This window comes from Theobroma cacao, chromosome 9 (assembly GCF_053813885.1).
Source record: "Theobroma cacao isolate CCN51 chromosome 9, ASM5381388v1, whole genome shotgun sequence".
Lineage (NCBI taxonomy): Eukaryota > Viridiplantae > Streptophyta > Magnoliopsida > Malvales > Malvaceae > Theobroma > Theobroma cacao.
The window spans coordinates 44,146,508-44,407,498 of NC_142647.1; the positions used below are offsets into that span (position 1 = coordinate 44,146,508).

Below are 260,991 nucleotides of genomic sequence, written 5' to 3' on the forward strand. Positions count from 1 at the left end.
AACAAATCAACGAGGTATATACTTTAACTAGTGATAAATGAGTACATTCAAGTAGTCACCAAAGGTGAATTAAAAAGGGCTACTCATTGCCAAAGTGCTGCCATTGTTACAGCAAAGGTTACTTACAAGAGGGTACTTGTCACTATAGTGAAAACTGCCTAATTAATTGAGACGAATATCACCGAGGATATCTAAGCTCCAAAATCCGGTGATTTATTATTAGTTTTTTTTTTTTTTTTTATGAAAGAACATGTATCAAATCCTAAATTAAAAGAAAATTAAAATTTATCAATTTATGAATAAGTCAACATACTTAATTATATATAAATAAAAGTTTAAAGTTCAATCAATAAGTTTTTATCACAATATCTGAACATTTGATTTATTGATTAGTACGTAATCTCCTTACTTAAAAAAGTATCAGTTTGAATTTCCCTTCCCTATAAAAAAAATTATCACATCTTGTGAGACAAATAATTAAAAAAAAAGAGTCTAGACAATTAATATTTTTCATCAATAATTAATATAATAGATTGAGATTTTATATCTGACTCTATAGTCTTAAACTACATGTGTGATCTTCTTATGTGGTGGATTGCCGAGTGCATAAGGGTATGTAACATTTGATTAATGAATTACTTATATAATTTAAGGGGAAATCAAATAACCATGACAGAAATTAATTTGATTCTCTTAGAAGTTACAATGTTGAAACTAAAGATGGATGATTCTCTTGAACATCTAAATGAATGATATAAAGGTGTAAGTATCCCCATTCAATCATTGGATATACGAATATATTTTACTTAATCAAAAAAGAAGATAAAGCGGAATTAACCTGAGAGGTTGGGGAGGCTCTAGAGTGGCGCTAGAAAAACACAGCTTGTGATCACGAGAGGGGGCTGGAACAGCTCAGTATGGTAGTTGGAGAATGGGACTCTTCACAACATACGTGAGGAACTTAAGCCCAAGGGTATGTTGGAAAGCATTGAAAGAAGTTTTCGAGCTACATGGAAATTAAGGTTGTGGAGGTGTAAGGTGTTCATCCCTGGAAAAAGAAAGGCTAGTCAAGGGAAGGATCTCAAAGTTGGATTCTGTTAGATACAAAACAGAGGCTGAATCGTCGAGGGTGACAAGACCAAGGGACAACAGGAAAATAGATGGTAGAACTGTCAAAGTAAACATGGCTGCCTATGGGTGGGAGGAAACGGGAGGGAGCTAGACGTACGAACAATGGAAGAGCACAGATGAAAAAGCAAAGTTTTCATGACATTCGCGAGCAAATAACGAAGAATAATGAGAAGGCTCTAGAGATGTGCAAACAAATGAAGGAGAATAATGATATTATTAAGACCTTTTATGGAGCGAATCATGCAAATGATGAGAGGTATTGTGGTTCCTCCACCGCAGCAGGCAGGCACTTTCGATGGGAGCGAGGCAGCAAAGGGCAAACACCGACAGCTTTTCGTGTCATTTTGTATGAACTTTGATATATTTTGAGTTAAAATTATTATAACGACTTTAATTATTTCAAATTTGATAATAATGGATGATAGTTTTTTTTTTGTCCATAATTGTTTTACATGAAAAATTTATTTAGATATTTGAGTTGTGTGTTTGAATGTTTGTTATAGATTGGGTATTGTTGATAAATTATCCTAATACCTTTAAATTATTAATAGATTGCCAATGAATATTAACAGAATTCGTGGGATTATTCACGAATATTTTTAATGAAAATCTGTTAGTATTTCCAACTTCTTTGAAATTATTATCCATGTAATTTATGGGATTATCGACGTATTTTATCAATGAGCTATCAATAGTTTCTAAATTTGTTAGTATTTACAACTTTTTTTTCACAAGTATTCTGTTGTGTTTTATATGACATTCAAGTAATCCTCAATCTTAAACTCATATATGCATCGGTTAATCATAGAGATGATCCAAACTGTTTTTTTTTTTTTTTTTGAAAAGCGGAATTTTATTGAGATCTCACAAGCCAGTATATTATCATAAGTCTTGAATCATGGTGATGGAAAACATCTGATGGCATAGAAGATTAGCTTTGGAGTGTGAGAGTCCTCTACAATTACAAAAGTTGTCAACGACTCAAAAGGTAGTTGACTTCATTAACTCTCTATTGTGTCCTACACAAAAAATCCTAAGCTTTCTTATTGCAAAATAGCATACAACAAATGAAGGGGATTCAAATCATGCTAGGGCAGATCATACAATAGAATATTAAATTTTAATCCTCTAAGTTATGGATCACTTTTTTTTTTTTGAAAATTTGAAATGACTAAGCAATAAATCACTGTAATTGAAACTAATCTAGAAAAACCACAAGAGAAAGATTTTCACATACCTGAAAGTTTGATGTTTGCTTTCTTTGGTGGAGTTCTCTTTGGATTTTTGTTTTTGATTTTGGTACACCAATTAGAACTTATCAAATCATAGCAACACAATTGTCTTGCCTCTAATGGTGATCCACACAATGATTTATCGAATTCTCTTCATTAAGAGTGTGTGAATCCCTAAGCCAAAGTTTGTGCTAGCAAACTCTCAACTTCAAGCTCTCTTGTGTTTCTCTATTTTTGACTTTGATCCTATCTCAACACATGATAAAATAAAAACAAAGTTTTTTTGTATGTTCAAGAGGCGACTAAAGGATTTTTTTATAGAGTGAATTAACTTACTTTATATCCAACAAGAATTAGAAAATGTTTTAGACTAATTAGGCATTTGTTTAATACTCTATCAAATCATATTTGATTTAACTCAATACTTAATCGGATTAAGCCTTTGTAAAATCAATTAGATTACATCCAATTAAACTTAAATTAATTTCAACAATTCACCCTCTGTGTGTGACCCATTAAGTGCCCAACATATTGACAATAAATATAATTTAATTTAATTAAGAATTTATATTTATATTTATAGATCATGAGCGGTATCTAGCAATAAATTATAACCACCTAAATGTCAGGAGAGTCAATATGGTTTGACTTCTCTCTGGACTACTCATTCATCTTCGCATGCTTCATGCTTTCTCCAAAAGCACCTTGTTTAGGCATATTGTCGCCTCCAGTCCCATAGAGGTGAAATCAAAACATGATAATTCACATATAAGATGACTTAGTATTACAAGTTTAAGAATTATTTATACTACTGACACTTGAGAGTATTTTCATAGACACTTAAGTGAAATACGAAATGAAACTCTCATAACAGGTCATGTTCAGTACACTTGTTCTTTAACAAGCACCCACATACTATCCTCAAGTATCTCATATACTTCAACCTATGATCGGTTGTTTACTTCTAAAGTAAAAAAGTTTAGCATGTACCAGTCTTTGAGCATTGAAAATGTTCCTATTCTTAATAATACAATGTTTAGGAACATATTTAGGAACAAAGCTTTGCTCCATAAAAATCACATAATTATAACTTTTATAATTTCTTTGCAAGGACATTATGTTCCCAGGATTTTTTCTACATTAGTCTCTCATAACTCTTTATAAATAAACTCATGAATAAAGGAATATCTCATTTATTATATAAAATATCTATAACGTATTTAACATGAAATATGACTAATTAATATAGTATTTTACAAGGATAAAACTAATTAACTTGCAAGGCTTACACTAACTACAAATTCGTTGAAATAACTAGGTAGGTTAAAGTAAGAGCATTATAAAAAATAGATTCATAGTAAAGTAAAGAGCACCCGTGGCTTGCAAGCCCATAAGGTGCATTGTCTCCATTTACCTTCCCTTTCACCTATCCAGATTCCTCATCAGCATTCCTAATCCTCTTCTTATACTATCTCCCTTTTCACTTCTACCATTTTATTTCCTTTGTTCTTTATCATCTCTCATTTCTTTCTTCTTCTAACTTCACCATTCTCCCTTTTCTAATAACTTGACTTCTAATTCCTCCACACCCCCTTACTTCCCAAATCATTTATGATCATATTCCTGGTTACTTTGTGAGTCTCTTTTAGCTCTTGTTGTTTATCCAATCCTTTTACAATTTCTAACTCAATCAATCTCTTGATTAATCCTCCTTCACTTTCTGAAAAGATAACCCCAATTTCTTTATCAACTCCGATATTTCCTCTACTTCTTTTCTCAAAACTAAGTTTCTCTTCGAATATCGGCACCTAAGATTAAATTGTCCTCTTGACAAGCTAGTCCTATAGTCTCTATTCTTGCTCCTTTATCCTTTTTGTGTGTTATTGGTTTACGTTATTCCATACTTTTCGCTTGACTTTGAGCTAGACCCACAAAATTTCAAATTGTCCTTCCCATTTTTATTCCTGTCTTTGCATTTGTCTTTACTGCTCGACATGCTCTTTACCTTTAGTGAGTATCTCCACTTCAATTTTTTGCCCTCTTTTGCTTTTTCACAGCTTACCAAACTCTCACTTTTCTTCTATTTTTCTTCCCTTCGTACCTATTTCATCTTCCCACTCTGACATTATTGTTTAATTTTCTACCCATGCAAGTGTACGTATCGCAAAAATAATATAGAATGAGTAGAGTGTAGATCCCACAGAAAATTGAATTAATTCTTAATGTTAACTACTAAAATTGTAACATCTTAATCTTATCCGAACAATTAAATTTAAAATTATTAAAAAAATTAAAACTAATAAGTTGAAACTAAAATTAAATAGTAAATTTGTTTTATAAAACTCACTTAACTACTAGACCTAAGATTATGATGTTCCTCAATATTTCATCTGATTATTGTATCTCTTTCTTAGCTTAGTTTAATGAATTAAGTTGCTAACCTAGAGTCCTAAATTATTTACAAGTCTCTGTCAAGTTTCTCATAAAAATACCTCTCTCAATTAATTTACTATATAAAACTCACTTAACTACCAGACCTAAGATTATGATATCCCTAAATACTTCATCTGATTATTATCTCTCTTTTAGTTTAATTTAATGGATTAAGTTGCTAACTTAGAGTCTTAAATTATTTATAAGTTTTTGTCAAGTTTCTCATAAAAATACCTCTCTCAATTAATTTACTATATAAAACTCATTTAACTACCAAACCTAAGATTATGATGTCCCTTAATACTTCATCTGATTATTGTCTCTCTCTCTTAGCTTAGTTTAATGGATTAAGTTGCTAACCTAGAGTCTTAAATTATTTACAAATCTCTGTTAAGTTTCTCATAAAAATACATTTCCCGATTAATTTATTGTATGTCTATGCAAATTAAATTAAAGAAAGATTCATTAAGTTCGTGCTCTAATTTTGGCAACGTATGGCTTATCAGTGTATGTCTACCTTATATGCAAATCAAACCACCTAATCAACAAAGTGTATTTGATCATACGCTATTCTATTCAAGGTCTACTTAAATCTCCTTCGTCAAGGTTTAATCTAGGTTTTCAATTCAATTTAATTGGTGATCAAGCAATTAGAAGTATTAAGAATAGAATAAAATAAACAACTTAAATCCATCAAACATAAGCAAAAGAGAGATAAATAAATCAGACTGCATATTAAGTTTAATCATAATCTTAGATTAATAATTTAGTTCCCATCAAGTCACACATCATCATTGAATAAAGTTTAAACATCAAAAACAAAACCAAGAAAACAAAAGAGTAACAAAAGATAGAAAAACTCAAGAATTGTATTTTCGATCTCCAAATCTCCTTAAATCTTTCAAATTCTTCTTCGTTTTAATAACTTTGTGGCTTGACTTTCAACTATCAATATGGTGTTTCTCGCTCTCTTTTTTCTCCAAAAGTCTTCCAAAATGTTGTTTTTATAGAATTTTGAAGTTAGGCTAAGTTAAGTGAAGAAAGAAGTCAATTTCAGCTGGGATTTTCTCATTAGACTATGTGGGTTGCAACCTTGCCCAATTAATTAACAGAAATCGTAATTACTCTAGGATTGCTACAGTACATCAATTTTAATAAGATTTTTGACTACCTTCTAGGCCAAATTGGGTAAAGTGATAAACAAAAAAGTTGTAGCTTATTCTCTTATCTTTCCAATGGTTTAAGAATTATCTCATTTGGAGCTCTGTAGAGAGAGTTATGGCCAAAAATTTAAAACATATACAGTGAAAGTTTGTACCTCAAAATTACTTTTTTTTTTCCTTTTTCTTTCATCAAATACCTACAAAAGCACAAATAAATTAATAATAACCTATCTTAACCACATTAACACCAAATTAAGCATAAAATTGACTAAAATTAGATTGACTCAACTAAATTAACTCATTTAAAAAAATTAAATAAAACCTACTAATTTTTATGTATTACAATAAGAACTACACTAAATTATTATAAAAATTAAGTCCAAATAACTCTATATCATAGAGTTATTAGACATCTCTCTTTCCTTACTACTATGTCTATCACTAGTGCTACTGATGCTATTTTCCACTTCGAGGTTTTCCTCTTTTTCTTCCATTGCTAGTTCTTCTCCACCTTTAATCTTTCTCTGGTTCTCAGCCTCCATTCTTTGAGTTTGCTCTTTTTCTCCCCTAATTTCTTGAGCTTTTTTTTCAGCCTTATTCCACTTTCATTCTTCGTCTATTTAGCTTCATGGGTTGCCTTATTTCCACTCTTAATTTCACTCTTAGTTGGATTTACTACATCTGGTGACCCAAAATCTCTTTTAAGCCCTTTCAATTTTCATACCTTGGTACCATAAGCCCTTTCTTCACTTAGGCTTGCATTAATTTCTTTTATAGCTCTCCACTAAATTATGAGAGGTAGCTCATTTTTTTCTTACCTTGCTTGTTCCCAGACCAACTTGGCCTACTATCAAACCATTCTGCTCATGGCTCGATTTCGTTTTGTTCTCCACATGCTTAGTTTGTTTTTCCTTTTTCACTTTTGTATCATTATTCTTTTTCCCTAATTCTGAATTTGTTCTAACTCTTTCTTTTGACCCATATCTTGCCTCTCCACTAGTTAACTAACCAACCCTACTTTTACTTTTCTCCCTTTGACCGCACTCTATTAGATTGTAAACTATCTCCTCTAAAAAACCTTGACATAATCCCAAATTTTCTTCTTCTGGTCATACATCTATTTTGCCCCTCTCCTTCCACTTTGTTACGCTTAACACTTTATTTGAGTTTAAGTTTTGGTTTGACAAACAAGTGATCAAAATTATTTTTCAGATGTTTAAATAAGTCCAAACGGTCTTTGAAAAAGGTTTAATGAAAGAGCTAAGCACTTTAAATAGAAAACAAGCAAAAAGTCTCTTCAAATTTTAAAAAATGCTTTCTATCAATAGATATGCTAATCTACCAACAGATGAAGAAATCTATCAATAGTTAAAGAAAATTAGTCGATAGTTCGTTGTTTTAGCACTTTTACATGAAAGACTATGAACATCTATCGATAGATACGCGACATTTATCAATAGATAGTCAACTTATAGTCAACTGAGAACAATATAAAAGGACCTTGACTTGTAACTATCGATAAATGCGCGACATGTATCGATAGATAGCCACCCGAGGATACTTCAAAATAATCTTCAAAACATCCACCACTTTGTCATACTCTTCAAAGGTGCCTTTGATTGCTGACTAGGTCACCTTCTTTATGAGTTTGTAAACAAACACTGAGTACATGCTATCCAACCACGTTCACTCTCCCATCGCTTGTAAACAAAAAACTTTGACTAGCTTTGTTGGCTTCCTAGATTAGTTTGGACATCCATGGGTGAAGACTTTGAATCTGCTCTTAGAACCACTTTCCTTTCTACTCGATGAAAAGACCTTTAGAACAAAGTCTTTTTGGTGGTGATTTGAACTGACTAATAATTTTTATGGTATTCAATTCGGGGAAATATTAGAAATATTAGATATGCTTTTTTTAAAATGAAAAATTATAAGCAAAAAATGAAGTATTATATTCAAATAGAACTTTACTTAACTAATGAATGAATTATAAATTATTCATCAAAAAATTAATATAATTGATAAATTCATTCGTTAAGATTTGAATCTTACTGTTATGTTTCATTTGATTCTAATATTTATCTTTATTAGATATGATCTTAAAAAATTAAATAATTTACCTATTCCGAATTTTGTGAAAAAAGAATTCTTTTTCTTAAAAGGTTATGTAAAAAGAATCTTGAATGAATAAATCAATTGACAGAGAAAAAAAAGGCAGCTTTAAAGGTTAGTATTGCTGATCAACTGTCACTTCAATGTTTGAATTCATCAACTTGAAAACTTCTAACGCCTGTGATGCTCTTCTCCTTCTTCTTGTTTTTTGCTCTCGCTGTTTTCTGTACGAAGTGGCGGTGGGTGGGTGGGTGGGCTGAATAATTGAATAGGCTTGTCAAAAAATCAATCTTGTTGACTATATATGCAATCATCTAGATAAGATGCAGGAACCCTTCCTTAGTGATTTAATTAGGAGTTAGGACTTGGTTGTTTTCTTCTTCAAGTTCATGAATTGGTTGGACATACATCGTCTCATGTTCATATACTTTACGGTAAACTTTATAAATGCAGTCAGCAATTTCTTTTGAGCAGTAAGAAAATGGTCCCAAGAAATCCAACGAAATTAATATCCCTTAAAATGCTAAAGTTTGGGGTATTGATATATATATAGTTTTCAACAAAGTACCCATATATGTATCATCTCCATATTTTTAAAAACAAATTGAAATGGAGTTTACGTTATAATTTTCTTAAACCAGTATTCGCTATTTCACTCAAAAATATCTATCTATAACTCTTGGGAGGTGCCAGCTTTAGGTTTTGTACTTTGTATAGACAGATATATGAACGAAATGACGAAGCAGTTGGCACACTTTTGTCAATGATTATAATTAAAACCACAAAGATGTGAGCGTACTTGAAAGCAACATTTGACTCGCTCTAGACGCTACAGTAAGGTCTTGGGTTAACATGTATGGTCTTTTTCCTTTTTTTAATTTAATACTGTTTTGACTCATCAATGAGATCAGTTAGTTCAATTGGAAATTAAGCTGTCTTTCTCGAACATAATAGTTCTGGATTAGAGTCCAATTACTAGCACATCCGTTAACCTTAATCTAAATGTATGTATTTTTGTAAGATTAGTTTCGGAGACTGCGCAACCTTTGATTTCTTTGCATGTATGGTCGACAGCTACGCTGATGTATCCCCCTCCCGGCATTAATATACACACTATCGTGTACGCATGCAAATCGTTTGAAAAAGTCGAAACAGCAGAAATTGATGTGTTGACATAAGCACGAAAGAAAAAAAATGAAGGATTGAAGGCTTAAGGTAGACCAATGGAATAACAATTTAAAGGGCATCAGATACTAGTGTAAGCCAGCTGTGTGCATGGATTGAAATTAAACCTTCGACCTTTTCATATATCACACGGTACGCGGAGCGAAATAATTGTATGATTCCAAATTCCAAATTATTCGAGTTCAGTCACCTCGATGTCATATCTCCATTAGCTGTCAGGACCCCCCACCCCACATACTATTTCATCTAAACCCCAAGTCAACCTCAATTTATTTCTTAACAACTTCAACAAATATCGTAATTTTCCCTTTTCCCATACTTCATCTCCACTATATATAGATATATTCCTCCCCTTTCAGTTCACTCAATTCAACAGCACCATCCGTTAGTAATCATATTCTCTCCAATACCAAACATGTATTTCCGAACTATTAAGACAGTTCTGCTCATTAGTGGTGTTGTGTTTACTCTTTTGGTGTCGGCTTTGGCCGGTAACTTCAACCAGGATTTTGACATCACTTGGGGTGATGGCCGTGCCAAAATTCTCGGCAATGGCCAGCTTCTCACGCTTTCTCTTGATAAAACCTCTGGCTCTGGATTCAAGTCCAAGAAGCAATACTTATTTGGGAAAATCGACATGCAGTTGAAGCTTGTGCCTGGCAACTCCGCCGGCACCGTCACTGCTTACTACGTAAGTTCATTGGCTTTGTCTTCCCCTCTCCCGCTTGAAAAATTAAGTTATAAATAAATAAATAAATCAGTCTCTTAATACAAATTAAATAAGATACGTCATATTCACAAAAATTGTGTATTTGAGACTAATCACAAACTAGAAGTGTTATTCGAGTAAAGCTGTAAAGAGAATCAAATGGCGTTTGACAAACTTAACATAAGAACTTCTCAACTTCCTCTTTCATGTTCTTAATTCTGTCTTTTCCATTATTTTTTCAGCTTCTTTCTCTTTTACACTTCTTTTTTTATCTTTGCCTATTGTTACATTATTTTTATTTTAATAATTAACTGATGATGTATCTTAATAGATTATTAAATTTTGATTTATACAATTTTCTAATTATGTAACTAATCAAACAATTACTTTTTTCAATGAAGTTACATGTATAAGTGGAGACAATGACAATCACAATCAAATAACCCTTAATTAACATGTATAACATAGCCATACATCCTGTATATGGCATTAAAACAATGTAAATTGAGCATTTGATTAATAAACTCACTAACATTCTGCATATAGCTACATAAATTAGTCCAACATAAAATTAAATCAAACCTACACATAGTGAAACTTCAATTTGAAACTTAAAAAGTTTCATAACCTCCTCCTTACTATTTAAAGAAGGTCTCATTGATATTAAGTAATATAATTGGTTGATGGGAGGACACACAGACACACATATAGTTGTTGTAGTATTATTTTTATTATTGAAAAATAAAATTTTGATATTTATGTATTACATAAGACACATATATTATAAATTGTAATTAATATAAACATACTTATTAAAAAATAAAATATTTGAACATTTGATTAATTAATTGATATAAGATCTCTTATCTAAAAAAAAAATTCAAAATCCCTTTTTTATTGAAAAGAAAGGAGGCTTGTCATTTTCTTTACATGTTTATCATTTTTGCCAAAGTTATTTGATGATGTTTTGGCATGCAGCTGTCTTCATTGGGGTCCACCCATGATGAGATAGACTTTGAGTTTCTTGGTAACCTAAGCGGAGACCCCTATATTCTCCATACCAATGTATTCACGCAAGGGAAGGGAAATAGGGAGCAGCAATTTTATCTTTGGTTTGACCCCACCAAGGACTTCCACACCTACTCCATCTTGTGGAATCCTCGAAGCATTATGTAATTTCCTCTCTCCCTCTCTCTCTTCGCTGTCACAATGGCTCCTACTTATCATAGTGGCAAAGCCCCATAAATGATTTATTGTATCTTGTGTGTTCTCTTGTTATTCCTTTCAGCTTCTACGTTGACGGGACTCCGATTAGAGAGTTCAAGAATTTAGAGTCAAATGGCATCCCTTTCCCCAAGAGCCAACCCATGTGGATATACTCCAGCCTTTGGGACGCAGAAGAATGGGCCACAAGGGGTGGCCTTGTCAAGACCGACTGGAGCCAGGCGCCGTTCACCGCTTCGTATCAAAACTTCAACGCCCAAGCTTGCATTTGGGCTTCAAATTCCTCTTCTTGCTCCGCCAATTCATCCAAAAACTCTTGGTTAACACAATCGCTGGACAGCTCCGGCCAGGCCCGAATCAAATGGGTGCAAAAGAACTACATGATATACAACTACTGCACTGATGCCAAAAGATTCCAACAAGGATTCCCTCCAGAATGCTCACTAGCGTGATCCAAACATATATAAATGAATGAATCATAATCTTCTGAGGCTTTTAATCGTTACAATTTAGGCTGTAAAAATTAGATTTCATGCAATAAAAAAAAGCCAAGTTGAATTAAATCTTTGGTGTAATAGTGAACTGATTGAGGAAAGGCATGATCAGTCGGCTAACTCCCAAATAACAACAACAACAAGACAGCTCATATGCATCGGTATAAGCCCAACATAACGAGTTCATTAGCCCGACAACCTTTATGTACACTATGGGTCTACAGGGAGTACAACACAAACTCATTATTATACTTGTAGTTGATTGTAACGAATTTCATATCAAAGATATATTTTGAATTTATAAAATAAATTTTTTTAGTTATCAAATATGTCTTTTAAATTATAACTATTGATCAGTGATAAGTGATATTAAAATAGATCTAAATTTTTATTAACAGATGATCTTTATAAAAGATATTTTATGAAAAATATAAGAGTCGGAGTAAACCCAAAATAATAAAAAGGATCTTTTTTTTATAGATAAAGAATTTATGTACGTTGTACAATTCGATGAAATAAAATGTGATGAATTTTATATTAATAAGAAATGAAGTAAATCTTGAATATATAAATATAAATTATTTATCACGATATATCTTTTGAATTAAAAACATAAAAATATGAAATCGTGTTATTGCCAATTAAGTCTCTCATTTAAATTTGAAATCATGAATTCTAACTTCAAATTCTTAATATTTTACCGCCGTCTAATTCTACACGTTAAAAAAATAAATAAAAATAAAAATTAATCTATATATCCGACGCCGTTAGCTAAATTTTACCCATAAGTACAAGCGTGTTTGTGCGTGGCACGTCCGAATCTAACGTCCCGTAAGATTTTATGACTCCTAAATCGATAATCTCCACCGCACGATCCTTTCTCCAATTGAACGGCGATCAAAATCCCTTTCTCCGCACTTTTCCACCGCTACGGATCCGAAATTTCTTTTTTATTTTTTTTGTAATTTCCTCCAAAATTCCAGCAGTTTCTCTGCTCCAAAGAACGACTAATTAATCTTAGAGGTATTTTTTTTTCAAGTTTTTTTTCCTTTGACTCTTTGGGTTTCGATTGGATCGTGCACACCTTCAATTAATTGTTAACCTTTCAAATTTCTTCAATTAATTGGATATTTTCTGATTTTTTTATCTAACCTGCTGTAGTTTAATTCAAACACTTTGGGGTTTGCATTTTTTAGGGTTTGTTAGATTTGGGCATCTTTGATTTTTACGGGTAAGTTGAGATTTGGGTTTCAAAAATTCCTCTGTTGAAACTTTTTTGAGCCTTTGGATCAGGGAATTTAGGTTTACACCATTCAATTAATAGTTTTAGGTTAAAATTCATTCATTTTATGGCATTTGAATGCCAAGAAAGCAATGAGGTTGTTAAGAATTCAGCAAATTGTACTGAATCAAATCATTTTAGTTCCGACCAATTAACTGAAGATTTCGAAGTTTCGAAACGGTCATTGGATTGTCAGCCAAAGAAGGGAATTTCAAGTTTTTGTGATTCAAAACAGTTAGCTCCTAATGATGTTTTTTCCAATGTCCGGCGGTCGATCACTGATCTCCCACCAGCCCTAATATCAGAAATTTTGAATTGTCTTGATCCTAAAGAGCTTGGTATAGTATCATGTGTGTCGACAACTCTCCATAATATAGCGTCTGAGCATCAAGTTTGGAAGGAGTTTTATTGTGAGAGGTGGGGGTTACCGATTGCCCCGGCACCTTTGGGTGCAGGGTTTTCGGATGAGAAGTCATGGAAGGAATTGTTTGTGGAGAGGGAGTATAGGAGTAAGACGTTTTTAGGGAGGTATAGCATTGATGTTTTATATGGTCATACTGAAGCTGTTCGAACTGTGTTTTTATTGGCTTCTGCGAAGCTCATTTTGACGGCTGGATATGACTCGGTTGTACGAATGTGGGATATGGCAGAGGGGTTGTCGATTGCGTCATCACGACCCCTTGGTTGTACTATTAGGGCAGTTGCAGCAGATACTAAACTATTGGTTGCTGGGGGTACTGATGGCTTTATCCATTGTTGGAAGGCAGTTGATGGTCTTCAGCATTTGTTTGACCTTAAGGGTGTTGAGAAACAGAACACTGAGTTTCGACTTTGGGAACATGAGGGGCCTATAACTTCTCTTGCTTTGGACCTTAATAGGATATATAGTGGTTCTTGGGACATGACAGTTCGTGTCTGGGATCGGTCATCACTGAAGTGCACACAGGTCTTGAGGCATGGTGACTGGGTTTGGGGCCTTGTCCCTCATGACATGACTGTTGCGAGCACATCAGGTTCGGATGTGTTTGTTTGGGACACTAATAGTGGGATTCTGTTAAATGTTATTCACAATGCTCATGTTGGTAACACTTATGCCTTGGCACGGAGCCGCACTGGAGATTTTCTTTTTACCGGTGGAGAGGATGGAGCAATACACATGTTTGAGATCATAAATGAGTCTGAAGAACCTACTGTTCTCCAGGTTGCAACATGGTTTCCTCACTCAGGTGCTGTTTATTCCCTTGCATTTGAGTTTCCCTGGCTTGTTTCTGCTTCCAGCGATGGGAAACTTGCACTAATTGATGTTAGAAAGTTGTTGAGGGCCAGTAGGCGCTTCTCGGGGAAAAGGGTTTCAAGGGTGAAAAACATTGACCGAAATGATGTAGAGCCACCCCAGAGAATGCTCCATGGATTTGGGTGCAATCTATTCTCAGTTGATATCGGAGCAGATCGAATTGTTTGTGGTGGTGAGGAAGGTGTTGTTCGTATTTGGAACTTCTCACAAGCTTTTGAAATTGAGCAGAGGGTCCGTGCTCAAAGAGGCATACGTTTGGAGAACCGGATGAGGCGGCGCAGGCTTCAAATTGAGATGAATAGTAAGGGTGGTCGAAGTGATCAATGTTCTGTTGCTGCAAAGAAGAATCCAGTGAATGGTGTGTGGCACAGTAAACGCAGTATAAGTTCAAAGGTGAAGACATAACAGCTTATAATACATACTTTATGCCTCCAGGTTCCCAACATAATCTTCTTTGTTAGATCATGACAAATTGATACATAATATCTTTCAGAATGTATGGTAACTATAGTCTTCTCTTTTAGTTAGCCTTGGATTTTAATCTCATTTATATGAACTTGCATTTTGATCTTTTTTACATGAGTCCTGGATTTTAATCACTGTTCTTCTGATATTTCTGATAGCTGGGCCTTGTTCTTATGGTTGCTTTGATAGGGAAGTTGGAGTTCATTGTTGTTGGCATTCTATTGGAATGACTGTTACAGTTTACATGCCTTTAATGTTCTACGAATTTTCTCTAATAGCAGGCTTGGGCACACTTTTCTTAATACATTAGAATTAGATGTATACTCCATAATGAATTCTTTGAGGCTGGAAATGCATGGTAGTCAGCCTGAATTATTCTTTTCCAAGGTCCTCTCCCTCCCCAGAACAGCAGCTCCATTTCATTTCTTTTCCTGGAAGCGATTTCTATGCAGGGATGTCAGATTATTGGATGCGTTGAGCTTACATATGCAATGACATGTCAATCATGACTGAAGCTAATTTAGGTTCAATTCTGGACAGTGATTGTTTTGTAGTATTTTATTATATTGATGAGGTCAGAGCATGGATTGAGTCGCAGAAGAAGTCAGGTTTCAACTAGAGATTCTTCTCTGTAGGGAGCAAAATATAGGATTCAACTCTCCTTTTTTTCCTCCTAGAGGAAGAGAGACTTGGTATTAGGCTTTTGTAAGGTAGAAAAGCTTTATGTACGAGTGGAAGACTGCAAGTCTCTTTCTGGTGACCGTTGATGGAAGATTGCATTTGGCTCGCTCCTAGGCGGTAGGGTTGCCTGTTGCTTTTTCTTATCTGAATTGATGGAAATTGGACATGCTGCAAACGTACCTGCCCTTTTAGAAAAATTACAATATAAATTTAACATGATTAATGCCCGTATTCATCCAATGGTTTTATATTTGAAATTCGAAGAGAACTCATTTGTGAGCATTGCCCTCACAGTGCGAGTATGATCTCTCGGAAATAATGAAAAAGCATCATGATTTTAGCTGCTAAAAAATGAGTAAGTCTGGTCACTTTGGACATCTCAATTGTTTTTAAGTCTAACAACTTTATCTTGTTAGCCCAAATACATAATTGAATCATTAATTTCCTCATTTCAACTTTACCTGATTCTGATAATAAGGAAAATGAAAGAACAGTCCTTTCCAACTTGAAGCAACAAGAGAGCAGGATTTAACTTTCTGGCCCAAAACACCATCTGGGGCGGGGCTCCATCTTGGGCACTTGGAGTCTTTTGTTTCATACGAGCTGTTTTCTTTCCATTTCCCGCTATAAAGCTAACAACGGAATTGGACTCAAGCAAGAAAATCCACTGAATTGAAACATAAGGCGCAAGGAAAGAAAAACAAACAGATTTTCGACATGAATTAAGAATAACATCACAGCAACACGGCGAAGATGGAAGGATTTGTTTTGCTTTTGGTTGCAGCTGTTTCAATGGGCATGACCATCCAAGCAGTCGGTCAAGAGAATAGTAGATCGAATGTGTCAGCAATGTACGTGTTGGGTGATTCTTCGGTGGATTGTGGAATCAACGCTCTGTTTTATCCATTCTTTCACCAAAACCTTTCTTTGTTTCCTTGTAATGGATCCAATTCCATTCTTCTTCCCTATCTTCTTGGTAAACATTTCTTGGCTTATAGATCTTCGTCATCTTTGTTCGTTTTGTTTCTTGATTTCTTTTCTTGACAACTGTATGTTATGCTCTGTTTCTTTGAAGAATTTTGGGGATGAATAAAATTGGTCTTGAAATCTTGCTGCGTATATTTCCATGGTATTCTTGTTTGCTCATCTCATATTGAAATTCAATATGCATTATTACATAAAATTAGCTCAACCATTTCTGCAGTTTAATTTTGATTCTACGAGATAGCTTGCATTGGATTCTGTACGATTAGTTTTTGCTTTCATTGTTGTTCCAGAAGTTTCAGCTTCAACTTCTTTGTATAATTGTATCCCTTCCTTGGTAATTGTAATGTTCTTAGAAACAGTTGAACAAGTTCCCAATTAACATAAAATTTATGGCAAATGCAGCTGAGAAAATGGGTTTACCATACACTGCACCATTCTACAGGCAGAATGGATCCATCGAGGGTTTGCTAAGCGGTGTGAATTATGGGGCAGCAGAAGCAACAATCATGAGCCCCAATAGCCTGAGCCATCAGTCTCTTAACGACCAGCTAAGGCAAGTATTTGAGACACTTCAGCTGTTTGAGTTACAACTAGGCCGGGAGAGCGCTTACCATTTCATCAGATCCTCCATATTCTACCTCTCATTCGGTAAAGATGACTACATAGGTCTCTTCCTCCGCAACTTTTCGGGTGTAATGGTTAAATACAGTGGCCACGAATTTGCTCAAATTTTGGTTAACCAGATGGTGAATGCCATGAGGAACCTTTATGATCTGAATGTGAGGAGGGTTATATGCATGGGAATATTACCTTTGGGTTGCACCCCAAGTTTCCTGTTGGAGTGGTACGTTCCCACAGCTGGAGGTAACAATAATGATGGCACAGGTTGTGTTGAGGAGATAAATGAACGCGTTTTGCAATACAATATAATGCTAGAAGAGGAGATAATTAGGCTCAATGAAGAGTTGCCTGATGCACAGATAGTCTTCTGTGATCTGTACCAAGGAGTCAAGAAGATCATAACCCACCCACAATTCTATGGTATGAATCCTTCTCTGAATTAGCCTGAAAAACATGACCCAAAGGCGCAATGCTGATGTTTATTTCGCTTTTAGGGGGCCTGAATAGAGAATGTTCTTGCATTAACATCAAGTTAACTCTAATTTACTCTTTATAACGTGTTTCCATGTGACAAATACAGGATTTGAGGATGCAAACAGTGCTTGCTGCGGGCTTGGTTTGTACGGTGCGGAGATAGGATGCCTCTCTGCAGATATGGCCTGCAATACTGTGTCATCTCATGTCTGGTGGGATTTCTATAGCCCAACACCAGAAGTTAACTCCTTGCTTGCTGATTCAGCATGGTCAGGTGAAGTCCTCCTGTCTAACATATGTCGTCCCACTACCGTCCAGGATCTGGTTTACACTCCAATATAGCATCTTCCCTGACCTCCATTGATTTCACAATGTCTTCTTTGGTTTGGAGGTTGCCTAGAGTAGTGAAACATATATTCACAGGCCATTACGGATTGAAATTTCCTTGTTAGGTAACCCCTTTGTCCTCTTACGCATGCGGACAGTTTCTCCAATTTTGTTTCCCCTAAAAGCTAGCTGAGTGTTGGTGTAATGGTCCGGTAACTTTCCTGAGAAACTGCAGTCCAGTCACAATGCAATGTTCATCTGCTACATAAATTTTTTGTATTCTGAATTTGCTATTAATACTATACGTACAACGAAGCAATAAACGAAATAAGAAGGAAAACCACTGCAATAGAGGATCAAAAGAAAAAGAAAATAAAACAGAAAATCTGTTTTTGTCTCTTTATCTGTTGTCTTGTCCCCAGTACCAGAGAAAAAAAGAAATCTTTAATAGAAAAATGAAATGAATGATGCCCTTGTTTAGCGTGAAACTTTTTAAACTCAATAATTTAATTGAAAACTCAACTAACCCACGACTAAATCACTCACTAAAAGATAGAAGTTAAAACCCAAACGAAAGCTTTTTACTTTCTCCTCCTTTGTTCCAAAGTTTTGGTTCAGAAAACAACAATGGCAACTTCTCAAATCCAAAACCCTCTCAACACCCCCTTTTCTCAACTCTCAATCAAAAAACATAAGCCCTGGTTCTATAAACCCCGTCATTTAACCATCACCGCCGCCCATCCCCACCTCCCCGGCCGCAAGCTCCGCGCCGCCGTTATAGGCGGAGGCCCAGCCGGGTCCTCCGCCGCGGAAGCCCTAGCTTCAGGCGGGATCGAGACCTTCCTCTTCGAACGCAGCCCTTCCACCGCCAAACCCTGCGGCGGCGCCATCCCTCTCTGCATGATCGACGAATTCTCCATCCCTCTCCACCTCATCGACCGCCACGTCACCAAGATGAAAATAATCTCCCCTTCAAATAACGCCGTAGATTTCGGATCCAAATCCCTCCGTTCCCACGAATTCATCCCCATGCTCCGCCGAGAAGTCCTAGACTCCTTCCTTCGGGCCCGGGCCCAATCCGCCGGCGCCCAATTAATACCCTCCCTCGTCACCCAGCTCGAAATTCCATCTTCCCCCTTTTCTCCTTACATTATCCACCACACGACCAACAGCAATCGTAAAACCCTAGCCGTAGATCTCATCATCGGCGCCGACGGAGCCAATAGCAAGGTGGCTAAATTTATAAAAGCCGGGAATTACACGTGCGCAATAGCGTTTCAAGAGAGAATCAGATTACCGGACGAGAAAATGGAGTATTACCAAAATCTCGCGGAAATGTACGTGGGAGACGACGTGTCACCCGATTTTTACGCGTGGGTTTTTCCGAAATGTGACCACGTGGCAGTGGGGACGGGTACGGTGTGTGCGAAGCAGGATATCAAGTTGTACCAGAGAGGGATCAAAGAAAGGGTTAAAAATAAGATCAACGGTGGAAAAGTGATCAAAGTGGAGGCCCACCCAATCCCTGAACATCCCCGGCCAGTACGTGTAAGAGGACGAGTGGCACTGGTCGGGGACGCAGCGGGGTATGTCACCAAGTGTTCGGGCGAAGGGATATATTTTGCGGCAAAATCAGGGAGGATGTGCGGGGAGGCAATAGTAAGAGCATCGGACGGCGGGGAAAGGATGATAGGGGAAGATGACCTGAAGAGGGAGTATTTGAAGGAATGGGATAAAAAATATGCGAGTACATTTAGGTTTTTGGATTTGTTGCAAAGGGTGTTTTACGGGAGCAACGTGACAAGGGAGGCTTTGGTGGAAGTTTGTGGGAATGAGTATGTGCAAAGGATGACTTTCGACAGCTACTTGTATAAGAAGTTGGCTAAAGGAGATAGGTGGGAGGATTTGAAGCTGGTTTTGGGTACCATTGGGAGCTTGATGAGGTGCAAGATTGTTGGGAGAGAGATGGAAGCCATCAAGTTTTAGGATTTCTTTTTATGCCAATGCAAAGAGTATCAGATTGTGTGTTTATAATATATAATTTTAAGAGCATTTTCCTTTCCTCTCTAAGTTGGACAAAAAATGAAGAATAGCTTCATTTGTTATGAGGAGTGTTTGGTTTCATTTTGTTGTAAAATTATTGGGATTAGTGAAATTTCAATGTTCTTAATTGTTGCAAAGATTAAACCCAAACTCATCAAATAGAAAAAAAGGGTCACTCATTTCATTTTGATGAAAATGGTGACCTTCATGTTCCACAGGGGCTGGCAAGAAAGATGCAGGACAGAGTAGTCAAATTAATTATGGAACTTTGATCAATGTGTTTTGGGAGGAGCAAAATTTGCTAGGAAAAATATGTGATGAGTACAGCATAAATTACCAAATCCTCTCCACCCTAATTATTGTAGGACTTAAGTGCTCTGGCTAAAATACCTCATGGAGTAAAGATCTTGAGTTTCTTTCACGGCTCACTTGGAAATTTGTAGGGAATCGATAAAGGGATAAAAGTAACAGCAGCACCATTAGAGTGGAGATTAAAACTGGAATTGCATTTCGGAAGAGTACCCAAGAGCTTCTAGATGAGCAGCCATGGCCTTGTTCATGGGAGGTGGTCCACATCTCAAAATCTGTAGCAGTTAGAAAATCAATCGCAGCGTCAAACATTATATAAATGCATGTACACACGGACAGTGAGGATGATTATAAGATTACCTGAATATCTTGAGCAGGGGCAGGGCAGTAGGCTTGAATCATTTCCTTGGATACGAATCCAACGCCACCATCCCATCCTTCAGGAGGCTGAACATGATATTTTAACATAGAATAATGAGTTACAAGTAAAATACCTCATGCAACCAGAGATTGATAGATTCTTTACACCATGAACAACAAAAGCATATATTGCTTGTTAAGCAAATTAAAGCTGATCAATAGCTGTTGCACGACCTATTTAAGTCAATCAACCTATTTCTAAGATCTTAAGAAAGATGACAACTGTATTAATTTTTAGAGAATCCTACCCTTTGAAGCAGTGGTGATAAAGATATGTTCTGAGCGACTTTCTAGTAGTATGGCATTTGTTGAAAGCCATACTACTGCAGCTTTGATCAGACAAGTTTGGAGGAAAACTATTCATGTTCCTGACCTCAACCAGCAAGTTTGTTTTGAGTCTTTATCCCTTTTACTTTAGCTATGGATGACATCCTAGGAATATCCAGGATGAGAAGTCTTGTTTTAGTTTTAGCAGATGAGACTGAGGCGGGGGTTAGTCAATGTTAGAAATAGAAATTGAAGTTTGCAATATATAGGTCTTAGATTAAAAGTAGGATCAAAACTGAATATATGGAGTATATGTCTGCTAAAGATGGAACTAGAGATGATGATAGAGTTATAACATGAAAGCAAGAAGTTCCTAAGAGTGACAGTTTTGCATCTTCAGATCTAATGATTCTTAAGGAAAAAGAACTTGAGAGGATCCTAGGCATAAGAAACAATATAAGACTGTTTATGCTTCATTACATTGAATGTTGAGCCATTAAAAGATAACATTTGACATATCAAGTGTAGCTGAAATGAACATGCCAAAAAGGAATGGGCAATATACAAGGATAGTTGAGAAATCAAACTATTCAGAACATAGAGTGCAGAGATGAATATAGCTCTAGTCTTAACAAAGCAGGATCAGATTCATGCAACCAACCAACCTAATTCTATACTAAGACACTGAGTTGATTGCACTCGAGCATTGGGCTCAGTAATTGGTGCATAATTCCCCTCTAAAAAGAGTGTGTGTGTGTGTGTGTGTACATATTATAAATAATATTTATACAAATGGGTCAGTTATTCTATCAATTCGGTTGGCATTTTCCAACCCCGATAACCGACCAATTAAACTGATATAGCCGACTTTTCCGACTGAACCAAAATGACCGAATTAGGTCAGTTTAGGTTGGATTATTCGATTTTGACCAACTATTGCCCTCCCCTAAAATCCTGTACTTAGGTGCAACATTTCCAACAAAAATCCAACACATCTTGGCTCAAGTTGTCATTCAATCTTTACAAACACAAGGATCTCAAGGTCATATGTGGACTATTCAATTCCATGTATGAGTGTAACCTCACTTATGTTCAGAAATCAATGGTGTGTAATTCTTAATGGATATACTCCAAAATTCAGTAAATATTATTTTGTCACAATTACGTCATTTGATGGTCCTAATTTTATTGTATCTGGATCAAAATTATTCACAATTAGTATGAAAGCATTCTTGGACTTTACAATATCTGATATAACTTCTTTGTATCCCATACAAACTACTACAAGACTTCAAAATCATTAAGAAAACCTGGCATAGGATATGCTGGATTTGTCATTTCATAATTGAAAGAAAAAGTACAAACAGAGGAAAACATCTCAACAAGAATAGAGAAAGAAATTAAATGAAAAACAAAAGAAAACAACAGAAAAGAGGACCCCGTTTGACATATATACCTGATTCAGAACATAGTATACACTCATGCGGTTCGGAAATTTACTGGCAAGCTCATCCAACTCTTCCTGAAAATTAAAAAAGGACTCGAATTAGATTGCTCCTATAATAAAAGTAGTTCAGCCTGGACATCCTGTTAATTGCCCCAAGGTGTGATCATTTTCAGAATGTTAAACTGCACAGTTCAAACATTTGATTAATCAAAAGAGAAGATTGTTTATCTGTTTATTTAATATGTGTAGGTGGGGAGAGAGAAAGAGAACCCACCTTTAACAGAATGTCCTCATAAGTGACATTGGCATAAATAAGTTGAATGTTAGTCTTGTCATTTGGGTTCTCTAATATGGCTCTAGCAACCTGAAGAACAAATGAGAAACTTAAGCAATTATTAAAATAAGAATTTAAAAGAAAGTCTTACACAAGGTGGAAAGAAAGAAAGTCATAGACAAAGGTGTCCAGCTCCTTGATGTAAAATAACATACCTGGAACATTGGAGTGATGCCAGTTCCCCCAGCAAGCATACCAAATGCTCTCACTTGGCCAGGTTGATACTTGAAGTGCCCCTGAAAGCATCATATAGGTATTATCAATTATGAGCCATTCTTTGAATGTAGATGAACCAAATGAAATGTTCATTTGACATCTCTCATAGAAGACACATATATACAACACATGAGGACATGTTTCAACAATTGCATTAAAGTTCACCTTGATTCATCCATTAAAATTACTAAACAATGAGTAAATTGTGTACTTTTGTCCAGAAACTTATGCATTGCTACAATTTCATGAGTTAATCATAATTTAAAAACTCTTACATGAGCTAACACCCAAAAAAAACATTAAAATCATTGGGTCAAACCTTACCAGTTCAACCAACAGGCCAACCATAGAAAAGGTAACATACCAGTGACTGATAGTTGAGGCATTTGCTTAAGGCCATATTCCTAAACACTTCTAAGTGCCAAGATTTCATTCTGAGTAAACTAACCTTTCAAACACTTCTAAAGAACTAAAAAGGGAAAAATAGATAGGTAGATAGATGTGGTTCTTGTTTTTGTAACAGGGTTATAGCAAAAGTTGAAATATAAGCGGTCCTGAAACATGGTGCTGAGAGAGTGTGGGGATTGAGAAAAGGGGTGTTGAGACTATTGCTTATGTTGTTGTAAAGGGTACCAACTTCTAGAACCAACTTATATATGAAAGTTATCTGGACAGACAATCACATTACCAGTAGGATCTTTAAGGTGATTGCATTTTGTGGATTTGGTTGCTAACTAGAGGAATGGAAATTAGGGGATATTAACCATAAAGTTTTCATTCACACCTAATCAATAGTCAATAAATATAAGGTTTCTCATGATCAAACATCACTTGTTCTCTCACTCTAAGATAAAACAACTTTCTGAGTTTGGAGAGTACTCATGGAAAAGCTTGCTGTTGCATAAAGATATTCTACTGTTGGTTATGCATACATGGAAGCAGAGGGGCTATTGGTTCCCCCTCCAGTGGAGCAAGTAGTATTTGTAGTTCATACAATCATGCAAAAAGGTAAAAACCAGAAAGATGGATGTTCTACAGACTTGATTAAGCTGGCATTTCCCCATATACATATTTCAGAAGTTCTATATCTGAGCCTCCTAAAAGATATGCTATGAACAATTACCATGTTTCCTATTAATTGGATTTCTTTTGAAATCAAAGATGATTCTTCAAGGTAAAATCTGAAACTATGAAAGTTGAAAATCATCATATCACAGGTTAGAATTACATACTACCAACTTGTTTTTGACATTAGTCTCTTAAATAATGAAGCTACAACTGGGTTTTTGAAACCAGCAAGGAAAAAAAAAGATAGGAATTGTAACATTATACAATAGAGCATCAAAGAAACTTACCTTGGGTCCCTTCACAGCCAAGTAATCACCTTCACGCATCTCCCGAAAATGGTGGGACATTCTTCCTTGGGGATACATCTATGGAGAACAAAAACTAAATTATGTACTGATGTAAGCAAGAAAAGAAAAGAATTACTAGATGATATAAACAAAAGCACCAATTGCATGCTGCATGTAAACCTTTATGACTAGTTCAAAATACCCTAAATCTGAATCCAAAGTTGTTGGAGTATATGCCTTGACAACATCATCACCATGCTGATCTTTTCCTCTGTTTTAGAAAATGATATTAAGTATGTGCAATAATATAACGATAGATCATCGAACAGGTTACTCGAAACATAAAAATAGCAAGGATGCAGAAATAGAGCACTAATGTTGGGTCAAGATATTAGATGAAAAAGTCATTCATGAATCAAACCTGCAACTCATATGTTGTCCAATTGGAAGCCCCAAAACTGATGTTGGTGTGGGAAGAGCAAACTTAAACTCAGCCACATTGTGACTGAGTTGGGTGCGTTTAACAAGTTTGAATTCTTTGAATTCTTCAGGATCCAAGCAGCCTGTCCAGACTTCAGCATTAATCAATTTGCTAACAGAACAGATGTTACAGTTTACCCAATTTGAATTCTTGAAACTCAATATAGAGTGCATGAAGAGATTAAATAAGAATGCAAAACATAAAGCATACAACCACCAGAAAGGAGAAAACATTATATAAAAATGATAAATAACATGAATAAATCAAGAAACTAATTAGAAAAAAAAGAAGCATCAGAGAGCTGCTTGGAGATAAAATAGTACTCATTATCAATTAAAAAAAAAAGGAACAAATGTTACCTATTGTTGGATGTGTAAACTACCTATTTGCAAATACAGCAAAAAGTCATAAAAAGAAGGAAATCCCCAGAGAAACTCTTTTATTGCATTTCATTAAAATACCTGGGAACTCAGCAGTTTCTAAACTACTAATTGGAAATGACAACAGCTGAAAAAACTTAAAAGGTCACAGTATCTCATTGCACCTATTGAACTAAATATTTGTCTTTCAGTTATTGATCTTAACACATTTTCAACCACAAGAACAAGGTTCCGCTGGTTTATATTTGTTTACTTCTTGATATTTCCCTACCAAGTAAAAGTAAATAGCAATACATATTCGAATTAAATAAGACCAAGTAAAAGCAAATAGCAATACATATTCGAATCAAAATAAGCAAATGGCTAAAAGAAACACCAAAACATAATAACCGTTCCACCAAACATCTTTTGTAATCGGTGAAAAGATGGCAATTATAGCACAATCAACACTCCAATAGCACATGCAATGAAATGATAAAGCAGTAAGATTAGATTGGTCTAGAAAAGAACTTCCTCCCAATTAACCTACTAAACAAAACATTCCCATTTCATTATATATTACAAAAAGGCATCATATTTGGTCTAACATAATTCCCAAATTCTCATTCATCAACAGCATTATTAAAAATAATTTTAAAAAAATAGAAATGATGAAAAGAGTACCTTCGGGTTTCTTTGTAACATATAAATAGTAAGCAGTAGCAGCGCCAATGGCAGCCACGGCCACGGCTATGCTTACTATTTCCACCCTGTGAGATTGAAAATGTTCCATTTTTAGGGACCCAAATTTTCGGAACTATGAAAGACAAGATTGTAAAGGGCTTTTGCAGAATCTGTTCTCTGTCTCACCCTTTGGTTTGTTTTGGTCAACCGGAGAACAGTCTCTTAACTGGGGTCGAATATAGAGGATTCCTGCCAGGTTTAAGATTGTAAGTTGATTTGATGAAGGAGGAATGCTAGCGTGTACTCATCTGCAACTTCCCATTTTCTTGAGCGGAGAATTTCTATCTACGCAGCCGAGAAGAGATGACTTCTGGAAGTTTAATTTTCTTTTGTTGAATTGCTTTCCGGTGTTTGGTCAACTTGAAATTGCTTTCGACTCAAGGAAATGTCAAAGCTAATACGTATAAGTTAGGTGTGAAGGTAGGGAGTACAAGTTTGAACAACTTTAGGAATTAGGATTGTCAATTTTCATTCCATAGAGTTTAAATAAGCGCTTAAATTATTTAAAAATACTTAAATAAATTTTTATTATATTTAATTAAATTTTTTATTTTTATTTTAATATAAACAAATTTTTATTATTAATGATTAATTAATAATTAATTAAATATTATTTTTTATTTTATATTGATATAACATTAATATGATATGTTATATCGATGTTGATAATGAAAAAGATCACACGATCATGTTATTATATCAAATTAACATGTCATCTCATCATCAATTATGATGTCAATATATTATATTTTTATCAATTATAATATTTTAACATGTAACGTTAATATCATGCGACCTATAATGATAAATGAAATTTTAATTAAATCAGTTACTAATTATAAGAGTTTATTTGACTCAAAATAAAAATATAAAAATTTGATTGAATGTAATAAAATTATAAATACTTATTTAAATTCTTTTAAATAATTTATAAGTTTTTTTAAATATTATATCATGTTAAAATTGTAAATTTGGTAAACGTCTTAGTTGATTTTTATGTAATTGACATGGTCTTGGCATTATTATTATTTTATTGTAAGTTTCAAAGGAAGTATGCTGAATATCGTAAGATTATAAAAGAAAGGAAATATGGAAACTTTTAAGTTCAGACTTGGGATTGCAAACATTTGTTGCAACTTGACGAGGACAATAAATTAGTAGATATGGCCGCCATACTTTTTTTTTCCTAAATAAAAAAAAAATGCAACATGTTTGGAAAAAAATTTAAATTATTTATAAAAATTTAAATAAATTATTATTATTTTTATTATATTTAATTAAATTTTTATATTTTTATTTTGAATCAAATAAATCTTTATAATTAGCTATGAATTAATTATCATTCGTAAAAATATTATACCCACATAGTTATCATGAAGTTAATGTAGAGGATAAAAATATTATATAATCATGTCATCATGTCACATTAATATATTATATTAACATTCATTATAACATGTCCACATGTTTGCATGGATATAAAATAACAAATAATATTGTTAGTAATAACAGTTAATCAATTATTAACCATAAGAACTTATTTGTTTCAAATTAAAAAGTATAAATACTTGATTGAATGTAATAAAAATAAAAATTTATTTTAATTTTTTTGAATAGTTTAAGAATATTTTTAAATATTATGTCAAAATAAAATAAAAAAATTAGATTTTTTTTCAAATAAATTCTAAAATAATCACATTTATTCAATTTAGACCTTACACTTCTATGTATTCAATTAAACTTTTTATTAGTATAATTTAACATTTATTAAACTCCTGTTTAGATGAATTACAATCATAATGCAGTTGGTATGTAATATCCAATGAATTTTCAATGTACCCAAAAAATAAAAAGAAAAAGTATGTAAAGATAACCGTTGCAATTTAAAGCTAATGAATCTTGATAGGACTGAAATAGTATGATGAATTCCAAGTTTTGCAATTATAGGTCTACTCGCCATAGAATAAAGAATTCAACTGCGTGAGGACATCAAAAGAAAAATTGTGCTTGCTTAATTGCATCAGGAAAACAAGTTTAAGGCCTAAAATTTTAATAGAAAATTTGATTTTATTCAGCCACCAAATACCAAAACAACAAAATCCTAGTCTGTTGGAGTACTCTCACTAGCACTATTAGTCTCTAATTTCTCAGCAGATTCCTCTGGTTTGCTTTCAGTGTCAACATTCTCAAGCTTTGAGACGCGAAACTTAGCCAGATGAATATCCCCTACAGCCAGAGAACCATTTAGACCATTCAACGTTAGCTTAGCAGTTCAGACTCTATATATTCATTTAGACAGATGTCCATGAAAAGACTAAGGGTATCCATCTTGTTTGCTTAATTTCAATTCCAAACTGGGTTGGGGTTGGCCAAAGTAATCAGTTTCCTCAGTTTGATAATGGTTTCACGCATTTGAAAGATACCAAACCTTCTTGTAGATAGCTTGAGTGTGAATGTACTGAATGAAATTATTGAAATTCAAGTCAGTTTATTTACCGAATATAAGAAAACTTCCAGGTGGCACAGTGGCAACGACTCCTGGTCTTAATCTCTGGTCATTAATGAACGTTCCATTGGTACTGTCCAAATCTGTGACCAGAAGATTCCCTTCTTTCTTCTGAATCCGTGCATGAATTCCAGATACTGTAAATGTCAGGGGCATGCACGATTTGATGTGAGATAGACATCATCTGATTTACAATTGAAACAAGACAAAATTCATTCTATTAACAGTCATGTTATTACAAGTTTTCTTTCCTTTTATCTTTTGGGTTTGACCCTTTCTTTGAAAGTGCAGAATACCTGTTGCAACTGGAATCACCACATCGGCCTTATCAGGGAGACGGCCAACAGTCACTTCACGCTACAAAATACCCAAAACAATTGATTGATTTTATTATAGTGCAAAGCTTGAAGTATTAAGATTTTAAGGGTATGGCAATAGTACTTTTACTTACGGAAGCAATTTCAAAGGCATCCGGCATCTGAACCTTAAAACCTATGTGCCTTGTATCTCCATCACCTAGTTCGTGAATACATCTAGACGTTGGTCATTTCTCAATTAAGCAAATGTGTTTTGAAAGAAATGAAAGGAGTACTATGGCATCAGAATCAGATACAATATAACCAAAAACTATTTAAAAAATGAAGAAAGGAAAAAAAAAATACTGACCTGCAGGCTCAAGAAGCCATCTATCAGTGACATCTGTTGAAGTACTTTCACCCTCTGAAGCATAAATAACCCCAAGATTTCTTTGTTTCCTTGATCTGATTCTATCAAATTTTAGCTTAGTAACATAACTCTTAGAGGACTGAAATGGAACTGCAAAATTTGATGCAGCAACAGTGGCCTTTGAATGAAGGAAGGGTGGTGAAAGGGAGGTTGAGCAGCTTGGGAGCTTTGCTTGGGACAGAGATTGTGCAGTCATCTCCATTTCTGCAAGAAAATTGTCAGAAGTTACCAAGTTCTGTTTATATTCGAGTTCAAGTAGAGCTTAGTGCGATTGGATTGTGTGGATACCAGTAAAAGGGTGTTTTGGGAAACATGTGACATAATTACGTGGCATCCGTTTAATGCCTTGACAGGGATATGGATAGCAAAATCATAAGCAGTGCCTTGTTGTTTGTACAGGGTGTAAGGATTTGTTGCGAGCTGTCTAATTTGCCATTTCAATACAAAATACAAAAGAAGCCCAATCCATACCAGCAACTTGTTTTTCTTCTTATACATTTCATTGTATTTGAATTTTTGTCAGGTGATTCTTTCACTAAGTAGACCAATTATATCCAAATCGTGCAATTTATCTTAGAATATTTAAACGATTCAACGGTTACGCAAACTCTGTGGTTCAGTTACTGCCAAATAGTAGTTAGCAGCACATTAGTATGTCTAGTTTGTAGCAGTGTAATTTGCAAACTTGCTACCAAAAGAGGAACAAAGGTTTCTGTTGAGACTTTTTGATTGTTGTAGTGTTTAAGTTCCTGGGTAGCCCACAATCATGGAGACAGAGAAGCAGCCAATGATGGAAAAAAGAAGTAAAATTCCAGGATAAATTTGAGAAGAATCTGGAAAATGCGTATCATTTATTGCAGTTTTAACTGATACACTCCCTTGGTAACTCAGTGAAACGTGCTGGATCTTGACAATAGTCATATACCAAATGCTTTCGACGAACCCATTTAAGTTGATGGCTCCTGTGCCTGTTTAACCCACTAAAAGATGGCTTATCCCACCAGAACTGCCCTAATTTGCCACATTTGGCCATGATATCTTCGGTTTCTGGCAACAATTCACAAGCATCAACAATAAAAGACCGAAAGGTTGAAACAAAGGGAGCATGGCTCCAATTTGTCTTCACCCTCCCTCCTTGTGTAGCCCAATCATCAGCATTCCACACAGACCCGCGGATGGTCATGGGCTGATTCTCTGGAAACAGCACCCCGTTTTCTTCTTTGTTAGTGAAAACCCGTATGGGAATTCCATCGACGAGAAACCTGCTGAGATTGTCAAAGAATTGCTCAAAAAGAAGATGAAAGATCAAGGGTGGGATCAAACCAATGTTTAAAAATGCCCAGTACTGCATTGGTTAGTCGCCTACTTACACGATAAAGCGGCGATTCCAGAAGAAAGAGTACGCATGGAAATCAACTGTGGGATCAAACCAAAGAGTATGCCTCTGCTCCCGATCGCCAGTGCCATTGACATAAACATTAGTTTGAACAAGGTACGGCTCTCCAGATGCATTGCCAAGAAACTCAAAGTCTAGCTCGTCATGACTAGCCCCCTCGGATGCCATCTGCATTTCTCGTTGTTAAATTTCCTAACCATTTTGAGACCAAATTAAAGAGACAAGTCCTAAACTATTAACCATTTCAATGTATGTATTATTGTACAGGACATTATTTGAATAGTTGTTTTGATAACCCTTGCTTACTAAGCACATAAAAGTTAATTAGTTGGTCTCTTGGTCCTTGAATGAACAACATAAGACAGTTCATGTTCCCAGGTAACAAGTTGAGCTTGTCCTGAAACATGAAAATAAAAAAAATATATATATCTAACTTACATAGAAGGCAGTGACAGTTCCAGCCGAGTCTCCATCAATTAGTTTGATTTGCACGCTTGCTTGTCCAAACAAATACCTCTTTTTAGACTCAAATCCACAACCTATAGCCAATCACCATGTATTAGTCAATCCAAACCATTGGCCGCAGTTGATGATCAGAACAAAAGAGAAAAACACTCATAAGCCAAAGCAGGAAAAGATAGTACTACAGAGAGACAGAGGTCAGAGAAGCTGAGAAAGCTTGGCATTACCAGAAATATTGTCCAGAGTTAACTTGGTCTGATCTCCATCAGAAATTATGTGATCAGGAGCCCAGTTGCAATGGAAGAGTTCACTAAAGTTAGAACACATGGCTAAGTTTGAATTCAAAGCCAAAAACCACAGTAGAAATGCAATTGCAAGCATAGAAATTGAAAGCATATTTAGCAATGGATTTTGACAAATCGAAATCCAAAAGCTCAATCTAAAAGAGTAAGACGAAGCCATATATATATATATATATATAGCCCCACAGTTTGTGTACTAGGAGCCATGTGAGTCTGAACAATTGAACAAGGATTTTTGTCATGATCAGAAAGTGAATGATAGTGGGGGGGAGTTCATGGCCACATCAGCGGCCACTTTGGAGCGGCGCCACTAACAGGAGTGAGAGAATCCATTATCTGTTAGCTTAGTAAATGGGAGAATAAAATGAGTTGTCATCAACTTTCTTACTGCTAACAAAAATTATAGTGATGTAAATTTAGTAGTAACAGATAGCCCTCCAAAGACCAAAAGAGCCAAAAATCATGTTCATTTGTAAAGTAGCTTAGCCAAGAAAAGAAAAGGATATGGAGTAAATTAATTGGTTATAATTTATGTTGTTATATTATTAACATTGTCGTCCATCGAATGACGATCGTATACTTGCAAGTCTCTAGCATAATCATTGTTAAAGCAAAAATGTTTTCCTCTTCATTTGGCGGAGGTGGGGTGGAAAAGAACAAATGTCGAAGCCCGATCAATGGTGAGTTTGGGCATCTAGGCCGAGTGTTGAAAATGATAAAGAGCTTGTGCATCACAATTAATGGCTACTACTGTAAATTTGTTCTACTCTGTATTGAAGGCACATCATGCGAGGCCCTAATTGTTAGAAAAATTGAGAAATAAATGAAAATAAAATAAAGTAAGTAAGAACACTAGAAAGCCTGAGGTCTAAATAAGAACACTAGGAAGTCTGAGGCATTGTATCACTATCCTTAAAGATAATTTTCGTCCCTTCGGAGTATAAACTCAGTGTAAAATGACTGTAGTGGTTATTTTTCAAGATTCAACAGACGCTTTCTTATATTTTGCATAAATTATAAACGGATGGCAGAAACAGCAAAAAGAAAGAACCCAGCTAGGAGAGAAAGATGCAAAGAAAATAAATAGAGAATACTTAAGAGAAGATGAGAGGCTTTAGTGTGTTGTGAGTGAGGTAGGAAAGCTGTATTTATAGGCAGGGAATGAAGTGAACATTGCACCGAATAAGGTGAACGTTGCATCAAATCAAGGAGTTGAGAGAAACTTGGTCAGCATGTATACTTAGTCAAGTGTACGTTGTAGCAAAATCAGGAGAGTCATCAACATGGTAGAGTACTTGGTCTTACTTGGTCATATAGACGTTGGAGAGTCATCAACATGTAATCAGGAGAGTCATAAGCACTGGTCAGATAGACATTGGAGAGTCATCAGCATGTAGAGTTTGAGTTATTAAAGCCAAGGTACAAAAAATTCAGCATGTAATCAGAAGAGTCATAAGCACTAGTTAAATAGACGTTGGAGAGTCATCAGCATGTAGAGTTTGAGTTATTAAAGTCAAGGTACAAAAAATTCACTTGGGCCTAGCCCACGTGTATACTCGCGGGCATAGGGGGTATCTGAATTTTCTCAAGGCCTAACCCAATCTCATGTGTGCGCGAGCCCACTCCTTTTCCTTCTTTGCAATAAGCCTATAGTGTGTTTGCTTACTTAAAGCACTCACACCTTTATGTACTTTAGCAATGTGGGATGTTTGAAACTTATGAAATACATTAGTTTTTCAATAATCCCTCACATATTTCATAAGATTTTATAGGAAGTCTTTGTTGGGTAAAATTTCATATAAGTGTATGGAATTGTGACTGGTGCTTTTTAAGCTATGAACCATCTCTAGAAAGAATGAAACATAAGTCACAGAATTTTGGTGAAGTTTGTAACTCATATGCACCAAAATTCTTTTATATGAAATATAGTTTTCATCAATTACATTACACCCCCACAATTTTTACTGTTCAACATGGTTTTGCACGAATAGGTCATGCATGTGCCTGGTTATTCATAAGTGCTATAGAGAATTTGCCACAATTCTCATAGGAGCGGCCCCACCCCACACTTATATAGGTGATTCCATCAAGTATATACTGCAGTTTAATACATTACCCATAAAGGATATGGAATTCATTAAGAGTTTAACTTAACCTCTCTTGCATTCCAGTCTTGCACTATTCATACACCATAAGAGGGACAATAATATTAATAGTACATTAATTTATTAACAAATAACTTGTTATTACTCATATGAACCTAATTCATGGGATCTCCAATCATGTAGGTTGGCTTAAGTCTCATTCCCCTCGATGTAGCATTAATTAATTTTCTTCTCATGGGTTTATTTAGAGGATCGACCAAATTCAGATCTGACTTCACATAATTAATGGATATAATTTCATCTTTAAGCAACTGTTTTACTACATCATGTCTCAAACGAATATGTCTATTTTTACCATTGAAGGATTTATTCTTTGCAATGGCTATTGCTGTTTAGCATCACGATGCATGGATACAGAAGATGTTGGTTTCATTCCCAACAGAATATTTGCTAAGAGGTTTCTCAACCACTCAGTCTCATTGCCAGCCAACTCTAAAGCTACAAATTTTGACTCCCTTGTAGATTTAGCAATTATTGTTTGTTTGGCTGATTTCGAAGTTATAAGACCCCCACTAAGAGTGAATACATAATCACTTGTGGATTTTGTTTTATTTGAATCTGAAATCCAGTTAGCATCATTGTATCCTTCTAATATAGTGGGAAATCCATTATATAAAATACCATACTTTATGGTACCTTTCAAATATTTCATCATTATGCTCAAGGTAGTCCAATGATCTTGATTAGGACTTTGTATATATCTGCTCAATCTACACACAGCATAAGCTATATCTGGTCAAGTATAATTCATCAAATGCATCAGATTCCCAATAATCTGTGTATACTTAAACTGAGTTACATTATCACCTTTATTTTTCTTTAATTGGATATTACTATTATAAGGAGTACTCACAAGTGTGACATCAAAATGTCCAAACTTTTTAAGTAGCTTCTCAACATAATGCTCTTGTGTTAGCATTAAGCCACTATCACATCTTATGATTTTAATACCCAAAATAATATTGGTTTCTCCCAAATTTTTCATATCAAATTTAGAAGCCAAAAAACATTTTGTTTTATTGACCACATCAATGCATGTACCAAAAGAAAGCATATCATCAACATTCACTATCAACAGTTTTTGTGTACACATATTTATCAACTCCAACAGTTGAAAATCCATTACTAACAAGAACTTGATCAAAATTTTCATGCTATTGTTTTGGTGCTTGTTTCAAGCCATATAATAATTTAGTCAATTTACAAACTTTGTTTTCTTGACTAGGAATAACACATCCCTCGGGTTGTGTCATACAAATTTCTTCTTCTAAATCATCATTTAAAAAGCGGTTTTTACATCGATTTGATGAGTAACAAGTTTGTAAATTGAAATTAAGGCAAATAAAATACGAATAAATGAAATTCTTGTTATTGGAGGAAAAGTATCAAAATAGTCAATATTTTGTTTTTGAGTAAAACCCTTTAGAACTAATCTAGCTTTGTATTTATCAATAGAACTATATGGATTAAATTCTCTTTTAAAAATCCATTTGCAACCAATTGATTTGGCTCTAATTGGCAAATCAATCAATTCCCAAGTTTTGTTTTGTAAAATCGAATCAATCTCATTCTATATGGCTTCTTTCCAAAATAAACTTTCTTTAGAAGAAATTGCATCAATATAAGTTAAAGGATCATTATCTACAAGATAAGTATAAAAATCATTACCAAAAGAAATTTCTTTTCTTGGTTTTTTACTCTTTCTCAAATCATCATTTTGTATTTCAAAATCATTGTTACTAAAAGGTGCATGAGAAATTATATCAATTCTTAATGGAAAAATATGCTTGAAAAATTTAGTATTTTTGTTTCCACAATTGTATTATAATCAAGAACATCACTTTTTAATACAAGAAATTTATATGCAACACTATGTTCAGCATAACCAATAAACATGCAATCAGATGTCTTAGAACCAATTTTTCTCTTCTTAAATTCAGGAAGCATTACTTTAGCAAGACACCGCCACACTTTCAAATATCTTAAATTAAGATAATAACTTTTCCATAATTCATAAGGGGTCCTACCAGTTTTCTTATAAGGAATTCTATTTTGAATATGACATGCAGATAATAAAACTTTACTCCATAAATTTTCATGTGCATTAAAACTAACAAGCATAGAGTTCATCATTTCTTTTAATGTTTTTTTTTTCTCGTTCAGCTACACCATTCGATTCAAGAGAATATGAAGGAGTAATTTCATGAATTATTCCTTTTTTTTTCACAAATATCATTAATCGGTATATATTCACCCCCTCTATCTGATCTAACTCATTTTATCTTTTTGTTCAGTTGATTTTCTACCTCAACTTTATATTTAATAAACATGTCAAAAGCTTCAATTTTATGCCTAAGTAAACAAATTTTAGTAAATCTAGAATAATCGTTAATAAATGTAACATAGTATTGCTTACCACCTCTAGTCATAATTTGTTTTAGATCTCCTAAGTCAGTATGAATTAAACTTAATAATTCAAATTCTCTATTTATTGAAATACAAGTTTTCTTAGTTGATTTCGTTTCAGCACATATCTCGCATTTATTAACGCATCCATTTTTAATACTAGAAATTAAACCAAGTGATTGCATTTTCTTAATGTAGGGAATGCTAACATGTCCTAGTCTACCATGCCATAAATCAATAAAGCTAATCATGCAAGCGAAAGAACTGACATTCTCATTCTGAGCATTGGAAATGTTAAGTACAAAGAGTCTCTTATTGCAATAAGCCTCACCCACAAACACATTATTTTTTGTCATTACGATATTGTTAGATTCGAATGACACTTTCACCCCAACCTTGCCCAATAAGGCCATAAACACTAGGTTTGCCCCTATATTGGGACCATGAAGAACATCATTCAGAGCTAAGGTCTTGCTAGATATGAGCTTGAGAAGAATTTTCCCTTTACAAGAACTTGAGCAGTTCGAGAATCACCAAGGTATATTATTTCTACTTTTTCCCCTACTAGCGTATAAGAGGTAAAGGCATTTCTGTTTGCACAAATATGCCTGGTAGCACCTGAGTCTACCACCCATTCCTTCACACTAGCCACCATATTGGCTTGTCAAATGACCGTAGCAATTACATCATCGGATTCATTTACTTTGACCAAGTTGACTCTTAAATTAGCAGGTTTGTCATTTCCCTTTCCTCTCTTTTTGTATTGTGTTGCATGATGCCCTGGCTTTCCACAAACAAAACAACTACCCTTCATTTCAAAGGTGGGATGAGAAGCTTTGGGTTTATTGTCAAGTTTATAAGGGTACATTTGTTGATGCTAGGTTCTGCTTTGAATCAGATTGGCTTAGGTTGCAACTTCTTTCGCTTTGAAGGCCTTAATCTCCCTCCGAGTTGTGTCTTCAATGATGATGTGCACAATCAAATTTGCAAGTGACAACTGCTTTTCCTTATGCTTTAGTTGTTGCTTGTAGCCATTACATGATTCTAACAGTTTCTCAATTAGCAACCCAACAACAAACTCTTCTTGCAAGTTGATTTTTTCAGCCTTCAAGTCATCCACCAACTTGTGGTATTCCTTGATTTGACTCTTGATGTCCTTGTCATCCGTCATCTTCCAACGATAGAAGTTTCCAATCACAAACTTCTGTGTCCCCATGTCTTTAGCAGTGTATTTGGCAATCATTGACTCTTATATTTACTTTGCTTCTTTGTAGGGATTGTATGCATCAAACAGCTCATTAGAAAGTGTGCTAATGATTATATGCCTGCATACCTTATTTACGTGTATCCATGGTTTCAAAATCTTAACATTATCTAGCTGGAATCAATTAGCGCAAAAGCCACCCCATGAACATCAAGGATTGAAAAAAAATCCATTTTTGCCATCTTTTGAAGTTTCTGCCATCAAAGACTTTTATTTTAAAAATATCTGAAAATGGCTTGGCATATGAAACCAAAGGCATAGGAGGAACGGTTAACTGAGTGCGAGCCATGGTGGAACCATTAATAGTGGTGGTGGCAGTAGGGGTAGAGGCAGCAATAGGAACAGTGGTAGCAGCATTATAAACATGAGAATCCATTATCTTTAAGACTGTTAGAAAAATTGGGTAATAAATGAAAATAAAATAAAGCAAGTAAGAACACTAGGAAGTTTGAGGCGTGGTATCACTATCCTTAAGGATAACTTTCACCCCTTCGAAGTATAAACTTGGTGTAAAATGACTGTAGCGGTTATCCTCAAAGATTCAACAAACCCTTTTTTATAGTTTGCATAAACTAGTAACGGATGACAAGAACAACAGAAAGAAAGAACCCAACTAAGAGAGAATGATGCAGAGAAAACTTAAGAGAAGATAAGAAGCTTTGGTGTGTTGTGAGTGAGGTAGGGAGGCTGTGATTATAAGTAGGGAATGAAGTGAACGTTGCACTTGATAATTTTATTTTAAAGAATTATTTTACTCTAATTTTGTTATTAAATATTAGCTAAGTCCTCAATTTTCAATTATAATTTACTTATTTTTAGTTGTTTTTATAATTAGGTTACTTTTAAGTTAGTTATTTTAATTTTATGTTATTTCTTTTAATTTGTTTATTATTGATTAGTTTTTATATTTTTTGTAGGATTAAAGGTGATTTGGGCTTAATTTTGGAAAGTAAGATGTTGAAAGATCCAAAATCTGCTTGCATATGTTTCAGTATTTTGGCCATATCTTGACCTACAAAACTCCAAATGATGCGATTCTTAAACCAGTGGAAAGCTAAGAGATAGAGCTACAACTTTTATGAAGATCACTTTGCCCAGTTCTGCATCTAAGATAGAGAAAATCATGTCGGAAAACAGTAGAAGTACTGTGCCAAGAATGGAAATTTGTAAAGATTGATAATTTGAATTTTGAGCCTCTTATTATACTTTTAAGCCCAATTAAACCCTAAGTCAGCTTAAGGAACTTTAGGTTTAGTCTATTAATATAAATAGGATATGTTTGACAACATTAAAAAAAGAGGAAGATAACCTTTGGGAGATTCAAGAAACTAGAAGTTGAGGCTGAAACTTGAAGATCAAGGCAGAGAATATTGTTTTGTTTTCTTTCTTAGCTTTTATCTTGATACTTTTAATGGTTGAATTTTATACAATGTTATTTTATTTTGCAATTATGAGTAGCTAAACTTCTTTCTCTAGGATTGCAATTGAACTCACATGTAGTTTAAGTTTTTAATCTCTTTCTTACTTATTTTAATGGAATTTGAATTGTTTATTTCAATTTGTTCTTAATGCTTTTAATTGCCTGATCACCAATTAAATTGATCTAGAAATCTAAACAAACTTAGAAAAGGGAGTTTAGAGTAAACTAAAATTGGGATAGCATATGATCAAATTAATTGATTTGCGTATAGGATAGGGATATATCTATAGGCCATATGTAGCCAAATTAGAGCCTGAACTTAATGAGTCTGTTTTAATTTCAATTCACATAGGGATATACTGTTTTGATTAAAATAAATATTTTTATAGGATGAGTCGGGAGACCCTTATAAATAATTTAGGACTCTAGGTTAGCAATTCAACCCATTGAAATAAGTTAAGGAAGAGAAGTAAGATTTAGATGAAGTGTGAGGGATATTGTAATCCTAGGTTTGTTTAATTTGATATTTTCTCAAGATTATTGTTATTTTGATTTTTCTTATTAGTTTTAATTTCAGTTAATCAGTTTTAGTTAATTACTTAATTTTGATTGTTTGGATAAGATTGAATTGTTTTAATTTTAGTACTTAGTAAAGTTTTAGATCAATTTCCAGTGGGATCGATACTCTGCTTGCTAATATACTATCTATTCTATACGTATACTTGCGTAGTAGGATTTTAACTGACAGCACCAAATAAGGTGAACGTTGCATCAAATCAGGGAGTTGAGAGATACTGGGTCAACATCTATACTTAGTCAGGTGTATGTTATAGCAAAATCAGGAAAGTCATAAGCATGGTAGAGTACTTGATCAAATAGACGTTGGAGAGTCAATAGCATATAGAGTTTGAGTTTGATTCAATCAAAGGCTAAGAAAGCTTAAAAAAAAATTTAATGTCAAGGTACAAAATATTCAATTGAGTCTAGCCCATTTGTATACTCGCTCGCAGGGGGGAAATCTGAATTTTCTTAAGGCCTAGCTCATTCTCGTGTGCGAGCGAGCCCACTCATTTTTCTTCTTTGCAACAAGCCTATAGTATGTTTGCTTATTTAAAGCACTCACACCTTTATGTACCTTAGCAATGTGAGATGTTTGAACCTTATGCAATACACTAGTTTTCCAAAATGATCTATGCCAGAAGTTTATTTAGGCCACTCACCTAATTAATAACAATAAAACAAAGAAGAAAAAATGATATGGTAAATGATAATTATGTAAGGAAGATGCTATCTACATGGTTAATTGAGTTGATAAGGAAAAAAACCTATTTCCTTGTCAATTACGAAGAGAATTTAGGGTAAAATTTTGAATGTATCAGATGAATGTGGAAGTCTGTTTCCTTAAAAAGAAGAAGGAATTAATTAAGTTCAAGTTATCAATTTTGGAATAAGAAGAAACTGATTTAATATCAAAATTGGGAAAATTGGGAATTTGGAGCACTAATTGTAATCAATTCACCTTAATCTTTTTACAAAACTAGAAAATGTATATAGACTTGCCTATAATCCTATATTTACATAAATTAATCATCACTAAATTATCTGGAAATAGAATTAAGTTATATTAAACTAACTCTTAACCAACTAATTCTTCAAGCAGGTGCTCCTCGTGTTGTAACTAACTTCCAAAATCTTCAACTGTTAGCAATTGCCACTCACATGTGTCTCACCATGTGCAGCTCATGTGTTATTCTCAAGTAAATTATTCTTGACTATTAAGAAGAAAAATATAAGAAAGATGCTTGAAAATTAAAAAAGAAAAGAGATGATTTTTTATAAATTTCAGTTTCCTATCTCTAGTTAAAGAAATTGAAAATAGGAAAGTGTTTGTATAATTTAAACCAAGATCTAAATGTTGGATGATATGATCTAGCATGAAGCCCAGCAAATCTTCGTTCAATAACTTCATCCCATAATTATTTATGCCTCTAGCAAGTGAAGGCAAGGCAAATAATGGAACTTAGTCTTTATCTAAACTGTGCAATGTTGAAATTTAAAGAGAATTCTCTCACCCTTCAAATCCACCTAATTTAGTCGAGTCCTTTTAGTCAAATTAGAAATGTACCATGCATTGCACAAGGTGTCACGACCTAATCTGGGGGTTACGAATGGCACATGAGTCTAGTAGGCAGAACCTGTGAAACCCAAATAAGCTTCTCATAGAACGAACAAACAAATAGATGTTAACATCAATTCATAAGCCTACATGGCACATTTTTTTTAATAACATAAGCTCAATATACATCCATAACAAATTGCCTTTAACAATTTAATTAACCAAAGTACAACCATGTACTATTAACAAGGGTCTACATTGGCTATCATAATGGGTCCATGCTCGTACAAAACAATTTACAATTACTATAAACATAAAGACAATACATTGCCATCAATATAAACAACCCACACATATGTCATGACCAGCGGACTGGACTCATAGAGCATAGTTCCCATCAAATGCCAAAACCGTTGATAATTCGACTAATGCTAACCACTCACTTTCCCGCACAAGAATCCCCAAAGTTATTTATGTGCACATGGGAACAAGACATTGAGGTGAGTTCTCATTAACTCAATGAGTGGGCAATAGTCAATATGTATAACCAATCATATCAAGATATGCAACTCATAATAGCGTATACAAATTAGTTCATCAAACCCACTAGAACACACATTTGCTCAATGAACGACTTACCTTTCTGCTAGACATAATCCAATAGTTATCACATACTTACCACATTTATCAAGACTCATCAAAGTCTACCAATGTGACACATAATTATCCATAGCTTTCACATTATCATGAGTGTCGTAACGTGCTGGGTCAGGGAACCCGACCGCTAGATGTGGGCGAAAATAAAATATCTAGGAGTCTCCACCAATCGTCTTTTATCTAGGTACGATTAGACACCTATTAACCCGATTCTAATCAACAAAGTCCTAAATTAATTTTAGGTTCGTCGAAAGAACGAGAATTGATCCACGTTTTTTAGAGATGGGTTCGAGAGTGCAGGTACGCACGGAGTAGGGTTATCACCTCCATGACGCCCATTCCACGAACGGTACCATTTAATCTTAAGTTATCCTATTATAGCCTACTTTGATTTAATCCCCGCTTATTAACTAATTTTCTATTAAACTGACTGCCTGAGTCTTTTATTTGGTTTTTCGTAGGCACATGATGCAAGCGTAAAATGATGTCATGACTTGGTTATTTTAAATAATGGGGTTGGTAGTCTTTTATTGAAAAATTATTCGAAGACCATCCTAACGCTTTGGTGAAGTCTCAAAATTTTCCTCACCTAGAGATATCTTCGAAAAAAACTAGTCTCTACAAGATTTTCGGCAAAATCTCATCATCGGAATTCTCGCCCCATTAACAAGATAAACATGGCATGCTATGACAGGATAAAAATGATGATATCTACATAAACTCGTTTTATTAATTTAGTTAGTTCGTTATTCATGGGATAACATGTTTAATAATTTAAGATGATTTATTACCTTGTTCATATATTTATTATTATGTATATATTTTTTATGTATATTACTTTTTTACAATGATTATTTGAGTTAATGGGTATTATAGTATAGAAATCGGATTCATCTCGAAGCTTCGGTGAGAATCCGTCTCGAACTTTATGTATATTTTTTTAATATATATTATTTTTTAGTAATATTTATTTGAGTTAATAGGTATTGGAGTATAAAATTCAGATTTATCCCCACGTTTCGGTGAAAATTCGTCTCAGAACTCCACACCTAAGAAATCCACCCGAAGGAGATAACTCTTTACCCTTTTTAAATGAAAGTCTATCATCGGGTTACTCAAAATAATCATTTTATTTTTATAATTTTTATATTTGTATCAGGTTTTTTTTTATTATATTTATTATACTTACAAGTATCTAAATATATTTATACTATAAATATTTCCTTCTTTCTTTTTTATTATTTATTTTTCTAATTAAACTAAATCTATTACTACAACTATACTTTATTTAGACATTTATTTTTTTTGTTTTATATATATTTTGACTTACCTATTTTCACATATCTTCATAAATATCCATTCAACTAGGTTCCAAAAATTTCTTTTTTTTTTTTTGTGACTAAAATATTTAAAACACTTTCACTATTTCCTACTATTGACATTTTCATTTTCATGTTTTTCTCAGTATTTTAATTCTTTAATCCTAGAATATTATCCTAAAATCTTGAAATATTACAATAAAATGAAATTAATCCTATATATATATATATATATTATCAAGCAAATAGATTTTAATTAGACACAGTGGGTCAGGCCCAAATGCCAAGCATCAGCAACATAAATGGCCCAAATCGCAACAAAGCCTACCAAGGGAGTAAACTTTTTACCTGATTGGGTTAAATTGACCCAAACCGAATTGGCCTAGCCCAAGTTTGCACGGTGCTTTGTACAGCTGCCCTTTTTAGTGCAAAAAACGACGTTGTTTCAAATCAATGAAGGAGAACCATACACAAGCTCCAAACGGTGTCGTTTCACACACCTCCAACCCTAGCTATTTAATCCTCTTTTTCTTTCCTTTCTCCCTCATTTGCCTCTCATCTGTTTTTCTCTCTAACGCCGTTCCTCCTACTTCTCTCTAAGAAATTTTTTTTCTTCTTCTTCCTTCCTAACCCGCGGCTTTCTCTCATCTCTTTCTTCTTTTTCTCTCTTTTTTTCTTCACCGTCAGTCTGATCTCTTTCCTTCTCTTTTCTTTTTGCTGGCAGATTGGCAGATCTAGCCCCGAATCTTCTTTTCTCTGCTGCCAGTCACTTAATACTCAAAACCCACTAAAAACCTCACAACTTTCCCTCACCTAAACACGTCTGAACCCGGAATCCTAAGCCACCATCGTCTCTCCCCTTTTCATTTTTTTTTTGTATATTTTTTTGTATTTTTATTTTTTGTTATTGATTGTGGTTAGGGTAGTTGGCTGCTAGACCTTAGGATTGATTTTTTTTATTTTTGGTTGTTGGATCTGTGTTTTTTTTTAACGTTTTCTCTCTATTTTTTTTTTGTTTTGTATCCCGATTTTCTTCCAAAAATCCCCCCATGCTTTCAAAATCTTTTTGGTTCTTATAGAATGTGGTTGTCCAAATTTTTGGACAACCAGAGGAAGCAATCATGCTCGGTTCAGCTTGAATCCCGAGTGGCCTTCAAGTCAAAACGAATTTGCCAGACTGATCTCCAAATCTCGACCGTCGGAGGAGTATTTAATGCTCCGTTTTTGTTGACTGTGGAGGCCATGTGGGTCTCCCTACTCTTATTTCTTTTTATTTTATTTATTTTTTATTTTATTATAAAAAAAGGTGTCTACAATGAGCTATCATCAAGATGGTAACAAGAGAAAGGTTCTATAGGGTAAATAAAACTCGTCTAATGCTAAAGCCATTGACGGTAAACAAGACCATGGTGCTTGTGACACCTTTTAACTAGACCACATCATCGTCCGGAACATGCTCATCGGATGGAAATCATACGCATTTCGACATGTCCAATGGCTATTTACATAGCCAATAATATCCCATATACATATATATATATATATATATATATATATATATATATAAGTAAGATACCGAAGTCATCATAATTAGTGCTAGACATTCATGCATAATACCATTACCACTACAAAACCAAGACACCAAGCAACAAGGTTTTGTAACAAGTAGTTAATTCAATCAACATAGTTATAGCCAAGCTCCATCACCACAAAGTAGCCCATTCAATATACACAAGTTTGACTTAACAATTATGACTCAATTACATCCCATGGCAACACATATACATGTGTTGTCCATTACATGCATTACCTAATGTTCAACAATAACCCCACTCACCTAGAGTTCTTAATACAGCTCACCAATCACTTGTAGCTTCCAAAGCTAGTAATGTTTTAGCTTAATAACAATCTTTGAAGTTCAGTTTTCCCCTATCAAGAATATAAGAGCTAAACTCTTAGTTTCAAAAGATTTTAAGCATTTGATAATTTAGCTAAACTCTACGTCTAACTACCAACTCAAAATTCATACTTTTCTCCAAGTATCCAAGACTTTAGGTAGTTAAAACCTTACCTTATAGTTGATTTAAGTCCTCAAAGGAGTCCAAAAATTCTAACAGCTCAAAGGGAAATCATTGGTGCTGAAACCATAACCAAATTTTTATTTTTGAACCAATTAAATTAGAAACCAATTGGTAAAAGATTCAATCTTACCTCCAATATGGTTTCCAAAGCCTCAAAACAGCTTTTTCAATCTCCAAAATTCAAAGGAGAATGTGGGGTTTTGTAATGGAAAAGTTTAAGAGTGTTTTCCTATTTTGTTTTAAATGGGCGGAATGCCCAATGCCTTGTATAGTTTTATCATTTTACGTGCATTTATCAATAGATGCATGCATCTATCAATAAATTTATCGTATTACTCAACATTTTGTTCCTCATTTATTGATAGATTTATCTAGTCTATCGATTGATGACACATTGGACACTTTCACATTCTTCTCGTGTTGATATCTATCAATAGTTTCCGCAAATCTATTGATAGATTGTGTCCTAGTTGCCTTAAATTACTTACAGGTGGCTATTTATCGATAGTTTCCATGGATCTATTGATAGATTGTTTTCCAAATGCTACCTTTTATCTCACAGGTGGATATCTTTCAATAGTTGCGTGAAACTATCGATAAATGTTCTTTAGTTTTTTTCAATTTGCCTCTTAACTTAAATCAATCAATAGATGTAGAACATATATCAATAGTTTATACCCAAAACTTGAAACTTCAACATTCTAAGGCCCTTAACTCTATTCTCAAATTTTCTTAACCCATATTCACTCATAACATGCATCTAAACTCAACAAACATGGTCCATATTAACAACATATAGCCTTAAGCATATCAATACTTCATTTAAAGTCTTTTGAAAACACATAGGCATGCTCTATTGTACTATCTGCACATATTCAAATTCCATGCATGCTTCATTAACATCTCATTTTAAGCAAGCACACTTTATATACATCATTATCAAAGTTGAAGGGTATTACACACGGACACAATAATATATGATGTAATATTTGTGTTTAGTTAATTTTATCAAATATTTAAAATAATTAAAAAATAATATTTATGGGACAAATAAAGTACTTTTTGTTTAATCTTTTCATTTGAACTCCTACAGCTTTCTTTCTGTTCACATCCAAGTGACCTTTCCAATCTTTTTACATTCAAGTGGCTTTTCAAATCTCTACCAACTGCCAAATCATTTTTCCTATTTATGCAATTATCCCTACATGCTAAGTTCCTAATTGTTCTTTCTAAGTCAATACCCTTCCACAGCTTGCCATGTGTCGCCAAAGGGGTCAAGACATGACCAAACTTGGAAAAAGCTTTGGGCTTTATTTGCAAGTTAAGTTAGGTAAACTTAACTTCTAGATACACGGGAAAGAAGGTAAAATTAAAGAAAGCAAAGGAAAGACGTTTCAAGAGTTTTTTTTTTTAAGGGAATTCAATATTGCTTGTGTATTGTGTGTGTATGCGTGTGTGTGTTTTTTTAAAATGATATAAATCTTTGTTTTCTAACTATACTTAGAGAAAAATGGAAAGAAAATTCATGTTCCTAGTTAGGAATGAGGGTGGAAAAAGAGATGAATGCTTAGGTCCTATAACTAGCAAAAGTCTGCATTTGCATGGTGTAGAGGGTTTTTCTGGTAGAAAGAGAGGACGTGTCGCAATGAGTGAATCGGAATGCGCTAAAGGCGGTAGAGAGGAAGACTAGAGCAATCTTTGAAGAGTAAGTGCTTTGGTGGCAAGTGGTGAGGAATAATAAAAAAATAGAAAAAACGACAGATTACGGCAAATGGGAAAGGCTGAATAGAAAGAATGTTTAGAGGAGTATCAAGAGAGCTTTCAAGATAATCTCTGTTAGGTTTCCAATAATTTCTTATTGCTTCCCAACCTCCAAGGTCCTCATACTTATACTGGACAGGAGCATTTTTTATGAGTAGTTAGGAAAGCACGTTCAATCATAGGAGAACGTACTTGTCATGAAAGAGTAGTTAAAGAACGGTTTATCGGATATTAAAAAGAATGATCATATAGTTGGGTAGCAGGCGTAAGTTTTGGATAATGCAGTAATGGTACTTGATAGGGCGTCACGTGTGTTCTTAAGGAGTAAGGAAAGAAAAAAGGGTAAAACACATGCACTTCAAGGAAAGGTTAAGAGGAAGTCCTTTTAACTATCTTCATATCTGAGCCACCAAGCCAAACTCTTTAGAGCATCCCAAATGTGAAGGTAACTTATGAACCCAACCACTTGTTCAGAGCTACTTTCACTTCCCCATACGAACAGTTGTTCCATGCTTGTTCTTGGGTGTTTGCGCATATCCATTTGGAAAGCCCCTTGGGTGCTTCTAAGCTTGGAACACCCCTAGGCGCTTTTGCGCTTGAAACGCCTTTGGGCGCTTCCATGCTTAGAACACATTGGGCACTTCTGCGCTTGGACACCTTGGGCACTTTTGCACTTAGAATACCCTTGGACACTTCCATGCTTGGAACACCCTAGGTGTGCTTGTAACGCCCCAAGGCATTTCCACGCTTGAAATACCCTGAGCACTTCTGCGCTTGGAACGCCTCTGATGTAATTTTTTCTGTAAACAGTACTTCAAAAATAATAATTAACCAAAATTGAACATCTACACATGGAAACCTAACAAACAAAAAAATTTACAAAAAAAAAAATGTAAAGCCTCTTGCTGTGATAGAACATATTGCCACGTAATCCTCGATATCCCATCCAAATGTCAATGTAACACCATAACAAAGTAAAGAGGCCTAGCATGGAAAAGAATAGCCTGTCAAGAAAGCCAAGAAGACTGCCCGCGAGCCAGAATGGCGGGTTTTAAAAGTTTCATTGAAATTTTGAAACCTCAAGGAGGAAGCAGGCAAGTCATTCTTGGCTTTCCAGCGAGGCTCTCTTCTTCATGTGAGGCCTCTCTCTTCCTCTCAAATTAATTAGTCATGATCGTCTATTGGCAATTGCCTATTCAGGGTCTTCAAGTGTTTACTTATTTATATTTTTTTTCCCCTGCCAATAAAATATAAGAATATTAGATTATTGGATTCAGAACTTCTCCTCTTCTTTATTTTATTTTATTTCTGCCGCTCTAAGATGAATATATCAATTAATTAGATGCTGAAAAATGGTACATATTCTCACTTCAGCTGGAGGGACCCAAGTTCAAATTAATCTTGCAGCATGGCACATTGGTGCAGCAACTTGCTCAGAAAGTCGAATCCCATTTGTCTGTCCATTAAGGAATTTCCATTCGGCCATTAATGTTATTTTATAATTAAGTTAACTTCTTAAGTTGAATTATATCATGCTTCTTGACATATTAAATATTTTCCATATGTATGTCCCCCAAACCCAATTAAATTTACCAAAAGTTTTATTTTTATACATAATTTCTTAATTGCATTACATAAGGTTAGTAGATATTGCAATTAAAAGGTTCAAATCAGAATTCTAGATATATAAGACCTACCATTTCCCATTAGGCTCAAATCTGAAATAAGTAAACAACTCGTTTTCTCTTTTGACCTTATATCATTAGGTTCAAATTAATCAGAATAAGACCTAATATAACATATTGCTAAAAGAACAATTACAATTATATTATCTTCCACCCCCTTTTGGGTATTCTTTATTTGCCCACAGAACTTTTCTGTCCATTAATATATGATTTAACCCGAAAAATCAAAAGAAAATTTATTATCATGGTGTAAATTTGGAGCAATTTGATTCAATTCAATTATTAATTTGATTAAAATCATATGATCAAAAATCAAATTTTCAAATTTATTTATATATATATATATGTATATATATATATATGTATATGTGTGTGTGTGTGTTGGTATAGGAGAATCAATGTCATGTGAACATCATCTGATTTTTTGTTTATGGGTCTTAAGCTCCTATCCTTTTCTATAATTTTACAGACTTTATATCCTCATTTTTGAAAAGTTTAAAGTTTGCAGATTTCTAACTTACTAAGAGGGTGGAGAATAAATTCTACTAATAGTGATTCTTATAAATTTAGACCCTAGAAATTCTTGGGTGGTCATGACAGTTGTTTGCTTTATAGTCGATGATTCTAATGCAGCATATTTAAATCAAGAGTCAATTTATTTTTGTCACAAGGAAAAGATTTTGTTCCAGTTGACATTTTTTGTTCTCAGACTACCGTGCATTCCATTAATCTTTGCAGGCAAAGCATATTGGGTTTGTCAGTAAAGCACATTGATCTGTAGTCTTTTGACTTGTCCTGCAATATCATGCCTATTGGTCAGAAACGTAAGCAAAGTCTTTCTTTTTTTTTTTTTTCCCCAATTTTCTCTTCTTTCCCTGTTAGGGAGGAATGCACCCATTGATTTAGCAAATTTGAACCTTAACCCACTCTCATTTTATATTGGACTAAAAGCCTGTGGTCAATAGGAGGAAAGTTGTTTAAATGACTTTGTTCAAGGAAGTCAAGCAAGTTTGGTTGGACAATATTGTGCGCCAGTTGAATTTGAAGCCTTGAAGAACTTTCTGCTTTCATAAAAGTTAGATCAGAAGGGCGTTTGTCTGTGCTGTGCACTGAAGACAAATGTGGAATATGCATCAACATGGGCTGTTTCAGAGGTGCAAATTAAGAAATGGGAGAATAAAACAGTTGGCAGATTGATGGTATAGTGGGGAAGATGGTTTTGCGCAAATAAACAATCTTAATTCATCAATATTCTTTTCACGTGTCACTACAACTAGAATATATATGGTCTTTATTCTTTCAAGGTCACTATAAATACAGACTTCAGAGTGTATTATTGGCATATTAGATTTCTTTTACCCATGAAACTGAGAAGAAGAGAGGCATTACATGAAGATAAAGAGTCTTTGTTTGGTAGCCAGGGATGACTTGCCTACGGCTTTTCAGGTGGTTAATATTGATGCTATGATTATGAATGTAAAACCCCTGGCTCTGGTCTGCAGGCAGTCACCTTGGCTATGCTAACAGGCTCTTTTCTCTTATGTTAGGCCTTCTTTTCTTCCTATGTAGAAGCTTAATGCTGATTTTATATATGCAATTATAAGAGTACTTCACATATATCACTGACTTGCTACTCAAAAAAAAAAAACATGTATCACTGACTTAAGTTGTGCAATTCTTTTCTATGCATATCTGCTTCCAGGACAGGCTATATATATATATATGGCATAGCAGAAGCTACACACCACATCCTGAATTGAAGCACCAAGTCTCCATGCCCAAGGTAAGACATGATCGCATTTCGGATGCCAGAATTTAGCTTGGTTTAATTATCTAACTTAAAAAATGCACAATAAATTTATACATATATAGGTGGATATGCCCTATTGACGATAGACGCCGCATTCAACAATGTAAATTAAGTGGTAACACAATCACAATCTAGAAGCAGTGGATGATTCAAATCTGAAATCTGCACTCTTTCTCCACCTATAAATTGACAAGAAATTCCTGCCACTGCAATTCCAGTATAAATCCTTGTGAGAGTGTAAGTTTTTTCTTATTTCCCTTTCTTTTTTTTCGAAAGTGGAAATAAATTAAAAAAAAAAAAGAGAAAAAAACTTACAGTGGAATAATCTTATCCTGCAAGGTATTGGTCACGCTGTTCTAAGATATAAACAATAAGTTTCTAATCAAAACATCGAAATGAAAGCGCTAGGGAAAAATTAGTGTTCCTTTCGATTTAGAAAACCAGCTGTTTTCCATCGGATTCAATGTTCTAGAATAGTACAACCAATTCATCAAGTAAAGAGAAAACACCATTAAGGCAGCATGCTGCTGAGGAGTTAGGGTTGATTCAGGAATCCATATATGAGAAAGTGTAGCTGTTTTATGAAAGCCAAGATATTGGAGGTTGGTTAAAGGAAATTAAGAAGGCATCGAATCTGTTCAAAAGTTAGGAAGGAAAGTTAAGCCTGTCGTGGAATTGATCGAATTAACGAGTCTGAACAAATTGGAGTTAGAGATAATATTTATCAACTAATTTCCATTACAAATCTTGCTAAAGTGCGGTTGGAAGGGATTGAGTCCATAAAAAGCGCCACCGAAGAGCAACTGGCACAACCTAACTTGATGGAGAAATCAGTTAAAGATCGCTTTAGAGACGCTAAACTGAAACAGCAGTTTTAGTCGGAAGAGAAGGATCTTGAACAACAACGTCAAGAGCTCAAAGCAAAAGACAAGCTTTGTGAGGCATGCCTGGAAGAAATCAAAATAAAAGAGAAGCAGTTGGAAGAACTGAGGAAAACAAATATGAAGAGCGATTCACAAAGAATTCCAATGAAAAGAGCAGAAACTTAATGAATTCGCCCATAATGATCTAAGCTCTAACGTAAAAACAGTGGCAATAGAAAATCTTCAGGCTGCAGCCAATCTTTGTTGTGTTTTGATGGATATATGAGAGAGTTTCTGGAGTAACAGAAGCTTGATATTTCTGATATGCATTAACTCAGTTTTAATACATAGCAAAGCTTAACTAGTAAGCTTAGATCAGTACAAGGCACAAGAACACATACTAATCATTGCATAAGTTTTTCACTAGATGCATAGCTATCATAATAAGATAGGAATCTAGCTGTCTTAATACAAAATGATCACATATGATCCTAAGGTTAATAGCATGCACTGATGTGGTTTTCAATGCAAGTCCTATTTCAACAATCTTGAACCTGTTGTTCCATTAATATTCCAGCCTGTTTGGGTTGCGCAGCCTCCTACCCAACATCGACAACCAGGCTCCTCAACCAATATTTGGAGGGCTACGATTCCCTCTTTGCTCAATGCAGCCTCGTCCCGAACAGCAACCTGGTTACCATTTCCTGGAGTTGACATGAACATAAATCCACACTTCTGTCTCTGGTACTTAACATCCTAAAATCACCCAAGGCATCCCCTTAGTTGCACTTGGCCACTGCCTTTTGGTGGCTTTGGTTATCCAAGTTATTGATTTATTGTTCATGATTCTTGAATAATATTTTGATTTTACTAAAAAGGAAAGAATATATCCTAATGAACATTCACTTGAATGTATACTAAAATCGAAAGACTCATGCTAATTACCTCACTAATTTTGTTGCAAATATTTATACTCTCTTAAATGTCATGTAATTATTAGACAATTTTAAAGGAAAAATTTATCAAGTCAACTAATTCATAAATGAGATATTATAATCAAACTAATAAATTATTGTCACATCAAGTGAGATAAAAGTACTGAAACGAATAATATTTTTCAAATAAAAACATATAGATTCATTTGATTTGATTTTATTATGCTAATTAATAAACTACCTTACTATTATACCTTTTATAGATACCCTTATCCTAATAGTCAATGAGTTCTTTTCTTTAATACATGTGATCTTGAACCACACGATGAGAGGTAATCGTTTCGCAACTCATAATTTCCCTTCTTAATATTCGAATTTAAGACTTCTAAATTAGAATTTCAGGTCCTTAAGCACTTGGATATTTCCCATCGGAGACATAAACTATCAATGAGTTCCTTTACCTGAAGATTTGGTTCTATTTGACTTCATCAACAACTCTCTCTCATAAGCTTTTCTTCTTTCAGGAATCCTTTACTCAGGATTGAAGAGAATATGTTCCATTATGGGCAGTCAAATGATGCATACAAGGAAAAGGAGAGGAAATGGGCTCCAATTAGTAAAGATAATTAAGCATATAACAAGAGGCCGTGAATATGAAATCGAATTCCATTCCATCTAAAAGTTTTAAAACAACTGTTTGATGTACTATATACTCCATTGCCTGAAAGTATCAATACAGATATCATCTCCATTTTGAGCATGAAATGAAGAGCAATTGATCTGGGAGAGAGGTCTTATATGAAGACAAGAGTGTTGTTTGGTAGCCACGGATGACTTGCCGACAACTTCCATTCCCAAGAGGTTTTCCAGAGGCAAGGAAACTGACTTTGAACCTGTCTTTGTTAGTTCCCAGGCAGTCTCCTTGGCTAATCTAACAGCCTCTTTTCTTTCATGTTAGGCTTTCTCTTCTTCTATATATATTTGCCCCAAAAAAAAATCTATGCTCTTTCTCGCTGTATAAGTCTGTTCAGCTATCAGATGTCGCCATGGATGAAATTTTGTTAGCAATTAGCAGTCAAGTTTTATTTTTAATTTATTTTATCCTATTTTCATAATCATTCATTCAGATTTCATTTGGTTTGTTTTTTTGGATATTTGATTTTTTTTCTTTTACTTTTTTGCATTTATCTTTTTTCTATAAAGCAAAATATTTAAAATATTAAAAAAACTAATGTAAGAACTTTGATTGACTCAAAAATTATTACAAAATCTTTCAAAATATACATAGTAAAGTAATATTTGATTAAAAATTTGTTGCACAGATAAAATGTAACACGCATTTGAACATAATTGTTTTATATAAACAATTCTAGAAAATTTATAAAAGATTTGGAAAGACAAAAAAAGAAGAAACAAGCTAATAATTGCAAAATTTATGTATCTGAGTATTTGACTTATTGATTAGCACATGATCTCTTTATGTTAAAGTAAGGTTTAAATTCCCCTTCTCTCACTTCTAAAAAAAAATTCAAAATTTGTTTTCAATATATTTCTACTGACTTCCACCAATATCCCTCATCACGTCTAATAGTTAACTAAAAACTAAAATTTGAAAAAACATGTTTATATGTAAAAGAAAAAAACTTCTCTCTAGAACTTTTCTTAAAGTTTTTTTTAAATTTTGTTTTCTTAAAAAATTATTTTTTAAAAAAACTTCTCAAAATCCTTGTTTGACCTAACTTTTACTTTTAAAAAGTTAAAAAGTTTAAAAAAAAAATCAGGCCAAACAAATATTAAGCCCTTTTTACTATATGTTTTTGGGGTTCCTAATATGTTTTTCCTTACCTATTCTTAATAATTAGCGTTTTTCAAGGATTTTATAAATGTGAATCTGATTTGCTTGGGGAAGAAAGATTTGGAATGATAACTTCAGAATGCATATAGCTAAGTCGGTCAAGAATGCTCCCATTTCTAGTGGCAATAAAGATATATGCAATTATATGTCTGGCTTCCACGGTCTCGCTTACGAAGAAAATAACAACCATGACACATCTAACTCTGAAAATATAATTAACATTATGTTATACATTTATTTTGCCTATATTAGGATAATTATTATAATTAATTACTGATTTAATTCTCATATCCACAAATCCTTTTTCAAAGATGAAGCCACAGTTGTGTCTGTGGAGGAAAATTTTGTTTTAACAGAATAACTTGTAGCCAAGGCAACAACTTTCCTAGTAGAATATTGCTTAAGGTTAAAGCCTAACAGTAATTAACTAAGCATAACATATGCAAAAAAGAACATGAGATGTTAAGCTAAAATTATTCCCTTACCTCCAACTATTTTGAGTATATGGTAAAAAGAACATAAAAATAGCCACATATACAAGGAGGATAAAAAAAGAAATTTTGATTAAATCAATGATCATGTTCCTTCCTTAATAAATGAATAAATCGCAATTTTAATTCTCCGCTACTATATATTTAAAAGTATACTACGTGATATAGAAAAAAAAAAAAAAAAAGGTACAAGTAAAATCTTAAGTTCAAGTCAAAGTACTTTCTCTCGTACTCAAGGAAGAGAGACAAATACTCAAACTTGCAAATGATGTTAATGTCACAAGTCTACATTTTCAACTCAAAAAATATTTCTATCAGTTGAAGAAAGACATTTATTTATAAATTTAAAATTCAACTCATCTCTTATTTATGTAAATATATAACATTGACACAAGATCCATATATATGGAAATGTATCAATTGGTTCACTTTAAAAGCAGTAATGCAAATAAATTCCATCAATTTCATAATTTTAGTAGCAAATAACATTGGGAATTGGAATTGTCATGAACACAAATTGGTTGCTGTTTCACTAGGGTGTAGTGGAAATATACTATCCCTCAACTCAAGTTTGGTTTAATAATTTTATCTTTCTTCTCTCTCTTTTTTTTTTATGACATATCAAGGAAGATCAAAGTGGAGACATTTGAACCTTAGACCTTTACTTTCAATGGAAGGTCAATTTCCAAGCATATATGTGCATTTTCACAGTTATTCATATCCTTTTGAAAGAGCTAAAGGTCACTCACATTGACATTCCTCTTGAAGCAATTATATATTCTTTCTGTCATAAGCTTCAAAACCAAAACTAGATATATGGAACAGAATTTATTCTTGGATGATGAAAAGTGGTGGCAATCTCGGTCTTATCTCAAATTATATTTTCATAGAGCTATACATAGAGACTTCAAAACAAAGGTTATTGCATCCCTCTAGAGCTTGAATTTGAAAGGAAGAGAGCTCTAATATGAGGATCAGAGCCTTGTCTCATAGCCACGAATGACTTGCCTACTCGTTCTGGTGAAGTGGGTATTCTGATATAAGATTACCTTTAAAGGTCTTGTCAGCTCCCATGCAGGCAAGCCAGTCTTGGCTAACTTGACAGGCCCTTTTCTCCATGCTAGGCCTTCTCTTCTTTTGTATATGAGCCATCTACAGCATTCACCTTGTGTCAGATAAATGTAGAAGAATGCAACATATCATGCTTCAAATTTGTAAGATAAATATTAGGAGAATCCATTCATTTCTTTCTCATGGTTATTTAATGTTTAATCTGGACCAAACTATGGACCCCTGGACCATGATACTTTGCCTTTCTTCATCAGCAAGGATCGTGCCAAGTTCTTTGAATCAACTACCCCCTGCATATCAATTCAGAGGACAAATTCTGGCATGGCTGGATTCCACTTACAGTGTTTTAATTGAAATTTTAAGCAGAATCCTATCAATTTTTCGAACTCATATCCAGATGCACAATCTTCCAACTTATCAAAATTTTTCTTCATCCTTATCATTAAATGCTTCTTTTGATATGATGGAAAATTATGATTTATTGACAGTATATACTCTTTAGAATTTCTCAAATCTAAATCCAAAGTTTTCTATTGATATTCCATATTGATGCTTTATTTCGATAAAAAGAAAAAGAAAAACGGGGTTTCTTTCTCCTTTGCGATATTGCAGTTTCTTTGATTCAATCCAGATTTGTTTCTTGGTTGTTTTCCTGACATTTGAATATCCTGATTTTAGGCTCATAAATGAAAATTTTCATAAAATCCACAATAAATATTTAAATATTAGTAAATAAGTAACGGTAGCCATTCTATTCCTTTTAAGCATCGCCTGACTTCTTGCTTCTCTGCTTCATTGTAAGTAAGTATCCCTTGAATAGATATGGCCCAAAATGGTGCTGCTGGTAACAATGGCGGTGGGGCTGGGGCTGCTACCAATAATACGGTTGAGGCGCCACAACCAAATTCAGTCAAGGAGCAACTACCCGGAATTCAGTACTGCATTAACAGTCCTCCTCCATGGCGTCTGTAAACTATTCTCATATCTAATTATTTTCTATATGCGCACTCTACTCTTACCCATTCTTTTTTATTATACTTTAACAGTCATTTCCATTTAGTGCTTTTAACATCATTATCTTTAACTTTTTTTTTCATATTGTTTCTTCACTCTCTACTGGCTTCTTGTGTTTTAGCTTTTGTTTTTAGGACACTGCCTGACTTTCATGCATGCAACGTTCCGTTTCATTCTTTTTTAGAGCCAAACATAGGATTTAGTCAACTGACTTTTGAATCATTGAGCTTCTTCTTGGTTTTTGTATTCAATATTTTGTTGAAATGTGGAAGTTCATTTGTATGCAGCTGAAGCAATTGTATTGGGTTTCCAGCATTATCTACTCACTCTTGGCATCAATGTTTTGATTCCTAGCATAATTGTTCCTCAAATGGGCGGTGGGAATGTGAAGATTTAACAAGTTATGTATCTTGATGCTTCTTCTGTTTTTTCCTTTATACACTGTGCAAGTAGCTAAATCTCTTTCTTTTTTTCCACTGTTTTAACACAGGCTGAGAAGGCAACAGTGACGCAGAACTTACTTTTTGTTTCAGGATTAAGCACATTTTTTCAGTCATTGTTTGGAACCCAACTTCCCACATTGTGGGTTCATATGCTTATTTCGTTCCTGTAACTTCTATAATCCAAGCAAGCAGGTACAATTCTTATTCAGATCCATATGAGGTTAACTGCTCATGTTAACGCTTTTGTAAAATTTCTTTTTCAACTATATCATCTTAAAGTGCAGCTAGTTCTTTACCTCACTTTAGAAATCTTGAAAATTTTCTTTTAATTGTATCATTTTAGAGAGGTTTGTTGGGACAATGAGAGGAATACAAGGTGCACTCATTGTTGCTGCATGTTTCTAAAGTACAATTGGATTTTTAGGATTGTGGACAAGTGTTGTGAGGTGAGTTCTTGAAAGTATTTTGATTTCTATTATGGTTGGGTATCCTGACTACTTTACTTTCTTCTTCAGGCTCCTTAGTCCTTTATCTGTTGTTCCGTATGTGACTTTTACTGGGCTTGGACTTCATCATCTCGGCTTCCCCATGGTAAATTTTTGTGTATCCTTCATTGTTGCTCTCAGTTATTAGTAATAATTGCTGTGCTTATGCCATTTCTTGCTAAATGATTAGTTGATTCTTTTCTTTTCCCTAGTTAAGGTTGCAAAATGTGTTGAAGTTGGCCTTACAGGGATCATTATCATGGCTTTCATTTCACAGGTAAGTTACATGTTCGCTTTTTAAAAAGCAATTTGTCAAGAGTAAAATGGAAAGCAGAGTTTTTGCCTGTTTAAGGAATAGAAAGCTTTAAAAAAACCCTCTTCTCAAGCACCAATTTTCTTGTTTAGAGCAAAGCACACCCATTTTTCTGTTTAGAGAAAACATGAAGCATGGTTAACCCTATACTTATGTGGGAGTTGTGTACCTTAAGCTTCAGTTGACCAAATAATCTGAAATGTCTGTGATATGTTGCTGCTGATAAGTCCTTCCTCTTAATTTCTATCGTGTGTTTCATGCTTTTGCAGTATCTTCCTTGTTATATAGAATCAAAGCAGCCCATCTTTGACAGATTTGTAGTCCTGATTTCAGTTGCAATTACATGGTTATTTGCTCAACTTCTAACTTCAACCACTGTGTACAAACACAAACCTGAGAACACTCAGATTAGCTGTCGCACTGATCCTGCTGGATTCATTAGCACAGCTCCTTGGTGGGACTATGAGAACTGGTACAAATTTTAACATGTAAATGATTAAAGATACTCATATGTAATATATTTATCATTTTGTTTCCTATAAATGGTGCATTATTTTGCAACATAAGGTCTTATTCCCATATTTTTTTTCCTTCACTGCAGGATATATATTCCTTGTCCCTTTCAATGGGGAAGCCCCACCTTTAATGCTGGAGAAGCCTTTGTAATCATGGCTCCTGCTTTTGTATCTCTTTCTGAGGTTTGATCCTTGACAAACTTTCAAACTCTCACTTGGATTTTAGCCTTTACGGAATCAATTCCTCTTAGTTTCAAAGCCAAAAGTAGGTAGGGATACGTTAAACTATCAAGGATAATGGTCTTACTCTGACGTTATATCATCTAAATATGTATATAACTTCATTTGTCTACATCTGAATCAGGAATTTGTTAAATGCAGTTCAATTTGATAGCACTATTGGACAGTTTTATCTAATATTTGTATAGACTTTTGAAAACATAAAGCTATAGAATTTGATCTCAAGGGGGGAAAAAATATAGCAGTAGAATTATTGGTATCTTTAGATTCCGTTAATCATCTTGTTATTTGCAGTCAACTGGTACATTCTTTGCAGCTGCAAGATATGGAAGTGCCCCTCCCGTTCCACCTTCTGTTATTAGCCGTGGTACTGGCTGGCTGGTAGGATTTGTTTCTTAGAAGTCTAAGTGAACAATACCTTGACACTAGTCTCAGTTCTAGATTGTCCTATATTTTACAGTTAATTAATGCAGTTTTCCCTCATTTTTAGGGAGTAGGGGTTTTGCCCAATGGCTTGCTTAGTTCTGTTACTGGGACTACTGCATCAGTGTATTAAACTTGAAACTTAGTTATTAAACATATATTGAGTTTTGGATCATTACAAGGATATCTGCCAGCCTGAACTATACTTTGCTCTTTGCAGTGAAAATGTAGGCCTGTTGGCAATGACAAGAGTTGGAAGCCGTAGAGTGATTCAAGTATCAGATGGGTTCATGATTTTCTTCTCTGCATTTGGTAGGCCAGTAATTCAAGACTAACTCAATGTTGTTTGTCGATTTTGTTTCAAAATTTTATTAATCTATAAAAGTTGAAAGTGCATTCCATGTCAAAAACAGGAGCTCAAAGTACTTTTTCCATTTCTTCTTTCTTCCATTGATGCTGCCACTGATTACTTATCTGTGGCTATCTTATGTCCTTTACCACGAAAATTTGGAGCTTTTTTTGCTTCTGTACCACAGCCCATTGTAGCAGCTTCATGCTGTGTTCTCTTTGGCTGTGTCTCTTCTGCTGGTCTTAGCTTTCTCCAATTCTGTAACCTCAACAGTTTCAAAACAAAATTCATATTAGGCTTCTCTTTCTTCATGGGTTTATCAGTTCCAAACTACTTCAGAAAATATTATCACGGTGGTTTGAGATTGGCTCACCATGCTGGTTGAGTAAGATTCCTGGACTAATTTTCATCAAGCCTGAATTTACTTTCCATTTCTCTACTTGAATAAATCAATTCACTTTCTGTTTATTAGCTCTTAACATATTTGTTCTTCTTTTTTATTGAATTGCAGTTCAGTGACATAGTGCTTGTGATCTTCATGTCTCATACAACAGTTGCTGCTTTGGTTGCTTTGTTCTTTGATTCAACACTTTCTCGAGAAAATGATGAAACCAAATAGGACAGTGGCTTGAAGTGGTGGGAGAAGTTTAGCTCATACAAATCAGATGTTAGGAATGATGAATTCTATGCACTACCCTGCAGGCTCAACAAGCTTTTCCCAGCTCTTTAGTACACTTGAAACTAAACGGCATCTTCTTAAACTTCATTTGAAGGAGAAAAGGATAAACTGTTGTTAGTTTTGCAGTAATCATTCTTTGCTTTCCAGTTCCTTTTTAAGTGTTAAAGTTGAATTTATTTTCCAAATCTTCATTTTCCTCCTGCCCCGATATTCAAATTCTGAGTTCGAAAATATATCAAAACCAAAAGAACAACAAAAAAAAAAAAATCAAATTCAAAAGAGTAAGAAGAGTCAACAGTGAGCTTAATCCAATCACTGATTGCCTTAAATTGATCATGTAAGCATAGCTAATTAACCTTAACAAATTGACATATCAAAGGTTGGCCTTTTGCCTAGTGGTTCTTGTACAGAAAAATAATGTGTTACCAACTTATAAGATTTGGATTCCATCACAAACCGGCAGCAAAGAGTTGCTATCCACCATAGAACATGATTCATGTCTACACTAGGCATACAAAGAAAGCAAAGATCAGAAAAGAGAAAAAGATGCAACAATTGAACATATGTAATCTGCATTTTTCTTTTTTAACTCCATTCTTGCCCATGCAAGATTTTTTACTGTACCTAGAAGGAAAGAAGAATTTATTCCTACAAGGATTCAACTAAAGGTAGAACCAAAATGGAAAGGCAGAGATTTTGGATTAAAATGTGATTTGTAAAGCTAAGTGATGAATTCATCAACTTGTGCACTCTAAGGCCTCCTTTTTCTGTCAACAACCATATCCATCCAATTGAAAATTTGAAGTGTCATTTCTTAAAATAAAATAAAGTAGTCAATATTAGACAAAGATGTTGCTTTTTCATTTGACTTTATGTTTATTCTATGAAAAGATTTCATGAACATTTTCCTTCAATAAGAATTCTCCATTGAAGATTGAGAAGAACATATTCCATTGTACGGGTAGCAAGAGGATCTAAAATTAGATGCTAACATTATAAGGCTTATCAGCACTAGTACTGTTCCTTTAAAGCTCTATATACACCAAGTACCGTCTTCCCCTTGGTGCATAAAACTGAGAAGGAAAGAGGTCTTACATGAAGTAAAGAGTCATGCTTGGTAGCCAAGGATGACTTGCCTGCACCTTTCCCCAGGGATTCAAGTAAATGGCTAAGAAACCTGAAACTCCTTTCAGGTTGCCAGGCAGTCACCTAGGCTAACCTAGCAGGTTCTTTTCCCTCGTGTTAGACCTTCTCTTCTTTGTCATTAGTTATCTATATATAAATCTATGCTACCACATAACATGGCAAGTAAATGTGATCTGCATGATATTTTGGTTTGGTAATTTGATTGAAATGTCAAGTTTTAATGTGTCTCTGGCTGCATCCAATGTTCAGATCATGAGGCCTTTGGATCATAAGCCCCGTTCATCTCCTTCTTTTATCGTTTGTTCTATCTTTCATTGTTCTTTTCCGTCCCCATCTCCTTCTTGTTGCCTTTCTTTCTCTCATTGACTCTCACTGTTGCTGACTTGCTTCATTGTTGCCGCTACCAGACCTTACGGTCCTTAACTGCCACGGCTTCGAACGCCAAGGGATCTTTTTCCTTGTTTATTCTTTCATTTCCTTCGATACCCATTTTTAATACTTCACTTGAGTTGCCGAATAGCAAGAATTTCATCGGAGTCGAAGTGGAGGTTCTCGAGTCTGAGAACCTTTGAGAGATTGGGGGGGACCAAACTTTTGAGGTGGTTGCTAGTCTTACAACCACACTGAGTCAACTGGGTTGTCTATTGTGTTTTTGGATTTAAAATAAAAAATGACTTAGTTACAAAATTATTTTCACTTTTATTGATGAGATTGAATATCTTTTTCATCCTTAATTTGTTCATTGCAGTTGTTGCATGACCTTATGGGATTTTGAGTAGTTAGAATAGAACTTGGAACTTTGAATAATCGTTAACAATGGACGAAATGGAGAGAAAGTGAGGAAACCTGATCAAAGTGCGTATATGGATAACTTCAATTAGTGTTTGGTTGTCGAGAATGTGAATGAAAATGAAGAGAAAATGAGGAAATAGATAAAGAAAAAAAAATGGAGAACAATTTCATATTAGAGAGAGAATTGTTGCCACAACACCAAATATACTGACTGGCAAATGTTAATTTCCATTAACATCCATATATACACATGTTTAAATAAAAGAATTATAGAATGAAAAAAAAGAAATTTAAAAGAATTATTAGAGAAATTAAGGGACAAATTATGTAATTAATTAATTTCATCCAAACTTTGGTTTGCTCATATGATAGGAAAGAATCAACTCCGACCGAAGCATGTCTGCCTTTGCCTTCTTGTCACTCTTTTGCTTCTCTTAAATCTTGTGTTCCTCTTCATATTGGAAGCCGTCTTCACACTAACTTGACCCAACACCTTTCCACAAGTTGAACACGATCTGCAATCAAATCACATACAGTAACTTAAATACGATGACATTTCTCTCTCTCTCTTTAAAATAACAGGAAAGAAAAAGAGAAAGATCAATAATTCATTTTGCAAATTGGTCGAGGAACAAGTGAAAAAATTATACAGTACACAGAAAGATGAGATTACTTACATGAAGCCGCCGTCGAGAGCCAACCTGCAAAAATTCAGGCAGTGAGAGCACCAACCATGTACCATCCTTTTGCCGTAATCTGTATCAAAGCCTAGAAAGTGGGGACTCAGAAATTTTCCTTGACAAGAGTAGACCAGAAGAAAACAAAGGGCCTTTTGTTTTGCTTTCAATGTTAGGGTTTTATGGAGGTGTGATTTTCTTGGGAAGCAAGAATCCAAGGGAAGACCGGCAGGGCATTGATGTTTTTAAGAGACTTGGGCTGTCTGTCTTATTGACTTGGTTGGACTTATTCTCGAACCTTTTTTAACTAGTGAGTTGAATAAGTTGGCTACAAATTAATCGATAGGAGATGCCTTTGCTGTTAAGGGAACATGTACTAATACAGTTGGAACTTGGAAGTGTGAAGATTAAGCAAGGTACGACTAAATATTGGCACAAGTTTGGGCCTATTGAGGAAGTTGGACTATTTCTATATCCAGAAGGCAAAAACCGAATACTCTTCCAGGTCTAGTCGTCCTCATTCCTCACCATCTTCTTGTTTTTAACTCTGGCAGAATTCTTTCCTTACAAAATTTAAAAAAAAAAAAAAAAGAACAGCCACAGCAAATTGGCGAAGGTATTATTCATTAATATATTAACATTTGGACACCCAAAAAGTAATACAGTATTGACGAAATTGAAATATTGCAAAAAGATGAAATGTTTATGGGCAACCTTCCTGACTCACTCTGACAGAATATGCAGTGGGATCTACTCTAGCATACGCATACCCACATTCTGCCTCCAGGATCCGCCGCTTTACTGAAGAATCCAATTTAACCACACGACAGACTTATTAGCATGACTAGTATTTCTGGTCCATCCATCCTTACCATCTTGAGCAAAACAGAGGCTAAACCTAACTAGAAAATTGATTTTTCTAGCCGGTCCTCAAACTGCCTGACTACTCAACCAACAATGCAATCTCGCCCAATCCAAGTTCAATGTCCCATTTCTAACGAGCCCATCTTCTCAATCCACAAGAAGAGCAACAGAAGACACAAAAAAAAGTTGACTTAGTTAAGATTAACAGCTTTCCACCTCGAAATGGCAAAATTTGTTAGTGACGCTGTAAACGGATCACCAGGGCCATGTCTTGCCCTTCACCTACTTCCAACAATTGGCAGACATTTAGAATAAACCCACAAATTTACAACATTCTATTTTACTCCTCTTACAAGGTTGGCAGTGCTTCTGTTTCTGCCTCTGCTTCAGTTTTTTTTTTCCTTTGTTTTGACATCATCGCTTCTTTTTTTTTTTAATTTCTTTTTGGTGCTGGGGAAACCAACCAATCAGGTGTTCAAATCGGCCATCGAACAAGTATATTATCACACCAATTTACAAGACAACAATCTTGAGATCAGGTTCTTTGCCTGACCCTCCTGCCACTGGTATCACCATCTGAAAGTTGTGCCCACACACTCCGAGATTTTCCACCACTGCTACGATCCTCATCACAACCTGCAACTGTCTTCAGGAGCTCTGACTGAAGTGAAGGGCAGTTCTCTTTTAGGTATTCAAAGCCATCTGTACGCATGACAGCTGCAACAAGACCACCCATTAGGGATTGAGATAGCAAATATATGCACAAGAAAACTTTCATTCTTGATTTTAACCTTTCCAACTATCTACTATCCTCCTGAAAAGGAAGATAGTCTATAAATATTCCAAGGTTAAAGTCAGAAGAATATCTAAGAACAAGCTAAAAGATGTTAATAAACTCCAACAAGAATAAGCTCCACCCATAATTACTTAAGAGAAGAAAGATTTTAGAAATTTCTCTGAAGTACATACTATAACAGCTAAATCCACAGTTGCTTCCAAAACCAAGCTAGTTTCATTCAATCATGCATGAATAATAATAAGCTCGCACATGAAAACTGCAGCCTCAGCACGTGGCTGAATCTCTACAGTAACTATTTTCCAACCCACGACTTTAATTGAGCATAGGTTCTCACACACACTAAGTGGCCTATGAAAAGGAATAGCACACAAGTGTCACAACATGAAACATGGGCCTGTTCCCCCCATGCCCTTACACGTTCATTGCTAAACACACATACAACAGTAATTACATATACAAGGGGGACAAGTAACTTTTGAAGGTTGAGGATTTCAAAAATTACAGTAAGCAATGAATTGGCACATGAGATAGAAAAGCAAGGAAGATTCAAATAATCCTCTCATTGCATTCAAGCTTTGGGAGAGGTGAAAAAGGTCACAACTTCGTCTGAATTTTCATCTCACAGAAAGGGCAAGAAATAACACAGGAGGGTGTTGAATGTTACATCCCCTGAATGGGATCGGAAAGAATGATCTCGACAACTGCAAAACATTTTGGTTCTTATCCCCAAGTTTCTTCCAGCCAAACACAACACAATTATATATATATATATATATATATTGACAAAGCACCGGTAAACCACCCTATATTTTTAAAAAATAAAAATAAATACTTTATACTCATGCTACTTGAGTGACAACAATGTTAAAATAATGACATAGCAGGAAAACCATATGCAATCACAGTTTTAGTGAAGGCACTGAACATTCAAATGACTCTGGAATATGTACCAGAATAATTCTCAGGGCTTAAATTGAAACACTGGACATCTGTGTTAGGTCTAACCTGAAAGGTAAAGTTGAAACAATGATGAGAATTTCTGTATCTTTTATTCCGACTAACATGTAAGATGAAAAATTTTGCCAAAAGGATTAGTTTGCCTCACATCCCAGTTTTACAGGCCACTTTGACCACTCAAAAAGTCTTAAGAGAAGTAAATTTATGGAATTTATAAGTATGTTTTTAGTCTTAATAAGGTCAGCATAAATTCTACCATACATGGACTAGTTAATTTCCCTAGGGTATGTGCAATTCTGTGAACATGGGTGCTTCCCCCAATACCTAGCTCCTTCCAAGGTATGACAGCATAACAGTCCATACAGTCTAATAAGACAGCAGTGCAGAAAAGCATAACTCCATGTTATCGAAAGCATAGGACTAAACCATTAAACAAACACCCACGTATGCAGTGTGCACAAACACAAAATAATATACTTTGAACCAAAATAAAGGACACTAATCTCCCATCCCACCTGATCACGTGTTAATATCCAAACTTCTTCCATCATATCCCATGAAACAAAAGGATTCAGTTAATAATTTACAGAAAGACAATTAAAATATATCAAAAATTTACCCAGTCATTTTAGTGACCCAAGCTCCTTAATATAAATAATTATCAAACCGTTGAATTATCAATTCTCACAGTGCCTATCAATGGTTACAGTTGGGCTCATCTAACCATGCATAAGAACTTAGAGCAAACCTCAGCTATGGATCATTTTCCTCCAAACCTAAATCAGTGCCTGGCTCTAACTGTCTATTAGAATTCAAATTATCAATGAATTTGATTCTTTGTCTCATTACACCAATAGGAAGCATATACAACTAAGCAGCCTTTAATTTTCAATAAACAAACCTAGAATATGACTTGATTATTTTATCAAGGTTCAGATAAACGACCAGACATATGCATCAAGTTGCATCATTTTAGAGTAAATAAACAATGCTGAATACTATTGCTTAGATTTGTTGTTACACCAAATCCTCACTTCATTCACCTCATCATGCAGTAGAAGGATCACCTCCAGACAATCATAATATGTTATCATAATTATGCAGCAAAAGCATTATCCATGCATTAACGGAAGAAAGATGAACATAAAGTTCTGAAAGAGATATTCACATTGCAGATAAATATCATGATCAAATAAGTAACAGTTCTATTTTTCAAAAACTACTATATTCACAACACTTTAAATCTTATTGATGAGAAAATATGGAAGTATATGTCAAAAGAAAATATATAAAGTGGAAGAAGGTTTTAGACCTGCTAGGTTTTCAGCAGCAAATCTGAGACAAACAGCTTTTAACTCCGAAGCATGATATTGGTCAGCCAAAGCTAGAATTTTGGCAACAGAATTGACAGATATATTCTTGCAGAGATGGGATTCACACATTAATTTCAGTCTCTCCAGACCATACCTATCTGCTGCCGCTAACAATTTTGCTATTAGTGTTTCAGATATTGATGACACAGAGGAGAAGGTAGACCCAACACTCTCCACATCTTCTGAAAGAGTGTCTCTGTATATAAAGTGCAACAAGGCCTGTTTGACACATAAAAGAAAAGCAGAAATAATGATTATAATACAATCACAGGAACAACAGTCAGATCTAAGCCCTTAAAGGAAAGGCAGAAAAAGGATGTGAATGTTTTCACCTTAAAAACCTTCGGATCAAAATTGGTGATGACTATCTCTTGCTTTTCTTCATCCATCCCATCAAAAAATTCTGATCGAAAAACAGGGGATCGAGCAGCTAATACCAACTTATGAGCATGAAATTTTTCCCCAGCCACATCAAATGTAATATCTGAACCTTCCATATTTTCCAGCAGCATACCAAAATGTGCTCCTATATTAGACTCTGGCACCTGAATTGAGTGTAATCGTGAACAATCTATTGCTGAAACGACAACTCCAACAGTACAATTTATTTTCAAGCAATCATCCTTGAGGTAATCTGATGTTTCAAGTAAAGCTCGTCTGAAAAAACGCTTGTACCCCCTAGATTAATGAGAACAGAGGAGAAAGAATAATTACTTAAGTCAGGTAAACAGCAACATGGACAATAAGTAGACTATTAACAGATTCCATTCAATTAGCCATAGAGCAGGCCTTCCCAAGATCAATACTATAATCAAATAAGTAGAAACTCAAACACTGCAGACACAGACACCCGAAGGTACACGTGAACAACATTTCAAAATACACAAATTCTTCCATAACAAAACACTTTATTCCTACCAAAGCAATATCTCACCTTGTTTACACGACAATTTATGTTTTATATTGAAATTAAAAGCTGATAAACAAAAGTCTTCGATCATAAGTCCAGCTGAAACCTCATAAAGCATCATTAGCATATGATATGTGCATAGAGAGAGACACATAAACATGTTAACACTAATATAGTTCCCACAACCAATATTCTTACTTCTCCTGATGGCAAAGGAATATCATTTGGTCCTCTTTCCAAACAAGAGGTACAAAGAGATCCACCAACATTCAAGATATTTCTTTTCTATAATTTTTTTGGAGACAGTCACATTACTTCAAAAGTATGAAGGGGTAACACAACAACGACCAAATTAGGCTCCGTTCTGTTGTTGTTTCCGCTACTGGCTTTTCCGTGCATTAAAATTAAAATTGTAATCTTTTGGGATAACAAAATGCAACGTTACATTCTAATCATTCATTATTTTGCTTTCCACCAATCGCTTTTTGCGCAGACTGTATTCATTCAAATTCCAAATATTTTATCATTAATAAAATAAAAAAATTAAAACAAAAAAAAGAACAAGGATAAGGGGAAGAAACCTACCACATACTACCACGATATTTGAGGGAATAAGGCCCACTCTCAAGGGACCGATCGAAATGGCTATGAACCTTATGCTTGCCTTTACCGCTCTGATCCACAAGCGTAAGCTCGAAAAGCGCCCTAACATCGGTGCCTTCGCTAGCCAATGCAATGAAAACGGAGACATAAGTGGAATTATCTTCTGGGTTTTTACCGTCGGGGTAGAAGTAAATAGCCCACTGGTAGCCGCCCACAGTGAAATTGTCGCTGGCAATGTGCTTCCCCACGCCAATCCCTTTGGCTAAGCTGTATCCCTGGATCACCAACCGGTGCGACCCGTTAACCGTCTCCGTCACCGACCGTGAGCTGGTTGGAGAAACCAGTGGGCTTTGCTCAACTTCTGCCGTCGCCGTCGGCGATGTTGCGCGGTTTGTCATTGGGGTATTTCAATGGTTTAGGGTTTTGGATTGGATAGATTCATCGAATTGAGGAAGAATTCGAGTGGAAGGCTCAAGAATCGTAGGCTTTTTCTATCTCTGGATTTTATTTTGTTTTTCTATAATAAGTAGAATGGAAAAGGAACGGCGATGGTATGAAATTCATATGTATTTATGGATCCTCCTTGTCTTGTTGTCTGCATAACTTTAAATTTACAATTTTGACCAAGCCCTTTAAAGAAAAATATATTCTCACCTCCATAATGTCATTTCTTTTTCTAAAGTATTTAATTTAATTTGTTTTACATATATCTTTTGTGGTGAGTAATTTTTTCTTTTGTAGTAAGTGATTATTTTTTATTTTTAGAGTGAAAATATGTTAGTAGCTCTTGAGATTTTATTCTAAAAAATAAAATAATTTTAATCTTTTAGTTATTTTTTTTTTACATATTATTTCAAAATCAAAAATCATTTGTACGACATATTATTTGAAACGAAAATATTACATCATTTGTCACTAAAATTATTTAACTTTTTAAAATAAAATTTCAAGAGTTAATAGCATATTTTCACTCTAAGAGCTTATTTGGTTTGATTTTTTTTAATTTAAAAATTATTATGAAGCTTTTATGAAAAATAATAATTTTTAAAATTAAGTTAAAATTATTTGATAATTTTTTTTATAAGTTATAATTTTTATTAAAATTATCATAGAATGTATTTTTTTTGAGAAGGTAATATTGTAATTATTTTTAATAGATGAGTATATTTTTGAAACAAAAATAAAAATTCTCTTGTATTTAAAAAAAAAAAAGAAAAAACTCCTCATAGAAGTTTTCCTGAAACTCTTTTTTTTAAAATTTTATTTTTTTAAAAAATTACTTTTTTTTAAAAGGTTTTCAAAATTTATGTTTGGCTTACTTTTGCTTTTTAAGAGGTAGATAAGTTGAAAAAAAAAAAACCAAACTAAACAAGCACTAAGTGCATGTTTGGCCTAACTTTTTTTCAGCTTATCTACCTCTTAAGTAAAAACTAGGCCAAACATAATCTTTTGAGAAGCTCTTAAAAAAAATAATTTTTTTTAAAAACAAAATTTTTTAAAAAAGAGCTTAAAAAAAACTCCAATGAGGAGCTTTTTCTTTTCTTTTTTTTAAAAATATAAAAAAAAATTTTATTTTTGTTTCAAAAATATCTTCATTTGTTAAAAATAATTACAATATTACCCTCTTAAAAAAAAACCTTCTATGATAATTTTAATAAAAATTATAACTTATAAAAAAAATTTATAAAAAAATTTATCAAACAACTTTAGCTTAATTTTAAAAACTATTATTTTTCATAAAAACTTCAAAATAATTTTTAAATTAAAAAAAAACAAGCCAAACAGACTCTAAGTCTTTTTTTTTACTCTCTTCTATTTAATCCTTCTCTTCTCTTTAGGGTCACCTCCCGTACATTTTTTTACTTATTTACAATACTTCCTCTCTCTTTTTTACAAGAATCTTTTTTATAAAAATTAATATATATATATATATATATATATAGCTCCAAGTGATCAAATTTGGATGGTAAAACCCATTATGCTCATAATAGATATGAACACAACTAAAAAACCCTTGATATACATTGTGATTGCGAGATGGATCTTCACAGTTCTTTAACTACTCATTCAATGGATTGGAACACTAGAAAGAACAAAGTCAAGCTTCATTCTACCTCCTGCAGTTGCCCACTTATTTACTCATCAATCTTTTTTTACCGAATCCTATGTATCACAATCACAAGTCACAAGCTTCGAGGCTTTAAAAAACAAATGGTCACCAATAGAATGTTCCTACTTGTTAGTGCTAGACATTCACACCTCATCTTAGGTTAACGACCGAAGAAGATTTGATACAAACTGTTATCTGCAATAGTCTATCTTTAGTGCAATGAGACTAAAAATTAAAATCCAAATGTGATGAAGGTAAATCGCAGTTGTTACGACATTGCTCCTGTTGATTTCAGCCGTCACGGAAGCAATGCAACAACTTTTGGCCAACTTTTCCCCCCCTTTATACTCATTCATTAGTTCCCATGTAAAACAACTACACTTGTGCAAGTACTATGTACTCTCTTCACTCTTCTGCCTCTCCATTATGGGTCTCCGAAACAGAAGAAGATGCTGTGGCCTTCCCTTTTCTATCTGATGAGCCTGTGAGACCAATGTCCATGCTTTCCTCAGTTTTTGGCTTCTGCAGAAGTTGGAGCTGATGCTGCAACACATATAGAGAAAAGAGAAAATACGTTGAGAAAACAGTAGATCTGGCAATTTTGAACAAGATCTCATTAACACAACACGAAATTAGGAGAGTTCAGATTTTCTATAATTATGTTCATGTCATAATCATGTGAACCTGTTTATGCCACAAAAAATATTTGTCTTGTGCATGTTGACATGATTAATTCATATATGATATGTTTAATTAGTCTTATGTAACAGGTTTATACATTATTCAACATGTCTAACCCATTTAAACTCATATATTGAATTAGTATATCTAAAATACATAAAAAAAACTTACTATTCATATTTAAATAAGTTAATCGTCTCTAAATAGATTAACATGGCTAAACAGGTTAATCGTATTTAATGTGTTAACCTTATCATGTCGTGTAATCTGTGCAATAAATGTGTCGTGAACATGTCGACCCGTTTATCTGTTGTACCCTTACCTTTACATGACACAATTACCACATGTTAACACAAATTGCTAGCCCTATAAAACAGTAGTGATAAATTGGAACAGAGTTAGCTGATTTTACATTTTTTTTGATGTCCAAAGTTATTTTAACCAGAAAAACAACCCTCTAAACATAAGACAGAGACAATCAAATACCCTGCATCCTATTGCAAGCAATGCACTCCAAATCTCACCTTGATCACACAATTATATGGATACATAGTCTACTGAATCATAAGGTAGGGCACAAGAAATTACAACTGTCTTTGAAAATTTTGAAACACAATTGTATAAAGAAAGCAAGAATAGCACCACAACACTACATAAATGATACCTCAATCTTCTGTTGAATAATCTTCTGAGCTTCCAACTGAGAATCTGGAATATTCTGATAACTACCCGATCCCTCTCCTGAATTTCCATTGGCACCAGGTAACTCGAAAGGGACAAAAACACAATGTGGGAATTGCGGAAAGGACAAGTTTGCATGTCCACCAGGAATGGCAAACTGCTGTTGTCCAATGAATGTTCTTTCCCCACTAGATTCGACCTTGGTGGAGTCAGCCGAAGGCCCATAAGCCTGAGGAAGTACAGCATATCCAGGAGACCTACATGGAAAATGCACAAGGTTATAGTACCAGTTGGGACTAGCCAACTAATGCACTTAGAACCAGATCTGATCATGTAAAAAAACTGGCATCCATAGCACAATTGGAAAGCATGGCAGATGTGGGTGCAAAGACCTTGAATGTCTACAGAGGCCTCTAAACCAATGAACCACTGATCAGCTTTTGAAACTAGCACTCAGATGCTACATGCTCTACTTGTGTTTAAAGGCTCCCCTTCCATTTGGGTTAGACAATTCACTTCATTTTACTACCCAATACTCACTAAATATCATATAGCTCGTGTAATAGATCTCATTTAAATGATTACCTTCTTATATAAATTTATGATTTCATTATTAAGTTTGAAAGAGACTAACTAGAGAACAGTGTTGCCACTCTATAATGGCCTATACATGCACACACACACACAACTTTTCTACAGCCCAAAAGTCAAACCAATTAGGTCTAAATGGCACATTCCCAACTCTCAAAGGTATAAGGAATTGCAATAACTGATAATTAGTGCACTACAAATGGCACATAATAAAAAACACATGGGAAAAAGAGGTGAGGTTATATAGAGCCAGCAAAATGAGGAAATGCAAATGTCATTGACAGACATGCAGTATTACAAGCATGAAACTACCTACCAAACTAGTGTGTTTGCAGAAGGATAGATGTAGGATTTCTCGTATATTGATGCTGCTGCAGCGGCAGCCTGAAGCCTGGCCTGATGCTGGGTCAAATTATCAGTGGCCATGTCACCACCAGGACCTTGGGTAGCTGAACTTGTGCTTGACCCTGTTCACACTTTAACAATTAGCCCATGTTTTTCAAACAGTGAAGTCAGTTTGGTTAATAGCAAAATTATAAAAATTAGAGGTGAAGCAATATCACTGCAGAACAAAGTGGTAATAATTAATGTCCAAATCCCAATTTCTTTGCAACCAAATCAGCTTTCCAGCTTCTATATGCCATATAAGAATGGGGATGAGGAAAAGGTTATCCCCAAAATATAAGGACTAAAACATGGAAAACATCTTCAATATAGGCCTCAGAGTTGGGGAGGAAAAGCCTTCAAGTAATGCACCATACCAAAGTGCAAGCCTTGAAGCATGGGTAACACCTATGGACATTTTGCATTATTGCACCTTTTTTCAGGAGGCACATACCTTAACTAGCTTAAATGCAGATCAACAAGACACAAAAAGATAGCAACTAAAAAGATGAAGAACTGAATTTTGAGCTGATAATGGACAGGGAACATAAAGACCCCAAAGTTAACTTTACCCAATACCTAGGAGAAAGCAACAAACTTTTAAAAGTTTTGCAATTTATTTATGCACGATGCATATTATCTCAAACCAAACAGCGGAACTAATGGCTGGCATACACCAGTTTGGATATACTAAAAAAATCCAAGTGCTCCAAGAAAAGATTTCACCTTTGAATAGATAATGTCACAATGAGATTACCTTGTTGATGAGCATCTGACCGAGGTCCATGTTGCCCTCCAGCTGAGCTGGTTCCGTTTTCAGGTGGTACAACCAGTGCTCTGCATGTAGGGCAGGTATGCTGTCTTTCTAGCCATGATCGAAGGCAGTGCACATGAAAAAGATGTCCACAAACTAACTTCTTTGCTGTGGTCATCTCTTCTCGACATATAATACAAGTTGCATCACTTCTGTTCACCCCATCAGTAAACAGTTAAGAACAGCAACTCAGAATACAATTAAAAGATTCTTGAATACCATAAAATATAACTTCACAAACAAATATTTGACTCACGCATTGAGCTCTTCTGGGGTTGCATCTGGGAATCTATCATTCATGTTTGAAGTGATCTTCCTATAACGCATGTAATCAGCAACACGAATTTTGAAATTCCTAAAGGTCTCATAGAGCTCCCGTATTAAGTGCAGAGGTACACCATAGTTCCTGCAGAAACCAATTAACAACCATGCAATGAATTAAGCTATAAGATATATAAAAGTGGATCAGGAGATCTGAGACTTTGGTAAAAAATATCCCTTTTATTTTTTTTCCTTTATTTTAAGACCTTGCAATGCCTGACCAAGCCTTCCATTTAAAAAGTGGCAACTGGGCAGGAATCTCAATACCTGTATGTAAGTCTTAGTTCTCTTGACTACTACACTAAACTTTTTTCAGGATCAGAAACTGATTTTCTGTGTCAAGACACCCAAATGCAATAGAAGCCAAGTTTGGTACTATCCCATTCATATATCAGCAAACCCATGATCGAAAAGCAGAAAAAATAACTGGATATATTTATGCCAATTGGTAACTATGCATTTGCTGACATTCTACCTGAATTACATTTTCATGTCTCAAGGATATAAAACAGTTCAGAAAACAGCTATCAAACTTGCTTGTACTCTCTAGATATGTGAGAAAACAAGTCTCAATCTTGAATGCCTCATCTACAGCAATTCTGATAAAAAACCATGTAGCCCTTAATAATATGGAGGTTTGCTCTGTTTCTCCATTCAACATGTGCAAGTTTATAACCCAGTAAATACAATCTGAAAATATGTAACTCACTGCCAAGATTTGAGCTTAGGTTGATGTCCATCAGCCCAATGCATCTGTATATATTAGAGAATTCTACATGCCTAATGCCACCTTTCAAAATAAAAGCTACCAAGATAGGATTTGAAGCATGATACAAACTCCTAAAAGAGTGTGTAGCATTCTATCAAAAACCAACCAGAAAGATTTACAGCACTGCTTATAAAATTGCTTTAACATGCATTATGCCCTCAATTCATGCATGCCAAAAAGTTTTATAGGATCTCATGCATTAGAACATCATCCAATAGCCAAAAAATATATATGCAGGTGTATAATATAAACATAAATGTGATCATGCAGAAACTAAGAACAAGTAGCTTACATGAAGATCACAAGAAAGAAGCACAGATACATGGACAAGTGAAGCAAGTCCCGAATGAGCTCCAAGTAGAAGGTATAGACGGCCTTTTTTTCCCATTGTCCTTCCATAAGCATGTCACTCACATAGAAAACATATTTTACAAAGGTTGACACTGTCGTTGTTGCCAGTATCATGTATCTACAACCCAAAAGAAACCCAACATTAGTCAAAGCAAGAACAGATAAACTAGAAAATATACATCTGGACCACTTCCTAGTGAAGCGTAAAACATATTTTCAGCAACTTCACAAGCTCACAATTAGCATCTAATATATGTTTGAATGCCAAACAAAGAACAATGGTACATGTGAAAAATACAAATACACACACAGCACTTGCAAAAATACACAAGGGAGGAATAAAATATGGTCACATTTATGTAAAGTACTGTAAAACAAAGAATAGTTGGATTTTTACACACCTTTTCTCTTCCAGGAACCTTAATATTAGATTGGCGATAGACTTTAATATAATGTCAACTTCATTTATCCTTCAATTTCCATCATAAATGACATATTCAAAGAGTTTCTCTCTTATCTCTCTATAGCCTAGCACTCCTCTACAACATGCATAATTTTCTTAATCATGCTCCTACAATCCAAGATCCCAGTGCATATTTATCAGGACCTTAGTAAATCACAAAACAAGAACTGTGACTTCAAGACCATGCTCATCCTTGCCAATCCATTTTATTAAATCTAAAATGCTCAGGACAAGATAAATACAAAATGCAATTGAATGATGGCCCATTAAGTATGACAAATAGAAATGAATTAAGAAAATTTTCAACTGATAATCACAAAAGAAAGAAGAGGTGCTAACTTAAATAACTTACTCGAATGAAAAGAAGAGGGAGACTGACGCTTGTCGTGTTTGGATCAAAAACTTTATAGAACTGTACAAGAACAGACAATCTAGAAGAAGAAGGAAACCCATAAAAGAAACTATCCGAACATGAGACAACATGGAAACAGAAGGGGTTGTCTCAATGTACTCGACTCTCTTCTGTGCCAACCAATGCAAAGCCTTGATTAACAACAGAGCCGTAACCATTGCAAGAAACGTAACAGAGAAGTCCTGCCGAAAAATGGTGATTGCAAAGAGGATCTCCATGACCTCTCTCCATGACTGTTCATTCAACCTCTCGATCTCAGCTTCACGAAGAGACCCAAGAAATACTCGTTTCGTTAATTGCCATAAGGTACACATTATGACCAGGCCCATATTGAGAAGCAACACCAAGCTGATCTTAGAGGTTGATAAATAAACCATAGCAGGATAAAACTGGCCTCTACTGTTGAATGCATGATAAATTACAGCTAGCGTCGCAACCAAACTGAGACCAGCATAGGTTCGCAGCCTCATCATTTTGCTCTACCTGATACCAGACCACAATATTCAATCAAGAGAGGAAAATCAAAATCTAGAATTAACTTCAAAACTACAACTTCTTAATCGATTACCCTTACTCTTTCAAAGCATTTAATTCGCTAGGAAACAATTATATACGCACTAAGATCAAGTGAAACTATTAAAAAAATCAAATTTCATTAATTTTCTATATACTGCACAAAAAAGGGGGCACTTTATTAATTCAGATATAGTATCATGCTCAAAAGTAATCGGTATTTCGATTGTTTCCCTGAAATTATTTTCCTCCACAACCAAACAATTGATTCCAGAAACTCCCGCGAACGAAAAATTCTATTTAATAAGAGGAAAAGAGGAAGGGATCAGTACTGACCTGACAGATAACTTCGTTAGGGTTTTCGCGGGAAATGGGAACCGACAACAAGAGGAAGAGAATCCCTTCGCCTCCTTCGTGTCTTCTTTTTGCGGGAGAGAGATTTAACTGCAAATGCGACGGTATTTATTATTATTTATTTATTATTTATCCTTTGATTTTTGCAACACTTTGAACGAGAAAACAAAGGTTTTCACTTCAGCACTTTATTGGACGCAATTGCGGTCATCTTTACCAATCGGTGTAGTCCATGTGGACTGTGGGCCCTTACTTTTCAAATTAAAAACAAAATCTTTATTGGCTCTTGTCTGATTAATTCATATAAATTTAATGCAATTCAATATATGCACTATTTAATAATTTTGATATTTTCTATTAGAAAATTTTTAAATAAGTAATTATTAAATATATTATAATTGAAGCTTTTCATGATTTTTAAGTGATGATTAATTAATTGGTATTTTAACATTATTTTCATCAAAAAATGTTTTATTAAATGATTTCGTGACGAATAATTAAATATATCAAAAATAAAATTAAAAATTTTTAACCAATTAAATATTTTCAATGGCTAAACAAACACACCATATGTATTTATAATTTTCGTAATTTAAAATTTAATGTAAAAACATTCTCCTCCTTCCTCTCACAACTGGCAGCGACGCCGTTTCTTTCTCTCTTCTATCCTCTCGTCGTTTCCCTCACTTTCTGTCCGTCTGTGCACTGCAGCGACCTCCTCTCATTTTGATCTTTCCCCATTTTCTTTCCTTTTCTCTCCTCTCTCGTCTTGTTCTTGCCCTATGTTACTATTAATCATAATTAAATATTATATATTTTCCTCTTTCTAACCTTTCTGCCACCCCTTTGCTCCGCCTTTCAACTTCAGCAAGCCCGTACCTTTTGGTCAAATAGGTAAACTTTCTTTTTTCTTCTTATGTTCAAGATTATTGTCATTATTAAGTTGACTTTCAATGGCCCAGATTTTATCATTTCAAACCTTTTTCTCAGTAAATATCTGTTTAATCTTAAATATTGTTAATTTGATGTGAATTTCAATTGATAGTGCATTGAGCTTTAGAATGCTGATTTGAGGTATATATTGGAATTCTTGAGTGAGTCTATTGAGGCCATTGAAGATTACGTTTGATTGCTCCTTTTCTTTTTCACGGTTTAAATTGATTAAATTTTGTAGGAATGCTGGATTGAATCTGAAAATGGGTCTTCTGCTGAAATTAGTTTTTGTACTTTTAGAAAGATAGAATTTTGGATGAGATTGGTTGGTTCTATAACCTTAGTTCAGATTGACTTTCATGAATATTCTATGTTGTGAAATGTTAATGCTTGCATGTCAGAAAAAATTGAGGAACTAAGTGGTCTGCCTAAATGCTTGATGCGGGATTTTAATCATCTTGAATTGTGGTTTCTTTTCATATCAACCAACATTCTTGGATTATTGTGGTTTCCTTATATCATTGTTCTTTGATGCATTATTTAATTATATATTGAGATTACAATGGTTCACTGATTTCATTCTTTTCGTATCTAGACTGGACACTGGATCTTAGCTTGACTACAATTGGGTTGATGATAAGAAAATGATGTCTGAAGATGCTGGACAGATGTTGGTCGTGTATGATGATCCTTCAGATCAACGATCTTTGTCTTTAGATGAAACCAGTAGCACAGAGGAATCACCTGATGAAACCCGGCTTTCCCTAGAAACTACTGATGATGCCATTCCATATATCGGGCAGAGATTTGCTACTCATGATGCAGCTTATGAATTTTATAGTGAATTTGCAAAGCGATGTGGCTTTTCAATCCGTCGTCATCGTACAGAAGGAAAGGATGGGGTTGGCAAAGGACTTACAAGACGTTACTTTGTCTGTCATCGTGCTGGCAATACACCTCTCAAAACCTCAAATGATGGTAAACCCCAGAGAAACAGAAAATCATCCCGATGTGGATGTCAAGCTTACTTGCGGATAAGCAAAGTAACAGATTTAGGACCAGCAGAATGGCGTGTCACAGGGTTTGTGAACCACCACAATCATGAACTTTTAGAACCAAATCAAGTTCGTTTCCTTCCTGCATACCGAACCATATCAGATACAGATAAGAGCCGAATCCTTATGTTTGCAAAAACAGGAATCTCAGTGCAGCAAATGATGAGGCTGATGGAACTTGAGAAGTGTGTGGAGCCAGGATATCTACCTTTCACTGAGAAGGATGTGAGAAATTTACTTCAATCGTTCAGGAAATTAGATCAAGAAGATGAAAGCATAGATTTATTAAGAATGTGCAAAAACATAAAGGAGAAGGACTCCAACTTCAAATTTGAGTATACACTTGATTCAAACAACAGGTTAGAGAACATTGCCTGGTCATATGCATCATCAGTCCAGTCATATGATATCTTTGGTGATGCCGTGGTGTTTGACACGACTCATCGTTTGACTGCATTTGACATGCCACTTGGGATATGGGTTGGAATGAATAATTATGGCATGCCTTGCTTCTTTGGCTGTGTGCTTTTACGAGAAGAAAATTTGAGGTCATTGTCATGGGCATTAAAGGTAATAGAATATTATATAGCTTTTTTAAGTCTATCACATTTTATTGCTTTTAGTTGCCAGTTTTGCTTGAATCCGACAAGTTTGTGCCCTTTTGCTCTTCTGACATTGCTGAAAGCAAAAGGGCAGGAGGAAGGGATGGTGGGAAATATGTATCCCTGGAACTGAATGATTCAATATCTGGGATAGATAGCTGGTGGTTTTAGTGAATATGGTAGATACACAAGATGATGACTTTTGATTATCTTTGTTATTGTAGAGGATTCTTCTGTATGGAGTGTCTACAGTATCAATAATACATTGTGGTTTACTGAGTTGATATGATTTAGGGCCAACTGTTGTTTTGTAATGCTAGGCAGTACATTTGAGCATGAACTTTGTGCAAGGGAAAAGAAAAAGAGGTTCGGATGCAAGAACATAATTTTTTTTTTTTGGTGAATAGTGTCCCATATACAGAAGATAATTGGCAAACCTCTAGAACATATATGCTTGGTGGTTCTCAAATTTTCTAGTTTTCTTTCTCATTTTTGGTATTTAGTTTATAATTCTCTTTCTTCTTTTCGGTTTTATGTTGGGGCTTGCTAAACTAGTGTCTTTCTCTTTTTTCCATATGTGAAAGGCATTCTTAGGGTTCATGGATGGGAAGGCACCACAGACAATATTAACTGACCAAAATATGTGTCTCAAAGAAGCCATAGCCATTGAAATGCCTACAACTAAATATGCACTCTGCATATGGATGATTGTGGCAAAATTTCCATCCTGGTTTAATGCTGTTTTGGGAGAACATTACAACGAGTGGAAGGCTGAGTTTTATCGACTCTACAATTTAGAGTCAATTGAGGATTTTGAATTGGGCTGGAAGGACATGGTCAACTCTTTTGGGCTACACACTAACAGGCATATTGCCAACTTGTTTGCATTACGCTCATTGTGGGCTTTGCCATACTTGAGAAGCCATTTCTTTGCAGGAATGACAACAACTGGCCACTCAAAGGCAATTAATGCTTTCATTCAAAGATTTTTAAGTGCACAGACTCGGCTTGCCCATTTTGTGGAACAAGTATGCTCTTTCTTTCTTTACTTTCATTCAAATTCAATTGTGTGAGTGTTTTATTGAAATATCTTGACGCATGATTCCTGTAGTAAGTGCATCTAGACTTTCTGTCTTAGTTGTTCCTCTTTGAAGATCTAGGAAAGAAATGATCTTGTAAAGGTGGCAGAATATGAAGATTAAATAGTAGTAAATAGTAGTTAAATTAGGCTTGTAAAAATTCTTATTTTATGAAATTGCCAGGCGCTTCTCTTTTATTGAGGGTGGCGATGTTAGCAGTTTTTAAGGCTCATCCAGTGCATATCTTGAATCTGAGGATACACTGACTAGTAAAACTGTTGCTCTTTGAAACATAAATAATGACAACCATTCAACTTAAGCCAATTTGTCTGAATTTTCTCCTGAAGTTGGTGTTTGCTCAATGTTATGTCCAGCAGTTGTAACCAAACAATAAAAATGGTTGCAGAAAATTTTTCAAGAGAAAAGTAGAAAAGGAATGGACTTCGTAAGAATGCTTATTTGGAAGTTATACCCTGACCTATACTTTCTTTAGAGTTGCAGCTTATCTACAGCTTAAACATTATTGATTCTGTATTAAGATATGTAAAGCCTACATTAGATTCTGGGGTTTGATCTACTTGCCTGACATCTTAACTTATACCTGATTCAGCAGTTAGGATTAAGATTTCTTTGTACCCAGCCTACAAGTTTATTGAACCATGTTTTTATTAGTTGATGGGGTCAAATCTTCTCGGGCTGCAGTCTCTATTTAAATGTTGAGTTTGGAAGACAGCTTCTGCCATTAAACTACAAACCTAAACCTTATCTGCTCAACTAAATTTCATTATCCTATTATCATTAGCATCACCATCCTCATGATGGGTGTGCAATTATCTTGGCATGTGTTTTCCTGTTCTTGATTATTGTACTTGTTATTGCTTGTAATGCATCTAAAATGTGGTTGTGGTTTGCCAGTTCTGATCGGCAATTCTTCATTCTTTATGTTATTATCTGTTCTGTTTGACAATTTGTCTTCCTTGTTGATTTAACCTTATTCAATCAGGTTGCTGTTGCTGTGGATTTTAAAGATCAAGCTGCAGAACAACAGACAATGCAGCAGAATCTTCAAAACATCTGCCTAAAAACAGGAGCTCCTATGGAATCTCATGCTGCCTCTATCCTCACTCCTTTTGCCTTCTCTAAGCTTCAAGAACAACTAGTTTTAGCTGCTCACTATGCATCATTTCAGATGGATGATGGCTTTCTTGTACGACATCATACAAAACTCGAGGGAGGCCGGAAAGTGTATTGGGTTCCTCAAGAAGGCATTATAAGTTGCAGCTGCCATCAGTTTGAGTTCTCTGGAATTCTTTGTCGGCATGCCCTTCGAGTTCTCTCAACTGGAAATTGCTTTCAGATTCCAGAGAGATATCTCCCTCTCCGCTGGAGACGGTTCTGCACATCACCTGCGAAGCTTCTGCATAGTTCTCCAACTGATCAAACAGAAAGGATTCAGTTGTTGCAGAGCATGGTATCAAGCCTTGTAGCAGAATCTGCCAAGTCAAAGGAGAGGTTGGATATTGCTACTGAGCAAGTCTCTATTCTTTTATCTCGCATAAGAGAGCAGCCAGTTACATCACAAGGTGTGCGAGATATTTCCCCTATTCATAGGAATCTTTGACTGGAAACTAAACAGTTAGCATACTCTGCATTCCAGACCCTCTGGTACCGGAGAAGGCTAATGACAAATTTTTGATAAGGTCATGTGGGGGGTTAGAAATGCAAGAGTTGATATAGGGTTCGGCCTTTGCATACTAAATTTTGTAGTTGTGTTACATGCAATCGAAATATACAAATTGCATTTCCTAGGCAGTGTTTTGCCCATTCTTAGGCATCATCTTGCATGACCGCTCATAGACGGAGGGAAGCAGAGAGCATGTTATTGAGGATTTTTGCATGTAAAATATATACATAGGAAGGAGCTTATCTTGTATAATATTCATGCGTTTTTTCTTCAGAAAAAAAAATATATGCCCATATTGTTTTTGTCTAATAGCATAAGATGAAATGTTCTAATCTGTTTGGCTTAGGCTTTTTTTCAGCTTATTCACCTTTAAAAGCAAAAGTCAAGTCAAATAAGGTTTTTAAGAAGTTCTCAAAAAAAAACCAATTTTATTTTAAAGAACAAAATAAAAAAAAAAAGCATAAAGAAAATCTCAAGATAGGCTCTTTCTCTTCTCTTTTTTCAAAACATATTAGTTTTTTAAAAATACTCCTCTTCCAATCAATCTCCCTCTCCTTTCTTACTCTTTGCAAATCACCATTCTCCAAACAAGGAATAGTAATGGATACCTTATTATAAGGTACTCACGGGTACTTGATCCGATTATATCGGGTTAAAGTACTTTATAATTGGATTTAAGACGAGTTCGAGTAGTGATTTTAATACTTGTATCAGGTTCGGGTAGGGTTAAGTTACTATCCCTTGGGTAGCCATTACCCGAACTCAATTATATTAATATTCAGATTACGCGGATACCCGCCTTAAATTCGATCTCAATATCCGTTTATATATATTATTGTTATTTAAATGATTAAATTAAAAAAATCAACATTAATATATTTATTAGAAGATGACAAATATATCAAAAAGTATGATTACTTAAATTATTAATGTGATGATATTTATATGTTTATATTAAAAAATTATTAAATTACTAATTATGTTTAAATAATATGAATATCATATTATATTACAAAGGAATATAATTACTATTATACATACTTCAAATATAAATATATTTATTTTTTATTTTGTGTTAATGTTACAAAAATTATAACTTGTAATATATATACTTAAAAGAGAGTCTTTAAAATTAGAATAATTTTAGAATCTAACTATTTTTTTAATTTCATGTAATTAAAATCAAACCCATATAGTTAATTAAATTAATTCATTAAACTATGATTATTAATTAACTTGAAATGTTTTTTAATATATATATTATATATTCGGTTCATTTATAAGAAATATAATTACTATATTATATATATACTAATACTTTTAATATATATATATATATATTTATTTATTTTCTATTTTATATTAACATTACAAAAATTATAACTTGTAAAATTATTAATTATAATATATACACCTTTATTTATATAAACTTATAATATACAAACCTTAAGAGAAGTTGTGAGATTAAAATAGTTTTGAAACCTAGTTATTTTTTTAATTTCATGTAATTAAGGACAAACTCATATAATTTATTAAATTAATTCATAAAATTATGATTATTAATTACCTTGTAATGTCATTTAATATATACTATTATACATATATACTTTTAGAGTGTGTGTGTGTATATACACTTTAAATATAAACATATTTACTTTCTATTTTTTGTTAAAATTATAAAAATTATAACTTATAAAATTGTTAATTATAATATATATATATATATATACCTTTGTTTATATAAACTTATAATATATAAACTTAATTATCTAACAAGAAGTTGTGAGATTAAAATAGTTTTGAAACATAGCTATTTTTTTTAATTTCATGTAATTAAAGACAAACTCAAATAATTAATTTAATTAATTAATGAAACTATGATTATTAATTAACTTGTAATATCTTTTAATATCTATGCTTTATATATATTAGGTTCATTTATAAGGAATATAATTTCTATTATATATATACAATAAAATACTTTTAATATATATATATACTTTAAATATAAATATATTTACTATTTATTTTGTTTTAATATTATATAAATTATAACTTATAAAATTATTAATTATAATATATATATATATACACGCTTTACAGTATATAACTTGTAATGTCTTTTAATGCATACACTTTATATTATTATTATATTCATTTATAAAGAATATAATTAATATTATATAAGTTCATAATTACTAAACAATAAAGTAATATTGATTTATATTATATATTATTTTCATTTATAAACATACTTTATAGTTTTTGATTATTTAAATTTAAATTTATTATTTGCGTTTTTATTAATTTAATTAGTAGTTAATTATATGAAATATATAAGAGAAATATTATTGTATATGGATATGGGTTCGGGTAGTTGGGTATCTATGAAGAACATTTTAATAAATTTTTTATCTAATTGGGTTTTTAAACGGGTTAAGGTAATTATTAGATAGTGAGAATGTATTAGGGTTAGGATTAGGGTAAAAAATTTTAAAATTATTTTGGTAATTAATAAGATTTAGGTACCTCAAAATTAACAGATATCATACTCGTTCACAACCCTACTCCAAACAATCAATCTCCCTTTCCTTTTGTCTGCAAATTATCATTTTTCAATGCAAATAGTAATCTCTCTCTCCTCTACCTCTTTTTACAAAGAAGACTCAATAACAGAATAACAAAATTTAAAATTTTATTATTCTTACAAATATTAAGAGAAAAGAAAACTCAAAATTCAAAATTGCATTTAGATATTATTTAAAGTTTTCTCTCTTCTTCATCAAAAAGGATTTTAATTTTAAATACAATAATTTCTTTTTTGTCTTCTTTTTTAGGAATTGAAGCATCATGATCTGATTGTTTATTAGATCAGTAAAAATCTAATACTAGTATTATTATATAAGTTTGAAAGTTGTTCCGTTTTTTATAAATTTCTTTGATTTTAATATCTGAAATTGTATATAAATTTGAAAAAGAGTTATTACACTTTGATTTATCACGTGATTAAATATGGCATAAATACTCTTTATGGTAATTTTAATCAAAATTAGAGCTTATATAATTTATTTTATTAAATAGTTTACCAAATAGCTCTAACTTAATTTTAAAAGCTATTATCTTTCATAAGAGCTTTATAATAGCTTTTAAATTAAAAAAAGTTAGGCCAAACAGGCTTTTAATAAGCTTGCTTAGCAAACAACTTTAGCTTAATTTTAAAAATTATTATTTTTCGTAAAAGTTTTATAATAACTTTTAAGTTAAAAAAAAATTAGACCAAACGGGCTCTTAATGAGCTTTGTTTTTAAGGTGTTTCTTGTTTTTAAGGTGTTTCTTGATAAGTTGTAAAGATCAAGAAGAGTTTTGTTTTTAAGATGTTGATAATTGATTTAGAGTTGAGATTAAGAAATTTCATTTTGAAGGGAGCAGATTCAAACCTTTAACCTTTGTTAGTTCTTGTAAGTTGTAAGGATCAAGAAGGTTGGATTGGTTCAAACTTAACCCTAGTTAGTTCTTATAAGTTGTAAGGATCAAGAAGGTTAGATTGGTTTGTTTAATATGATCATATTATAATGCTTCATTTTCATATATAATTTTAACCATTGATGAGTATGGAATATCCGCAAATTTCTTGTAAGATTTTTTTTTTTGAAAAAAGAATTTAAACTCTACTCTTTAAGCAGTGAGATCATAAAACAACTAATGAGTCAAATATTCAGGTGCAATCTCTTGTAAGATTTAAGCTCACTTAATTCATATGAGATGGTAACAACTATAATAAGGTTGATCTTATTGTAAGCTTGTCCTTACTTGTTAAACAGGTAAACAATATATGTAAATTTTAATTTTATCTATTTTATGTAATTTTTATCTTTAATTTCATGTTTTTACGTTAAAATATAAAAAATATTTTTTTAATTACTATTATATATTTAAATATTATATTATAATTTAAAGGTAAAAAGTATAATACCATTTCATGTTAACATTATAATTATATAATTATAATATACACAACAATAACGTTAATGTTAATTTACATAATGTTAATGTTACATATTAATGTCACTAGACTATGGCCCGTGCGTTGCACATAGGCCTCTTTCTACCTCTCTTTTTCTTTTTCAATACGTTTTTTCTTATTTTCTATGGTTTCCAAATGGCTAAAAGAGAAAGTCCATTCGAAACTTCCTTTTACTTATGTAATAAATATAGTATTATATGATATTAAAATTTTAAATTAAACTCATTACATTATAACATGACGCTAAATGTTATGTATTAAATTTTTAATTAAAAAATATTATTTGATTTAAACATTAATATTTTTAATTTTTATGTCATAATATTTAAAGTGAATTTGAGAGGATAGAAATTAGTTTTATCAAAGTTTATGTAAAAAAAATTAAAATTTTGATTTTTGTACTTTATATTATATGAATTTTTACATTTAATTTTTAAAATTTAATTTTTAAAAGTTAATTTTTACTATAAATATTTATATTCTTATTATTATACATTTATATCAACATTTGTAAAAGGTTAATTTCCATTATAAGTACAATAACTCTTATATCTTTGCATCAATGCAATAATACTTAATCCAATTGAATATATTTTTATTCTATATATCCAATAATATATTTTTATCCTTATTCTTGTACATTTATATTAAAATTGAAAAAAATGGAATGAAACATAAAAAAATCCTAAACTCTTCTGAAAAATTCAAATAAATCTTGATTCTTTTATTGTGTTACAAACAAGCTCTTATACCTTTGTTTTGATTCAAATAAATTTTTATATTTTTATTTTGAGTCAAATAAACTGTTATAACTAATGGTTGGATTTCAAAGAGAATAAGAAAAAGAACTCCTTTATAACTAATGGTTAACTTAATCAAACTGTCCCTTCTTATTTTATGCCACGAACTGTTAACGTGACATACTAATATAACATGATGATATGACCATGTGATATTTTCACATTTCACATTAGCATCATGTTAACATAAAAAATGATAAGTGACATTTTGACTAATGATAATTAATTAATCATTAATCATAAAACATTATTATACCTAAAATAAAAATATTGAGGCTTGATTGAACATAATTGAAAAATAAGGATTTATTTGAATTTTTTGAATAGTTCAGGGTCTTTTTCAAACATTATATCAAAAAAATTGATTTAACATTAACATTTTTAATTTTATATGTCAAAATATTTACAATGAATATTATGTTTATATAAAAAAATTAAATTTTAATTTTTGTAGTTTGTGTGATATGAATTTTTACTTTTATCCTTATAAATTTAGATCAGATTTTTAAAAAATTAATTTTCACTATAAGTATTTTATTATATGTATAAGGTCAAGATTTGTACTACAATGAGTTGTTATTGTAATTCTTATACATTTATGTCATTTTTTTAATAAAGAAATTTAATGGCAACTTGTTAGAGATGAACTGTTACCACTTATCGATTTAGGAGGTATGATTACAGTATCATACATTACTCTTTGCCGTGACAAGTTTTTTTTTTTATATACTGGAAGTTCCCGCAAGGCCTAACTACCTTGCAATTGTTTTATTAATAGTAATAAAATTAAGTACAGTAGAGAGGGGGACCGAAACTTTACCTCCAGAATTACATGAGCAATAAGGGATAGATTTCCTAGTACAAGGATTACCACCTTTGCTATAATTTCTAGTGTAAATGATAAGTAATTTACCTGTGTACAAGGATCTGTAAGAATTTTAGAAAAATTAACAATACAAGGAAATGAAAAAAATAAAAAAAGAATACTACTCCTTTACATTTATTTAAAACGAACATAAGGTAAATTTAATCTATCTAATTTAAGAATACCACATAGTTCGCCTCGTGCTTTAGTAAATACACAAAGATCCTAATGACTGTAGCCTTAATTAGACAAAAATTTGCTGCCTGATTACTTTCTCGATAAATATGCGAATTTCTATAAGAAATATTTTGCAAATATTTCCTTATAGATTCCAATAAATACCGTATGTCATGGGACCCTTTTTGAGAATATTGGATCATCTGAATCACCACCAATGCATCCACCTCTATCCATAAATTATTAATATTGTACTCTTGGCACAATAGTAAGCCCCTAAGCAGCACCTGTAGCTCTGCTTGCAAGGAATTAGAAGAACCAATGTTTTCTGAGAAACCAAAAACGAGCATACTTGTGTGATCTCGAAGGACGCCTCCACCTGCAACCAACTGCCTATTTTTAGAACTACCATCTGTAAACACTGTAAAAAAAGCAATAATAAAATTTTAGTAATTAAAAAAAATCATAAACAAAAAAAAGAGAGAAAAGGTACGTCTGGCAGGGTGCGTCCGCACCCTGCTAGGCACCACCCTTCCTACCAGACGTGAAAAAATCGCGTCTGGCAGGGTAGTGGAGGCACTACACTTTGCCAAAAAAAGCCGAGTGTATAAAGAGGGGAATCGGGAGCAACCCAAAAGGAGGGGAGCCAAAATCAAAGAAAAACCTAGCAATTGGCAATACTAAAAAAATCCCTAGGCAACCAAGAAACCACAAAACAGCAACCAGAGGAAATCCTAGTTTTCTAGTAGCCACAGTAATCCACAAATCAGAAAAAATGCATCCAAAAAATACAAAAAAAAATCAGTTAAAAATACACAATAGAAGGAGAGTAATCGAATTTTGGGGCGGGGACTTTTTTTTTATTTTGGATTTTTGGGGGTATTTGCACCGTCGTCGATGGGTAGTCAAGGGCCTTAGCTACAGACGGAAGGAAGGGAGCGACGCTGGCAACGTCGAGCAGCTGCAAGGAGGACAGATCTAGAGCTAAAGCAGATCGACGATAAGAGAAGGCGAAGAGGGAGAGCCGACCGACGGTAGAAGAAGGTGAGGAGAGATCCGATCTTGGTAGCCAGCACCGATAGAAGAGGAAAGATTTGGTTGCAGATAGGAGATTCGATTGGTGAACTTGCCTCCGATCAAAGAACGATGAAGGAGAAACAAGGAGTACCGACCGGTGGTTGGGAGAAAGATTGGAACGGCATCGGTGAAAAGGGAAGCTTGGGTCACCGATTGACGGCAGGAAAGGAAAAGGTAGCCGACGTCGTCGCCGGTTAAGGAGGTCCGATTTGGGGTGGCTGTTAGAGGGAGATGGAGCTCGTGAGATTTTAGAAATAAGGTAGAAAAATTTATTTCTAGAGAGAGAAATTGAAGAGAGAAAATGGGAAGAAAGGAAGAAAATGAAGCTTAAATAGCTAAGATCTAGGGTATGTGAAACTGCGCCGTTTTGGGCACCAGGGGGCTGATTGAGCAGGAGACCAACATGATGTGTTTTGATAAGAGGCCACGCGGGCCTTAGAGAGGCAGTTTAGTTGGAGCAGGTCGGCATTTGGGCCGTTTCTAGCCCGCTAAGGTAAATCCCTGACTCTTTTAAGAATTTGTTTGTTGGCCCATTTTACATTTTTTTTAGGGAGATTAGGTAGAATTAATTATAAATTATTATAGTATAAAATTCTATTTTTTTTCTTTTCTTCATGGTATTTTAGACTTAAGAGATTAATACAATAGGAGAATATAGAAATAATAAAGAATAAAAAAAAAGATAATAAAATATTTTTAGAAAATGTTTAGTTATACAAGGAATTTAAGCTTAGGAAAATATTTACCACAAATATAAAGAAAAAAAAATAATAAAAATAATATATAAATGAATGGAGTAAATGGTAGGCTAAAGATTTATATATAGATTAAATTAAGAAATTGGAAATTATTGGATTAAGTATTAAAGTAATAATGTCACGACCCGGAACCTCCCTCAGGCCCATAGCAATCGCCGCGATGTCTCGATTGACACTCATTATCCGGAATGCCAACCGAAATCCCGCAATGCTTACATATCAGTTTTTTTTCTTTCCTGTGAGCAATCGTTGTTAAATATCGAGTTTTTAGAGAATATACACTATTTTAGATCAAAAACAATCAAAATAAAATTTTTGCCACAAAGGGGTATTTTGATCATTTTTTTCTAAAAAATTTCGAAACTGGCTAAAACGTAATATACAAGTACAAAACACATAATTCATATTCAAAATGAGTTTAAAAGTCTAAAATCTTCATTTAAAACGAAATTATGGTTATTTGAATATAATAAGAAAATAAAAAAAATATTAAGGGAAATATTCTATTTTCTTATAAAACAATATTTATAAAGTTATACGTGAATAATTTTTATAGCGTAAAAGCTAAATAAATTTATACATACTGAAATACAGTAAGCCAAAATATTTAATTTAATTTACAATAACAAGAGGGCCCCTGAATAAACAAAAGTAAAGAGAACTGTGAACCTACGGTTTGAAAAATGCAGATCCAATGGTAGTCCTCGATGAGATCAGCTATCTACAGTCTATACTGAACCTGAAATCGGTGGAAAGGAGGGTGGTGAGATTATAAAATCCCAATGAGTAAACAGACATTATCATAAATATCTAAAGGCGAGTAAAATGGAGGTAAGTTTAAACAACAAATTTCAACCCATTTCATAATATTTTCAATTTATTTCTTAAACCATAAAATATTTGTAATTTACCAAAATAGTTGTTAAGGCTTATGTTTTTTTTTAAAACAAGGCTCAAGCCAAAACTAATCCTCGGGGATACCTTGACCGAGGCATCTAACTGAGTCCGCCAAGAGTGTTACAATATTCACACGTGAAACACATTTTTATTTTTAAAACAAGTCGTCCCTTGGCGTTGGTCGAGTTACACATTCACGTGGGGGTTCGACGTGAAGTGAGCTCTAATACTACCCTGGGAGTTACCCTCATCGCCTCTACAACCGGACTAACTATATAACTGGGTTTACCGTGCCCCTTTAATAGGCTGTCCACGGAAATCCGTCACTGCAGTGACTAACCCACCAATTTTAATAAAATTTCGACAGTATAACGTGGTTTTTATTTATTTATCCAGCCTGCATAGTAAAAACAACTTACATAAATTTTCCAATGCACTCACAAAATATAGCCACATATACTCATTTCTCATAAGCCATTCCTAGGAAAATATATATTTTTCAAGTCAATTTACAGCCTCCAATTACTCAATTTCATAATCAATACAATATATTTTTATTTGTCACATTTATTCCTAAAACATCAAAAATCCCATTTTAATCTCGTTTTCATTTCATAAAATACATAAAGGGCATTTAAAAATAAACTCTAGATAATTTACAATAATAATAAGTTTACTCACAGTTTGTACAAACTAAAAACTTTCTAAGCGCCCCGATCACTACTCGTCGAGTACGACTTCTTTGCCTTTTTCGGAAGGCTCTCTTCCTAGACACATTACAAAAATTTACACAATTCATCACATTAATGCTAAATCACTATATATTTGACTTAAATCCTATACTAATGCATGGTATGAAATGCAATAGCCAAAAATAGCTTAAACTCGGTATTAACCTATTTTTGGCACTTTACCCGATAAATTGCTAACGCGCTCCATTTTAGCTCTAAATTGTCCCATTTTCTCTCCAACATTTCTAACCATTAATTATCAGCCAATATCCCTCTAAAATCACCAAAATCAGCTCACTCTCTTTCTTGAAAAATTTGGCCAAAAATGGGACATTAACTCGGTTAATTTTTTACTTTGTTTTTCTATCACGTTTAATCATTTTTCATCATTTTCTCTTCATTTTCCTTAGAATAAAATCAATTCATCATCATTGTACAGCATTGAGCATCCAGCCAAGAGTGGGTATTGTGAAAATTTCATGCTTTCTTGCCCAATTTAATTTCTATACACATTTAACTAACTAAAACTATCAATTTAACTAAAAATCAAAACCTAAAAATTCCAAAATTTTCCCCCTTGAATTTCGGCCAGCACATGGTGTCACTCTTTGATCTCTCTCATCAAGCATGCCCAATGGAAATAAAGGCATAGAAAAGGTAGAAATCAAGCTAAAATCGAAAAATCTTACTGTTAGACGCGTAAACGGACGAAATTCGCGATTTCCCCTTTGAATTTTCTTGTTTCTCTTTGGTTTTTCATTTTTTCTTCCTTTCCTCTCTATTTCCTCTCTTGTTCTTCCTTATGGCCGGCCAGCACTTAAAATGAGGTTTAAATGGGCTGCCTTTTCATTAAAATAATATTATATCATTTATTTAAAAAATGCCACGTGTCACTTTCCCATTGGTCCATTTTTAAAATTTCATCCATTTGTTTCCAAATTTTCACCATACACTTGTCCCATATATTCATAGCTTAGATAAAATTCTCTGACTTATCCAAAGTCTCGGTGGAGTAATTTTTGAAATTTACACTTTTGCCTCCGTAAAAGTGAAAAATTACATTTTTGCTCAAAAAACTGAAAAATTGCTCATAGACATATTTTTCATCCCTTATACTCATACCATTCTCCAATTTGTCAAATTTGATCTAAATTCTCTCAAAATCTCAAATTTTATCCTCGGGTGGTAAAATTACGATTTTTACCCCTACACTCCAAAAATCAACAGAATTAAACTTTTTCACTTCATATCATTAAATTATACTCCAAATAGTTAATCTTGGTCAAAAATTTCACTCCATGATCAAATTATTATCTTAGGTGGCAAAATGACGATTTTTGCTCATGAACATCAAAATTTTTGATTTTACCCCAAATGAACCCTCGAACTCCAAATAATCATTTTTAGTCATTCCTTGGCTATAAAATATTAAATTTCATCCTACAATTCCTATTGGAACTAGTTCGAGGTTAAATCAATTTAAGTGTACCGTTAGGTACAATATCGGATTTCATCTATTCTTAGGTGCTTTTCTAGCGTAATAACATGCTACTCAGTGCATGCATGTCATGACATATGTTTATAGGGTCAGGTTTTACAAATAAAATAGGTATGAGAATCAATCTTAGAAAATTAACTCCTAAAAAAATAGAAAATGATAATAATATTCCATGACATTAACTATAAGTACTATGAACCGATGATGGGATGATCGGTCGGGACGAGAGAAGTCGCAATCCTGGACCTATATTCCCTAAGTTCGGAATCCGAATCAAGGCTCCACCAGTACGATGGGAGGGCCTTGATTTCAAGATCCTGAAATTTTTAATAAATAAAAAATTTGACTATACAAAAAATTATTCAATAAAAATAATAAATAAATAACAATAGATAAAAATAATGATAATAATAATAATAATAATAATTCAAATATATAGTAAATAATTAATTTGTGAAAATGCAATATACATGACATTAAATAAATAGACAAAATAAATAAAAAATAAGGAAAAAATCCAAAACAATAGCTAATTGAAAATTAATCATTAAATATCTAATGGTATAAACTATAGATTAATAAAATGTTATGTAAAAGAAAAATAAAATTTTGTTCACTAAAATAACATGGAATTATAAACAATTTATCTAATTATAAAAGGAAAATATAAGAACTTAGAATAAAAAATGTAAAGTATGAAAAAATAATAATAAGAAATAAAATAGAAAATATGATAATAAAAAATAAAATAAAAATAATAATTAAATAATAATAAATGACAAAAAAATAGATAATTGCATTAGCATAGTATATATATATATATATATATATATATATATATATATATATTGCATCATACATATCATTGCATATAAGTATTTTTGTTTACGAGTTAAGCCCCGATGATGGGATCTTCCGAGGGTCTTGCGAAGGCGGGTATTTCTTGAAAAGTTTTCTAGGTAAAAAGGTGTCCCCGGGTCCCACCAGTATGATGGGAGGGCTCGAGAAACGTCTTTAATAAAAGGCCTTTGCTCGTATTAGGTTCATTATTCACGAAAATTTTATTTTAAAAGAAAACGTACGATGACCCCGATGACGGGATTTATTCGTCGAATTTGAGAAGGCGAATTTCTCGAATGATTCCCTAGGTGAGAGAATACCTCGGATCTCACCAGTATGATGGGCGGATCCGAGAGAATATCCTCGATAAAAGGTTATTTGTCTGACATTTTTATCTCACGCCATGCATCTCATCTTGCCTCACATTTGCATTCCATTTTAGGTTAAATAGGAGATAAAATACGAGATTAATAACTAAGGAAATATAGTGAACTAAAAAAAAAATTAAAGCCTAACAGGATAATCTAAAAAATGGTATCATTCATGGAACGGGCATCCTAGGGGTGCTAATTCTTCCTCGGGTATAACCGTACTCCCGAACTTAGATCTAGAAAAACGTAGACCAGTTTAAGGTTCTTTTCGATGGGCTTAAAATTAATTTAAAGCTTCATCGATTAGAATTGAGTCAATAGGTGGCCAATCACACCTAGTAAAAAAGATTGGTGGCGACTCCTAGTTTTAGAGTTTTCACTCGCGTCTGGCGGTCGGGTTCTCGGACCCGCACGTTACGACAGCTGGCCACTCCGCTGAGGACTGCCGAGAGTCGAACCATTAAATAATAATAGGTTATCCAAGGCTTTAAATAATTCAATGTTTCCTTAGTATTAATGACTTGCTCTGCATATTTTGTTTGATGCATTTTTTTATTGCTTTTAATAATTGTGGGGATTTAAGATAGAGGGATGTGAGATTATTGGTCCAAAATTGATGTCTTCCTTCACACACACAACACATTTTGTACTCATGCATAAGCCCTCTACCCGGGCTATGTCCATATTTAGAAGGGAGTTTAGTAGCTACGTTCTCGTGAGGTGATAACCTTCGCACGGGCAAGTGAAGACTCCCACTCAGATCGAACCTAGTCCGTTCGAAGCCTGTAATGGGTGAAGACTAGGGTGCCTTATGAGTCCGCATGGACGACAGTGAGGAACGATTTGGGAACTTTTAGCTCCATTTGTAACCCAAACTCAGCATATAGAAAATTACGAGTAACCTTCCTTTAGGTAGAGCCATTCCAACATACTGTGAAGGAGGTACCCTTAAATAGGAACACATGAAGGAATACTTCTCAGTCTCTCTATTTTGACTTCTTGCATAACATTATGGAAATAAAAAAAAAAGAAAGAGAAAAAAAAGTAAGGAAAAGGAAACAAACAATGTCTTTTCTTTTATTTCTTTTGTTCTTTAAAAATTATGAAAATAAAAAAAAATAAAAAAAATAAAGAATTAAGAACGATATTTCTGTCAATTGTTTTTTCTCGTAAAAAATAAAAAAAAAATAAAAAAAAATAAAAAAAGGAAAGACAAAGATCTTCCATCTAAATAGGAATGAAAAAAGAAATACAAAGGGTTTTTCATTTCTTTCATTATGTTCAAAAAAAAAAAAGGAAAAAAGGATTTTAATTTTGAATAAATCTTCCACTTTTCATTTTTACATGATTTTTAAATGGTTTATGTTGTGCTCGCATTGCATGTACAGTGTTTAAATTTTCTTACATTTTAGGGGTATTTCATTGCATATCATTGCATCCATTCATCAAAGCATTATTGCATTTCATGAATTCATACACATGACATATTTGCATCCATATCCATATATTCATCTTTTCTTTTTTTCTAGCCATATTTATTCCCATAATAAAGAACCACATAGTTTTATTAGGTTTGAAGGAAATAGAACAAATCAACATATATGGAAAACATCTAGAAAAGTTTCAGTCAAATTTCAAAATTCTTTGCTAATTTATTTGATTTGAATCTTGGGGGGTTGAAAGGATATGGAACATCAGTTGGAAGCAAGGATAAGTGCACTAGAGTGCAATCAAGAAGAGTTCGGATATGATCTTCGAGAGATGAAAAGACAAATTGCCAAATTGATGAAAATGGTTAAATGTCTTAACAAAACCAATGGGATTCACCCTCAAGAATTCCAATTGCTTCAAACCGAACCACGCCTTAAGCAGCCATTGATGGAAGACCAATTTGTCCTTGATAAGACCAATATTTCACTCAGTGACCCAAGTAAAGATCAAGGTTTGGAAAAAGTTATGAAAGGGATGGACTAGTTGAATATGCAGATGGTTGAATTAAAGAGCTCAATATCTAAGATGGGACCTCTAAGCTCTGCACCACCTTTAAACAATGGTTTGGCACCAAGCACATACTTCCAACCTACCCCTTTTGGACCAACTTTTCAACCCATGAACATTGGTTTGCGTCTAAGTTTTCACCCTTGCCCAAGCACCTTTCGACCACCTTCTCAACAAGCTCCTCAAGCCCAATTGTTCACACCATCACCTATCACCTCTGCTCCTAGCCTAGGTGTCATCCAAAAACAATCCAAAAAGAAACAACATAAGCAATTGGATTCCATTCCCATTTCTTATGGAGAACTTTTTCACCAATTGGTTCAGGATCACTTTGTTGCTGTTATGCCTATAGAACCCTTGAAACCTCCATATCCAAAATGGTATAATCCAAATGCAAGATGTGATTATCATGGTGGAGTCATGGGACATTCCATTGAAGATTGTATTGCATTCAAGCATAAGGTACAAGCATTGATAGATATAAAATGGTTTGATCCAGCAAAGATGGTCGGACAAGGTGATAAGATATCCAAATAGGAATCTAGGTGGCAAAAGTGGACTTTGTTAGGACTTTTTCTTTTTGAGTAAAAGTTTTTAAGGTTTTAGGATATTTAATGTTTAGACATAGTTGTGCTTAATTTCTTTTGAAGTTTGGATTTATGTTAGTGAGCAATTATTAGAAAATGAATTTGTTCCTTGAATGATGCAAGGAAATTATCACAATTTGGATCAAATTTTGTTTCATAATAACAAGGAGGATTTCACAAAAAAAAGAGAAAAAAATGAAACAACAAAAACAATATAAAATACGAAACAAAGATAAAACAAAAAATGATGATTAATGGAAAAATAAATGTTTTACACAACTTAGATTTTGTGGTAATCTCATCATGCATAAAAAGCGCCCCGAATCATTCGTCATCTATTGACTCATAAGTCATCTTGCCATGCATTTAAACATCCATTGATTTTGACACCCATGCATTTATCATTCATCCATTTTTTTGTAAGCACTGTCATTTGACTTCGCTATATATAATGAAAAGAGAGGCAACAATGTCATTGGTTTCATGGAATGAAAGATCTTTTTCCCAGTTTTGTATAAAGAAGGAGTACATTTAGGAAGATCTCTAGTAAGGAAGAACTTATCACCCAATCTAATTTGTTTCCATTTTGTGAAAAGATAAAAGCTCGAGAAAGCCCTTTGGCTGTTTGTGTGATACGTGGATCATGGGAGATGAGCAGTCAAGACGAATGGACGAGATCGAGAAACGTTAGGACAAGATAAAGGAACAGTTGGAAAGGTTAATGGAGATGATTACTAGTAAAGAGGAAAAGTCTTTCAAAGGATTATCAGGTTTGCAAAGACAAAGCCAATTGCAGATGAAAGGGCAAATATGTCATTTTCGGGGGTAAATTTCTCTGACCCAACTCCTATTCCTGACTTAGATAACCTTGGAAAGCAAGAAAAATTGAAAGGAGAATCTTTTGAGCTAAAGAAAGAATTGTAAATGCAACAAAAGCATGACTTTTTGGATGAGCGCCTTAAAGCTATTGAAGGGATGGACATCTATGGTTCTATTGATGCAATAGATTGGTGTTTGGTACCTGATGTGATCATCCCACCTAAGTTCAAAGTACCAGATTTTAAGAAATATGATGGAACCAAATGCCCAAAAGCTCATATTGCTATGTATTGTCAGAAGATGGCTGCACATGCACATGATGACAAACTCTTGATACACTGCTTCCAAAACAACCTCATTGGTGCTGTAGCAAAGTGGTATGTCTAGCTGGATCGTAATTGAATCCACACATGGAAGGACCTGGCTCAGGCGTTTGTAGCTCAGTATAAACATGTTTTGGACATGGCCCCGGATAGGCTTTCTTTGCAGAACATGGAGAAGAGAGACGTTGAGAGTTTTAAGGAATACACTCAAAGATGGAGAAATGTTGCTGCACAGGTTCAACCACCTCTCATTGAAAAAGAAACAACAATGTTTTTTATTGGTACTCACCCACCACCATACTATGATAAGCTAATCGAAAATGCTACTAGGAACTTCACTGACGTAGTAATTTCAAGAGAGATGATTGAGAATGCAATCAAGATGGGTAAAATTGAAGAGAATAATGTCAGTAGCATGGAAAATTGTAAAGCCTCAAAGAAAAGGAGAGGGAAGGCACGAGTTATCACATGTGAAGAGCAACCATGGGGCATCAATCCATACCATCTTCATTATGCATACCAACCTTTCTACCTCGCTCGGAATCATATTTCCCATAGCCTGTGTTCCTATCAACCAATTCCATAACCAAGTTTTCATCTAAGAGCACTCACACCTCCACTTATGCCTCAATCATTGCCAAAACCCAACCTTCGCCAATTGCCCATGCCAATCTCGAAACTTTTGCCTATACTAATTGAGAATCAATACCTCAGTCTGGTACCAATGAAGACAATTCCAAACCCATCGACAAGGAATTATGACCCTAATACTAAATGTGACTATCACATGGGGGCAATTGGACACTCAACAGAGAAATGTAGGCAATTGAAAGAGAAAATTGAAAATCTCATCAAGGATGGCAGTTTGACTCTTGAGCTTATGGAACGTTAGAAATCGGTTATGCCATAGAGTGGGCTCTCGTTAGGAAGTTGAAAATGCCTCAAGTCTCAAGAAAAAATAGATGATTCAGAGTTTTTATTTTGTAGTTAGATGCATGGAATGAGTAAAATTTTTGTTAAGAGTTGTAAGTGTTAATGTTTTTGTTGAATGAAAATTGTTAAAGTTTTATGAGGTGATACAATTGTTTCAATAAAGGTTTTATAACATCTTTTCAAGATCATAAAAACAAAAAATTTCTCAAAAAAAAAAAAGAAACAACAAAAAAAAAGAGAAAGAAAGAAAGAAAGAACGGTCATAAACGAAAAAGGTTCTAGGCAATAAAATGTGCACATGACCTCGAAAGAATTAATGGCTACTGTTTGGAACAAACTTGTCCTTGCAAACATTTTCTAACCATTTTTTCAAACACTTTGGAGCCCAAGACCATTCAAATAAGGATATTCAAGAACTTGAGTCTAAAAGGAAACAAAGTTTTGAAGGTTTATTAACCTTATCATGTGATACCAAAAACAATGATCTTTGTCTAGGCAATGACCAATGTTATAATTGATTGTTTTGCAAAATTTTTCTTTAAAAATCAAGCAAATCAGGCACTTTTGTAAAGACTCTGAATTCGGTAGGTTAATAAATGTCAAGACTATGCTAAAGTCTCAAATATGCCAAAACCTTTCCAATTTCTTTCAACTGTATGCCAAATGTAAACCTTTCAAAACCATCATTGATCTTATTATGGGGCATGATGACCAAAACCAAGATTACCCAATACCTTCAAGACACCTTGGCTTTAAAAATAGCCTTCTTTCCCCTCTCATTTAGCAAAAGTGTTTCTTAAAAGAGTTGACCATGATAAGGTGTTCTGATATTAGATTTTTGAAGGCTTCTAAGGAACCTTTATTATTAAGAGTTGTCTCCTGAGCCTTCATTTGAGTGGTTGATTAAGAAAGAAAACATTCTTGATGAATCCTTTCACTTTGAAAAGGTTGATTCAATTTTCAATTGTGAAGTAAAAAAAAGAAAAAAAGAAAAAAGAAAGTGAGTGAAGGGCGAGGAAAGTTGATAGTGATTATGCACTTGAAATACTCAAATGGTGTCAAAAAAAGAAAAATGAATGAAAAAATCAAGCTTTGATCTTAAAATATTCCTTTATAGGGAATTGCTCTTCAATATAAGTAACCATAGTTGAGAGGACAAATGGCCATGTTTCATTTTCCCTTCACAAATGAGAAATTATCCACTTGCTACCACTTTGAGCCTATTACATTGTTTCTAAATGCACCTCAACCAAGGATCACCTCCCACATTGGGGGGTAATTATGAAAAAAATTTTTTGTCAAAAGCATGGATGATAGAAGATTCATTTTGAGAGAAAAATGAACATCTGTTATATTATGGGGAACAGATGCGAAGTTGAGTTCCTGAAAGTTTCGAACTCAATCCATCAACATGAAGATTGAAAAAATGAATGATGAAGAAAAAATGAAAATGAAAATTGAAAAAAGAAAGGAAGAAAAAAGCATAAAAGAGAAATGGTGGAAAAAAATGCTTTGAGAAAGGACAAATGTCTTAAAAAGAGTCCTTAGAGCAGTAATGAATGATCCTTGGTTTAATCACCTTTAAACACATGTTTTGGGCCTTTGTATCCATTTTTTTCAGAACCCTTAACCATAGCCTACATTACGTTCTTGAAGAAGTCCATTTTGATCAAGTGTGGATACTTAAATTGAAGAGCTATCTTATAGAAAGAGATTATCACATAGAAAATGAAACCTTGACTTCTTTTCTTTGCTAAAATTACCTTCTTGAATCCCTTAAGTCATTTTGGACTAAGTTTGAGTTTTTCAAGTGCATGATGGAACAATCAATCAAAAAAAAAAAAAAAGCAAGTGAGAAAGATGAAGCTCTAGGATGAAAACCCGAAAGGGCAATCTAGAGCGGAGATGAAAAAAAAAAGAAAAGAAAAAAAGTGAGTGAAAAAGATGAAGCTCTAGGGTGAAAACTCGAAAGGGCAGTTTAGAGCGAAGATGGGAATTTATGAAGCCACTCATGATTCCAACTAAGAAGATAACAAGAAGCACTAGAGATAGACCATTTCAAGATAGTTGAATGCATTGGACACCTTCCTAAGGATTTAAGACTCTCAAGCACCCTTAAAGATTTAAGCTCATTTGGAAAAAATCCATACTGAATTTTGAGCCTATCTCTGTCAAAATAGCCTGTAATAACTGGTCTTAACATTTATCATTTTGCCACATATCATGAGGTTTAGAAAGTGTCAAATTTGATTGTGATTTGAAAAGAATCTTTTTACAAAAATCAATATACCTTTGTGAGCTTAGATAAAGAAACTTCAACTTTTTTTCTTTCCCTCATGAAATGGTAAAAATCTTTATTGATGACCAAGCCCTTGATGTGTTAAACCGTCCAACCCATATGAAAGACCAAATTGTCATTTGGCTCATCCAAATCATTTCAAACAGCAATCATCAATTTTCAAGAGATTCAAGTATCACATGTTGGAAAAATGTCAAATTGACTCAGTTTTGATCCAAACTTTAATTACCTTTAGTCATAAAATTTGGTTTTGTGGAGCAATTTCATCAAAATGCAAAATGCTTTGAAAGTAATAGAGTGTTCTTCATTTTTGTAAAGTAGCTTCTGCTATTGTAATATGAAGATCAAAAGTTTTAAATGATGAGACAAGCATTTTTGTGAATCTTTTCTCAAGGATCAAGAGGTATGGAACCTTTGAAATCAAGTTTGAATTGATATACGATCTCATGGGGATATCCATCTTTGGGAAATAACTTCAAGAATTGGGAATGATATGACAAGATCAGCAAGAAAGTTCTTTTGTGATAAAGTGATTTGGCAATTGCACAAAAAGATTATAGAAAAGTGTGCAAAGATAGGAAGAATGGCTTTCAATAGAGGAATACACTAAAATGAAATGATGAGATAAAAGTAATTTTTCCTCTTGTCATGTCATCATGCATGCATGCACATGACCATGCAACAGTGAGGTTGGAAATTTTCTGTGCAATAGTCAATATTCACACATATTTCTATGCATTGGGAAAAGAGAAAATCCATGCAACACAAAAAAAAAAAAACTATGCAAAGACATCAAGCTTTGATTAATTTGAGAACCACTTTGAAACATTTCAGATAATTAATGTCTAGATTTTTAAAGTTACGTTGCCTCAGTTTTCGAGGAGCCACATTTCCTAAATCCTCCGAGTACATTCTAAAGACCTCCGACCACATTATTCACTTAAATCCTCTGAGTGCATTTTCTAAAACCTCTGGGTAATTAGTGTCAAGATTTTTTAAAGTTACGTTGCCTCAGTTTTCCAATAGCCACATTTCTTAAATCCTCCAAGTACATTATGAAGACTTCCGGGCACATTATTCTCTTAAACCCTCCGGGTGCATCTCTTAAAACCTCCAGGTAATTAGTGTCAAGATTTTTTAAAGTTACGTTACCTCAGTTTTCGAGGAGCCACATTTCCTAAATCCTCCGTGTACATTTTAAAGACCTTCGGGCACATTATTCTCTTAAATCCTCTGGGTGCATCTTTTAAAATCTCCGGGTAATTAATGTCAAGATTTTTTTAAAGTTACGTTGCCTCAGTGTTCGATGAGCCACATTTCCTAAATACTCCGGGTACATTATGAAGACCTCCGGGCATATTATTCTCTTAAATCCTCTGGGTGCATCTTTTAAAACCTCCGGGTAACTAATGTCAAGATTTTTTAAAGTTACGTTGCCTCAGTTTTCGAGGAGCCACATTTCCTAAATCCTCCGAATACATTCTGAAGACCTCCGGGTACATTATTCTCTTATAACCTTCGGGTAATTAGTTTCAAGGTTTTTTAAGTTTCGTTGCCTCAATTTTGAGTTTATTTTTAAAAGTGTCGTTGCCTCAATTTTGAGGAGTTCCTTTTTAAAGTTTCGCTACCTCAATTTTGAGCACTTTATTCTTAAAAGTTTCATTGCCTCAACTTTGAAGAGTTCATTTAATAATAAAAAAAAAACAACAAGGAAGAAGAAAGAGAAGAAGCTTTGAAAAAAAAATGATAAATTAGTCAAATACAATGTTTACGTCTTTGCACTATTTCGAATTTTCAAAATGCGCAAAGAGGGGCAGCTGTAGACACTGTAAAAAAGCAATAATAAAATTTTAGTAATTAAAAAAATCATAAAAAAAAGAGAGAAGAGGTACGTCTGGCAGGGTGCGTTCGCACCTTGTCAGGCACCACCCTTCCTACCAGACGTGAAAAAATCTCGTCTGGCAGGGTAGTGGAGGCACTACACTCTGCCAAAAAAAGTCGAGTGTATAAAGAGGGGAATCGGGAGCAACCCAAAAAGAGGGGAGCAAAAATCAAAGAAAAACCTAGCAATCAGCAATCCTAAAAAAATCCCTAGGCAACCAAGAAACCACAAAACAGCAACCAGAGGAAATCCTAGTTTTCTACCAGCCACAATAATCCACAAATCAGAAAAAATGCATCCAAAAAATACAAAAAAAATCAGTCAAAAATACACAATAGAATGAGAGTAATTGGATTTTGGGGGGGGGGGGGGGGGATTTTTTTTTTATTTTGGATTTTGGGGGTACTTGCACCGCCGCTGGTGGGTAGTCAAGGGCCTTAGCTACCGGCGGAAGGAAGGGAGCGATGTCGACAATGTCGAGCAGCTACAGGGAGGACAGATCTGAAGCTAAAGTCGATCGATGGTAAGAGAAGGCGAAGAGGGAGAGCTGACCGACGGTAGAAGACGGCGAGGAGAAGTCCGATCTTAATAGCCGACACCGGTAGGAGGGGAAAGATTTAGCTGCCGATAGGAGATCCGATTGGTGAGCTTGCCGTCCATCAAAGAACGGTGAAGAAGAAACAATGAGTATCGACTGGTGGTTGAGAGAGAGATTGGAGCGGCACCGACGAAAAGGAAAGCTTAGGTCGTCGATCGGCGACAGGAGAGGAAAAGGTAACCGACGACGTCGTCAGTTAGGGAGGTCCGGTTTGGGGTGGCTGTTAGAGGGAGAGAGAGCTGGTGAGATTTTAGAGAGAAGGCAGAGAGATTTGTTTTTAGAGAGAGAAAATGGGAAGAAAGGAAGAAAATGAAGCTTAAATAGCTAAGAGCTGGGGCATGTGAAACGGCGCCGTTTTAGGCACCAGGGGGCTGATTGAGCAAGAGATCAACATGGTGCGTTTTGATAAGAGGCCACGCGGGCCTTAGGGAGGCAATTTAGTTGGAGCAAGCCGGCATTTGGGTCGCTTCTACCCCGCTAAGGTAAATCCCTGACTTTTTTGAGAATCTGTTTGTTGGCCCATTTTACATTTTTTTTAGGGATATTAGGTAAAATTAATTATAAATTATTATAGTATAAAATTCTATTTTTTTTCTTTTCTTCATGGTATTTTAGACTTAGGAGATTAATACAAATAGGAGAATATAGAAATAATAAAAAATAAAAAATAAAAAAAGATAATAAAATATTTTTAGAAAATGTTTAGTTATACAAGGAATTTAAGCTTAGGAAAATATTTACCACAAATATAAAGAAAAATAAAAAAAAATAAAAATAATATATAAATGAATGGAGTAAATGGTAGGCTAAAGATTTATATATAGATTAAATTAAGAAATTGAAAATTATTGGATTAAGTATTAAAGTAATAAAATAGGTATGAGAATCAATCTTAGAAAATTAACTCTTAAAAAAATAAAAAATGATAATAATATTTCATGACATTAACTATAAGTACTATGAACCGATGATGGGATGATCAGTCGAGACGCGAGAAATCGCAATCCCGGACCCATATTCCTTAGGTTCGGAGTCCGAATCAAGGCTCCACCAGTACGATAGAAGGGCCTCGATTTCAAGATCCCAAAATTTTTAATAAATAAAAAATTTGACTATACAAAAAATTACTAAATAAAAATAATAAATAAATAACAATAGATAAAAAATTATAAAAATAATAATAATAATTCAAATATATAGTAAATAATTAATTTATGAAAATGCAATATACATGACATTAAATAAATAGACAAAATAAATAAAAAATAAGGAAAAAAATCCAAAACAATAGCTAATTTAAAATTAATCATTAAATATCTAATGGTATAAACTATAGATTAATAAAATGTTATGTAAAAGAAAAATAAAATTTTGTTCACTAAAATAACATTGAATTATAAACAATTTATCTAATTATAAAAGGAAAATATAAGAACTTAGAATAAAAAATGTAAAGTATGAAAAATAATAATAAGAAATAAAATAGAAAATATGATAATAAAATATAAAATGAAAATAATAATAAATGATAAAAAAATAGATAATTACATTAGCATAATATATATATATTGCATCATACATATCATTGCATATAAGTATTTTTGTTTACGAGTTAAGCCCCGATGATGAGATCTTTCGAGGGTCTTGCGAAGGCAAGTATTCCTCGAAAAGTTTCCTAGTTGAAAAGGTATCCTCAGATCCCACCAGTATGATGGGAGGGCTCAAGAAACGTCTTTAATAAAAGACTTTTGCTCGTATTAGGTTCATTATTCACGAAAATATTATTTTAAAAGAAAACGTACGATGACCCCGAAGACGGGATTTATTCGTCGAATTTGCGAAGGCGAATTTCTCTAATGATTCCCTAAGTGAGAGAATACCCTAGATCTCACTAGAATGATGGGCGGATCCGAGAGAATATCCTCAATAAAAGGTTATTTATCCAACATTTTTATCTCACGCCATACATCTCGTCTTGCCTCACATTTGCATTCTATTTTAGGTTAAATATGAGATAAAATAAAAGAATAATAACTAAAGAAATATAGTGAACTAAAAAAAATTAAAGCATAATAGGATAATCTAAAAAATGGTACCGTTCATGGAACGGGCGTCTCAAGGGTGCTAATCCTTCTCCGGGCGTAACCGTACTCCCGAACTTAGATCTAGAAAAACGTAGACCAGTTTAAGGTTCTTTTCGGTGAGCTTAAAATTAATTTAAAGCTTCATCGATTAGAATCAAGTCAATAGGTGGCCAATCGCACCTAGTAAAAAAGATTTGTGGTGACTCCTAGTTTTAGAGTTTTCACTCGCGTCTGGCGGTCGGGTTCCCAGACCCACATGTTACGACACCATCCACGTTCAACTGGTATTCACCTATGGATGGTTTGGTCCAATGGACAATTTTAAAAGGTATAGAATGTTTAGTGGAAAATTTAAATCCCCATTAAGCGACTATGTGGTAATCTCCTTTCCACTACCATCGTTTCAGGAGAAAACCTTCAAATAATTGTCTTAGCAATTTCATGATCCTCCATACAATTCTATCAGGGTACATACCCAAGTTCTTATGCTTCGCTTCATTTCTTTCCAACCACAAAAACCAACATATAAATAATGGAAGTAAAACACAAATATGACTCTGTTTAGTATAATCACCAGAATAATACCATGTCCATATAATTTGACATACATGTTGAGGATTTGAGATATGAATTTGAAATGAATTTGCAAAGATAGTCCAAACTTGTCTTGCCACCGGACTTTCCCATAGAATATGTATTAAAGATTCTTCAGAATTGCAACATAGACATTTAAAAGCCAAGTGAATGCCTTTTCAAAACTTTGCCATGACAAGTTGGCTTTTCAAAACTTTATATATTTTTATCTTTAATTTCATATATTTATGTTAAAATTAAAATTTTTTTATTTAATATTGACATATTAAAATTTTATTGTCAAATACTTAAATGAATTTTTGATAATTTGAGAGTATACAAATTAAGTTTTAATTAAATTTATGTAAAAAAATAAATTTTAATCTTTTATTTGTGATATATATTTTTTATATTTACCTTTATAAATTTACAGTAAAATTTTCAAAAGATTAATTTTTATTGTAAGTGTTTTACCCTTATTTATAATCTATAACATACTTAAAAGAAAGCCCCAAAGGGGCTTCCTCTTCTAGCCACGTGGAGGGCATAGGAAAAAAGAGAAAAATGAAAGAAAAAGAGAGGTAGAAAGAGAAAGAAAAAAATAGATAGGAAGAGACTCATGTGCAACACATGGGCCATAGTCTAGTCTATAACATACTTAAAAGGAAGCCTCAAAGGGGCTTCCTCCTCTAGCCACGTGGAGGGTATAGGAAAAAAGAGAAAAAGGGAAGAAAAAGAGAGGTACAAAGAGAAAGAAAAAAATAGATAGAAAGAGGTTTGTGTGCAACGCACGGGCCATAGTTTAGTTTATAACATAAGTAAAAGGAAGTCCCAAAGGGCCTTTCTCATTTACCCACGTGTCAACTTAGGCAATGCCCATATTTTTAATCTCTAAACCCATTAATAAGTCCAACTTTAGAAAAGAAACAGTCAACCCACGTTTCCCCATCAATCTGTTTGCCCATTAGTAAGTCCAACTTTACAAAAGAACTAGTCAACTCGCGTTTCCCTATCAGTCAAATTTTTATTTATTGCCAGAAGAGCTATGTTTTGTAGGAAAGAGCTTTGAACCTGTCAAACTTGAAGGAAAGGGTTTGAGATCTCTACCATGGGTTCTGAAATAAAACCCAAATTGCCCACATTAGTAAGTCATTTGACCGTCTTGATATTTTTCTGTTCATTCCCATCCCCTGTTTTGACTCCTCGGCTTAGATCTACTTGATTGTTTTCATCTTTTTAACTTCCCTCATTGTCGACTCCCCCTCTGGTCTATGCTATAATTTGTTTTTTGTTCTATCTTGCTTTTTATTCTTCACTTTAGTGTTTAGCACTTCTTAGGTTAGAACAAGTTTTTAGTTTAAGGTCCTTTCTCATGTCTGTCTTTTTTTTTTTGTGCTGCTTTAATTTTACCGTTTTTCATTTTTGCGTTTGTCATTACTTTGTAGAAATTATTGATTATTAACTGTTTATTTCGATTTCCTTTCTGTTTTTTGCACCTTCCTACTTTTATTTTTTTCAATTGAGTTTTTATCAATTCTTAGATTTAAATAAGTTTTGAGTTTTTACTTATTTTTAAGACATGTGCTTTAATTTTAAACTGTTCTTCATGTTCTCTTTTGTCATTCTGTGTTTTCCCTTTTGTTTATTTAGTGTGAGTTTTATATTTAAAATTTCGGTTACAATTTGATTATTTAATTTATTCTATTTTTTATTTGATATGTATGTAATCATAATTGATGTTAAACAACGTAAGAATCATCTTATGAGTTTTGATTGAATTCTCATACTGACTTAAAATTAATGTTGTTTTTTTTCTCTTTTGGTTTTGGCCTTGCAGTGCGTTTGTCAATATCAAATTTTCTGTTAGTACAAGCTGCTCCTGGAAAGTGTAATGTTTTCTGATTACATCAAGTTTTAGTTACAATATTTTATTTTTTGCTTTGTCATTTTAATTTATTAATCTCTTTTCTTGCTTAAGTCTTCGCATTATTGTCTTTCCAAGCTATTATAGATTTCATGTCATATTTTGCTTTTATCTAACACAAGTTATCAGTATTTTCCTTAAAAGATTTGTTGAATTGTTGAGAGAGAGGAAGAATTAGAGATGATAACTCAGCATAAATAGGATGATATTTCTTCCTTTACTAATTTGACAATTTAAGGGGAATGATGAATCTACATTTAAATTTGGTTTTTTTCCTTGAAAAAAAATTGAAATTATTGAGAAAATTATCTTAAATTTATATAAAAAAAATTAGAATTTAAAGCTTAAAACCAATTCAAACTTTGATTTATCTTGAACCATTATCAATGAACCCATGTAGCCAAACTATGGTCACTTAGTGTTTACCTTTGGGTCTGACCGCATAGGTTTTTCCAAACTCAAGTATTCTTCTAACAGTTCTACCACCAGAAGAAATTTGTTGCAGTAGAGTTCAAGTGCTAATTGTTAAAACTATAAACAAGCAAGAAAAACAAGCTCACAAATTAATATATTTAAATACTAAGTTGCTATATAAACCAATCCACCATTGATTGAAGAGCCCATTGATACAAGTGCCGAAGGAACAATAACAAAATTTTTGTAAACTTGGTAGTCAACTCTCATCATAGACATTACCAAATTATCGTCAGATAGAGAAAAGTAATTAAACTAAATAGGATCAACAGGACCTATAAAGCACATATTAACTTACTAGAAAGTAGCATTGACAAAAACCTGCCTATTCCACTACAACATTATTGATTGTATTTTATGTGAATATCATTATAACTTATTTTTAGTTTACCATTTCTCCATAAGTGGCAGATTTTTTTCCTTTACCAATTTTCTAATTTTCAAATTTAACAGAATTTTTTTTACCATTTTCATACATTGCATATTAATTCTTCTTTCAGGTTAAAAATGTCGAATGAATATCTACACAATTTACGACCATTCCAACAAGGTATATATGTAAAAGTAAGGATCGTTTGTATCTGGGAATCGATTGATCCTTATCGACCTCACACTTTGCTCAGTCTCGATTTCTTAGCTACTGATGCCCAGGTATACAAAATTTTCTTATACTTTTAGAATAAACCAATATATATTAAATAAGTTGATATTAAATTCATTTTATTATATTATACTTTTATACTTTATACTTAAAAGGAAGCCCCAATGAGGCTTCTAGAGTTAACCATGTGGAGGGTAGAGAGGGTGAAAGGGAAAATATGTTGGAGTAAAGAAAGGGGTGCAAAGGGGTCAGAGTCAACCGCGTGAAGGGCAAATAGAGAGAAAGGGAAAAGATGTTGAAGTAAAGAGAGAGGATGCAAAGAGGTTCGTGTGTAGCACATGGGGTAATATTCTAATTATATTTAAAGGAAACCCCAATGGGCTTCCTTGCTTGACACTTGGCTTACTACCATCTTTGCTTTAGCAAGTCAATGGCAAGCTTCCTAAAGCAATGGAACTTGCTGAGAATTCTTTAAGGGTTTCACATATCAAATCTTCACATTTCATGCTCAAAATAAAAGACTAAATATTAATATTTTTTATTTTTTATTTAATTAGTTATGATTTTCAAATCTATAACTATATTTAAAGGAAGCTGATATTGTCTGAAAGAGGAAATCAACTATAAAGCCTAAATCCAATAGCTAATTACTTTGTGAGAAGTTCACTTATAGGTGAAATGACATTTATACTGGTTTAACTATTTGACAAGACCAATGACTATGTCAATCTCATTTCATAAATTTATTAATAATATATAAAAAAAATTCTTGACAACCAAATAAATGAAAATTAATTAAATCCAAAACATTAGCTTGCTTACTTACATGTCAGTAGTTGTTTGGTAAAATACCCTAATCTTCTAAGTTTTGATCGAAATTATATAGAAGTTTATTAGTTTTCGAAATTATGTAGAGGTTTATTAGTTTTCGAAATGGATACTCCGTCTCAAGACTACAAACATAGTTAACAGAAATAAAGAAAAGATTAAAATGTCTTTTTTTTTATTATTAATTTAAAAATTATTATTATATTTTGTAAAAAAATAAAAATAAATAAAGAGCACCAATTGGTGATCCCTAGCTTCCCAAAAAAGGGGAGCATTGGAGGGAGGGAAGCCTCGATTAGGCTCCCAAGGGGAGCACCTGGTGCTTCCCAATAGGGAGATGTTTTTTTAATTAATAAAAAAATAAATTATATAATTATAATTATAAAAATTAATCAAGAGTAAAATTATCTTTCTACCTTTACCATGTCAGCAAGTTGACAAAAATACTAATGGTTGACTAATGGTTAGACCTATGTGTCTAGTGAAAAATATTTTTTTTTGGATGGAGTGTTCATTTCGAAAACTAATGGATCTCTTTATAATTTCGATCAAAACTTAAGGAGTCAGGGTATTTTACTTTTTTTTTTCTGATAGCCATATAAAGGTACACAAATTTTATAAAAATTTCAAAAGAACTATTTTCAAAGTTTTTTACTTCATTCAACAGTTAAATTTTTGACATTACAAGAATATCTCATTTTAAATCTAGTTTATCATCTAAAATTTATGGACATAAACTTTTTACAGCAAATTGGACATTAAAAATTAGACATTTAAAATTACGAATAATTTTAAAAAGATTTGTTCTATTTAAAGGAAGTCTAAAGGGTTTTTGGCTTAACACTTGATAGGGTTCTTGGTGCATGGGGCTTGAGGTCTAATGGAATTGGTTTGTGTTTGGGTTTTTGGGCATGACTTTGAGGTCTAAGGATGAGTTTGGATTAGATAGATATTTTTTGACTTTTTATACGTGACTATTTATAAAAAATAATTTTTCTTTTTTTCATTATTTATTACTTTCATATCATTTTTTAATATTAAATGTAATTAATATAAAGGTACATATTTGCTAGCTAAAGATAAGGTTTGTGAGAGATTAAGTTACAATATATTCTATTTTTCAAGTGTTAAATGCAACTAATATAAAGTGATGCATATCAAAACTAGCTAAAAATAGGATTTTGAGAGAAATTAAGTTACTACATATTATATTTTTCAATGTTAAATGTAACTAATGAAGAGTGGTGTAGATCAACTAGTTAAAGATAGAATTCTAAAGGAGATTGAGTTATTACATATTTTACCTTAAATTTGAAATTTTTATTTAAAGTTTTGTATTTTTGTGAGGTTATTTATAAATATATTTTTGTATGAAAATACCACCACAAATACCATAATGATAACTACAATAACAAAAGTTATATATTTTATAAAATAATATTTATGATAATATAATTACTATTATATAATTATTTTACAAAATATTTTTAACTCAATTAAAAAAATATTTTTACTATTCCGAATGCATCACAGGCAACAGACTAGTTATTATTATAGGTTTACATCAACACTTGTAAACGCAAGGTATCTTGACCCATTACACTTATTTGTAATAACCTTTTTAACGGACTGTAAGGTTCAGACTTTTAAAAGTGAAAGAGGGACGCAGCCACAGAGCGAGCGACGGAAATAGGGATGGCATCGACGGTGGTGAAGAGCGCGTTGCAGGAGATCCGAGAGAAAGGTCTCCGCACTTTCTTAAGGGAGCTCAAGGAAGATGGCTACACGTACGTAATCCACTCTCTTTCTTTTTTTTTGTTTTTTCAAACTTCTATTAATTCTTCGATTAAGAAATGAAAAACCTTTTTTACGTTATTCTTCTAATTGGGCATATTTACTAATTACTCTTTTGTTCTCTTTCAGGAAGTGCATCTTCGACGGAAACCTTCTGTAAGTCCAATTCTCTTTCTTAATAATCTCTTAGTTCTTGTTTACTTGAAGATCTCTTCTTCTTCTTTTTTTTTTTAAAAAAAAAGGAACAAAAATAGATTTAGGAGGTAATTAGAATTGAAATTTTTATCTAATTATGATTAGGATAATTTGTAAGTAGGGTTTGAATTCTTGTGCTGCCAGCTTATCATTTGGATTTGGCAATCCGATTCTTTTTTTTCTTTTTCAGGAGATTTGAATAAACTGAAAAATGAAACGTTAGCAATTTTAAGTTAACAAATCGAAAATGACTGGCAATCCACTTGATTTGGAGGGAAAAACATGGAGTTGGGAATACTATCCAGTTTCAGTGAAAGGTTTTTGATTGGACAATTCTAAATCTACAATTTAAAAGATTCAGGTGGCAAAGAAGAATTCAGTGGCTGCAGGAAAAATAGTGGGGAAAAAGTGGGAAAGAGTTTGTTCTTAGAAACAGAATTTGATGATAATCATGGCTAATAAAATTCTTTCAATCCGTAATTCTTTAGAAACATCAGGATTTGAATCCCAGCTCTCTTGAGTCTAATCTATGTTACCAGCATTGCATATGATGGGAAGAAATGAATTTTGCGAATTTTGCCTCGGGTAGGTTTTTTGGTTGTGAAGAAGCTTAAACCCTGACTTACATTCAAGGTAGGAGACAAGTAATGCGAGTAGTTTTTGGTGAATATGGCTGTATTGGCGTGAAGTGGATTGCCATGCTTGTCCTGGCTTTGAATTACTATTAACTGTTTCACCAATTACAATTATATACAATCAGGTCGAAACTCTTACTCTTGGCACTTTGGAACCTTGTGAGAGATAAAAATGTTTGTAGCACTTTGCAGTGTCAGCTAATGTATTGTACCCTGTGTGCTTTATATGACTTCAGACCTAAGGATATGATAGTTTCATCAATACCATAAACCTCAAGAAATCGGACCTTTTCAATGTCTCCCACGTCAAAGACGTTAAGCAGAAACTTTTTAGCTCTTCTATGAGTGGAACGCATCATATTTGGAGACAATTTGGTGTTCTTTCATTGAAAGTGACATCTTAGGTTGCTTTTGCACACATACATTAATGTTAGCCATAATATCTGTATCTGCATGAATCTGCAAGACTAGCATCATTCTTCTTCTGAAAGAATCTTCCACAGTTTCATTGCCCAAGAAAATGGCTTGTTCATCATTCTTCACATCGAACTTGGTCTTTCTTTTTGTTGTTTGGTGCCGTCTACTTAAGAATGATTTCTTGAAGTATCTATGGTATTTTTGTGAGAAAGCTCATATAATTCTAATTAGTCTCTTTTATTTTCTGGTCTCAAAAGACATATTTGTTGCTGCAATGCAATTTTATTAGGCTGCTTAAGTTTCTGCACCCCAATCTACATCATTCTTCACTTTGAACCCTTCTTAAAATATTTATATGCGCAGACATTTGACTATATGTTTGTGTATATATCAAAAGGTTTTACCATTATATGGACAAGCTAAATTTAACTGAAGCTGAATCAAAGACAAGCATAATTAACCTTTAGTTGGTTGATTGCCTTTGTTGATCTGCTGAAAACTATTAGAAAAGAGAACACTAAGCATGTATGGTTAGGTTTCATTTGTATGTTCCGTTCTTTGTTGCTAATTCCATTGTAGGGACTTTCATGCACTGATGTGGTCTAGACAGGCATAGTTTTTTTATAGACTGGCTGCTATTATTTTGGTATTCCTATGGTTATTATTTTCTTCTAGTTTGCTATTCTTTTTTTTTTTCTCTAGAATATAACTTGATTTTTTGTTTTATTTTATTCTTAATTTTAGTTCTTCAAACCTCAGGAGTTTTATTTATTGTTGTCTTTTATATATATATAATCCTTGAGTTCTGAAGTTAGTGTGACTTATATTCATCATCATTATAAATTCCATCTTTGATAGCAATTTGCTGGTTTGATCCAGGCAAACCAAAATCCACAACATAGGGGCAACACTTGTGGGTGTTGATAAATTCGGCAATAAGTATTATGAGAAACTTGGGGACACACAATGCGGTTAGCTTTCCTTTCTCTTTTCATATAATGTTCATGTTGAAAATGCACTACCAGTAGTGAATGGTGAAAAAGAATTGTGTTCTAAAAATTATTGCTAGAAAGAGAACTAGATGATTCATTTCTGCGCTATTGAGCTTTAAATACTTGAATGCCTTCAAATAATCAACAAGATTGTCCCTTCACCTGGATTCTTGAGATTATTGGTTTTCATTTTTCCTTGTCTTGCATGCATGCATGGATGTGTTTAATTATAACAATAAACTATATACGAACACTAAACTCTGTCTCTATGAGTGTAGTTACGAGAGGTCATTGTCACTATTAATGTTTATGACTAATGCATACTATGTAATGGCATTCATAGGAAGACATAGGTGGGTTGAATATGCAAAGAAGGATCGTTATGATGCTTCTCAGGTACCACCAGAATGGCATGGTTGGCTTCACTGCATAACTGATCACACAGGAGATGAGGCAAGTCCTGTTTTGACTATGTCATATTACATACTGAGGAATATGTGCTGAAATTTTTTGTTTTTTGCAGCTTTTGATGCTAAAGCCTAAGAGGTATGGGGTTGAGCACAAGGAAAACTTATCTGGTAAGGGTAATGAGTTTATCTACCATTCTAAAGGACATGCACTTAATCCTGGTCAGAGAGACTGGACAAGGTACCAACCATGGCAGCCCACCAAGGCTGAGTAATCTTGAAAACCAGTGTTCTTTTGACTTCACAAGCTCTGGACTTCTCAGTTTGCTTTTGATGAATAATTTCCAGTATGTCTCAGACGATAGTTTTGTACATCTGTTTACTGCAAGAAACTGCAAATTGTCAACTTGATATTTGATCAATGGAATTTAATTTGGATATTGTCAATAAGTTGTCTTCACAGCTCATCATCTGATCTTGTTCTGCAACATCCATAGGTCCTTTTCTTCTAATTTTTAATTTAGAATAATGTTTAAGTTTATACTGTGGAATGTGGAGGGACAGGGAAGAGCTGTAAAGTGAAGTAGGTATACTGTGGTCACCAAGTCATTAGCAGTATTTCTCATACATGATTATTATACCAGAGGCCTTAAATTTTTGTAGTATGTTCAATAACTTTAATGTGAATTTACGCTGCTTCTCACTAGTTTTCTATTTGGGAACTAAGGGGGATGCCGATTTGGCTTACGCGGACACTGGACACTATCTGTAGGAGCTGCATTTGTGTTTGTGTTAAACCCATCCGGAAAGCTTCAAACTGTAGCTCGATCATATCAATGATGCGAGTCTAACCTTTTGTAAGTATTTTCCTCCATCCTTAGTCTCTCCTATGTCATATCGACCCACCATATAAGAACAGTGAGAGAACAGATTCAATTTCTCATTTTTGACTGCCAAATTTAGGAGAAGTGAATCTGTTGCTTATAGTATCTTTGTAGTCCTCATCGTACTTAATATGTAGACTCCAATAATACTTACTAATGCAATTTTATATCATGTTTACAAATACAACTTTTAGTCTTTAAGTTCATTGATTCCCTTTTTTTTAAAAAAAAAAAAAAAAAAAAACATATTTACAATTCCAAATTTAAAGAAAATAATCATTTTATTTTCTTATTATTTTGCAAAATCTAATCAAAATTATCAAGATTCGCAACTAAATGATAAGAGTAGGGACCTCAAAAAGCAAAAAAACTTGAGGAAATTTTAGAAGGAAACACCAAAACCAAGCTTTTCATCCTAATCCCAATAATCAAATTTACATTTTTTAACAGTAAGAATTTGAGATTTTAATTTGAAAATTTATAATACAAATTTTAAGATGGGAGGATAATTGAGTGAGATTAAAAGAAGTGGATTAATTTTCATTCTATAACCAAAGATCTCATGTAAATAATAATAATAATAATAAAAGAAACTAGCATAATAGCATTGTAAATTAGAGTGAGCTGCCTATTGAACTGAAAGTCTAAACCCAAAATATTTCAGATATCCAAATTGGGCCGGGCCCAACTCTTAACAGTATAAGCACTGAACAATGAACATTATAGTTTGAGCCCGTTTAAACTATAGAAGAATCCGAGTTTTAGGGTTTTGGGTACACAGAGAAAGAAAGAAAGAAAGAGAAAAACAAATGGCGAAAAGTTTCAACGAAGTTCAGAAGCAGAAGAGAGCACAAAGGGCAGACAGAAAAAGAGCAATCCATGGAGACGCCGCAACTAAGAAGCTTAAGAACAAATCCCAACCACTCTCCATCTCTGGCAAACGTCAGCGCAAGCTTCTCAAGAAATGGCGCAGGGTATGTATATAAACTTCTTCCATGACAAATCTTTTGGTTCTATATGTTAATTGGTTTTCTTGGAGATAATTATTTGGGTATTTCTGTAATGAAGGAGCAAAAGAAGGTTATCGAAAAGGGTTTGGTGACTATGGAAGATGTGGAAATGGTGGCTGCTGAAGGTATATTTGTTGACTCATTTTTCTTGGTTTTGTTTTTTTCGTTTTTTCATTTTTAGTTGTGATTCGAACTTTAGTGGTTGGTTTCGTGCAAGTTTTACAGTTTAATGCTGCAATTACTCTTGTATTTGATACTAATTCTGAGTTAGATTCTGTAAACTGTTATGGTGCATGCTGTCTTTTTTCAAGGCTGAAAGTAACAGAACTAAACTAATAGAAAAAATTGTATGTATTGGAATTTTTCAAGTATACCCACTAAATCATATCATAATTTTGTGGAGAATTGTTGTGTACTGTTTTTTTTATCAAGTCGGCCCAATCCTATATCCTTATCTTGTACTATATTGGTTGTAATTGCGTGGTAGAGGGTCTATTTATGCGTCTGGTTTGCTCTTTCTGTCATAACTAATGTTTAGGAGTCTCGCACGCCGTATTGATTTTCTTCAATCTAGTAAGCTGCCTACTCATTTTTGTCTGAATCTCAATTAACTTGGACAAAACAGCATTATGAGCATGAAGGTAGCAAATTTTCACCACCCTTAATATAATGGGTTTTAAAGCTTTAACATGGAACCGCATGTGAAGCTGTGTTTTCCTGTTTAGAAATAAGCTTTTTCATGCTATGTTCTGTAAGACCAGTTTAATAGCTTGATTATCTTCACTTTGCGTTTTAATTTGAAGTTGGTTCCTTATACAGGTGCATCTCAAGATGCAGGCACATCCCAAGTTGCCAACAAAGTGCCAACAAAATTTCACATGAAGAAGAATCTGAAGCTCAAACGCATAAAGCGAAAAGGTAAGGTTCTTTGCTTTATGATTTTAGTTTTCGGTTTGAGTTCTTTTCCTCCCAAACAAATGTTTATTAAGCTTTATTTCACTCCTTGTACAGGAAAAGCCAAGGGTCCTAAGCAAGCCATTGAAGCTTCAGTAGATGCCATGGTAGAATAGATTGTGATAAAAAAAAAAAAAACATCAAACTGAAATTTTGTGAACTCAAGCCATTGATGGGCTTGAGAACTCGATCCTAGAGCATGTTGTAGTGTAGAGATAGGTTTTCGAAGCATGTTGTAGTGTAGAGATAGGTTTTCGAAGGATGTTTGATAGCTAATGCATATTGTTTCATTTGTAATATCTAAGCTTTGTTCGCAAGAATCCTCACCAGTAATAAGCCTTGCTCGAATGGGAATTTTGATGTGGAAATCAAGAAAATATCTTGGGCATTTGAGAATTGAAAAACTAAATCAAACCTTGAGTTCAAATTGCCTCAATCTAACATTTCATGGTAATTTGTATGGTTTGATTTATCTCATATTCTGTTCTTTGATATGCAAATTGGATGTTCAAATTGAATTGCATCGATATTAATATGAATTCATGCTTTGTTCTTGTATAAAGTTTAACAAAGTTTCAAATAGGTCAAACTAAAAAGGGTCTTGGCAATGGCTAAATACACTACTAGGCATTGGGGTGTCCAATTATACTAAATCACAAAAGGTCAAGGGTATAAATTACGAAATTAAGAATAATGTACAATAGAAAATTATTGGTCTTAAATCAACCTTGCATTGGCAAGAAATGAAAATCTGGCACAAATTGTGTTGTCTAACATGCACACCTTTGCACCCACTCAATCATTTTGCAAATTGCTCTCCCTTCGCTATATTTGAGTATACGTGTTTAGAAATTAAAGATTCTAATTAACCCTGAAATTGCAGCAGAAACTACACTTCCCTAAAGTTGAATTCAGTATTTACTGAATGTATGCAAGGGAGTACAAATGTAACCCACAATTGTGTTCTTGCACAATAATTTGGAGAACTTCTCATGAATTTAATTATCTCGAATTCAGTCAAACATATTGGGAAGGGGTCTCACAGCCATAAATGCATCCACCATCTGGAAGAAGACAAGGAAAGAGTTCACTATTAGTTCTTCATCTTGATGATCAAATTACTTTGGATTAGAAAGATCCATGTATCAACTGAGTAATCCTTACTGAGCAATGTGAGAACATACCTCATCTGTTACTGCTGCTCGAGCCCTGCGATGTCTTTCTACTAGTTCGGTCAAAACTTCAATAAGTCGCTTTTTCACCTCACCTGTAAGCATGCGTCCCGCACCATACTCCTAGTAGATGATGAGTAGAGAAGGAAACCGAGTATTTATTAGTTCTTTCACAAAAATTTAAAACATACAACATTTGATGAAGGCAAAATTCAATTATAGAGGTAGCATATGCAACCCAAAAAAAAAAAGAAAGAAACAAAAAGAAAGAACCTGACAGTTAAAAGGAACTATCAGACAACAATAAAGTACAACAGCAGAAAACTAGATGAAACCACTCAAGGCAGCAAGCTTACCTTCTTTATGTGCTCAAGTTCAGCATCATCCTCAAGGAAAAAGTTAAGATATTTAATTGGAATATCTACCTGAAACCCATCCAAACAAAATAAATATTTTACTTTTTAGTATTTCAGTTACATCCTGGCTACAAAACAAAGGAGATAAAAACCAAATGAGGGAAACTAAGAGGTAATATCCTCTGCTAAGATAAGTCCTAAACATACACCTGAATAGATGCATAAATCTCTCTCTCACAGCCACACAAACACACATCTACTAATCCTAGCTCCAATTGCTTCTACAAAGATAAACAAGCACTGGATAGATGCAGAAATCCAGCCTGTGTGTTTGTGTGCACATTTGCATCTCTATGTGTGAGTGTCTGCATCGTCGGTGCAGCAAATGCATCTAATGAGGAAGTCAAATCACCATCCCTGAATGGTGATAACATTATAGAGAAAAACCCCACTGATAAAATTGAAACTTAAAAGCTAAGCAGAAACTGGCAAGAAAAGTTCATCTGACATCTTAACAAGATAAAGGAACACAAATTCAATACCTCAAGATTTGCTCCATATTGTCTGTGTTTTTCTATGGATTCTTGCCCACCAGTGAATGCATGCTTGTTTACCTGAAGATCAAATGTAAATTATAGCATGTAGAGAGATCGATCAGAGCAAGTAATTAAATAATAATCTATTTGATATTTCTCTTTTCTGTAAGCTTTCCTCATAATGAGTTCTCCAGTCACAAAATAGGTGCAACAAATGCAAAACCACATGGTTATCACTTATCAAACAGGACAACTACCCTAAAACCACTTAAAAATTGCTTGAAAATGAATTGAGAAAAAAGAAATTGATATGATTAAAAGAAAGTGGAGTGCAGAATTTGCAATAATGCAGTAAAACTAAAGCAAAAATATAAGCACTAGAAAATGGGATCCAAGATTATTTACAGGATCCAATCTAAAGGATTTATAAATCCAAGAAGCTAATCTGAAAGCGCTACATGAGACCCAACAGCAATTAGACTGACAATCTCCAAACACGTGCTTAAGAATAGGACAAAAAAAAATATTCTACCAATTTTTAGAGTACAACACATGACTAAAACTTCTCTTAATGAACCATGAGGACATAGACGTCTTGGGATATATCCATGAGGCACAAGATGCATATATTTAAACACAGCGAGGATTCAGTAAACTCCCCATCACAACAAATGTGACAGGTTGACCAGTTATACTAAAAAATACAGGTGGTCAGACATATATCATTGGTGTCTAGCAAGTTAAAAAGCCAAGCAGAAGGATGAGAAATTTCATAAACAAACCTTGAATTTGATGTCCTTTGCAGAATCTGTCACATATATAGCAGAATTTGGATCACTAGCTGACATTTTTCCTGTCTCTCCCTGCAATTATGCAGGTGTAGCAGAATTATTGTGGCTAATGTTTCCACTAAAGAACGATTACAACCATATGATTCTATAGAAAAGCCAATTGTAGCGTATTTAGGATTGAACACGGCATCATATTCAACATTCAACTGCCTAAATTCATATCTGAGGTATCTCACATAAATATCATTTGACATCAATGAAATGATCAATTAAAATACACGTTGGTAGTGTTCAGACAAATGTTCCCGACAAGCCTAGCAACAAAACCTATACCATGTACTCACAGAATGTGAAACATAAAATTTTGTGACAGTAAATGCAATGCATAATGTAGAAAAACATGCAATTTTTTTAGTTCCCAACCTGAAATTAAAAATAACAAGAAAAAACTAATCATTTCAAGGAGATTAGAGTAAAATAACAAGTCCATCATTGCTTTATAAATTCATATAAAGAAGCTACAATAATACTTCTTTTGCTTTAAATTACAAATAACTGAACAACCCCTAAACATTGATGAACTATGTCGAAGATCAATGACAAAGAAAAAAGAAAAGACAAAATAAAAGAAATTCAAACCAACACAGAGGGGTATAATATCAAACTTTGGCCACTTAATGCAACAGACCTTGTTTGCAAACTTAAGGGCATAAATTTATGTTACAGGAAATAATCCAATTGCTGTGGCTTGTCAATTATAGATCTTTATCCAGCAAATGTAAACAGTGTCTTATGATGAATTTATCTGTATAGAATTATCCACAATAATGCTCCTATGCCTACACAGATTACCTGGAGAGCAGGGAAGAACAATGATTCAATCAATGCAGGCTTGTGATACCCTATCCGAGGAGCAACATCCCGAGTCATTCTGAAATATGGATCCTGAGCACATCAACAAGCATAAACAACAAAAATATTTGAGAAATAGACCTGCATACAAACAGAGCTAGAAAGAAAAACCCCAAGGGAAAGGGTTGGAGGGAGAACCATTTAGAATAACCAGGGTAAACACCATTTTTATACCAATTACAGACAAATAATTAAATAATGTATTTTGATAAATCTAGAATTACTTGGGCTTAAGGTTTAGTTTAAGTTGCACAGTGACAAGGCTACAAGGCCCAACATCTAAAATTGCACCAATTGTCACTGTTTCACGAATGAAAGGAATCATTTTAGACAAATAATTAAAAATTCATTTTATAAATTTTAGAATTACTTGCGATTAAGGTTTAGTTTAGATTGCATAGTAATAAGGCTACAAGACCCAACATGTAAAATTGCACTAATCATCACTGTTTCATGAATGAAAGGAAGCATATAAAGGCCATTATAGTACATTTTTTTACGTTTGCAAACTACTCACAACCGTAATAAGGTGCATAGATGCTGTGGAACAATACATAAAAGCTAAGACCTAACATTTTATCACTTATAGAACCATATACTCTTAACCATATTGTACAAAAAGAATTAATATGCTCCAGTCATATAATTAAACTGGACAGAACCTAAACACAGCACTGAACCTGGTCAATGGCACATGGAATTAGACAACGTAGATCATCCTTGCTGGAGAATAGATGTGGGAATGAAGAGGGAAATGATGGAACAGCCTGCATCAACAGAATATAAGCATAACCATCACAGGCATATATTTGACAGAAAGAGGTTGTGAAAACCAAAACAGCTAATTTTTTCCATTATTCTTGATGTGCCACATTAGATTTCCTCATAAGTGGGCAATAACTACATTTTAAAGAAAACATTATATAATTATGAACAAACTGTGAAGCTCACATCAAAGCAAAAGGACCAATAAAATAGCACAAAAATGAAAGATAACATCGCTATGACCACACACATAAAAGTCATCACTAGCTAGTAAATAGTGAAGCAAAGAAATATACCTGCACAGGTGGAAAGCTAACTTTTCCAATATGATCCTCACCAGTGAATCCAAATATACCAACAACCTAAAAATCACCACAAAGGAATGCAATAACTCAAACAATGAGGTCAAAGGCTCTCCAACCATTAGAGGGAAAAGGATTAGAAAAGAGAGAGGTGGTGATTAAGCACCTTGTTGTATGTGACACACTTGGCAACTTTGACCATATTTTTGTAAAAGGCACTGCAATTTTTTTTGAAAAAAATCATCATTAAATAGCCTCCAAAGGCTACTCTACAACAAAATTAAAAAGAAATGCTTACAAATCCTTGGTGTTTTCTTACCCTCCAACATAATCGAAGTCTGAGAATATGAATGTCTTTGATATGTCAAAACCACAAGCAATGATGTCTTTAGCATTCTCGCGGGCAAGTCTTTGGCTCTCCTCCACAGAAAGATTTTTCCACATGCACTTCTCATCATCAGTAAGCTGTATAACAAGAGGAACCTTGAAGGCATCTTGAAGGTATCTGCAATAAACATCATGTATGGACCAAACTTAAGAGAATTAAAAATATATGATCAACTTTCAGAAACATTAAAACAACAGATTCATGCAGCAAAAATGAAAAAAAAGAAAGAAAAGATTTTTTCTCTTTCCTTTTAACTCTCGCTAAGACTACAAAACCAATTCACAGCCACGCATTTGGAGCGGTTACTAGAATCTATGATCAAGAAGCTTTCAATAAACTTCGCCTTTTTAGAAACAGGTAGCGCAAATAACAACTGAAATTTATCTACAATGACAAAACTTCAAGTATTTTAGCTGTTACTTCTATCACTTGCTTCTTACATCCTCAATTTATGCGATATAGCAGAAGTAAAATGTATTTGGTTCAATATGAGCAAAAGGCTAAGTATAAAAGCAAAAAACTTCAATTCATAAATTAATTACTATAAAAACAAGCTATTTCTATGTATAATTCATTTTAATCATATTCCTAGTAAACATTCAATTCATGAAGTTATACCCCATGGCAAAAACTTCAATCACTTTATCATTAATTACATTTTTGTTTACAATAAATAAGATGGAAATTCCGTTCATTATACCAAATGGTTAATTAAAAAAAGAAAAAGAAGTTACTTGGTAAACATAAAGGGAATCAAATGGCCCAAATGCAAAGCTTCAGAAGAAGGTCCTCGTCCGGTATACAAATAAAACTTGTCCCCTCGCTCGTAGGCATCCAATATCTCATTCAAATCTCGATGAGCGAAGAAGACGCCACGGCGGAGAAAGACGTGAGGAGGACGAGAAGTGAGGCGTTGGACGCGGTCAACGAAGGATTGATCGAGCCTTTGGCAGCCGAATTTGTCAATGAGCTTGTCGTAATCGATCTTTCCGCCGTCTTTGGCCGATACTTCCCATGGATTCACCACTTGCTCTTCTTCCTGCTGCAGCTGCTGATCCTCTTTCTTCTCCATTTCGGCTTTCGCTGTCTGTCACCACTGAGGAAAGAAAGGAACTGATGTTTTACAATATTCCTACTAGGTTACGGCAACGGCTAAAGGAGCGACAACTTCATTTTCAGGATAAAATTGACAAATAATTTTTCTCCTTTTTAGTTTTTTATTGTTGAGGTTTTGTTTGGAAATAAGACTTAATGATTTTAATTATCAAGTTAATTTTAAATAAAAAGTAAGTTATATTTTTATCATTTATTTCCAATTTCATATTTATTTGATTTTACCCTTGGTTTTTTTGTCCTTGATTGTTTATTTATTATAAGATTTAGCAAGTTATAAATACGGTTGAAATATTTAATTAATTTACAAATAAATAATCTTTAATTATTATCAAATTAAATAATCAAGTTAAATTATTACTCAACTATGTATTAAATATGTTAAACTACAGTTTGAACAAGCAATTGTTATTCATTATGTTTTATTGAATAAACTTACCTTATTAATTTGAAAAACATTTTTTTTATAAAATAACTAGTGTTTAGATTTCATTAGTCAAACTAGAATTTGTTAAAAATTTACCTTTTTACTAAAAATATCCAATTTGTTTTTTTTTTATTTTTTTTGTTTTAATCAATTTCTTTCGTACTAAACTTTTTATTTTTCAAATTAATAGGAATTATTTCATTTTAGCTAAAGATAATTTAAAACATTTGTTTCAAATTAATATGTAATTGATATAAAGATAAGTTTAAAATATTAATATATAATTGAATTAGAATATAACCTAAGTAAAATTTAATTCAATAGTGTTTAAAGATGATTTTAAAACTATTTAAACATCATAATTAACGAAATTTTATAATTTTATTGTGCGAAAACTATTAAGTTGAAGAAAAAAGAAAAGATAAAAATAAATAAATGAATAAAATAATTAATTAATAAAAATATATATTTATCTTTTAATTTAAAATTCACTTATTTCCAAACAACCTGTCCCAAATCTTGCTATCCACCGTTAGAGCCAGCACCAACTCCGCACTCTTCTCTTGTCTGACTTGCCTCTTCTTTACACTCTCTTTGACTCTCTTACTATCAAAGGGTTGGAAATGGCGGAGAGCGGCTGCGTCACCTGCGGTAGCACCGACAGGAAGATGATCTCAGCCGACGAAGCTCTTCAAATTGTGCTTAGTGTTGCCAAGCAACTGCCACCTGTCACCGTCCCACTTCACCAAGCTCTCGGAAAAGTTTTGGCTCAGGATATCCGTGCTCCTGACCCTTTGCCTCCTTATCCAGCTTCAATCAAGGTTCCTCACAAAATCCGAACTTTCTTTTTTTTTAAAAAAAAAAAAGGAAAAACCATTTTTGAGCAGATAAAAAAAACCATTTTTGAGTAGGTTAAATGGGTTGTTTTATTATGCGTTGATTGGTATTTTCAGTTGTATAAATTGAATAGGCACTTGGGATTGCCGTTTTGAGTCACAGTTTTCTAAGCAAGCGATTGGCTTTTTTTTTTTTTTCCATTTAGATTTTATGAAACTTCCTTGGCAGGGTTGGCACTTGGCTGTGATAAAAAGGCATTTTAGGATTTGTGGATGAGGTTATATTTCTGTAATAAAGCATCTTCCCTTGTTTCTAAGACCTAAATTTAAGGAAGAAAATAGGGTTGTTATATATTTCATACTTGGCGAGATTTTTAGTGTGAATTATCCTAATATACTGAGACTTCCATGGAATATATATATGATGCCTTGCAGGATGGTTATGCAGTGGTTGCTTCGGATGGCCCTGGTGCGTATCCTGTAATAACTGAATCAAGAGCTGGAAATGATGGGGTTGGTGTCACAGTGACTCCTGGAACCGTTGCTTATGTGACAACTGGAGGTTAGTCTATTGTTCCTGTTATTATATGGACTATGGGGTCCTGCTATGTTCTGCAGTTTCGAGGACAATTGTTATTCCATGTGCAATAATTTAGGGCAAGCTTCGTAATGTGGCATTTACTCACTCTGATTAAGATTATGGATCAGCTTGTCAAATGCTATTTGAATAAAATTAAACAACTTGGCTGTATAATTGCTTTACTTTGGAGGTGTGTTTATCCTAATTGAATGAACTTTACGCATGTGCAAGCTAGCAGCGGAAAGTAACTTTCTTTAAAATTGGAAACAAATTCAGGTCTTCAGAAGGGAGCCAATGTAAGCAAATGAAAAAGAAGCATGTACACAGGATGCTTGTGGGTAACCTATACAATTCATTCATTTTGAATTAGTCTTCCATTTCACGATGGGATATATTATTTGTATATTATAGATATATCTGTCTTAACATAGCTTTGCTTCTTGAATAACCAATTGAGTTGTTGTCTTTTGCTAAATGAACAAGCTGATCTTAAGTATGACCATACATTTCCAAAAATGAGATTGGCAATAATTTAAGTTAAAAAAGGGGCTTCTTCTTATTATTTTTGTGGCTCGTAGGTTCTCTTTGAGCTTCAAATATATTTAAAGCTTGCTCTTAGAGCTTATATAGTTTTAGCATGGTGTTTTAAACTTTCCTTTTCTCAAAATTTTCTCCCTTTTGGACTTTTTTTGCCCCTTAGGACCAATACCTGATGGTGCTGATGCAGTTGTCCAAGTTGAGGACACTGAACAGGTTAAAGCTTCTTCAGTTGAATCAAAGCGTGTAAGGATATTGGTGCAAACTAGAAAAGGTGTTGATATTCGTCCAGTGGTATGACATCATTGGTTCCTCTTTCATCGTCTACTTTCCTCTTGCTCTTTGCTGCCTCCTCTGTTCCCTTTTACTGTTTATGCTCCGGACCATCCCTCTTCTCTATGATAAATTTTGGCTATTTTGCTACTTCCTCCTAGTCCTTATTACAGTGAACTGAGTCAATGATTCTGAAAATTGAAGTTATATGTTCACGGTCAAAATTTAGTTATCTACAGCCCTGTGGAAGTATTTAAGAGGTATATGGAAAAATTGGTTTTATTGCCCAAGGTCTCAGTTTGAACAGTGCACCTTATTTGAGTTCTCTACTGTGTATGGTTGAGGTGGTTTGTAAATTCCAGATCTGCCCTACTAAGGTTTGTGCTATTGGCCCAATGATCTTAACTTGAGTGACTTTACTTGGTTCTCTCTGCAGTTGGAAGTAATTTGCAGCCATATTTTTTGTTCAAAACTTTTAAATCTTAATTTTTAACTGAGAGCCCCATTTGGGCATGCTAGCAGCCCTTGTAAAACTTTGTGGTCTCTTAGTTTAGTGGAGAAGAGGAATGCAGTTAAACTTTTCTGGCTTCTGGCCTTGTGTATAACTTGACCTGACTTTATTTATCTATTGTGGAAAAAAAATGGGAAAAAAGAAGAAGAACAAGCAAAGCATAGTGCACTTTCCTATATTGTTGAGTTGCATGTAGTTTCTAACACTTTTCTTTATATCACATAACCTTGATCTGCAATAACTTCACATTTGCCTGCTTGCTTTTTATTTGAAAGCTCAAACAAGCATCTGTTTTGTAGGGATGTGACATTCAGAAAGACGCACTGGTTTTAAAATCTGGAGAAAGAATAGGTGCTTCAGAAGTGGGACTACTAGCTACAGTGGGTGTTACAATGGTGAAGGTACTATACTGCCCACTATTTTGGTTTTGATGACTATTCCATAATCTGAAGGATATGGCTAATTTGCAGGTGCAACCTATGCCAGCAATTGCTGTACTTTCTACTGGAGATGAACTTGTAGAGCCCACAGCGGGGTTCCTAAGTCGTGGCCAGGTATCGTGGGACTATCTGAGACACTCAATGTACATAGTGTGGATTAATTTTTCAAATCCTTCAGTCTCTCAATTCCCAAGAACCTCTCCTGCCTCAAAAGGAGGAAAGAAGCAAGAAAAGAAAACTGAGTAGGAGGGCTGATATGATTGGAATAATTATAGAAAATGTATTCTTAGCAGAAAGAGTTGGAGAGTTTGCGGATGTTAAAATATTGCACCTGTTGTGATATTGAGACCATATGAGGTACATAAGTGCACATGGGGATGCAAGGAAGGAACCCTAGTAATAAGCCTTCTAGGCTCAAATATGCTAGTAGCCACACCTTAATCTGCAGTTATCCTAAGATTAGTCTTATTTGATAAAATTGGCTTTTAAATGGGCCATATTTACGAAATCTAAGAGAAATAATATAATTCTGTCTTTGTTGCTCTCTCAATTGTTTACTGTTACCCTTCCTTTGTCGATTACCCCCCGTGCCCTTGTTTGGATGGATGACCTCCTTTTTCCTGCACACAACCTACCATGGACATAAAAGATTCCATTGAGATATCATCTAGATTGCCTTATGCCTTGTGCAGATTAGGGATTCCAACCGTGCTATGTTATTGGCAGCTGCAACACAGCAACAATGCAAAGTGCTTGACCTTGGTATCGTTGGAGATGACAAAGAAGAACTTGAGAGGGTCTTGGATAGTGCTTTTTCTTCAGGGATTAACATTCTTTTGACTTCTGGGGGTGTTTCCATGGGAGATAAGGATTTTGTTAAGCCACTGCTTGAAAAGAAGGGGACAGTACACTTCAACAAGGTCATTTGCCATATTGGTTCCTTTGTGAAAAAAATTGCTTTTGTATAATTTGGCCAAAATGTGCAATCTCTGTGTTCTAAGTTCTGACTTTATCTTATAGCTTTAATATTTATATGATATCTATATGATATCCTGAGCATCATCGAGTAGACATCTATGTTAACTTTGTTTGGGTTGCTTTCCTCGACAGGTTTGCATGAAACCAGGGAAACCATTGACATTTGCAGAGATATATTTCAATCAGACGGAGAATGTACCAGTAAACAAAGTTCTTGCATTTGGTTTACCTGGAAATCCAGTTAGCTGTCTAGTTTGCTTCCATCTCTTTGTGGTTCCCACCATACGCCACCTAGCAGGATGGCCAAATCCACATCTTACGAGGTTGCTGAATCTTCCAGAAAACTGTTCTATTTCTGTTGGCATCTATCCATTGTTAAAATTGATAAAGAGTAAAACAGATTAAGTTGTGACTGTCCTGTTTTCCTTCTGTTCATTGTACAGAGTTCAAGCTCGACTTCAACAACCAATAAAGACAGATCCATTCCGGCCAGAATTTCATCACGCCACTATCAGATGGGAGATTAATGATGGATCAGGCAATCCTGGGTAAGTTTAGGGTTTTTGTTTTCTCGATCACAGGTCTTTGCATTTTTTAGATTTGTCATTCGGTGACATCATTCTCAGACCTAATTTACCCTTAAGTCTCATGGTTTTTGGCATTTATTCTACCTTGAACACTATTATAATTATGTTAAGAGGAAATATTGTTTCTTGTGGATTTTAGATTTGTTGCTGAGAGCACTGGTCATCAAATGAGTAGTCGGCTTTTGGGTATGAAGTCAGCTAATGCTTTGCTGGAGTTGCCAGCAACAGGGAGAGTTATTACTGCTGGAAGTTCTATCTCAGCCACTATAATTTCTGATTTAAGTGATTTAAGTGGTACTCCATTGAGAAAGACTGCTTTGTCATCAGATTCAAGTTCAACTACTACACTACATAAAAGTACATTGAGTGAAACGACAGCAGACGGAGCTCAGGATGTACAGTTCAAAGTAGCTGTTCTTACAGTGAGTGATACTGTTGCATCAGGCGCAGGGCCCGATCGAAGGTATATTATTGCATATTGCTTCTTCAAAAATTGCATCATTTCCGGAAATAGGTTCCTCATATATGTCCTATAGGGGAATGTGTAAAGTCTCAAGAGATTCATTTTTTCTTTATCCAATTGAAAACCAGATTCCAAAGGCTACAATCATTGAAATGGAAAACTTGAATTAGGATATTTTTAAAATCTTTATCATTGATGATATCTGAATTATGGATCTACTGATAGTTTGGAATTTGTTCACTTAAATGTCATCTGTTTGAAATTGAAGGTGCTAATGGGCTATGACTGCTTGCATTTGGGATTTGTGTTTAATAATTGTCCTTATTTATATACTTTTAGAGGCATTTCACCACTGAACCACAACTTATCCACTGATTCTTCGACATCTAATCCTCCTACACTTGTGATCCCTGTGTGCCGAAGAGTGAGATTATGAAGGTTATTGTTTAAGCAAAAGCATCCAGATACATCACTTTGTTTCAGCCTATCAAAATGGCCACTTTTTGGATGCTATAGTGATTAAGCAGAGCTGTTGTTCCTCTATATTCAAGTTAGATATATAAAATGGGTGAAAGCTTTGCTACAATATAGAACCAAAGGTTTGTCTGGTATTGATCACATACATCCCTGGCTACCTAAATCTCGTGACTTTTGTTTTCTAATGATGATCTTCAGAAGGGAATGGAATGATCAGGCTCCCAGTTTAAATGCATCTAGATACACCTTTGAATAATTTTTTCATAAAGGTCACATAATTGATGCTAAAGAAAATGAGCAAAGTTGATATTGTCCCATGCCAGAGCGAGACATGGGAGTACTTAATGCTTTGCAACAATATTTTGGAAGCAGCACCATACGATATTTGCATTTTGAGTCTGAGTAGTTTTTAAGGCATCGTTTCTTCTATAGTTTTCTTTTATCTTTTCTTTGGTGCATTTTACAAATTTGACCTTCAGCTTACCATCAATAAATGTCTTAGTACTTTTCACTCATCCAATTTAATGGTTTAGCTATTGATCTCAGACCTGAAACCTTCTTCAAAGTGCACCAATTCAACATGTCTACATTCGTAACATGGTCTGTCTTCTATATATAATTAACTGATTTTTAACAGTTGCTGCAAATTATTTGGTTGAAGCTGAAGTAAGTATGGATTTGCTCCCACCCACCACTTCCATCTTGTTCTACTTTGTCACAGGGCTGCATTTCTAATTAGTACATTTGTTTTGTGATAGGTTCTTCTTTCTTCCCTCTCCCAAATTCTTCCTATTTTTTTATCTAAATTTTGTATAAGAATTTGTAGAATGATATGAAATTGCAGTGGGCCTAGGGCAGTGTCTGTTGTAAATTCCTCATCTGAAAAGTTAGGAGGAGCAAAGGTAGTCGCAGCAGCTGTGGTTTCAGATGATGTGGGAAAGATCAAGGATGTTTTGCAGAGATGGAGTGATATTGACAAAATGGATCTTATCCTTACACTAGGTGGGTTTCTTGTTCTTGTCAGTCTTCTTTTTTCTTGGTTGGATATAGATTTTCATTTTTGGTTCTCTTTATTTCACCCTTTTCTCAAAATTGTTTTGTCTTCATTAAGGTGGCACTGGCTTCACCCCAAGAGATGTGACCCCAGAAGCAACCAAAGAGTTAATTGAAAAAGAAACACCTGGTCTTCTGTATGTCATGATGCAAGAGAGTTTAAAGGTAGTAAATTAACTTGTAGCATAGAAATTACTTTAAAACTTGTTTTAATCTTTTTTATCTATATAATTGTTTTTATGGAAGATGGTTTTGCGTGTTGATTTTATTTTATAATGACTTGGCCTTGCAAGGAGAGCTGTACATGGGCTGGGCCAGGCCTATTTCTAATATTAGCAACATTTTATGCTAGCCCAGGTCAGGCTCAGCCTGAAGTCCACTCTTATATCAATTCAATCAAGCTAAACCAGCTCATATAAACCTATATAGCAACATCCAAAAGAATATGTGGTAGATCTAGCTGAAATCCGAAATACATATACCCATTTCGTATGAGAAAACATTGTACACATTGAATCAAGCAAATCTAGCTAATAAAAAGAAGGCCACTATGAATATGGTGAGAGATGAAGGCACGTGGAATGGAAACTTCCTTGGCATGTGTCCAAGCCAGCATAACCATCTGGAAGGCTTGCAGGCTTAAGTGGATATGCCGGTGCTTGGACAGCTTTTTTAGCAAGTTGCTGATATGGGGTTGGTGGGTTGTCTTATAATATTTTATGATAATTTGTCAACTTTCTAGCTATGGCATTATTTGTTGTACAATAGTTCCATATATGATTTGTTGTTTCTTAAGTGTCCTAATTAGTTGGCTACAGCTTATCTCTTAGAGGCTTCATGAAAGGCTTAATATTCATACAGCATTTATATTTTCTCTCTTTGACATGCAATGATGGAATGGAGATTGTCTGTGCATTTCTCTGCTTCTTGTCAATTATCAGTTTCTGGGGTATGTTTAAAGAAATTAACGATAAAAACTGTTATGTGGTAGAGCTGCTTATTTCCTTATAAGATTACATGCTATTTTTTTTCCCATCTTATACTGAAAATGGTTGGTTCAGTCAAATTTTCATGCTGGGGAAGCATATTATTACATATATTTTTATCTCTCTACATACATACATTCATTATACACAATGTCATACGACATTCTTTGTTTAGTCTTTATTAGAATTTCACCTGTAAACTGACCTCTTCTATCAGTTATGATTATGAAACATTTTTAACCCATTTTCCTGATGGAAATAGGTAACACCATTTGCTATGCTGTCACGCTCAGCAGCAGGAATAAGAGGATCAACATTGGTAAGATTGATGTTATAATTGTTATCCTTGTTGCAATTGATTACATCTTCTAATTTGCTCATCCTCCAGAATTTATATTTAATCTTTGCTTATGTTGTTGTGATAATTTCTTTTTTTAAATTATAACCTAATTGGATAAGGCTATGTTGCTCTGGACTCATGTATGAGTGTTGAATTTGCTGTGTGGGTGTCACTTGTTGATTGACTTAAACTTAAGATACAAGGATAATGCATGAAAGGATCTAAAAGAGGATACTGGAACAGGGATTCGCTATACAGTTACTTAAGTATGATACATTTGTTTAGTTATATGAATTTAATATACTTGACTATAAGGGTTGGTTTCACTTTAGGTTATTTTTAGAGATGATGGACATGTTGATATGCGTCCATCCAATGTGGTTTAACTTAAAGTCAGCCTATTGCCTAGTGGAAGTTTGGAATTTCATAGTGGTGCGCTTGGGGACAAACTGAAAAATCAAGCCATGTTATGTGAAACTAGGAATTATTATTTGTACTATTCTTCCAACATGTGTTTCTAATGCTATCCTGTATCCAGATCATCAACATGCCGGGGAATCCTAATGCAGTCGCTGAATGCATGGAGGCTTTGTTGCCTGCACTTAAGCATGCACTAAAGCAGATAAAGGGTGACAAAAGGGAGAAACATCCCCACCATGTCCCTCATGAACAAGCTACCCCTGTGGATACCTGGGAGCGCAGCCATAAGTTTGCCTCAGCTGGTGGTATTGAACCCACTTGTTCTTGTTCCCATTAATATATCTTTTTCTTTTAGGAGAAGAAAGCAATTATCTTGAAGGTAAATTCCATTCTCTCTTTTTGTGGTTTCAACAGTTCTCACATAATACTTTATGATTTCTTTTTTCTCAATTACAATAGATGACAAATCCATTGTAAAGAAAAACAATATATATTCTATAATAATAATAATAATAATAATAATAGTAATAGAAAATCATCTCCCCTCCTTGCTGAATTGAACCAAGTGTAAGATATTGGGATGGTCAGAGTTCTTGTAGGAGTATTATCCTAGGAAGACGATACTCATTTTTATCTCTTTTACATAAGTGGGAAATGCACTAATCAGTTTTCTTTCTTAAGAGAGGGCAATTTAGATATTTTTTTGTAACAATACAGTTTTATATTATACAAGATTTTCCTTTCTTCTATCATAGAAAATTATAGGGTCCAAAAATGAGGACCTCGGGAATTTGTGTACTTCTTATAAGAGAATACCACACCCATGAGCTTATTCTATCAAAACTAAGGAGGAGCTTCAAGCAAGCTTCTTACCACAGTGTCTTTCAGTTCTCAGGAGCTCTTCAACACCTGTCCATACCTTAGTTTTTCCCTTTTATAAAGTTTTGATGAAGGATTTGAATATAATATTATAATTTTGTATCTAGATCATTTTGCACAAGTTCATTAGGTTGTAATGATATTAACAAAAGGAATAAGAAACTTTAAATAATAATTAAGAATAAAGTTGGTTTGGAATTAAATTCCCACATAATAAAATGTCAACAATATGTACACCACAAGATTAAGCAATTGCTGTTAATTTTTGTTGAAGCATTCAACAATCATGCAGTCCTTGTCTATATGTTGCTATGCACAATAATGTCCAATACAAACATTTCCCATATGAGTGGAAACATCCTCTAGAATGTCAATCACATTAAAAAATTCTGGCCTTTCCGAAGGATCATTACTTGTGCAGTCCTTTATTAGCCTAAAACATTAGCAACACCCATAATTACTAATCGGTTATTAAATCGAAATTTGAGATAATTATGAAGCATTCTTGTACTTACTGTTGAATTCTTTTAGGACATCGGCTTATTGGAAACTTCATTTCGAAGTCAACAGAATCTAAATGTATGAAGTCAAAGTTCATGTTGTTCAGGAGGTGTGTTCCTTCTAGCATCTGCGGCACAATTAGGGTCATTAACATGAACAATGAAGGAGATGGAATATGATATTTTTGACTTTAAGTTCTTCAAAAGCATATACCTGATAAAATATGAACCCAAATGCACGTACATCTTTGTTGATACCATTTGATAGGTTGCTAGGCATGCTAGAAGTTTCATTTATTTGACCTGTGAAAAGAAAAGAAGATGCCTCTGTAATTGCATCACATGGTAGTAGCAATATCAACCATGAAACCATGTAAAGTTTGAGGGAATGGAAGTGATTTTTACATACAATTGTCTTGGTTTGGCTGTATTTGTTCATACAGCATTTGAACCCAGTACTCCCCAATTTTTAAGTGGCCACTTTCATCTTGCAACAAACTTCTACATACAAAAAAGAAAAGAGTGCATAGTTTATAATCCTTGTAGTAATGACTTGACAAAGTAGAGAAATGTTATTCTATCCGAATATTTTTTGTCCCACTCTTTCACCTATGATAAACCTTGCCCCCTACCCTTTTATGAGAAAGTAAAACCCATTTTTCCACAATTTCCTTCTGAAAATTGGGGTAAAACTTGCCTCGGATCCAAATTGTTGTGCACTATTGGATATGGCTTGTGCTTGTGAAGATAGTTCATTCCCCTAGCAATATCAAGTGCATAGCGCAAAGCAGTGGGAAAATCAAGCCGACCTTTGGTTCTCAATATATCATCCAAGTTACCCTGAAAATTACCATCATAACTAGGATCATGTGAGACAAGGATAATTTAGAAAGTTTGATACCATTCAATAACAACATATTGAAAAAGATGTATACTATTGAGGTTGTTTTGTTGTGAAGCATAATCAATCCCAAATAAATCATTATGAATAGAACAATAGATGGGAAATTAATGTAAAAGATATATATATATACCATTGGTAGATATTCTATGATCAAAATCATCTCCTCTCCTTGCACAATTGAACCAAGGAACTGTAAGATATTGGGATGTCGAAGTTCTTGTAAGAGAGTATTTTCCTTGGAAGTCAATATCCTGCAAAAACAATGCTTGAAGAACAATGTCAATTTAAATTTTTCAGACAGTCACTGTAGACATGGTGAATCTGTCTAAAATAATTAAAAGTTATAAGATAAGAACAATACAACCATAAGTAAAACATACATTGTCACAGGATGGTGAGGATGGTAAATCTGTCTTTTGATCACTGTTTTGACAACCCACGTTCCACGCCACTTCACCTTGTGAGCTTCACCAAACACGCCCTACACACAGTTCAACTTATTGAAACTATTTAGCTTTAAAAAGAGAAACTTTTCTGGGTTTTTCACCTCTGTCTCATGAAAGTTTTTTAAAAAAATATCTAAAATGCAAGTACAACGTTTCTTCATCCATTCCTAAGTTTCAACAAATTAGAAATTTAACATAAAGTAAATAACATGAATCAATTAATACTGAAAGTAAACTTAAACAACCTGTTTAATTATTGATACATTTTCTGTAATCAATTCTGAGATATCGATTACTTCATTCGGAGCTTGTTCATGTCGAACTGTCTACATAATCAATAAAATAACATGTCAAAAATAATCTACGAGTTACATAGTATAAATCTTGTCTTTTTTTAAAAAAAAAATTGATTGAATTATTCAAATTTTCTATCTTAATAAACAATAAAATCGAGTTTGTATATATTTAGAAGTTCAATTATTACCATCGGCGCCTGATCATTCATCATTGGCTGATCATTGATGAACTCTTGGTCATCCATATCCTTGCCTCCATTAACTTCTAGGATTCTACATATGTCTCGATGTCCATAAAGTCTTGCATCTGTCAAAGGCTTCAAAAGAAAAAAAGAAAAGAAAAACCTACTTAAAGACTATGACATTAAGAAAATATTCTTATGAACCAAGCAAGCAATGCAAAAGGGTGATCAACTCGGTGCTTACAGTACGCTTCCAACGATCAATGAGGTTAACTTTGGCCTTGTAATGTAGAAGAAGTTCAACAATGGGGGCATGGCCTTCGCTGGCAGCAAGATGCAGAGCAGTTCTGCTGTCATAGTCCTGCACGTCAGGAGAAATACCATCCCTTAACATCTGGTTCAGTCCAACCCTGTCTCCCCTCGATGCAAAACTCAAAAAGTTTCCAATCAGTTGCATATCAAATCCACCTGAAACATCATCACCCTGCCTCTGACACATTGATGTCAATTATCCGAATGATAAGATTGGAGTGGCTTTGGACCTTTGGTGACAAAGTTGCAGATGGGGGGGGGCATCAGAAAAGAGTTAAAAATTAATGCAAATATGTAAACTTTGGTTTGGAGGCCATTTTTTTTCTTTCTTCTATTTGTTGCAAGTGTAAGGCAGGCGGTCATGTCTAGGACCGAGGAGGGTTACAGATTGGTCACTGGTAATATATAACTTTTCGTTGTATATCTAGTTTGTACTAAGCCAGTGCCAGCCCATTGTATATTATTGAAATCTTCAACTGCTACGTATGTTTCTGCCATTGAAATCATCGACTGCTATGCCATACAAAGCAATTAAGCAACCCCAAAATGTTTTGATATATTTTTTACTTTAGTATTTGTACTTTGCAAATTGCAACATCATCAACCTATGAAAATTGTTTAATTAGTAACTTGGCTTCCGAAGAAAGATGATACAATCTGCTGGAACAAGACTTGTCCATATTTAAATTTCACAACAATGGCGTATATCAATTGCATTCAAGTTTCAGTACTTCATTTAATAGTTAAATAAAATATCTATTTATATTGTCTCTTATATATATGATTTTCAAAGTAGTAATTGAATTGCCTTTTGAGAATCTAAGATCATTGTCACGAATATGTTGGTTAAGCTCCTAATTATAAATACTTCTTATAGATAGCTTTTATGTGATAACACATATCAAGCATCACCTCTATCTAATTAATATGTAGTCATTCATTTTTAGAGTCTATTACATTTGATTACTGAAGTCGAAATGATCACCAAAAATGTTTGTTAAAAAAATGATATGGATGGGGCAGAAAGTGTTCCATATAGGTGTATCCATGAACTAGGTGGGTTCATAAGGTTGATCGTATTTCAGTTTTAACATAAAATGTAATTTCAAAGTAAGCAAGGCAATTCATTCTGAAATATCTGTTTGTGGAGATATGTTTAGTTGATATGTAATCCATGCGTTTGACTGTATTTGTTTTTGCTTTGGAATGTTATTACTTCTAGATATAGTAGTCGGTTTTTGTCTCCTGTATTGTCTTCTGGACTTAGTGATCATTTCCCATTTTGTAACTTACTTTGAAGTCCTTAAAGAATTTCAGATCTTTTGCCTTGAACACATAACAGAAAAAAGAAAAAAAAAGAGAGAACAATATAGTAAGATAATTTCATCTTCAGCTCTTCATTCAAATTCATTTATTCACAATGCATTACTGGATTTTCAAATAACAGATTTACATCCAATGATGTAAAATGTCTGTTCCAAGCCCAACATTGTTGCTATAGTCTCGTATACCTTCCTTATTTGTTGTTCCTTGCTTAATTTTCATTTCTAAAATGCATAGGAAAAGCTTAGAAAATCATTCATTTAGTCATTAGTGCAGAAAGATCACGGTGGAGGCAGAGTTCCTTGGAGGAATGAGGAAATCATGGTAAGAGCACGAGCTGGCTGGTAGCTTGGAACAAAATGCCCTGCTTCTCTCACTGTGACCAATGTCAGACCTTCATATTCCACCACATATCCTCCAACCTGTTTTCATTCCAACAATTCTTAAGTCACCGAATTAAGCAGTGAGAAAACTGTCAACTCTTTATCTTATAAATGAAAAGACAAAGAAGGAACTGGAAGAAGTCTGCTGAAAGGTTCATGTTTCCTTTTTCTTATAGTACCTCATCATTGTTGGACCATGAACGCCAAGCAGTTTTGATGGGGGGATTCAGGATGTTTATCCCATACCTTGTTGTGGTAATTGGGACAACTGCATCTACATCACCACTGCAAAATTGTTCCATTTTAGTTGCAATATTGCATTTCAAATTGATTGTATAACATTTAATGTACCCTAACTACTTTCCAAATTTGCAACTAAGATTGCTCTTTCTGATTATCTAGATCTGCATAATAATTTTCTATGCTGGTAAATTCATCTTTCGCAGTGTTTATCTAGATGTCAGGAATCAGTGTTAGACATTTCATGACAAATTTAATGTGTTTAGTTCCATAGAATGTTAAGCTAGGTTGAAATTGAGCTTACCTGTACAGCCAGACTCGGAGACCACTTGCCATGAGACTCTTGATGATTGGTAAGACAGTAGCTGGGCTATCAGCCCAGTCAAATGAACTGCTCAGTGGTATAGTGAAATATGATTTTAGTTACATTAAAATAAATATATACAAACCAAAAGAATTTAATAAACTTAAATTAACAGCAAGATGGCTACAACCTGCATTGATGCCATTCTGAAAGCTTAGCATGGAGAGCTGTTTGCACCTCTGGTCTATTCAGATAAGATATCATATAGGCGCCTGAGCACGGATCAAAAGTATTTACCTGGAAATAGAATCAGTATGACTAAACATAATTCTTGTAATTAGTCTAAAGTTCAACCTGAAACCGATTAGTCCAACTAGCTAGCGTATAAGGATGAAATAAACTTCAAACTGAACCAATGTCGAAGACAGCTGAGAGTAGTTGGTTTGTCACCAGAATTGGAAAACGTGGTAACAAACAATTAACAAAAAATCTTTACAATAGATAACCTAAGGTCTGATGCCATGACAATTTTTGAGGAAAAAGTTGTGCAATCAATTCAATGCCATGACAATTGATCTGGTTTCTTGTTCTTATAATTGTGTCTGATTACAGGTGAACTTCTAGCCAGGGTCAAGAATTCACAACACCATAGCAAATTAAGACTACGTAGTGAAAGCAAATTCTAATATTCAATACCTTGAAGGATGGATGATGAGAGAAATGAATTTCAAATTTCAATAATTGATAGAGTTTCTTGGATCGATCAATCTGGTTATGTAACATAAGGCATTGATTGATTGCAGTATGACTTACCGAACCCTGTGAGCCTTTATTTGATACTGAATATTCTTGACAAAGTGGGGCATAAATATTGTAACCATCTATATCACCAGCCTCATCATACGCCCGGTTCTGGAAGTCGTCACATTGTTTTGGATCTTTTCCATTAAAATAGCGGCAATAGGTGTGGATGCCCTTGTTGGTTTCATCAGAGTTTAAAGCATGCGTCCATAAAAAGTCAAATCTCCCCAAATAAAATGTAATATCCTCAATCAAACCATTCCCAACCTGAAAAGTTTTATCATCACTCACTAAAGTTAGGAGCAAATCATATATAGAGCTCCAAGTTCCGGAAGTAAAAAAGGCACACAGAGAGAGATCTACTTGTTATACATTGAACATACCGCAATGCCTTTAAGATTAATCGCTGTTTGATTTGAGTTTTTGTTGTTGAGAAGAATGGTGTAAGCAAGCTGGGGCACATAGTGACCAGCGTAACTCTCTCCAGTTATGTAAAAATCCCGGGTTTTATATTGCGGGAACCTCTCGAGCCAGTTTACAAGGAAAGTGTAGGCATCTTCTGCAGTACTCTTGTCACCTGTACGGTCATAATCGGAGGATGTATTGGAATACGAAAAGCCTACTCCAGCTGGGGATTCCAAGAAGATCACATTCGCCACTGGCAAGCTCAATCAAAATCGTGAGAATACATGATTAATTTCATAATAATCACACAAAAAGTTAAGGAAGAATACGTAATCAGAAGTGACAAGTCAAGTTTTAATTCTGACCATTGTTCCACGCATAAATGTTTCGGAAAAGAGTTTTCCCATCGCTATTTACTCTGAAAGGTCCTAATTCCGTCATTGCTCCAGTTAATGAAGAACATCCTGGTCCTGAAATTGCCAGAAACCAAGGTACCAGGATGAGCATATATAATAGCTAGTGTAGTTAACGAAAATGATGACTATGAAACAAATTGATTGATACCTCCATTGAGCCATAAAACCAAAGGATTTGTAGAAGAGTTCTCTGGGGACTCAGCAAAGTAGTAGAAAAGTGCTCTGCCAGCCTGAGAATCAACAGTCACATATCCTGCGTAATGGTCAAAATCCACAGCATTAGGTTGTCCAGGCAATGCACCAATTTTATCAGCCTCCATGGAGCCATCTTGGGGCTGTACGTAATTGGGAGAATACCCTGTTTTTTTATGGAACCATGCCAAAGAATGTGCGGCAGCAGGTTTCCGTGACAATCTGGACTTGAGAAAGCTACGAAGGGTTTCAGCCTGGTTGGCTTCTCCACAAGTGAGAAGCCCCCAAAGGCACAAAAAGAGTAGCATCCATGTGTACCCTGCAAGTTTCATGTTTTCTTGGCTACTGTGTTTTTTTTAGTAAAATGTCAAGGAAATTTATAGTTCTAACATACTTCAGAGGGCGTCAAGATCAAGGCACCTAGATTTTGGTTATTGGGGCTTTCAGCAGAAGGGATGATATTTCCGTAGCTTCTAATTTAATGGCATTTTTAAATAAAAGATTTTGGATGAATCAACCAGCTGTTTTCGATCTATTGTATAGTAAATTATAATTTACTAATTACTACTATAATGTAATATTCGATTGTTTTGCCTTATTTCGCTTTCATTGCACAGTTTACTGTAGTACTTTAATTGCCTAAATAGGCAGCATTGTAATCATCGTGCTTCTCTAATCCGGTTATTTTTCTTTCATTTTCTTTTCCTTTTTTCTTTATGATATGGAGACAACTCATCTTCATCTAACTAATTTGTTTTATCTTCATTTTGGTACAAAAGAGAAGTATAAAGGGAACCAAAATTCAAACTTTGAGCTTCAAATCTTCTAAAAATGATAACAGTAGTCTGATCAAATTTAAATTCTTATTCGTATAGCATTTCATCACTTCTAATTATGTCTGTTTGCGTAATCTCATGGTTCATCCCGCCAGTGACTCAGAGGGGCTAAAATCGCTGGCGGTAAAGGCTAGAATGTGAAAGGCAATGGGGTTTGACCCCCTAAACGTAAGACGCTTATCCAAGACCACACCATCCTCAACCTCAATTATAAAATATATAGAGAAAAATCGTTGGTGCAGACCTGAAACTATGCAGTTTAATTTGGTTGATTGCCATTGTTCTTACACCTCATTGGATTTATTGAGGAAGGATATTTATCAAGTACCATGCGTCAAATTCAAACGGAACTTTAAAAATTAATATTTGACGGTAATCGGCCAGGAAAAATATAGAACAGCCGAACATTGAAATTGTCTCAAAGTCAGTGAACCATCTGTTTGGACGTTTTGAAATTAATTAACCAAGTTGTCTATTTCATTATTTCGATAGTTAATTCCAACACCACAAGTTTCTCACATATTTCCAGCAAAGATCAAACATGGAAGAAACCAGTTCTTGGTATTGAGTGTCGTCATTTTGTCAAAACAGATTTTGATGTCTCGAAGGGATACAAAAACCTGAGCTTGACAAACCATCAAGACAATGTCAAACTTAGGCTGTTTAGCCACGAAAGGTTGATTAACAAAGAAAATATACTACCCATTCTGTCTCGTTTTATTCATTTATCGTTTTTTAAATGTCTCAAAATTATATTTTTTTATAAAAAAAAATAATACTCTTTATATATATTTCAAAATCTATATTTATAATTCTTTTTACTTTTTGAAATTTTTTTGGAAAGGCTTATATTCATTTAAAATTTTATTAATTTAATTTTATAGTTTGAACATTATGTATAATTGAATTTTTAAAAGTAATTCTGTCTAAATTGAAACATTTGATGTCTCAAAGATACTAACATGGCATGGACATGTCACATATAAAAAAAAAATTAATCCATTTTACCCCAAATTACACCATTTCAGTGGAGCTATTTAAACCACATTTAGTTTTTTTTTTCCAATTTTTCATCTCTTCTTCTCTCTAGCTCTCCTCTCTGTCTCTCTGCCTGCCCTTATCTTCCCAACCCCCAACCCAGATTCCGGCCACCAATAGTTGATTTCCAAAAGTCCAAAATTTCAATATATATATATATATATATATATAACTCTTTTTTACCTTTTTTCCCTTAATTGGGATAGTTTTTTTCTTTAATCAAGATAATTTTTTCAAAATCTATTTTGATTTTCGTAAATCACGTGAAAACCTTTCAAAATCCCTTTGATTGTCCTTAACTAATAAAGATGCACTTCGCAAAGTGAATGGTATTATTTGCGAATTAGAGGTGTGAAATAGACGAAGAATTACCGTTGACTTGAAGTGGCCTTTGACATGAAGATGCCAACCACAAGGTTGAAGAGGAAAAGTGATCATAAAGGGCAGCATTAATGGAGAATTTCTTTTTTATATTAAAAGTTTTGAAAAATCAATTTTATAAAAAAAAAGTAAAATTTTAATATTAAATTGACTAAAGTCAAATTCTTTTTTAGAATGCTGGTAAAATCAAAATATTAATAAATTTAGTAGAAAAGGAGTAACTCCTCTTGTTTCAAAATAACACACTTCACTCACCCTTTAACAATTATGCGTCGTGGATAAAAAGTCACACCAAGTCTATTTGGTAATTAAAAAAAAATTTATATAAACTATTTTAGAAAAAATGTATTATTTTTCATTGTTTGAATAAATTGTTAAAAATATTTTCTATTATTTGGATTTTATATCTTTTTACCCTCACTCAAATTTAAAAAATTTTAAATACAAAGAAACCATGGATTGTTAAACCTAACCATTATTGGGATTTTTAAACTTAAATAATTCTCAATGTTCAAGTCTAAATAGTATTTTTAATTCTCCGAAAGATGTTTTACACTTTTCAGAAACGTAAGACATTATATGAGTTTTTTCATTGATTCGAAAAATGTTTTATGTCTAAAAAATTTTCAATTTTCCAAATAAATTTTCTGCTTTCAATGCATATGATTGTACAAATTATAAATATATGAAAAGTAACATAGCCTTCTTATCTGTGTTTTCAATTGACAAATTAAACAAAAAAATTACCCTTTAATAAAAATTTTTATTTTACTTTTCTGTAATTTTGACAATTACAAAAATAATTCACTTTTTGATAAATAATTTTGTTATTCTACTATTTTCAATTTCTTCAAATTTACTTTTTAATAAGTTTTTATTATATTTTTTCGTAATTCACTTTTCTGAGACCCATATATTGTTTCTTTTTTTAACCGGTTCTTTGGTTTCTATGTTGTAATTTCTTTTTCTTCAAATTTTTGAGGTTCAACTTATGAGGAGTTATACTTGGTTCCTTCCACGGGTCAAATATTTTTGTTAGATTTGCTTAATGCAATGACTTAAAGCTAACTTTTTTTTTGGGTCAATATGTTTTTATTATGGAGATCCATAATATTTTTTTAAAACTATAATTTCATTCTCTTTCTACTAAGGACATATCACCTACAATTATTTAATTATATTTTTCATTCACAATCATGAATTATATAGGATCTCCTAAGCCGTCTTTCTCTATCTCTACTTGTCTACAACTTTAATTCCAAGTTACTATACTACCTAAACTTTGGAGCCCAAGTCATCGTTGAATAAATGTGATGTTTATTAAAATGAGAATAGCACAAACGAATACAAAGAAAAAGCGGCAATTCATCTCTATCTTTCTGTTTTCTAGTCGGCAATCCTATGGGTCATGGTGAGGAAGGAGGGAGAGTCCCTTGAAGGAATGATGAGATCAAGGTTCGGGCACGTTCTGGCTGGTAGCTTGGGACCAGATGCCCCGCTCCTCTAATTATAGCTAATGTCAATCCTTCGTACGCCACCACATACGCACCCTCCAACATTAATATTACAACTCTGTAATCAAACTAATTGAGTGCTACAAGTCAGAGAGACTTGACTTTTCATAATGGAACAAATGCCATGAAGAAATGAACAGAGAAAATAAAGAAATAAAACAAGAAAAAGATCGTTTGGACTTCGCCACGTCTTGGTTGGTATATCATGCACGCCATGCAGTCTTGACAAGGAGCTTCGGAAGGTTTAATGAATACCTAGTGGCAGCAACTGGCACACGTCCATCTGTGTCGCCACTGCAAATGCAATCACAATTATGTATGTCAATATTCTTGGGCTAGTTGCTAGTCAATTTTTCACTTATTGTTCCTCCCACATTATTCATCTTACTCATTCAATTTTGATTGCCTGTACAGCCAGACGCTCACTCCACTTGCTACGATATCCTTGACGATAGGTAGAATGGTAACCGGGCGATCTGTCCACGCATAAGCACTGCAAATTAGTCATATTCACCAAATTTAGGGTTTAGTTAATCTAGATTAACAACATTCGTTCTTTTTATAAAACTCAATGCAATCATTTTGAGTTCCTACACTGCAATGGCTTCGACCAAAATCCAAAATGAAACATGCGGCCCGCTTTTAGCCCAACCTCGTTCTTGCATGCTGGGCTTGTAACTCCAAAACTTAAAAAACAAGCTCTTAATATCATTTAATGAAAGTAGAGATATCTAATTAATTTTAATAAACTATCATCTTTTGACCTAGTGAAATTAATAGATGGTTGAAAGTAAGAATAAAATTAGTATAATAAAAAAAAATATTATCTTCATTTGATATGAAATGGAAGCTTACATGAGAATTTTGGGGGATTAAGGTCCCACTTCACCTACTTACCAACAACAATTCATAAATGCTTATTATTGGGGGAAGGAGAAAAATAAAAGGGAATATGTTATAAATTGGTAATTAATTATTAATCCTAATAATAAATCCAGCTTGAGTAGAATGCATGCCACCAAAGTGGCAATGAAGCAATGAAGTTCCCTAGTTGTCTGGTCATGATCATGTTTGTTTAGATATTTCATTCCACTAAAAAAATTCTATGATTGACTCACATTCAACTCAAACTCAACTCATAAAATATGATCATATAAAACATTTTCTGCCTAAAAAAATAAAACTTGGTACTTTCATTAGAAAAGGAAAAAAAAATCAGTTGGTTTTAGATGATGTTGAAAAACTTGTGCTACTTTAAGTTCAAAAGAAGAACAATTCAAATAAAATAGTACTAGTATGAGTCACCAACCTAAACATCATATTTAGGCTTTAAGAGAAGGAAAATGCAAATTCTAAATGTGGAAGAAATTTTGCATGTTGTACGTTAATCTAACAATCTAATTAAGCTGAATAAAACTATTTGATTATTTTTTGTGTACATAGACAAATGCTTAATTTATGTATAATTTTAAAAATAGTTAATTTATGCGTTTGGTGTAGACTCTTATAAGATAAAAAATAGACATTATGTTTTAAAAAGCCTTTAAACTATTTTAAAAAATTAAATAAATTTTATTATTTCATTATATTCAATCGAATCATTTTATTTTTATTTTAGATCAAATAGGTGCTTATGACTAACGGTTGAATAACTATTATTAATCAAAATGTCACTTATCATTTTTGTGTCATGCAATATTATCATGATGCTAATGTGAGAAGTGAAAAATACCGTATGATCATATAATGTCATCATATACTATAATATATTATAATACCAATAAGTATTGCGTAATATAAAATGATATGTAATATTTTAAATAATAATTAATCAAACTGTAAATAATAAGAATCAATTTAATATAAAATAAAAATATAAAAATTTAATTGAACTAATAAAAAAATAAAAATTTATTTAATTTTTTGAAATATTTCAATATATTTTTTAATAGTAGCTTAAAAAGTACAAAAAAATCATATTCCAAATAACCTTTTTACTTTAATTCTGTATATCAACATCAAAGATCACCAAACTTTAGTTCTGTATACATCAAGGATCAAGGTTGGTGATCTTTGGTCTAAATGATCCTGTAATCTTTACACATGCAACACCTGAAAACTCCCATCTAACTGCATTTTAAATTTTTTTATTCAATTTTAAAATCAAACAGATTATCAAAATAAAAGAAAATAAAAAAGAAAAAAAAGAAAAGGAATCGGTAAGTAAAGTGGGGAATGGAGAAGTAGTTGGAGTACAAAAGAAGCGGAGGGAGAATCGAAAGGCCGAGTGAAGTATAAATGAGCCACGTCTCCCTTCACTCCCTCGCGCCGTTCTCTTCTGCTTCTCTCGCCAAAAAACTAGTATCGTTTCCATTTCCTTTGCTTGCCCCTCGCTCTCTTGCTCTCCCAACACACTCCCCTCCTTCCTATCGCCGCCTCACTCTCCGTCCTTTCTCTCTTAGGTAACTCCATTTCTTACTTTCTTTCTGCTTTTCGTTGTTCTTGGGTTTCTTTCTATGAGAAAAAAGAAAATGAAGGAAATGAAAACAAAACTGGAAAAAGAGATAAAATTTTGAGCATTTCTGATTCAGTTAAGGATATCGAAAACCGTTTTGAAGTTCCTTAAATTTAGGATCTTAAAAAATGTTTATAATTTGATAAACACTGGATTTTTCCTTCTGCCTTTTCATGCTATTTCTGAGTAACCAAACAGACTACCAAGTGAGTTCTTTTTTTTTTCAATTTATCTCTCTGTCGCTCATAATATATGTAATTTCAAGTTACTCAGATCTAATTTTTTATATTGAGTATTTGTATATGTAATTCAAATTATTTAGTTTTTGCAATTTTTTTCGCTCAGCAATTTAGTGTTTGCAATTGTTAAGTTTGTTAGTGGCTTAAAGTTATTGCAATTTTAATTTTAAGATTTTTATTATATAAACTTATCTTAGATTTATAATTTGAAATCGAATTTGAATATGTGGCATTCAGCTTCAATGTTAATATGCAACTTTCAGTCATTTCCTTTGATTAAACTCTTAAATTTAACATGCGCACGATGTGGCTCAATATTGGCCGCATGTATTCCGTGCTAGAGAATTTGGGTTCAATTTCCCATCCTGAGCTATTATCCATATAAAAAAAGAAATCTAACTTAAACTGATTATCTGTATAAGAAGGTGAATTTTGTCTCACCTACCTTATGCTTCAATAATAATTTAGAATGTTGTCTCAAATGACTCCTTTTGAGGACAAATCTTATTTTCAAGATTGTTGGCTAGGTTGAACCTGAATTTAAAATCGAAGTAATGCTTTTTATTTTTTATTTTATGAAACAGAGCAATGGCATCACACATTGTTGGTTACCCTCGGATGGGACCCAAGAGGGAGTTAAAGTTTGCATTGGAATCTTTCTGGGATGGTAAAAGCAGTGCCGAGGAATTGCAGAAGGTGGCGGCAGATCTCAGGTCATCCATCTGGAGGCAGATGTCTGAGGCTGGAATCAAGTATATCCCTAGCAACACATTTTCATACTATGATCAAATGTTGGACAACACAGCAATGCTTGGCGCAGTTCCTCCTAGATATGGTTGGAATGGTGGTGAGATTGGTTTTGATGTTTATTTCTCGATGGCTAGGGGTAATGCCTCTGTGCCTGCTATGGAAATGACTAAGTGGTTTGACACCAACTAGTAAGTGATGAATACTTTGTGCAGAGTATTCCTTTTACAAAATTTTTCTTATTCTTCATGGCGTTAATTATATTTATAATTTTTGAAGTCACTACATTGTCCCGGAATTGGGACCAGATGTCAAGTTCTCCTATGCATCTCACAAGGCTGTTGATGAATACAAGGAGGCCAAAGCTGTGAGTTTTCTACATTCATATGCTATCCTTCTTGTTTTTGCTCTTTAAGATATTCTTTTAGTAATTGTTTCTGCTCTTTGAGTTTATCCCTAGCCTATTAAAAAAGTTTTGTTGTCCTTCTTTGGTAATAGTAACACCATTAAAAAGTTGAAGGAATTGCCACATTATTATTATTATTATTAAATATGCTCTAAGGCATGTTTAATTTTTGTGAGATGCAATTTAGATTTTACTATAAGTTAAACAACACCTAGAAGCTCTATTTTTGTGAGTTAAGTATATTTTTCTCCAAGTTTTCGGCGGTGTAAGAATATGTAAACATGTTTCAAAGAATAAGCAAGTTAGATGTAGAATTAGCTATAACAAACTATTTTATAAATCCATTTGTTGTAAGGATCTTTTACACACTTGAACCCTTAGATATGGAATGTTTCAATTAATCTTTAAATGGATCCCATATATCAGAATGACACCCATTGATCCAGAATTCATGGTTGTACTTTTATAGTATCACCTTTGCGGATGAAAGTTGTGATTTAAGAGGACTATTATTTTCACCTCATCACATGGGATCCAATTCGGAAAATGATGCTTTCCATGTAGAATGTCCTCTAGGAGTATTTTGCTTTGGAAAATTGTTCAGTTATTGTGCAAATATGCTTTCAATTTTTTTGTTAATTATTGGAAATCCAAAATTCTCCACCTAATTGTCTTTGTTGGTTGGCTAATTATTGTTTAATTTTGTGGTGCAGCTCGGAGTTGACACTGTCCCTGTCCTTATAGGCCCTGTGTCTTACTTGTTGCTATCAAAACCAGCAAAGGGGGTGGAGAAATCCTTCTCTCTTCTTTCCCTAATTGGCAAGATCCTTCCAATTTACAAGTAAGGCACTAAGCTGTTTGCTTGACCTTGGTGAATCTGCAATTTATTGGGCTAAGCTATATTGAAATCAGTGCAGCCATATTGTCTTAAGTGTTTTCTAATAAATTTTACTTGACAGGGAAGTTGTTGCTGAACTAAAGGCAGCTGGTGCAACCTGGATTCAGTTTGATGAGCCCACCCTCATATTGGATCTTGAGTCGCATCAACTGCAAGCATTTACTCATGCCTACTCAGAGCTAGAATCATCTTTATCTGGCTTGAATGTTCTTATTGAAACTTACTTTGCTGATGTTCCCGTTGAGACATACAAAAAACTTACTTCATTAAAGGGTGTAACTGGGTTTGGATTTGATTTGGTTCGTGGAACAAAAACACTTGACTTGATAAAGAGTGGATTTCCTTCTGATAAGTACTTGTTTGCTGGAGTAGTTGATGGAAGAAACATCTGGGCTAATGATCTTGCCTCTTCACTTAGTACCCTGCAGGCTCTTGAGGGTATTGTTGGCAAAGGTATTTAGGCATTACTACATTCATTTCTACTTGGAATTTTAGTATTTTACTGAAAAATTAGGAACAATTTTGGTTTTGTTCTTCTACAGAAAAAGTTGTGGTCTCTACATCATGCTCTCTTCTCCACACTGCGGTGGACCTTGTGAATGAAACTAAGTTGGACAAAGAGCTGAAGTCATGGCTTGCATTTGCAGCACAAAAAATTGTTGAAGTAAATGCCTTGGCCAAGGCATTGGTTGGGCAAAAGGATGAGGTATTTCTTCATTGCTAGTTTGGTGGGTTTTTATATGGAGGATGTGGTTAATGCTCAAGAGTATAGAGTGTTGGTAGTTTTAATAGTGTTGATCAGCATCAGATGGAACCTTTTAGAAAATATATGTTTTAGCCATGGAAGAGTTTTCCATCCATTTTACATTCCTGATACTTGAATTACATTCCACAACATCATTGGCTTTATAACTGCAGGCTTACACCTTTTTCTATCTCTTTTTTCTCTCGATGGTCATTCTATTAGGCAGATAAATGAGGGCACCCTATAACTTTGAAATATGTTGTTTATGATCTAAAGATTTATGGCGTATAGTTAGTTGGAATGCTCTAGGCATCTCATTCCTTTTTCATCTTTTTGCAGGCATTTTTTGCTTCCAATGCTACGGCTCATGCTTCAAGAAAATCATCTCCTAGAGTGACAAATGAGGCTGTGCAGAAGGCTGTATGTAGTTTTCAGAGAACAGTTCCTGCCATTCATTTTCTGGAATGGTCCAATGCAACCTTGTTTTTACTTAACATTTAGGTTTTTCTTGTACAGGCTGGTGCCTTGAGGGGTTCTGATCACCGTCGTGCCACAAATGTAAGTGCTAGGCTGGATGCCCAGCAGAAGAAGTTGAACCTTCCAATTCTTCCTACCACCACTATCGGATCTTTCCCTCAAACCATGGACCTTAGAAGAGTGCGTCGTGAGTACAAGGCTAAAAAGTAAGAGTACTTGCTTTTTCAGGTTATGTTACTATTCAAATCATTCTTTTCGTTGCATAGTAAACCAGTTTTGCCCATATATTTGTAGGATCTCTGAAACTGATTATGTCAATGCCATCAAGGAGGAAATCAACAAAGTTGTCAAGCTCCAGGAAGTGCTTGACATTGATGTTTTGGTACATGGAGAGCCAGAGGTGAGTTTTTATCATGATTAGAATGGTTAAGTACATTTGAGATTTAACTTCTTATGGTAGTAAAGGTCGTAATTTCTCATGGTCTTGAGCAAATGTACTTTGTCAATGCAGAGAAATGACATGGTTGAGTACTTCGGCGAGCAATTATCTGGTTTTGCCTTTACTGTGAATGGGTGGGTCCAGTCATATGGATCTCGTTGTGTCAAGCCTCCTATTATATTTGGTGATGTGAGCCGCCCCAAGGCCATGACTGTCTTTTGGTCTTCAATGGCTCAGAGTATGACTAAACGACCTATGAAAGGAATGCTTACTGGCCCGGTCACGATTCTGAACTGGTCCTTTGTGAGAAATGACCAGCCAAGGTAAGTAAAGGCAAAATTGTTATAAATGCAAATTATTTATAATATTTTCTATTATTTAACCCATAGTACCTTTGCCTGCTTTTAGGCATGAAACCTGCTACCAGATTGCCTTGGCCATTAAGGATGAGGTTGAAGATCTTGAGAGGGCTGGCATTACTGTTATCCAGATTGATGAAGCTGCTTTGAGAGAGGGTTTACCTCTGAGGAAATCTGAGCAGTCTTTCTATCTGGATTGGGCTGTTCACTCCTTCAGGATTACTAACTGCGGCGTCAAAGACACTACTCAGGTTTCTAATTCCTAACCTCTTTTAGGAACTGAGGCACCAAAGAAAGTATTTGGTTTCTTAAATCTTAACCATTTTATATATCAATAATCCTTTTAAAACTTGTCAGATGTATATATTACAAGATTTAGAATTATAAAATATAGCAACAAATAAAGCTTCTTTTTAAATCAGTGAAAATTCTAAGAACAATGAAAGAAGTTTTTTTTTTTTTTTTTCTTTTGAAATGACACGACTCACATGGTATTTGACTTTCCTTCATAGAACCCTATTGGCATTTATTGATACAATGCAAAATGGAACTTTCCATGTACATAGACAAAAGGCTTGGATTTGTTTTCTGAACATGATATTGCAAACATATTGGACAGATTCACACCCACATGTGCTACTCGAACTTCAATGACATCATTCACTCGATCATAAACATGGATGCTGATGTGATCACCATCGAGAACTCGAGATCAGATGAAAAGCTTCTATCTGTCTTCCGTGAGGGAGTCAAATATGGTGCCGGGATTGGTCCTGGTGTGTATGACATTCATTCCCCAAGGATCCCATCTACCGAAGAAGTTGCTGACCGTATCAACAAGATGCTTGCAGTCCTTGAGTGCAACATTCTGTGGGTCAATCCTGATTGTGGTCTCAAGACACGCAAGTACACTGAAGTCCAGCCTGCTCTTAGCAACATGGTTGCTGCTGCCAAGCTCATCCGTACCCAGTTGGCCGGTGCTAACTAAGTGAGTCTACCGGTTGCCATAAGATTTATCTCTCAACCTTTGAGAGGGGAAAAGAATCTGCCAGAGCGTGAATAATATTTCGGCTTTTCGATGAAATTATTTACATTTCTTTTTCTTTGCTTAGGAGTTAATTGCTATATATTCATATCCAGATCGACCTATGAGTCTTTCATCTTAAGATAATATTCTATCTCTTGATCTCCATGAAGCTGAGTCTCTATTCTCTTGTAATTGTTTCCTATATTTTTCTCCTTCTCATATTCTTTACTTGAGAGAGTGCCTAAATTATGGGGCTGGAAATTGGAGATTGAGAGTCGGTTTGGCATCCTTTTGACGCAAAAAAAAAAAAAAAAAAAGGACTAATTTGAATGGAAAGAGATGGGTTTGGGGAAGTAATTGAATTGACATCATCAATGACTCAAAGCACAAACTTGGCTGGTAGACTTTGATATATTCAAGTAAATAAGCCTAACATATACTTGTTGTTAATTAATGGTTTTAAAAATCATAACACCATTTGCCTGATTTATTTGACCTAAAGACTATAAAATTAGTCCCTTTTAAAATTTTACATCCCCCACCTCATCATTTGGAAACGTGTAACCTATAATCAATTAACTATTTAATTAAAATACTTTGGCTTTAATAAATGTGTGAGTCTATGCCTTTCCATTCCCAAAATTTTAAAATTTTGCCTTAATTTTTCATTGCTTCTCAAATCAACTAGTATTACATATTTTTCTTTTTTATTGGGCGAATCCTTTTTGTTATAAGATATATTAATATCTACGATGTACAAGTAAAGATTCAATACCATAGTCCATGTATAAATTTTTCTGTTTAAAAAATGGAGTGCCAAGTTAATATATATATATATATATATATATATATATATATATATGTATAATAAAAGGCATGGGAAGACTTTGGTGAAATTAATAAAAGCAGGCAGCCATGTAGAGCTTTTTTTTTTAAATTATGAAACACACATATTAGGTTCCTTGACTTGGAAATTGGAATACTAGGTTACAACATAATGCTAGTATAGTTATCATGCTGAGAGTAGGGATGATAGTGATGCAAGCAGCAGTGCAGGAGCGGCGGCAGCGGCAGCGGCAGTGGCAGCAGCCCTTGTAATGGGAAACTAGAGAAAAACACAATCACGAATCTTGACTCTCTTACGACGTTTGCGTCCAGCGTTTGGTTTCTCTTCGTTTTGGCTCCGATGGCTGCTAACAGTCCTCTGCGTCCTTCTGTGAAATTCAAATCAAGGCTTTCTACTCTTAGACCTTAAGTCGTAATCTGCCTTTTTCTTTTATCTGTTTCCCCTTTTTTTTTTTGGGGGGGTTCTTCTTTTTGATTCTTCAAGGGTCAAACACAATCAACCAAATTCAAATTTTGAAATGTCTCTGTTAACCAAAAGAAAAAAAAATAAAAGAGGAAGAAAAACACAACATGTCTATCTCCCCTCCTATTCTACCACTAGTAGGCGAATGCGAGTGAGCATAAAGGTAGCAAGTGATGAAAGTGGGTGGCCCAAACGGAGGACATGAGATTCGAAATCGCCCCAACATAATCTAGAAATTTGAAAGACAAGGTGAGAGTGATCATATTCTGAAAGAAGACAGGCCCAGAATTGTTCCATTCCGAATGCACGCACCCAAAGATTTGTCAACAGTTTCAGGATATTTCTGCTTTGCCAAACAAAGGAGGATTTTTCCACATGGAATCAGATGCTTTTCCTTAGGGACACTAGTCGTCCAATCCAACTTTATTACTAAAACCCGGCATTTATATATAAATATAAATATAAAAAAAGTTGGTGTAATTTGTTTTCCGTGTAAGAACCGTGTCTTAAGCTAAAAAAGCCAGAACCAAATTCAAAACACCTTTTTCAAGTAGCCGAGTATCATCGAGTGGAAAATAAAAAAGAGTTATAATTAGGAGCATTTTTTTTCGTCTAATACCCATTTTTCACTTACCAAAAGATTTCCTTCTCTTAACTTTCTTTTTTTATTTTCTAATTGATGATGCACATAAATAAATAAATAAATAAATTTTGTTTTTTTGACAAAAAACTTGGAATGAGATGGGTATAACCAATTTGGTGTATTTTTTTTTTTTCTTTTGAAAGGCATTTGGTGTATTTTTCTTCCGACCAAAGATTATGTATGTTTAAAAAAGCATAAAATATTAGAAGATTTTTCTTATCATAAAGCTTTAAAAGGGAGAGTGAGTCCATGGCATTGCCATTTCAAAACGGGGAACAGATATACGTTAGCAAACCTTTTAATATCTTGCTCGAGGAAAAGAGCTTTTATCATAATATTCATCGTTGGAAGGATAGATTATTATTATTATTAACTTAAAATTTGGCGGCTTTTGTATAAAACCAAACCAGACCAACACTCCGTGTCACACCAAACCAAAATCTAGTTTAAAATGTTAGAGATGAATTCCTTGAAAATTTACCTCTAATGTTGACACCCTGGTTTGTCCCATATTAGCTATAGGAACCAAACAACGGCACACAAGAAGAAATTGTGAGCTCAGCTTCTTTATTTATTTATTTATTTATTTATTTTGAGATGATCAGCATAAGCAATGCCCATGATGAAAAATGGAAATCAATCAGAGAATCACAGAAAATAACGACATACTGAAAGTTTGAAATATGGTAAAATTAGTCACCCATAAGAAAAAACATCGAATCCTCTTCGGAATTGTTCTAGGTTCATGGCACCAAGAATAGAAAAAAAACACCAAATGTAAAAGATAAGACACTAACAACCCAGACTACTGAACAAAAAACAGAGCAAACAAGCAGGATATACTAAGGTCCCGTCCACAAAATAATGCAAACAAGAAACAGACAACCACCCAACAAAAACTAGTAACATAAAACATAGATGTCCTATCGAGAAACAGAAATCTTAGCAAACTTATCTGCCCTGTTCCCTTTTTTTCCCATTTTTGGATCTTGGTTATGGTTGGAGGGGTCCTTACTTGGCCATCATGACTTTGACAAACTCCTCATAGTTGATCTGCCCATCACCATCAACATCAGCCTCACGGATCATCTCATCAACCTCCTCATCTGTAAGCTTCTCACCAAGATTTGTCATCACATGGCGGAGCTCAGCAGCAGATATGAAACCATTCTGGTCCTTGTCAAACACCCTGAAAGCTTCTTTAAGTTCCTCCTCAGAATCAGTATCCTTCATCTTCCTAGCCATCAGGTTCAGGAATTCGGGAAAATCAATGGTCCCATTTCCATCAGCATCAACTTCATTGATCATGTCTTGGAGTTCTGCCTCAGTAGGGTTCTGCCCAAGAGACCGCATCACAGTCCCCAGCTCCTTGGTAGTAATGCAACCTGCAGCAAGGATGAATATCATTGGTTATGAAACAATCAATGCAGCTATGTTTGGCCAGAAAAACTAGGATACAATTATTGTAATACCTTCAAACAGGTGCAATAACATTTCCAGTTAAAAAGTAGATGAATTTCAAACTTGTATTAATGCCATATATACTTCACAGTGACGAACACATAGCCAAACAAGTAATGATAAGGATACTAAACATTTTTCCAATTGGCCAAAAATAGAGACATGGATGCTTGCGCAACAATGTATTCAGTCTTGACTTATGGAGCTACAATGATCTAGCCACTGAAACATTTCAAGATGCAGAAACATCCACAATTAGAAGCTTGATGACTCATGGATCAGCTAATACCAATCACAAAACATGTTTTCCAGTCATCAACTGATTCAATAACCTTCAAGTCATGAGTACCAAAACATAATATTTCCGAATTTGGATCACAAAATTAACCAATCGAATCATCGACAGAAACTCGAGTTTCCATGAACTAGCAATATGCGCACATTCTGAACCTAGATTCACAACAACCAAACTACATTATATAAACATAAAACCTTATTTCCATGATAGAAAAATGAGTCAATGACTTTACCACCAACACGCATGTCCAACAAAAAGATAATGACTCTATATTTCAATATAGGTTTGAAAATGCAGGCAGCAGGTTCAACCAATGGGGATAACATATCAAAATCCACGGAGGCTTCATCAATCAGATTAAAAATTTAGGCAAAACAAATGCAACCTGTAATCATGATTAAGTCGCAAATGAAATCAAATCAGCAAATCACAATCCAAATCTCAAACATAAATTTCGCAACAAATCACCAAATAAAATGACGATCTAGACAGGTCACGCTTGCATCTAGAGAGATCTAACCCTAACATGTCAAATTAATGAAATCAATGAGACGACCGAGAAGGGTCAACAATAATGAAAATGTTAAAAAAGGAAACATTTAAAGCGATAAAAACAAGAACCAAAACAATCAAAATCAAAGAAATGAAATCAAAAACGAAAATCAAGCTGGATCATAATTTCATAAATCAGAACCCTAGATCCGTCACATCATCAAATCAGAAAGGAAAACGATCGCGAGAACAACAAATACAACAAAAAAAAATAAGCATTAAAAACGAAACTTTTATTAGATCTGCAAATCAGAGCTGAATCAAACGAGCAAAAGTATTAGAAACATATTTAAAATGAAAAAATTAAGAGAAAAAAAGCGAGGCAGGGATGAGAGAAAGGACCATCGCCGTCCTTGTCAAAGAGGCTAAAGGCCTCCTTGAACTCAGAGATCTGGTCGTCGGTAAGCTGATCGGCCATATCCTTCTTCTCTTGAGTTTTCTTTTCTCGGGAAGAGAGTGTTTGGGGAGATAGAAAAAGTCGCGTAATAAAATGATGAGAGCGTGCAAGGTTGAATGTGGAAAATATAGAAGGGGGATGGCAGGGCTATATAAAGGGCCCAAACTTGGGCCCAACACAAATTAAGGGATCTGATTCTCTCTCATCCGCACGCATTTTCTCGCTTTTTTTTTTTTTTTCCTCTGTGAATTCTATAATGACAGCAGATATTTCCTATAAAAAAAGACTACCCTTTTTTGCTCCCTCGACAAATCCATAATTGATTTCAATATTTTCCTCCCAAATATTTTTAAATATTTTATTTCTAAATTATTAATTTGAGTGGTTAGCCTTAAAAGTAATATTCTTTAACTATAATTTGTTGATTAGTTGGTTTATTTATCTTATTTATTCGTTGACTCTCCTTTTTTTGAATATAAATTTATAATTATGGTTGTAATGTATATATATAGATATATTTTTGTAAACAAAAATGAAATTATTTAAATGATCATCTTTAAATAAATTGATCAAGTTCAAAGTAGTTTCCATTGGTACTGTTCCACGCGGAGCGACGGACCTCCTAACATAACATAACATGTGGTTGAAAAGGTGGAAAGAAAGAACAAGGAACCATACGGACCGGGGAAGCAAAGCTTAGTGTTTTTGTCTCTTGGAATTTGAGACATAAACAAGATATTTGGTATATGTGATGTGATTTTTGATAGCATTCGTTTAGAGCTAGTATACATTCATCAAATCAATTCATGCTTTTTGTCTTCCATATATATATATATATATGTGTGCTTTAACCAAACTATTATTACTTTACTTAAATTTGTTAAAGGTTTTTTTATATATTGACTTTCGTATATTTTTTATCATTCTATTAATAAAGAAATTATTATATTTATGTCTTTTTTTATAATATCAATCATAGTTTAATCAATTTAAGATATATCATGTAAATAAAGATTAGTAAGTGACATGATAATTGTTATTAAATTATACTCGAGATTAGAGATATTCATGAATTTGAATTTAAGTTCGAGTTTGATTAGACATAAGTTATTTATTTTATATTATTATTTATTATTAAAATATTATAAATATGTTTTTATTGACATTTTAATAATTATCAATATATTTTAAAATTAAATTAAAATATCAACTTAGGTTTCATACATGCTTATACGAAAATGTTTTATTAAATTTATACCTATTTGATAAAAAATATTAATATAAAAAAAAAAGAAAATTTTTATATTTTGGGTGAGATAAAATGACAAAGATTTAATTTTTGGGTGAGACGAGAAGATAAAGTTGGGTTGAAAGGCATGTGAATCATCTAGGGTTTGCTTCCATTACATGATTTTTTTTTAATGTCTTAATTTGATACTGAATACATAATCATATACGGCTGGAACAACGTACAGTATGAATTAAAGGCGTATATTCACTATTTTAAAGGTCGGCAAGTGGGCCTTGGATAGGAGCTGATTCCGCGTTGTAGGTTATTGGCCACGGAGCAATCTGTGATGGCACAATTAAGACAGTTGAAAAGATAAGTGAATGAAAGTTTCTGGACAATGAGAGAGAAGAATATCAGATAAGGAGAAATTCCTTGTGCCTTTTCAAGCAAGGGCAATGTCAAAATAGTACAGTCAAAAGAAATAAAACATTATCTCGTGCATTGTGGATAAAATTTGTAAATTTCACCAACCAAATTAGAGGATCACCACATACTTTATTACAGACTATTTAAAAAAATTCATAAATTAGCGTGATAAATAAAAAAGCATGTAACAATAATTTTATTTCCTTTGTAAAATTTAAAAATTTTATCTACATGTGTAAATTAATAATATTTAAATAAATTAAATAAAATCGATCTTATTAAGATATAATTGATTGAGACTCGATAGTTTGTCACATTGTTAAAATTAAAACAATTATAAATCTTAGGCCAATTTTTTTCTTTGATAATTACAATAAAAACAAAAGATATATGAACTTTAGACTTATATTACTAAACAAGCCTTTTATTTTTTATTTCAAGATAAAATGATTTATATTTTATAAAGATTGTGTAATTATGATATTATTTATAATATTCAAACCCAATATTATTAATTATCAAAAGTGAACAAACTTACAAATTCAACCAATCAATCCCTAGTTAATAGGATTGTTGTTTTGGGTAATAAAATTGAAGTATAATGATAAAATTTAACGTTAAATAAATATATAATAATAAATTTGATCTTAATCTCTTCAATTAAAACATAAAGTCAAAGAATTCCTTATACTACTCAATATGTTAAATAATTAACTAATTAGACAAAATTTTACTTATTCGTTTGATTGAGGGATGACAATGGGTATCATATATCAAGATATTCGTAAGTACTCGACTCGATTATATGAAATTATGATACATTATATTCAAGTTTATGATAGATTCGGATAGTAATTTTACTACCCATATTGATACCTCTTGAGTACCTACACATCTAATTATGTATAATATAGTATATAATAGATAATTAAATATGTAAAAGACTATATAATAAATAATTAAATATGTAAAATTTTGTTGAGGTTAGGAATCGAACTTTTCATTTATAATATATTATTGTTAGTCAAATTATTCATCATATGTCATTAATATATTTAAATAATAAAACTATTGACTTATTAGTTATATTTAAATAATATCATATTATAATGAATATAATTACTATTACTAGATTATAGCCCGGACTTTGCACATGGGCCTCTTTCTATCCATTTTTTTCTTTCTCTTTTTGCCTTTCTTTTTCTTTCTTCAAGACTTTTTCTTTTCTTTTATGGCCTCTATGTGGCTAGAGGAGTTATGTAATAGATATGTATTGTAAACTGTTTATGATTAAATATAACAATCAATTATACCTATATTAAGTATAATAGGTATTTACATTTTTAAATTTACAACATAAATAATATAATTATATGTTAAGTAATCGAATATGTAATTATAGTTTATATATTTTAAATGAGATAAGTTATATATTTTTTAAAATAGATATAAGTTATATGTTAATATTAATATATATGATAAATATATATCTTACATAATAATATTATAATTATTACACCTAAAGTATATAATATTGTTTTGTCTATGTAAACCTATATACTACATATAAATAAGTTATATTAATAGATTATAAATATTAATATATTTAATTTATACAAATATTACTATCTACTACATACTTATTAACATATTAAATAAGTTATATTTAATAAATAATAATTGCTATGCCTATATCATAAATATTAATATGTTATAATATTAATATATTTAATTTATATAAACATTATTATATGCTTATTATGATACAATAATTTGTTAGTTATCATTATTATATAAATAAAACTTGTAATTTATAAAAATTATAACTTGAAAAATTATTAATGTTACATTTACGCTTACATCAATAGAACATGGTAAGGTATTGCTATTGAGTGATAATAACTATTAACAACTTTTCATTTATATGTACAAATAAGAACATAATATAAACAATAATTATAACTTATAAGATGTTTGAGATATTTGTTTTTGGTTATTTAAGTTGTTGTTTGAGATATTAGTTTTTGATTATTTAAGTTTAAATTTTATTGTTTGTTTGCTTTTATAAATTTAATTATTAGTGAATTCTGTGGATATAAAATATAATTTGTTATTGTATATGAGTTAAGGTAATTGAGTATCTAAGAGGAGTATAATAATTTTTTTTTATATATAATCGGGTTTTTAAATAAATTCGGATCATCACTAAGTAGTGAAACGATAATAAAGTTCAGGTTTGAATAATAAATTTAAAAAATATTTAAGTAATTATAAAATTTAAATAATTTATTAATTAATTATACTTAAATTCAAATATTTCAAAATTATCAAGAATCTTATCTGTTGACATATATGCTTTGATTGCTCTCTCGTGTTTTTTTAACTACTTCAAGCCGTACAATGCCCACTTTCCATCTAATAAGTGTGATAATCACATCTTATAAGTGAAAGCATCAAATTTTATTTGATTGTCATTTCTATTCTTATTTTTTTTTTTAAAAGATTGCTACCTATTCATTCATTTCTATCCTTATTTACTTCTATTTATTCCCAAGATGCCCAAAAATATAAAAAACAAAAAGTACAACTATTTTTATTAAAATTGAGTAAATAATTAATATATAAGACACATTTAACAACAATTATTTTTTCATTTTTTTATATTTTAATATTTATTTCAAAAACAATTCTACAAAAAGCTACTAAATCCAGAACACATCCAAAACATGAAGCAGATTAAGTGATTAACCGTCACGCGGGAAGCATGTGCATTCCCTCGGCCACTGTTTCACTCCCTCTCTATAAGAAGTCCAAACATGAAAAAAGGATTTTCTTCAACGACCTCTTCATTTCATTTCTTTCTCTTTGCAAAGAAAGCAAAAGGGAAAATGTACAAGGCGAAGTTGCAGGAGCTGTGCCAGCAAAAGCGATGGGCATTGCCAAGGTACACTTCCATGAAAGATGGCCCTGATCATATCCCTCGTTTCAAAGCCTCTGTTTTTCTCAACGGCATGTCGTTTCACTCTTCCACCTCCTGCAAATCCTGTAAAGAAGCCCAAAACGACGCTGCTAAGTCAGCTTTCCTTCACTTCATTTCTTCCTCCCCTGCTGCTACCCCAACTCCTGCCCAAGTGGTAACATTCCTCTCAATCTTCACTGTTTAGATTAAGCAAATAGTTGACTTTTCGTTTATTTCATTTGATTTTCTTTCACAGGTTAATATTGGATTTTACAAGAATCTGTTACAAGAGTTAACTCAGAGAGAAGACTTTAATACACCAGAGTATAAGACAATGAAATGTGGTGTGCCTCATAGGCCAACATTTTTTTCCAGTGTCGAAGTGGAAGGAGAGGTTTTCTATGGGAAAGGAGAGAAATCGAAGAAAGAAGCTGAGATAAACGCTGCTAAAGTTGCTTACACCACTCTAACGGAGCGTAAGTCAATTGGTTTTTTGTTCCTTAATATTTACTAGTGGTATGGCACCAAACTACCCAATGTTATCCATGCCTTTTACGACCAAAATCTTTATATGGTACCTAACCTTAATATGTTTGGTCCCTGACAAGGCTTTAATGTGAATACCAGGTAGAGGTAAGAAATTATATAGTTGCTCCTTTCTGTCTCTGATAAACTTTTTTTTCTTGTTTCAGGCTTACAGGGAAAGTGCTCTGGGTTCTGTTCACCTGAACTCTTTGCAGATGAACCTCTTAAGTCTATGTTTACCTCAGACTTGGTTACTGCCGTAGAAAATGAAGAACATGATGAAGAAAGTAAGTATGGCATCTGCCACTATTTCTTTTATTTATAGTTAGCTAGAATTTATTCATTTTCGAACTAATTTTTTTAATGCATTAGCTTGAACTCATACTTAATCGTGGCATCTTTTGTATGGTAGATGATGAGCAAGAAGTGAAAGCAGGAGAAAAAGTGTTAGCCAATTATAAAAGCAGTCCTGACAATTCATCTTCTTGCTCTAAGTCTTTGCCTGTCTGACACAAAGAAGGCTCGTTATCTTCTACAAATGTTATTAATGCCGTTTAATGTTCTTTTGAGATCAAAATTTTATGTTTCCTAACCTTAATAGCTTAAGTCCCTGACAAGACTTTAATGTGAATAACTGGTAGAGGCTAAGAAATTAGTTGCTACCTTCTTCCTGTCTCTGACAAATTATTTTCCCTGTATCAGGCTTACAGGGTAGGAGCTCTGAGTTCTATCCACGTGACCTCGTGGCAGATGGACCTCTCACATCTATGTATAGCTCAGACTTGGCTACTGCTGTAGAAAATGAAGAACATGCTGAAGAGAGTAAATCTGGCACCTTCCTCCAATATTAAATTCCATTATTTTTTTTCCCATAGTTAGCTAGAATTGTTCATTTTAGAACATTCTGTTTACTGCATTAGCTCGAACTCGTACTTAATCGTGGTTTTTTATAATTCAAAGTGCCAGAAGTGAAAGCAGGAGACAATGTGTTCTCCAATGCCACAACCAGTTCTGACAACTTATCTTCTTGCTCTAAATCCGTGCCTGTCTCTGCCAAAGAAAGCTTGTTGTCTACTACATCAATGCATCTAGACATTTCTGCTCTATCAATTTCAGACTCAAATATGAAGAAGGGCCCAGGATCGAGTAGTTATTTACTTAACAACAGGTTCAGAGTTTATCGATGCTTTCCTGACATTGCATTTCCTAAAGGCATCACTGTCCTGCCTATCAGCGAGGACAGCTGGGTGGCTGTGAGCTTGGAATTCCCAAATGAAAAGGATAATTGATCAATGTGTTTGGAGGTGCTTATTAGTTTTTTTCTTTCACTTAAATGTTATGAGATTAAGGGTAATTTAAAACTTACTTAAAAAAAAAAGGGTAATTTAAACGTTAAGTCAACAGAGGTACATTTACTTAGCCAAATCTAGTAGAAATCTGAACTTGTGATGCTCTTAACTTATTATTTCTACGAATTCTCGAACACACATAATTATGGTGAACTTCCCACAAGCTTAGTTGTAGTAATTCCCAAGAGACCTGATCCCATCTCTAACAAAAAGTGCAAGTAGCACGGCCAAGAAAGCAACCAAAGCCATGTTCATCACTTTGCTTGGATTCTTTAGTCCCAAGACCAAACTGTCAAGAACTTGCTTAAAGATCCCTAGCTGCTGGTAAATTCCAGTGCCATCCATAGTCATGTTAGCTTCATTAGCAGCTGCAACGATGTCAGCCTTTTTGTCTTTCATGTCCTCTTTATTCGGTGCCTTCTCTGAAACATCCTTTGCTGCCTCATTTGTCTCCTCACCTGTTTGATTTTCCAAGGTGGCCTTGGGAGAAGATTCTTGAACAGCTTGTTCTGGACCATTCTTTTGTTTATGAGGCACGTCTTCGGGGCTTTGGGGCACTTCCTCAGATGGTTTTGCCTCTTCCTGCTTCTCGGCCGAAGTGATCAATTTGGGGTGTTTGAGCTGAAGCATACCATCCATGACTTTTGCATTGATCTTACTTTGGTCCCAATTTGATGGAATAGGAATTTCCTTGTGGAAACGGCTGCATTTGGTGTCACCAATTGGACGTTCTCCAGATATCCTCAAGTTTCCCCCTGAGGATATTTGAACTTTGAGTTGCTCCCTCTTGAAGCCTATTGAATCATTAGACAAAACTGCTCATAAATATTGTTTTCCTGCATAGAAAGAACTATAAAATGAAAAAAACCAAAAACAACAAAAACACACCTGGGACAGAGGCAACTAAAGCGTCATAGGAAGCTTCATTCACCCATTCTGTGTGTACCTCAAAATCTTCATAAACAGGCTTTGGCTTGCTATCCATATCTTGTTATCAGCCTTTTTTTCCTCTCCTTCGTTTTGATCTATTCCCCAAATATCAATACCTTCAGGGTGAATATGAGAGTTTCTTGGTGTTGGTCTTATACACACAAGCAAATAATTGACAGGAACTTTCCTAGATAGGTTTTTCTGCCTTTCCTTGAACATAATTTATTCTCTGTTCTTTTGGTTTTCTCAATTGGTTTTGGGTTTGTGGGTCGCACGGCTGAAGGTTTCACATATGCTTTGGCAACCAATGGTTGGTCTCTCCATGCAAAGGCGAATAGTGCAGATTCTTCGCTGGTTCAAAAAGGTGATGGCTCTGCTTTTTTCTTTGTTTCTTTTCTATTATGTATTCAGGGTTGTGACTTCAGAGGGCTGAAAAATGTAAAGAAAAGAAAAGAACACGTTCCAAACCTGTTTGATATAGGAGTAAACAACTTACTTGGGCATATGTTCCTCCATGGTAAGGGCAGCAAATCATTAACAAAGAGATAAACAATTGAAGAATAAATTAACTGCTTAATTACAACTAATATTATTATTTTTAATATTTAGAGGTTTGAACAAGTTGAAGCCTCGGGTTATGTATAAGACATCTATGTTGGGTCTTTGCCGAAAGTGAAATTAAGAGTTCCTACTCTCACAACAGCCATGGCAGGAGATGCATCAACAATTTCATCTGCCTTTCCTCTAGGCATTGGAGCTTGGGATTCAGTAGCAGTGGTTATTCAACTAACAACGGATTCTGTAGCAGTGCAGAGCAGGAAAGAGACAACAGCGGTTATTCTAATGGAATGCCACTCAAGCTCAAGCTCTATTCATGCTCAATTCTTACAAGCTTTTATACATGCATGTCACTTGACCCATGATCGTTTTTAATACACATTATTTGACTTTTAATAGTCAATGGAAAATTATGGTTTTAAAATGACACAGAAGATTGCTAATCTGTTTGCTGAAATTTGATCATATCCATAGGAATTTTGATGTCCATTTTTTATTTACTATACATAGTCATAAAATTTAAGGGGAAAAGGAGAATGAAAAAATAGGGGTCATAAATTTCAAGAACACAGAGGCAGATTCTTTCGGCCAAATCTGAACTTGTCAAGCTCTTAATATATTACTCAATGGATTCTTAAATAGAAGTGATAACTTTAGAAATTACATCCAGGATGAACTTCCCGCAAGCTAATTAGGCCTAGTAATTCCCAAACCACCTGATCGCGTTTCTGAGATAAACTGCAAGTACCACAACCAATAAAACAGCCAGAACCATGTTCATCATCTTCCTTGGGTCCTTTAGCTCCTTGACCAAACCATCAAGAACTTGCTTATAATTAATTCCTAGCTGGTATATATCAGCCCCATCGCACTTTTTTGGCTCTATGTTCTCTTTTCTTGCAGCGTCCTGGACAGAATCACCCAGCGTTTCAAGTTTTTCACTACTTGTAGCCTTTTCCTCTTGATCCGAACCTTTTTTCTCGTTCTCCATAGGCTTTTGAGCGTCTTCTTTAGCAGTGTCCTTTTCATCTTTCATTCCCTTTTCTTTATCTGGTGCCTTCTGTGAAACATTGTCAGCCTCCTTTGCTACCCCATCTTTCTTCTGATCACCTGATTGTTTTTCCATGGGGGCCTTGGGAGGAGCTTGTTGATCAGCAACCTGTTCTGAACCGTTCTTTTGTTTCTGTGGCACATGTGCAGGACTTTGAGGCTGTGGAGCAGGGCTTTGAATAGATTTCAGAACTTCTGCGGCTGGTTTTGCTTCTTCCTGCTTCTCAGCTGGGATGATCAGTTTGAGTAGTTTAACATGGAGCATACCATTCACGAAATGTGCTCTTATATTATTTTGGTCACAATTTGATGGAATAGGAATTTCCTTGTTGAAACGGATGACTTTGTTGTCGCCAATCGGACGTTGTCCAGATATCCTCAAGTTTCCCGATGAGGCTAATTGAACTTTGAGTTGCTCCTTCCTAAATCCTGTTGAACCATTAGACTTTTGCTCATCATTTTGTTGTTTTTCCTTGATGTGTTACTGATAAACAAATCGACTAGTAGTGTACAGATTGAATTATGCATCAACTAAACCAATTGCTTTATCCGAAAATCGATACTGTCAAAACCAACAAACCAAAACACTATTGGACAAGAACTCACCTGGTAGATATGCGATCAAAGTGTCAAGTGCAGCCTCATGCACCCATTCAGTGTATACGTCGATATCTTCAAAAACAGACCCTGGCTTCGAATCCATGTCTTATTAGCCTTTGGCTTCTCTCTCCTTTGTTTTTGAAACTTTTGATCAATACCCTTCAGGTTGAATAAGAGAGTTCCTGATTTGTTGGTTTTATACACACAGAAGCAAAAGGATTTGTGATGACTGGAATGATTTCCTGTTTTCCTTGAATAGAATTATTCTTTGTTCTCTTCATTTTCTTAAATGGTTTTTGGGGTTGTCGGTTGCCTGGCTATGGGTTTCCACATATGCGTTGGCAACGAATAGTTGGTCACCCCATGCAAAGGCAAAGTGCAGGTTCTTTGCTCATTCAAAAAGTGAAAGCTCTCCCATCTCTTTTTATTCTGTATTCAGGGTTGAGAGTATTGAAAAATAGAAAGAAAAAAGCACGTTCAAAATCTCATTTACTTAATAATATCAACTTTCCATCAGGCATATGTTCCTTCGAAGGTAAGAAAAGAAGATATATTAACAAAGAAAGGAGAAGGAAACGAATCTGAAGAGAAAGTGCTGGACTGTAAGCTTTATTTGGATCGGAGGTGTTCACGAGCCGATTTTGGACGTGTTCGAGTTTGTATTTTGTGAATGCTTCCTCGATTTAACGCTAAAACTTATCCTCGCATTAAATATCTCATTTATATAAAAATATTAAACATAATATCCAAAAAGTCTAAACTATCAGGTAAAACTCAAATAAGGTTTTATTTTTCTTGATTCAATTAAATTTTTATATTTTTATTTTAAATTAAATAAATCTTTATAACTAATGATTGATTAATTGTTATCCGTTAAAAAATCACTTGTCATTTTATACTACGTGACACGTGATATACTAATATATTATAAAATCATGTCATAATGGATGATGATATGATATATTAGTATAACGTAATTATATAATCATATAATATTTTCATCTTTTACATCAATATTACGTGAATATAAAATGACAAGTAATATTTTAATTAATGATGATTAGTTAATTATTAATTATAAAAAATTATTTGATTTAAAATAAAAATATAAAAATTTAATTAAATATAATAAAAAATAAAAATTTATTTAAAATTTTTGGAATAATGTCAAAGTTTTTTAAAAATATTTTACCAAAATAATACAATTGATTCGGGTGGAATTGAATCCGACTTAAGCTTAGTTTGAGCCCAATTTAAAAAGCAAGCTCAGCTTGGAAGATAATGCTAGTCATTGAGCATGAAAACTGGGCCTAAAAGCAAGGGGGAGGCGAACACTGGGCTTTTTCTTTATAGGCTCAGAAAATGTTAGATTAGATAATCAGCCCAGGCTTACATGGCTTTTGTTTTTAATTAATTAATTAATTTATGGAGGCGTTGTTCTATTACGTGGCTTTAATGTATTGGTGAACCAGGAAAAACCGCATCTACAGAACCGCATTTCCAGAATACAACATTTGCCTTTTAAAAAGATGTAAATCTGGCGGCCTGCATTTTCAATTCCTTCCCAGAAAAAAAAAAAAAAAAACCAAACCCGGAAGAGAAATTAAGGAAAAGATAGTAGAGAGTTGGAAGAGTTGCAGTAACCCAGCGAGTCAATAGATGATATAGGAATTGAAAAATGGCGGTGGAAACGAATTTCGCATCGTTGTTTGGGAAGCTTAAGGTAGAAGATCCATGGCTCCCTCCTCGAACTTGGGAATCCATTCCTTCTCAAAGCGGCCCGCCTCCTCTTCCCAGCTCTCAAGCTCCCATTTCCTCCTCTTCATCTGTCTCAGTAAGCCTAATCATCTCTCTCTCTCTCTCTCTATATATATATATATCAATATATATTTATATGTAAGAATTTTTATGTGTAATTTGGCTTTATATGTTTCATACATTTTCGGTTACATCAACGATCAAGTGACTACATTGCATGGGTAAGCTTTGATGCTGATTTTTTTCTTCTTCTGGAGTTCTTGTAATTTTAGTGCCTTTTATTTCCTACATTTCGTTTCTTTTCTTCATTTTTTTTTTAGAAAAAATTTTTAAGCAAAAAATGTGTTTAGTTACTTAAGCTAAACTAATGTTATTAAGAAAATTAATTTAATTTTATATGAAATAATGATTTTTGAATCAATTGTAATCATAATGTGATTTTTATTAGGAAGTGAAAAACCACTAGCAAAACTGCAAAAGGAATAACCAAATGCTTGTCGTTTTGGATTAAGATTCTACTTTGCTGATTGCTTTTATGATTTGAATAAGCAGTTACTTGGCAGGCTGGATTTCTAATTAAGCATACTGCATCAAGTTGTTTTGGTTGAATAATTATTTGTAACTTAAGCACGCAGCATGTATATAAAGAAAAAAGAAAAAAATTGGAAACTTACTGAAATGAGCTCTGCTGCAATTTGTGGTAATGGAATGTGCAGAACTATGACTTTTCCCTATAGAATGATTTCATCTACTGTAATCAAACCGTTGTTTTTATTATCAATATAATTGTAGAAGATCAATTTTCAGTCACATGAAGAATGTGCACTCTTTGAGACTCTAATGATATATTTTGTTGCATGGTGATTCTTCTTACAAATATTATCAACAATATAAATTACTTTTAAGCTGCAGTAATGAATTTTATTTCTTTAAAATAATCAAGATGGCATTTTTGTCACAGGAGGCAAGTTTGGTGAGGTTGGCCCTGAATGCACTGCAAGGTGTAGAATCATCTCTTATTAGTGTAGAAAAGCTTTCTGCTGCCTTTTGTTCTGATCCTGCTGATAGGACTTTTCATCAAACACCTAGTCTTTGGAACCGATCTTTGAGCACTCATGCTCTGGGGAAGATTCTCATATCCATAGGCCGCTTGGGTTTCTTAGTTTTCCTTCTCCATAAGTTTGTAGATTATTTCAAGAATATGAATCTCAGTGGAAATTCATATTCGTTAGGAAAGAGCTGGGAAAATTCTCAAGCAGCAGACAATCAAAATCATGGTGGCCGTGAAGTGCAAGAGGAAGAGGGTCCTCGATACAGTCTTGTTAATCAGGCATTCTCTGTTGCTGTAGGAAAGGTTTTGGAAGGGTACATTTGTGCACTGGACACATTATATGCATCTGTAAATTTAAGGCGTTCAGCAAAGAGTGTTGAAGTCTCTTCGTGTGTGTCTTCTGGCTGTCTTACAAGTGTAGTTTACTCTGAAATTACTCTGTTGGAGGTATACCTGCACACAAAGGAATTGAGGACTCAGATTGAAGCTCTTGGGAATATATGCAACCTGCATAATCTATCTCTTTGCTTCTCAGAATCTTCTTTTGCAGAATTAGTTTATAAAGCAACTATGGAATTTCATAACTTCTACAGAGGAGGTGATCTGCTTAGTTACTTGTACACACAGCTAAAGGTTAGTTTAATTGACTGTTGTGTTGTCGATGCTTTTACTTAGAAATTTCATTTCAGTCAATTTTTCTCATTATACAGATCAAGCTTCATAGTATGATGTTCTTTGCCATGGTTTTTCACTGCCCACTGTTAATTTCCAAACTCTTTTATAAGCTAAAACTGATAGTCAATAAACCTTTTTTTTTGTTGCCATCTGAAAGGGCACATATTGTGGTGGGATACTGTTGGACATTGTGAAAATTTTCTGTTATGACCTCTAGAGTCTAGAACCACTATATATGGGGCTTTATTGATTGAATGATCAGAAGTTACAAGTTCTTGGCTTTTTATAGTTTTTGAACACCCTTTTTTCTTTGTTGGATAGATAGAAGTTTATTAAGAACCAAAAACATCTTATTTCTGAGAAATAATTTTTCAAACTTGTGGTTCTGCTAATTAATCCATTTTTAGCCAATTCTTCTTGTAGGTTGCAGATCCTGCTCACTGTTCTTTACTCAAGTTTCTCTTTCTTCGATCATGTGAACCATACTGTGAATTTATAAGGTCATGGATATTTAAAGCTGAGATTAATGATCCTTATAAGGAGTTTGTAGTAGAATATATTGACACGTTACAACATTATTCCTTTGGTAAAGCTGGCATCTCAATTGACTTTCTGGTGGCAAGTATCAAGGTAATCAATTAAGACATGGGTTTAATTCACTAAAGATATTTCACATTTTGATCGTGTCTCTGTCAATTCTAATCCTCTTAGTTGGGGCTATTTGTGTCAGGAGCGGGATGGAGCTGCTGTTCCAGGTTTTCTGAAGGATGTTTTGATTCCACTTGTCAGGGCTGGTCAGCAGCTTCAAGTTCTAATGAAATTGCTTGAAATGCGTAAATATGTTGACCCTGGAGACCATACTCATTCAGATTTTCTTCCTTACTGGAGTGGTTTTGCGGGCAGCAATCCATTTTATGCATCTTCAATCACTTTCGGCAAAGAAAATATAGAAACCCTGGTTCTCATGAGGAATAGTTACTATGAGCGGATGCAGGAGAAACTTGAAAGCTTTCTGACAGGATTGGAATTCAGTTGTCAGCAGGTATCATGGTTTTCTTGTAGATATCTGTTTGATGTTGCTCTCTTATTCTGTGCTGTTTAAAAGTAGGTGATAATAAAATATGCAACTATAACTTGTGTTCATTTTGTTTCCTCTCCTGTTTATTTATTTATGATTATTTGCAGTGTACCATGGTTCAACAACTTATATAGCTAGTTGTAACAATTAATGTTATGTTACAGGCTGTCTAGGCCATTCGTGGTTCTAGCTCTCATAAAAAGTACATACCTTTGGTCTTAACTAATAGAGAAGAATTAGTGCTCTATTCATTTTTTATTTAGTGAAATGCTGAAATCTAATTTATGACTTGTTGTATCTCAATATACCATTAAATGTTAAATCTTGATAATTTTTATTTCAGGTTGGCATCTAACCATGAATATCCTGCCTGTTATAAAAGTCTGCTTGTGAGTAAAACTTTTATTAACTGAAACATAGCTACTTGTATTAGCTTCTTGACGATTAGCTGTCTAGAGATTAACTCTTTTCACGAGTAAATGTGAACTGATTGATTCGTTACCTAGAATAATTGTTACCAAAATAACCATGGCATTTCTTGCAACCAAAAGATTTATTTTTAACTAATACCCTGTTAGTTCATACATCAGATTTCTGGGCGGTAACAGGGTACACTATGCAATGCATCAGATAGCCAAATGGGTGAAGGAAATTAAATGTGGCAAGGTGGATGTGCTTTGTTAATGTAACCTATCTAGTGCCAAGTCTTTATCGAACGTTAACTCAACCATAAAACCAATTGGAAATACAAGAAATAGTAAATATCATACAGTGCTTGCTCATTTGTTAACTTCTTAGGCAGTAATCGGAAAGAGCTAGAATTTTAACCTTGTGTCAGGACCAGTATTTACTAATAATTAGTCAGGGTATTTAGTGATCATACAAAAGAAGGATATTTTAATGCATCATAGAATCCATTTATCGGGAAAAAGATTAGTTCTTTTTTTGGCCATTGTACTAAGAAAACTTTTAATTACTCCTGTTAGATGCTCTGTATGCTAATAACTTAAACTGATTCTGCTATTTCAGCATAGAGATGCATAAATTTCTTCTGCTCTTTTGACTCCCATTCCAGACCTAGGAGTAAACCATTTCTGGAATTGAGGGAGTAGATAGGGTAAATAATGTGAATATTCCTTTATTCTTGGAAACTTTTCTTTTGCACCCTTTTACTTTGACTCTCAAGGATAAGATTCAAGTTGTAAAGTGGTGAAGGTGTTATTCATTGCCAACGAGCAACTGTATGCATTTTAACACTGTTTTACCCAGTTCTTTCCTGTGCCTTACACAAATGTTCATTTTCTAGGGCATTCTGCATTGTAATGGTGGAGGCAGCCTAAATACTGCAGATTCACTCACAGTGGATGACAAATTGGTTATTACTTCAACTCAACAAAGTTGCTCAAATGTGTAATCTCTCTCTCTTTCTCTGTGCATGTGTATAAATGTCTATTTTTTTGGTTTTTGATGGCTGGGTTATATTGTAGAAAGGCATTCTTGCCCATCCCTCTAACTCTTTCCAGAACACTTGATAAGACTGGTAATGTAATACAGCAAGTAGGCTAAGGGTTTGATAACACCACCTAAAATTTATCATTTAGAAGGAACAAATTTTCTATTCCGAAGGATTGATAAAGGTGATAGAGCATTTAATTTTTAGTAGTGTGAAAAATTTTTCAATTGCCTAAAAGAATATTTGATTATTTTGGAGTGAAAAGATTTAATTTTTATAGTGATTGTGTGGTTTAAATTTAGAGGTTTCCTATCTTGAAGTCTGGGAATTGAGTGTTTGGAAGCTAATATTTGGAGGTTATTTGGGGGTAAAAGGTAGAAAAATAACAAGAAAAGGTAGTACCCAAAATTGGGTTCAGGCATATAGCCATGGCTGTGACCAAGGAAAACTTGGTAGAGGAAGTTATTTCATCCTGGTATTGCAGGTATTTAAATGGTGCCCATATTGTCTCCCTGATTTGAGGTCTTGCAATGGGCTTGTTTGTTTGGTGCCCATATTCTAGGATCAGTTGCAGGTTTCACTTGCATTTGAAACCATAAATTTTAGAAGAAAAGATGAAAAACCTTGTTCCATTGAGGGATAGTGCTCCTTGGTGTGACCTCAAAAGAGCAGAATTAGAACTAGAAAGATTTCATTAATCTCTTTCCTATGAAAACCTGACATCCAATTTGGGAAAGCTGGCAAAGTTGATTTCAAACATCTCCAAGATTGAAACATAGGCTCAATAGCATGAACCCAATATAAGACTGATATACTGCTGCCTATCTTATATCCAGGAAACCTGAATTAAATAAAATTTTCTACTGCACGTTATGACAAGCAAAATAAGTAATCATCTCCACCTGATAAAGCATCAACATAAATGGATTAGTGGTTCTGATATTCCATGATATTTTCTCTTTATTTTGGTCAATTAAAGGATTTGATGGCCAAATTTTTGTTAAAACTATTGAAGGACTGTGCAGGCAAGCTAGATATGACTTGAATAACATCAGGAAAGTATGCAATATACTCAGGCATGTCAAGATTAGGGGAACCTGGCATTAATCCCAGGCACTGTTCACTATGATTGTTATATACTCTGTCGCATGTTTCAGCTTCAAATCTTTTTTCATTATCATCATTTTACTTCATATGTGTTTACTGTTTGACCTGGATTTCTTTTGATTTTCAGGTCTCTTGACGATAATGATTTAGATGACTCTAATACAAAAGATGGGTCCTCTCATGTAGCTGACATCTTTGAGTCATCTGAGTGTTCATCAATGAGTAGTTTTGAAGAACAAACTGAGTCCGAGCAGTTGATTGAACAATCTAATAATTCAGTTTGGCCTAAACAAAATTATTTCTCTGCACTAAGCTTTTCTGTCAATCCCCCAATTGATAGCTCATTGCAACAAGCTTTTCAGAATGAAAATTCTTACCACGTGGAATGTAGTTCACAGGAATTTTCTGAAAGAACAGGTCATCATGGCAATTTTATAGGTTCTGAATCTAATGGGACAATGTATGACCACATATCTGTGCACCTTGAGTCAAACTGGTTGTGTGCAGAAGCTGAATGTGCAAATATTCTACCTTACAAGGGCTGGCCAGTTGACAGTGCAAGGAGTAATGCTTTTTATATTGATGGAGGCTGCAGGGAGGATAAAAGGTTACATCTGTCTGATTCTGTTATAAAGATGAGAAAAGGTAATATGCAATTTTTCGATAAAGTTATGCAACATTTGGGTGAGTCAATTGTTAGCAACAATACTTCAACAGTGGCTGCCTCAAACAAGGATCAACTTCTAAAGGACTCTACTTTGGGGTTATTTCCATTGCAACAGTTCAAGCTTACTTACAATGGCAGCCTTCTCAGCAAAAACCCAATGTTGACAAAAAATGTTTTTTGTCACCTGATGAGCAAGTGCGGTGATGCAAGCAGCATAGACTACCAACAAACTTTACCTTGCTTTGACTTTTCTTCAGTGGATGACCCTTGTAAGGTTTGTGTCGAAAGACTAGATGCTGGGTTTACACATAAATTATCTGAGGACACCAGTTCTTCTGTGACGAATGGTACAAGTTATCAGTCTGGTGAACGAGGCTACGGAGGAGATGGTCTCTTGGTTGACAATGCAAAAGTTTCTTATGCTGCTCCACCTTTGGAGTTAAAGAACCAAAATCAAGGTGTAATTTCAACAACTGCTTCTGGTGGGAGTTATTGGGAGTGTTTGCTTGGTAGTTCTAGCACCCCTAATAGTAATGGGATTGGAGATGTCAAGCTGAATACATCTTCTGTGTTTGAGATACCACTTGATTTCGTTATTGACAAATGCTTACTGCAGGAAATCTTGCTTCAGTATCCTTACTCATATTCCAGATGTGGAGGAATGATAATCATTTTCTGTTTGGACTTTTTGTCATTCCAACTATTTTTTCTTTATTTGCTTTATTGGTGCTTGGTATCAGGCCCAAACCTGAATTTAATTTTTATAGAATAGAATGTCATGTTTTCATATGGTGCATTTACCATTGTCTTTAATATTTGATTTTGGATATGGATCTCTTTGTAGTGAGATGTGCTAACAAAATTTTTCTGTTCATATAATACCAAAAGCCACAAACAAATTGGTAATATACTTTTGAGGTTCTTATAAATATATGAAAGTTTAGATTTAGATATGCATTTAGTAACCCCTCCAAGAGCTTTACTTGTGTCAAAGTCCTACCTTACGGTGCCACTTGTAGACCAACTCTGTTTGATCATATCCAGTCTTCTTTCTGCTCAACATTTTTATGTTGGATTGTGGTTTTTCTTAATTATTTAAGATATAACTATGTCAGCAAGTTAACCATCAAGTTGCTTGAAGAAGGGTTTGATTTGCAAGAACATTTGCTAGCGCTACGACGATACCATTTCATGGAACTGGCAGACTGGGCAGATTTGTTTATTATGTACCTTTCCCATCATGTACGTCCACCTGTCTAAGATTCACTTAAATGCTTTAATATTTGAATATTGTATGATTTTTCAGAAAAAAAGAATTGAATTTTATGTGATTGCTAAAAAGCATTTACTTTTACATGGAATCAACAGAAATGGTGTGTTACAGAGGTGGATCGGAGAGTCTCTGAAATTCAAGGACTTCTTGAGTTGTCAGTCCAGAGGTCATCTTGTGAAAGAGACCATCATAAAGATAGGTTATATGTGTATGCAAAAGGACATGGCATGATGCCTCTCTCAACTTCTACAATCGGTATAATTTTATAGTTATTGAAAGTCTTCTAACTTTACTTTTCAAAGATCAGCATTCTCAGATCCTATTTCTTTCCTTTTATTCCCTTTTTAACCTCCATCTTAGAATTCTTTATTTGGTTTATTTATCATCCTAGTTCTTTTTTTTTTGCTCGATTTATCATCCTAATTCTGATGGCTGTTAATAATGGCAGGTGTTCGTTCCTTCGACTTTTTAGGTCTGGGCTACCGAGTGGATTGGCCTGTCAGCATTATTTTGACTCATGGTGCATTAAAAATATATGCTGATATATTCAACTTTCTGATACAATTGAAGCTTGCTATTTTTTCATTGACTGATGTATGGTGCTCATTAAAGGTACAAGAGACATGCATACAGAGATATGAACATTCACTCTTGCATATGCATGTATGCAAACATACATGATATTTGGCAACAATTTCTTTTTCCTTGAAAGTCAAAACAAGTTAGTGCTTAATTTCTTAAGTCAAACCCAGTTTTCATTCTTATAGTGTTAAATATATATATTACAAATGGATAGTTCCCTGTTTAAACTTATCTTGATTAAGTGTTGGTATATTACCCATTATTCATCTATCTGCATGTAGTTTCTCAATGCTAAAACTGAGCAAAGAATCACTAAGGAATTTAATCTTTTAGTTCTACCCAAATGATGGTATACTTCATATTTCCTATTGTCCAAGCTTATCTCAGAACATTAAATTTGCATTTATAATCTTTATGTTGTACTTTCTGAGAGTTGAGTGTTTGCAACATGAATTAGAAACTTGGGTTTTGGAAGTCATGGAAATTCAAATGAATTCATGTCTTGATAAGGTATTTAAATGTTCGTTACAGGATGTAATGCACTTGATCAGGCAAAAACGTCATTCCTCACTCCATGAACGTGAAGTGGGCCATTATAACATGTTAATGAAGTTGAGGTATGGTCAATACTTCTTCCCTTTAGCACATAATTTTTTTTTTTTTCATTTTGTATTTTGTTCTTTTGGCTTAGAGTGAAACCATTTCACACTTATGGCCTATCTGCTTTTGCAATTGTTTGGAGCATCATTTGATGAAAACTTGGAAATATTGCGGTTTGGAGGTTTACAAAATATGACACATTTTAATATTTTGACTAAGATTTAGTTTGAGAAATGGGAATTTCTAAATGGTAATCCAATCTTCACTTTCTTTGAATGTAAAGGTTCTTTTGGTGATGAGCGACCTCTTTTTTTTTTTTTTTTAAATTTTTTGATCCTCTTTTTTCCTGAAAAATTTGGTGCTAAAGTCAGAACCTACATTCTAGTTTCTTAAGGAACTCAGACCCTTCATGTCTAGAGTATTGGCTAAAGGTGCTGTAGGAAGTACAAAATTGCGCTATAAAAATATATTAAAATTTTCGGCTTTTAAATGGTTATATCTGAGAATGTATTCTCCAATCTCCATGGTTTCTTACTGTCAAACTCTTGTCATATGTGATGTTGGGGCAGAAAGCATTTAAAAAAAAAACATAATCCATTGTATAAAAAGTGTCTAACTTTTGATGTTATTTTTTTTTTGTAAATTTTAGATGCCTTTGGCATTTAGGTCTTCATTTTAACAAGTAACATTTTTTTTTCTCTTTACTATGCCAGGCATCAGGTCAACCATTTTGTATCTACATTACAGCAATATGTACAGTCACAACTGTCACATGTATCATGGTGCAAGCTTCTTCACTCCTTTAAGCACAAGGTTTTGGAAAATTCTTTTCACATTTTGTGTTTATTTCTTATGCCAATTGCATATTCAGTTTACTATAGTGGTTTTTGTGCATTGCCTGCCTGAAGCTAAGTCTTTGTCTTGTCTGTTTGAGTCAGAATTTTTTTAGGGACCTTCTTTTACTGACTTTAGTAAGATTATGGTTTTGAATACAGCATAGTATAAAGAAATATGATCAATGTAGCCTACCCCATTTAATGGGAAATGGCTTGGGTTGTCTTTGTTGTTTAGTAAGCAATTAACTTTATTGCAATCCAGTAGAAAAAGTACAGTTGAACTAACATCCATCTCAATTGAAGAAGTACCTAATTAAAAAAACACCAGGTTACGGTGACTTTCATTATCTATGTTGCATAACCTGGCAGATCCAGTGAAGCTATGTTTTGAATTTTACTAACATTTGCCTAATCCTCCAAAGCCTTCTTCCTGAAGATTTTACGTTTTGCTTTTCCTTGTATAAGAACAGAGCCTGAAAAATAATTGATGCACTTGATCCAAGACAAAACACCCCTTTGACGTTTTCATCCTACAGAAATACAACATTGCTTCCTATAGTTCCTTGTAACTGAATAGTTAAAATGCAAATAATCACGCTATTGATTCATTATGACATAACATCACTGTTGAGAATTTTTAATGATAGCTCTTCTCTCCAAACATCAATTGTTTGCAATCTCTTCTTGATGGCCAACTACAACTGAAAAGCCTGTTTAGGTATGTGATATTTGAACCAGACCACCTCATAACTAGAAGCATGTGCAGCTTTCAATCTTATACAGTCCCATGAATTCTTTTTTCTTTGCAATAGATGGCCAAATTGGCCTACCCTCTTCTGGGTCCAGAAAATTTTGCATTTGATTTTTCTTTATTTATTTTCCTCTAGTCTAATGTGAATGTTTCTGCCAGAGCAAATATCAACTTCATTCAGTTCCATACTTCCATATCTTATTTTCTTTGTCTTGTCATCTTTGTAACGTGATTAGTTTGTTTAAAAATTGACTTTTACTTATTGTAATCTAAGGAAAAAATTCTTCTTATTTTTGTTATATCTCGAGACATGTTCATGGTTTTACAGGTCAAGGATATGATGGATCTTGAGTCGGTGCATATGGCATATCTAATTGATTCACTACATATGTAAGATGTACTTCCTTCTGAAGTTTGAGTTGTCAGTTTCAGTTTACCCATTTCTTTTCAGAAAACAAAAAACTTAATTTCTTTCAGATATAATAGTACCCGTTTTGGGTCTTACTGCCTTGATCCCCTTTGAACCAAGTTTTCTAATTTCAAACTCCCTACTAAGAAATATTTCCGGAACTTGGATATTATCTATAATCCATATATGCTGCTACTCCAACTATCTGTCCCTCAATTTGCTTGAGCTGCTTGCTTGTAAATTAGCAATGCTTTCAAATATCCATACCTTCTGCTTTATGCATCATTGTAGAGAATTCCTTTATTCACATCTACTCTTATTCAATCGCTAAATTCAGTTTGAACCAAGATATAGTAGGCAGCATAATTTTTTGGCATGCTCAGTTTCACAGTATTTGGCCTTGCTTGGCTATGTAATGAGTAAAGATGATTCTTCACTAACACTACATGTATACTTCTCAGATGTTTTCTCTCTGATGAAACACGATCTATAGCCAGCATCATAGAAAACATTTTGCAATGTGCCCTGGACTTCCGGTCTTGTCTCACTGGGGCTTTGTGGAATGTAGGACTTGCTGAAGATGATTTATCGGATAAACTTTCTAGGATAAATATATCCCAGGTAACCTTCAAATTTTGGTCCATGTTGCCTGCTGAAATTTATTTGCATGCTGTTTCAATATGCTTCAAAATCTGAGCTTTTAGTTTCTTTATTTGCAAGCAAGGATTGTGCTTTGATGGAGTTATAATACTCTGGGCATGAATTGCTTCATCGCATTACTGTTGTCTATAAGATGCTCTCATTTATGCATTCTTTATTTATGTACCACCTTCATTGCATCACTGTTTTCTATAAGATTTACTCATTTAAGCAGTCTTTATTTATGTACCATCACTAGTAGCAACCTGAATTTTGAGGAAGAAAGCTACATGAAAATGCTAACAGATGCTTCTTCTCGGAATTAATTATGCAACTTTATTTTGGTGAGTTATGCTTAGTGGTGGTTCAGTTCACATCCTTTTTATGGTAAATGGAAATTACTGTGATTGCCATGTTTCAAATGGGTTGACAAGTCTGGTATTTGTGTCTGTAACTTATTAGCAAGTTATTGATAACTAGGAGCAGAGCATATTTTAAATCTTTCTTTTCTTTTCTTTTCTTCATTTTGAAAAAGTGTTAAAAGGGGAAGGATGGGACTCGGTTTAAAAAAAAAAAAAAAATGTCCCTACTAAAGAGGGAGGGAATTAAAATTAACTGGTAAAACATAATGATGATGCCAAGGAGATAGATTAATGAATGCTTAAGAGGTTATTTTCATTGGCAGTATTACAAGGCAAAAGATCCCTGAGAAGGGATAGCAACCATTGAACAAGTAGGAAAGTGTTTGCAACAAGTGAAATGATTTCAATTTCTTATATGTCTCAGCAAACATTATAGATGAGAGGATACTTATTTAGCCTACTAATTACATTTGTTTGGCAGGTTCTCACCATAAAGCAAAAGTTCGACAAAAATCTCAAAGAACTTCATCTACTCTACATCAAATCACCTAAACATGGGGAGTTTGGGCTTTCCTGTTTCTGGGGATATCTCAACTACAATGAATTCTACTCCAATGGAAATGAAATGGGCCGTTACGCTTTCCCAATCTAAACCCCTTTCCATGCAGATTGAAAGTAGGCAGTGATTCGCATTCCTTATTTGAGATATGAGTATACGGAAACGAGTTCAACAGTAGAAGCTCGAAACCGCATCATGGTTTAGATTTGATTTTTTGTTGGACACTTAGCTGCAGCCAACCTGCATCTATCATCATGCTCTGCTGTGGGGATCCTTGTTCATGCGAGGTGGGGAATCAATCTTTTATTTGGTTGGCTAAGGTAAGCTGTGACATCTAATTTGTGATTTTTGGTGTTTCTGGCGTCGTAGCTGTAGTGTAAAGCCTAAAATTTTTCCATTGGCCAACTAACTAACCTATTGAATTATTTTCAAAGGGAAAAAGCTTGAATATGCTTCTGAGTTGCAATTTTTTTCATAAAAAGGGCCTGTAAATGTCTCGTATGTAGAGTAGTATAGGTGCAAGTTATAACGTTAATGATATTCTTTTTTGATTCGGAAAGGGGTTTTTGGACCTGGCTTTTTGATTTGGACATGCATGCAGTTCATATCGAAGCTATGGTGTTGATAATTTTCATTGGTCTGCCTTTTCCTGTAAGTGAGAAAAATGCCCAAGGCAGTCCATATTTGTAAAATTTTAGTTTGTGTATCGACTATTCTGTTAATTCTAGTCCTTGCTCCTCACCGCAGCTCACCTCAAAACAAAAAAGGAATTATTATTTTTTATTTTCTAGTATATAACCCAACAATGGAATAATTAAATGTGAGGAACATTGCTCTGGCCACATCCTTTTCATTATCCAAAGAACAGTACCGTATACCGTAGGCAAACCATTCATGGGGTGTGAAGAAGGCATGACCTAAGCTAGTCAATTAAATGTACTATTATTTTATTCTATATTTGATTTTTATATATGACAAATAAGATGGTTCAAGGGTTTAAAATATAGGACTATTAATATCTTTCACCAGTGATTTTAAATGGCACAAACTTGTTTTTTATATAATCTATGTGTGTATCTACTTAAGTTTGATTAATAGTAATTTATAAACCTTTTTGAACTTATTTGTAATTTAGAAATTGTAATGTTATTTTATTTTTAAAAAGTGATATAAAATAAGAAATAATTAATTTGTGAACATTTATTTATTTATTAAGATTGTTATTACAAGCATTGACATTGTGCGTCGGAAAGTCATGCACTTTCTCTGGCCTGGCTGCTGCCATGTAGATTGTAACATGGGTTTGATCTTCGGTGAAACCTGAGACCCCACTTCTCTAGGCTAGAGTACTAAAGTTGCCCGCGCTTATCCAAAATATTAATTACAAACAGTTCCGACAAGGTTGACGAAAGATTCCTTTTCCTACTTTTGATGAAACTTACGTTATAAATAATAAATTTTTATTCAAGTAATGCTAATTTTCGGTGATATTTGGATATAATAATAATAATAATAATAATTTTATAAGCATTTTATCCTTTTAAAGAAATTGGACGGTCCGTTAGTCGTGCTTTAGCATTTCTCTTTCTTTTTCTCACTCGTGATTGCTCCTGTCGGACTCTCCCCGGTCGCCATTCTCTACAAGTAGTGACTTTGGTAGACTTAGACCGTTGAAATTTGCCACGTTTCAAATGGCAAACAATATCACACGTAACCGCACAACAACTGCTACTGCTGCCAGTCACCTTCTCTACTTCCGTCTAGGTAAAAAAAAACAAAAAACAAAAAAACACTATAAGTTGTGACATCATTTTTTACAACGAAAAATGGGTAAGATATTCCCTTTGAATTGATTGGCACCATTTTCTTTTGCTTGGACAACCCATATTTTGTGTTACTTTTTAGAGCCTGAGTTAATGAGAACCTCTGTCAGTTATCACTAATCAGTGTCGGCCGTGGCCCTTAGATATGGATGAGCACACAAACACTACCACAACAACAAAAACAGAACAAAGTCTGGTTTTTGCAGTTAATGGACAGCGGTTTGAGCTCTCTGAAGTTGACCCTTCTACTACTTTGCTTGAGTTCTTGCGTTCCCAGACTTCTTTCAAAAGTGTCAAGCTTGGCTGTGGTGAAGGTCTGTCTTTTTCCTTTCTCTTTCTATTTCTTTATGAAAGTAATCTTTTTTCTTATTTGAAATTCTAATCAATTATAAACGTTAAGTTTAATTTTGGATTGGTTCTCTTTAATGGGTTGATGTGTTTTCTTTAAATGGGTGGATGTCAAGTTCTTAAACTTGTTATTGCCTACAGACTCGTATGTGTGTTTCAATATAATAGTTTATTGTGCATTACTTTTTCTTTGATGGGTAGTTGGATTTTCTTCTTCTGAATGTAAAAGTTTATATTTTTGCCTTTGTTTTTCATTGCTGCATTGGGTTTAATTGCTTTGCACTTTCAAATTTGATGATTTTTCACTCTTTTGAAGCACTTCTTTTTATGCCAATTTTGTATAAACATAGGGCTGTTTCATTTAATGGTTTGTTTAAATATTGGTTTTCCTAATACAGGGAAAATTGGTGGTTTAACACTTTTTTTTGGTTTGTACTTGAGAGGGGCATACCACCCTGGTCTTAACACTGTTAGATGACAATATAAAGCAGTGAAAATTTAAAGCATATTTTAAATCTATTCTTTTTTCTATTTGTTTTGTTATTACATAAGTAATAACTTACAGGAATATTTTGAGTTGAAAAATTGAAATTATTAAGGGATGGTTTGTTAATTATCGAATCTAGAATATGTCAGCTTAAAACATTTTACCAGTTCATGCTGTTACCAGAAAAAAGGAAAATCCTTTTTGCCATGTCTTATCAACTTTTTTGAATTTTGGTACAATGTCCATGTTTTCATTATCTTTCATCATACTTATTTTCATATTTTATATGTATTTTAGTATTCTGGAGGTTTTCATTTTTCAGATTCTATTCGTAAATTGAGTGTTGTATAGGTAAAGTTGGAAATTAACTTTTTATTTACATTTATCATATGTTTTTACTAAAAAGGTTTAGATAAATTTAGGTCTTATGTTTCAACATGTACCAAACAGTTTTTCTTGTGTAAATTCAATAATTATTGTAGTGCTTAGATTTTCAGTTTTGTTAATAATTTTGTTTGGTTATCTGCTCATTAGTCTAATCTATGTTTATGTATCTGCTGTTACAAGGCAGAGGAAATAAAAGTACTTGTTGATTTGAATCTTGGATTACTTTCATAGTTTGAGACCTTAGACAATAACGGCCTGCTCTAACTCAAGTTAACTGTTTTGCTTTATGTAAGCGAATTTGTTTAGAAGTCATTCTAGTATTAGTTTAGAGCTTGCTTATCTATTTGTTCATTTTTGTATCTCCTTTTGTCCTGTATTGCCAAATTTATGATTTCTGATACTGTTTTCTTGTTTGACAGGAGGATGTGGTGCCTGTGTTGTCCTACAGTCCAAGTATGACCCTGTGCATGACAAGGTTGAGGATTTTACTGTTAGTTCATGCCTCACACTACTTTGTAGTGTAAATGGATGTTCAATCACAACAGCTGAGGGGGTTGGAAATAGCAAGGATGGGTTCCACCCCATTCAAGAAAGATTCAGTGGTTTCCATGCTTCTCAATGTGGTTATTGTACTCCCGGAATGTGTGTTTCTCTTTATTCAGCACTTGTCAATGCTGATAAGACCAATAGGCCAGAACCACGTCCTGGATTCTCCAAGCTATCAGTTTCTGAAGCAGAAAAGTCTATTGCAGGAAATCTTTGTCGCTGTACTGGTTACCGACCCATTGTTGATGCCTGTAAAACTTTTGCTGCTGATGTTGATATGGAGGATTTGGGATTAAACTCCTTTTGGAAAAAAGGAGAAAGTGATGAAGTAAAGCTTAGTAGATTACCTCCATACCATCATAATAATGGAACTTGTATGTTTCCTGAGTTTCTAAAGAAGGAAATTACGGCAGGTGTCAATCTGGCATCTGAAGGATATTATTGGTATAGTCCTGTTTGTCTTGATCAGCTTCAAAGCTTATTGCAAATGGATGAGGAGAACGATGGAACCTCAACGAAAATTGTTGTTGGTAACACAGGAATGGGTTATTATAAGGAAGTAGTACGTCATAACAAGTACATTGATTTGAGATATATTCCAGAGCTATCAATCATCAGGAAAGACCTGGCAGGAATTGAAATTGGAGCATCTGTGCCAATTTCTAAAGCCATTGAAGCTTTGAAGGAAGTAAATGAAGGTGAACTTAACCAAGACGGTAACCTAGTGTTCAAAAAACTTGCTGACCATATGGAAAGGATTGCTTCAGGGTTTATAAGGAATTCAGCTAGTATAGGAGGAAACCTGATAATGGCTCAGAGGAAACATTTTCCATCAGATATTGCTACAATACTACTTTCTGTGGATACAATGGTTGATATATTGACTGGTCAGAGACATGAAAAGATCATGCTGGAAGAGTTCCTTGGGAGGCCTCCATTAGTTTCCAAAAGTGTTCTTGTAAGCATTAAAATTCCATGCTGGAAGTCAAGTAGGGATATTTCTTACTTGCTATATGAAACCTATAGAGCTGCACCACGCCCTATTGGAAATGCTCTTTCCTATTTGAATGCGGCTTTCTTGGCTGAGGTTTCTCTTTGTAAAAATTCTGCTGGAATTATTCTAAATAACTGTCGGTTGGCTTTTGGTGCTTATGGAACAAAACATTCAATCAGAGCAAGGAAAGTTGAAGAGTTTCTATCTGCGAAATTGCTAAATGGAGGTGTTCTATATGAGGCTATTAAACTCCTTGAAAGTACTGTATTACCTGAAGACGGGACCTCCAGTCCTGCTTATAGATCCAGCTTGGCTGTTGGCTTTCTCTTTGAGTTCCTAAGTCCCTTAATTAACAACCCAGATGATATTAATAGCTTTCAACGTGATGGATATAATAGCACTTTGCTGTTCAAGGATTCCAAAATAAAACAGAATTTTGACCAGTTTGATCAAATCAAACCCTCAACTTTGTTATCATCTGCAAAGCAGGTGATTCAGTTGAGTGAAGAATACCATCCAGTTGGAAAGCCAATTACAAAAGCTGGAGCCACCATCCAAGCTTCTGGTTTGTCATATCTTACTTCTTATTCTTTGATCTTGCAGTCATAGGTTCACCAGTTACAACTTTTAAGATTCCATGTGGTTGTTACTTTTGCTGCTTTTTTTTTTTCTTTCTGTGAATTGCGTTATGATTTTCCAAAAATGGCTATAAAACAAAAGAAAGTAGCCCCCAAAAAATATCCTTTTTTGATTAAAAAAGGGTTAAAATATTTCAACAATTCAAATATGATTATTCTATTTAGAAGCAAAATCATGCATTTTGTTGCCAAGAAAGTTGTATTTTTACTTTTTAATTCTTCAAAGATATCTTTTCTTTTTGCTTCCAAAAGCAAAATTCAAGTAACAAAAGTGACTAACTAGATAGTGCATATATTTATGTTATCAATACTTTTCTGCCATTTTCTAGTAGCATTACTCCTGGTGAGGGTAATTAATTGGGTGGAACATGCTAGTGCAACTGTGCATACACTTGTGCTTCTCTAAGCACAATTTGTGCTTGAAACTATTGCCAGCTATTAAGCTTATTTGGGATAATACCTTGTTATTTAAAATGTTAAACATAAATGCTTCTGTGGATAAAATTAACTTCTTGTTTCTTGATTCATCAAGAATACAATGGATCAGATGTATCCAAGATTTTTTTTTGTAAAAGTCACTCTTATTTTAGCTTTCATTTATAAAGTTTCATTTACCTGCTGCATGCACTGTACAATTAAATATTGTCAATGCTGCTCATTCACCATATTTTGTAGGTGAGGCCGTTTATGTGGATGACATTCCATCGCCAAGAAATTGCCTACATGGAGCATTTATTTATAGCACAGAGCCTCTGGCGCGGGTGAAGGGCATAAAATTTAAGCCCGGATCATCACTTGATGGAGTCACCACACTTATTTCTTTCAAAGACATTCCTGGGGAGAATGTAGGTTCTCAGACCATGTTTGGTAGTGAACCTTTATATGCAGATGAGCTTACTCAATGTGCCGGTCAGCGCATTGCCTTAGTGGTAATTCCATGGTTTCATTTTGTTACTTTGCCATATCTGGCCTCTGTTTTTGTTTGTTTTAATCATCATTAAGTTTCCTTTAAGGGCTTTTGATGTATAATATCAATATCTCATCAGTAAAATGACATTTTTAAAACTTGATCATATTAATTACTATCTTAGGTTGCAGATACACAGAAAAATGCAGACATGGCAGCCAACCTTGCAGTGATTGATTATGACAAGGAGGATCTAGAACCAATATTATCTGTAGAAGAGGCTTTTGAGAGATGTAGTTTTTTTGAGGTCCCTCCTTACCTTTACCCTGAACAGGTTGGTGATTATTCAAAGGGAATGGCTGAAGCTGATCATCAAATTCTCTCTTCTGAGGTAATTTTCATACTTTATTGTTGCTTCTACTCTCTCTCTCTTCCCCCACCCCAATTTATCCTTTTCCTTTCCCACAGTCCTTGTTCTTTTTCTCCCTGTGAGGATATCTTTTAGTACAACCCATTTTTGCACTTTTTTTTTTGAAAAGTAATCATGATACAAATTCATATAGGCTCATTTATTTGAGAACCATTTTTAAACTTGATCATGGGAAGTTTTCTTTGAATTTTTACGTCTAGATCAAACTTGGATCACAATACTATTTCTATATGGAGACACAAACAGCTCTTGCTGTGCCAGATGAAGACAACTGCATGGTAGTATACAGTTCAAGTCAATGCCCTGAGACTGCACATGATACAATAGCAAAATGCCTTGGTGTACCTGGACACGATGTTCGTGTGATTACAAGAAGGGTCGGAGGAGGATTTGGTGGAAAGGCCATAAAAGCAATGCCTGTTAGTATCTTTCTGTGTGCTCTTCTTATTTTTTCTTCTATTTCTTGTTTTTTTAACTTTTCTTCTCAACTATCACAAGGTATTCCTTGTTTCCTGCCTCTAATTGCTATTTTAGAAATTATAGACAGAAATATTGAATTAGAGCTGCTAATTTATTAATTTTATATTATTTTTAGATGATAGATTTGTTTTGTACAGTCAGCCAAATATAATCCATGTGATTGACTTTGTTTTCCATCTGCATGTTATGCCTGTTTAGTACAGTAGCATAACAAGTTAACAACATAGAGATTCATTTCACTCTTGCTTGTTTAATAGTTTTTAGGGCACATGTGTTTCTGGTAAATATTATCGCGCATCAGCATTATTATATGCAATCATTTTGTTTCTTTTTTCCTTTAACTAAAGCTTGAATAAAGTCTATTAAAGATATATGTAAACTAGAAAGCTGATGGTTATCGTAATAAAACTTTTGACCTAAAACCAATTAGCAAAAGAGATAGGGAGCCCAATTTGAATATAAGGCCACAATTGACATAACTGATGTTAGTTGACTCCACATAAGCAAAATAGAAGGAAACAACATTTGTGTAGGACATAAAACTTAGAATAAGCATATAGTTGGAGGTTTATTTGTTTTGGAGACTATCTTCTAAATTCATGCTGAAGTGATTCTTGATCCTCTTCCTCACCTAACATCCTCAAAGTTTTGTGGTTTCTCAGAACTCAAAACAAGCGTCTCTAGTTTGTGCTATTTGTAGTGCTTAATTATAGTCCATTTATGTTGCCACAGACTGCTTACAATGTGATGTTATAGGTTTCTACGGCATGCGCTCTTGCTGCTTACAAACTACACCGTCCAGTCAGGATGTATGTCAATCGCAAGACTGATATGATAATGGCAGGAGGAAGGCATCCAATGAAAATAACTTACAGTGTAGGATTCAAAACTAATGGGAAGATCACAGCCCTTAAACTTGATATACTAATTGATGCAGGGATGTCACTCGATATAAGTCCAATTATGCCACATAATATACTTGGTTCACTTAAAAAGTATGACTGGGGTGCATTAGCTTTCGATATAAAGGTATGCAAAACAAACCTTCCAAGTAGATCGGCAATGAGGGCCCCTGGGGAGGTACAGGCATCATTTATTGCTGAAGCTATAATTGAACATGTTGCATCTGCCCTTCCCCTGGGAGTAGATTATGTCAGAAATATTAATCTCCATAACTATGAAAGCCTTGAATTATTTTTCAAGACCGGTGCCGGTGAACCTTTGGAGTATACTTTACCTTCTATATGGGATAAGTTGGCCATGTCTTCAAGCTTTTACCATAGAACTGAAATGATAAAAGAATTTAATAGGTGCAATAAGTGGCGGAAAAGGGGAATTTCTCGAGTGCCTATTGTGCATCACGTAACGTTGAGAGCAACCCCTGGGAAAGTAAGCATTCTACGTGATGGATCTATTGTTGTTGAAGTTGGGGGAATTGAGCTGGGTCAGGGTCTCTGGACAAAGGTAAAACAGATGACTGCATATGCTCTTAGTTTGGTCCAATGTGGTGGAACAGAAGAACTTTTGGAGAAGGTGAGGGTCATACAAGCTGATACCTTGAGTTTAATTCAAGGTGGTTTCACTGCTGGCAGCACAACATCTGAATCGAGCTGTGAAGCTGTAAGACTTTGCTGCAATATCTTGGTTGAGAGACTTACCGCTCTCAAGGAAAAATTGGTAGAGCAAATGGGATCTATAAAATGGGAGACACTGATTCTTCAGGTATGTATCTTCCCTTCTACATATTCCAGCTCAACTCATTAATTTTCCACTTTGGCAGCTGGAGGACTTTGAGAGTTGCCCTCCTTTTTAATGTCATCATTAGCCCATTTTTATCCTCACTCTGATGCCTCTACACCTTTAGGATCTTTGTTAAACTCAAGTTCTTATTACCATACTTAGAGAAAAGGGTAAAGGAAAACAAAAGGTCTAGATTAGAGTCCTATAATTCGTTTACTTATTTTTCTAATTCAAATTTTGGAAATTTGGGTAGTTTTCTTTACTGAAGTAGTAACATTTACTTTTGTAGATAATTCACGTTTTTTGATTTAAGGGTTCTTATAACTAATAATATTTAACATCACTGCTTGTTGGTGCACTTCTATTTTAGGTACAACTACACCGCCTGGTGTGTTTATGATTTCTTCGTTTATGTTTGTTACTTGTGGCATTAGCTTTTACGTCTAAATGTGCTAAATGTCTCTTTGCTTTTCATGGCTCCCATAAAGAAGATGTAATGTTGCAAATAATCTGTATATGCTACTGAGGCTTAAGAGTTGCCTCATTAGCCTTGTTCTTTAATTATTTTAGCAAGGGTCTCAGTTTTTGGCTCAAACATGCTAGTTAAATGAGAAAAAAATTATGGGAATGCATTTTATATGGGCCTTTTTTTATTCTGTCTTTTTATTTCCTCATGCACTTACATGGTGAGAATTTGTTTATAGGAACAGATTGCTCAAGAGAGAAGAATATATACTTGATCTGATATAGATGATTATTGCAGTTTCAAACTTTTCATCTACCACATGCAGGCCTATGGGAGTTCTGTGAACTTATCAACTAATTCCTTATATGTACCAGACTTCTCTTCCATGCAATACTTAAATTATGGTGCTGCAGTGAGTGAGGCAAGTATATCAGTGACCCCTATTCTGCTCATCTTTCATGCTTAGGGGTCTTTGTTGAAGTAAATCTGGATATAGTCCATTAAACATGATTGGATTCCATCTTATATTATTTGCAGAATGAATTACACTGACATCTTGAAAACTAATCCTATGGTTGCTAATAATGAAGATCTGACATTGCAGGTGGAGGTAAACCTTTTAACTGGCCAAACCACAATATTACAGACAGATATCATATATGATTGCGGCCAAAGCTTGAATCCTGCTGTGGATTTGGGACAGGTTAGTCCAAATATAATCTTTTTCATGGTCTTTAATTTAAAATATTTGTGCTGTAGCCTTTGCTTATTTTATTTTCTTTTTTGTTGTATAGTCTTTACATGTCAAGAATTTTTAAATTTCCCTTGCTCCAAATACATGTCATTTCCATAGAAGGATTTTCTCTGTCTCAATATGCAGGGAGTTGAGATAGTGAATAGGATCTGCATAAAAGTGTCTCTGTTTTCCTTTCTTCTAATCAATTGATTAGTTAGCATGATCTTGTGATAGTAGATTCAAGAATTAACAATTTTCTTTTTCAGATTGAAGGAGCTTTTGTTCAAGGAATAGGGTTCTTTATGCTTGAAGAATACCCCACAAACTCAAATGGCTTAGTGGTTGCAGAAGGCACTTGGACTTATAAAATCCCTACGGTGGACACTATACCTAAACAATTTAATGTTGAAATCCTGAACAGCGGACATCATAAAAAACGTATACTTTCATCAAAAGGCAAGTTCAGATATTTATCAAACCTAGTCTGTTTTCTTTATGCATGATTTTACCTAAATATTTATCTGATGTCTAAACGGCTTTTATGAATGGTGATACCTATGCTATGTTATTTTTGGTCAAATGTTTTCTGCAATATCAATGTCAAGTGTCTTTTGGCTTGATTAGTCATTTTTGTTTCAGTTGACCAGTTGGTTTCTAGAACCCTTTTGCTAATGTACGCACTTCTCGTTATCATCTGGCAACTTCATGTATTTTAGGAGTGTTAGTATGTGTTTGAGTGCTCATGTGCATGTATGTATGTAAAATGCAAGACAATGCACAGAGAGGATAGAATCCAATCATTACTCCCGTGCTCAATGTAGGTTATTACTTTTTATTTGGTTAAGAGCCTAACCGATTTGATTCAAGTAATGAAAATTATTAATGGAGTTGAGCGGTCTAGTAAAACTATTGCAGTTTGACTTTTGTACCAGGAACAATAATCTGAAATTTGAATTTCTAGAAACTCTGTATACCTGATAGTGGAGAAACATGATTAATCATGTGTGGCTACCGTGAAAAAATTGCTTGGTAGCAAGCCACCAGTTGAAAGTGCAAATAAATAATGAAAAGGATAGCAGAGTTGGTGGAGATGAGAATAGTACTCTATTTTGTCAGGCTCCTTCTATACTATATGTTGTTAGGTGCTTGAGGTGATCAAATTGCTGCTTGTTAATGTTTGTATTAGTTCATGTATTGGACACAAGGATAAGATTGGGGGAAAAAAAAAGAGAAAACCAAAGTTTTGAGACTGGTAAACATGATACTTATTATCAATTTCTAATGTTTGTTCTTTTGCAGCTTCTGGAGAGCCACCGCTAACTCTAGCAGTTTCTGTACACTGTGCTATAAGAGCAGCTATAAAAGAAGCCAGGCAGCAACTTCATTCATGGGGTGGCTTAGACGAGTCTAATTCTACATTTCAGTTGGAGGTACCTGCCACCATGCCTGTCGTGAAGGAGCTCTGTGGGCTTGATAGTGTTCAGAGGTTCTTACAGTGGACAATAGGCAGCAAGTGATGGGATTCTGCAGGCTGTGTGGTTAAATCTGTACTTCAAATATTTTCACACAAACTATACCAAGTAAGTTAAGACATCACTTACCCTATTCTTGTGCTTCAAGCAGGATTGAACTTATATCGATAAAGCAGAGAATTAGTTAATAAATGGTGTTGCTTTGAGTTACTCAATGAAGAGCAAAGAAGAGTTCAAGATGTGCTTAATATTTGGTCAATGACTTCATTCAACACCAGCCTTTCTTAGAAAAGAAAATGAAAAAAAAAAAATCAAGGGTATCAACGTTCTTGTTGAGTAATAACAATTTGTAAATTAAGGCACAAATGGGTTTGATCCAAAAAGAGAAGCACCTATCTTATTTATATCATTAATAAATTTAGTTTTTAATTTCAAAAATAAAAAATTAAGGAAAACGCTTTTTGATCTTAATCTGGCAAATATTCAATTTTATGAATAACGCCACCTGCCATAAATTAGTAAATTTCACTCTTAGATTATCTAATAAATTTTGTCACGTAAAAAAAAAGGACAAAGAGTAAAGACAAAAGCCTAAAATTAAATAGCATTACTTAAAAATTAATATATATATATATATATATAAGTGTTAGACGTTTAAAAAATAATATAATTTTGGAAGGTGTAACGATTAAACTTGTGATCATTATTAGTGTTTGAGTCTCGTGAGCAAGCTCGTCAAATCTCAAGCTAGTCTTAATTTAAACTTTTCTTATCAATTATTAAATATCCGTTGTTAGATTTAAAATTTTAAACATGTTTACTTTCATAGATATGTTCCCTGTTAGCAAAGTATACTTATTTTGTTTTCTACTCAAAGCAAATCTATCCTAACTATTAATGTTATAGTACATGATTAATTCTAAACATATAATATACTCAATTAATTTTAAACATATTTAAGTAATAGTCACACTTAAATCAAAACACAAGTACCTCGAAACATCTTCGTTCATACATCTCATTAAAATATTAACTTAGGACTTAGATTAAATTTTACGTAATTTCAGTAAATATAACTAATCAAAACACATCATCAACATAGAGACCTCTAGCATTGGAGTGATAGGGAAAGTATTACGAGATGCCATTACTTACACCGTGGTAGAAGGAAAACTCGCTAGGGGATACACTAAGTGGATTATTTATCTGTAAAATAAATAGTGGGATGAGTCTAATGAAGATTATCAGCTTGGTGAGTAAGACGAGGATGAGAAACAAACATTAAAGGGGGAACATTTGAATATAAGACAGAACAGGAATAGCTACAATTAATCCATAATCTCAAAAGAAACAACGTTGCAAGTATTAAATCATTAAGTGGTATGTAATAATATATTCAAATCATAAGTGATTATTCAGTTGCTTAGAAATAGTAAAACTATATTAACATGCCCAATCAAGTGAAAGCATGTTAACAATCACAGTTTCATTCCTTTCTCATGGCAAGCATAAATCAGTTTCGATGCGTAATTAAACACATGTTTAGACTTTAATCAAATCGAATACAATAAGTTCTTGCCATGAAATAATCAGATTTATAGAAATCAATACCATGGCACAGTCAATCTTAAAATAGGTAAAAGAAACAAATCTTGAGTAAGACTTTAAATCCTTGGGCCCTCTTTCACATAATAAGTACTCCCAACTACGCTAACTCGTAGCCCCAGCCATGTCATTGAAACTTATGGTATTACCACGTATCAATGTAACCATGATCATGATCAAAGATAATAGCAATAAGCGGAGCTTGTCAAGTGTATAATCCCATGGTCTTTGCCACGTATGGAATAGGTCGTAGGCATCTTTATGCAAACCTAGAGCCACTTTGTGCACAGAAGTCACACAGCCTGATATGACAGCAAACCTACTTCCAAGTGTATCCATTAATTAATTTATGCAAGATCTCAATACATGGGCAAGCTCAGTAAACCAATATGTAATATCAACATCAAAAATCAAGTAGTTGTGCAAAGAATCACTTTTGAGGCATGGTAATAGTGTTTAAAACAGCATGCTTGATAAAAGAATTAATAATTGGAATAATACATTATCATAATCTCAATACCACTATTACAAAAAACTTACAAAGCATGCTTTGAAGTAAAATCTTTAGAAAAGCTTGTTTCTCAATTTCGAAAACCCTTTTTTTATGTATAAATACATATAATATAGAAAATAGTTATAAAACTTTTACCACAACCACAAAAGTTTCTTCGTATCATTTTAATCAACTTTCAAAATGCAATCAACCATCAAGAGAAATATACATTTATATTAGCATACAAAAATATAGCTTTTAAAATAAATACGTCCCACTCACCTCAATTGGCAGGATTTTTCTCAATAATAATACTATCTTCTCCTTTAACTTTATGTAATTCTATTAAGAAATTTCCAGTAAACTTTTTAAAGTTTTCTTTGCTCAGTGCATTCGGCCATCACAAAATCAATAACTTAGCCTCAACTTCAATCATAAATTGGTACCTTATTGGTCTTAGTCTCCCACTTTCATTATTTCTCAGCTCGCGGGTTGTTGAAATCCTTAATGTAGTTTCCTTTCACTTCCAAAATCCTTGCACATAATTCCAACTCTTTAATATTTCCCAAACCATAAAATGGATTATTTGCATCAAAACCCTCTAATTTCTCCCTATTTATTAATTAACCCTCCAAACTTTTTATTTCCTTTCAATTGAATCCTTCCTCCTCTCCATTGATATTAATTTTGTTCTATTTTTCCTCCTTAACACATATACAAATAAAATATCAAATTCACATTTCACTAAATTACCACCGTAATATTTAAATAAATAAATATATATATATATATATATATATATATACTTTTATACCTTATTTAGTAATAGCACATGGATCCCACCGATACCTTAGTTATTTTAAAATTTTCCTACTCTCTCCCACTTGGTTGAACTTAACTCCTCAAAATAATCTTTCGATATTATGCTATCATAAATATTTAAATTATTATTTCATTATTATATTATTAGTAAAATATTATTTTATTTTAAAATATTCTTTACATCTTCTACCACTTCTAAACACTTCAATTAACAATTGACCTTATCATATCTTTAAAGTCATATTAACTACCATACTAAGATACGATATGAAAAAAATAAACAAAAATGCTGTGATCAAGTTAAGAGTGAAAATAGATTGACATAAATAACTAGGAAAGTAAAAGTCACGCATTTTTTCTTTATTGTATCTAGAAGTTGCATTCAATAGATACAATTAATGATATAAATCTAAAACTAAATAAAACATATACTTACAACATTAAAATAAAAACTTATAGAGCAATAAAAATAAAAATCAAATAAATGTAACATTGAGAAATGTTTCATTATGTAGCAATCACATTTCATTAGAATGTGGAATTGGTAAAGCAACAAACATTGTTTTAGTCTTACATCTTCTTCAAATCTAGTCATTTGCCTATTTCCAGTTCCTTGCTAATGTGTATATTTTAGAGTTTATGGAATCAATTTATTTTTTATCAAATGGAATCAATTGTTTTAATTATTAAAATATTCATGATTTTCAATAATCAATTGTTTTAATTTTCTTAAGTTATATTAAATGAATAATATCTACCATTAGTACTACGTTCTTCTCAATCTCATGTGCAAAAAAGAAAAAGAAAAATATTCCATTTCAAAGCGTTTTATTTTATATATATATATATATATATATATATATAATGTGTAGTTTTCAAAAATTAAAATCATTGTTAAAAATAATAAAATTAACTTAAATTCGTCATTAACTTAGAAACTTAGAAACGTGTACACCTATAAAGCAAACATCAGTTTACACTAATGAAAAAGTGATAATTGTTATGTTTTTTTATACGTTTTTATATAATTAGCATATTAAAATTAAATTACCTCTTTTTTTTGTTAATTATGAATGTCAGAGAAAAGATTTCATGTAATAAATACGCATGTGGGCTACTATTTATATATCCTTTCCACTCCTATAAAGTCAAATAATCTTTAATTTCTATGCTATTGGACACATCATCAGTTGAAATTTCTCATAAAATTTTCTCTCTCCTAAAGCCAAAGTATTGATAATTTTAATAAAATTTCAAATAAAAATATTTAATTTAGTAATTGATTCATGAGTCAAGACTTATATTCTGCATAATTTCTTCTGATTGATAAAATGGTTATTTCATTGCAACAGTAACAAGAAGTTCAAGACAAGGAAAACACTTGGCCAATAAAGAATCCTTTAGAGCCTGAGATACTATATATGCAACTATGACTTTTTTCTGTTATTTGAATATAGAAAATATTTTACATCATTCTCCATTTTTAAAAAAATTTTCATCTATAATAATTTTTTATTATAATATTATAAAAATATCGAGATTTATCAACTATGCAAACACCCGAAACATTTTATTCAATATTAAAAATATTGCATATAAATATTATGTAATCTTATTATTTATTTATTTATATCTTATCATGGTTTTATACCTTGTTAGTTAATTAAGTGAATAAACCCTAAATTGAAAATTAAAAAAAGGAAAGATTTTCATGTGTGAAAATTTTATTTTCTAACTTTTTATAAAATTTTTCTTTAATTGACCTTAACTATGTTGGATTATATTAAAGATTCTTAGTAAAAGCAATTAAAGTGATATGATCCTTATGAAATAATTGAATAAAAATAATTAATACTATTGTATTAAAAAATAAATAAAAAGATGAAAAAAATAATATACTTTATTACTTTATGATTTGTGGGATTGATCTCGCGAGTAGGAAAAGATAATATTTTTCAAGTGGGATCAATCTTAATGTTTATAAGATTGATTTAAAAAAAGGGAGACAGATAAAAATTATTTTAAGCCATTTTCGAGTTTTAAAATATTTTATGTTGATTAATGTAATTTTTCGATTGACTCATAAAATATTTTTTATCTATTAAAATTTTTCCTCTTCCGAATGAGGGAAAAGACGGAAAGCTTTTTCGAAAATATTTTTCTTCAACCTTATCAAACAGAGACTATTTTTAGTCAAATAATGGGAAACTTTGGTTTGTTGTATTCAATGAATTAGCATAAGTTTCAGCATTTCTTCTTCTTTCTCTTTTTACTTTTCATAAAGAAAACGTTAAAAAAAAAAAATGAAATGAAATGGCCACCTAAAATTGACAAATTCGGCAAAAACCATTAAGCGTTTGAGTTTTGCACCACCATTTAAATTCCCAAGTTTTTAATCCTTTTTATTTTTTTTTAAAAAAAAAACATATTCCTTCTTATTAACCATCAAAATCCTTTTACGCTCAAATATTTTACTCATTAATTGATATATGATTCTCGTTTAAAAAGTAAAATTTGAATCCTCATCTCTTCAAGTATAAAAAAAGAACTATAAAATCCATTTCAACATCATTATATTTTTACATTTACTAGTGTAATTAATCATAAATATATTCCTAAATGATTGATATCAAATCTCAATGATAATGAAAAGATTTTAGTATTTTTAGGTCTTCAATTAAACTCTTATTATGTGTAAGTTTAATTTTATGTGCGTTCATGAATTTATTTTATTTTTTTTACTATTTTAGTTTTGATTGATTGATTTTTATTTCAGTATATATATGTTATCTATTATGATTATTATTTGATTATAATTGTAATTTTACTTGTATAAATAATCTTGAGATAAAATAGAATAAAACCTAAACATGTTCTCTCTAAATATGAAAACAAATGAACCTTTCAAGATTCAAATGAACTTATAAAATTGTTAATTATGTTACATGTGCTGTGCTGGAATATAAAAATTAAAATATAAATATAAACTTGTAGCAAAGATTAATAATATTTCTTTTGCTTAAAAAGTTTATAGACATAAAATTCTTTGGACTAGCATTCTATTGTCAAATGTAATTAAGACAGCACGAAGAGGGTTGCTTTCTCTTTCATTGCTGTGAATTTTTTTTTCTCTCATTTCAACACTTTTATTTGTCTTTGCCTCTCCAAAGTCTTCGCTATTACTAGCTTGCAAATATAAACCATGGGAGAGCCAATTAGTCTACAGTTTAAATACAATATATATATCAAAATTATTTTCTTAAATTCTGAAAAATCAAATAAAAAAAAAAGAAGTGGGGATGGAGGAAGTAGTACGCAGCAGGGATGTCATTTGATTTGCTTGTAAAAGGTCGGAAAGCATGCGTATTGTTTATGAAGCGGTTGGAAAGTCGCATTTCTGCCTTTATATATATTACCGCCTTAATTATATGTAGAGTTGGCCAATGAGTAGAGGAACAACTCAATCGTAGGATCAGTTTGGTCAACTCTGAAAAAAATGGGGGAGGCAGTAAAGCAGAGGAGTTTGGTTTTTGCAGTTAATGGACACAGGTATGAGCTCTTAAACGTAGACGACCCTTCAATTACTTTGCTTGAGTTCTTGCGTTCCCAAACTCCTTTCAAAAGTGTCAAGCTCGGCTGTGGTGAAGGTCTTGTCATCTCTCTCTCTCTCTCTCTCTCTCTCTATTTTCCAGTTGTTTGTATGACAGTTTAGTTGTATGGTTTTCTTCTGGATTTTAATTAATCATCAATAAGAAAAGCCAACTTGTTGAATTGTATTAATTATGAAAATATACGTTTGTTTGACTATGATTGCATGCTATGGTGCTTGTAGACAACTTGGGGTATATTTTCAGTACCTTTTTTCCTTTGATTGGGTGTTGTAAAGATCACATATTTGGCTTTTTGTTCTTAAAAGAACTATTTAAAACTGTTTTTTTTTTTTTTTATGATAAAATTAAGTCTTATTTAGACCATATTGCACTGCAAGTATGGAAACTACTCTTTCGATAATGAAAATAATGAAGAATTTATCGCATAATTTTTTTATTATATATATAGGAAAATTATGTATTTGATAGTATTGAAAATGAAACAATTATATAACGATTTTCAAATATATTAAAATTTATCATAACAAAAAAAAATTTCTAGTTATGCAATAGTACATGAAGTAAATATATTTATATACGGTGTACTATCGAGAATAATTTTATATATTTTCAATAAATCACAATTTGTTGTCTCATAATAATATTTATAAATAAAAATTTGAAAAATTTTGTATGAAGTGACAAATATAACAATGAATATAAATTGATCTATACAAATACATGATTATAATAATTGTTTAAATTATTAATCTAGTATTATTATTTAAGAATTTGGGTTAATTTAAGTCTAATATTGTTCGATAACCATGATTATTAAAAAAAAGGTATCATGTGATAATCATGAAAAGCATTAAAATTTAAGTTTTAATTGTTTAATTTTTTTGCATCCCATTTCAACCTATTTACGTACATAGAAGGCCACTTATACAAAAAGTAAAGTGAAAACAGTTAAGGGGAGCGCTACTTATTCTTGAAGGAATCTACAATATGCTCAATTGAAGGCAACAGCCCTTTAAGACTATGCATAATCCACTTTTATGTCTTTAATTATCATTCTTCGTTTACTTTTTTCTTAATATTTTTATATAACAAGTAAATTTTGAATTAAATGGTTGTAGAATGTTAGGAATTGTTTGATAAACGGGAAAATTTTTATTGTTTAAAACCATTGACTCAGAAAGCAGAGAGGAAATGAAAGTTTAGTTGGAAAGGAGAAGAAATGAAAGTAATGGAGGTTTTGAATCTTGTATTACTTGTTTAAAGAATAAAAGCCTGGTAGAAAGCAAGTTAACTATTTTGCCTCCCATTTTAATCCCTGCTACCAAAGGAATGGTTTCTGATTATTGTTGTCCTGTTTTACAGGTGGCTGTGGTGCCTGCATTGTCCTACTGTCCAAGTATGATCCCGTGCTCGACCAAGTTGAGGATTCTGCTGTGAGTTCATGTCTCACACTTCTTTGCAGTGTAGATGGATGTTCAATTACAACAGCTGAGGGAGTTGGAAATAGCAAGGATGGTTTCCACCCTATTCAGCAAAGGTTTGCCGGTTTCCATGCTTCTCAATGTGGCTTTTGTACTCCCGGAATGTGTGTTTCTCTCTTTTCAGCTCTTGTCAATGCTGATAAGACCAACAGGCCAGAACCCCGTCCTGGGTTCTCCAAGCTCACAGTCTCTGAAGCAGAAAAGGCCATCGCAGGAAATCTTTGTCGCTGTACCGGTTATCGACCTATAGCTGATGCTTGCAAAAGTTTTGCTGCTGATGTTGATATGGAGGACTTGGGGTTGAACTCCTTCTGGAAAAAAGGAGAAAGTGATGAAGCAAAGCTGAGTAGATTACCTTCATACAATCATAGTAATGCAAGTTCTAAGTTTCCTGAGTTTCTCAAGAAGCATATCAAGGCAGGTGCCAGTCTGGCTTCTCAAGGATATCATTGGTATAGTCCTGCTAGTCTTGAGCAGCTCCAAAGCTTATTGCAAGAGAATGAGGCCAATGATGGAACCTCAATGAAAATTATTGTTGGTAACACAGGGATGGGATATTACAAGGAACAAGAACGCTATGACAAGTACATTGATTTAAAATATATTCTTGAGCTCTCAATCATCAGGAAAGACCAGACAGGAATTGAAATTGGAGCAGCTGTGACAATTTCCAAAGCTATTGAAGCTATGAAGGAGGAAAATGAAGGTGATTTTCATCTAGAAAGTAAAACGGTGTTCCAAAAAATCGCTGCTCATATGGAAAAGATAGCTTCAGGATTCGTAAGGAATTCAGGTAGCATAGGAGGAAATTTGATGATGGCCCAGAGGAAACATTTTCCATCAGATATTGCTACCATACTACTTCCTGTGGGTACAATAATGAATATAGTGACAGGTCGGAAACTTGAAAAGCTTACACTGGAGGAGTTCCTTGGAAGGCCTCCTTTAGATTCCAAAACCATTCTTTTAAGCATTAAGATTCCTTGCTGGGGGTCAAGAAGGGATATTTCTTCTGAAACTGATACTAAGTTGCTATTTGAAACTTATCGGGCTGCACCACGCCCTCTTGGAAATGCACTGCCCTATTTGAATGCTGCTTTCTTGGCTGAGGTTTCTTTTTGTAGAAACTCTACTGGAGTTAGACTAAATAACTGCCAGTTGGCTTTTGGTGGTTATGGGACCAGACGTCCGATTAGAGCAAGGAAGGTTGAGGAGTTTCTTACTGGAAAGTTGATAAGTGTTGGTGTTCTGTATGAGGCTACTAAAGTACTTGGAACCATTGTAATACCTGAAGATGGTACCTCACATCCTACTTACAGGACAAGCTTGGCTGTTGGCTATCTTTTCGAGTTCCTGAGCCCCTTAATTGACACTCTTGCTGAAATTTCTGATGGTTTTCTCAATGGCATCTTGTTGAAAGATTCCAAAACAGAACCAAGTTGTGATGAGTTTGGTAAAAACCAACTCCCAACGTTGTTATCATCTGGAGAGCAGGTGATTCAATTAAGTGAAGAATATCATCCAGTTGGAAAGCCCATTACCAAAGCTGGAGCAGCCATTCAAGCTTCTGGTTTGTCCTTTCATACTCATTACTCTATTGCTTCACATCAATAAGTCAACTATTAAAAATTCTTATTTAGTCTTTTGATGCTTTTCTGCTGTTTCCTAAAGGCATGGATCCATGATTAATTGGTTTGGCACTTGAACAGTTAGTGATATTGTGACAATAGCATCACTTCTCTGCATATGTGTCCTAGCGCTTTTCTCATCATGCTCTTATGCTTCACTAGATGCATTGCCTAAATTTGTTGCAAGCTCAAACTTTGAATTCATTAAGCTTTAAACACGAATGCATCTTTTCTTAATTCCTTGAAAACATCATGAATATATTAATATACCCCAGTGTTTGTTTTCCCAACCTTGCTTTGCCTTTCATCCTTAGATCTTCCTTCTTTACTGCTCTATGCTCTATACAATCAGTGTTCATTGAGCTGTTTTGTAGGTGAGGCTGTTTATGTGGATGACATTCCATCTCCAAGAAATTGCCTACATGGAGCTTTTGTCTATAGCACAGAGCCTCTGGCACGGGTGAAGGGCATAAAATTTAAGCCCAGTTCATCAACAGTTGGAGTCACTGCACTTATGACTGTCAAAGACATTCCTGGGAAGAACGTAGGTAGTAAGTCCATATTTGGTGAGGAACCTTTGTATGCAGATGAGATTGCTCAATGTGTGGGAGATCGCATTGCCTTTGTGGTACATCCATTGTTTGACCATATCTAGGTCTTTCGTTGGTTTGTTGTAATTGTCATTGCTATTAGACACAGTACAATGGTTATTATGTTTCCTTTATAAGCTCTTGATGTTTAATTTTTATTTAACTTTGATCATTAAGATGACACTTTCAGGTAGCAGATACACAGAAACATGCAGACCTGGCAGCAAACATTGCAGTGGTTGATTATGACAAGGAGAATCTAGAACCACCCATATTATCTGTAGAAGAAGCTGTTGATAGATGTAGCTTTTTTGAGCTTCCGCCTTCCCTTTACCCCCTACAATTTGGTGATTTCTCCAAAGGCATGGATGCAGCTGATCACCAAATTCTCTCAGCTCAGGTAATGTCTATACTTTGTTGCTGCTCTGCCCCACTATACCTGTTCTTTTTCTTCATCTGAATTAACCTGCAGTACAAGCCGTATTTTTTATCCTCTGATAAACCTTTATCATGGAAAGTCACTAAAAATTCCTGTTGACTTCCTCTATCTAGATCAAACTTGGGTCGCAATACTATTTCTATATGGAGACACAAACTGCACTGGCTGTGCCAGATGAAGACAACTGCATTGTGGTGTACAGTTCTAATCAATTCCCTGAGTTCACACAGGATACAATAGCTCAATGCCTTGGTCTTCCTGGACATAACGTTCGTGTGGTTACAAGAAGGATCGGAGGAGGTTTTGGTGGAAAGGCCGTAAAAGCAGTTTCTGTGAGTGTCATTCTACTACTGTATAGTTTTCTTATCTCTGCTTTTTTTTTTTTAAACTTCTCTTTTTAGGAAGATGAGCTTGTTTTCCAGCATCAAATTGAATGTTTTTAGAAACTGGAAAAGAAAGTACTAATACACTAAGAAGATAAGCTTTGTTTCTAGATGGGGAATTGCTTTTGGTAGAGTGGGCTGAAATTAATCGATGTGCTTGATTGTGTTTTTTATTTTTCTTCCAAGGTCTTCTGCTTCTTTTGCTATGCCATTAGGAAAGAAAACATTTCCCTCTTTGTTTAATTTCTTTACTTGGGGGACAGATAAAGAGTGTTTCCATACTTGTTCAATTTAATTAAATTCTGTCACCTAGAAAACTTCTCAGTATTACAGCTTGGTTGGTTTGGTCTGACATTGGCATTTTGAATTATGTAAGAAGTACCTAGGGTATGGTAAAGCACTCAGAAATAATGGAAGATTAGTTGATTGGATTGAAGTTAGCCATCTTCATAAATGGCGTTTGCTGTTGAGTGATTTTTGGAGTGATCTATATTCTATACTTAATCAACCTTACTTTCTAGGTTTTGTTGACGGAAAACTTTTGCCATTCACAATATGGTGTACAGTAGATCAATTCACCAAGTTCACCATCACTGTATCATATTCCATCAAACATGTTTTTGTTGGTTCAATCCTCTCTTCCTTTTCCTTTTTCTTACTGAAACTAATAATATTCAGAATTAGATGCTAACTTAAGCATATAATTGGAGATTCATCGGTTTGGCTGTCCTTGTGCAGTTTTGCCGAATAGATTGTTGATCCACTGTTATGCATAAGATCCCTCAAATTTTTTGTGGCGTCTAAAATTTAGTGCTACCCTGTCTCTAGTCTGTTATTTGTATCACTTAACTATATCACTTAATGTAGGTTGCCACAGCTTGTGCACTTGCTGCTTACAAATTACAGCGTCCAGTCAGGATATACATGAACCGAAAGACTGATATGATAATGGCAGGAGGAAGGCACCCCATGAAAATAACTTATAGTGTAGGATTCAAAACTAATGGGAAGATTACAGCCCTAAAACTCGATATACTAATGGATGCAGGGATATACTCGGATGTAAGTTTAGTTATTCCTGGAATGATGCTTGGAGCACTTAAAAAATATGACTGGGGTGCTCTATCTTTTGATGTAAAAGTATGCAAAACAAACCTTCCAAGTAGATCGGCAATGAGGGCCCCAGGAGACCTACAGGGATCATTTATTGCTGAAGCAATAATTGAAGATGTAGCATCCACCCTTTCCATTGAAGTGGATTCTGTCAGAAATGTTAATCTCCACACATACAACAGCCTTGACTTCTTTTACAAGAGTAGTGCAGGCGAACCTATGGAGTATACTTTACCTGCAATATGGGATAAGTTGGCCACTTCTTCAAGCTTTTACCAGAGGACTGAAATGTTAAAAGAATTCAATAGGTGTAATAAATGGCGGAAAAGGGGAATTTCACGTGTGCCAATTGTGCATGAAGTGTCAGTGAGAGCAACACCAGGGAAAGTAAGCATTCTACGCGATGGATCTATTGTTGTTGAAGTTGGAGGAATTGAGTTGGGTCAGGGTCTCTGGACAAAAGTAAAACAGATGACTGCATATGCTCTCAGTTTGGTCCAATGTGGTGGAACAGGAGAACTTTCCAAGAAAGTAAGGGTCATACAAGCAGATACTTTGAGTTTAATTCAAGGGGGTATGACTGCCGCCAGTACAACATCTGAGTCCAGCTGTGAAGCAGTTAGACTTTGCTGCAATGTCTTGGTTGAGAGACTTACCTCTCTCAAGGAAAAGTTGCTGGAGCAAATGAAATCTATAGAATGGGAGACGCTGATTTTTCAGGTAGATGTGTGACTATCAGAAACTTTCTGACTTCATTATGTTTCCATTTTGGCTACTGGATGAATTTGAGAAGTCACCTTCCTAGGAACAATAATATCAGAATAGTTTCCTTCTAGCTCTGATGCCTCTCACACTTTGAGATCTTTGCAAAATTATGGTCATACATTCACTTTTACTCTACCAAGAGAAAAAGAGATATATTACTTTGCTGTTCTAGACAAGTTCATTATATTTTATCATTTTATATACAGCAACTTCATTGCAAGTTCACATGTATTATTTTTTTTGAAAATTAAGTTCACATGTATTATTAATGCAGGCATATCTCAATTCTGTGAACTTATCAGCAAGTTCATATTATGTACCTGACTCTTCCTCTACACATTACCTAAACTATGGTGTAGCAGTGAGTGAGGCAAGTTTATCCATTGCTTCATCTTTCTTTGAAGTTCATCTCAAGTCTCAGTTGATTTGGCATGTTGAACATGATGCAGAAAAAATCATACTACCATATTTGGACTGACTTGACAGTTACTAATTTTGAAGCTATGGCATTGCAGGTGGAGGTAAACCTTCTAACGGGGGGAACAACAACTTTGCGGACAGATATTCTATATGACTGTGGCCAAAGCTTGAATCCTGCTGTGGATTTAGGACAGGTTTGCTTGAATATAGTACTCTTTGCATGACTTCAGTTTAGAATGATTGCTCTATAACCTTAGCTTGTTTATTTTTAGTCTCAACTCTAAAGTCTTTCTGTGTCAGGCATGCCTAACATTTTTTTTTCCGACTTTATGCATTGTTGCTAAAGGATTTGACTATGTACATATGCTGGGAGTTAGAATTTGTGTACAAAACCTCCCTGCAAGTAGATCTTGCGTCATTTGCTGTAGCTAGTTCATTGGTTAGTAGGATCTGTGTGATTTAAGACTCTTAACAATCTGTTTGCAGATTGAAGGAGCTTATGTTCAAGGAATGGGGTTCTTTATGCTTGAAGAATACCCCACAAACACAAATGGATTAGTGATTGCAAATGGCACATGGACTTATAAGATCCCTACAGTGGATACAATACCCAAACAATTTAATGTCGAAATCTTGAACAGTGGACATCATAAAAACCGTGTACTTTCTTCAAAAGGCAAGTTCATATTAATTTTCACTGAATCCATGTCACTTTGCTCTATTCTTGATTTATCTAATTTTGACTGGTAGTATGAATGGAATGCCTGATCTATTGACTGTGTTCTTCTGTCAATGTTTACCGCAATGTGAATGCCAGGTGCAATAGTTTCTGCTTGATAAATGACATTCTTGTTTTGATTGACTAATCTGTTTTTAGGGCTTTTCTGCTTGAGTTTGTTCATTCGAGTATTGAAATCACATTGCAACTTCATCCATCTTACTATTCATTTATCTCATCTATGTGTTTGTTTATGCCTACACATCAACAGTATTATTCCATCCAAACTACCCACATCAATGAACAATTCTCCTTGCACGTTTTATGATTTGGTTTCTTGCATCAACTATGGTGTGTCAAGTATTATTTTCTCTTTTATATTTCCATCGTTGCATCTAGGCCATATTCAGCTCTTTTCAAGAGCTTAATCCTGGTCAGAAGATTGGTCCCTCAATATGCATGTTTATGGAGTAGAAAAGTAATCAAAATGCCGCTTGAGCATGATTTTATATGTCCATGAGTTGGGTACATGGAAAGAGTGGGGGAACATAGAGAAGCCACTTTAAAACTGGTGAATATATATAGTAATTCTGTTACCTTTTCCTTTGCAGCATCTGGTGAGCCGCCATTACTTCTAGCAGTTTCAGTTCACTGTGCTACAAGGGCAGCTATAAAAGAAGCCAGGCGACAGCTTCTTTCATGGAGTGGCCTAGACAGAGACGTGTCTAATTCAACGTTCCAGTTGCAGGTACCCGCCACCATGCCTGTTGTGAAGGAGCTGTGTGGGCTTGATTGCATTCAGAGGTTCTTGCAATGGACAATGGGCAGAAAGTGATCAGGGGATTCGGCTGGCTGGTTGGCTAAAATTCACTGTATCTGCATGTAATGTAAAAATGTTACTGATAATACGCCTCCATATTTCGTTCATATTTCAAGCAAGGTAAATTCTGTAGCTTGACATCAGACCATAGCTTTGGGCAAATTGTTGAATACATGGACTCAGGTCAGCTAACACGGGCAGTCTTAGATGGTCAGTCACATACATACATTAACCAGTTAATCAACCCGACAATCCATCAACTGTTCACTCATTATAAAGAACTAACAATCTTTTACATTTATACCATCAAGAATTGTCATGTGTGAAATGAGGACATTAATTTCTTCAAGAGTTTTCCTTTAAAGATTTAAAAGCTTTCATAGCGCTATCAAGTATTGCTACATTATTTAAAATGACGACATTTCCTCTTAAGGTACAAAAAACTTAATCTTCTGAGTAATTTTACCCTATCAAGATCATAAAGGTTGGCTCATGATTTCTTCTCTCACTCAATCTGTCCGATGTATTCGTTGACTAGTTGGTTTAAAACTCTTTAATCTTATACTTGAAAGCGCAAAGGTTAACTTCTCTTTTTATCATAAAATTAAAAGCATATTATAATGTTATAATACACTAGCTTTAAAGCTTCGTTAACCAACTGTTCTTTTTCTCCTTTAAAGTCAGTGAACAACAAATTACTTAGAACACACTTGCCCTCAACCATTAAAAGAAAGGTTTTTTTTTTTTTTTTTAAGTATTACTATAAAGTAAGAGTAAAAGGTAAAACATAATATTATAATCAATTTAAAAATAAAAAAATAATTAAAATGTACACACATAATTTTTTTCTTTACAACATAATTATTCTATTAAAAAAATCATACTTTCTGTTATCTAAAATTATTGTATAGTTTGTATATAATTCTTCAAATTTTTATGTATTTTTCTATCCAAATGCACTTTCTATTTTTTTTCTTATAGAAACAAAAATTAAATGAAAAAAATATTAATCGACTATGTTAGCTTTATGTTCAAAATACCCATCAAGTCCCTGTAATTATGTATTTTATTCAATCTAATTATTGTACTCAAAATTGAAGCAATTTAAATTTTTTATTTTGAAAATTACTTTAATTTAGTCCCTCCCCCCAATGACATTTAATTTTGCCATTAAGGGGGATGATGTCAATGCTGACACTGCACATTTGGTGACATGACATCGACATAATGACGTGACAGTGCCACATCGCATTGATATGCTGACGTGGCAAATCAAGAAAAAATTTATCCGTGCCATGTCATATAGATTAAATTGAACAAAATTAAGGTGTTGAGGGACTAAATTAAAAAAAAATATTTGAAACATACAAAATTAAGTTTGAATTCCTATTTTATAAAAAAAAATTTCAAAAAAATAATTCATACCTGAAGCTAGATTGGGACGAATAATTTGCATTATGTTGGAATAAAATGATATAAAAAGACTAAATAAATTCTTTTTTTTCTATTTATAATAGTGTAAAAATTTGAAATTTATATTCTAAATTTGACTTAATTTTTAACTTGAGCTAAACTCAAATTAACAAAATATGTTGATTTAGTTACGACTTTCACAATTTACAAATGCCTATTCTTTCAAAAGTATTCAAACTTTATCTAATTTACTTTTTATTTAAATTTACTCAAATTATAAAACAATTTTATTTAAGTTAAAAACCACAATCAAATTCTGCTAACTTTAAATTTAAATGATTAATTTGGATCTACAAAAAATTTATAAATATAATATAAAACGGTGCAAATATTTACAATTATATTTAACTTATCAGCCATAAATACAGTTTTTAATCTAGGAAATTCTAGCTTCAAAAATATAACTTGAAATATTAAACAAAATAAAAACATAAGAAATAAATAAATAATTGGAAGGGTGGAGTATCTCAGATTTCATGGGTGTAATAAAGAGATCTGTATACCCAAATTAAGTAAGTCAGAACAAAAAATTATTTTTATTACCATCGCTAACTCCATATCTCCCTTCTTCAATTTTTTAAAGGAAAAAAACAAAAAAAAAAAAAAACAAAAACCAAAGCTAAGACACATACAAATGTTGTCATTAGAGGGTTGTTTGGTCTTTAAATTAAAAGAAGGTAAGAAAAAAAAAATCCAAATCATAATCCAGAGACATAAATCTGTCATCATTATCCTAATTTTGTAACAATTAATCGATGAATTAAACTTCTAATGAGAAAAACAAAGAACGGAAAAGAAGACTGAGGTTTGTGTAAATAATGATATTGTCCTTCTATAAGTATATATCCAAGATAAAATATTAGAATTTTTTGTATAAAAGGAGAATTCAAACTTAAATTTTACAAAATAGATAAATTAATGTGCTTATTATGGAATCAAATAATCAAGTAAGAAAATATTTATATATATATATATATTTCTTAACACCATAAATCTTTTACACTCAAATATTTGGCTTGTTAATAAGTATATATATCATTTACTTAAGTATTTGTATTTTCAAATATTTTTTTCAATTTAGTCTCTCAACACCTCAATTTTGTTCAATTTAGTTCTTATACTATACATTTTTATTCAATTTAGTCTCTATGACGTGGTACAAATTTTTTTTTGAAATTTTTTCTTGATTTGCCATGTCAACATTACCACGTGGTCATCATATCAATGCCACATGGCACTACCACGTCATCATGTTATTGGCACGTGACATTGTCACGTCATCATGTCAACGTCACATCACTAAAATATGTCACGTCAGCACTGACGTCATCCCTTTTAACATCAAAATTGGATGCCGTTGTGGGGAGGGACTAAATTGAAGTTACTTTGAGTTTGAGTACATGACTAAATTGAACAAAATGCATGAGTATAAAAAGTTTGTGGGTATTTTGACCTAGCTTTATAATTGATCCTATTTTAAAATGACAAAATTAAATGATCAAAATATAAGTTTTAAAGTGTTTTTGAACACCACAAAACTCTTTAAGCATTTGCAAGAAAAATGGCTAAGTACGGATACAAGTTTGAAGTTCAAAATGCCTTAAAAATGTCTCATAGCACCAAGGGCATGCTTGGTTTAGGGGAATGGAATAGTCATTCCTCCCCTATTCTCATTTTTAAGATAAAATTGCATTTAGTTCAATAGAATGACTATTATAATGTTATAATACACTAATTAAACCAACATTTATAATGTTTAAATAACATTTATCATGACTATTATAATGCTTTAAATAACATATTTAAAGCATATTTAATTTATAATGTTTCATTATAATATAACATGGTGACAATATTTTCATTTTAAAATTGATGGAAAAAAAAATCTACTACTAGCACTTTTAATGAATCAATTTTATGTTGACTATATATTAGAGTAAATTAACTATACAGGTGATGTTACTAAAATTATAGCATTAATTTTCAATTGTTATTAGAGTTATATTTAATTCACCATTAATTATTATTATGCATTCTTTAATGAGTAAAATTAAAAATCTAAATATACTCTAAAAATACTAATATTTTTTTATCATCTGCATTACATGTTAAAACTTATTTTACTTATTTATAAATAATATTAAATGTTAATGCGAAATGTTTATAAAATATAAAATATGAAGTTTAAATAATTGAAATTATGTAATTTTTATGGTTTAATTTTAGGTATTTCTAGTAAGCATGTGAAATTATTTAATTTTGGACATGTGCCCAAAAAAGAAAAAGATAAGAGTAAAAGGGCAGAATTACGTACATAGTGCCTAAAGTCAACGTTTCTTATCCAATTTGTTTTCCAAGTCCAATCTTGAAAGATTCAACAAACCAAATCCAAATTGAATAACAAAAGGAAAATTTTCTTTTATCAGAGGTAATTTTCAATTTTTTTATTATTTAATTGTGTTCTTAATTGAAATTAAGGATGTTTATTTAGTTTGTTAAATAAATAAATCTATATATAAGAAAAATAAAATGTAAAATATAAATATTTGATCACATTAAAAGATAATATTCAATGAAAATATTATGTAATTATTAAAAAATAATAAATTAATCAGGAGACGTTATAATAATAAAAAATTAAATACACAAACTTCCTTGACAAAGACCTGCTGGATTGGAAATGCCCATATTTTAACCAGCCTGATTGTCAAAGATGTTAGTCATCCTATTAACCATCTCCTATCCTAATGCCATGTCAGCCAGATTTTGCCACACCAGCATAATTCTTTATTTAACTGGTTAATCCTCTCTTTATGTTTTAATTTTTAATTTGGATTAATAATTAAGAATTTAAAGTTTGTAAAAATATAAAATAACTTGTTACAAAAGAAAAAAATAATTAAAAACTCATTAGATTTGAAACCTTTCTTCTTCTCTCACATCCGAAGATAGAAAACCCAAAAAAACATCTTTTCTGTTCAAATTTAAGAAAAATTTGCTTCAGTAAACTACATAGATAATTTTTCTCTTGAACAGATTCCTACTAAGAGTCTTTGGCATTAACAGCTTGAATAGGAGGATCCGCTGTATAAATCCAATTCTGGAGAAAAGGTGTCAGCACAATATCTTAGAAAAAAGAAGCAAGCTTTTCTACACTATGAGACCCTTTCAAGCAACCCAGAGGCGGATGGTTGTGTAATTACAGCCCTCAAAATTTTTAAAATATTTTATTTATTATATATTTTTCTCTTAATGATTTTCTCAATATAATATTTTTGGGTAAAAACCGATTCTCGTCAATTAAATATAAATGTGGACCATCATTATGGAGTTGATGCATTCTTAGTGACAATAGATTCCCAACTAAAACAATTGAATTTGAGATTCAATTAACAAACTATGAATTTTTTAACTTTAAGTATTGCTTTGGATCCTAATAACAATTATAAATCATTTAACATTGATTATTTTTGTAAGTTAATAGAGAGTTTTTATTCTCAAGATTTCATAGAGTAAAGAAGGACTTATTTTGAGGTTACAATTAAAGCGTTACGAGCTTTATATATCTCATCATCATAGTTTTGAAGATATTAAGGCACTTTCTAAATTGTGCCAAAGTTTACCAAAAACAGGACTTGTTTAGACTCTTCTAGTTTCAACAGCAACTATAAAAAGAGTCTTTTCAATAATGAAAATTGTGAAAATAAGATTCAAAAATAAAATGAACGATGAGTTTCTTGCAATATTGAGAAAGATATTGTTAGCCTTTTTAGTATAAAATCAATAATTGATAAATTTGAATCTAAAAAATATCGTCGAGCACAATTTTTTTAAAAAATTACCTTCTTTTCTTATTTCCTTTCTTTTGATTATTGGTTAAGTTCAACATTTTAGCTTTAAAAATTTTTAAGCTTTGCTCTTCTTGGTCTTTAGCCCCCAACAAAAGTTAACTAACTCTACCCCTAAAGCCACCAATCAAAATGACATCGTCCTAAAGATCAAGTTCACTATTTGACAATGGCACGCCCTTGAGAAAGTAAAATGACTTTGGACTTTCTTAGCACAAGCATGCTATGGCAGTGGATTTTTTTGGTTTCCTCAGTTTTCTCCTTAATTTTCAAATTCTATAGTTAAACATCTCTAAATTAATATTCTTGAGACCATGAAAATTTATTAATTAATTGAGATATTATTTAATAGATAAATTAATTTATCAAAATCTTTTGGAGGGTTATGAAATTGGGATCCTAAATTAAGAGAAGATAAATGTTTTAGATGCAATGAATCTTACAATCTCAGCTTGGACAATAAACGTTCATGCAAGTACAATTGTAAATTATTTTCGACATTGTAAAATTAGGTCTATGGATACTGTGGCTTCAAAGAATTTGAATCAACACTCAGATAGTGACATTCAACAATTGCATATTCCAATCAAAGAGTTGAAGTATTGTAATATAACGGATGTTGGGTACCTTTTGAACTACCTTGGAAAAAACGAGTCAACTTCAGAATTGTTGAGTGACAAGCAAATTATTGATAATATCATGGGAAATGATAAAGAAGATGCAATTGAAGACAATAATTTTGTATTGGAGCCTGTACCGCACAAAGATGCACTCAAAGTAGTAATTACACTACATAATTTTCTTTTATAATACAAGAACATTACACTAAAGCTTCTTAATGCACAAAGAAAAGTTAGAAACGAAATCTAATGAGACATTAGGAAACACCAGGAAACAAGTAACATTGTGTCGTGACGTGCGGGTCCGGGAACCCGTCCGCCAGACGCGGGGCGAAAATTAAAATCGCAAGGTGTGGGAGTCGCCACCAATCTTTTTTATCTAGGTGTGATTGGTCACCTATTAACCTGGTTCTTAATCGACGAAGTCCTAAATTAATTTTAGGTCCGTCGAAAGAACAAGAACTGGTCCACGTTTTTTAAAGATGGGTTCGGGAGTGCGGTTACGCACGGAGAAGGGTTAGCACCTCCGTGACGCCCGTTCTACGAACGGTACCATTTAATCTTAAGTTATCTTAATATAGCCTTTTCTTAGTTTAATCCCTATTTTATTAATTAAATTTTTATTGAATTGTCAGACTGAGTCTTTCACTTGGTCTTACGTATGCATATGATGCAAGCGTAGAACGATGTCGTGACTTGTTTATTTTAAATGATGGAGTCGGTAATCTTTTATTGGAAAATTATTCGAAGACTATCCCAACGCTTTGGTGAAGTCTCGAAATTCTCCTCACCTAGAGATATCCCCGGAAGAACTCGTCTCTACGAGCTCCTCGGGGAAATCCCATCATCGGGATTCCCGCGCCATTTGCAAAATAAGAGTGGCATGCAATGACAGTATAAAATGATGGTATCTACATGCACGCGTTTATTGATTATTTAAAAATTTTGATTATTTGTTATTTATTATTATTATTATTATTATTTTAAATATATACTTTATTTTTTGGTTATTTAAATCCATGTTTGTTGTTGATCAATTTTTTTACTTGTTTACAAAGCTTATCTAAATAATTAATTAATTAACTTTTAAACGATTGGATTGTTTAGTAATATTTATTTGAATTAACAAAATTTTCCATATATATATATTTTTCTAACAATGATTATTAGGCTTAATGGGTTTTGGAGTTTAGAGTTCGGATTTATCCCGACGCTTCGGTGAAAATCCGTCCCTGACTTCGTACCCGAAAATATCCACCGGAAAGAGGCAACTCTTTGCTCCTTTTTGGTGGTAATACTCAAATATTTATTTCAATTATATTATTTATTATATTTATTTATTTATTTTTCATTTTATTATTATCATTATTATTTTTTATTATTATTTTTTATATTTTTATATTTTTATATTTTTTTTATTTAAAAAATATAATATAATATATAAATATATATATTTGCATCATTAATTATTATTATTATTATTTTATTATTATTATTTTTAGCCTCCAAATATATTTATAATATTAACATTTTTTATTATTTATCATTGTTATTATTTACATATATATTTTAATTTTTAATTTTATGAATTTTTTTAATTTTAATTTTTTGATTTTTAATATTAAGTATAAATATTTCTTTCCTAAAAAAAAATATATTTTTATTAAAATGGGCTAGACCCAACACCATGAAGCCCAACAAAACAAAACAAAACAAAAAAAAGGGAAAATGGGTCATACCTTGTTGGGCTGGACGGATGGCCCAAGTGGTCTGGGCTGCGCGGAAGTCTGCCTGGCCCGCTTCCTTGGTCCGCTTGGGCTTCTCTTAAACGCACCGTTTTGGGCTCAGGAGACTCCCTCAAACGACGTCGTTTAGGCGCCGACCCTTGGAATCCTTCACTTCACTGAAACGGCGCCGTTTAGGCGTACTTACTCTGGGTATAAAATCCCTTTTCGGCTTTTTTTATTCATTTTCTCACTTTTTTTCTCTCTCTAGCCAAACTCTCCCTCTGCCTTCTCTCTAAAACTCTTCCTCTCCCCGCCGGCGCCGGTGTCTTCCCGTCTTCTCGCCGACCTCCCTCTCTCTTCTCCCTACTTGCCGGCAGATCTCTCTCTTTCTTCGCTCGGATCTGAACCTTCCGTCGATCTCTCTCTCTCTTCGCTCGGATCTCCCCTTCCGTCGGCCTCTCCCTTTTCTCCCGGATCTCACCCTTTTCTCCTTGTTTTTCTTTTTGTTCTTTCTCTCCTCTTTTTGTGGCTAATTGCTCTTGATGATTTTTTTGTTTTTTTGTGTTCTGGCTAACCCTGTTTTTTGCTTTTTGCAGGGTTTTAAAGAGCCGGGTTGTCCAAATTTTTGGACAACCCGGTGAGGGGGGGGTTCTGGCACCCCTGGGGTTGGTGGCCAGAACCCCCCATCCCGCGTAGTGGGTGGGGGATGGGACGGCGACGGGATGGCTGGGCGTACGCCCAGCCATCCCGATTTTTTTTTGATTGATTTTTTTTTTTTATTTTCTTTGGTTTTTTGTATTTTATTTATATTTATTTTTATTTTATGATTTATGTGTCTACAGTTGCCCCTCTTTGCACATTCTTGAGAATCAAGGATAGTGCAAAGACGTAGACACCACATTTGGCTTATCTCGAAGCCAGTTGGTTTAATCGAATCGATCCAGAATCGACTTATCTCAAAATAAGTTCGATTTTAAACAAAAACGAAATTTCCAGACTTGATCTGGGCTTGACCCATGTTAGGACAAATTCAATTAAAATTCTTAGACTTAATCTTGGCTCGACCTATCTCACAACAGGTTCGATTTGAACAAAATTAAAATTCCTAGACTTAATCTAGGCTTGTCCTATCTCACAACAGGTTTGATTTAAACAATTGAAGTTCCTGGACTCAATCTAGGCTCGACCTATCTCACAACAGGTTCGATTTAAAGAAAATTAAAATTCCTAGACTTAATCTAGGCTTGACCTATCTCACAACAGGTTCGATTTAAAAATTGAAATTCCTAGCCTTAATCTAGGCTCGACCTATCTCACAATAGGTTCGATTTGAAATTCCTAGACTTAATCTAGGCTCGACCTATCTCACAACAGGTTCGATTTAAACAAAATTAAAATTCCTAGACTTAATCTAGGCTCGAACTATCTCACAACAAGTTCAATCTAAAAATTGAAATTCCTAGACTTAATCTAGGCTCGACCTATCTCTCAACAGGTTCGATTTAAAGAAAATTAAAATTCCTAGACTTAATCTAGGCTCGACCTATCTCACAACAGGTTCGATTTAAAAATTGAAATTCCTTTAATGCTAACTTAATTGGAATAACATGAAGTGAAAAGACTCAAATCCTTCCATTGAAGTTTTACAATCTCAAACCTAGGTCGAGTGACTTTCTACCTTCGACGCTCGGGACATGAATTAAATTTGATTCTTGTCGAGTGCATGGCTAGGCATGTATGCATGATTGACATGATTGAATGCTTTTCATGTTTACGATTCATTAAGGTTCCAAAACCTTCCTCTTGCTTCATCCGATTTTCATTGCAGCTTTCGATCTTCTTTGCCTGTTTTCTTTCCTCCTGTAGAATTCAAGTAACTCCAAATTTTCCCTTAAGTACCATCTCTCTTAACATCTGGCTTTGCCTTTGGTTCAGGGCTCTGCCATTCTTTTTTCATCATTAAGTCTTTTACTGAACAATGAGTGTAACTTCTTGCTTAATTAGTTTGTTTCTTTTACCAATCATCATTCATTTCTATGACAATCACTATGTGAATCATGGGATGGTAAATAACGAAAGAATTGAAATAAAGAGGCGAAGAAAAACTTCATATATGAGGAATCAAATAGTTCAAGGTAAACAGAATTTACAAGGCAGACATTAGATCTTTTAAATAATGAACACCCAGACCTCTAAGAGAAAACAATCTGATATTCGATTTCAAGAATTGTCCTTGATTGATGCTTTGATCAAATCTGTAGGTTGCAGATTCCTTAGCTTCCCCTTCTTTGTGAAATTGCGGAGCTCCATCCATGGTGTATTTAGGCCGACATCCCCAAATTCCCTTCTATCTTCCTGTTTTTCGGCCTCAAGCCGCCCTTTTTCGGGTTTTCGACATGAGCCTCCTCCCTTAGGTACGAGCTGCCCTTTTCGGGTTTTCAGCGCGAACCCCCTCCTTTAGGTACGAGCCGCCCTTTTCGGGTTTTCAGCACGAACCCCTTCCGTTTTTTTTTTTTTTTTTTTTTTTTTTTTTTTTTTTTTTTAGGCATAGTACTTCTTCACCGCATCCGCATTTATTGGATTAGGCAGATCTCCCCCATCCATGTCAGCCAAAATCAAAGCTCCTCCTGAAAAAGCCTTCTTTACCACGTATGGCCCTTCCCAATTCGGCATCCATTTTCCCCGAAAATCAGTTTGATTAGGGAGTATTCTCTTGAGAACCAACTCTCCTTCTCGGAACTGCCTGGGATGAACTTTTTTCTCGTATGCTCGCATCATCCTTCGTTGGTACATCTGACCGTGACAAAGAGCCGCCAGCCTTTTCTCCTCAATCAGATTCAACTGTTCGTAGCGGGAGCGGACCCACTCAGCATCTTCCAATTCCGCTTCCATCAACACCCTCAATGATGGGATTTCTACTTCAACAGGTAGGACTGCTTCTGCACCGTATACTAATGAGTACGGAGTTGCCCCGGTGGAGGTACGCACAGAAGTTCGATATGCATGTAGGGCAAACGGAAGTTTCTCATGCCAGTCTTTATAAACTTCAGTCATCTTTTCGACAATCTTCTTGATATTTTTGTTGGCTGCCTCTACCGCTCCGTTCATCTTCGGACGGTAAGTTGTCGAGTTATGATGCTTGATCTTGAATTTAGTGCAAACATCCTTCACCATCGCACCATTCAAATTGCTTGCATTATCCGTAATGATCCTTTCTGGAAGCCCATACCGACATATGATCTCCTTTTGGATGAACTTGCACATCACCTTTTGTGTCACATTGGCATAGGAAGCTGCTTCTACCCATTTCGTGAAATAATCGATGGCCACCAATATGAATCGATGTCCATTAGAGGCTTTTGGCGTAATAAGTCCAATCACATCCATTCCCCACATTGAAAATGGCCAAGGTGCTGTGAAAACATGCAATGGGGCTGGTGGAGCATGGATCCTATCAGCGTATACTTGACACTTGTGGCATTTTCGAGAAAAGTTTATGCAGTCTGATTCCAATGTCAACCAATAATAACCAGCTCTCATAATTTGTCTAGCCAACATATGTCCATTAGCATGAGCTCCACAAGTTCCTTCATGGACTTCTTTCATTATTTTGTTGGCTTCCGCAACATCCACACATCTCAAGAGTACTTGGTCTCGACTCCTTTTGTAGAGCACTTCTCCGCTAAGGAAGAAACCCATTGCTAATCTTCGAAGAGTTCGCTTGTCATTATCGGTGACATTCTCAGGATATGCCTGGTACTTGATGTATTGCCTGATATCATGATACCACGGCCTACCATCAACCTCTTCTTCAACATTTAGGCAGTGTGCGGAGACTTCACGAACTTCTAAATCAAAAGGGCGTACATCGGCCGCCTCTTTTATTTTGAACATCGCTGCGAGGGTGGCCAAAGCATCAGCAATCTGATTCTCTTCTCGAGGTAAATGGTTGAAGCTGATTTCTTTGAATTGTTTGCTTAATTCTGTAATCAGCTTTTTATATGGAACTAGTTTAGGGTCTCTAGTTTCCCATTCACCTTTCATTTGACATATCACTAAAGCCGAATCTCCGTAAACATCTATCGCGTCAACCTTCATCTCAATTGCTGCTTGTAATCCCATTACCAACGCCTCATACTCCGCCATATTGTTGGTACAATTGAAATTCAATCTCGTCGTGGCTGGATAGTACTTTCCGTTTGGAGAAATCAACACTGCCCCAATTCCGTGCCCCAAAGCATTGGATGCTCCATCAAAATACACCTTCCATGGATTAAGTTCATTGGGACTAACCTCTTCTATATGCAAGACGGCCATCAAATCTTCATCTGGAAAATCGAAACTTACAGATTCATAATCCTCATTAGCTCGATCTGCAAGGAAATCGGCGATGGCGCTCCCTTTGATTGATTTTTGGGACACATACACAATGTCGTACTCAGACAATAGCACTTGCCATCGAGCTATTCTTCCGGACAGGCAGGGTTTTTCAAAAATGTACTTGATGGGATCTAATTTCGCCACCAACCATGTTGTGTGATACAACATATACTGCCGGAGCCTCTGAGCGGTCCATGCTAGTGCACAACACATCTTTTCGAGCGCAGAATATTTGGACTCATACTCCATGAATTTCTTGCTCAAGTAATATACGGCTCGTTCTTTCTTCCCAGTTTCATCATGTTGTCCCAATACACATCCCATAGAATTCCTATTCACGGTCAAATACAGAATGAGAGGTTTTTCGACCGTCGGTGGCATCAACACCGGTGGATTTGTGAGATATTCTTTGATTTTATCAAAGGCTATTTGACATTCTTCATTCCATTCTCCTGGGTCTCGTTTCCGAAGCAGCTTGAAGATTGGATCACATTTGCAGGTGAGCTGGGATATAAATCGAGCAATGTAATTCAGCCTCCCTAAAAATCCTCTCACTTCTTTTTGCGTTTTGGGAGGTGGTAGCTCTTGAATAGCTCGTATTTTATCCGGGTCCACTTCGATTCCTTTTTCACTGACTATGAACCCCAACAATTTCCCAGAGGTTACACCGAAAGTGCATTTTGCCGGATTCAACTTGAGCTGGAACTTCCGCAATCTTTCGAACAGTTTCTTGAGATTGACAGTATGATCCCTTTCTGTATGAGATTTTGCAATCATGTCATCCACGTATACCTCTATCTCTTTATGCATCATATCGTGGAACAAAGCTACCATTGCCCTTTGGTAAGTGGCGCCTGCATTCTTCAATCCAAATGGCATTACTTTGTAACAAAATGTTCCCCACATGGTCACGAACGTAGTTTTTTCCATATCTTCGGGTGCCATCTTAATCTGATTGTAACCAGAAAAGCCATCCATGAAAGAGAACAAAGCATGTTTTGCCGTGTTGTCCACAAGAGTATCAATATGTGGCAAAGGGAAGCTATCCTTCGGACTCGCTCTGTTCAAATCCCTATAATCGACGCACATTCGAACTTTTCCATCCTTCTTAGGAACTGGAACTATATTGGCCACCCATTCAGGGTACTTAGCCACCTCCAAAAATCCAGCATCGAATTGCTTTTTTACTTCCTCTTTAATCTTCAGCAACATCTCTGGCTTCATCCTTCTCAACTTCTGCTTAATAGGCTTGCAATCTGGTTCCAAAGGTAACTTGTGAACAACCATGTCAGTATTAAGACCTGGCATGTCCTGATATGACCAAGCAAACACGTCTGCATATTCACGGAGCAATTCTTCCAGCTTCTGTCGTTCATCGGATGACAGCGAGGTGCCAATCTTAACCTCTTTCTTCTCTTCCCCATTTCCGAGGTTAATCATTTCTGTGATTTCCTGATGAGGTAGAATCTCATTCTCTTCCTGTTCCAACATTCTCGACAAATCAGGGGGTAAGCTGTAGTCATCCACCTCCTCTTCATTTTTCAATTCATCAATGTTCGGAATTATCTCAAAATCGATATTCAAATCGTTGTCTAGATTGTCTTCGTGTTCATTATTTAAAGACCTGCAAACAGGTAAAGTTGGACGGGTGTATGGGCAGGTATTTATTGGCTAAAAGAATAGATGAAAGGAAATATGCAAAAAGATTGATGAATTATGAAACACATTATGCATTGTCATTTATTCAAATGATGAAGGTAACAGAAAGCCCTACTTAAACAGGAAATTAATCTTAACACCCTTGGGCATAGGCATTTAGATAAATTGTTCATTACATTTTGGAAGACTTAAAGATGATGGGCAGTTCCGTGGCTGTCCAATTGCTTAGCTCCTCTCCTGGCAGTACTGGATACACCATAGGGATCTTCCCATCAGGTTCTTCATCTCTGATCATATGGATTGATAGCTCATCAAACATCCGTAGAACCTGATTGACCTTTGGTGGCGCTTCGGGATGAATGAAACCTGCAGAGCGAAAAGTCTCGTATAGGTGTGGGATTGTCCGTTCCCCGAATTCTTCTTCCTTTCCTTCAAGTTGAGCCATCCTTTTAATCTTCTTCTGAGCTGTCAGTTTCCTTCTCTCTTCTTTGGTAGGCTTGTACCCCAAACCAAACCTTTCTTCGTTCTTCATTGGAGTCAGAGGACGGTTAATTCCTTGTAAATTCTTGCCTAACCCCAAACCAGCACGGCATCCTTTACCCACAGTCTGCTTAACTCCCATTTTAGTGGCTACTGACAAACGAGGGGTTGGTATCACTTTCCTTTCCCCCACATAAGTAGCATTAACAAATTCAAAAGATCTGAAAGAGCATTTTGGGACTTCTTCTGTTGCCTCTACATAGGGAGCAGATGATGGTTGAATAGCCAGTATGTCTTCTTCCGCACATACACTTATCAGTTGGCCTTCAGCTATGAACTTAACCTTTTGGTGAAGGGAAGATGGTATGGCTCCAGCCATATGAATCCATGGACGCCCTAACAAGCAATTGTAGGACGGGGCAATGTCCATGACTTGAAATTGGACCTCAAAAATGCAAGGGCCGATTTTTATCGGTAGTTCAATGTCTCCTACCACCTCCCTTGTGGTCCCGTCGAAAGCCCTTACAACCATGCGGCTGGTTCTCATATACGACACATCTACTGGCAACTTGGTTAAAGTAGAGCGAGGCATGACATTTAAAGCGGAACCATTATCGACCAAAACCCTAGGTACGGCATGGTCCTTGCATTTGATGGTGATGTGCAGCGCTTTGTTACCTCCTCGACCACCCGATGGTATTTCTTCATCATTAAAGGCAATGAAGTTTCCCACTGTAATGTTCCCCACGATGTGGTCTAACTTTTCCACTGATATATCTTGTGCCACATAAGCTTGGTTCAAGACTTTGAGCAGTGCGTTCCTGTGTGCTTCCGAATTCAACAGTAAAGACAACAACGAGATGCGAGCGGGCATCTTGGTTAATTGTTCTACCACGCTGTATTCACTGTGTTTGATAAACTTGAGAAATTCACCCGCTTCTTTCTCGGTGACAGGATTTTTGACCTCACTGTTCGGGGCAACTACGGATTCGTCAACTTGGTCCTTGGCAAAGGTATCTGCTTTCTTTAGGCCTCCCTCTCCCTGTGATGGTTTCCCTTTTCCAACTCTTTCTGCTACCTCAGGGGAATAACATCGCCCGCTTCGCGTTATACCCCCCACGCCAGTTAGGTCTTCAAAAGATGCTTGGGGGGCGGATGAAGCTGTGCCCAAAATATTGCACTCATAATTCCATGGGACAGCCTTATCGCTCTTGTAAGGGAATGGGCTGGGGACTTCGATGGTGATACCATTTCGGATCATAGTTGGGGACGTATCATTCATCGGGCTTCTGTTTTCCTCATAGAAGATGGTGAGAGGTTTAGGTTTGTTTGCCCCGAATGAACTTGATGCCACTTCAGCTGGGGTGTCTCCGTTTATGGTTCCGACCAAATTCTCTTCAGCTCCTTCATAAAACTCAATTACCGATGAGTCCATCAATTCTTGCAACTTACGGCGAAAGCCATCACAATTTTGAATGGAATGCCCAATTGCCCCCATATGAAATTTGCAAGAATAAGCGAGATCATGCCCCAATTCCTTTGTGTCGATGGGTTCTGGAGTGATGACATTTATCTTGGACAACGCCTCAAACACTTTATCCATCGGCGTTTGAATCTCATCAATACCCTTTTTCACCCTTCGAATCATCCCTTCATGTATGGCATTCACAGTCGGTCTTCCATGATTAGGTAACGGGTTCCCATCAACACTCGAGCTGTCTTTTTTGGCAAAATTTAAAAGCCCTGCCTTAATGAGCGCTTGGACCTTGTGTTTTAAAGCAGTGCAATTCTCGGTGGAGTGCCCTTGAATTCCAAAATGGTAATCACAATGCGCATTCGGATCATACCATTTCGGGAAAGGTGGTCTGAGTGGTTCTAAAGGGGTTCGAGCAAGGAGTCGATTTTCTATGAGTTGTGGCAGTAATGTGGTGTAAGGGATTGGAATAGGATCAAATTTTGGTCTTTCTGGGGTAGTTCTAGGTCCTCTTTGACCATGGCCAGGATTATTGGTTGAAGCTATCGGCCTTGGTGGTGGAGTTTGTGGAAGAACATTGGTTTGAAATGTTGGTTGCGGGACGGGTTGGTACACATATGGATTTTGTGTGATGTTGCCTACGTGCGGATAGAAGGGTTGGTATGGCGGGTACGGGTAATATGGGTTAAAGTTGTGGGCTTGTTGGCTGTCGTGAGCGACTGCTTGCACATCCCCCTCTTTCTTCTTGGGCGTACTCCCTTTCTTTGAGCTAGCAACTTCATGCCCTTCAATTTTTCCGCTTTTGATAGCTCCTTCTATTATTTCTCCCGATAAGACCAGATCTGCAAAGTTTTTCGTGGCATTGCCGATCAAGCGCTCATAGAACGGAGCTCGGAGGGTATTTATGAACAAAACAGTCATCTCCTTATCAGTGAGAGGTGGCTGAACTTGCGCTGCTGTATCTCTCCACCTTTGGGCATATTCCTTGAAGTTCTCGCTTTGCTTTTTCTCCATGGTTTGTAATGACAAACGATCAGGGGCTAATTCAGCCACATGCTTGTATTGGGCTATGAAGGCTCTTGCTAAGTCTTTCCAAGTCTTGATACGGTTTCGATCTAGCTGTACGTACCACCGAGCAGCTGACCCGGTTAAGCTGTCTTGGAAAAAATGGATCAGTAACTTATCATCGTGAGACTGTGCCGCCATCTTTCGACAATACATAGTAATATGTGCCATGGGACATTTTGTTCCGTCGTATTTTTCAAATTCCGGAACTTTGAACTTGGCAGGGATCAATACATCCGGCACCAAGCATAGCTCGGTTGCGTCCATGGTACCAAACCTATCAACTCCCTCGATAGCACGAAGACGTTCTTCCAACAGATCATACTTTTTCTGGTCTTTTTCATTTTCCCCTGTTTGTGACGAGTCCTTTCTTAGTTTTTCTTGTTCCTTCGGATCGTCTAAATCTGGGACATTTATTGGTTCAGCAGGATTTATCCCAGAATATGGCCCAAATTGCCCATGAATCGGTTGATGGCCTAGCGAGGGTGGTGCATTGTAATAGACGGGTGGGATCACTTGAGGGTGGACCCTTTGAGAGGTTTGGGCATGTGGTGGAGTGAACCCTGGGGGATAGGGTGGATCTTCCCTTTGGTTTCCACTGTCTTGTGCTGGTGGGTTTTCTGACGGAGCTGGCTCTTCGATCGCTCTTTTTCCTTTACTGAGACTCATCATCAATTCCATCATCTTTGCTAACTGTTCTCTCATTTCTTCCTGAGCTCTTTCCATTCTGTCCATTCGCTCTCTTTGTTCTTCTTCCATGATCCTTGCTCGTTGACGCGTATTATGAACACGTTGATCACTTGGCTTAGGTGGTCGAGCTATTTTGGAACCTTATTATTGATCATAAACATGAATTAGATGCGCATTTGATGCATGAATGAACCCATTATCTTTATTTTTAAATGAAAATATTTATTGCCATGAAATGATGATTTATGCATGTATGAATGATTATGTACTAAAAGTATTCATCACATGACACCCAACAACAAAAGTCATCCATTGCATAAGATTTGTCTTAGATTACAACTCAAAAGCCATCTAGAAATATTCGCCAATCTTATTATAATGGCTATACACCTCATCTAAATACTTGATCAACTGTTGCTCATGTTTTCCAACTGGAAAGATCTGGCTTCTTAATATGTCCGTCTTCCAAGCCATGCTTCTCGCCTTGTAAGCCACCTCCCTCATTTGCCAAACCAAGTAATCCATCTGGTTGTACTTCTCTGTATAAGCTTGTCTGTAAGATTCACCCCATTCTTGGATTCTGGTGCTCTGTTGCTTGAGGCGCTCATATTCCTGTTGGTAAGTCGTCATGACCCCTTCGAGCTCTTCATACTCCTGTCTTAGTAATTGGATGGACTCTTGTTGAAATCGCACTTGTCTTCTTAACCCATCATTGTGCGTTTGAAGTTCATTGCCCTGATTTTCTCTCACCTGTATTTCCCTTTGAAGTTCACTGGTTGTGGCAGAAAACTTATTATTCAGGCTCTCACACTTCCCTTCCATTTTCCGGACTTTCTTTCTTTGCTCACTTACTTCTCTTTTCATTTTCTCACACTCTTTTTGGAGGTCTTCATACCGTTGCTTCCAACTGGCATTTTCAGCTTCGGACTTCTTTCGAGCCAACTCACTTTCGAGCAAAGCGTCTCGTGGTTCTGGATCAACTGGGCCACGTAGTGCATCTTCTTTCGGATATACCACATCCTTAACTCGTTGGTCATGCCATATCTGATATCCGGTAGTCACTTCATCGGTGTACCTCCCTTGATCAACTCGGCTAGTTTTCTTCCAAGCTTGCGCAATTTCCTCGATCCTTTTCAGAAAACCCGGCTCTCCATAGGCAAACTCTAAAGTATTAAGTCGGTGTGTCATCGGTACAAACTGTTCTGACCCAAATTGTCTTCTCACCATAATTGGGGCGTAACTGATGGCTCCCCATGGCCCCATTAGCGGTACCCAAGGTTCGTTTCCACATTTGTACAAGACCGGGTGATGCGGCATCCACGGAGCTCTCCATGTCACTTCCACACTCATGAGTTCCCGAAATCTAGAGATCCATTGCTCCTTAGTCCTATTTTCTGGCCATTCGCTCTCACAAAATTCTCTGATAGGGGCGGTTTGCGGATGAAATGGCTTTCTGAACTTATCGACCTTGCATTCAAAGTGACTCACTATCCAGATGGAAAGAAGCTGTGCACATCCCACAAATCGTCCCTCACCTTTTCTTCGACAGTAATTCAGTGATCTGAGAGTTTCCGCTAGAATAGAAGGCGAAGGATTGGCCTTGTTGACGACTTGCTCGAAGAAGTCTATAATTCCGACTTCTATATGTCCCAAAACTTTGGGGAAGATCACTAGCCCATAAATTGCCAAGGCCATCACAAGCTGTCCTTGCTCGGTGTCTCGTTGCTTCATGATATAACCACGTAGAAAACTCCACGGGATACATTCATTGTCCCCTTTTTTCCTTAGGTTCTGATCAACTTCCGCCGAAGTAATACCCATCATCTTGGCTAACTTTCGCCTGTGTCCGGTCTTCTGTCCTCTCCAATATATCTTGTCCGGATTATCGAGATCGATTTGCAGGAGAGCCGAGTATTCTTCGATCGTGGGGACCATATCCACCTTATTGAACACGAAACATCTATACGACGGATCCCAAAATTGCACAATGGCCTTCAACAACTGTTCATCTACCTGGACTTTAAGGAGTCGAGCAATGTGACCATATTTCCTATCGAAATTTGCCCGAGTGGTAGCCCCCCACTTATCCCATATGTTGAGCAAATCGGTGAAGTCGTTCTGTTTGAGATCAAGGTGGACCCTATCAGGTAGTGATGAGAAGTGATCCTTTGACAAGCAATCTCCTTCACTTTGTTGGGTACTCGCCATGTGCTGAGTCACTTGATAAATTCCATCGTAACTGGAGGATGGCCATGACGACTCCATGTATGCAATTGGATCTACTCTGTTAATGGTTGTCAGGTGACAAATACTTTTCCTATTATGATGCAAATATGCATATGACAAAGAAAATCAAGTTAGCACTATAAACAAAAATTTTAAAAGATGAATGAAAGTAATTAGTAACCTGATACCTTTATTATTCGCGGAGAAGAATTTAGAACAAGGGGATTATGAAAATTCCTTCATGTGTACCTAGTCAAAAGGTATATTCTCACGGGTGACGCTCTACCTAAGCAAAGGCGACTCTCGGTATTCTACATGCTGAGTTTGGGTTGAAAATGGAGCTAAAGGTTCCCAAATCGCTCCTCACTGTCGTCCACACGGACTAGTAAGGCACCCCGGTCCTCACCCATTACAGGCTTCAAACGGACTAGGTTCGATTTGAGTGGGAGTCTTCACTAGCCCATGCGGAGGTTATCACCTCACGAGAGCGTAGCTACTTAACTCCCTCCTAATTAAGGATAAAGCCCGGGTGGAAGGCTTATGCATGAATGCAAGATGTGTAGTGTGTGAGAAGGAATATACCGACCTTGGATCAATAATTTCACATTCCCCTTATCCTAAATTTCCCGCAATTATTAAAATAGTGAAGTAATAATAGCAAACAAATAAATAGATGCACTAAACAAAAATATGCAAAATTAATGCTAGGGAAAACAACAAATTATTAAAGGCTAAAGATAACTTATGATTAATTAATGGCTTGACTCTCGAGTTCCCCAGTGGAGTCGCCATCTGTCGTGACGTGCGGGTCCGGGAACCCGTCCGCCAGACGCGGGGCGAAAATTAAAATCGCAAGGTGTGGGAGTCGCCACCAATCTTTTTTATCTAGGTGTGATTGGTCACCTATTAACCCGGTTCTTAATCGACGAAGTCCTAAATTAATTTTAGGTCCGTCGAAAGAACAAGAACTGGTCCACGTTTTTTAAAGATGGGTTCGGGAGTGCGGTTACGCACGGAGAAGGGTTAGCACCTCCGTGACGCCCGTTCTACGAACGGTACCATTTAATCTTAAGTTATCTTAATATAGCCTTTTCTTAGTTTAATCCCTATTTTATTAATTAAATTTTTATTGAATTGTCAGACTGAGTCTTTCACTTGGTCTTACGTATGCATATGATGCAAGCGTAGAACGATGTCGTGACTTGTTTATTTTAAATGATGGAGTCGGTAATCTTTTATTGGAAAATTATTCGAAGACTATCCCAACGCTTTGGTGAAGTCTCGAAATTCTCCTCACCTAGAGATATCCCCGGAAGAACTCGTCTCTACGAGCTCCTCGGGGAAATCCCATCATCGGGATTCCCGCGCCATTTGCAAAATAAGAGTGGCATGCAATGACAGTATAAAATGATGGTATCTACATGCACGCGTTTATTGATTATTTAAAAATTTTGATTATTTGTTATTTATTATTATTATTATTATTTTTTTAAATATATACTTTATTTTTTGGTTATTTAAATCCATGTTTGTTGTTGATCAATTTTTTTACTTGTTTACAAAGCTTATCTAAATAATTAATTAATTAACTTTTAAACGATTGGATTGTTTAGTAATATTTATTTGAATTAACAAAATTTTCCATATATATATATTTTTCTAACAATGATTATTAGGCTTAATGGGTTTTGGAGTTTAGAGTTCGGATTTATCCCGACGCTTCGGTGAAAATCCGTCCCTGACTTCGTACCCGAAAATATCCACCGGAAAGAGGCAACTCTTTGCTCCTTTTTGGTGGTAATACTCAAATATTTATTTCAATTATATTATTTATTATATTTATTTATTTATTTTTCATTTTATTATTATCATTATTATTTTTTATTATTATTTTTTATATTTTTATATTTTTATATTTTTTTTATTTAAAAAATATAATATAATATATAAATATATATATTTGCATCATTAATTATTATTATTATTATTTTATTATTATTATTTTTAGCCTCCAAATATATTTATAATATTAACATTTTTTATTATTTATCATTGTTATTATTTACATATATATTTTAATTTTTAATTTTATGAATTTTTTTAATTTTAATTTTTTGATTTTTAATATTAAGTATAAATATTTCTTTCCTAAAAAAAAATATATTTTTATTAAAATGGGCTAGACCCAACACCATGAAGCCCAACAAAACAAAACAAAACAAAAAAAAGGGAAAATGGGTCATACCTTGTTGGGCTGGACGGATGGCCCAAGTGGTCTGGGCTGCGCGGAAGTCTGCCTGGCCCGCTTCCTTGGTCCGCTTGGGCTTCTCTTAAACGCACCGTTTTGGGCTCAGGAGACTCCCTCAAACGACGTCGTTTAGGCGCCGACCCTTGGAATCCTTCACTTCACTGAAACGGCGCCGTTTAGGCGTACTTACTCTGGGTATAAAATCCCTTTTCGGCTTTTTTTATTCATTTTCTCACTTTTTTTCTCTCTCTAGCCAAACTCTCCCTCTGCCTTCTCTCTAAAACTCTTCCTCTCCCCGCCGGCGCCGGTGTCTTCCCGTCTTCTCGCCGACCTCCCTCTCTCTTCTCCCTACTTGCCGGCAGATCTCTCTCTTTCTTCGCTCGGATCTGAACCTTCCGTCGATCTCTCTCTCTTCGCTCGGATCTCCCCTTCCGTCGGCCTCTCCCTTTTCTCCCGGATCTCACCCTTTTCTCCTTGTTTTTCTTTTTGTTCTTTCTCTCCTCTTTTTGTGGCTAATTGCTCTTGATGATTTTTTTGTTTTTTTGTGTTCTGGCTAACCCTGTTTTTTGCTTTTTGCAGGGTTTTAAAGAGCCGGGTTGTCCAAATTTTTGGACAACCCGGTGAGGGGGGGGTTCTGGCACCCCTGGGGTTGGTGGCCAGAACCCCCCATCCCGCGTAGTGGGTGGGGGATGGGACGGCGACGGCGACGGGATGGCTGGGCGTACGCCCAGCCATCCCGATTTTTTTTTGATTGATTTTTTTTTTTATTTTCTTTGGTTTTTTGTATTTTATTTATATTTATTTTTATTTTATGATTTATGTGTCTACACATTGGAGTAATATTTTACAAAGGCCTTCTAAATGAGTCATGTATATATATCAAAAAACAAGAAATCTTGGAATTATATTTTGCAAAAACCTCATAATTGAGTCATGTATATATGTAATTTTGATGTATAAGGAGATTATTAATTTACATATCAAGTGGGACTTATGTGTTTTTTTTTAAATGCATTATCTAATAAATTTAACGAATTATCAATTTATCATATTGATCCCAAGTCGATATTGATTAAAAATATTATTTAATTGAAACTATTAATTTATAGAGGTTATACTCTATTTCATAAAAAAAGAATAAAGTGTGGAAATGTCAACGGATAAAATATCCTTATTTTTAAGGTATTCTAAGTCAAATCTAATTATTTGATAAGTTATCAAAACCTTATGAATACCTGATTAATTTTTGAATTGTTATCTGAATTCATAATTAAATATCGTAAATGAGTAGGGCTATTGGCACTCCTAATTTTCTATTAATAGTTCGACTAACAACGTATAATTATAATTTTCTAAATTTCCCTCATTTAGCACCTTTTAACTCTTCATAGCTTCCTATATTCTTTTGTGGCACTTCATTGCTTTCTTTCTTCCCCAATAATGTTTAAATCATTAATTTTAGATGAATTTAACAATGCAGCAACATCGAATTGATAATGAAAACATGAACTTCAATGAAATCTTTTGTCCTAATGGCCAAAATAGCTTGGAACTAGAGTTAAATTTTTTTGTTGGTATGCATTATTCTAGTATGTTCTTCTTTTCTTTATTTAAATAATTTTTTTATTTTAGAAGGTTTTTTTTTCAAATTTAATGAGTAGGATTATTTATGTTGAGCAGAATTTTCAAAATAAAAATTAAAAAATTATTTAAATAAAGAAAAAAAACATATAAGAAGAAAGCATGCCAAGATAAGAATTTAACTCCAATTCTAAGTTATATTCATCATTAGGGCAAGAGATTTCATTAAAGTTTATATTTTTCATCATCAATTTGTTGCTGATGCATTATTAGATTCATCTAAAATTAATAAATTGAACACTACTAAAGACAGAAAAAAAAAATGAAAGTCACAAAGGAATATAAGAAGTTATTATGGAGAGTTAATTTTCCGTAAACAAAAGGTGAGAATAACTAAGATTAACTAAAAGTGTGAATAGATAGTAATATAATTATATTAAAATTTGACTTGAATAAAAAATTATTTAAGTGAAGGTAAGTTAGGAAATTTAGGAAATTACAATTATAAGTTGTTAGTGGGAAGTGTTAATAGACAATTAGGAGTGCCAATAGCTCCACTACCCATTAAATATCCATCATATCATATTAAAATAAATTTAGATGTATATTGTTAATGAAAAGTAAATTAAAAAATTAACGTTAGTTTATAAAAAATAAATTAAAGTTTAAAATCATATTTATAATAACAATTAAAGAATTTTAGTTAGCATTATACTAATTTTAAAAAATTTGTGTACTTCACGCGCTCCAGATTGACTAGATTATGATAAAGAATGCGTTGTCAACTTTTGAACTTAAAAATGAGATGTCCAAAACTCGTCGGCAAATATCATTCGGTAAAAAGAAAAGAAAATTTGGTCAAATTTTTAATAATAATAATGAGCTGCATTATGACGGCACAAGTAGATGTACAGCAGGATTGTTTATGTTTAGAAAAAAAAAAAAAAAAGACAAAATTATATTTATAGATTGGAGCCAAACATCCAATTATAGCAAAATCGTGTTGAATAAGAAGTCTGAGTTGGTACAAACACTCAAAAAGAAAAGTCCAAAACAACACAAAATCCTAAACCTCCTACCGAAACCAAAAACCATTTGGATTTTTCTCTAAATTCTCTGCGCACAATCGTTTTCCTTGCGAAATCTAAATCTCCCACCATCAAGCACTGCATCGAACCCCCAAGCCAGCAGCATGTACCATGACAACAGCAGCATCAACCATAACCCTTTCTTGACGCAGCCACAGCCGTCTACGCAGGTTTTGACTTCTCGCTGGACCCGTCTCGAGGATAAACTCTTTGAGCAGGCCTTGGTGATGTTACCGGAGGGAATTCCTGATCGGTGGCAAAAGATTGCCGAAAGAGTTCCCGGTAAGTCAGCCAAGGAAGTAAAAGAGCATTATGAAATGCTTTTGTACGATGTTTATGAAATCGACGCTGGTCGAATTGAGATTCCGAGTTATGCTGATGATTCTTCTCTGTTGTCGTCGAGTTGGGACTCGGACACTCAGATCTCTTTCGAAGCTTCGAAACCAAAACAGCATGGAGAAAATGAAAGGAAGAAGGGAACTCCGTGGACAGAAGAAGAACACAAGTATAATCAATTTTTTCTTTTTTTTTTAATTAAATTTAATTTTTGATATTTGGAACATGTTTTTCCTGTGAATATCTTGGTTGAAGCTGAGTGTTTTGAGTTTTATGATTGATTCTGGTTTTTGTTTGTTTCAAGCTAGAACTGAATATAAAGTAAGGATTTCAACTTATTTCATTCATTTTATCCTATTAAGTTTAGATGTTTTGTTTGGGTGAGTGGGGGATGGGCGGTTCGATTTGTTTTGAAATTATCAACAGCTACGTTGTTGAATGATTGATCTAAAGCTAAAAGCTGTAAATCATATTGTGAAAGGGTTAAGTTATCTTCTGCAACTGATCCTATTTGCTGAACCCGCCGAATCTGTAGTTTTGCAGAGGATGAGTGAATTGAATTTACTTAAAACTCGTCCATGTTGCATATTCATTAAAATTGATTGATTGATCTCAAGAGATGAACAGAAATGTTATCTGAGACGTAATTAAATCAATGCAATATTTGAATTACCAAGTGTTAGGTGTTTTTCATAGCATTGTTTTGATGGTTTAGTTGCTGCCATTTTGTTGCTGTCTGGATATTGTATGCCAGTGTGATGCTACTGGTTGTTCATGCCTTAGATATTGAGCTGTATGATTACTTTCCTCAGCTCATTTTTGTTGATATATCAAACAGGTTATTTTTAATTGGCCTGCATAAATTTGGCAAGGGTGACTGGCGGAGCATATCAAGAAATGTGGTGGTGACACGAACACCTACTCAGGTAGCTAGCCATGCTCAAAAGTACTTCCTTCGGCAGAGTTCAGTGAAGAAGGAGAGGAAAAGATCAAGCATCCATGACATTACTACAGTTGATAGCAACACGATGGATGCACCTGTCGACCAGAATTGGATTCCTGTGCTAGGTGGTCCTGTTCAACAGGTACCTGTACGGCACCAGTTGCCCCCTGGAAGCCATTTACCTGCTCAAGGAGGGTCATTAGGGTATCAAAACTACAGCTATCCGATGTAAAGATGGACCAGAGCTCTAAACGCTGTATATATTATAGACCAAGTCCCTGCACTCAAGAATGCAATTTGTAAAGATCCTTGATGTTCAATTTAGTTTAGGCCTGTAAAGTAAAGTTGAAACTAGGTTGTTCTTAAAATCATTGTATTTGTTATTACAAAACGTTTTAAGGAAAGGTTGCTGGAACAAATGAGATTTATAGAGTGGGAGACATTGATTCTGCAGGTACATATCTGGACTTCAAAATATTATGACTATTATTTTTTCACTTTGGTCACTGGATGATTTGGAGAAGTGAACTTATGAATAAAAATATCAGAATATTTTTCTTCTCACTCTGATGCCCTTCACACTTTGAGATCTTTTCAAAGCTGATTTTTGTACATTCACTTTTACCATACCAAGAGAAAAAGGAAGAAGATACTTTGAATGTTCAAGACAAATTCTTTATATTCTGTCATAGACATTTTATCTACAGCAACTGCATTGCAAGTTCACATGTATTATCAATGCAGGCATATCTCAATTCTGTTTTCTGCAAGTTCATGTTATTGACCTAACTCTAAACCATGGCATAACAGTCAGGCAAGTTTATCTATTGCTTCATTTTCCCTTCAAGATCTTCTCAAATCTCAATTGATTTGGCACATTGATATGATCAGAACAATTCATACTGCCATCTCGGACTGCTTTACGTTTACTAATTTTGGACCTGTGGCATTGCAGGTGGAAGTAAATCTTCTAATAGGGGAAACAACTTCTTTGTGGACAGATATTCAATGACTCTGGCCAAAGCTTAAATCCTGCTGTGGATATAAGATAGGTTAGCTCAAATATAATACCCCATTGCATGACTTCAATTTAAAATGATTGCTCTGTAACCTTAGCTTATTTGTTTTTGGTCTCAAGTCTTTCAGCGTGAGGCATGCCTAATAAATTTTTTCAACTTTACACATTGTTGCTATAAAAGGATTTGTCTCATTGTCTGTGTTCATATGATGTGAGTCAGAATTGTGTACAAGACCTTCCTGAAAGTAGCTCTTCTTTCATTTACTCGATAGTTTATTAGTTAATAGGGTCTGTGTGACTCGAGACTAATCAATTATCTTTTGCAGGTTGAAGGAGCTTTTGTTCAAGGAATTGGATTCTCTGCGCTTGAAGAATATCCCACAAACTCAGATGGACTAGTGATTGCAAAATGCGCGTGTACATATAAGATCCCTGCACTACAGTGGATACCATACAAAACAATTTAATGTTGAATCCTGAACAGTGTACATCATAAAAAAGTGTACTTTCTTCAAAAGGCAAGTTCATATTAATTTTCTTGAATCCATGCCCTTTTTCTCTATTCTTGATTTATTTTTTGAATAGTGGACATCATAAAAAACCATGTACTTTCTTCAATGGCAAGTTCCTATTAATTTTCTTGAATCCATGCCATTTTTCACTATTCTTGCTTTATTTAATTTTGTCTGATAGTGGAATACAAGCCTTCATGAATGGTAATGTTGTTCTATGTATTATGTTCTCTTTTATCAATATTTTCTGCAATATCAATGCCAGGTGTTTTGGCTTGATAATTACATTCTTGTTTTAGTTGACCAATGTATTGTTAGGGCCATTTTTGCTGAAGTTTGCTTTTGCAAGTTCTGTAGTCACATCGGAACTTCATCCATCTTACTAATTATTATCTCATTTACAAATTTGCTTATGTTTACAACATCAGCAGTGTTATCTCATCCAAACCACCCACATCAATAATCAAATTCTCCTTGAACATTTTAGGATTTGGCTTCTTGCGTTAACTATGCTGTTTCAACTATTATTTTCTCTTTCATATTTTCATCCAGCTGCAGTTGTCTCATTTGAATCTAGGCTACAATCAACTCTTTTCAAAAGCTTAAATCTGGCCAAAAGATTAATTCCTAAGTAAGCATATTTATGAAAAGGCTGAAAGGGAGTCAATGTGGACTATTATAGTAATCAAAATCTTGTTTGTATTAGTCTATGGATTGGGGACATGGAAAGAGTGGGGGAACATCGAGGAACCACCTTAAAACTGGTGAATATTATCCTTTGCAGCTTCTGGTTAGCTGCCATTACTCTTGCCGTTTAAGTTCATTGTGCTGCAAGGGCAGCTATAAAAGAAGCCGGGCGGCGGCTTCTTTCATGGAGTGGCCTAGACTGAGATGTGTCTAATTCAACATTCCAGTTGGAGGAACCAGCTACCATGCCTGTTGTGAAGGATCTATGTGCGCTTGCTTGATAGCATTCAGAGGTTCTTGCAGTGGACCATGAGCACAAATTGAGGCAATTCTACTTGCTGGCTAGCTGGATGAATTTTAGTTTATCTACATGCATGTAAACTACTCTTAAGTGAGCTATCTCAGCAAAAGGGGAAAGAGAAATGCAATTTCCCAGTGCTCAATCTGATTCAAAGTGGTCCATGTTATTGATAAAGCATGGTTGTTACTTAAATTACTTTACCTAATAAATGAACTAATAATGTACATGTAATTTGCTCCTGTTCGAAAATAAAAGACAGCAGAACTTAAAGCAGGAGGCTATTGGGAGGTGTCAAAGTTAACGTTTGGAAAGGAAATAATAAATCTTCAAGCCTGGAAAAATAGTATTTACAGTAACCGGCCATTTTCCTCAATAATTGAAACAAAGGTAAATTCGGTAGTTTGACATCAGATAATGACTTCAGGTATTTATTCTCAGGAACTAAGACGGATAGAAAGATTTTGACTCAATGGTTGAGTTAGCCAATTGCTCAATGAAAAAATATTCAATCCTTTTGCCCTTCCATTTATTCAAGCCAATCATTCCAAGGGTAGAACCAATTAGAATTGTCATGAAACTGGATCAAGGTCGAGGAATTACGAAGTATATTTTGCCAATTTGCCATGCCAAGCAGAGTGCTCTACCTACCTTTTGCAAGCGTTTAAAGAGCAGTGATGTTGCTGTGAGGATGAAGCAATAAGAGGCAGGTATTTCTGCCAACCAAATAACAATAATAATAATAATAATAATAATAATATTTTAAACTACCAAAAGAACATTTTTATTTGTTACACATGGTATCAAATTCGGATAAAACAATTAGTCTTGGCAATTAAAGATAATTTGTAGAGAGTTGTTAAGGGCCTTTTATCCGATTAGTCCTCTTTAAAAACTATATGCAAATGTTGCTTTGGTTTTCTTTGCTTTGGTCATTTCTCTCCTTCAAATTTTATGCTTGACTTTGCCTCCCCCTCTGAATCTTTCGTTATACCGTTAAAGCTAAAACGTTGACTCCAATCCAATAAAAAAAGAAACACAAGGATCGACGTAGAAAGAAAACACCAGGTCCAACTGCGTATATAATTATAATAGAGAAGAAATATTAGAATCAGAAAATCCTTTTGTTGGTGAATGTGACATCATTGGTGAGAGAAAGAGCTGTTCGTATTTGTCATTTGCCTTGTTCGTTTGGTATAAGTAGTAGAGTTTGCCTAGTTCCAGCTTGAACAACATCTGACAAATGGGGGAGGTGACAGAAACAAGAAAAGATAGCCTGGTTTTTGCTGTTAATGGGCAGAGGTTTGAACTCTCCAACGTTGACCCGTCTACTACTTTGATTGAGTTCCTCCGTTATCAGACTCCTTTCAAAAGTGTGAAGCTCAGCTGCGGCGAAGGTATCTCTCTCTTTTCTCCCTCTGTTTTCCGTTGTGTGTATGAGTTTCATGTGGTTTTGTATATGCCAAGGTTTCTAGACTTAAAATCAACAAAAAAATATGTTGAGTTTCAACTTGAAGTGGTAATCGTCTTGGATGTTGATGATTCTATGAAAGGGCGACTTCATCTATAATTAAATATGATTGCATGTCATGATGGTTGTAAGGGTAGATTGCTTTCTCCTTCCATGGATTTTCTCTTCGTCTAACTCTGTAACTTTTAATTTTTTGTCATGGTTTTTCATCTCTGCTTTTAACTTTGATATGAGATTGGATTTGATCGATTAATTTTTCACACTTCTGAGACTTTTTTTTTTTTTTTTGTTTTGTTTTGTATGCCAATGATGCATGAATCATGGGTTTCTTTTAAATATTAACCATTTTTCTTTACAAAAATTCAGTCTACTGAGTCCAGTATAATACAATAAATGTAAAAAGGGTTGACAAATGCAAATAATACTTTACTAGTAAACCTAATAATATATGTTGTACAATCAGAATATAATCAAATAGGAGTATTAATATTTCAATCTACCATTATTGCATTGAATATGTCATTTTAAAATGGTAAAGCTTGATAATCAGGTAAAGCATTTAAAATTAAAAATTTCAATGGCTTAATACTTTTTTAATCTGATCTAATTACCGATTGAAAGGATATTCAAAGTTTACATATATTTAAATTATTAAGGGGTGTGGCTTCTTGTTGAATCTGGAATATGCTGAATTTTATTTTGAGAATCAATATTATCAACAATTGAAAGTGTTGATGAATCAGATGCAGGAGTCGAGAGGCCGGAAGTTGTGGCCACATCCCTTTCAACTATCAAATTATTCTCTCTATTGATGAGATTTTGGCCAAGTGTTGTGATGATTTGTGATAGGAGGTGTCCATGAGTAGAGTAGGATCAAGCTTCTCATTTTTAAAGTCAATTTCGTCTAGTTTATTTAATTATTATTTTAATAATTAAAATATTATTATTATTTTTTAACTAAGAAAAAAAATATTCGAATTTTATTCTTTAAACAAGAAGATCATGCACCAAGTAATGAACCAAATATTAAGATACAAAATAATATAATATTATTTCATTTATTTTAAAGATATTTAAAAATTACTATTAAATAAAAGTTATTATTAAAAAAAACCTTGAGGTGTGGTAAAAAAAATACACTCATCCCTTGAAAAGTAATGGCATTAATTACCAAGTTAACTATAAATGATTTAAAGACAAACATACTCTTTGTTAATCAATTATTTATATATTTATTTATTTTAATATTTTTCTCTACTCTTTTTTCTATTACCCAAAACTCTTTTTTAATTACAAAATTATGTGATTCAGTTAGTTGTGAGATTTAATTAATTTTATGACCATCTTTTATTACTATCAAATTAAATTTTATCTAACTTATATTATAATTCAAGCACATATTAAAATATGTGAAACTTATCTTTAATTTAATTATAGATTAACTTTGAGGTGAATGTATTAAATTATTTTCATATCTTAATTGTAGCTTCTTATAAATTTAATCTACTCAAATAGTTGTTGTTTTGGTACTAAGCAGATTAAATCAAAGTAATTGAAGTTTGTAAGGGGAACTTAGAGAAGCAAGGCCTGCAGTAATACAACATAACAATCTTACCTTGCCTTCATTCACGAATTACTCAAATTGTACGACTTCTCTATTTGTCCTCTGCGACCAAAAGGAATGATGTTAAATTCTTGTTTTCCTGTTTAACAGGAGGCTGTGGCTCCTGCGTTGTCCTGCTGTCCAAGTATGATCCAGTGCTAGACCAGGTTGAGGATTTTACTGTGAGTTCGTGCCTCACACTTCTTTGCAGTGTTAATGGATGTTCAATCACAACAGCTGAGGGAGTTGGAAATAGCAAGGATGGTTTCCACGCTATTCAGGAAAGGTTTGCTGGTTTCCATGCTTCTCAATGTGGCTTTTGTACTCCCGGAATGTGTGTTTCTCTCTTTTCAGCTCTTGTCAGTGCTGATAAGACCAATAGGCCAGAACCCCGTCCTGGATTCTCCAAGCTGACAGTTGCTGAAGCAGAAAAGGCCATTTCAGGAAACCTTTGTCGCTGTACCGGTTACCGACCTATTGCTGATGCTTGTAAAAGTTTTGCTGCTGATGTTGATATGGAGGACTTGGGTTTTAACTCCTTTTGGAAAAAAGGAGAGAGTGACGAAGTAAAGCTGAGTAGGTTACCTTCATACAATCATACTAATGCGAGTTCTAAGTTTCCTGAATTTCTCAAGAAGGAAATCAAGGCAAGTGCCACTCTGGTTTCAGAAGGATACCGTTGGTATAGTCCTGTTAGTCTTGAGCAGCTTCAAAGCTTATTGCAAATGAGTGAGGACAATGATGGAACTTCAATCAAGATTGTTGTTGGTAACACAGGAACGGGTTATTTCAAGGAATTATTATGCTATGAAAGTTACATTGATTTAAAATATATTCCCGAGCTATCAATCATCAGGAAAGACCAGATTGGGATTGAAATTGGAGCAGCAGTGACGATTTCTAAAGCTATCAAAGCACTGAAGGAAGAAAACGAATATGAATTTCACCAAGGTAAAATCGTCTTCAAAAAAATTGCTGATCATATGGAAAAGATTGCTTCAGCATTCATAAGGAATTCAGGTAGTGTAGGAGGGAATTTGGTAATGGCCCAGAGGAAACAATTTCCATCAGATCTTGCTACCATACTACTTTCTGTGGGTACATTGGTGAATATAATGACTGGTCAGAAAGTTGAACAGCTTTCACTGGAGGAGCTCCTGGAGATGCCTCCTTTGCATTCCAGAAGTGTTCTTTTAAGTATTAAAATCCCTTGCAGGGAGTCTACTAAGGATATTTCTTCTGCAACTGATACTAATTTGGTATTTGAAACTTATCGAGCTGCACCACGTCCTATGGGAAATGCACTGCCCTATTTGAATGCTGCTTTCTTGGCTGAGGTTTCTCTTTGTAGTAACTCTACTCGAGTTACGCTAAATAACTGCCAGTTGGCTTTTGGTGCTTTTGGGACCAAACACTCAATTAGAGCAAGAAAGATTGAGGAGTTCTTGACTGGAAAATTGCTAACTGTCGGTGTTCTGTATGAGGCTATTAAATTACTTGAAACTACTATAATACCTGAAGATGGGACCTCGAATCCTGCGTACAGGTCAAGCTTGGCTGTTGGCTTCCTTTTCGAGTTCCTAAGCCCCTTGGTTGATACCCCTACAACAATTTCCAGTTGTTGGCTCAATGGATACAATGATGCCGAGTGGTTCATGGATTCCAAAATAAAACAGAATAATGATCAGTTTGGTGAAATCAAACTCCCAACATTGTTATCATCGGGAAGGCAAGTGATTCATTCAAGTAAAGAGTATCATCCAGTTGGAGAGCCAATTCCAAAAACTGGAGCTGCCATTCAAGCTTCTGGTTTGTCATATTTTACGTAATATTATATTGCTACCCTCACCATCGTATGTCGCACTAAACAATTTTTGAAGTTTAGTTATTGATGGTTTTCTGTAAGTTTTATGAATCAATAAGCACAAAGAGTTGGTGCTAAGATAATTTCTTTCTGTTCATATCTGTGCACCCTAGAATGGTGCTAGTGCTTGTGCAGCATTAATACATGTCTAGATGGACAGGTTTACGCATAAATTTGCTGCAAGTTCTTTGGAAATTAAAGCCCTAACAAGCGCCATTAGTGCACTCCTTAGCAAGAGCCGACTAGACTATATGAGATAAGACCATTTCTATTAAGTGTTAAAGTTAAACATGAGTGCATCATGTGGTTATGACTTAAGATTATTTGTTCCCCTTAAACTTGTAAACGGTAGTACCATAAATGGAAAAACACTTGTCACCCTCTCTTTGACTGTCATCAGTAAATGTTCGTTTATTATTGCTTTATGCTCTATGGAATCAGTGCTCATTCAGCTGATTATGTAGGTGAGGCTGTTTACGTGGATGACATACCATCTCCAAGTAATTGTCTCCATGGAGCATTCATTTATAGCACAGAGCCTCTGGCACGGGTAAAGGGCATAAGCTTTAAGGCTGGATTGTCACGTGATGGAGTCACCGCACTTATTTCTGTCAAAGACATCCCTGGGGAAAATGTAGGTTGCACGAGCATATTGGGTGATGAACCTTTATATGCAGATGAGGTTACTCAGTGTGCTGGAGATCGCATTGCCTTTGTGGTAATTCTATGGTTTCATTATCTGCCCTTTCTTGTGTTTGCTGTAATTGTCATTAATATTGACATAGTACAACGCTAAAAAAGTGTCTATTAGAATTTTAAGAACTTGATCATTGAAATGACCCTTTCAGGTTGCAGATACACAGAAACAAGCAGACTTGGCAGCAAACCTTGCAGTTATTGATTATGACAAAGAGAATCTAGAACCACCAATATTATCAGTAGAAGAGGCTGTTGCGAGGTGTAGCTTCTTTAAGGTTCCTCCTTTCCTTTGTCCCGAACAGGTTGGTGATTTCTCAAAAGGATTGGCTGAAGCTGATCACCAAATTCTCTCTGCTGAGGTAATTTCCATACTTGTTTGAGCCATTTGCTACATTTCATCATGGATTGCTAATGTATCTTCTAATTCTTACATCTAGCTCAAACTTGGGTCACAATACTATTTCTATATGGAGACACAAACTGCTCTTGCTGTGCCAGATGAAGACAACTGCATTGTAGTGTACAGTTCTAATCAATGCCCTGAGTTCGCACATGATACAATAGCTAAATGCCTTGGTCTTCCTGGACATAATGTTCGTGTGATTACGAGAAGAGTTGGAGGAGGCTTTGGTGGCAAGGCCATAAAATCAATACCTGTGAGTCTTGTAAATTATTCTGCAGTGTTTTCATTCCATGAAAAAGAAAAGAAAAAAAAAGAATACTTCCCTTTTGTAGGAAGGCGTTCCTAGTTTCCTGCATGAAATTGAATATCAGAATATGTGGAAATGAATATTGAATTAAAGCAACTAATATATGAAGACACCTTTCAGGACATTTTTGAGGGCAGTTCTTTTATATATGTGGTAATTTTTCTCTATATTTTGTCTCATTGTATCAATTACTTATTTCCCTTTTAATGTAGGTTGCCACAGCATGCGCACTTGCTGCTTACAAATTAAAGCGTCCAGTGAGGATATATCTCAATCGCAAGACTGATATGATAATGGCAGGAGGCAGGCATCCGATGAAAATAACTTACACTGTAGGGTTCAAAAGTAACGGGAAGATTACGGCCCTAAAACTTGATATACTATTAGATGCAGGGATATACTCAGATGTAAGTGTAGTTATCCCTCAACATATGCTTGGAACACTTAAAAAGTATGACTGGGGTGCTTTATCTTTTGATATAAAAGTATGCAAAACGAACCTTCCAAGTAGATCAGCAATGAGAGCCCCAGGGGAGGTACAGGCAGCATTTATTACTGAGGCTATAATTGAACATGTAGCGTCCACCCTTTCCATTGAAGTGGACTCAGTCAGAAATATTAATCTCCACACATACAACAGCCTTGACTTATTTTACAAGAGCAATGAAGGGGAACTTTTGGAATATACTTTACCTTCAATATGGGATAAGTTGGCCTCTTCTTCAAGCTTTTACCAGAGGACTGAAATGATAAAAGAATTTAATAGGTCTAATAAATGGAGAAAAAGAGGAATTTCACGCGTGCCTACTGTGCATGAAGTGCTTGTGAGACCAACCCCTGGGAAGGTCAGCATTCTAAAAGATGGTTCTATTGTTGTTGAAGTTGGAGGAGTTGAGCTGGGTCAGGGTCTCTGGACAAAAGTAAAACAGATGACTGCATATGCTCTCAGTTTGGTCCAATGTGGTGGAACAGAAGAACTTTTGGAGAAAGTAAGAGTCATACAAGCTGATAGCTTGAGTTTAATCCAAGGCGGTGTGACCGCAGGCAGCACCACATCTGAGTCAAGCTGTGAAGCAGTTAGACTTTGCTGCAATGTCTTGGTTGAGAGACTTACTGCTCTGAAGGATAGCTTGCTGGAACAAATGAGATCTATTGAATGGGAGACATTGATTCTGCAGGTATATATCTGAAATTTAGAAATATTCTGACTTTATTATTTTTCCTCTTTGGTCACTGGATGACTTAAGAAAGTTTCCTTCATGTGAATAACAATTTCAGGATATGTTTCTTCTCGCTCACACTATCAAAATGTGCAAAGTTTTGCATTTACTTTTTCACCACTCCAATTAGAGAAATAGGGAAAGGATATATTTGTTTTCTAGTCAAATTCTTGATCACATATATTCTCATTGCAGTTTCACTTTTTTCATCTTCTGCAAGTTCACATGTTCTATTAATGCAGGCATATCTCAGTTCCGTGAACTTATCAGCAAGTTCATTATTTATACCTGGCATTTCTACCGCAACTTACCTAAACTATGGTGCTGCAGTCAGTGAGGCAAGTACTTATCTATTGCCCACCGATTGCTTTCATTTGTTGTTTGTCTTAAAACTAACTCAGTATTTATTGAAATACATTATAATTTGTCCAATTGAACATGCAAATATAGAACAAATCATGCTACTATTTTGGCATTGCAGGTGGAAATAAACCTTCTAACTGGGGAAACTACCACTTTGCGGACAGATATTACATATGACTGTGGCCAAAGCTTAAATCCAGCTGTGGATTTAGGACAGGTTAGCCTGAATAACTTTCTTTCCATTTCAATTTAAAAAATTTGCTCTTTAACCTTAGCTTATTTACTTTTATCCCCAAGTCTTCATGTCAGGCATTGCTTAAGTTCCCATTGTCCCTTGGTTCACTTCCACACATATTGCTAAAACACGATTTTCTCTATATAGACACATGCAGGGAGTTAGGATTGTGCATATGGGACCCCTATTTTTGTTTGTTCTAGTCGGTTCATTGATCGATAGGGTGTATGTGATTCAAGACTCTTAACAATTATGTTTTGCAGATTGAAGGAGCTTATGTTCAAGGACTTGGGTTCTTTATGCTTGAAGAATACCCCACAAACTCAGATGGATTAGTGATTGCAAATGGCACCTGGAGTTACAAGATCCCCACAGTGGACACCATTCCCAAACAATTCAATGTGGAAATCCTCAACAGTGGACATCATCAAAATCGTGTACTTTCTTCCAAAGGCAAGTTTAAATTTTCAATGAAATTTGCGAGTCACTTTCTTCATAAAATTGGTAAACATCCAACTTACAGCCGCCCACACCTCAAAACCAACCGACCACCAAATTGTATTTGATATAGTACTAATTAGTTGCTTCTTAATAAGGTAATTCAAGATTTTGTCAAGATATTTGATTAACTTTGAGTTCTTTAATTAGATTTATCATGTATACACACCTTATTATATATAAGAATGAGCAATACTATGACTTGAACATAAGATCAATCTCCACCTCAATTCCACTCCTACACTAAGTCCAAGTGGCTAATTGCAATTATATTATCAATAGGTATAGAACTCTATTGTGATTATCTTTAAGGAACACTTCAATCATTAAAATTTAAAAAACAAGTTAAAATAAAGAAATTAAAAAGCATTTTCTTATTGTAATTTTTTGGGTCTGTCCTTGCTTAACAGCAACTATAAGCTATCTGTTTCTTTTGCAGCTTCTGGTGAGCCGCCATTGACTCTAGCAGTTTCAGTTCACTGTGCTACAAGGGCAGCTATCAGAGAAGCCAGGAAGCAACTTGTTTCATGGAGTGGCCAAAACGAGTTGTCAGAGTCTACATTCCACTTGGAAGTACCTGCCACCATGCCTGCTGTGAAAGAGCTGTGTGGGCTTGATAGCATCCAGACGTTCTTGCGGTGGACAATGCGCAAAAAGTAAAGGAAATTCTGCTGGCTCGCTTGTATTTTATTTGTTGTCTTTTACGTTTAAAAGCTATAACGATAAAAACAAGTTCAAAGCTGAAGAACACGTGAAACTCCAAGTACTGGCTGATGGCTTTACAACAAAAAGTAGAAAATTAATCATTACGTACATTTAATTCCCTTGAACATGTGTACTTTTTTTTTGGTTTAGGCTTTTTTATATAAGCCGTAAATATCTTTATTAAACTTAATCTTTAACCTTAATTAAAGCTAATAGAATTAGCTTTTGTCATACACTAAAATAAACACACACATGATAAAACAAAGATCAACCTAATACTGTTAGTCTTATATTTATTTATATTTATAAATATATTCATATATAATTAATCACATGATGGTTTATTTTCAATTTTCAATCTATACGTGACACGCTCCTAAATCAAAGTTATAGTTATAGGTGGACTCGCTCTGGAGCCTATATCTTTAGAATATCTTTATTTTTATTATTATTATCATTATTATTATTATAAAATAAGAATTTAATTTCTTTATGAACTAATAAAATTTTGGCGTTTTCTTATCTTTTTAATAAAACAAAATAGTGATCATGGCAACACAAAATTGAGAGGAAAAAAAAAACATGCGGCTGGCGCAGGAGTTTTCTAACAGTGTCATATCCATGCGGTCCGCAATTTCGGCTAAAAATGGTGCTTGCCCACCTCTGCTTTAAAGGCAAAAGGTATAAATTCCTCATTTAAAAGAAAAAAAATGCATGTCACACTCTGAACTCCGGGGTTTAATGGTTCGTAAATGGAATTTGTCTCTAGATAGAAAACCTAATGGGTCGAATTGTGTGTATATTTTACTTAACATCATTTATAATATCTTCTGAAATGTTCCATACTTTGAAATAGTAATTAATAAAGTTAATCAGATGTAAATTGAGATCAATTAAAATGTTTAAAAATAATAAAAAATTAAATAAATAATTTATGATAAAATATTTCACACGCAAGTAAATAATAATAAAATAATAATATTTTATCGAAAGAGAATTTGAGAGATAAAAGGGTGATTTAGAGGTCAATTGAGGTATAATAAGGAACTTTGACAACCAATGAGACAAGATAAAATTTTTAGAATAAAATAATATTAAAAATTTAATATTTAGTAAGATGTCAAAATCAGTTATAAAGAAGGATCATATGGTTGATCCAAGTAAGGGAGAAGATGTTAAGCCTGACTCTATAAAATACTTATCATAACATACATGTGGTGGATAGCATGTTTGCATGCTATGAGAGTCTCGAAAAATCGACAAAAGTCAGTATTGTACCTAGAGGTACAACAAAGTAGATTTAAGCCTCGAACTAGATCAAATAGAGAGAATTTAAGATGAAATTAAGAATATTAAAGTCCCAAAATGGTTTAATATGGTGATTTGGAGTTCGATGATCAATTTGGAGTCAAATCGAAATTTTCACTATTTATAGATAAAATGGTAATTTTACCACTTGAGGATAAAATTGGAATATTGGAAGAAGTTTTTGATCAAGATTGATCACATTTGACTCATTGGAGTATAATTTGAGGTTGATAAGTGAAAAAAAATTGTAATCTCGGTATTTTCGGAGCATAGAGGTAAAATGATAATTTTTCCACCTCAGGGGCAAAATTATAATTTTACGCACTCAACACTTGTCCAGCACATGGATTTTATCCAATATTATCATGGATAATTGAAGGAATTTAAGTGGTGGAGAGAGAAAGCTTAATAGTTAAGAAATTAAAAACGGGCCAATGACATGATGTCACGTGTCATGTTTTTATTAATTTATTATTTTTTCTTTTTGAAAGGCACAAAAACCAGCCCATCTTCCACCCCACGGTTGGCCAAACCAGCAAGAAGAGAGAGAAAATAAAAATCAAACCCTAGAGAGAGAAAATCAAAGAAAAAGTGTGAATTTTCAAAGAAATTAAGTGAAAAATGTAAGATTTTTTCTATTAAGCTTGAGTTTTCTTATTTTCAAGCATTTCTCCTTATTTTTCATGATTAAATTGCATGTTTTCATGGCTGGTCATATGGGTCTAGAGAGAGAAAATTGTTGGATTGATTTGATTTTGATATTTGTTGGTGTTTAATGTTAGTTTAGCATGTTAGTAAACAAAATATGTAGAAAAACATTCATTTTTCCCATTACCTAGTCTTAGCTGAATTTTCAAGTCAATGGTGAGGAAGAATGTGATGTTATTTTAGGTTATTTGATTATGAAATCATGGTTTTTGATATGAAACTAAAAATATGTTTTACGAGTATACAAAATTTTAACAGCCTTGACGAGCTTGAGTGTACGCCTCTGATCAAGTTGTCATCGAGTATATTTGATGACATGAGCCAACTGTTTATGAAAGTCATAAGCCCTAATGAGAAATTAAATGAAATACAACCGTTTGCATGGGTTGGGATGAATTTTCAAATTGTGAAATACTTAAAATTATAGGATTTTTTAATTGTCTCATTTTACTTGGCTTTAACTGATTTAAATGGTGTTTGTTTACTTACTGGGATTTTATAACCTCACCACCCTCATTTTTACCCATTTCAGGATCAGAGTAGTCTGTAGATAGCTAGTTCCATCGGGGATTTCTATTGGATTGCGTCTTCCAAACAGTAAGTTCACAGGTTTTTTAATTTTAGTTATTGTGGGCCCACTTGATATTGTAAATTTAATAGTTTATTGTGCTACAATATGAATGAATTTATTTTGTTGTTACGTTACAAAAAGTATTTACGCATAATTCCAAAATTTCTATTTATAAGAAAATAAAATATTTTATTGAATATTTCATTTTATCTTCTTATTATATTCAAATAATTATAATTTCATTTTGAATAAAGGTTTTAGATGCCTAAACTTATTTTTAATTGTGAATTATGCGATTGGTACTTGTTTACTACATTTTTAACTGGTTTCAAAATTTTCAGTGAAAAATGACCAAAATACCCCTGTGAGATAAAAATTTTTATTTTATCAGTTTTAAGTTAGAAATAGCTCAAAATCCTTTAAAATATAAAATTTGGCAACGGTTACTCACCGGGGGAAATGAGAAACTGATATTAAGCCTTGCGGGGTTCCGGTTGCTATTTTGGGAGATGAGTGCCCATCAAAGCACCGCGACGGTTGTCACGAGCTCTAGAGGAGTTTCGGGTCATTACATCTTTTATTTTTAATTTAATAAATATTTAAATAGAGCCTTTTAGATAAGAATGTGTACTAACTAATCATCTTAATTCTTGAATTAAGTAGAAATGAATGCTTTGATTTCATCCAAGGCTATGGGTATCATATTCTGATAAAATGTCAAGTATAAGTAGCCATGCAACTTAAAATCAATATAGTTTAGATAAACAGAAAATTACATCTATTAAAAAAATCAAAATAGTTGAAAAGTCCTTGTTTTAAGATTTTTTTTAATTTAATCTTTTTATTCAAAATTATAATATTTTAATTTCTTTACTTTAAAAATTACTTCAATTTAATCTCTCTCGTATTTTTTATTTAAATTAATTGTTATGGTGCTAAAGTCAACAGTGACGTGACGTTGACGTAGCACCACCAGATTATAATGTGGCACTACCAAAGGTCTTGGGTGTGATATAGTAATACCAGTTAGCATTTAAACTCAAAATATAGTAAAAATATAAGAAATATTAAATTGAAGTAATTTTTAAAATAAAAATATTAAAATTTTACGATTTTAAATAAATAAATTAAATTAAAAAAATATCTTAATATAGAAATTTTTTATATATTTTGATGATTAAAAAATCAAATATATCTTGAGTTTATTAAACAATGAAAACAAATTAAGAGATACGAACAGGATAATGTAATTTTGGCAATAAAGATTTATTCATTTTCTTATGGTGTCGGTGTCAGAGACGTCATTCCGTTGGTCCTTTCAACCTTATAATAACTCTAAAATGGCAAAGGTCAGTACATCATCCATGTTGATGTAGCAGTGGAAGGAACAATAAAATATCATAAACAAAAAGAAGGCCTATTTCTTTTCTACTTGCGTCCCTTGTGTCTGCTTCAAATTTGTGATTGACTTGGCCTCCCCCGAATCTTTTGTTATCTATTACGCAAGGAACAACGAAAGCCTTCATGGCTGCTCACAGTAAAAAACAACTCGAAGGAGATATGAAGACCAAATGTAAAGCATATGATAATAATATCAATAATAGTAAGTGAAACTTTGGAACGTCCTTTTGTTTTCTGACATCATTTTTGTGAGGAAAGGAGCCTTCATGTCTCTGCCATTTGCCTTTATAGGTAGCGTGGACTCCAGTTCTGTATGGTAGACTATTAGTAATAGCACTAGTTTTTCCATCAGTTTCATCGAGTTTTGAGTCATGGGGGAGGTGGCTGCAGAAACAAGAAAGCAGAGCCTGGTGTTTGCTGTTAATAGACAGAGGTTTGAGCTTTCAGATGTAGACCCTTCTACTACTTTGCTTGAGTTCTTGCGTTATCAGACTCCTTTCAAGAGTGTGAAGCTCGGCTGTGGTGAAGGTCTGTTTCTTTCTCTCATTTTTCAGTTTCTCTGTTAGAGTTTTATGGTGTTAAAGGCAGATGTTGGGTTTTTTTTTTTTTTTTTGGAGAAGAGATTCAAATCTTACTTTCTTTATACGTTAACCAATGAATCAAGTAATCGGGTACAGATGCCGATGTTGGGTTGTTTAATGTTCTGAACCATAATGAATAAGCAATGTATATGCTTGAGTTTTTCATTTTACATGACTTCCTTTTGCTGGGTTGATGGACTATCTTCTTTTTTTTTTTGAAAGTCAATGGACTATCTTCTTTAATCTGAATGGATGTTAAACTGTAAAGTTATGTTATGAAAAATTATTGCACGCGTACCCAACTGTATGAAGGATCGAAAGTGGAAGACAAAGTTAACGACCATAATCACAACTCAAAATAATCCTGCCCTGAACCCATATCCGAAGCTAACATGAAAAAATAACTGTATGCTTGCAATGTACAAGGTGCAAAAGATGGCCAATACTAAAAAATCTGTACAACTGGCCCAAACCAACGCAGCTTAGATTGAAACTCAAAAGTCAAACTACGGTGTCTGAAAGGACTAGAACTCAAAATAGTCCAACCTAACCTGACTAAACTTGTCTAATTTGTTATCTTTGATTGCATCTTATCTGTTATGATGGTCCTAATGTAAATTAATTTTCCTTTGATTAGTTGATGGTTTCTTCTGAAGTAGAATTTCTGTCATGAATTTTAGCTTATTCCTGTTTAGTTTTAAGTTTGATTGATGAATTTTTCAGGCTTCTGTGGCATGTTTTTGTTTGCGTGACGATTTTTTTTGTAAATGTCAATAACTGGTTTCAATTTTGGCTAGTGTTAACTGCACAAGAGACTGGGGATGGTTTCCTTGAAAATCAAAAGCTTGACTGCTTTAAATAATTTTTATAATTCAAAGTTTGACTGCTATAATGTTTCCATATTGAGTTAAGAGTTGACCTTCTTATTACTGACTCTGGAATATGCTCAATTCAAATAATTTTCCTAAATTCCGTTTTACCATGTTTTTATCATTATCCATCATTTTACCTAAAATTTGAGAATGGTACAGTTAAAGTGAAAATTTGAGTGGTTATGAAAATGTTTGCCTTTGCTGTTTCCAATCCATTTGCTTAAATTCAGTCCTTAAATTTTGTTAAAGATATAATCATCGGGATTTGATTGTTATGTAAATTCACTGCTTAGGCTACTGATTAACCTTTCCGTCCTGAAGGTCTAAGTTCTAACAGCATAGAGCAGAAGCCAGTTTTGCAATATCTTATGTTGCTGTATGTTCATTTAGTGTAATGAAATATTTATTTGGTTTGTTCCGAAGCAGAGGAAATGAAAGTAATTGATGTTTCAAATCTATGGGACTACTGCTTCAGTGTTTTTATTTGGGACCATAGAGGACAAAAGCCTGATATGAAACAAGTTAATAAGTTTGTTTGATGGAATTGCATTCATTTTCCAAATGAAATAGCATGATATATCTTTAGGGAATCAATTCCGAATGTTGTTGTCCTGTTTAACAGGAGGCTGTGGCGCCTGCATTGTCCTACTGTCCAAGTATGACCCTGCGCTCGACCAGGTTCATGATTCTACTGTGAGTTCATGCCTCACACTACTTTGCAGTTTAAATGGATGTTCAATCACAACAGCTGAGGGAGTCGGAAATAGCAAGGATGGCTTCCACCCTATTCAAGAAAGATTCGCTGGTTTCCATGCTTCTCAATGTGGCTTTTGTACTCCGGGAATGTGTGTTTCTCTCTTTTCAGCTCTTGTCAATGCTGATAAAACCAATAGGCCAGAACCCCGTCCTGGGTTCTCCAAGCTGACAGTTACTGAAGCAGAAAAGGCCATTTCAGGAAACCTTTGTCGCTGTACCGGTTACCGCCCTATTGCTGATGCTTGTAAAAGTTTTGCTGCTGATGTTGATATGGAGGACTTGGGTTTTAACTCCTTTTGGAAAAAAGGAGAAAGTGATGAAGTAAAGCTGAGTAGGTTATCTTCATACAATCCTAACAATGCAAGTTCTAAGTTTCCTGAGTTTCTCAAGAAGGAAATCAAGGCAGGTGCCTGTCTGGCTTCTAAAGACTATCATTGGTATAGTCCTGCTAGTCTTGAGCAACTTCAAAGCTTATTGCAAGAGAATGAGGCCAACAATGGAAACTCCGTGAAGATTATCGTTGGTAACACAGGAGTGGGGTATTACAAGGAACTAGAACTCTACGAAAAATATATTGATTTAAAATATATTCCTGAGCTCTCAATCATCAGGAAAGACCAGACAGGGATTGAAATTGGAGCAGCTGTGACAATTTCTAAAGCTATCGAAGCTCTAAAGGGAGAAAATCAAGGTGATTATCACCTAGAAAGTAAAACAGTGTTCAAGAAACTTGCTGACCATATGGAGAAGATAGCATCGGATTTCGTAAGGAATTCAGGTAGTGTTGGAGGGAATTTGATAATGGCCCAGAGGAAACGTTTTCCATCAGATATTGCTACCATACTACTTCCTGTGGGTACAATAATGAATATAACGACAGGTCAGAAACTTGGAAAGCTTACGCTGGAGGAGTTCTTCGCAAGGCCTCCCTTAGATTCCAAAACCATTCTTTTAAGCATTAAGATTCCTTGCTGGGAGTCAAGAAGGGATATTTCTTCCGAAACTGATACTAAGTTGCTATTTGAAACCTATCGTGCTGCACCACGTCCTCTTGGAAATGCACTGCCCTATTTGAATGCTGCTTTCTTGGCTGAGGTTTCCTTTTGTAGAAGTTCAACTAGAGTTATGCTAAATGACTGTCAATTGGCTTTTGGTGCTTATGGGACCAAGCATCCCATTAGAGCAAGGAAGGTTGAGGACTTTCTAACTGGAAAGTTGCTAAATGTTGATGTTCTCTTTGAGGCTATTAAATTACTTGAAACTACTGTAATACCTGAAGATGGCACCTCTAGTCCAGCTTACAGGTCAAGTTTGGCTGTTGGCTTTCTTTATGAGTTCCTAAGCTCCTTAGTTCACACCCCTGCTGAAATTCCTGGTGGTTGGCGCAATGGATATAGTATTGCTGTGTTGAATGGGGATTCCAATTCAGAGAACTATAATAAGTTCAATGGAATCAAATTCCCAACATTGTTGTCATCATCAAAGCAGGTCATTCAGTCAAGTAAAGAGTACCATCCAGTAGGACAGCCAATTACAAAAGCTGGAGCTGCCATTCAAGCGTCTGGTATGTCGTATCTTACTCATTGTTCCATTGTCTCACAACCACTAGTTCACTGTTAAATTTTATATTTTAGTTTTTTTATGCTTTTTGGCTGTTTAATTCATAACTGCATAGATGCATAATTAGGTTTGGTTAACATGTGCTTATGGCTACCAGTTAAGGTGTAATTTTAAAAAATATTTTTTTCATTTAATGTACTGTCCTTCTCAAATTCACAGGAAATTCTTTAAATACAAAAACATCTTTACAAGTAACGCCTTAACTCTTAAAACAGTGCTCATAGATGCTCATTAACCATTCCCTCCAAAATTAATTGGTTTGAACATGAAGAGGTGCTGATAATATCATCTCTTTCTGTGTATATGTTTGCATGCTTCCATACATGCAAGTGAATGTGTGTATATGCTTATGTGTTTCTCCAAATGCACATGCTTGTGCATAAAAACTATTGCTACTTTGCAAGCACAAACTTCAAATTCATAAAGATTAGTTGGGATAATACCTAGTGATTTAAAACATTAAACATGAACATATCGGTGGTTAAAAGTAACTTGTTTCTTCTAAATTGGTTCGAAATAGTTTGAATTTGCGGCACTTGTTTTCATTTTGACAGGATGCTCTCTTTGGCCTTCAACGTAGATTTTCACTTATTTACTGTTGTTTGCTCTGTACAATCAAACTGCGTTTGTGGCTCATTCAGCTAACCATGTAGGTGAGGCTGTTTTTGTGGATGACATTCCATCTCCAAGCAATTGCCTATATGGAGCATTTATTTGTAGTACAGAGCCTCTAGCACGGGTGAGAAGCATAAAATTTAAGTCTGGATCACCACCGGTTGGAGTCACTGCACTTATTTCTGTCAAAGACATTCCAGGGAAGAATGTAGGTTGTACATCCATATTTGGTCTAGAACCTCTATATGCAGATGAGCATACTCAGTGTGCAGGAGAGAGAATTGCCTTTGTGGTAATTTAATAATTTCATTATTGTTGATTAGCTTTCTGGCCTCTCTTTTGTTTGTTATAATTGTCATTAATATTGATGTAATACAATGGTAAATATGTTTCCTCTGTAGGCTTCTGATGCTTAATTTTATTAGCAGAATGGCATTTTGACTTTAACAACTTGATCGTTGAAATGACTATTTCAGGTTGCAGATACACAAAGACATGCAGACTTGGCAGCAAACCTTGCAGTGATTGATTATGACAAGGAGAATCTAGAACCACCAATATTATCTGTAGAAGAGGCTGTTGAGAGGCAAAGCTTTTTTGAGGTCCCTCCTTTCCTCAACCCTGAACAGGTTGGTGATTTTTCAAAAGGAATGGCAGAATCTGATCACCAAATTCTCTGTGCTGAGGTAACTTCCATACTTTGCTGCTTCTTCTGCTTCCTCTGCCCCATCATCCCTGTTCTTGTTCTGTTTGACATCACCTGCTAGGGCTACAACACAATCCCTATTGTGAATTCTTTTTGAAATTTAATAATGCTATAAATCAGACAGACTAATCACTTTGTGGAGCCACTCAATAACTTTTCTCATTGAAAATTTGCTAATGTTTCTTTTTGAATTGTTTCATCTAGATCAAACTTGGGTCACAATACTATTTCTATATGGAGACACAAACTGCTCTTGCTGTGCCAGATGAAGACAACTGCATGACGGTGTACAGTTCTAATCAATGCCCTGAGTTTGCACAAGACACAATAGCTCAATGTATTGCTCTTCCTGCAAATAACATTCGTGTGATTACGAGAAGGGTTGGAGGAGGCTTTGGTGGAAAGGCCATAAAAGCAATTCCTGTGAGTATCATTCTTTATAATATATTATTCGTCTTTTTTCCTTCTTTCTTTTCTCTTCTTTTTTTTTTTTTTTAAGAAAAAGGAAAACATGTCTCTTTGTAGAAAGGTAGGCCTATTTTCCTGCATCAAATTGAATATTTGAAGACTGTAAAACTAAGCATTGAATTGGTGAAACTAATGTAATTACTAAGAAGAAAGAGTTTGATTGGAGCCATACATGTTTGATTGAATGAAACTTTGTCCAGAGGAAAGTGTCTGAATTGTATAACTTGGTTGATTTGATTGGCATTGGCATATATAATTATTTGAAGAAGTACTTTGGATATGGTACAGAACATGAAACTACCTTAACAGCTGATAAAACATATTTGAGGTTAATAGATTTTCTAAAAAATGATCTGCTCTACTTTTGAACAACTTGAATCTCAGGCCTGTTAATCATATTAAATTACTTATCTATTTATAAACTAGATTTCTACGTTCATTATGCCAACTTTTATTATTAAGGTCAGTCATAGCACTGAAAGGAACAAGTTTTAAAAGTCTAGTGTCCAGACTTGTTTTGTTGGATTTTACCCGAAGTGTTACATCAGAGAAAAGTTTTCGAGTCCTACTAGGTTCTTGAAAATGCATAGGTGACATATAACATCATTCATACATGAGTACTAACTGCTCATCATTCATGAACAACTAAAAGGCACACGATTGAGATACAAATCTCAGGCAGTAGAATTTGAATTAGACGCTAATGAAGATTATTTGGGATGAAAATATTGAGAGCTGGCAATGAGATATTTGACCTATTTAAAACTGCTCAAAACCAATCGGTGCTTGATAACACGGTGTATGTTGGTAACACTGATGAAGTACTCACTTAAGTTGCCCTCGACATAGCATGTAATAGTTTGGATCATGTGCTAGATGCAAACTGGCCTATGAGCATTGATTAAGAAAATGGAGAACTCACTTAGATCGCGTAAAACAATAAGATATGTTCTGTGCAGGAGATGTGGTTGCAAACTATATACATGCTAACTTAAGCGGTTAACGCATAACATACCTCTAAGTTTTTTGGATTCTAAAATTTTAAAGTGACTATCTTTAGTCCGTTATATGTATCATTTAATTATATTCCTCCATGTAGGTTGCTGCAGCCTGTGCAGTTGCTGCTTACAAATTACAGTGTCCAGTCAGGACGTATCTCAATCGCAAGACTGATATGATAATGGCAGGAGGAAGGCATCCAATGAAAATAACTTACAGCGTAGGATTCAAAACAAGTGGGAAGATTACAGCCCTAAAACTAGATATATTAATTGATGCGGGGGCATTTGCAGATGCAAGTATTCTCATGCCATCACTTATACTTGGGACAGTTAGAAGATATGACTGGGGTGCTTTAAATTTTGATATAAAAGTATGCAAAACAAACCTTCCTAGTAGATCTGCAATGAGGGCCCCTGGAGAGGTTCAGGGATCTTTTATTGTTGAAGCTATAATTGAACATGTAGCATCCACGCTTTCCATTGAAGTGGACTCTGTCAGAAATATTAATCTCCATACATACAACAGCCTTGGCTTCTTTTACAAGAGTATTGCAGGTGAACCATTGGAGTATACTTTACCTTCAATATGGGATAAGTTGGCCACTTCTTCAGACTTTTATCAAAGGAGTGAAATGATAAAAGAATTCAACAGATGCAATATATGGCGAAAAAGAGGAATTTCACGTGTGCCTATTGTGCATGAAGTGAATGTGAGACCAACACCAGGGAAAGTAAGCATCCTAAAAGATGGATCAATTGTTGTTGAAGTTGGAGGTATTGAGCTGGGTCAGGGTCTCTGGACAAAAGTAAAACAGATGACTGCATATGCTCTTAGTTTGATCAAATGTGGTGGAACAGAAGAACTTCTGGAAAAAGTAAGGGTCGTACAATCTGATACTTTAAGTTTAATTCAAGGGGGTTTTACTGGTGGCAGCACAACATCCGAGTCAAGCTGTGAAGCAGTTAGACTTTGCTGCAATGTCTTGGTTGAGAGACTCACTGCTCTTAAGGAAAGGTTGCTAGAGCAAATGGGATCTATAGAATGGGAGGCATTGGTTCTTCAGGTATGAACTTGTAATTCATTTATTTCCTCTCAGAAACTGGATGTGTTGGAGAAGTTACCTCCTATGTATAATATCATCAGCATTTTTTTCTTCTTACTCTAATGTCTTTCACACCTTTCAGATCTTGGTAAAGCTCTAGGTCTTATATTCAGTTTTTGCCATACTGAGAGAAGAAGGGAGAGAATATTACAATGTGTTTTCTAGATATATTCTTGATCACCTATATTATCATTGCAGCTTCACTTTTTTCATCTAACACAATGCAGGCACATCTCACTTCTGTGAACTTATCAGCAAGTTCACTTTTTATTCCTGAGTTCTCTTCCACACATTACCTAAACTATGGTGCAGCTGTGAGTGAGGCAAGTTTATCTATCACCCCTCGTTGCTTTAATTGCTTGCTTGTGTTTTATTGAAGCAGTTTTTTTTTTCTTTGAAGCACATCTCAATTTGGGCCATTGGTCATGTGCATAACAAATCATATTATCTTGTTGGTTAACTTCATATTTACCTATTGCGAAGATTTGACATTGCAGGTGGAGGTCAACCTTCTAACAGGGGAAACCACAATTCTGCAGACTGATATTATATATGACTGTGGCCAAAGCTTAAACCCTGCTGTGGATTTAGGACAGGTTAGCCTGAGTAGAATCCTTTGCATCACTTCAATTTAATATATTTGCTCTGTAACCTAAGCTTATTCATCTCTATTCTTAAGTATATCCATCCGAGGCATGCTTATGGTTATGGATCCCTTGGTCCACATTTACACATCAATGCTATTGAATGATTTTCTCAGTGTATATATCCAGGGAGTTAGGATTGTGGATGGAACCCCCTGAAAGTAACTCTGTTTGCATTGCTTGTCATTAGTCATCTGTCAACAGGATCTATGTGATTTAGGTCTTAAAAAATGTCTATTTCAGATTGAGGGAGCTTATGTTCAAGGAATTGGGTTCTTCATGCTTGAAGAATACCCCACAAACTCAGATGGATTAGTGACTACAAATGGCACCTGGACTTATAAGATCCCTACAATGGACACCATACCTAAACAATTTAATGTCGAAATCCTCAGCAGTGGTCATCATAAAAAACGTGTTCTTTCTTCAAAAGGCAAGTTTAAATTTTCATCATATTCGTGTCACTTTTCGTCAAAAAATTGCTCAAGCATTCTACTTACACCTGCAACTACACTATCTGTTCCTTTGCAGCGTCTGGCGAGCCGCCATTAACTCTAGCAGTTTCAGTTCACTGTGCTACAAGGGCAGCTATAGCAGAAGCCAGGCAGCAACTTCTTTCATGGAGCGGCCTAGACGGGTCTAATTCAACATTCCAGCTGGAGGCACCTGCCACCATGCCTGTTGTGAAAGAGCTGTGCGGGCTTGACAGCATTCAGAAGTTCTTGAAGTGGACAATGGGCACAAAGTGAGCCAATTCTACTGGCTGGCTGGTTCAATTTTAGTAATTCCCCACATGCAACCTTTGACAAGTTGGAAAAAAGCATGAAAGGACTGTCTATTATAAATTGTTATGGGCTTGGTCTGTAATTTGCTAACTGAATAGTATATGAAAATAAGGAAACATGGTGGCATGTTTAGTCTGATGCAAAATTAAAGAGTATTTGATGATGATCAACATGCTGGCAGCTGGCGTGGCCTGGCCTGGCCTGTTATGTACCACAATTATTGCTTAACTGAACAAATGGCTTTTAGGCTTTGTCTTGAAGGAACTTGTCAACTTGGGAGCAAGGGGTTGCTAAGGTTCGAATCCAGTCCTACATGCCTCACAAACAATTTTGCTGTCAGCAGGACAAGAAGTGAAAGCCGGAAGAAGTTTTGAGACTCGTATGTTTTTCAAGTAAAGTGATAACAATTGAGGTAATAATGCCTTACAGCCTTGACATTTCACCCAAAAGCCAGGCTAATACCATGTTAGAATCATATGTCCTTGTGATTTTATAACTTAAGCCCATGCATCTGACCCGTCAGGCATCGAAGCCGAAAAGTGCAGACTGCTAAGCCTAAGCCCACCTCTTATCTAAACGACAAATGGAAGTTTCTATATACAGCCGCGCCAACAAATCATTTTTTTCGGAAAGATAAGACATTTAATTTATATCATTCAAAAATCAGCTTTACAAGAATTACCATGAAAAAGGTAGAATGCACATCCAGAGCTTGTGTCCCATGTAATTAAAAAAATCAGAATTCTAGAGGAACACAACTAACGCCATCAAATCTTGATACCTCTAAAAGCGGTATCAGATTTCAATATTAATCTCTTATTTCTTTTAAAATAATACTTCATTAGTGATATATCAAGATTTGATTATCTAATAGTGTATAGAAGTTAATACACTGTCAATACATTAAATATTTTCTCATACTAAATACCCTCTTTTTTTTTTTTTGATAATTTAAACATGTTTTTTTTATTCCTTCATGGAGAATAAACAAGGTAAATGCAGCACATATGCCACTAATAGCGTGGGATGAGGATAATCATTGATTAACTGCTTGAAAATTAGCTTTGAATTCTAATTTGTCAACATAGTGGCTTCAACTTCAAATAAAGCTATCTCATAGTCTTCAAAATAATTAATGTTGTACAGTATGGATTTCAAGAAGTCTCTTTATTCATGAACCCATTAAATGGACAATAATTTACATCTCTTTCTAATCAATCTAATGGAGATGGAAAATAAAAAGAAAAATCCAATAATACTAACAAAAAAAAAAGTTTGACAGGCCATGTTTTATGGAAATGCAAGTGTGTTCATGTTGACTTTGGGATTGCCATCATCCATCGACAGTGAGCACATGCGGCTTGCATGATGAACCCAAGGAGGGAACAATGTTTGATTCAACGTAGCAGCCTCTAGATATAAATAAGTAAATCAAATGAAATAAATAAGTAAAATACAGCATAATGCAGCCGAAGATGCTTAAAAACCGGGTTCAAGCATGTTTCATGGGGATCAAAATACTTGGATAGTGGCACAACACACCTTTGAATTCTTTGAGGATCTCTGAAATCCAGCAACTGTTTCTACAGCTGCACCATATGTCCCATATTCTTTCATACATCACTCCTTCATGTCTCAAACATATTTGTAAAAAAATAATAATAATTGAGCTGATGTGACTAAGAAGATGATGATAATAATTTTTCCCTTAAAAAGAAATTACATTTTTTTTTTTTTGGGTTTGGTACTCATTGAAGAAGTCAAAAATTTAAAGATTTTCTTATTTTATTTATTATTTAAAAAATTAAGATCCAATTCCCGAATGATTATAGGCACTTATTAAGGCTAGTTCAATTTTTATTTTAAGAAATGTTTTTTCATTTAATACATTATTCTCGTCAAATTTGAAAAAGATAATATATTAATGGGTTTTGCTAATAAGTGGTGTAAGACCATCTTTAAGATTAATTAGGATACAATTTCTAATAATATTTTTGCGTTAAATGTAATAGTTGGTAGTTAATATGAAAATTTCAATGTATTGGGAAAAGATACTTACTTTAACATAATAATTTCAAAAAATGTATTTATAAAAATTTTTATAATAATATCACTTTAACAAGTAATATCAAAATTTATTCAATTTTTCATTGATATGAAATCTTTATGAGAAATACCACTATCGAAATATATCGAGTCAAAATGAATCTTTCTTCTCTATGAGTGACAAACTCAATGCAACAAGAACCTATATTAATTAAATATGCCAATAACGAATAAGATGGATCTTGATTTTATAAATAAAAACTTTCTTTCACCTAAGCATATCTTTGAGATTGCAGATGTAAGTTCATAACATCTGCACAAACTTATTAATTGAGCTTAAACTCAAATTTTAAGATCGAAAGAAGCAATTAATTAAGCACGTGGGACATACACTATGACTAACGGCTCCTTGTCTAATTTAAGCGAAAATAGGAAAAAATTATTAGTAAATAGTCTCTCGTGAGCCATGGAGATATATAAAGAAATACACAAGCCAAACATATGTTTAAGATAAAATTGACCATTTGCTGAACGACGCAAAATATGACGCTCCTTTTAGTTTGTTTAAGGATACCTTACCCAATTTGAGCAAGTGGCAGTTTTAAAATCTAAATTTGCCTTCATGAAGAATTAACTGATTGGCTATCATTAATGTAATAAGGAATCTACCACTGCTTATGAGTTGGGCTTGTTGGATTATAACTTGGTTTTTGATTTTGCTAATCACCATTATAACACTTATTAATATTAATCATAAAAATATTATATGTACATATATACACGGCTCTTATTGGAGCCGGATGGGTCTTTGATTGGATTCCACAACGGTTATAATTTTTGAATAATTTTAAATTCCTCTTTCAATGACTTAGAAAAAGAACAAAAGGAATTATTTTTAAATTTTATCAAGGATATTGAAAGATGAACAAGAGTCATATAGATTAATCATTGAATAAATATGGATGAAACTTTACTATCAATATATAAAAAAATAAACCCTTGCTTTAATCTTTCTTTGACTTCATGTTCGTAAGCCGCCGCAAACTTGCAACACCCAATTAATTGAATTGTTTACTACCATTAATAAATGCTCCCACGTGGACCTTTCACCTTTACTTGAAACTTAAATTTTATCTTCTCAATATTCATTTTTCACATGTCCAGGCCACTTATATTTAAGCTTATAGATTTTTTTATTATTTCTTTATAAATTATAATACCAATAAAAAATTTGAAAAAATTTATTATATTAAATATTATTATTGTGTAAAAAGTATAGTCTAATAGCAACGGCCAAGTAGGGTCAGAGTTAGGATTAGAAGTGGGAGGGGACCAAACTGTATTCTATTAAGAGCTTGTTTGACTTGATTTTTTTTTAACTTAAAAGCTATTATAAAGCTCTTATGAAAAATAATAACTTTTAGAATTAATCTTAAATTAGTTGGTAAATTTCTTTTTATAAGTTTTTTTATAAGTTATAATTTTGATTAAAATTATCGTAAAAAGTATTTTTTGTATAAAGGTAATATTATAATTATTTTTAATAGATAAGGATATTTTTAAAATAAAAATAAAAATTCTCTTGCATTTAAAAAAAAAAAGAGAAGAAAAAACTCATCATATGAGCTTTTCTTAAAACTCTTTTTTTTTAATTTTATTCTTTAAAAAAAAGTTATTTTTTTGTGAAGAGCTTTTCAAAATTTATGTTTAGCCTGACTTTTGCTTTTGAAAGATAATTAAATTGAAAAAAAGGCATGCAAAACAAGCATTAAGGATTTTTTACAACGGAAATTAAGTTTAAAAAAATAATTACTTAGTGAAAATTTATTATTATTTAATTAATTTTATATTTTAAATATAAATAGTTTAGTTTAAAGTTTATTGGCATAAATTAAAGTTCTTGTATTATTGTATTTCAAGCTATTCAAAATCATATGCCAAAAAAAATTAATTTTATATGTAAGGAAATATAATTTTATAAAACAGATGATCCATTTAACAATTAATACATGGTTTTTTTTCATCATTTTCAAAATTTTAATCGGAAGGATTATAATTATATATACAAATTGAAAAAAATGAAAACAATTATATGAAAAAGAGATAAGTAAGAAAAAAAAAGGGGATATATCGTTAAAAGAATATTCAAGAATTTGTTTTGATAAATAAAGTAATTAAAAAATCAAATAAAAAGTTCAAAAAACTTAATTGCAAAATAAAAAACTTTGAAAAAAAATTAAGGGATCAAGTAAGGATTAAAAAGATTAACTTATTCCTCAAGTAAAGATAAGGAATAGAAGTCAAGATGAGGCTGTCCTACCATAAATAAATTCAGGCTGAGCCCGGTTTTGTCTTCGATGAGAAAAAGTGAGCATGTCCCGTTTTCAGTCAATTCTACAGTTGGCATGACAAAGATTTCCAACCGAATCCTTTCCTTCTTAGAAAAATCCATATAGAAAATAAATCAAAAGAGACGGCCAAGAAGTGACGGGTAGAGAAT

General features: G+C 34.1%; 27 protein-coding genes and 1 pseudogene across 35 annotated transcripts; 17 read left to right on the plus strand and 11 right to left on the minus strand.

Annotated features, from left to right (window-relative positions):
- Positions 1-9,611: 9,611 nt before the first annotated feature.
- On the plus strand, positions 9,612-11,752 carry LOC18590123 (putative xyloglucan endotransglucosylase/hydrolase protein 23). The gene is made up of 3 exons (XM_007015464.3): positions 9,612-9,947; positions 10,944-11,137; positions 11,254-11,752. Exons 1-3 carry the CDS (start codon positions 9,672-9,674, stop codon positions 11,639-11,641), a joined length of 858 nt encoding a protein of 285 aa, XP_007015526.1. The 5' UTR covers positions 9,612-9,671; the 3' UTR covers positions 11,642-11,752.
- An 804-nt stretch (positions 11,753-12,556) lies between these two features.
- On the plus strand, positions 12,557-14,833 carry FBX2 (F-box protein 2). Its single transcript, NM_001402600.1, is given in 1 exon segment — positions 12,557-14,833. A coding segment is annotated over 1 exon segment (1,632 nt). The 5' UTR covers positions 12,557-13,032; the 3' UTR covers positions 14,665-14,833.
- A 1,051-nt stretch (positions 14,834-15,884) lies between these two features.
- Positions 15,885-18,111, plus strand: LOC18590125 (GDSL esterase/lipase At1g71250-like). Its single transcript, XM_007015466.3, has 3 exons — positions 15,885-16,381; positions 16,795-17,433; positions 17,594-18,111. The coding sequence occupies exons 1-3, from the start codon at positions 16,159-16,161 to the stop codon at positions 17,827-17,829; spliced, it is 1,098 nt and encodes a 365-aa protein (XP_007015528.1). The 5' UTR covers positions 15,885-16,158; the 3' UTR covers positions 17,830-18,111.
- Positions 18,112-18,274: 163 nt separating this feature from the next.
- LOC18590126 (geranylgeranyl diphosphate reductase, chloroplastic-like) lies at positions 18,275-19,984 on the plus strand. The gene has a single exon (XM_007015468.3). The coding sequence runs from the start codon at positions 18,442-18,444 to the stop codon at positions 19,798-19,800; it is 1,359 nt and encodes a 452-aa protein (XP_007015530.3). The 5' UTR covers positions 18,275-18,441; the 3' UTR covers positions 19,801-19,984.
- A 32-nt stretch (positions 19,985-20,016) lies between these two features.
- LOC18590127 (NADH--cytochrome b5 reductase 1-like) lies at positions 20,017-26,247 on the minus strand. Of its 2 annotated transcripts, XM_088809760.1 has the most exons (10): positions 25,916-26,239; positions 25,730-25,815; positions 24,627-24,768; positions 24,386-24,476; positions 24,206-24,283; positions 22,790-22,870; positions 22,575-22,664; positions 22,310-22,375; positions 20,527-20,613; positions 20,017-20,441 (listed from the first exon to the last, which is right to left on the minus strand). In XM_088809760.1, exons 3-10 carry the CDS (start codon positions 24,635-24,637, stop codon positions 20,349-20,351), a joined length of 597 nt encoding a protein of 198 aa, XP_088665886.1. In that variant the 5' UTR covers positions 24,638-24,768; positions 25,730-25,815; positions 25,916-26,239; the 3' UTR covers positions 20,017-20,348. The 2 variants fall into 2 exon arrangements, with proteins under 2 accessions (XP_088665886.1, XP_017982957.2); XM_018127468.2 differs by having other exon boundaries at positions 25,730-26,247.
- A 1,531-nt stretch (positions 26,248-27,778) lies between these two features.
- On the minus strand, positions 27,779-29,261 carry LOC108663446 (SMAD/FHA domain-containing protein). The gene is made up of 5 exons (XM_018127480.2): positions 28,962-29,261; positions 28,747-28,811; positions 28,592-28,652; positions 28,286-28,432; positions 27,779-28,015 (listed from the first exon to the last, which is right to left on the minus strand). Exons 1-5 carry the CDS (start codon positions 29,221-29,223, stop codon positions 27,891-27,893), a joined length of 660 nt encoding a protein of 219 aa, XP_017982969.2. The 5' UTR covers positions 29,224-29,261; the 3' UTR covers positions 27,779-27,890.
- A 581-nt stretch (positions 29,262-29,842) lies between these two features.
- On the minus strand, positions 29,843-31,481 carry LOC18590128 (xyloglucan endotransglucosylase/hydrolase protein 9-like). 2 transcript variants are annotated; one of them, XM_088809971.1, is made up of 4 exons: positions 31,107-31,481; positions 30,856-30,956; positions 30,392-30,585; positions 29,843-30,286 (listed from the first exon to the last, which is right to left on the minus strand). In XM_088809971.1, exons 1-4 carry the CDS (start codon positions 31,339-31,341, stop codon positions 29,884-29,886), a joined length of 933 nt encoding a protein of 310 aa, XP_088666097.1. In that variant the 5' UTR covers positions 31,342-31,481; the 3' UTR covers positions 29,843-29,883. The 2 variants fall into 2 exon arrangements, with proteins under 2 accessions (XP_088666097.1, XP_017982954.2); XM_018127465.2 differs by having other exon boundaries at positions 29,843-30,283; positions 31,107-31,478.
- Positions 31,482-55,902: 24,421 nt separating this feature from the next.
- LOC18590130 (putative nucleobase-ascorbate transporter 10) lies at positions 55,903-59,592 on the plus strand (annotated as a pseudogene).
- Positions 59,593-62,763: 3,171 nt separating this feature from the next.
- On the minus strand, positions 62,764-68,240 carry BPM5 (BTB-POZ and MATH domain 5). Its single transcript, XM_007015474.3, has 4 exons — positions 67,645-68,240; positions 66,482-66,827; positions 66,089-66,368; positions 62,764-63,737 (listed from the first exon to the last, which is right to left on the minus strand). Exons 1-4 carry the CDS (start codon positions 68,058-68,060, stop codon positions 63,556-63,558), a joined length of 1,224 nt encoding a protein of 407 aa, XP_007015536.1. The 5' UTR covers positions 68,061-68,240; the 3' UTR covers positions 62,764-63,555.
- A 1,466-nt stretch (positions 68,241-69,706) lies between these two features.
- LOC18590133 (ERAD-associated E3 ubiquitin-protein ligase HRD1B) lies at positions 69,707-76,248 on the minus strand. Its single transcript, XM_007015477.3, has 8 exons — positions 76,089-76,248; positions 75,180-75,722; positions 74,306-74,482; positions 73,180-73,329; positions 72,867-73,075; positions 72,042-72,192; positions 71,118-71,391; positions 69,707-70,315 (listed from the first exon to the last, which is right to left on the minus strand). Exons 2-8 carry the CDS (start codon positions 75,710-75,712, stop codon positions 70,178-70,180), a joined length of 1,632 nt encoding a protein of 543 aa, XP_007015539.1. The 5' UTR covers positions 75,713-75,722; positions 76,089-76,248; the 3' UTR covers positions 69,707-70,177.
- Positions 76,249-76,732: 484 nt separating this feature from the next.
- FRS11 (FAR1-related sequence 11) lies at positions 76,733-81,752 on the plus strand. The gene is made up of 4 exons (XM_018127418.2): positions 76,733-77,000; positions 77,635-78,664; positions 79,281-79,724; positions 80,779-81,752. Exons 2-4 carry the CDS (start codon positions 77,684-77,686, stop codon positions 81,394-81,396), a joined length of 2,043 nt encoding a protein of 680 aa, XP_017982907.2. The 5' UTR covers positions 76,733-77,000; positions 77,635-77,683; the 3' UTR covers positions 81,397-81,752.
- A 29,277-nt stretch (positions 81,753-111,029) lies between these two features.
- Positions 111,030-114,310, plus strand: LOC18590136 (NADH:ubiquinone oxidoreductase, 17.2kDa subunit). The gene is made up of 5 exons (XM_007015482.3): positions 111,030-111,207; positions 111,344-111,370; positions 113,341-113,432; positions 113,797-113,906; positions 113,977-114,310. The coding sequence occupies exons 1-5, from the start codon at positions 111,116-111,118 to the stop codon at positions 114,133-114,135; spliced, it is 480 nt and encodes a 159-aa protein (XP_007015544.2). The 5' UTR covers positions 111,030-111,115; the 3' UTR covers positions 114,136-114,310.
- A 1,131-nt stretch (positions 114,311-115,441) lies between these two features.
- Positions 115,442-117,162, plus strand: LOC18590137 (uncharacterized). Its single transcript, XM_088809796.1, has 5 exons — positions 115,442-115,718; positions 115,813-115,879; positions 116,574-116,672; positions 116,766-116,927; positions 116,959-117,162. Exons 1-4 carry the CDS (start codon positions 115,554-115,556, stop codon positions 116,822-116,824), a joined length of 390 nt encoding a protein of 129 aa, XP_088665922.1. The 5' UTR covers positions 115,442-115,553; the 3' UTR covers positions 116,825-116,927; positions 116,959-117,162.
- Positions 117,163-117,416: 254 nt separating this feature from the next.
- Positions 117,417-123,131, minus strand: LOC18590138 (Nucleotidylyl transferase superfamily protein). The gene is made up of 11 exons (XM_007015486.3): positions 122,665-123,131; positions 121,862-122,047; positions 121,709-121,760; positions 121,537-121,602; positions 121,156-121,242; positions 120,416-120,508; positions 119,555-119,635; positions 118,779-118,850; positions 118,237-118,305; positions 117,893-118,003; positions 117,417-117,772 (listed from the first exon to the last, which is right to left on the minus strand). Exons 1-11 carry the CDS (start codon positions 123,000-123,002, stop codon positions 117,722-117,724), a joined length of 1,206 nt encoding a protein of 401 aa, XP_007015548.1. The 5' UTR covers positions 123,003-123,131; the 3' UTR covers positions 117,417-117,721.
- An 851-nt stretch (positions 123,132-123,982) lies between these two features.
- Positions 123,983-133,850, plus strand: B73 (molybdopterin biosynthesis CNX1 protein / molybdenum cofactor biosynthesis enzyme CNX1 (CNX1)). Of its 2 annotated transcripts, none has more exons than XR_001929447.2 (14): positions 123,983-124,291; positions 124,742-124,868; positions 125,587-125,717; positions 126,507-126,608; positions 126,678-126,761; positions 127,340-127,567; positions 127,758-127,948; positions 128,069-128,173; positions 128,352-128,675; positions 129,997-130,154; positions 130,264-130,370; positions 131,454-131,510; positions 131,864-131,997; positions 132,070-132,301. XR_001929447.2 is itself a non-coding variant. In XM_007015489.3 (14 exons), exons 1-13 carry the CDS (start codon positions 124,094-124,096, stop codon positions 132,286-132,288), a joined length of 2,031 nt encoding a protein of 676 aa, XP_007015551.3. In that variant the 5' UTR covers positions 123,983-124,093; the 3' UTR covers positions 132,289-132,330; positions 133,362-133,850. The 2 variants fall into 2 exon arrangements, 1 of the variants encoding a protein (XP_007015551.3); XM_007015489.3 differs by lacking the exon at positions 131,864-131,997 and adding an exon at positions 133,362-133,850 and having other exon boundaries at positions 132,070-132,330.
- On the minus strand, positions 133,140-135,684 carry LOC18590140 (serine/threonine-protein kinase 12-like). Its single transcript, XM_018126904.2, has 10 exons — positions 135,403-135,684; positions 135,165-135,293; positions 134,926-135,006; positions 134,615-134,715; positions 134,365-134,485; positions 134,028-134,170; positions 133,740-133,831; positions 133,545-133,633; positions 133,346-133,458; positions 133,140-133,263 (listed from the first exon to the last, which is right to left on the minus strand). The coding sequence occupies exons 1-10, from the start codon at positions 135,655-135,657 to the stop codon at positions 133,140-133,142; spliced, it is 1,248 nt and encodes a 415-aa protein (XP_017982393.1). The 5' UTR covers positions 135,658-135,684.
- A 1,156-nt stretch (positions 135,685-136,840) lies between these two features.
- Positions 136,841-139,949, minus strand: LOC18590141 (serine carboxypeptidase 1-like). The gene is made up of 8 exons (XM_018127435.2): positions 139,491-139,949; positions 139,292-139,396; positions 138,905-139,179; positions 138,534-138,788; positions 137,911-138,017; positions 137,721-137,807; positions 137,356-137,461; positions 136,841-137,215 (listed from the first exon to the last, which is right to left on the minus strand). Exons 1-8 carry the CDS (start codon positions 139,864-139,866, stop codon positions 137,075-137,077), a joined length of 1,452 nt encoding a protein of 483 aa, XP_017982924.2. The 5' UTR covers positions 139,867-139,949; the 3' UTR covers positions 136,841-137,074.
- Positions 139,950-145,554: 5,605 nt separating this feature from the next.
- Positions 145,555-151,324, plus strand: LOC18590143 (5-methyltetrahydropteroyltriglutamate--homocysteine methyltransferase). Its single transcript, XM_007015499.3, has 12 exons — positions 145,555-145,765; positions 146,642-146,995; positions 147,084-147,171; positions 147,924-148,051; positions 148,170-148,561; positions 148,651-148,814; positions 149,193-149,273; positions 149,370-149,536; positions 149,625-149,730; positions 149,842-150,092; positions 150,178-150,379; positions 150,748-151,324. Exons 1-12 carry the CDS (start codon positions 145,602-145,604, stop codon positions 151,114-151,116), a joined length of 2,466 nt encoding a protein of 821 aa, XP_007015561.3. The 5' UTR covers positions 145,555-145,601; the 3' UTR covers positions 151,117-151,324.
- An 853-nt stretch (positions 151,325-152,177) lies between these two features.
- LOC18590144 (calmodulin-7) lies at positions 152,178-155,941 on the minus strand. 2 transcript variants are annotated; one of them, XM_088809440.1, is made up of 3 exons: positions 155,761-155,941; positions 154,123-154,492; positions 152,178-152,369 (listed from the first exon to the last, which is right to left on the minus strand). In XM_088809440.1, the coding sequence occupies exons 1-3, from the start codon at positions 155,834-155,836 to the stop codon at positions 152,261-152,263; spliced, it is 555 nt and encodes a 184-aa protein (XP_088665566.1). In that variant the 5' UTR covers positions 155,837-155,941; the 3' UTR covers positions 152,178-152,260. The 2 variants fall into 2 exon arrangements, with proteins under 2 accessions (XP_088665566.1, XP_017982974.1); XM_018127485.2 differs by lacking the exon at positions 152,178-152,369 and having other exon boundaries at positions 153,774-154,492; positions 155,761-155,937.
- A 4,419-nt stretch (positions 155,942-160,360) lies between these two features.
- LOC18590145 (double-stranded RNA-binding protein 1-like) lies at positions 160,361-162,245 on the plus strand. Its single transcript, XM_018127458.2, has 5 exons — positions 160,361-160,606; positions 160,688-160,907; positions 161,124-161,243; positions 161,659-161,778; positions 161,917-162,245. Exons 1-5 carry the CDS (start codon positions 160,361-160,363, stop codon positions 162,243-162,245), a joined length of 1,035 nt encoding a protein of 344 aa, XP_017982947.2.
- A 96-nt stretch (positions 162,246-162,341) lies between these two features.
- Positions 162,342-163,526, minus strand: LOC18590146 (uncharacterized). The gene is made up of 2 exons (XM_007015503.3): positions 163,194-163,526; positions 162,342-163,099 (listed from the first exon to the last, which is right to left on the minus strand). The coding sequence occupies exons 1-2, from the start codon at positions 163,288-163,290 to the stop codon at positions 162,471-162,473; spliced, it is 726 nt and encodes a 241-aa protein (XP_007015565.2). The 5' UTR covers positions 163,291-163,526; the 3' UTR covers positions 162,342-162,470.
- Positions 163,527-164,330: 804 nt separating this feature from the next.
- LOC18590147 (uncharacterized) lies at positions 164,331-165,866 on the minus strand. Its single transcript, XM_007015504.3, has 2 exons — positions 165,450-165,866; positions 164,331-165,272 (listed from the first exon to the last, which is right to left on the minus strand). The coding sequence occupies exons 1-2, from the start codon at positions 165,544-165,546 to the stop codon at positions 164,491-164,493; spliced, it is 879 nt and encodes a 292-aa protein (XP_007015566.3). The 5' UTR covers positions 165,547-165,866; the 3' UTR covers positions 164,331-164,490.
- Positions 165,867-166,925: 1,059 nt separating this feature from the next.
- LOC18590148 (Spc97 / Spc98 family of spindle pole body (SBP) component) lies at positions 166,926-179,949 on the plus strand. 2 transcript variants are annotated; one of them, XM_088810377.1, is made up of 14 exons: positions 166,926-167,277; positions 168,163-168,885; positions 169,351-169,557; positions 169,658-169,969; positions 171,312-171,415; positions 172,693-173,862; positions 174,333-174,474; positions 174,601-174,760; positions 174,954-175,117; positions 175,619-175,704; positions 176,401-176,500; positions 177,603-177,664; positions 178,252-178,304; positions 179,166-179,244. In XM_088810377.1, exons 1-13 carry the CDS (start codon positions 167,122-167,124, stop codon positions 178,259-178,261), a joined length of 3,396 nt encoding a protein of 1,131 aa, XP_088666503.1. In that variant the 5' UTR covers positions 166,926-167,121; the 3' UTR covers positions 178,262-178,304; positions 179,166-179,244. The 2 variants fall into 2 exon arrangements, with proteins under 2 accessions (XP_088666503.1, XP_007015567.3); XM_007015505.3 differs by having other exon boundaries at positions 166,929-167,277; positions 178,145-178,304; positions 179,166-179,949.
- A 1,120-nt stretch (positions 179,950-181,069) lies between these two features.
- On the plus strand, positions 181,070-190,912 carry LOC18590149 (indole-3-acetaldehyde oxidase-like). 2 transcript variants are annotated; one of them, XM_007015509.3, is made up of 10 exons: positions 181,079-181,380; positions 182,708-184,393; positions 185,142-185,395; positions 185,558-185,764; positions 186,004-186,222; positions 187,040-188,005; positions 188,815-188,910; positions 189,094-189,192; positions 189,492-189,681; positions 190,525-190,912. In XM_007015509.3, the coding sequence occupies exons 1-10, from the start codon at positions 181,212-181,214 to the stop codon at positions 190,740-190,742; spliced, it is 4,104 nt and encodes a 1,367-aa protein (XP_007015571.3). In that variant the 5' UTR covers positions 181,079-181,211; the 3' UTR covers positions 190,743-190,912. The 2 variants fall into 2 exon arrangements, 1 of the variants encoding a protein (XP_007015571.3); XR_001929444.2 differs by lacking the exons at positions 189,492-189,681; positions 190,525-190,912 and having other exon boundaries at positions 181,070-181,380; positions 188,787-188,910.
- Positions 190,913-196,864: 5,952 nt separating this feature from the next.
- Positions 196,865-205,777, plus strand: LOC18590150 (indole-3-acetaldehyde oxidase-like). The gene is made up of 10 exons (XM_018127406.2): positions 196,865-197,264; positions 198,591-200,279; positions 200,712-200,965; positions 201,118-201,327; positions 201,480-201,698; positions 202,617-203,582; positions 203,902-203,997; positions 204,143-204,241; positions 204,534-204,723; positions 205,377-205,777. The coding sequence occupies exons 1-10, from the start codon at positions 197,114-197,116 to the stop codon at positions 205,598-205,600; spliced, it is 4,098 nt and encodes a 1,365-aa protein (XP_017982895.2). The 5' UTR covers positions 196,865-197,113; the 3' UTR covers positions 205,601-205,777.
- A 24,285-nt stretch (positions 205,778-230,062) lies between these two features.
- LOC18590151 (transcription factor DIVARICATA-like) lies at positions 230,063-232,984 on the plus strand. Of its 2 annotated transcripts, XR_001929455.2 has the most exons (4): positions 230,063-230,649; positions 231,319-231,877; positions 232,379-232,475; positions 232,768-232,984. XR_001929455.2 is itself a non-coding variant. In XM_018127473.2 (2 exons), exons 1-2 carry the CDS (start codon positions 230,249-230,251, stop codon positions 231,653-231,655), a joined length of 738 nt encoding a protein of 245 aa, XP_017982962.1. In that variant the 5' UTR covers positions 230,063-230,248; the 3' UTR covers positions 231,656-231,987. The 2 variants fall into 2 exon arrangements, 1 of the variants encoding a protein (XP_017982962.1); XM_018127473.2 differs by lacking the exons at positions 232,379-232,475; positions 232,768-232,984 and having other exon boundaries at positions 231,319-231,987.
- A 1,888-nt stretch (positions 232,985-234,872) lies between these two features.
- On the plus strand, positions 234,873-243,431 carry LOC18590152 (indole-3-acetaldehyde oxidase-like). Its single transcript, XM_007015514.3, has 10 exons — positions 234,873-235,335; positions 237,124-238,821; positions 239,341-239,594; positions 239,725-239,934; positions 240,013-240,231; positions 240,498-241,463; positions 241,748-241,843; positions 241,987-242,085; positions 242,367-242,556; positions 243,041-243,431. Exons 1-10 carry the CDS (start codon positions 235,182-235,184, stop codon positions 243,259-243,261), a joined length of 4,107 nt encoding a protein of 1,368 aa, XP_007015576.3. The 5' UTR covers positions 234,873-235,181; the 3' UTR covers positions 243,262-243,431.
- Positions 243,432-247,366: 3,935 nt separating this feature from the next.
- Positions 247,367-256,595, plus strand: LOC18590153 (indole-3-acetaldehyde oxidase-like). 2 transcript variants are annotated; one of them, XM_088810012.1, is made up of 11 exons: positions 247,367-247,496; positions 247,586-247,822; positions 249,370-251,067; positions 251,777-252,030; positions 252,215-252,424; positions 252,649-252,867; positions 254,012-254,977; positions 255,244-255,339; positions 255,514-255,612; positions 255,904-256,093; positions 256,192-256,595. In XM_088810012.1, the coding sequence occupies exons 2-11, from the start codon at positions 247,666-247,668 to the stop codon at positions 256,407-256,409; spliced, it is 4,107 nt and encodes a 1,368-aa protein (XP_088666138.1). In that variant the 5' UTR covers positions 247,367-247,496; positions 247,586-247,665; the 3' UTR covers positions 256,410-256,595. The 2 variants fall into 2 exon arrangements, with proteins under 2 accessions (XP_088666138.1, XP_017982893.2); XM_018127404.2 differs by lacking the exon at positions 247,367-247,496 and having other exon boundaries at positions 247,577-247,822.
- Positions 256,596-260,991: the final 4,396 nt, after the last annotated feature.

Excerpts from the sequence above, each read along its gene's own strand:
- LOC18590123 (XM_007015464.3), top strand. The coding sequence starts at position 9,672 with ATGTATTTCCGAACTATTAAGACAGTTCTGCTCATTAGTGGTGTTGTG. Across the intron at positions 9,948-10,943 it reads GCACCGTCACTGCTTACTAC|CTGTCTTCATTGGGGTCCAC; the intron begins GTAAGTTCATTG and ends TTTGGCATGCAG. Across the intron at positions 11,138-11,253 it reads TGGAATCCTCGAAGCATTAT|CTTCTACGTTGACGGGACTC; the intron begins GTAATTTCCTCT and ends TATTCCTTTCAG.
- LOC18590125 (XM_007015466.3), top strand. The coding sequence starts at position 16,159 with ATGGAAGGATTTGTTTTGCTTTTGGTTGCAGCTGTTTCAATGGGCATG. Across the intron at positions 16,382-16,794 it reads TCTTCTTCCCTATCTTCTTG|CTGAGAAAATGGGTTTACCA; the intron begins GTAAACATTTCT and ends TGGCAAATGCAG. Across the intron at positions 17,434-17,593 it reads AACCCACCCACAATTCTATG|GATTTGAGGATGCAAACAGT; the intron begins GTATGAATCCTT and ends TGACAAATACAG.
- LOC18590126 (XM_007015468.3), top strand. The coding sequence starts at position 18,442 with ATGGCAACTTCTCAAATCCAAAACCCTCTCAACACCCCCTTTTCTCAA.
- LOC18590127 (XM_018127468.2), bottom strand. The coding sequence starts at position 25,838 with ATGGAACATTTTCAATCTCACAGGGTGGAAATAGTAAGCATAGCCGTG. Across the intron at positions 24,284-24,385 it reads ATTTTGAACTAGTCATAAAG|ATGTATCCCCAAGGAAGAAT; the intron begins GTTTACATGCAG and ends TGTTCTCCATAG. Across the intron at positions 20,442-20,526 it reads CCCCTGCTCAAGATATTCAG|ATTTTGAGATGTGGACCACC; the intron begins GTAATCTTATAA and ends TAACTGCTACAG.
- LOC108663446 (XM_018127480.2), bottom strand. The coding sequence starts at position 29,223 with ATGGAGATGACTGCACAATCTCTGTCCCAAGCAAAGCTCCCAAGCTGC. Across the intron at positions 28,812-28,961 it reads ATGGCTTCTTGAGCCTGCAG|GTGATGGAGATACAAGGCAC; the intron begins GTCAGTATTTTT and ends TTCACGAACTAG. Across the intron at positions 28,016-28,285 it reads TGGAAGTTTTCTTATATTCG|GGGATATTCATCTGGCTAAG; the intron begins GTAAATAAACTG and ends CTCTGGCTGTAG.
- LOC18590128 (XM_088809971.1), bottom strand. The coding sequence starts at position 31,341 with ATGGCTTCGTCTTACTCTTTTAGATTGAGCTTTTGGATTTCGATTTGT. Across the intron at positions 30,957-31,106 it reads AACTCTGGACAATATTTCTG|GTTGTGGATTTGAGTCTAAA; the intron begins GTAATGCCAAGC and ends GATTGGCTATAG. Across the intron at positions 30,586-30,855 it reads GAACTGTCACTGCCTTCTAT|ATGGCATCCGAGGGGGCTAG; the intron begins GTAAGTTAGATA and ends CGAGAAATGCAG.
- BPM5 (XM_007015474.3), bottom strand. The coding sequence starts at position 68,060 with ATGACAAACCGCGCAACATCGCCGACGGCGACGGCAGAAGTTGAGCAA. Across the intron at positions 66,828-67,644 it reads AAATATCGTGGTAGTATGTG|GGGGTACAAGCGTTTTTTCA; the intron begins GTAGGTTTCTTC and ends TCATTAATCTAG. Across the intron at positions 66,369-66,481 it reads TTGATCCGAAGGTTTTTAAG|GCCTTGTTGCACTTTATATA; the intron begins GTGAAAACATTC and ends TGTGTCAAACAG.
- LOC18590133 (XM_007015477.3), bottom strand. The coding sequence starts at position 75,712 with ATGATGAGGCTGCGAACCTATGCTGGTCTCAGTTTGGTTGCGACGCTA. Across the intron at positions 71,392-72,041 it reads TCTGCAAACACACTAGTTTG|GTCTCCTGGATATGCTGTAC; the intron begins GTAGGTAGTTTC and ends TTTTCCATGTAG. Across the intron at positions 70,316-71,117 it reads TTATTCAACAGAAGATTGAG|CATCAGCTCCAACTTCTGCA; the intron begins GTATCATTTATG and ends TATGTGTTGCAG.
- FRS11 (XM_018127418.2), top strand. The coding sequence starts at position 77,684 with ATGATGTCTGAAGATGCTGGACAGATGTTGGTCGTGTATGATGATCCT. Across the intron at positions 78,665-79,280 it reads CATTGTCATGGGCATTAAAG|GCATTCTTAGGGTTCATGGA; the intron begins GTAATAGAATAT and ends CATATGTGAAAG. Across the intron at positions 79,725-80,778 it reads TTGCCCATTTTGTGGAACAA|GTTGCTGTTGCTGTGGATTT; the intron begins GTATGCTCTTTC and ends TTATTCAATCAG.
- LOC18590136 (XM_007015482.3), top strand. The coding sequence starts at position 111,116 with ATGGCATCGACGGTGGTGAAGAGCGCGTTGCAGGAGATCCGAGAGAAA. Across the intron at positions 113,433-113,796 it reads ACTTGGGGACACACAATGCG|GAAGACATAGGTGGGTTGAA; the intron begins GTTAGCTTTCCT and ends TGGCATTCATAG. Across the intron at positions 113,907-113,976 it reads CTGATCACACAGGAGATGAG|CTTTTGATGCTAAAGCCTAA; the intron begins GCAAGTCCTGTT and ends TGTTTTTTGCAG.
- LOC18590137 (XM_088809796.1), top strand. The coding sequence starts at position 115,554 with ATGGCGAAAAGTTTCAACGAAGTTCAGAAGCAGAAGAGAGCACAAAGG. Across the intron at positions 115,880-116,573 it reads GGAAATGGTGGCTGCTGAAG|GTGCATCTCAAGATGCAGGC; the intron begins GTATATTTGTTG and ends TTCCTTATACAG. Across the intron at positions 116,673-116,765 it reads CAAACGCATAAAGCGAAAAG|GAAAAGCCAAGGGTCCTAAG; the intron begins GTAAGGTTCTTT and ends CTCCTTGTACAG.
- LOC18590138 (XM_007015486.3), bottom strand. The coding sequence starts at position 123,002 with ATGGAGAAGAAAGAGGATCAGCAGCTGCAGCAGGAAGAAGAGCAAGTG. Across the intron at positions 121,761-121,861 it reads GACTTCGATTATGTTGGAGG|TGCCTTTTACAAAAATATGG; the intron begins GTAAGAAAACAC and ends AAAAAATTGCAG. Across the intron at positions 117,773-117,892 it reads GAGCAGCAGTAACAGATGAG|ATGGTGGATGCATTTATGGC; the intron begins GTATGTTCTCAC and ends GTCTTCTTCCAG.
- B73 (XM_007015489.3), top strand. The coding sequence starts at position 124,094 with ATGGCGGAGAGCGGCTGCGTCACCTGCGGTAGCACCGACAGGAAGATG. Across the intron at positions 128,174-128,351 it reads GATGGATCAGGCAATCCTGG|ATTTGTTGCTGAGAGCACTG; the intron begins GTAAGTTTAGGG and ends TGTGGATTTTAG. Across the intron at positions 130,155-130,263 it reads GGATCTTATCCTTACACTAG|GTGGCACTGGCTTCACCCCA; the intron begins GTGGGTTTCTTG and ends GTCTTCATTAAG.
- LOC18590140 (XM_018126904.2), bottom strand. The coding sequence starts at position 135,657 with ATGTGTCAGAGGCAGGGTGATGATGTTTCAGGTGGATTTGATATGCAA. Across the intron at positions 135,007-135,164 it reads TGAATGATCAGGCGCCGATG|ACAGTTCGACATGAACAAGC; the intron begins GTAATAATTGAA and ends TTGATTATGTAG. Across the intron at positions 134,486-134,614 it reads CCTCACCATCCTGTGACAAT|GATATTGACTTCCAAGGAAA; the intron begins GTATGTTTTACT and ends TTGTTTTTGCAG.
- LOC18590141 (XM_018127435.2), bottom strand. The coding sequence starts at position 139,866 with ATGAAACTTGCAGGGTACACATGGATGCTACTCTTTTTGTGCCTTTGG. Across the intron at positions 138,789-138,904 it reads TTAATCTTAAAGGCATTGCG|GTTGGGAATGGTTTGATTGA; the intron begins GTATGTTCAATG and ends AAAACTTTTCAG. Across the intron at positions 137,808-137,910 it reads TCAGAATGGCATCAATGCAG|TTCATTTGACTGGGCTGATA; the intron begins GTTGTAGCCATC and ends ACCACTGAGCAG.
- LOC18590143 (XM_007015499.3), top strand. The coding sequence starts at position 145,602 with ATGAGCCACGTCTCCCTTCACTCCCTCGCGCCGTTCTCTTCTGCTTCT. Across the intron at positions 147,172-147,923 it reads AATACAAGGAGGCCAAAGCT|CTCGGAGTTGACACTGTCCC; the intron begins GTGAGTTTTCTA and ends TTTGTGGTGCAG. Across the intron at positions 149,731-149,841 it reads TGGTACATGGAGAGCCAGAG|AGAAATGACATGGTTGAGTA; the intron begins GTGAGTTTTTAT and ends TTGTCAATGCAG.
- LOC18590144 (XM_088809440.1), bottom strand. The coding sequence starts at position 155,836 with ATGGCCGATCAGCTTACCGACGACCAGATCTCTGAGTTCAAGGAGGCC. Across the intron at positions 154,493-155,760 it reads CTTTGACAAGGACGGCGATG|GTTGCATTACTACCAAGGAG; the intron begins GTCCTTTCTCTC and ends TCCTTGCTGCAG. Across the intron at positions 152,370-154,122 it reads GTCAAAGTCATGATGGCCAA|AAGGACGCAGAGGACTGTTA; the intron begins GTAAGGACCCCT and ends TGAATTTCACAG.
- LOC18590145 (XM_018127458.2), top strand. The coding sequence starts at position 160,361 with ATGTACAAGGCGAAGTTGCAGGAGCTGTGCCAGCAAAAGCGATGGGCA. Across the intron at positions 160,908-161,123 it reads TTACACCACTCTAACGGAGC|GCTTACAGGGAAAGTGCTCT; the intron begins GTAAGTCAATTG and ends TTCTTGTTTCAG. Across the intron at positions 161,244-161,658 it reads TGAAGAACATGATGAAGAAA|GCTTACAGGGTAGGAGCTCT; the intron begins GTAAGTATGGCA and ends TCCCTGTATCAG.
- LOC18590146 (XM_007015503.3), bottom strand. The coding sequence starts at position 163,290 with ATGGATAGCAAGCCAAAGCCTGTTTATGAAGATTTTGAGGTACACACA. Across the intron at positions 163,100-163,193 it reads TTTAGTTGCCTCTGTCCCAG|GCTTCAAGAGGGAGCAACTC; the intron begins GTGTGTTTTTGT and ends ATGATTCAATAG.
- LOC18590147 (XM_007015504.3), bottom strand. The coding sequence starts at position 165,546 with ATGGATTCGAAGCCAGGGTCTGTTTTTGAAGATATCGACGTATACACT. Across the intron at positions 165,273-165,449 it reads TTTGATCGCATATCTACCAG|GATTTAGGAAGGAGCAACTC; the intron begins GTGAGTTCTTGT and ends ATGGTTCAACAG.
- LOC18590148 (XM_007015505.3), top strand. The coding sequence starts at position 167,122 with ATGGCGGTGGAAACGAATTTCGCATCGTTGTTTGGGAAGCTTAAGGTA. Across the intron at positions 174,761-174,953 it reads TCTCTCAACTTCTACAATCG|GTGTTCGTTCCTTCGACTTT; the intron begins GTATAATTTTAT and ends TAATAATGGCAG. Across the intron at positions 175,118-175,618 it reads ATGTATGGTGCTCATTAAAG|GATGTAATGCACTTGATCAG; the intron begins GTACAAGAGACA and ends TGTTCGTTACAG.
- LOC18590149 (XM_007015509.3), top strand. The coding sequence starts at position 181,212 with ATGGATGAGCACACAAACACTACCACAACAACAAAAACAGAACAAAGT. Across the intron at positions 188,911-189,093 it reads ATGGTGCTGCAGTGAGTGAG|GTGGAGGTAAACCTTTTAAC; the intron begins GCAAGTATATCA and ends CTGACATTGCAG. Across the intron at positions 189,682-190,524 it reads ACGTATACTTTCATCAAAAG|CTTCTGGAGAGCCACCGCTA; the intron begins GCAAGTTCAGAT and ends GTTCTTTTGCAG.
- LOC18590150 (XM_018127406.2), top strand. The coding sequence starts at position 197,114 with ATGGGGGAGGCAGTAAAGCAGAGGAGTTTGGTTTTTGCAGTTAATGGA. Across the intron at positions 200,280-200,711 it reads AGCAGCCATTCAAGCTTCTG|GTGAGGCTGTTTATGTGGAT; the intron begins GTTTGTCCTTTC and ends GCTGTTTTGTAG. Across the intron at positions 200,966-201,117 it reads GAGATCGCATTGCCTTTGTG|GTAGCAGATACACAGAAACA; the intron begins GTACATCCATTG and ends TGACACTTTCAG.
- LOC18590151 (XM_018127473.2), top strand. The coding sequence starts at position 230,249 with ATGTACCATGACAACAGCAGCATCAACCATAACCCTTTCTTGACGCAG. Across the intron at positions 230,650-231,318 it reads TGGACAGAAGAAGAACACAA|GTTATTTTTAATTGGCCTGC; the intron begins GTATAATCAATT and ends TATATCAAACAG.
- LOC18590152 (XM_007015514.3), top strand. The coding sequence starts at position 235,182 with ATGGGGGAGGTGACAGAAACAAGAAAAGATAGCCTGGTTTTTGCTGTT. Across the intron at positions 241,464-241,747 it reads GGGAGACATTGATTCTGCAG|GCATATCTCAGTTCCGTGAA; the intron begins GTATATATCTGA and ends CTATTAATGCAG. Across the intron at positions 242,086-242,366 it reads CAGCTGTGGATTTAGGACAG|ATTGAAGGAGCTTATGTTCA; the intron begins GTTAGCCTGAAT and ends TATGTTTTGCAG.
- LOC18590153 (XM_088810012.1), top strand. The coding sequence starts at position 247,666 with ATGGGGGAGGTGGCTGCAGAAACAAGAAAGCAGAGCCTGGTGTTTGCT. Across the intron at positions 252,425-252,648 it reads ACCAAATTCTCTGTGCTGAG|ATCAAACTTGGGTCACAATA; the intron begins GTAACTTCCATA and ends TGTTTCATCTAG. Across the intron at positions 256,094-256,191 it reads ACGTGTTCTTTCTTCAAAAG|CGTCTGGCGAGCCGCCATTA; the intron begins GCAAGTTTAAAT and ends GTTCCTTTGCAG.